General features: G+C 42.9%; 2 protein-coding genes across 4 annotated transcripts; both read right to left on the bottom strand.

Annotated features, from left to right (window-relative positions):
- Positions 1-17,830: 17,830 nt before the first annotated feature.
- On the bottom strand, positions 17,831-33,635 carry LTV1 (LTV1 ribosome biogenesis factor). Its single transcript, XM_056566726.1, has 11 exons — positions 33,479-33,635; positions 31,790-31,921; positions 29,987-30,175; positions 27,594-27,678; positions 26,100-26,226; positions 25,719-25,971; positions 25,223-25,350; positions 21,376-21,509; positions 20,974-21,026; positions 19,530-19,730; positions 17,831-18,278 (listed from the first exon to the last, which is right to left on the bottom strand). The coding sequence occupies exons 1-11, from the start codon at positions 33,479-33,481 to the stop codon at positions 18,165-18,167; spliced, it is 1,419 nt and encodes a 472-aa protein (XP_056422701.1). The 5' UTR covers positions 33,482-33,635; the 3' UTR covers positions 17,831-18,164.
- A 34,063-nt stretch (positions 33,636-67,698) lies between these two features.
- PHACTR2 (phosphatase and actin regulator 2) lies at positions 67,699-235,899 on the bottom strand. Of its 3 annotated transcripts, none has more exons than XM_056566729.1 (14): positions 235,788-235,899; positions 116,375-116,542; positions 113,636-113,716; positions 112,550-112,699; positions 104,052-104,261; positions 103,691-103,888; positions 102,567-103,074; positions 99,843-100,042; positions 97,525-97,681; positions 95,414-95,469; positions 89,414-89,475; positions 84,710-84,847; positions 74,371-74,447; positions 67,699-74,181 (listed from the first exon to the last, which is right to left on the bottom strand). In XM_056566729.1, the coding sequence occupies exons 3-14, from the start codon at positions 113,694-113,696 to the stop codon at positions 74,166-74,168; spliced, it is 1,833 nt and encodes a 610-aa protein (XP_056422704.1). In that variant the 5' UTR covers positions 113,697-113,716; positions 116,375-116,542; positions 235,788-235,899; the 3' UTR covers positions 67,699-74,165. The 3 variants fall into 3 exon arrangements, with proteins under 3 accessions (XP_056422704.1, XP_056422702.1, XP_056422703.1); XM_056566727.1 differs by lacking the exon at positions 235,788-235,899 and adding an exon at positions 164,005-164,292; XM_056566728.1 differs by lacking the exons at positions 104,052-104,261; positions 235,788-235,899 and adding an exon at positions 164,005-164,292.
- Between the last annotated feature and the right edge of the window lie 7,894 nt (positions 235,900-243,793).

Below are 243,793 nucleotides of genomic sequence, written 5' to 3' on the forward strand. Positions count from 1 at the left end.
CCCACATAAAATGTGGTGGATTTGAGTAGCTCAGAGCATGAGTGTGTTAAAAAATTAAATAAAATAAATAGCATAGAGAAAATTCCCAAATACAAGATACAAGAGTTCAGACTCTATCCACAAGCTAAGCAATAAGTAGAGAATATAGATGGGCTTGTAGAGCTGAAATGTGGTAAAAAAAAAAAAAAAAAAAAAAAAAAAAGTGCCATATACAAGTGGTCAGGAATAGTGCGGTTCCTCCTGAACACACAACAGTTTATTCTGCAAACTTACCTGAAATTAAAGATATGCTTTAAATATGTAACCTTACTGAATATTGGACATAGTTCTGTCTTTCCCAAGATTTGAGATTTGTGTCATAGTGCCATCTACTGGCTGAGAAAAATAACCCACAGTAACTGACCTTTTATATGATCAGCAAATTAATAAAACTACTTTCAACATAAAAGATTAACTTTACACCTATAAAACCCTTAAAGAAATGTATTCACATTTCATTCAAAATCTTAATAAATCCAAAATGAATTATTAATGATCATAAAATCATAAATGACCATAAAAATACCCAGTTGCCCTAAAAAGATATACATAAGACACTTTTAAAATAAATAGCTGGAGGAGCTCACGATATACAATTAATTATTAAAGAGAACATGTGGTCAAATATAAAATATCAATTTTTAGGCCCTGATCACATACCTTTTTACAGTATCTTAACTGGGTTCCTGAGATGTTTTTTTTTTTTTCTCATCTAACGGTCTGCAGAACCGTCAAATGGGTGGGCACTTACCTACAATAATGTTATTTCGGGGGGCATTTTTTTTGTGCAGGCCACTTTATAGAGCCATATACTGTGTATACATTGGGGGAGATTTGTCAAAACCTGTGTAGCAGAAGAGTGGTGCAGTTGCCCATAGCAACCAGATTGGTACATTTTTTCACAGGCCTCTTTAAAAATGAAAGACGCAACCTGATTGTTTGCTATGGACAACTGCACCACTCTTCCTCCGCACACATTTTGTGCTACTAAGCTACTAAGAGGAGAAGGATCAGCACAACGAGATGGGGTGTTACTATGAGGATGCCGACTGGACGCCCCCCCCCCCCCCACTGCAGATCTCCTTTAAACTGTATATATTGCATATTTAGTTATACAATAGAAATTTATATACAATACTTCAAAACAAAACAAAAAAGGATATATAATACTTCAAAACAAAACATAAAAGAGAAATTTTCATTAAGCAAAATAAGAATCTACGCAAACTTTCCCAAAAATGTTACCAACACCAGGCAAGAAAGAACCAAGGATCACTACAAGCTATGGAATACCTGAAACAACCGATGATCTCACCACTACTCCTGACAAGAATATGACCACTACTCCTGACAATATGACCACCACTCCTGACAAGAATATGACCACTACTCCTGACAACAATATGACCCCTACTCCTGACAACAATATGACCACTACTCCTGACAACAATATGACCCCTACTCCTGACAACAATATGACCACCACTCCTGACAACAATACAGACAACTCAGGAATTATAAATATTTAAGATTATGAACTATCTGAGATCTGTTCTCTCTTAAGGACTATCATTCTGCCCAAGCACTAAACTGGATGGCATCAAACTATACTCAGACTTGGAAGTATTCTTTAGGAGACTACAACAAAGAGTACTATCATAAGAAAGAGGACAGTACTACAGCAACCCTGGATTACAATATCAAGAAAAAGAATTCAGATTTTACCTCATCACCAGGACGCAACAGCAAGTTTCAGACTAAGAACAGCATCCCTGGTCAAAAAAACACCATTATAAAACCAACTATAATCTCTGAAAACTAGAAAGAGACGCCATCAAAAACTTAAGGAATAATTAAACTATAACAATCAAACCAGCAGACAAGGGAGGAGCAGTAGTGATAATGAACACTGAGGATTACATCAAAGAGGGAAACAGACAATTTTCAGACCCTACATACTACAAGAAACTGACAGAAGACCCCACCAAAGAATACACTATGGAATTGAAGAAACTGATCAAATCCTTCCCAAAAGAGTCAAAGAAAGGATTAGAGACACTCATACCCACAAATCCCATAACAGGGACATTCTACATGCTTCCAAAAATCCATAAAACTGGGAACCCGGGCAGACCGATAATAACTGGTATAGACACATTAACGGAACAAATCTCTGGCTTAGTAGAAAACCTATTAAAGGGGTACTCCGGCCCGAAAACATCTTATCCCCTATCCAAAGGATAGGGGATAAGATGTCTGACCGCGGGGGTCCTGCCGCTGAGGACCCCGGCAATCTTGCGTTCGGCACCCACCTCTTTGAGCTGCACGCTGTGCTGCCAGCTCACAAACTGCCGGATGCCGACCACAGGGCTGGAGTATCGTGACCACACGACTCCGCCCCCATGTGAGGTCACCCCCAGTATGCAAGTCAAGGGGAGGGGGCGTGAAGGCCGCCACCTCATGAGGAGAATGTCCAGGCATTGTAGGGAGGTCATACGGGCACGTCGAGGCCATACACACTACTGATCCTCATTTTGACTTGTTTTAAGGACATTATATCACAGTTGGATCAGCCTGTAGTGTGGTTTTCCACTTTCATTTTGAGTGTGACTCCATATCCAGACTTCCATGGGTTGATAAATTTGATTTCCATTGATCATTTTTGTGTGATTTTGTTTTCAGCACATTCAACTATGTAAAGACGAAAGTATTTCATGCGATTAGTTCATTCATTCAGATCTAGGATGTGTTATCTTAGTGTTCCCTTTATTTTTTTTTATGTAGTATACACACACACACACACACACACACTGATCAGACATAACATTTCTGATCTAGTTACATGTAAAGTATTTGGGATCTATTCACATGTACAGGAAACTCTGCAATGTGCATTCGATTATGGGGGACATTTATCAGTCAGTGTAGGCGTACTGCTGTTACACACAGGTATTGATGGTGTATTAGGAGCGTACATGCCCCAAATTTATAAAAAGGTGCATTGCATGTGATAAATATGGGGCTTTTCTTTTTATTTCACTTTAAAACACCATTTTGTATGCTTCCTACTGTGTGACTTTCTGACTTTTTCACTTGTACAACTTTTTTTTTTTAATACAGTCTACAGCCAGTTTTTTAACCAATCAGGACGGAACTACCGCCTGAGAGACTTAACGCCCAAAGGAAAGATCAGAAACAGGATTTAATTGCAACCTAAAGTGTTTTTTAAAAGTATGTTTTGAGGACCATGTAGCTGCGCTACAGATCTGGTCCAAAGTGGCTTCAGCCTTCTCTGCCCAGGAAGAAGCCACTGCTCTGGTAGAGTGAGCTGGAAAAAAGGAAGGTGGATCCTGATTCTTTGTAGTGTAGGCTAATGTAATTGATGCCTTGATCAGATGGATAATGACTAATAGACGGTTTAGAAGCAGTCTTGCCTTTATTAGGGCCAGAAAATTGGACTAAAAGATTTTCTGTAGAACAAAAGTCCTTAGTAGAGTCCAGATACTTTAGGAGGCATCTTCTGACATCAAGGTTATGGAACTTGACTTCACCTTTATGTCTCGGCTCATCGCAAAGAGGGAAGAATAATCTCCTGAGATTTATGAAACTCTAAGACCACTTTCGGCAGAAAAGATGGTAAAGTTATCATTACTACTCTGTCATCTAATATTTGGTATAAGGAGGAAAGGCATAGAGCGCTTGGAATTCTTCTACCCTCCGAGCCGTTGTTATTGCCAGGAGGAAGCACATCTTGAGGGTGAGCAACTTGATGGAGATAGAATCCAGATGTTTGAATGGTGGTCCTGATAAGGCATCTAACACCAGATTCAAGTCCCAATGGGGAATGGTAGGTCTTGATAGAGGATTTAATCTTGTAGCACCAGAAATAAAACGATTAACTAAGATATTATCTGCTAACTTGCAGTTAAGAAAGGAACTAAGTGCTAAAATTTGTACATAAAGGGTACTAGGACTTGGCTTCTTATCCAGGCCTAACTGCAGGAAATGAAGGCTTTGAGGGACATTAGACTCTCCCAATGGATCGACAGCAGGTCCTACTACTCTTAAGCCATGTTCTTAGGCATATGGCGATTGTTAGGCTAGGTTCACACTGCGATATCTCCGGGCAGATATGCCCGGAGATTCCGAGTGCGGCCTGTGCCGACTGAATCAGTCGGTGCTAGGACCATGAGGACACTGAAGTCTCCAATAGACTGCAATGTGCTCCGCGAGTATTTCCGCCTGAAGAATGAGCAACGCCATTCTTCAGGCGGAAATTTTAAAGCGGATTTTCCGTTCACAAATTCCGCTTCACAAATTCCGAAGTGTGAATTTGTGAACGGAAACCCATTCACTATACTATACATTTTAGTAAGCAGAATTTCTGCCTGCAATTTCAAAGCGGTATTGCTGACGGAAATTCCGTAGTGTGAACCTAGCCTTAAGTCTTTCCTACTTGCAAGTAAGGTGTTTATTACTTGGTCAGATAGACCTCTAGCTTTTAAAATTGACCTCTCAGCATCCAGGCTGTTAGATGAAGGTGAGCCGACTGAAGATGATGAACTGGTCCCTGGTAGAGTAGATCCTATCTGCCTGGAAGAACCCATGGTTGGGAGACTGACATGGTCCTAAGCAAGGTAAACCAGGGCCTTTGAGGCCAGAAGAGCACTATCAATAGCACTAAGGCTCTGTCCTGTCTTATGTTTTTTCTCCTGTCCTTTCTCTTCCCTAGTCCTAAAAGAAGGCATCTACTGCTGTCGGATAATCCAGTGGGTTGAGGGAATGGAACCTGTGAATCTTCCTGTTGTTTCTGGAAGCAAATAGATCTATAGAGAATTTTCCTAACCTTTCCTTTATCGTTGCAAATATATCCTTGTTTAGACACTATTCGGACTGAAGAAGATGAACTCTGCTCAGGAAGTCTGCCACCTTGTTGTCTTCCCGTCTCAGGTGAACCGCAGAGAGAGATCCTAGCCTGGCTTCTGCTAAGGAAAAAATCTGGAAGGAGAGACTTAACAGGGAGTCTGATCTTGTCCCCCCTGTTTGTTTAAGTAAGCTACAGCGGTGGTGTTGTCTGAATATATCAGCACATCCTTCCCTTGGATTTGAGGATTAACCCCTTAAGGACTCAGGGTTTTTCCGTTTTTGCACTTTCGTTTTTTCCTCCTTACCTTTTAAAAATCATAACCCTTTCAATTTTCCACCTAAAAATCCATATTGTGGCTTATTATTTGCGTCACCAATTCTACTTTGCAGTGACATCAGTCATTTTACCCAAAAATTCACGAAAAAACGAAAAAAAAATCATTGTGCGACAAAATCGAAGAAAAAACGCCATTTTGTAAATTTTGGGGGCTTCCGTTTCTACGCAGTGCATATTTCGGTTAAAATTACACCTTATCATTATTCTGTAGGTCCATACGGTTAAAATGATACCCTACTTATATAGGTTTGATTTTGTCGTACTTCTGGAAAAAATCATAACTACATGCAGGAAAATTTATACTTTTAAAAATGTCCTCTTCTGACCCCTATAACTTTTTTTATTTTTCCACGTGCAGGGCAGTATGAGGGTTCATTTTTTGTGCCGTGATCTGAAGTTTTTATCAGTACCATTTTTGTTTTGATCGGACTTTTTGATCACTTCTTATTCATTTTTTAATGGTATAAAAAGTGACCAAAATACGCTTTTTTGGACATTGGAATTTTTTTTGCGCGTACGCCATTGACTGTGCGGTTTAATTAATTATATATTTTTATAGTTCGGACATTTACGCACGCGGCGATACCACATATGTTTATTTTTATTTCTTTTTACACTGTTTTATTTTTTTTATGGGAAAAGGGGGTGATTCAAACTTTTATTAGGGAAGGGGTTAAATGACCTTTATTAACATTTTTTTTTTACTTTTTTTTTTGCAGTGTTATAGGTCCCATAGGGACCTATAACACTGCACACACTGATCTCTCATCCTGATCACAGGCGTGTATTAACACGCCTGTGATCAGTGTTATCGGCGCTTGATTGCTCCTGGTAAGGGCCCTCCCGGTGTCCTGCAAGCTGTTCGGTATGCCGCAATTTCACAGCGGCGGTCCCGAACAGCCCGACTGACTAGCCGGGATACTTTCACGTTCGCTTTAGAAGCGGCGGTTAGCTTTGACCGCCGCTTCTAAAGGGTTAATACCGCACATCGCCGCGATCGGTGTGGTATTAGCCGCGGGTCCCGGCCGTTGATGAGCGCCGGGACCGACACGATGTGATGCTTCATATCGCGGGAGCCGGCGCAGGAAGTAAATATACGTCCTGCGTCGTTAAAGGGTTAAGCAAAGATGTTGCCTGGAACACTGCATAAAGCTCTTTGTAATTTGATGTAGACTGATGCATCTGAGGAGATCATCTGCCTTGAAGGAGATGCTGGCTTCACGAGGCACCCCGACTCCAAGGACTGGCGTCTGTAATTTTCCTCACTACCGACGAGGGAGACAAAGGTACCCCTTGAGATAGGTTCCTGGGGTTCATCCACAATATGAAAGAAACCCTTGCTTTTGACGAAAGTGAAAATGTTTGGTTTAGTGATGAGGGATTGCCATCCCACTTTTGAAGGATATCGGTCTGTAACATCCTGGATCTGTACTGAGCCCATTTCATGGCTACAATACAAGAAGTCATCAGACCTAGTACTGACACTGCTTCCCTGAAGTGCATAAGTGAGACCGGAAAATAATTTCTACTCTGTCCTTGATGAGGATCTGTTTGACTAGAGGCAGGAGAGAAAGCTGAGACATTGAATCCAGGAGGACGCCTAAGAAAACGCACTGCCTGGAAGGGGTTAAGTTTGACTTTTTTAGATTCAGATTCCAACCAAGATCTTTCAGTATGGAGCAAACTACTTGAATGTGCAAATGAAGGGTTTATGAGGAGTCTGATATAATCAGTAAATCTTCCAGATATGGAACTAACAGGATGTTTTGGGTTCTTATGAAAGCTTCCACCTCCGCCATCACTTTGGTGAATACCCTTGCGGCTTGAGAGACCAAAGGGAAGGGCTTATTACTGTAAATGGACCCATGCTCCCTCCATAAACACCGCCACTCTTAGAAAATTTTGATGAGAGCTGTGGATGGGAATATGGAAGTAAGCATCTTCTAAATCTACAGAGGCTATCATGCAATTTGGAAATAGCAGAGGGATTGTGGATTTTAGGGACTCCATCCGGACTTTTTTTGTATGATAAAGTTGTTTAACTATTTCAGATTTATTGTAACTCTTAAAGAACTTTTTTTTTTTTTTTTTTTTTAACTACTAAGAAGAGAGGGGAATAGAATCCCCTCCTCTCCTCTCCTCCCCCGGCGGGACTGGAACCAGCACTTTTTTGAGCAAAAGAGATTTTATTTCTGTTATCATGGCCTCTTGTTTCTGGGAATCTTTCACTATCCCAGTGGGAAAGAATCTGTCTGGAGGAAAAGACTGGAACGCCAGAAGGAGACACGATCTCAGGGTGGATAGATCCCAGGGGCTGGAAGCAATTTTCTCCCAGGCCCCCACAAACCTGGACAGATGCTCCCCCCAACCCCCACTGGGAGAAAGCCATCATTCATTGGGATATTTGGAACTAGACTTTGTTGGGATTGAAGAGGAAACTACCTTTACTAGGGACTTTAACCTCTTAAGGACTCAGGGCGTACCTGTACGCCCTGAGCCCGGTGCTTAAAACGGGGTCACGCCGTGACCCTGCATCACACCGGGTCGGTCCCGGCTGCTTTTCATAGCCGGGACCCTGGGCTAACAGCGCGCGGCACAACCCTTCAGACGCGGCGATCAAAGTTGACTGCTACGTCTGAAAGTGAAATTAAACGCTTTCTGGCAGCTCAGTCGGGCTGATCGGGACATCGCGATAAAATCGCGATGTTCCGATCAGCTAGGACACGAGCGGAGGTCTCCTTACCTGTCTCCACGTCGTCCGATCGGGATTTGATTGCTCCAAGCCTGAGCTACAGGCTTGAGCAATCGAGCCCCTATCTCACTGATCTGTGCAAAGCTATGGCTTTGCAGGGATCAGCATGAGAGATCAGTGTGTGCAGTGTTATAGGTCCCTATGGGAGCTATAGCACTGCAAAAAAAAAAAGTGAAAAAAAATAAGTGAAAAAAAAAAAGTTAAGAGGTCATTTAACCCCTTCCCTAATAAAAGTTTGAATCACCCCCCTTTTCCCATAAAAAAAAAAAAATGTAATTAAAAATTAAAATGTGTGGTATTGCCGCGCCGTGCGGAAATGTCCAAACTATAAAACTATAAAAATATATTGTTAATTAAATTGCACAGTCAATGGCGTGCACGCAAAAAAATTCCAAAGTCCAAAATAGTGTATTTTTGGTCACTTTTTATATCACGAAAAAAAATGAATAAAAAGCGATCAAAAAGTCTGATCAATACAAAAATGGAACCGATAAAAACTTCAGAACACGGCGCAAAAAATTAGCCCTCATACCGGCCAGTATGGGGAAAAATAAAAAATGTTATAGGGGTTAGAAGATGAGAATTCTTAACATATAAATTTTCCTGCATGTAGTTATGATTTTTTTCCAGAAGTACGACAATATCCAACCTATATAAGTAGGGTATCATTTTAACCGTATGGACTTACAGAATAAAGATAAGGTATTATTTTTGCCAAAAAATGTACTACGTAGAAACGGAAGCCCCCAAAAGTAACAAAATGAAATTTTTTCCTTAATTTTGTCGCACAATGAATTTTCCGTTTCACCGTGGATTTATGGGTAAAATGACTAATGTCACTTCAAAGTAGAATTGGTGGCGTGAAAAATAAGCCATCATATGGAATTTTATGTGCAAAATTGTAAGCAAAATGATTTTTAGAAGGTGATGAGGAAAAAATGAAAATGCAAAAACGGAAAAACGCTGAGTCCTTAAGGGGTTAAATTTCCTATTGTCCTAAAACTTTTGATTAGGCTTTCTGGATTATTTTTTTTAGCTAGGAAAGGGGATCAGGGACACGACCCTGAATGGTAAATCCTTTCTTCCTATCAGAAGCCTTCTCAAGTACTTCATTTAAAACGGGACTAAAAAGGCGATCTCCAATGGAAGGGATGGAACATAGTTTGCACCCTTCCACTGCCTAAGCCATGTGGCTCTCCAAGAAGAATAAGATAAAGCAACTGCTCTTGCACCCAATCTTACAGAAGCTACCGAGAAGTCTGCCAAAAAAATCGTCCGCCTTGGAAATTACGGGTAAGGATTCTAAGATCTCTTCTCTAGGGGTCAGGTTAACAAGATGGGATTGTAATTGTGAAACCCAGACTTTAGGGAGCAAGCGACACATGTAGCAGTTACATTGGTTCTGATCCAAGCTGTGACCGCCTCCCAGGGTGTTTTATGTAAAAGAACTCTGTCTGATCCAATGGACAAAAAAGCTGAGTTCCTAGATCCTCAAAATGTAAGGCAGATTTTAGCCACCGGGGCATCAATTAACAGGTCTCTATCCCATGACTTAGTGATTAACTCCTCAAAGGGGTATTTACTTTAAGGAGTTTAGGAAAAAAAAGATTTCTTCTCAGGATTTTCCCATTCCTTATCAATTATTTGCTTGATACTTTTATGCAAATTAAATGTACGGAACTTCTTGGGGCCTAAGCCTTAATATAGGGGTCTTCGGCCGTGACTGTCTCTCTGCTCTCCCCAAGATTAGCCATTAGACGGATTGCTTTAAGGAGCTGATCAGCATCATCTGGAAAAAAGAGCAATTTGGATTTAAGCTCTTCATCAGAGGAGGAATATAGAGTAAGATTTTCCTCTTGAACACTAGGGGGACTGGAAATAGCAGGGGTGACCACCAGAGATGAGCGAATTTACAATAAATTCGATTCGTCACGAATTTCTCGGCTCGGCAGTTGATGACTTATCCTGCATAAATGAGTTCAGCTTTCAGGTGCTCCTGTGGGCTGGAAAAGGTGGATACAGTCCTAGGAAAGATTCTCCTAGGACTGTATACACCTTTTCCAGCCCACGGGAGCACCTGAAAGCTGAACTAATTTATGCAGGAAAAGCCATCAACTGCCGAGCCGAGAGGTTCGTGACGAATCGAATTTACTGTAAATTTGCTCATCTCTAGTGACCACAGAGAAGGCTCAAGCACCCACATTCCTGACAATTCCTAGTCCTTTAACCCCTTAAGGACTCAGTGTTTTTCCACTTTTGTTTTTTACTCCTTACATTTAAAAAATCATAACTCAATTTTGCACCTAAAAATCCATATGATGGCTTATTTTTTGCACCACCAATTCTACTTTGTAATGACAGTCGATTTTCCCAAAAATAGACGGCAAAATGAAAAATAAAATCATTGTACGTCAAAATTGAAGAAAAAATTTTGTAACTTTTGGGAGCTTCCGTTTCTACGCAGTTCATTTTTCGGTAAAAATTACACCTTATCTTTATTCTGTAGGTCCATACGATTAAAATGATACCCTACTTATATAGGTTTGATTTTTGTCATACTTCTGGATTTAGCACGAAAATATATACATTTAAAATTGTCATTTTCTGACCCTATAACTTTTTTATTTTTCCGCGTACAGGACTGTATGAGGGCTCATTTTTTGCGTAGTGATCTGAAGTTTTTAGCGGTACCATTTTTGTATTGATCGGACTTGTTGATCGATTTTTATTCATTTTTCATGATATAAAAAAGTGACCAAAAATACCCTTTTTTTGACTTTGGAATTTTTTTTACCCGTACGCCATTGACCGTGTGGTTTAACAATATATTTTTATAATTCGGACATTTCCGCACGCGGCGATACCACGTTTATTTTTACACTTTTTTTTTTATGGGGAAAGGGGGGCGATTCAGACTTTTTTTTGCTGTGTTGTAGCCCACATTGGGGCTATAACACTGCACACACTGATCTTTTAAATTGATCTTTGTTATCTTATAGGATAACATTGATCGATGATTCTGCCGCTTGATTGCGCATGCCTGGATCTCAGGCAGTGGCGTTGCTAGGGTTGGTGTCACCCGGTGCGGTAGAAAATGGTGTCACCCCATACTTCCCCCCAGTAAGTTTTTAGCCTGTTGTGACAGACACCACTGTTATAGCGCATTGTGAGAAATTCCAGTATAATAATCAGATATACCAGTTGCCACAGAATAGGAAAGTGTTAAAGAAGTTTTCACCATTTAAATATACAGCTCCCAGAATTACTTAAAGGGGTACTCCACTGGAAAACATTTACTTTTATATCAACTGGTGCCAGAAAGTTAAACAGATTTTTAAATTACTTCTATTTAAAATCTTAATACTTACAGTACTTATAAGCTGGTGTATGCTCCACAGGAAGTTGCGTAGTTCTTTCCAATCTGACCACAGTGCTATTTGCTGACACCTCTGTCCATGTCAGGAACTGTCCAGAGCAGGATAGGTTTGCTATGGGGATTTGCTCCTACTATGGACAGTTCTTGACATGGACAGAGGTGTCAGCACAGAGCACTGTGGTCAGACAGAAAAGAAATTAAAAAAGAAAATAACTTCCTGTGAATCGCTTATACAGCAGCTAATAAGTACTGGAAGGATTAAGATTTTTAAATAGAAGTAATTTACAAATCTGTTTAACTTTGTAGCACCAGTTGATAAAAAAAAATGTTTTCCAGTAGAGTACCCCTTTATGCAGTGGTGAGGTTATGCTGGGAGTTGTAGTTTCACTGACCATAACTGTAGAACTGGCAAGCGACTACAGCTCTGATAGGACATAGTGAGGAGAATACACAATGATATCAGTGACATCTTCTCTATAGTCTTTCCTTATCTAATTCAGATGGTACATACCGCCTGGTCCAGCTAAAACTTCTGTCTGTAGAATGTGACGCCCAGACGTCTCCTCACTATGTCAGCGCATTCTCATCCTCTACATGAAAACAATTATTATTATAAACCTGCCAGACACTGTATCCTCTAAATATAATACTACTATACACTATACTCTTTGATTATAAACCTTCCATACACCATACCCACTGAATATAATAATACCACACACTGTACATTCTGAATATAATACCAACACATACTGTACACTCTGAATATAAATCTGCCACAAACTGTACCCCTGAATATAATACTATCACATACTGTACCCTCTGAATATAATACTACCATATACTGTACCCTCTGAATATTAATCTGCCACATACTGTACCCCTGAATATAATACTATCACATACTGTACCCCTGAATATAATACTATCACATACTGTACCCTCTGAATATAATACCAACACATACTGTACACTCTGAATATATTACTACCACCCACTGCGCCCTCTGAATATAATACTTAGAGATGAGCAAACTACAGTAAATTCAACTCGTCACAAACTTCTCGGCTCGGCAGTTGATTAATTTTCCTGCATAAATTAGTTCAGCTTTCAGGTGCTCCCGTGGGCTGGAAAAGGTGGATATTGTCCTAGGAGACTCTTTCCTAGGACTGTATCCACCTTTTCCAGCCCACCGGAGCACCTGAAGGCTGAACTAATTTACGCAGGATAAGTCATCCACTGCAGAGCCGACAAGTTCGTGACGAATCGAATTTACTGTAAGTTCGCTCATCTCTAATAATACTACCACAAACTGCGCCCTCTGAATATAATACTACCACCCACTGTGCCCTCTGAATATAACACTACCACAAAACTGCGCCCTCTGAATAGAATACTACCACCCACTGCACCCTCTGAATATAATACTACCACAAACTGCGCCCTCTGAATATAACGTTGCCATACAGTGCACCCTCTGAATATAATACCACAACCGCAGTAACACCCCTCAACATCCGTTAGCTGATGCTATTACCACGGGAGGGGGGTATTGGTGGTGTTGCTAGTGGATGATCGTGGTGCTACTACTGGGGGGGGGTGTTGCTAAAGGATGATGAGGGTGCTACTGGCCATCCCCCCTGGCAGTATCACCCCCATCATCCATCGGCAGGATCATCCTCCTGGCAGGAGCACCGCCATCATCCACCATCAGGATCTGCTGATGGAGGTGCTGCCAGGGGGGGGAGCATTAGGTAGGCAGCAGTTCCCCCACATTAGGTAGGTAGCAGTTTCCCCACATTAGGTAGCATCTTTTCCCCACATTAGGCAGCATAGATTCCCCACATTTGATACCAGTTTCCCCACATTAGGTAGGTACCAGTTACCCCACATTAGGTAGCAATTTCCCCATATTAGGTAGCACAGATTCCCCACATTAGGTAGCAGTTTCCCAACATTCGGTAGCACAGATTCCCCACATTAGATAGCATAGACTCCCCACATTAGGTAGCATAGACTCTGCACATTAGGTATCATAGACTCCGCACATTAGGTAGCATAGACTCCCCACATTAGGTAGCATAGACTCCCCACATTAGGCCGCAGGTTCCCCACAATGCGTCAAAGTCTCCCCACACACACACACACACACACAAAAAAAAGAAAACACATACAACACAGAGAGAAACACACACAGAGAGACACACACTCACAGACAGACACACACTCACAGACAGACACACAGTCACACACACACAGAGTCACACAAACACAGTCACACACAGAGTCACACAAATACACAGAGTCACACACACACTCAGAGAGTCACACAAACACACACACAGTCACACACACACACAGAGTCACACACACAAACATAGATAGAGACAGACACACACACTCACCCATCCAGCGCAGCGATCCTTCTCACCGGGCGCAATGCGAGTGACGTAACTGACGTCCACCTGCGCGGCCATGCGGTGTGACGTCAGGCCGGCGCAGACGTGGGAGCGGAGGCCGGGCACAGTACTGGTGAAGGTGAGGGGGGGGGGGGGGGCGTGATGACGGACGGGCGCACTGAAAGGGGGGGGGGGGGGTTGCTAACGGACGGGCGCACCGCACACACAGCACAGGGGGGGGGGGGGTGCTGACGGATGGGAGGCCGGTCGGGCACAGTAGGGGGGTGTCAGTGTAGCTGGGGAGGGGGTGTGGGTGCTGCGGAGCGTCTTGGTGTCACCCCATTAGGTTGGTGTCACCCGGTGCGGGCCGCACCCCCCGCACCCGGGTCGCAACGCCACTGATCTCAGGCACTGAGCAGTTTTTCAGCGACGCAGGAGGCAGGTGAGGAGCCTCTTTGTGTCCGCCAGCTGTTAAGGACGCTGTGATTTCGCAGCGGCGGTCCCGAACAGCCCATTGAGCTAACCAGCAGTACTTTACTTTCACTTTAGACGCGACGATCAACTTTGAACGGCGCATCTAAAGGGTTAATAGCGCACGGCACAGCGATCACAGCGCCCCCTCCTTAACGCCACTGACCCAGGGAACCAGACAGAGATGCAGGGCTATCGGGACCCCACCGGATTCCCCACAAGACCCACAGGCAGACTCACAAATGCTCCCCAGAGGAGACTTCTGCCAAACAGGGAGCCCCACTACCAGAGGACCAGCAGTCCCTTGGAGAGGTATGGAGACGGCTCCCAGGCCTCCTATCGGAGGACAGAAAACCTGAACTGAGGTGTGGAGAGGAGTATCCCTTTTTATGTTCCAGGTTTCCTGTCCCGCGATGGGAGGTCCTCTCCAGGGGTGCTGTCGTGAGCGATCAGGTAAAAGCTTGATAAGTGTCCCCCCGTGTCACAAATCTATTACTTGCTGCACTTAGGACTGGGGGAGACAAGACCCCATCCTCCTATGTCTGCAAAGCATCATAGGAAATGTAGGCTGCATTAGTATGCGCACATCAGAGGGGAAGACAAAATAAAGACATAGCCCTTTAATGGCACAATAGCTGAAATAAGTAAACACAAGAGCCTTTACATTATTGTTTAATAACTTCGGTTGTACTAAATATCGCCAGAACACTTCTTTGAAAAAGCAGCACTAAATTTAGACTAATAAACTTTTGGACAAGGCTGAAATGCAGTTTGCAACCTGCCATTAGTTTTAGACTTTATTTCCATGTGCGCCTGACCTTCTTATATTATATGCTCTCAAGTATTAGCACAACTTTATCCCTTTACCAAATGTTTTCATTTACAGACCACTTCTCCCATGTGCTGACAGACAATGGAGTGGACAGTGTATGGCAACCCACTAGATGGGACAACATTTAATGTTTATAGATTATTGTCAGTCAATAGCAGCAGATGTCAGCTGCTGATAGCAGTCGGCATCTCCCAATTATGACGCCGGCCCACATCATGTCCGCCCATGGGTCGGGAAGAGGTTATTCAAGAACTCAAATAGAAAAAATGACTTCAAAAACAGTGCCACATCTGCCCTAAGGTTGTGTGTGTATGTTGTATTACAACTTGCCTCTACTCACTTCAATGGAACCATAATATCATACACACCCTAAGGACAGGAGTGTCGCTGTTTTTTTTATTCCTGGATAACTCCTTCAATACAGTATTTTTTTTGATAGAAACAATCATCCAAAATCCAGGGAAATCTGAAAAAACCTAGAAAACTCTATGAAAGTTTACCCACTGTGTATAAAACTAGAACTGAAGACATTCTAGATGTTTTAAGAAGTAAAGCAACCCCTAACTAACATAGAAGGAGGGTTGGTTATTCCTGTCAATACGTAGTGGTTTAGGGGTTGTCTGGTCTGGGTAGTTTTTTATTTTATTTTTTTACACATATTTGACAAGGGAGGGGGTAATTAAAAAACACTTTTTAGATAAGTTCTAGATGGTGGGGGGTCCGGACCGCTGGGACCCCCACGATCTCCTGCACAGGACTGGAGCGTACAAAGTGGTGGATGACACGCCTCCTCCTCCGTGTATCTCTATGGGAGAGCTGGAGGTCCCATTACCGGGGAGAGTCTGGGTCCCGTGCAGGAGATTGTGTATGGTCCCATCTAGAGATGAGCGAACTTACAGTAAATTCGATTCGTCACGAACTTCTCGGCTCGGCAGTTGATGACTTATCCTGCATAAATTAGTTCAGCTTTCAGGTGCTCCGGTGGGCTGGAAAAGGTGGATACAGTCCTAGGAAAGAGTTTCCTAGGAATGTATCCACCTTTTCCAGCCCACGGGAGCACCTGAAAGCTGAACTCATTTATGCAGGATAAGTCATCAACTGCCGAGCCGAGAAGTTCGTGACGAATCGAATTTACTGTAAGTTCGCTCATCTCTAATCCCATCGATCGGGCCCCCCACGATCTAAAACTTAACCCTATCCAAAGTTTTTCTGCATGATAGTTCTCCTTTAAAGGGTATGTTGCATTAGAATAACTGCTCTTCATATACACAATTATGACATATCTATGTCATACTGGACAGTTTCTCGCTATGTTAGCCACTTCTATCTCAATAAGGGAAAAACAAGTTTCGAGTCTAATGCTGTGAAAAGATACTTTCGCGGATATAAAATGTTTGCCAAACTTTCATCTATAATAGTATTATACAATAGGACAGTGTGATAAGAAAATACAAATAGTCTGAACGTCACAAATGCATATATTTCTTTTTTATTTACAATGAGGGCATATTACAAATGATATAGCAATGACAGCCATAATTCATTTCCAATAACTGAGTTGGTGGATTTTTTTTTTTTTTTTTAGGTAAAATTTGCCTACATCCCTGTACGGGCCTTCTCCTAATGAACCTGATTTTTTTTTGGCTTCCTCTGACCAGTGACAACTTTCCCACAATCCCCCTTGCTTGCATACACAGAGCAGTGGTCTCCAACCTACGGACCTCCAGATGTTGCAAAACTACAACCCCCAGCATGCCCGGACAGCCGTTGGCTGTCCGGGCATGCTGGGAGTTGTAGTTTTGCAACATCTGGAGGTCCGCAGGTTGAAGACCACTGCAGTAGAGGATAGCAATATGAAGCGGAACTAATCATGCTTGACTGTCAGATTGGATGAACTAAGACTGTAATAACCAACAGGGCAAAATATAGAAGGCACAAGCGTGATTAGTAAGCATATAGCCCTCTTATACAATACATTTTCAGAAAAGCTTGTACATTAGTATCATTTCACATAAACTTTAGTTTAGACCCACTTATGTTCATGGTAAACTTAAATACAACTTAAAGCATCTACCTCTACTTTCAGTTAACTGCAGGAAAAGCGGTCATTTGTGTACATGAGGAATAGCACTGTCTCTGGCCATGATAGTACATAAGCCCCTCTGCAGGCTCTCTCTCTCAGCCCATACACTGCATATAACACAATAGGAGATCCTGCTCCCCTAGAGCTCTATAGCACACCCTGAAAACCAGCAGCAACATGAAGGACATTACTGGTAAATAGCAGAACTGAGCAGTGTTTGCTATAAATCCAGCACTGGGGTGAGATATTACACTTTCCATTGTTTCTGTGCCTCTGTATTCTGTATAAAGTTGCTGGGACTGTGAAAAAAAAAAAAAAAAAAAAAAAAAAACGGTCCTCCTGCAGGTAACTTTTAGCCCCTTCTGGTCCCCCAATCTCCTGTAGTCTTCCTGACTGGCCGAGAATAGCTCGGAGAAGGACATGCCCACTCAGCCAATGACTGGCCTAGAAGGGAAACTTTCAGCCAGTGATTGGCTGAGCAGGCAGGTCCTGCTCTGAGCTCCTGTCTTGGAGGTAAGAAGACAGAGCATCGGTGGAGCAGTAGAAGCTGATCGGGAGATGCAGCGTGACGTCTGGGAGACTGGGGGGTAGAGAAGCATCGCTTTTTCATTTTTTTTTTTTTTTTATCTCTCCTCCCCAGCAACATATCCATTTTTTTTAAATGCCAGAATACCCCTTTAAGAGTAAATAGGTTGAGAAGGGAGGAAGGAGCAGGAAAGGAGTCTAATAAGAGGATAGGCATTTTTCTCTAATAAGATATAGGTTCTTTTATTCACCTGTATTATTCATTTATGTTGCAAAGTTTGTTGAAGAGTTTTTTGATCATTTAAAGTTTTTGCTTGACAAAATGTGCCATTTGCAATATCTGCTCCATGAAATCTTGCAATACTTTCAGTTTTGATGTTTCTAGTGTAAGTATCCTGGTGGATATTATTCTCTTGATCTTGTAGTGTCATACACTACTTATACTTGCTCACAGAGCTTCAGTCTGGCCAATCTTGACAAAAACTTATGACAACTTGAGTCCTTGAAGGTTCTGTCTCAAATTTAGCTGCTCCTTCTCCTGTCTGCTCTTTTCCATTTTAAATGCCTGTTTATTTGCCTTCTTTTCCATTCTTCGATCCTGGAACAAACAAAAGAAGCACATTAACTTTTTTTTCTTTTACAAATAAATTATTTGATCACCCGTGTGATGAATCAACAATACATTGTACTGGAATTATGGTGATATCAGACCACTAACATTAAACATTGACAATAGACATCCTTAAAGCGTAACGGTCAGATCACCCAAAAAAAACAAGAAAAAAAAATACTGTTATATGTTGCTCAGTAGCTCATCCTGATCATGTAAATGTAATCTTTATGGGTCTATGACCAATAATTCTCTTAGAATTCACTTTATTTACTTTTCATATACAGCAGAGGGGCGGGTCCTCACTGTGATGACCACTCCCCCTCAATCACTGCTCTGGGAGTGGTAACCCTTTCCTTTCTGGTTTTCTGCCACACACACACACACACACACACACACACACACACAGTGTGCTTACAGCTTTTGCAAGACTACAGCTCCCAGCATGCCCACACATACTTTGAGTTGGAGTTTTGCCACAGCTGGAGGCATATGATTGGTAAAACTGATTTTCAGCAGTGCTGCTGCAGGATGTGTTCCTCCACTTGTTGCAAAACCACAACTCCCAGCATGCCCACACATCATTTGTCTGTGCAGGCATGCTGGGAGTTGTAGTTTTGCAATAGCTGGAAGCATATGATTGTAGTCCACCTGCAACACACACACACACACACATTCACTTCATATATTCAGATATATATGCAGGGACACTTTTTAAACAAAAAACAAAAATCCTCCATTCAGTCTTGTCTCCTGCTCAGTCACAGCAGCAGTGTGCTGCCCATCCCCCCTTCTCTTCACACAGCAGACAGTGAGGGAGCCTGTGCTTCTGTCGTCCCCCCCTTCTCTCCACAGGAGCACACAAGCAGCAGCTTTAGACCTGCAGACCTGTCAATCGTGAAGTGTGTCCATGACGTAGGGGATGACAAGTGGACACAGCAGGTCTAGTATATATCCTAGGAGGCAGGGGGGGGGCAGTTCTTTGACTGGCTTTTTCAATATGAAATACTGAAAACATTTTAATGAAAGCAATTGCAAAGCCTATTGGTTTTGTATGCTTTACAACATATCAAAAGTTTTTATATCTGACAGTGCACATTTAAAGAATAGAAAACTGCCTTTTCTGATAAAAACTAAAAAGATCAATGGCAATTTCTTAGACTTATAAAGTGCCAACAGGTAGAATTTAAGTTGGTTTGTCCTGGTACATTGTGTGTACATAAGCGATTAGATGCCAACCTTGCGTTCTTCCTTTATCGCCTGTTTCCTTGCTTTTCGCTCTTCGGTGGACTCCTGTTTGGAGCGTGGCTGGGTTGACACCTTAGGCAAATCTCCACCGTTAATCATTTCCATACGCTCCACTTGCTTTGCTGTGAGCCCTCTTTCAGGAAGGACTCCTACTGGCATGCCAGTTTTAGCAGATACCTTAATTGGTTTGGCCTAAAAAACAAAATAAATGCAAACATTTATATGTAGATTTTGTTATATTAATTATTTTACTTATCCAAGACCTTCAGAGATTTTTGGGAAATATTGCAACTTATGTTGGAGGTAAATTTCGGTTGATACATTCAGCGGTTTTAGGGAGAAAAAATATCCCACAATTTGTAAAACTTGCATTTGCAACACAGCAGGTGTGGACTGAGAAATGCAAATCAATATTTATTCCCCTAATTTTTATGTTTGTCGAAATATCCTATAAGTGTCCCTGGTGAGCTACTTGATTTAAACACAGACCTTAGACACACAGGAGCACCTCGTGGATTTTGGGGCCTTTTATTTAGGATATTGTGCAGACATGATATCAAGCAAAGGAAGCCATGAGGGTGCCAAAACCAGGTGGTATAAATGGTATGTTAACTTTACTCTGCAGGTTGGCAAGATTAGTGTCATACCTATTTTTATAAATGTTTGTGGATGGTATAAATGACATGTAAATTTCATTCTGCATATCAGTATTATTATGGAGATACCCAATCGATATACTTAAATGGTTTATTACAGTTATACTATAATAACTTTTTGTTAAATATTTTTTTGTGTAGTGCCATATTCTGAGAGAAGTGATAATTTTGGGAGTACTTATTTAGATGCAGAAAGAGTTGTTTTTTCAGTGTTTTTTTTATTTTTTTTGAGTATAAGCGAGATTGATGGATTTTTATTTCATTTTAAGCTTCATAAGTTTATTTTTAATGCTGTTTGCTCTGCAGATTAAGTATTGCAGTTTTTTTTATAGCATGCATGTAAATGCACACTTTTTTTGTGTTTTCAGACTTTTGCTTATTTTTTATTGTTTTACTAAGGGACTTGACTGTACGATCTGTTGATAATAAACAAAATACACTGCAGTACAGATCTGTACTGCAGTGTATAATGCCCGTCAAAGTTACACATTCATAGCAGGAGAATCAGAGGCCATTGTCAGGCTACCATCAACACTGTGCATTCACTTTGGGAGCTCTCTTCCTCTGTCACCCTGCTGGATGCTGCAATCGCACTGACGGCAGCATCGGATTGAAGTTGTGGAAAATGTGGCAGCCAGCACCCACCCAACAGGAGCCGATGGCTCTAACAGAACGCTATACATGTATTGTAACATGCATTAAAAAGGACTGCATTCCACACCGTACATGTATGGCATTCTGGAATAGGAAAAAGGAAAGATTGGTAATGACACACTTACCTTTGGTGACTCCTTAATAATTTGCGGGTGATTGTACAAATTGGAATATGTGCCTGTAGAACAGGGGGGAAAAGAAAACATTTTTTTTTTTTTACATTTCAGTAAAACTAAGGAAAACTAGACCTTTGCAAGTCGACCACGTTTTTGCTTGCGGTCGGGAAACCGCATACGGCCGAAAAAGCAGCCGACCGGAGGCTGCGGTTCACTTCGGTCGGCTCATAGACACACATTAACTACGGTTCCCGAATACAGCTGACTGCGGGTGCCGCGATTAAGCCATGCCCACCCCTCCTCACAGCCGTATACGGGAACCGTAATGACAAACCGTAGTGTGAACCCAGCCTTATACATACTTAGAATAGATTCGCAGTCCCATTTCTACTAAATGAAAGTTATACATACTTAGAATAGATTCGCAGTCCCATTTCTCGCTTGGTTCTTCTATAACTATAGTCTGCATTTCTTCATTATCCTCTTCATCTTCCTCAATTAAATCCAGCTCAGGCCTGTGCTCCATGTCTTTCAGCTTAACACATCTTCAGCAATAGCAAAGCATATCAACAATTAGAATGACATCACTGTACTATATTTTATAAGGTACAGAAGGGAAATGGATCAGTTCACCACTCGGAGACTCCAGACAGACAGATGATATTATGGAAGCACGGATCCAGGGATCCGCCTATCCTGTAGCATTCAGGCAGAGAACAAGAGGAAAATCCAGCTCCCAAGGTGCAAGTACAATAAAACTTAACGTTTACTTCATCCAATTAAAAATAACATTTCATTCATTTTATTTTTAATTGGATGAAGTAAATGTTAAGTTTTATTGTACTTGCACCTTGGGAGCTGGATTTTCCTCTTGTTCTCTTTATTTTATAAGGCTGGAATTCCACTTTGGTTTTTCCCCCAGCATTTTTTTCACTGAAAAAAACGCCAGTGCAATTTCCTACGTTTTTTTCTGGCGTTTTTGCATTTGAGTTGAAATTGCATTTTTGGCCCCTTTGGCGTTTTTTTTAAAAATGTGTGGGGTACAATAAAAAAAAAAAAAAAAGGATGGGGAAAGGTTTTATTTAAGGACATTTTAAATTTTTTTATAATGAACTTTTAGTTAGTTTTTAATTAAGTGTGTTTCAAAATTTTTTTATTTTTTTTATTCTTTGTTAAATTTTTTAGATAGTACTACTAATCCCAGCATGGAACAGACTGTTCCATGATGGGAGTAGTAGTACCTGTAGTAATAGACATATCGACTGATGCGATTGTCCATAATAAAGCAGAGATGTGGCTCTGCATCTCTGCTCTGTACTCCGGTCAGTGATGTGAATAGAACATCACTCCTTCATATTTTCCTACCATAGTGGTGATTGGCTGGACGGTTGCAGCCAATCACAGCTCTCAGCGGGAAATATGAAGGAGTGATGTTCTATTCACATCACTGGCCGGAGTATAGTGCAGAGATGTGGAAAGCTGGAGAAAGCCGCTCCACATCTCTGCAATAGATAGGACGATCACAGCAGATGTCAGGGGTGATACCCGCTGTGATCTGTCCTTAACTGCAGGTACTGCTACTCCCAACATGGAGCACACTGATCTTCCTGTATATTGTACAGATGCGGCCGGCCGCTCTTCTATGGTCCCCTGCACTGACGTATATATACAGTGATCCCTCAACATACGATGGTATTTCGTTCCAAATGAACCATCCTTAGTTGAAACCATCGTATGTTGAGGGATCCGTGCAATGAAAAGAATAGGAAGTTATACTCACCTGTCCCCGCCGCTCCGGACCGTCACCGCTGCCCTGGATGTTGCCCTCCATCGCTGTCGCCACGTCCCCAGGGTGTCCCCACCGCTCTGGACAGTCTCTGCTGCCAGGGATCATTGCTCTTCATTGCTGTCATCACGTCGTTGCGCACACCGCTCCTATTGGATGACGGGACTGCATGCGCGGCAACGTGATGACGATGAAGGAGAGCAACGGCGATGCAGGGGATCCTGAAGAGAACGGTCTGGAGCGCCGGGGACAGGCGAGTGACCATCGCCAGACTACCTTAAACGGCTATCTGGCGGCAGCTGAAGCAGTCTGTGCTGCCGGATAGCCGTTTATGCGATGGCCCCGACATTCAAAAGCATCATATGTTGATGCTGCCTTCAACATGCGATAGCCTCTGAGAGGCCATCGTATGTTGAAATGATCTTAGGTCGGGGCTCACTGTACACCTATTTATATTTCCCACAGAGTAGCGACTGGCTGGAACCATCTGGCCAATCACAACTCTCTGCGGGAAATATGAATAGGTGTATATACACGGCAGTGCAGGGGACCATAGAACAGCGGCCAGCCGCATCTATAAATTATACAGAAGGAGCGCAATGGAACCTGTCAATTAGTAAAGGTACTTTTACTCCCATGCTGGGAGTAGTAGTACCACCTAAGAGAGAAAAAATAAATAAAAGTGAAACACACACACACTACATTTTTATTATTGTCGGCTATATTTTTAGTGCCCTGCCCACACACAAATTGATTCCTGTTTAAAAGTAAAAATTTTGTTATAAAAAAAGATACATTTCCTTAAATACAATTTTTTCCATCAATACTGTATCTTTAATTTTTTAATGGTAGCCTACTAAATTTTATAAAAAATTAAAAAAAAAAAAAAGTGTATCTCCATCATTTTTTTGGATCGCTAAAGTCCAAAAAATAATAAAAGCCACAGGAAAAAAAAAAGTTAAAACCCACATAGCGTTTCTTTTTACTCCCATAGACTTCTATGGGAGAAAAATGCCACGATTTCAGGGGGAAAAAAAACGCCATTGGCTCAACATGCTGCGATTTTGCAAAACCGCCAAGGAGCTGAAAAACGCCCCCAAAAAGTGTGAAAAAATGGCAAGTGGAAAAAGAATTTAGCAATTTCTCATTGATTTACAGCTAACATCTGGCCGCAGCATTTTTTGGCCGAAAAAACACCATGCAGCAGAACTGGTGTTTCTCCCCCAAAAAAAATAAAAAGTGGAATTCCAGCCTAACACTGGACTTTATAGTATAAGAAAATAATTTCAGCTTCACAAAATGAGACGTGTTCCTGTCATTAGAACTCCGTTCTGTAGCCAGTGTCAAGAACAGAGGAGCTGCTCCGAAAGCCAACCAGGAAATGGTTGCATGGCAATTCCCCAATTAATTTTTCTGAACAAAGACAACTTTTACTTTATTCATTATGTAGTGACTGTCTGGGAAACTGGAGTTCAGTTGCATTCACTTGAATGGGGCTGAGCTGCAGAAAGCTGTAGTAACACCCACTATAAAATGTATATAGTGCTGCCTCTGCTACAAAGTTGAAAAAGAAATGCAATTTTGAAAATTTAAAGGGAGGTTGAAGGGTTCTTTCTTGCACCCTTTTGCACTCTTGTTGGCCCGATTACAGCAATACCAAATTTGTATAGTTTGTCATGTTTACTAATTTTAAAGATTATGAACTTTTAATAAAAAAAAAAAAAATGCTATTTTCTGACCCCCATTTCTTTTTCATATACCGGGAGCTCGTTTTTTGCACCGTAATCTGTTATTATTGGTACCGTTGTGGTACCTACCGTAATTTCGTCTGGGATATGACACAAAAAAAAATTGATTTTTTTTTTTTTTTTACGTTGATGCAATTTACCATAATAACATTATGTTATATTTCAATCATTTGGACAATTACACATGCGGCAATACCAAATGTGTTTGTCATCTGTGTGTGTTTTTATTTATTTTTAAACCTTTATTATACGTTGATCTGTGTAATCTGCACTCCATTGGTAGAGCCTGTTTCAGGCTTTGCCAGTTACAGAACTGCAGCCAGCATAGGAGGAAAGGACAATGGATGCCAACCCCGCCAACCGCCCCCCCTCCCATTAGACCACCAGAGTTTGAAAGGTTCCTTTAGATGTCGCCGGCTATTAGCGATGGCCCACAGCTACACAAATCGGGTATGGAGTGTGCTCGAGTTAAGAGCCCACTCCATACACCCCGAGTGACACTATGACAGACTGCACCAGTCATGTGTCGAATCAGGGTTAATCAGAGGGCGTACCAGGCGTTGTGTCCTCACTGATCTGATATTGATAGCCTATTCCATTATTTAATTTACTGGTCCTGGTCAAAACAGAGTGTCAGTGGTTGCACAAATAATTTGAAACAAACCTCAGTAGTTTGGTACAATGAGCACAATCTTATGTGAAAATATATATAGCAGTAGCTTACTCTTTTGCCTTCTCCTTGAAGTAGTTATCTACGACATCTTTGAGGCGGTTGCTATCAGCATGGATGAATCCTTCCAGCTCTGCATTATCTAAGGCACCAATTTCATCATCGTCGAATTGTTCAAAAAACTATATAAAAATATATATATTTAGCATACATATAAACCATTTAATATTGTCTATCCAGAGAAAACTCAATGAAACAATGCTTTGTTTAGGCCCGGTTAATGAATTTAAGAGTGCAGACATTTACCACCCACAGAGGCCTCAGCCAAATTAAAAAGCTAACAACGAGGTCTTGTAGGTTATAGCCATGCCAGACCAAACTGTGGCAACTCTTAGCATGCAACAGTAGTATGAACTCCCACCTCTGCCTCAGTTCATCCCATATCTAGTACTTACACTGTGTCACTAGCTTCCTGGATGAGAAAATACATTCAACATATACAGACCCCCACGAGTCCTAATAATTTGTCTATTTTGTATATAACTTATACCTTTTCAAAGCGCTCATCCAGTAGCGTGAGCTGCTCATTCCGCCTCATGACAGAGGAAGACATTGAATACTCTGAGAAGCGGCTCTTTGTCTCTTCCTGCATAAACAAAAACTCTTTCATAGGACGATCTCCTCCTTCACCCTCTTCCCCCGAAAAAGGACCATCTGAGTCAAAGTCACCCTCTTGGCTTTCATCATCCGATTCGTCACTGTCAACATCTTCCCATTCATGATCATCTGCTCCGTACTTGTCCCTATAAATATTTTGACAATTTTTATAGTCTACACAAAATATTTAATATATTAAATATTACATTATAAAAGTTGTAGATGTTATTCTAAAGTAAAAAGGCAAAGATTAAAGTAATGCAATGTACTGTACCTAGCAATGGCAGCAGGATCATTGGCTTGTAATACAAAATCATCATCTAGCTGGTTTTCAGGGTCATCAAAATCAAAGTCTTCATCCAGAGCTGCCACAATATCAGGATCCAAGTCTAAGCACAGACCTAAAATGGGGAAAAAAATAAAAATAATAATGACTCTCCATTCGGCGATGATCACTGTCACTCCAGTAAGTTATGGCAGTGATTTGCCATAGATTAGAAGACACACACCTATTGATGCATTTGTAACTAGCAGTTCAAAAATCAGATCTATACCTGCTATGATTAGCCAAATATCAGGGCCAATATTTGCACCTTGTTTTCAGCTTGGGCTCTCTTTTTACTGTCCAGCAGAGGTATACATTGGGGAACTCACCAACCATCATACAAACGGAAAAAAAAGAATGCTATGCCATACGCTTTTTTATTTGTTTTACTGGATCCTGCCCTATGGAATAGCTCCGAAGTTTTAGTTATTCCATCTAGTAAATAAACAGAAACCCCCAAAATAATTCATGGATCATTAAGTCTTCATCAGGTGTTACAGCAAATGTATCCATAGACCTTTATGTCTCAGCAAATTAACACCAAAAACATGCTGTAAAAGAACCTTCAAATTTTTTGGGTAAACCTATATTATATAATAGGAGGGGGAAGTGAATAATACTTAGCTTTTAATCTCAAATATAAAAAAAAAAAAAAAAAAAGTAACACCAAATTTATGTGTAGGAGATATAATTCCTGGAGTGACAAAGATTAGCCACTAGGACATAACGTTAACTATGAAAAGTCTTCCACCAACAGTTAAACAAATTAATAGTAAAATTCACAAATTTGCACTGATACCGCCTATCCTTACGAGTTTCAGTCATCCAGACCTAATCAGGGATTATTAGGTGCAAGGTGTACTCAAAAATATGATGGGCAACAAATACAAAATGCAGTAGCAAAGGTACAAAATCATCACAGTCCATGTAAGTGGATAACAACCTGCACTATATGGAGGCTCAAATACCAACATATGTACAGAATAGGTATAGATGAGCCAGCCATACAGGCGCCATCCGAGCCCTTACCAGGTCGGTTAGCTGCGTCCTAGATAGGAGTCCTGTAGTGCTTATATTGCAGTCTACACGCATTTCTTAGCACTTTTCAAATATGTCTAATGACAAGACATTTTCCGCACATTTGGTGCACATCGGGGGAGATTTAGCAAAACCTGTGCAGAGGAAAAGTTGGACAGATGCCCATAGAAACCAATCAGATTGTTACTTTCATTTTACAGAGGCCTTGTTAAAAATGAAAGAAGCAATTTGATTGGTTGCTATGGGCAACTTTTCCTTTGCACAGGTTTTGATAAATCTCCCCAATCATGCTTTGTGACTTTTATAGTTTAGAGCAAAATTTGGCATAAACTGCAGGGTAAATGTGCGTTTGGATGTTTCCTTTATTCAGTGCAGGAGATTAAACAAGATTAAGAATTAACATACCTCGTGGGGCAGCTTTATTTAAAAGCCCAACTTCCTCCTCAAATTCTGATGCAAAGACTGAAGAAGGCAGGTTTATGGAAGGACCCTGTACAGAAAAAATATACATCTTAATATGCTGATAACCATTTAACAAGTGTTCTTTGAAAACCATAGTACACCATGTACAAGAATAATAGAGATCAGATGCCATTCTATCAAATCCTAAAAAGGGATTTGACACCTTAGAAATTCCGGATGGAAATGAAAAAGGGAAGGTTACCCGTAAAACATAACATGTCTGTTCCCTGTGATCCCCACTGACCATTCATTAGCTTTAGCGACATGCCTTCAATGCACTGGACCTGTATGCTTACTATAGGTTTCCTGTAACCAAGAAAGTCTTCTGACTTGTCAGAGTTAAACACTTTCTTTAACCCCTTAAAGGGGTACTCCGCCCCTAGACATCTTATCCCCTATCCAAAGGATAGGGGATAAGATGTCAGATCGCCTCGGTCACGTTGCTGGGGACCCCAGGGATCGCCGGTGCGGCACCGCGCTATCATTACTGCGCAGAGCGAGTTCGCTCTGTGCGTAATGACGGGCGATACAGGGGACGGAGCAGCGTGACGTCATGGCCCCGCCCCTCGTGACATCACGGCCCACCCCCTTAATGCAAGTCTATGGCAGGGGTGTGACGACCGCCACGCCCCCTCCCATAGACTTGTATTGAGGGGGCAGGCCGTGACGTCATGAGGGGCGGAGCCGTGACGTAACAATGCTCCGGCATTACGTGCAAAGCGAACTCGCTCTGTGCAGTAATGATAGTGCGGTGCCGCAGCGGCGATCCCTGGGGTCCCCAGCAGCAGGACTGCGGCGATCTGACATCTTATCCCCTATGGGGCGGAGTACCCCTTTAAGGACTCAGGGTTTTTCGTTTTTTGCACTTTGTTTTTTTCCCTTCTCACCTTTTAAAAATCATAACCCTTTCAATTTTGCACCTAAAGACTCATATGATGAGTCCACCAATTCTATGTTGTAATGACATCAGTCATTTTACCCAAAAATCAACGGCAAAAAAAAAAATATTATAATAATTGTGCAACAAAATTGAAAAAAATTAAACGCCATTTTGTAGTTTCTGGGGCTTCAGTTTCTACGCAGTGCATTTTTCGGTGATAATGACCTTCTCTTTATTCTGTAGGTCCATACGATTAAAATGATACCCTACTTATATAGGTTTGATTTTGTTGTACTTTGGGAAAAAAAATCATAACTACATGCTCAAAAATTAATACATTTGATAATGTCCTCTTCTGACCCCTATAACTTTTTATTTTTCCGCATGCAGGGATGTATGAGGACTCATTTTTTGGCGCCGTGATCTGAAGTTTTTATCGGTACCATTTTTGTTTTGACTGGACTTTTTGATCGCTTCTTATTAATTTTTTTATGGTATAAGAAGTGACCAAAAATTCGCTAATTTGGACTTTTTTTTTTTTACATGTACGCCATTGACCGTGCGGTTTAATTAACTATATATTTTTATGGTTTGGACATTTACACACGCAGCTATATCACATATGTTTAGTTACACAGTTTTTTTTTTCTTTTTAAATGGGAAAATGGGGGTGATTCATACCTTTATTAGGGAAGGGGTTAAATAATCTTTATTCACTTTTTTTTTCTTTTTTCCGTGCAATGTTATAGCTCCCATAGGGGACTATAACATGCATTACACTGATTGCCAACACTGATCAATGCTATGCTATAGCATAGATCAATATTTATGGCACACAACTTCTCCTGCCTGGATCTCAGGCACGGAGCAGTCATTCGGTGATCAGGTGATTCGAGGAGGCAGGTGGGGACCCTCCTCGTGTCCGTATAGCTGATTGGGACACCGCAGTATCAGCCACAGGTCCCAGCTACCGTTAGCTGCCATGACCGACCAGATATGACGAAGGGTCACCACCTGACCCCGCTTTATATCGCCCTACGTCCCCAAGAGAAACTGACAGCAGCATCCCCTGCACTAACCCGAATACACAGGTTAATAGTGCGGGTGATGCAGTTTAAAAACACACTTTAACAGGAATAAAAAAAAAAGGCAGTTTAGCTGTTCCAGAGCAATCTGTATTTATGCAAAAATGCCAATTTCCTTTTCTGAGCAATGGAAGTGGTCTTCAGCCTTTTCAGCAAATCTTCTGCTCAGGAACAGCAGCCTAGATATTTTAAGCAGCATCACAAACACTTTTACCCTGTATTTTCAGGTGATGCTGCTGTCAGATTCTCTTTTATCAGTTATGGACCACTAAATAGAGTGTGGTCATCATCTTGTAAGAACTAGGTTTATACAAAGTAGCGCACTTGTAAACAAAGTAAACATAAAGGCGTAAAGATTGAAGTCCTCATACCTGGACATGTTCAGCCTCCTCTTCCACTTTTCCATCCTCAGTCACTATGATTCGGCTGGGTGCTCGGTGCGTTTCAGAAGGGACAAGTTCAGCAGGCCCTGTTTCTTTAAGATGTTGCAAATAGTTATACTCATCATCAAAGAAGACCCCAAACTTCCTCTGCTCCTCTTTTCGTTTTTCTACCTCTACCTAAAATATTAAAAGAAACACATTACCTATGAATACATTCAGTAGTTTACTGTTCTGTGTGCTCATCACTATTATGTGAACACCAACGCCAATATAAAGCGTTACTGTCACGTAGTAAAACTTTTAACATGTAATTCAGAAATCTTAAAAGTTTCATTGCACTGGGTCTTATTTCCAAAACTACTGATTGCGAGTTATTTCTGGGTGAAGTGAGTGGCAGCGAGCTTCACTCCCTAGCTTGATCAAACTGATGGGCTCTATTATATAGTCTATGACAGTGGTCTCCAACCTGCGGACCTCCAGATGTTGCAAAACTAGAACTTCCACAGCTATCGGCTGTCCGGGCATGCTGGGAATTGTAGTTGTGCAACATCTGGAGGTCCGCAGGTTGGAGACCACAGGTTTATGAAGTACATCAGTTAGATCAGCCAGTTAGGGAGTGAGGCATGCTGCCACGCACTTTACCCGGTTATAACTCAGGGTTGCAGTGGATTTTATGACAGAGACCCCATGTGGTCTAAAATGCTGACATGTTTGGATAACACGTCAGAAGTTTTACTAAATGCTTTAAGCACACTAGACCAGAAGGTTTACTGAAAAACAGGGAATCAGTTGACTCAATAGATTGCATCCATTATGCTTATGGTACTTAAATTCAACAGCTTTTGCTGCAACTGCTGAAAGGTGCCAACATCCGTCTGATTTAGTGGCATTATGTGGATGCATCTATGGCACTACAACACAGAAAGTAGTGACAACCACATGGTTCCCCTCATCTTATCAGACCAAGCAGTGCTCTATGGCGTACAGCAAACGCTCTTAAATCAGTGTTGGCTGAAACCCCAAATTATCAACAGTCTCTATGATGGCTCAACTGTGCAGGAACTGGTCCCATTACAATGTATCAGTTCCCTAGAACACTTTGCTGTGTAAACTGTAAAAATTTACCAATAACATAGTTCATAAGGTTGAAAGACCAAAGTCCATCAAGTTCAACCTATAACCCTAATGAGTCCCTACTGAGTTGATCCAGAGGAAGGAAAAAACCTTCATACTAGAGGTAAAAATTCCTTCCCGATTCCAAATATGGCAGTCAGAATAAATCCCTGGATCAACGTTCTGTCCCTATAAATCTAGTATACATAATCAGACCCCTTTTGAGCTCTTTTACAGAGTTCCCCATGACCACCTCCTACGGGAGAGAATTCCACAGTCTCACTGCTCTTACAGTAAAGAACCCCCATCTGTGCTGGTGTAGAAACCTTATTTCCTCTAGACGTAGAGGATGCCCCCTTGTTATAGATACAGTCCTGGGTATGAATAGATCATGGGAGAGATCTCTGTACTGTCCCCTGATATATTTATACATAGTTATTAGGTCTCCCCTAAGCCTTCTTTTTTCTAAACAAAATAACCCTAATTCTGACAATCTCTCCGTGTACAGTAGTCCTCCCATTCCTCGTATTACCCTGGTTGACCGTCTTTGAACCCTCTCCAGCTCCACTTTATCTTTCTTGTACACTGGTGCCCAGTACTGTACACAGTATTCTATGTGTGGTCTGACTAGAATAGAGCAAAATACAAAAGTGAGGTATGAAGTGTTGAGAAAAAGACCTTGTCTGCAGGTAACAAGACTCTCTGGGGAGCGGATTCATCGGCAGCTAGAGGATCCCTCTGACTTCTGTGCACCAGGTGGAAGGTCACCGCTTTCTTCTTTTCTATAAAGGGTTTCTTCTTTCTGTGAGGCTAAGAAGAAATGTAAATCAGGTATTAAAAGCATGCTACATACATACAATACATATGCCGCAAACACAAAAAACATCATAAAATCCGACAGCTGTTCTTAAGCAAAGACTTGGTAAATTTAGTAACAGATTGTGTGTTTGATTTGGACCTTGAGGGTTCTTTTTATGTACCTTTGTGGTAAATGATGGTAATCTCCCAACATATACAGTGAATGTCTCCAAAGACCCGAATAACGTGACGGAGGCCATTGTTGTTTACATCGTGATGCATGTTTATTTGCTGTATAGAATGATACAGGCTGACGAGTTATTCCAAAGAGCAGTATAGGAAACAACCACCACGTAGTATATGCTATTCGTGGGACCCTATGTATGATGTATGCCATCATTCAGGAGTATACAGTGGTCCCTCAAGTTACAATATTAATTGGTTCCAGGGCGACCATCGTATGTTGAAACCATTGTATGTGGAGACCAGAACTCTATGGAAACCAGGAAATTGGTTCTAAAGGCACCAAAATGTCATCCAAAAATAGGAAAAAGTGAGAATTAAAGAAAAATAAGTAGATAACTAATATAGATAAAGCAAATCCTTACATATAAAAGTAAGAAAGATCTGCTGGGCGCTGTAAATCACTGTCCGTGTCAGTGTTTCCCAAGCAGGGAGCCTCCACCTGTTGCAAAACTACAACTCCCAGAATGCCCGGACAGCCTTTGGCTGTCCGGGCATGCTGGGAGTTGTAGTTTTGCAACAGCTGGGGGCACCCTGCTTGGAAAACACTGGTCTATGTAGAGGACAGGAGCTTCTTTGGGGTCCTATAGAGTACACACAGTGTCCTAAAAAAGTAACATGGAGTCACCCTCACCTGGTGTCCAAAGGAGCAGCTAACCCTGGCACAGGGGGCGCTACCAGACACCAGTCAGTGCATTCACTTCAGTAATACATGGGTTTTACCAGTGAATGCCCATTCTGATTGGTCGGTTCTTCCAGTCATTGACACGTTTCACAGATCTGGACTGTCCGTAGCATTGTATGTTGAGTCTGATTTCAACTTACGATGGTCCAGAAAAGACCATTGTATGTTGAAACTATTGTATGTTGAGGGATCACTGTACATTGGAGAAAGACATATACTTCTAGGGACATTGTGTAATACAACATGGAAATAGCCATGCACACAAGTAAAGGCGACCCGCTGTTCACCCCTGGGGAAACTGTAGGGGAACACTATGCGGCTCATCCACTTTACCATGTTCAGAAATGGTGGGAAGTAAAGGCACAATATTGGGCAGACTTGTGGCTGTGTAATACAACTATATATGATGATCCAGCCAGACTGGGTAATCACAACTAGGGGCGAGCACTGACGTAGGCACCGATCTCATTACCTTCCCCAAATAGCACATTGCCCTGCTTTACTATAGAAACTCTACCGGACAATGCAGGGTATGTAACCTGCACTACTGCTACCAAGGAGTCAACCAGTGGTGGTGATCGGGAGAAGGCCCTGGACTATAGGCGCACCATATACACAGTACAGCTGGTTATGGCTCTCACCATGATGCTCTATGTAACCGAAGCCAGAGAACAGTCAGTCAGCGATCTGTCCACAGAACGTCACCAGCTCACGAGCCTACTATCTCCATGCATGCTGGATCCTAGTCAGTTACAGGACCTTTCATGACGTCGTGACCATGTGACCGGACACATGGTGACGTTAGATACTGAACTACAGGACCTTTAATGACGCCATGACCATGTGACCGGACGCATGGAGATATTCAATCCTGAGCTAAAGGACCTTTGATGACGCTCTTACCGCGTGATCTGTCACGTGTGTCAGAAGCGACTTTTTTTTGGTTGTTTGGTTTTTTGATTATGTGAATTGTGTAACCTGTATGCAGCTGAGCTGTAAGTGCTGTATATATAGACAATACAGCTCAGGTGTATGAGTGTACAGCCAGTTTGTAGACAGTATACAGCAGGGCAGTCAGTCAGTCAGTCAAGTTAAAGTCACTAAAGTCCAGCGTGGGTTACCCTGCAGCAGGTCAGTCATATACAGCACAATCAACTATAAGTCCCAGCAAGCCGATAAGCTTCCAAGGTTCATCCTGCATCTATCATTATACCCATCTGAGTTGTGACAGATTGTACCATCTATCCTGCCTCAGTAAAGTCAGTTTCCCTGTAACCTTGCGTCGGAGTACTTATTGCCCCGTGCCTGGCCCAGGAGAAGCTGGCTGAACCTCGGGTGGTGTATAAGTCAACCACGCCCTGGCGTCACGAAGAGGTTAATTACACATTACCCTCACCCGACACCACACATGCAGAAAAGCTGTACATACTGAAGAGTTGTGTATGTAACATGCAAGCAGCAGAGTTGAATATATCCAAAATAGTGGTGTGCATATAATATGCATGCAACAGAGCATTTTATACAGACGAATTGTGTATGTAACATGCATGCAGCAAAGTGGTATATACAGAAGAGTCGTGTATGTAACATGCATGCAACAAAGTGGTATATACAGAAGAGTCGTGTATGTAACATGCATGCAGCAAAGTGGTATATACAGAAGAGTCGTGTATGTAACATGCATGCAACAAAGTGGTATATACAGAAGAGTCGTGTATGTAACATGCATGCAGCAAAGTGGTATATACAGAAGAGTCGTGTATGTAACATGCATGCAGCAAAGCGGTATATACAGAAGAGTCGTGTATGTAACATGCATGCAGCAAAGTGGTGTATACAGAAGAGTCGTGTATGTAACATGCATGCAGCAAAGTGGTATATACAGAAGAGTCGTGTATGTAACATGCATGCAGCAAAGTGGTGTATACAGAAGAGTCGTGTATGTAACATGCATGCAGCAAAGCTGTATATACAGAAGAGTCGTGTATGTAACATGCATGCAGCAAAGCTGTATATACAAAAGAGTCGTGTATGTAACATGCATGCAGCAAAGCGGTATATACAGAAGAGTCGTGTATGTAACATGCATGCAGCAAAGCGGTATATACAGAAGAGTCGTGTATGTAACATGCATGCAGCAAAGTGGTGTATACAGAAGAGTCGTGTATGTAACATGCATGCAGCAAAGCTGTATATACAGAAGAGTCGTGTATGTAACATGCATGCAGCAAAGCTGTATATACAGAAGAGTCGTGTATGTAACATGCATGCAACAAAGTGGTATATACAGAAGAGTCGTGTATGTAACATGCATGCAGCAAAGTGGTATATACAGAAGAGTCGTGTACGTAACATGCATGCAGCAAAGCTGTATATACAGAAGAGTCGTGTATGTAACATGCATGCAGCAAAGTGGTATATACAGAAGAGTCGTGTATGTAACATGCATGCAGCAAAGTGGTATATACAGAAGAGTCGTGTATGTAACATGCATGAAGCAAAGTGGTATATACAGAAGAGTCGTGTATGCAGCATGCATGAAGCAAAGTGGTATATACAGAAGAGTTGTGTATGTAACATGCATGCAGCAAAGTGGTGTATACAGAAGAGTCGTGTATGTAACATGCATGCAGCAAAGCTGTATATACAGAAGAGTCGTGTATGTAACATGCATGCAGCAAAGCTGTATATACAGAAGAGTCGTGTATGTAACATGCATGCAGCAAAGTGGTATATACAGAAGAGTCGTGTATGTAACATGCATGCAGCAAAGTGGTATATACAGAAGAGTCGTGTATGTAACATGCATGCAGCAACGCTGTATATACAGAAGAGTCGTGTATGTAACATGCATGCAGCAACGCTGTATATACAGAAGAGTCGTGTATGTAACATGCATGCAGCAAAGCTGTATATACAGAAGAGTCGTGTATGTAACATGCATGCAGCAAAGCTGTATATACAGAAGAGTCGTGTATGTAACATGCATGCAGCAAAGCTGTATATACAGAAGAGTCGTGTATGTAACATGCATGCAGCAAAGTGGTGTATACAGAAGAGTCGTGTATGTAACATGCATGCAGCAAAGTGGTATATACAGAAGAGTAGTGTATGTAACATGCATGCAGCAAAGCGGTATATACAGAAGAGTTGTGTATGTAACATGCATGCAGCAAAGCTGTATATACAGAAGAGTTGTGTATGTAACATGCATGAAGCAAAGTGGTATATACAGAAGAGTCGTGTATGTAGCATGCATGCAGCAAAGTGGTATATACAGAAGAGTTGTGTATGTAACATGCATGCAGCAAAGCTGTATATACAGAAGAGTCGTGTATGTAACATGCATGCAGCAAAGCTGTATATACAGAAGAGTCGTGTATGTAACATGCATGAAGCAAAGCGGTATATACAGAAGAGTCGTGTATGTAGCATGCATGCAGCAAAGTGGTATATACAGAAGAGTTGTGTATGTAACATGCATGCAGCAAAGCTGTATATACAGAAGAGTCGTGTATGTAACATGCATGAAGCAAAGCGGTATATACAGAAGAGTCGTGTATGTAGCATGCATGCAGCAAAGCTGTATATACAGAAGAGTCGTGTATGTAACATGCATGCAGCAAAGCTGTATATACAGAAGAGTCGTGTATGTAACATGCATGAAGCAAAGTGGTATATACAGAAGAGTCGTGTATGTAGCATGCATGCAGCAAAGCTGTATATACAGAAGAGTCGTGTATGTAACATGCATGCAGCAAAGCTGTATATACAGAAGAGTCGTGTATGTAACATGCATGAAGCAAAGTGGTATATACAGAAGAGTCGTGTATGTAACATGCATGCAGCAAAGTGGTGTATACAGAAGAGTCGTGTATGTAACATGCATGCAGCAAAGCTGTATATACAGAAGAGTCGTGTATGTAACATGCATGCAGCAAAGCTGTATTTACAGAAGAGTCGTGTATGTAACATGCATGCAGCAAAGTGGTATATACAGAAGAGTCGTGTATGTAACATGCATGCAGCAAAGCTGTATATACAGAAGAGTCGTGTATGTAACATGCATGCAGCAAAGCTGTATTTACAGAAGAGTCGTGTATGTAACATGCATGCAGCAAAGTGGTATATACAGAAGAGTCGTGTATGTAACATGCATGCAGCAAAGCTGTATATACAGAAGAGTCGTGTATGTAACATGCATGCAGCAAAGCTGTATTTACAGAAGAGTCGTGTATGTAACATGCATGCAGCAAAGTGGTATATACAGAAGAGTCGTGTATGTAACATGCATGCAGCAAAGCTGTATATACAGAAGAGTCGTGTATGTAACATGCATGCAGCAAAGTGGTATATACAGAAGAGTAGTGTATGTAACATGCATGCAGCAAAGCGGTATATACAGAAGAGTTGTGTATGTAACATGCATGCAGCAAAGCTGTATATACAGAAGAGTTGTGTATGTAACATGCATGAAGCAAAGTGGTATATACAGAAGAGTCGTGTATGTAGCATGCATGCAGCAAAGTGGTATATACAGAAGAGTTGTGTATGTAACATGCATGCAGCAAAGCTGTATATACAGAAGAGTCGTGTATGTAACATGCATGCAGCAAAGCTGTATATACAGAAGAGTCGTGTATGTAACATGCATGAAGCAAAGCGGTATATACAGAAGAGTCGTGTATGTAGCATGCATGCAGCAAAGTGGTATATACAGAAGAGTTGTGTATGTAACATGCATGCAGCAAAGCTGTATATACAGAAGAGTCGTGTATGTAACATGCATGAAGCAAAGCGGTATATACAGAAGAGTCGTGTATGTAGCATGCATGCAGCAAAGCTGTATATACAGAAGAGTCGTGTATGTAACATGCATGCAGCAAAGCTGTATATACAGAAGAGTCGTGTATGTAACATGCATGAAGCAAAGTGGTATATACAGAAGAGTCGTGTATGTAGCATGCATGCAGCAAAGCTGTATATACAGAAGAGTCGTGTATGTAACATGCATGCAGCAAAGCTGTATATACAGAAGAGTCGTGTATGTAACATGCATGAAGCAAAGTGGTATATACAGAAGAGTCGTGTATGTAACATGCATGCAGCAAAGTGGTGTATACAGAAGAGTCGTGTATGTAACATGCATGCAGCAAAGCTGTATATACAGAAGAGTCGTGTATGTAACATGCATGCAGCAAAGCTGTATTTACAGAAGAGTCGTGTATGTAACATGCATGCAGCAAAGTGGTATATACAGAAGAGTCGTGTATGTAACATGCATGCAGCAAAGCTGTATATACAGAAGAGTCGTGTATGTAACATGCATGCAGCAAACCCGTATATACAAAATAATTATGTATGTATGCAGTAAATCAGGGCCAGTTAATCCCTTGAGGACTCATTGATTTTTCATTTTTGTACTTTCATTTTTTCCTCATTGCCTAAGAGCCATAACCCATATGAGGGCTTGTTTTTGTGTCACCAATTTATTTTGTAATGACATCACTCATGTTACCACCAAATCTACGGTCATACAAAACAAGTATATAAAAAAAACTAAATAATAATAATATATTTGTGGGGCAAAATTGAAGAAAAAAAAAACAAAAAGCCATTTTTGAAATTTTGGAGGGGCTTCTATTTCTACGTAGTGCACTTTTCAGTAAAAATGATGCATTATCTTTATTTTTTAGGTCCATTTGATTACAATGATACCAAATTTATATAGGTTTTGTTTTATTTTACTACATTAAAATGACAATATTTGTATGCTTAAAATTGTTCTTTTCTGACCCCTATAAGGCTAAGTTTCCACTTGTTTTTTTTTTCTGGCAGTTTTTGGAATGCTGCCACTGCAGTTTTTGAGCTCAAGTCAGAAGTGGATCCATAAGGGAGGAGAAGTGTAAGTCCTTCCTTTATATGTCCTATTCCTTATGAATACATTTCTGGCTTTGGCTCAAAAACTGCAGTGGCAGATCTCCAAAAACTGCCAGAAAAAAAACAAGTGGAAACTTAGCCTAACTCTTCCATTTTTCTGTATACAAGGCTATATGAGTGCTCATTTTTTGCAACATGATCTGTAGTTTTTATCAGTACCATTTTTGTTTGGATGGAACTTTATAATCACATTTTATTCATTTTTTTTAGTATATGAAGTGACTGTATTTTTTTTTTACAGTTGATTGTGTGGTTACTTAACGTTATATTTTAATAGTTCGGACATTGACGCACACAGAGATACAACATGTTTAATTTGATTTCATATAGGAAAAGAGGGTGATTAAAACTTTTATTATAGAAGAGGTTAATTTACATTTATTAACTTTGTTTTTACACTTTTTCTTACAGGATTGTTACACTGTTTGAAGTTGTGCCATAGCATAGCATTGATCAGTGTTATCAGAGCTTTATTTCTTCAGTCTATCACAGCTTCCTGCAGCATTTGAGCGCATATCAAATAGCGAGGAGGCAAGTAAGGGCCCTCTCACATCCTCTGTATGGCATTAGTCGTGGGTCCAGGACCCACCTCGTATGGAGCACACTTAGCTGCTGAGCGCGCTTTATATGGTTGGAGTGGGCGCACGATATACATGTACGTCCTGTGTCCTTAAAATGTTAAAGGGGTTCTCTGGTGGAAATTTTTTTTTTCAAATCAACTGGTGCCAGAAAGTCAAACAGATTTGTAAATGTCTTTACTTTATACGCATGAGAGCGTATTCTTTACCTCCATGACAGGGATTATGGGATACTAAGTCCTCTCATGTCCTTCAGATTTGGCCCTTAGTTCAGTGGAGGGGTGGGACTGCGAGAGATGATCCTTAAAGACAACAACACTATGTGAGCATAGGTCACGATCTGTATGGTCTATTACTTTACAAAAGTCAAGCATTGGCTCAGGTAGGACCTCCATCTCCCACATACTATTGTATGGAGATGGTCATCGTATCTTTTAATACTGGTACCTTTTGGGCTGTGTGGTCTGCCTCCCTTCATTTTAATACTTGCCCTTTATGAGTGGTTGGTGTAGCTTTCCTCAGCTTCACATAAACAAATACATTGACAGAGAGACTGTTCCACTTTTGCACCACTTGTAAACTTTATAATCACATTATATTCTTTTTTTTTTACTAGATAATGTGACTGTATTTAAAAAAAAAACTTTTATGCAGTTGATTGTGTGGTTAATTAACGTTATATTTTATACTTCGGACATTGACGCACACAGATACGACATATGTTTAATTTTATTTTATATAGGAAAAGAGGGTGATTAAAACTTTTATTATAGAAGAGGTTAATTTACATTTATTAACTTGGTTTTTACACTTTTTCTTAGGGGATTGTTACACTGTTCGAAGCTGTGCCGTAGCCTATGCAGGCTCCAGCATTCGGTACAGTTTGTTCCAAACACTGAGCAGCGGAGTTCCCCTTTAACACGTACACAGTATCACACGTACAGTATCCTGCACATATTTGATGTGCAGGAATTGATGCTGCAGATTTGATACTGCATTCAATAATCTCTAAAAATGGAGAAACTTACTCATATGATCATAAGTATGAAGCAGAGATGTAGCAGAGGTAAATATCTCATTTGGGACTTTTGAGCTAAATGCATTTTCGAAAAACAACACCTTGATGGCCATTGATCAGTGGAATCAAGGTTTTCCAAAATTTTTGAAAGTTCAGTACTGAGTAATTCTGCTATAGAATAAAGTATTTAGGATATCCTGTGAAGTCACATATTCTCAGTGCTCAGTGGCCAGCTTAAAGGGGTACTCCGCTGCTCAGCGTGTGGAACAAACTGTTCTGAACTCTGGAGCCGGCGCTGGGAGCTCGTGACATCATAGCCCTGCCTCCTTATGACGTCAAACCCCACCCCCTCAATGCAAGTTTATGGGAGTGGGTGTGACGGCTGTTAGGCCTCCTCCCATAGACTTGCATTGAGGGGGCGGGGCTATGACATTACGAGCTCCCCTTTAACACATACACAGTATCACACGTACAGTATCCTGCACATATTTGATGTGCAGGAATTGATGCTACAGATTTGATACTGTGTTCAGTCATATAGTTTACGTTGAAGTCTGTGGCATAAAATTTTCAGCATCAAATATGCACAGGATACTGTATGTGTGAATACACCCTAAAGGGGAAAAGGTACATTCTGAGGTTCAGAAGACTTACTTATGAAAAGTTTTGCTGTTCCATTTATATCTGCCTCTGGCAGCAGCTCTTGACCCTCTTGTATTCAGTTGCTGCATTGCTCGTCACTATGACAAAGACTCAGCCAATCAGGTGGTGTGGAGGATGAACCAATGGTATCCCGCCTTGACCTCCACACCCTCCTGGGGCAGGTTATTTAAGTAATAGGTTTGCTTCATTAAATTGTGATTTGTCCATGTACTAACTTCTTATCCCTATGTCTATTTTCTCGTTCTTCTGACCTTTTGGCTTGTTTCCTTACTACCCCTTTGCTTACCGATTTGGTACTTTGTGACTTCCTGATTCTGACTTGGCATTCCTGACCCTGCTCTTCCTGCTTGTTTGCCTGGTTGCTGTTTACCTGTCTTTGCTCACTGCTCTGTTCATTGGTTAACTCGTTGTGTCTACCTGACCTATGTCCTTGTGTGTTTATGTGTTTGACCTCACTATGCCCCGCACTTACCCAGAGTAGGGACAGTCATCCAGTTTAAAATCCTTTGCATTGGGCAGGTCGTCAAGAAGGCAAGGAAAGGGGTTATAGGTGAGCCCAGGGCTTCACTTTACCACTGCCCTATTTGCTTTTTATTAGAAACAATGTTTTAAAATTGGCATAATGTGAAAAAGGTTTAAAGTGTAACTGTCATTAGCAAAAAGTTTTTATGTAATGTAAATAATACCATTCTATGTATATTTGTAATATACATTGGTTAAAAAAAAGTGTATATTTTTGGGTGAAAAAATTCTGTCCCCGCAGCTATAGCCTGTGTGTCTCTATGAGGAGTCCAAATACAAGAAGTGAGGGCAGGACAAGCAGGGCTCTGTGCAGCCTCCTGGCTTGTCAATCATATTGCTGTGTGAGAGGGGAGCGTGTCACAGAGCCTCACTGCACAAGTGCCCTGCTGTCCTCAGTGCAGAGCCTTGCTTATCCTCACTGTACAGAGCCCTGCTTGTCCTTAGTGCACAGAGCCCTGCTTGTCCTTAGTGCACAGAGCCCTGCTTGTCCTTAGTGCACAGAGCCCTGCTTGTCCACAGTGCACAGAGCCCTGCTTTTCCTCGCTGTACAGAGCCCAGCTTGTCCTCACTACACAGAGCCCAGAGTCCTGTATTTGGTCTCCTCACAGAGACACACACAGACAATAGCTGCAGGGGAAAAAAATACACATTTGTTAACCAATGTATATTACAATCATCAGAAAGTATTAGTAATGGAGTGTTAAACTGTAACAGTCTTATATATCCAGCCAAATTGTGTTGGATTGTCAATGCAACCCTCTTCTCCCACTCTTCACACACTGTTAGCAACACCCCAGGAGAAATGCTAGCACAGGCTTCCAGTATCCATAGTTTCAGGTGCTGCAGAATGGGCAAAACAAAAATTGGAACAGGACCCTCAGTTTACGCAGAAGATTTTGTTCAGTGATGAGGCAAACTTTTATGTGAATGGTGAAGTTAACAAACAAAACCACCGCTATTGGTCTGACACTAACCCACATTGGATAGATCCCTCCAAGACTGTTGGAACACAAAAATTGATGGTATGGTGTGGTATATGGGGTACAAAGATAATGGGGCCATTCTTCATCAATGGAAACCTCAAAGCCACTGGATATGCGAAATTGCTACATGATGATGTGTTTCCCTCTTTATGCACTGAAGCTGGCCCGTTCCCTGAGTTTTTCCAGCAAGATGGTGCACCACCACATTATGGGTGTCAGGTCCGAGCATTCCTAGATGAACAGTTTCCTGGAAAGTGGATTGGTCATCGTGGGCCAGTTGAATGGCCCCCCCAAGGTCTCCCGATCTGACCCCCTTAGACTTTTATCTTTGGGGTCATCTGAAGGCAATTGTCTATGCTGTGAAAATACGAGATGTGCAGCACCTGAAACTACGGATACTGGAAGCCTGTGCTAGCATTTCTCCTGCGGTGTTGCTATCAGTGGGTGAAGAGTGGGAGAAGAGGGTTGCATTGACAATCCAACACAATGGGCAGCACATTGAACACATTTTATAAGTGGTCAGAAACTTGTAAATAACTCATGAAAGAATAAAGTTACGTTAAAACCAAGCACATCATTGTTTTTCTTGTGAAATTCCCAATAAGTTTGATGTGTCACATGACCCTCTTCCTATTGAAAAAACAAAAGTTGGATTCAAAATGGCCGACTTCAAAATGGCTGCCATGGTCACCACCCATCTTGAAAAGTTTCCCCCCTCACATATACTAATGTGCCACAAACAGGAAGTTAATATCACCAACCATTCCCATTTTATTAAGGTGTATCCATATAAATGGCCCACCCTGTAGTTTTAGTGGTGTTGGTAGAGAAGTCACTGGGAGATAATAAACTTTGTAAGGAGCGGGCTTTACGTGGCACGATTCTCACTCCTCTTTCCATAATTTTACACATAGTGTGATCATATTTTAGGATGGGGAGATGTTTGAGAATAATTTGTCTGATTTGAGAGGACTGGTATGAAAAAGATGTAGTAAACGTGGGAAATCTTTCATTCATAAAATACTGGTGTTTGTGAAATTCGTCATCAGTCTCCTCCCAGGACATGGGGGTCATGTGGCTATTTTGGGGATTTGGCTGGATATATAAGACTTACAGTTTAACACTCATTGCCATGACTAAGACTTTCTGAAAGTCGAAACGCGTTGGTGCATTTAGTTTGCGTGTTTTTACCCTTTGTTCTTTTTGCACTATTTTTTCTGCACTATTTTGGATTTTTACATGTTTCAATAAAGCCTGGATTTTTTAACCTGACTGGGAGCCGGATCACCTTTCTTCTGTTGATTGCTACACCTGAAGAAACGGCTTCAGTGTTCTGTCCGACTTACTTCCACAAGGAAGGCTATGCTGGTGTCTGCGGGGAGCTGCTGTATTGGTGAGCTGAACTACATTTTTCCCATTTACTGTTGCCATTGACTTTCCTTGGTAGATCGTGCTCACGAACAACAGTCTTTATGTGCAGTGAAATAATATATTCCAGCATATTGTATATATTGGAACTGAAGGTTCCTTATACATTTAGTGCACAAAAATTGATTTTACTATCATGTCCACACAAACGAATAACATGAACAGACAAAATCCAGCACCTGTATCATCAGACTATTTGTCTATTAGAAATACCAACAAGCAATCTTGTGTAGCTGATGTTTTTTCCGGTGATTCTAATACTATACATGGAGTGGATTTGAAAGGGTTAATGCGGGATCTGGAACACCTGAAGTCCCAACAAATTAAAACATGGTGGGATGCCACCACACTATCCCAATATAAATGCATGATACCCAGGGGACTGCGTATTAGAAAGAAATGTACAACTCAGTATGATGAAGATTTTTCCATCAGGTGGAACGTTACACTGACAAAATGTTCCATGGAGCTCATGGCCCTCATCATTGAAAAAGAGGAGCTTAAGCTAACTGATTTGGAAACAAATATAAATAAATTACTTGAAAACCTGAATCCTCATAAGGATACTGTGGATTTTGAACTTTTGAATAAAATAATGAATGAACATCTTTCTAAACTTGAGAATGCAGTAACCAGCATAAAGAAAGCAAAAAAGAGATTACGAATACGGTCTATGACTGGCAACGCAAAACCCAGCTGCACCTGGGAAAAAAGTCAGCTTCAGCTCCTCAGAGAATGACACCACAAACTATGGTACTGATCATACAGACAGCGACTATGAATCGAGAGCTAACCCAAATATAGATGTAAACGAAGGGGCACATCACAACTCAAGGTCTACTCCAAAAAACGGGGGAACGCAGAGTGGAAACAGGGACATATATCGAGAAACCGGAGGAAACGAAGACACCACCATGTGGGGATGAAACACAAGAACCGTCTACAAGTGGGCCAAAAAAAACTATCAGAAATACAAACAATAAACCAGTCTGTCATAAATTTATCAGCACAAATTATGAATAAATCCCAAATAGAAGTTCTGGCCAAAGGTCTCACCTTTGTTCCAACATGCGATTTTGACCTATATGGGACTATCCTAGATGTGAATAAGTTTATGCGGTTACTTACCATTAAAAAACATTTTTTCAGCACTGACAAGGATGTTTCCCCTGTGCATAGCACATCCAGCAGTTCTTTAAATGATCGTGGAACTAACGTCATGCCCCTCCACAGTAGGTTTCAAGAACAAGTGGCAACACAAATACTTATAGACTTACAACAAGACAAAAAATGATGAACAGGAATGTGTGAACAATACATATCATACTTTTTCCACCAAGAACCCGGATTTCTGTCTGATTAATTCTAGACCAGAGGGCATGTATATTTTCCAACAAAGGAAGGAAGATTTTAAACGACTTCATAATAATATCTCTAAACATAAATAGAATCTTACTTGTGCTCAGAGACAAGCTATATATGAATTGAAACATAACGCATCCCTGGTCATCTGTCAATCAGACAATGGTGGTGCTGTAGCGGTACTAGATGCAACACTATATGAAACCCTCATTCTAAAGATGCTCAATGATGATAAGACCTATCGCCCACTGAATAAGGACCCTACAGAATTTATCAAAAATAAATTAACAGGACTGCTGAAAGAAGGTGTAGCTCTGTCCATCATCACTGAAAAACAACTTGAATACATGCTACCTACCCATCCCAAGTGTCCAGTGTTTCATGTACTGTTGAAATCCACCACCATTTAGACCCATAGTCGCTGGCATAGACTCTCTATTAGAGAGACTCAGTGCGTGGCTGGATGATCTACTACAGCCTTTGGTAGCATGTACCACGGGTAACATTAAAGACACAAAATCATTGCTTCAAGCCGTAGGAGCTATGAAATGGTCTAGTATGGACAGTTGGATGACATGTGAAATAACGTCTCTGTATACTAGTGATGTCGCGAACATAAAATTTTCTGTTCGCGAATGGCGAACGCGAATTTCCGCAAATGTTCGCGAACATGCCAACCGCCATAGAATTCCGTTGAGTGGCACTATATTTGGTGCCTGATGCGTATCCTCCGCTTCGGACCTGTTTTTTGGAAATGCCCCCCCCCTTGCCACCGTTTGCAGGGCCATCACCCGGACCGTGTTTCGCTTCATCTGGGGCAAAATGGACAGAGTTAAACAGACTATTATGTACAAGGAGCCCAGCAAGGGTGGGAAGGGGGTCCCCGATATCCCCACTCTGCTGTGGGCTTCTTTTGCATGTGTCAGCGTGCAGAGGACTTTGGTCGGAAACGCACACGTGTGAAGGAAACTTATATTTTTTTAAATGCAAGCTATTGTGACATCAGATAGGAGTGGTGTGATAAGAATTTCTATTCTTATCAGTTTAATCCCTGTTATGTGTCTTTTTTTGGGTTTGGTTTTTGAAGCCACAGTGCAGCACCAGAGGCCAGAAAAATTAGGCATGTACACATGCATGAAAAACTTGGTATTGGTGCAGCCGCTGCAGAAAAATTTCTGTTTGTTTCCCAGGCAGAAAGTGCCCGAAAACATTGCGGCTTGAACCCTAGTTGGTGGCGAATAAGTCACGCGGTATTCAGAAGTAAAATACAGCAGTGTGTGGACCATTTTTAGAGAGGCAGCTCATCTGATCAGGCCTTGTTTAGGCCTGATCAGATGAGCTGCCTTGGGCTAAAAACGGTCCATCCCCTCATTCATCTTAATAAAGGTGAGGTAATCTAGACTTTTTTGACCTAGGCGACTTCTCTTCTCAGTGACAATACCTCCTGCTGCACTGAAGGTCCTTTCTGACAGGACACTCGAAGCGGGACAGGCCAGAAGTTCTAGCGCACATTGGGATAGCTCAGGCCACAGGTCAAGCCGGCACACCCAGTAGTCAAGGGGTTCATCGCTCCTCAGAGTGTCGATATGTGCGGTTAAGGCCAGGTAGTCTGCTACCTGTCGGTCAAGTCGTTCTCTGAGGGTGAACCCCGAAGGGCTGTGGCGATGCGTAGGACTTAAAAAGCTCCGCATGTCCTCCATCAACAACATGTCTGTAAAGCATCCTGTCCTTGCCGGCGTGTTCGTGGGAGGAGGAGGATTACTTTCACCTCTTCCCCTGTTAGATTCCTGTTGTGCTGTGACATGACCCTTATACGCTGTGTAAAGCATACTTTTTAATTTATTTTTGACCTGCTGCATCCTTTCCGCCTTGCAGTAATGCGGTAACATGTCAGGCACTTTATGTTTATACCGGGGGTCTAGTAGCGTGGACACCCAGTACAGGTCGTTCTCCCTCAGCCTTTTTATACGAGGGTCCCTCAACAGGCACGACAGAATGAAAGACCCCATTTGCACAAGGTTGGATGCCGAGCTACTCATGTCCCGTTCCTCGTCCTCAGTGATGTCACGGAAGGTATAATCTTCTTCCCCCCAGCCACGTACAACACCACGGGAACCAGACAGGTGACAACGAGCACCCTGGGATGCCTGTTGTGGTTGGTCTTCCTCCTCCTCCTCAAGTCCACATTCCTCCTCTGAATCCTCTTCCTCACAATCCTCTTCCAGCGTTGCCGCAGGTCCAGCAAGCGATGCTGATAAGGCTGTTTTTGGTGGTGATGGTGACCACAACTCTTCCTCTTCACGCTCTTCTACTGCCTGATCCAGCACTCTTTGCAGGGCACGCTCCAGGAAGAAAACAATGATGTCGCTGATGGTGCCTTCGGTGCGACTGACTAGGTTTGTCACCTCCTCAAAAGGACGCATGAGCCTACAGGCACTGCGCATGAGCATCCAGTAACGTGGTAAAAAAATTCCCAGCTCCGCAGAGGATGTCCTAGCACCCCGGTCATACAAATATTCATTAACGGCTTTTTCTTGTTGGAGCAGGCGGTCAAACATTAGGAGTGTTGAATTCCAATGTGTCGGGCTGTCGCAAATCAAGTGCCTCACTGGCATGTTGTTTCGCCGCTGGATATCTGAAAAGTGCGCCATGGCCGTGTAGGAACGCCTGAAATGGCCACACACCTTCCTGGCCTGCTTCATAACATCCTGTAAGTCTGGGTACTTATGCACAAAGCGTTGTACGATCAGATTACACACATGTGCCATGCACGGCACATGTGTCAACTTGCCCAAATTCAATGCCGCCAACAAATTTGTTCCATTGTCAGAAACCACTTTGCCGATCTCCAGTTGGTGCGGAGTCAGTCACTGATCCACCTGTGCGTTCAGGAGTGCTGGTGCGGTGTGACTCTCTGCTTTCTCTCTGCTTTCAGGCAAGTCAACCCAAAGATGGCATGACACTGCCGTATCCGAGATGTGGAATAGCACCTGGGGAGCTGGGGGGGGGGGTGCCGGTGATGTGGAGCAAGACGCAGCAGTAGAAGAGGACTCAGCCGAGGAGGTTATGGAAGAGGAAGGAGTAGGAGGAGTAGTGGAGGTGGCAGCAGGCCTGCCTGCAAGTCGTGGCAGTGTCACCAACTCCTCTGCAGAGCCACGCATTCCATGCTTTGCAGCCGTCACCAGGTTTACCCAATGTACAGTGTATGTGATATACCTGCCCTGACCATGCTTTGCAGACCAGGTATCAGTGGTCAGATGGCCCCAACACTGTGTGCCAGACATGCCATTACTTCCTTTTGCTCAATTGAGTACAGGTTGGGGATTGCCTTTTGTGCAAAGAAATTTCGGCCGGGTACCTTCCACTGCGGTGTCCCAATAGCTACAAATTTTTTGAACGCCTCAGACTCCACCAGCTTGTATGGTAAAAGCTGGCGGGCTAAGAGTTCAGACAAGCCAGCTGTCAGATGCCGGGCTAGGGGGTGACTTTGTGACATTGGCTTCTTACACTCAAACATGTCCTTGACAGACACCTGACTGTGGGCAGATGAGCAGGAACTGCTCAAGGCGAGAGACGGATGGTTGAGAGGGGGCAAGGAGGAGAGCAGTGGTTGACGTGGCTGAAGATGCTGGACCAGGAGGAGGATGGCGGCTTTGAGTTTGTGTGCTGCTTGTACTCATCTGTTGATCCCATAGGCATTTGTGATGTGAGATCATGTGCCTTCGCAAAGCAGTTGTACCTAGGTGGGTGTTGGACTTCCCACAACTCAGTTTCTTTTGGCACAGGTTGCAAATGGCATCACTGTTGTCAGAGGCAGACACACAAAAAAAAAATGCCACACTGCTGAGCTCTGCAATGACGGCATTCTGGTGGTGGCAACAGCATGCGTTGATTGGCGTGCTGTCTGACTGTGCCACTAGCTCCTTGCGACAACCTCCCCCTGCTTCCAACTCGTCTCCTCCTCCTCTCTGTCTCCCCATCTGAACTTTCCCCCTGTTCTTCTCTTCTAGCGGGCACCCACGTGGCATCCACAGACGCAGCGTCATTATCAACCGCTTCACTTACATAGTTACATAGTTAGTACGGTCGAAAAAAGACATATGTCCATCAAGTTCAACCAGGGAATTAAAGGGTAGGGGTGTGGCGCGATATTGGGGAAGGGATGGGATTTTATATTTCTTCATAAGCATTAATGTTATTTTGTTTCAGGAATGTATCTAATCCTGTTTTAAAGCTTTTAATTGTTCCTGCTGTGACCAGTTCCTGAGGTAGACCGTTCCATAAATTCACAGTCCTCACGGTAAAGAAGGCGTGTCGCCCCTTGAGACTAAACTTTTTCTTCTCCAGACGGAGGGAGTGCCCCCTCGTCCTTTGGGGGGGGTTTAACCTGGAACAGTTTTTCTCCATATTTTTTGTATGGGCCATTAATATCCTTATATACGTTTATCATATCCCCCCTTAAACGTCTCTTCTCAAGACTAAACAATTGTAACTCCTTTAATCGCTCCTCATAGCTAAGATGATCCATGCCCCATATTAGTTTAGTCGCGCGTCTCTGCACCCTTTCCAACTCCGCAGTGTCCCTTTTATGGACAGGTACCCAAAACTGAACAGCATATTCCAGGTGAGGCCGTACCAATGCTTTATAAAGGGGGAGTATTATGTCCATGTCCCTTGAGTCCATGCCTCTTTTGATACATGACAATATCCTGCCGGCTTTGGAAGCAGCAGCCTGACATTGCATGCTATTCTGTAGTCTGTGATCTACAAGTACACCCAGATCCTTCTCTACCAGTGACTCTGCCAGTTTAATCCCCCCTAAGACATACAATGCATGCATGTTATTAGTACCCAGATGCATAACTTTACATTTATCCACATTGAACCTCATTTGCCAAGTGGATGCCCAGACACTTAGTCTATCCAAGTCATCCTGTAACTTATGCACATCCTCTATTGACTGTACCGTGCTACAAAGCTTGGTGTCATCTTCAAAGATAGAAACAGAGCTGTTAATGCCATCCTCTATATCATTGATAAATAAATTAAACAGCAGCGGGCCCAGTACTGAACCTTGGGGTACACCACTAATTACCAGGGACCAATCAGAGTACGAATCATTGACCACCACTCTCTGGGTACGATCCATGAGCCAGTGTTCAATCAGTTACAAACTAAAATTTCCAAACCCAAAGACCTTAACTTACCTGTCAGACGTCTATGAGGGACAGTATCAAATGCTTTAGCAAAATCCAGAAACACTATATCCACAGCCATTCCTCTGTCAAGGCTTCTACTCACCTCTTCATAAAAGCAATTTAGATTGGTTTGACAACTTCTATCCTTAGTAAACCCATGCTGGCTATCACTTATAATACAATTATCCCCTATGTATTCCTGTATGTAATCCCTTATAAGTCCTTCAAACAATTTACCCACAATGCACGTTAAACTTACCTGTCTATAGTTTCCTGGGGAAGACCTAGAGCCCTTTTTGAAGATTGGCACCACATTCGCCTTGCGCCAGTCCCTTGGCACTATACCAAACACCAGAGAATCTCTAAATATCATGAACAGGGGTACAGATATTACTGAACTTACCTCTCTAAGAACTCTTGGGTGCAATCCATCCGGCCCTGGAGATTTGCTTACATTTACTTTACTTAACTTACCTTGTACCATCTCTACATTAAGCCAGTTCAGTACATTACATGATGTGTTACCAGCACTGACCTGGCCAATGTCAGCTCCTTTTTCCATAGTGTATACAGAACTAAAGAACCCATTCAGTAGCTCCGCTTTCTCTTGATCGCCTGTGTCAACCTCCCCATTATTATTATTAAGGGGTCCTACATGCTCTGTCCTTGGTTTTTTTGTATTTATATATCTAAAAAAATATTTAGGATTAGTTTTGCTTTCTTTTGCCACCTGTCTCTCGTTTTGAATTTTTGCTGTTTTTATTACATTTTTACAGATTTTATTAAGCTCTTTGTACTGTTTAAATGTTATCGCTGACCCATCAGATTTGTATTTTTTGAAGGCTATTTTTTTTGTTGTTTATTGCTCTTTTAACATCATTTGTCAGCCATGTAGGATTTAGTTTTAATCGTTTATATTTGTTCCCCTTTGGTATATATTTAGCTGTATAGTTATTTAGAGTTGATTTAAAGATGTCCCATTTACCTTCTGTATCAGTATTTGACAACACCTCCCCCCCAGTCTATGTCCTGTAGTGCAGCCCTCAGCCCAGGGAAGTTTGCCTTTTTAAAGTTTTATGTTTTTGCCTTCCCCGCCTGTCTTTGTTTTCTACATTTTAAGTCAAAAGTAACTATATTGTGGTCGCTATTACCAAGGTTTTCCCGCACAGTTACATTACCAACCAGCTCTGCGTTGTTGGAAATGATCAGATCCAACAAGGCATCACTTCTTGTTGGGTCCTCCACAAACTGGCCCATAAAATTATCCTGCAATAAATTTAGGAATTGACGCCCCTTTGTAGTTTTAGCCAACCCCGGACCCCAATCTATATCTGGATAGTTAAAATCTCCCATTATTACCACTGTACCTGCCCGGGCGGCCCTCTCTATTTGTTTATGAAGCCGAACTTCTATCTCTTCAGTGATATTAGGGGGTCTGTAGATTACCCCAAATATTTTTTCAGTATTTCCCTCCTTTTGTAATTCTACCCACAGTGATTCCACCTCCTCAGAATCATCACACACCATGGCATCGTTCACACTGACTTTCATACCACTTCTTACATACAGACAGACTCCACCACCTTTTCTGTTCATTCTATCTTTGCGAAACAATGTAAACCCCTGCAGATTGACAGCCCAGTCATGTGAGGAGTCCAGCCATGTCTCAGTGACCCCAACTATATCAATATGTTCCTCCAGTATCAAGGCCTCAAGCTCCCCCATTTTATTTGCTAGGCTTCTGGCCATGTGGCATCCACAGACGCAGCGTTATCATCAACCGCTTCACTTGTATCGGACAACTCAAGAAAGTAAGCAGCAGCGGGTACAACATCATCATCATCACAACGTACGTCCATGTGTGTAATGCTGCCTGACTGAGACATATCCCTGTTATCTATATCCTCTGGCAATATTTGCGCATCACTCATTTCTTCAAACTGATGTGTAAATAACTCCTCTGACGGATCAAGTAAAGCTGCTGTGGTGCTAGTGTTGGTGGTGGCGGCAGGCGGGCGAGTGGTAACTTGAGAGGTGCCCGTGGTAACTTGAGAGCTAAGCTAGAGGAGAAGGATGGTGCGTCAAGGTTCCGAGTGGAAGCTGTAGAAGATTGGGTGTCCTGTGTGTTAGCCAGTCAACTATGTCCTCAGAACTTTGCGAGTTCAGGGTACGTGGCCTCTGAACACTGGCCATCATTCTAGGGCCAAAGGGAATCACAGCACTATGACGGCCCCTGCGGGGTGGCCTGCCTCTGCCTATCATTTTTTTTTCAATTAGTGGTACTATGCGTGCAAGCTACTGTGACAACAGATATGAATGGCACTGTACACTGGCAGAAGTTGGCAGAGTAGACGCTGTAGGCCTGACACACGCTTGCAGACAACAAACTGCTATTCAGTCAAAAAATGTTGTTTTTTTTTCAAATTTACACTACTGTTACACCAAATATGATTTGCACTAGTGTGACAATGAGCCCTGCAGGCCCCAAAACTCCCAAGTGTGAAGTGAACTGACTGATTTTATTTCACAGCCAAAAAAGGTTTAATTTTTGTCAAATTTACACTACTGTTACACCAAATATGACTTGCACTAGTGTGACACAGAGCCCTGCAGGCCCAAAAACTCCCAAGTGTTTTGTAAACTGACTGATTTTATTTCACAGCCAAAAATGTTTTTTTTGTTTGTTTTTTTTTTTCTTCAAATTTACACTACTGCTACACCATATATGAGTAGCACTGGTGTAACACTGTGCCCTTGCAGGCCCTGAAACGCACTTGTATGATGGAAACTGACTGTTATTATTTCACAGTCAAAAAAGTGTTTTTTTGAAAAAAAAAATGCAGACTGCTGTTTGAGCCCAAAAAAGGGTGCTGTCCTTACAGCAGAGATCAGATGAGTCCTTCAGGACTTTTGTGAACACTGAATACTGTAGTTGCTTGAAAGAAAAAAAGTTTTCTACCAGTACCCCTTTTAACCAGTGGTTCCCAACCAGGGTGCCTCCAGCTGTTGCAAAACACATGTGTGAAAGAAACTGACTGCTATATTACTGCTATATTGCAAGCTATTGTGACAGAAGATATGAGTGGTGCCACTGGGCAAGTGGGCACAATATACTTTTTGAGCGAGCCTGCCACACACGCTGCCAGGCAGGCAAATGCAAGTACAAAGGGAAAAGAAAAAAATGCAGACTGATGTTTGAGCCCTAAAAAGGGCTTTTTTGGGTGCTGTCCTTAAAGCAGAGATCACATGAGTCCTTCAGGACTTTTGTGGACACTGAATACTGTAGTTGCTTGAAAGAAAAATAGTTTTCCACCGGAGTACCCCTTTTAACCAGTGGTTGCCAACCAGGGTGCCTCCAGCTGTTGTAAAACACACGTGTGAAAGAAACTGACTGCTATACTACTGCTATATTGCAAGCTATTGTGACAGAAGATATGAGTGGTGCCACTGGGCAAGTGGGCACAATATACCCTGTGAGCCTGCCAATCACGCTTCCAGGCAGGCAAATGATATTATAGTACACAGGGGGAAAACAAAAAAATGCAGACTGATGTTTGAGCCCTAAAAAGAGCTTTTTTGGGTGCTTTCCTTACAGCAGAGATTAGATTAGTGCTTCAGGAGTGTAGTGGACCCTGAATAAACCACCTAGCTATCGCTTTCCCTATTAAATCAGGAGCAGGTTCACTATCCCTCCTCTCTCTAACCATGCAGCTTCAGAATGAAGCTAAAATGGAGTCCGTGCAGGAGGTGGGAGGGTCTGGAAGGGAGGGTCTGCTGCTGATTGGCTGTAATGTGTCTGCTGACTGTGACACACAGGGTCAAAGTTTACTGCAATGGAGACGAATAGGGGGCAGATCGAACATCACATATGTTCGCACAGCGCGGCGAACAAGCTATGTTCGCAGGGAAGCGTTCGCCGGCAAACAATTTGCGACATCTCTACTGTATACGTGTATACCACATGACAGAGCGATCATAGAAGTATCACATCACTTTTCCAAATACAGCTTTTACAGTCCAGACTTAAAAGAATACATTCTACAAGTTCAAAATTTTTTATTACAGCATAACTTTTTTTGCTTTAATGGAAATTTCTTTTTGCAGATTACTGGTTGCCCCATGGGCTCTAAATTCAAGATCTGTGCTAAGGAAAAGTTGACCAGTTGTCGATGGCAAGATTGCTTCTTTTACTTTTCAGAGACTATTTCAAAAACGAAAGACGCAAGCTAATTGGTTGCTATGGGTAACTGGTTGACTTTTCCTGTGCACAAGTTTTGATGAATCTCCCCTATTGAGTAGAAGTGATCGCTCTGATCATATTAACACCTTAACCCAGTGTTTCTCAATTCCAGTCCTCAGGGCCCCCTAACAGGTCATGTTTTCAGGATTTCCTTAGTCTTTCACAGGTGATATAATTGTGGTGATACCTGATTCACTGACCATAATTATGTCACCTGTGAAAGACTTAGGAAATCCTGAAAACATGACCTGTTAGGGGGCCCTGAGGACTGGAATTGAGAAACACTGCCTTAACCCCTTAAGGATGCAGCCCATTTGGGCCTTAAGAACGCAGAAAACTTTATGGAGTTATGGATTTTAGAAGGCAATGAGGAAAAAACGAAAACGCTAAAATAAAATTGGCCTGGTCCTTAAGGTTAAAATGGGCTTGGTCCTTAAGGACCTGTCCAGAGTAGAAGAAAATCCCCATAGAAAACATATGCTGCTCTGGACAGTTCCTAAAATGGACAGAGATGTCAGCAGAGAGCACTGTGGTCATGATGTCAGCAGAGAGCTCTGTGTTCCAAAAAGAAAATAATTTCCTCTGTAGTATTCAGCAGCTAATAAGTACTGGAAAGATAAAACATTTTTTTTATAGAAGTAATTTACAAATCTGTTTAACTTTCTGGCACCAGTTCATTTAAAATATAAAGTTTTCCACCAGAGTACCCCTTTAAGTTTACAGTGCTCACCGTTCCTGGATACATTGTTGTCTGTCTTTCAACAAGTATGCGGGACTTGTCTGTTCTGGGAAACAGAAGTAACAACGCTTCCTCTGCTGAGAGAGGTGCCACCATGATCATCTATATCAAGCATCCGCCATCTGTACGTAGCTGGTGTGTGATGCTGTAAGGACCTGGCTTGTGATTCGTTTTCTATCTGGTACTTGCGCAATGGAATCATAGAGAACTGAGTACACAAGGCAGTCAAGGCAGGGATACTAAGAAATATTAGTAGTAAATACTTCATGCACTTGACATTGCGATTAAAGGCTAGACGTGTTTCAGTGCACCTGGCCCCTTTCTCAGTAGCAGAGACCTACTGAGACGAAGATACCCACTTTTACTGTGCGGGACAGAAAGTGTGGGGGCCTATAGATGTGGGAGTGTGAAGAGGTAGGGAGGGTGCTGAAAAATGTGAAGCCTAAGATGTTTACCTTGCAGATGCTAAAGAAATAAGTTTAGACTAGAATAGGTCAACATGGCCTTCTAATTTAGTAGCAGTAGAAAAACTGAGCTTTTTTCGGCACTGGTCCTATCTTATATAAAATTATTGGGACACTTAATGTATGTCCTAAAATACACTTTATTAGCACTACAGCAACGCATTTCTGGGGATGTGTATTTTAGAACATGAATTAAGTGTCCCAATACTTTTATATAAGATAGGACCAGCACCGAATAAAGCTCAGTTTTTCTACTGCTACTATAGTGCTTTCTCACCAGCCTAGTGGATCTATCACCGGATGAGCTACGGCTGCAAGTCCTGGTCTGAGTCTGATTTTAGACGTCTTCTGAGGTGTTGTGCTCTGAGCGTAACCCTACTTGGTAAGTGCAATTTCACTTTCCGCCTTTACACAATATTTAATGTACTACCCTAGGGGCACTTATCCCTTTTTTCTGTTTCTTTTGTGGCAACATGGCCTTTTAAGCCGGATGGAGAAGAAAAGGAAAGAGAACGAATCCGATTAGAGTCACCTGAGAGTCACTAGATGTAACTGTTCTTACTTGGTATCAAAATCCTGTGTAGAGCTGGTATCTACCTCTATATGTTCACTCTATTGAGGGGGAATACTAGTCTGTGTACAGTGGTCTTATTTACTAATAGCATGATGCATTACTCATCACTGTGTGATGTAATGTGTGTTCTTGGTGCTCCGGTATTATATGGACCTTGTATATTGTTATGGTAAATTGGTAACATTTTGGTGATATTGACAGGCATTTACTAAGGGGTTTAGTCATTTTTTTCTGACTATTTTTGGCGCAAAATTGTCGCAATTGCGCCTACCCTATAAATTGTGCGACTTTCCCTAGCAAGAGCTAGAAAGTCAAAAAAAAATTTCCCGCTTAATTTACGCAAGTTTTCAGTTTTTACTTGCAGTGGTCAGGAATTTATTAACTGAGACAGTCGCAGTTGCGCAATAAACTGTCGCAACGGCCATAAAAATTGACTAAATTTACTCCAGCTCCAACATGGAGCAGGAAAAGCTACTGCCGCCCGGGCTCCGACATACTTTCTCCCCGCTACCCTCACTGCGCTACCGGGACACTACAGTGATTTATATCCCCCCCTCTCACCTGCCAGCGCCACACAACTCCCATCTGTCTGCTGTTGCAAGACTACAAGTCCCAGCATGCCCTTACAGTGAGGACATGCTGGGAGTTGTAGTCTTGTAGCAGCGGGAGCTGAGCGGCGCGGGCGGGAGACAAGGGGAGGGGGGGTAGCGGGGAGGCCGTATGAGGAGCCCGGGCGGGAGACAAGGGGGGTAGCGGGGAGACCGTATGAGGAGCCCGGGCGGCTGCACTGTAATGTCAGCCCGGGCTCCTGCCCTGAGAGCCATAGGCTTTGGCTGTCAGGGCATGCTGGGTGTTGTAGTTTTGCAACAGCTGGAGGGCCACAGTTTGCAGACCACTGGTGTGTGGTCTGTAAACTGTAGTCCTCCAGCTGTTGCAAAACTAAACAGCTGAAGGGGACCGGCGAAGAAGTTCACTTACCCTTCCGAGGCTCCAGCGACGATCGGTGACGGAGATCGTCGCGCGGCAGTGTCGTGCAGCGCTGGATCCTACGGAAGCCGGTAAGTTGCGCAGGCTTCCCAACCAGGGTGCCTCCAGTTGTTGCAAGACTACAACTCCCAGCATGCCTGGACAGCCTTTGGCTGTCCAGGCATGCTGGGAGTTGTAGTTTAGCAACAGCTGGAGGCACCCTGGTTGGGAAACACTGGCCTAAAACAGTTGGGAAACACTGGCCTAAAACAGTCACCCTGGTTGGGAAACACTGTTTTAGGCCAGTGTTTCCCAACCAGGGTGCCTCCAGATGTTGCAAGACTACAACTCCCAGCATGCCTGGACAGCCTTTGACTGTCCAGGCATGCTGGGGCTTGTAGTTTTGCAACATCTGGAGGCACCCTGGTTGGGAAACACTGTTTTAGGCCAGTGTTTCCCAGCCAGGTTGCCTCCAGATGTTGCAAAACTACAACTCCCAGCATGCCTAGACAGCCTTTGACTGTCCAGGCATGCTGGGACTTGTAGTTTTGCAACATCTGGAGGCACCTTGGTTGGGAAACACTGTTTTAGGCCAGTGTTTCCCAGCCAGGTTGCCTCCAGATGTTGCAAAACTACAACTCCCAGCATGCCTAGACAGCCTTTGACTGTCCAGGCATGCTGGGGCTTGTAGTTTTGCAACATCTGGAGGCACCCTGGTTGGGAAACACTGGCCTAAAACAGTGTTTCCCAACCAGGGTGCCTCCAGATGTTGCAAAACTACAAGTCCCAGGTTGGGAAATACTGTGCCCGGCCTCCGCCCCACCTTACTGTAAGGGCATGCTGGGAGTTGTAGTCCTGCAGCTGGGGGCAGGGGACAAGCTTGTCACTTGCCCACACATCTCCTGCACCACACAACTACAACTCCCAGCATGTCCTTACTGTAAGGGCATGCTGGCAGTTGTAGTCGTGCGGGGCGGGAGATGTGTGAGCAGGTGATAATAAATGTACTAACCCATTTTTTTTGTTTTCTTCTCATTTCAGATCCGTGTATCCTGTGGACTCCTTCGGATTCGGTGGACTACTTCGATGACCAGCGTTTTTCTTTATTTGATTTTAATAAAATGGTTAACGAGGGCTTGTGGGGGAGTGTTTTTTGTAATAAAAATTTTTTAAAACCTGTTGTGTTTTTTTCTTACTTTACTAGACAGGCTTAGTAGTGGAAGCTGTCTTATAGACAGAGTCCATTACTAACCTGGGCTTAGCGCTAGCCACAAAAACAGCTAGCGCTAACCCCCTATTATTACCCCGGTACCCAACGCCACAGGGGTGCCGGGAAGAGCCGGTACCAACAGGCCTGGAGCGTCAAAAATGGCGCTCCTGGGCCTAAGCGGTAACAGGCTGGCGTTATTTAGGCTGGGGAGGGCCAGTAACAATGGTCCTCGCCCACCCTGGTAACGTCAGGCTGTTACTGTTTGGTTGGTATTTGGCTGAGAATGAAAATAGGGGGGACCCTATGCGTTTTTTTTTTTTAAATAAATAATTAAATATATTAAAAAAACGCATAGGGTCCCCCTATTTTTATTCTCAACCAAATACCAACCAAACAGTAACAGCCTGACGTTACCAGGGTGGGTGAGGACCATTGTTACTGGCCCTCCCCAACCTAAATAACGCCAGTCTGTTACCGCCTAGGCCCAGGAGCGCCATTTTTGACGCTCCGGGCCTGTTGGTACCGGCTCTTCCCGGCACCCCTGTGGTGTTGGGTACCGGGGTAATAATTGGGGGTTAGCGCTAGCTGTTTTTGTGGCTAACGCTAAGCCCGGCTTAGTAATGGACTCAGTCTATAAGACAGCTTCCACTGCTAAGCCTGTCTAGTAAAGTAAAATAAAAATAAAACACAACAGGTTTAAAAAAAAATTTATTACAAAAAACACTCCCCCACAAGCCCTCGTTAACCATTTTATTAACATCAAGCAAAGAAAAACGCTGGTCATCGAAGTAGTCCACCGAATCCGAAGGAGTCCACAGGATACACAGATCTGTAGAAGAAGTAACCAAAAAAAAAAAAAAAGTGTAAGTACATTTAGGGAGAAAAAAACTGTGTTAAAAAAATGTAATAAACACACACACACACACTAAACGCCGTTTACCACTTCTGAGCCATGACTACAATTTACAGTGATTCCTCAACTTACAATGGCCTCAACATACAATAGTTTCAACATACAATGGTCTTTTCTGGACCATCGTAAGTTGAAACCAGACTCAACATACAATGCTACAGACAGTCCAGATCTGTAAAACGTGTCAATGGCTGGAAGAACCAACCAATCAAAATGGGCATTCACTGGTAAAACCCCTGTATTACTGAAGTGTATGCACTGACTGGTGTCTGGTATTACATGTTCTGTACTCTTTACCTGTATCAGGGTTAGCTGCTCTTTTGGACACCAGGTGAGGGCGACTCCATTACTTGTTTGGGACATTGCCTGTACTGTACAGGACCCCTGAAGAAGCTCCTGTCCTCTACATAGACCAGTGTTTGCCAAGCAGGGTGGCCCCATCTTTTGCAAAACTACAACTCCCAGCATGCCCGGACAGCCTTTGGCTGTCCAGGCATGCTGGGAGTTATAGTTTTGCAACAGCTGGAGGCTCCCTGCTTGGGAAACACTGACATAGACAGTGATTTACAGCTCCCAGCAGATCTTTCTTACTTTTATATGTAAGGATTTGCTTTATCTATATTAGTTATCTACTTATTTTTCTTTGTCACTTTTTCCTATTTTGGATGACATTTTGGTGCCTTTAGAACCAATTACCACGTTTCCATAGAGTTATGGTCTCAACATACAATGGTTTCAACTTACAATGGTTTTCCTGGAACCAATTAATATTGTAACTTGAGGGACCACTGTAGTTATTGAATTATTTAGATGTGGTGAAAAAGCTAAAAAAAAACTCAAAAACAAAAGATCCGGAAGGAAACCAGCAGCCAAACCTATTCAGACAGCAGGAAAAAGGAACAGACTATTTTTTCTACTACATGAAGTAAATTTCCCACTTTTGCCTATGTGTGCCAAATTTATTAATGCCGTGCAACAATTTAGTAAATTTGTCGCACATAGTCAAAAATGAAGTAGAAAAAAACAGGGTAAAAACCAGACTACATAGTAAAAGATTAGTAAATGCCCCTCATTATCTCTACACAGGTTTTGATAAATCTACCTTATTACTAAAATAAACAGTCAAAATTAAACAAGATTATGTACAAAGCAGTTTTAGCTTAGAAGAGATGTAGTTGGAGCCAACACTCTTTTGCTTAGTATGTGACTTCTAGTAGCAGCAGCTATACCCCAAGGTCTCTAAGTCCACCAAAGAGTGCAAGAAGAAAATTATATATTTCAACAACAATCCTTTTATTATGTCTGTTATAGGAATATGCCAACTGTTACAGTGTTCAAATTTGAATCCCATTTATCACCATTTTTTTATGGAGTTGTTTTTTGACCCCTTAACGACGCAGGACGTAAATGTACGTCCCGGTGCGGTGGTAATTAACACACCAGGACGTACATTTACGTCCTGTACATGACCGCGAGCATCGGGGCGATGCTCGGGTCAGGCGCGGCAGTTCCCCTGTCGGTAATGGCCGACATCCGCAATAGCGTGGATGTCTGCCATTAACCCCGCAGATGCCGTGATCAATACAGATAATGGCATCTGCAGGAGTGCTGTCAGAAAAATGCATGATCGGATCGCCCGCAGCGCTACCAGTCATCTGTAATGGTGGACGGAGGTCCCCTCACCTGCCTCCATCCATCTACCAGCGTCTTCTGCCCTGGTCTGAGATAGAGCAGACCAGAGCAGAAGATAGCCGATAACACTGATCAGTGCTCTGCCCTATGCATGGCACTGAACAGTATTAGCAATCAAATGATTGCTATAAATATTCCCCTATGGGGACAATTAAAGTGAAAAAATAAAAATAGAAAATAAAAAGTACAATGTAAAAATTGTCCCTTTTTCCCCATTTTCCCCCCAAAAAGTGGAATATTTTTTTTTAATAAACATATTTGGTATCAACGTGTGCATAAATATCCGAACTATTAAAATATGCTAATTATCCCATACGGTGAATGGAGTGAACGTAACATTTTTTTAAATTTTATTCCCAACATTTTTTATAAAAAATGTATTAAAATTTTTATATATGCAAATGTGGTATATAAAAAAAGGACAGATCACAGCGCAAAAAATGAGCCCTCATACCGCCTCTTATACGGAAAAACTAAAAAGTTATAGGTCAGCAAAATAAGGGATTTTAAACGCACTAAGATGGTTAAAAAGTTTGCGATTTTTTTAAAGCGGTACAATAATAGAAAAGTAGGTAATCATGGGTATCATTTTAATCGTATTGACCCACAGAATAAACAAAACATGTCTATTTTACCGTAAAAGTGTACAGAGTGAAAAGGAAACCTTCCAAAATTTGGTAAATTACGGTTTTCTTATCAATTTCCCCACACAAAATAATATTTTTTGGGTTGCGCCAAACATTTTATGGTAAAATGAGTGATGTCATTACAAAGGACAACTGGTCGCGCAAAAAACAAGTCTGTGGATCAAAATATAAAAGAGTTATGAATTTTAGAAGGCAATGGGAAAAAAAGAAAATGTAAACATTAAATTGTCTAATTCCTTAAGGCCCAAATGGGCTGAGTCCTTAAGGGGTTAAGCTACCGCCTCTAGTTTTTAGATCGAAAGTGCTTTGTTTCATAAGAAAAAAAAGCTTACAGAAAAGATAATGTATGTCAGGCATATCTTATTATTACATATGCTGCTTATCGAGTCCAAAGCTCCATCTCTGGGGTGCCACCATATTAATGGACACCTGCAACTAGAACTGTTCAGCTTTCCAAGCTTTTTATTAGTTAGAAAAAGGCACAATGTTGTGGAATGCTAATTTTTGGCCTTGTGAACACAAAGGAAAATGACCATGAAAATTTAAAAGCTGAAATTTCGCTTAGAAATCAATTTTCTGCTCCATGCTAAAATGAAGCTAAATTGATGCTTGATAGCCATGGAATTTGGAACAGAATGTGGCAGATTTGGAGCAAAAGCACAAAAGGCCATTAAGTTCAATGGGATTTTACTTGGTGATTCGGCATTAAGAATTGATATGTCAAGTCTTCCAGTGGAATTCAGACCAGCCTTAGAAATTTCCTGAAATTACTATATATTATAATAACTATAATTAAAAAGGAAGAACTTATACTTCTCCTTCCTTCTAGATCCACTCCTGACTTTGGCTCAAAAACTGCCTTGGCAGTTTTCTCAAAAAAGAAAAAAAAAAAAAAAAAACCCGTGTGGAAATCTAGCCTAGTAATGGTGCTTTTTTCTTACATAATGTGTTTTAATAATGATAAATGTGCCAGCTAAGGAGGTGCAAACCGAAAGAATCCATGGTATTTACAAGATAAGGGATCTTCCATGATCAAGTTTTACAGGCCTTCTGATCTGTAATGTCAGGAATGTTTGGCACTGTGTGACAGCGCAGGGGTAATTTTCACTACTTGATAGTGAGAAAAGGTGCTAAAGCCCCTTTATAGGATAACTTTTGTTTGTTATACATAATCTTAAGGTTTAAACTAAGATTCTGTGCTGAATAACCTGAGCACCATTTGCCATAATATTTTGTATACACATATTTAACCTGTGTTTGGGATGATTATTAAAGCTATTGCTCAATATCTTTATGGTTGCATTACCTTAGGTATTTTAATAGTTGGTTACTGCCCATGTGGTTAACCTAAAAGTGAACTTCTCAAACTATTTTTATTACCTAAACCCATCCATGGAATGTAATAAATCCGTCCAAGTAACTAGAATGACTTCATCCAGCCCTGTTGCATTCCTTTGATCATTTTCTTAACAGCTGCTATATAGTCTGGATATAAAGTGGAAAGTCAGCATATACAAAATATAATAATCAGCAAGCCATTGCCTGGAATAGTATTGCAAAATATATATTCTAAATAAAATAATTACTAAGTTTGCTAATGATATAACATGCTTACTTAATTGATTTCTTCCTTCCCTGAATCAATAGAGTCTGTGAAGGTGATTAAACTACTGGACACCAGGTATTTACCCCTTCACTGCACCAGACCACCAGGAACCACCTATTAATGGTAATGGATGCGTCCAGGGGTAGGGTGTGAGCAATGGATTTGAGTTTTAACTTTTGCAACAAGATGACAACAGAATCGTGAGTTATTTTTCAAACTATATGTCTGAACTAGCCAGCATAATACCCTGTTAACCCTATACTTGTGTGGATCAAGTTTACATGAAAAGACCCGTCAATCAAATCCAGCTCTGAAGGGCTTGAATAATAGGTGTTGCCTGTTGTGTGTACAGTTAAAGGGGAACTCTGGTACATAAGTACTTATCCCCTATCCATACATAAGTGTTTAATTGCAGGGGGTCCAACCATTTGGATGCCCCGTGATCTCTTGCCCACCACCCCATAAAGAAGGGCATTAAAGGGGTTATCCAGGAATAGAAAAAAAGAGCTGATTACTTTCAAAAACAATACCACATATGTCCTCAGGTTGGAATTACAACATGGCTTCATTCACTTTAATGGAACTGAGCTGCAATACCACATACAGTAACCCCCCGACCTACGATGGCCCCGACATATGATAAAATTGACATACGATGGCCTCTCAGAGGCCATCGCATGTCGATGTCAGCATCGACATACGATGCTTTTATATGTCGGGGCCATCGCATTAACTGCTATCCGACAGCGCAAAATTCTTAAGCTGCTGTTGGATAGCAGTTTAAGCATCCCTGGCAGGTTCGCTTACCTATTCCCGCTGCTCCGGGTCCACTTCGCGATCCTCCGGTGTCTTGGGCATCTTCTCCAGGGTCCGGCCCTTGGTTTCCACTACGCACGCCGCCCCGGCGCAGCAGCGTAATAACGTCACCAGAAAGCGAGGCCCGGACCCTGCAGAAGATGCGCAAGACACCGGAGGATCGTGAAGAAGACACCGGAGCAGCGGGACAGCATCGGGAGCCCCTGGAACAGCAGCGGGAGCGGTGAGGACCTGGTGCGGAGCGGCGGGGACAGGTAAGTACAGCTTCCTATACTTTACATTGCACGGATCCCTCAACATACGATGGATTCGACAAACGATGGGTCGTTTGGAACGAATTACCATCGTATGTTGAGGGACCACTGTACAGCCTAAATGTTGTGCTGTTGTAGGAAGAAATCTGCTCTCTTTTTTGCAACTGGGATAACCCATTTAATTAGATTTTAACAAAAGCTGCCTTACTTTTATGGCCTATCAGGATAAGGGGATTGGAAGCAAATTGGTTTGAGATATATTACTCCATTAGCAGACCATCAACATATAAAACAATACTAGTTCTTTCAGACAGAACATTCTCTCACGTACAGTGTTCTAAAAAAAATCTACAACTGTAACATGCCTTCACATGTTACAAGGACTGACAATACCATTCAGTGTGATGTGTTCCTCAGGTCAAAGAGGTTCACAGACAAACACAGCATATATAGAGACATGAATACTGGTTCACATTTAAAAAATTGTTGCTAATATAGCTCCACCCAAAAGGTCATGGTGTCATCACTCCTGTCCCCATATGTCCCTGAAGACAATGATCAACAAGGAATTGGTGTTTGCTTCCATCCACAACAGATTTTTATTTATTTGGTCCTTCACTGGCTGAGAGGCATATTAAAGACGTAATGAAGGTAACAATAGCTCTCGGTAAACCCATCTAATCGGGTCACAGATCCCGCTACCAGGCGCACCCCAACAATCATTCTACCTTTGGAAATCTGCCACTCTGACAGATCACACCCCTAAAACAAACCGATATATGGGGTGATGGCACAACAAAGTTAAAACTATCTAAAACTATATAAGAAAAGTGACTGAATTAATGTCAGGTGCACCAAGAAGAGCTCAACTTGACCGTGTGAAACTAAGAGCATTCTAGTTTTTTTTGTTAAGAAATTATAACCACAATACAGTGGTCCCTCAACATATGATGGTAATTCGTTCCAAACGACCCATCGTTTGTCGAATCCATCGTATGTTGAGGGATCCGTGCAATGTAAAGTATAGGAAGCTGTACTCACCTGTCCCCGTCGCTCCGGACCAGGTCCTCACCCCTCCCGATGCTGTCCCAGGGGCTCCCGATGCTGTCCCGCTGCTCCGGTGTCTTCTTCGCGATCCTCCGGCTTCTTCCGCATCTTCTGCAGGGTCCAGGCCTCGCTTTCTGGTGACGTTATTACGCTGCTGCGCCGGCGCGGCGTGCGTAGTGACGTAATAACGACGCCGGAAAGCGAGGCCCGGACCCTGGAGAAGATGCGCAAGACACCGGAGGATCGCGAAGTGGACCCGGAGCAGCGGGAATAGGTAAGCAAACCTGCCAGGGATGCTTAAACTGCTATCCGACAGCAGCTTAACCATTTTCCGCTGTCGGATAGCAGTTAATGCGATGGCCCCGACATATAAAAGCATCGTATGTCGATGCTGACATCGACATGCGATGGCCTCTGAGAGGCCATCGTATGTCGATTTTATCATATGTCGGGGCCATCGTAGGTCGGGGGGTTACTGTAGTCTAAACACATTAATATTGGTTGATGAGTAACAAGCAGAACAAGTATTTTTCAAAGTTTTTTTTTTATTGAGGTAACAATTGTATTTCATTATATAATAAGATCTACACATTGTTCTAAGGCACTTGAAAATGTGCACATCATTAAACTCTACAATATAGTAAGACTGAATACGGGACTGAATTTCGATTGTTAGGAAGTATATAACACAAAATAAACTTAGAATAATAGTATATGATATAAAAAAGATAATACATTTGTTGTCTTTCAGATTACACCAGTGGAAAATATATATTATAATACATATATGCAAGTGTTACAGTACAGATAAAGAACAAAGAATACCATATTCTTTTGCTATTTAACCAGTGTACATTTCCAGTTATTTACACTGACAGAAAATACTCTGTGCATTCTACATACAGCAATGGGTCACTATTCACTACAAATCAAAATATATCTTCATCTACGGATTACAGCTGCCACTCTAAAGGAAATCTTCATGACATACACAAATAAACCACAAGTTATACCCCTGTATATATGCATTAAGGCAAATATTGCAATGTAATTCATGAAACGTCAGATGGACAGATCTGATTTTTTTTCTTTTTTTTAAAGCTTTTACATTATATATATATATTTACACACACACACTGTATATATATATATATATATATATATATATATATATATATATATATATAGGCCATGCTTTACAACTTATTTATGACATCTATGTAAAAGATAGAAAGTTTGAGAAAGTAACGGATAAGCATGACCAGATAGCTAAGCAGGATTTAGTACAATGCATAAGATCACTACAGCATAAACGTATCAGTACTGTAGCTTCCTGCCTTCACCTGTGTGAGGCATCACAATGCTTGTGAAGAAGCTAAAGAAAGCCAAGTAACATAGGTGAATTACTGTAAAACCTGTAGGGCATAGAACCAGGCACAGAAAATATGAAAGGGGTTGTCCAGCCTTATGCAAGTTTAATTGTATGCAGCCATTTATTGCACCCAAGGGAAGCATTAGTGTTCAGGTCTATCCAGGTACCACACAGAAAGTGGGCAGCCCAAATCTCCATTCCATTTAGCTCACAGATGATTGTCTTTATTAGATAACATAGATTTTAGTCCCTTTAGGGGATATTTACATTCAGAAGATTTGTTGTAGAAATTTATGCAAGTGAAAATCAGCAAAGACTAGACAACCTCTTTACCGAAGGCTAGCCAAATACAAAAAACATACCGTAATACTAAAAGTGGCAACTATTTAACATCAACCTGCAGGCTCTTCATTGGACTCACTGGTACTTTCAATAATTTTTTGTGAAGAGTATTTTAAAGGGGTACTCCACTGGCCAGCTTTTGGGACATAGTTCCGAACACTGTGTGTGCGTGCGCTGCGGGGGTCGGCCATGCCCCCTCGTGATGTCAGGCCACAACCCTCAATGCAAGTCTATGGGAGGGGGCGTGGCAACTGCCATGCCCCCTCCCATAGACTTGCATTGAGGGGCGTGGCCTGATGGCACAAGGAGGCTTGGCCAACCCCTGCAGCATGCACACAGCATTCAGAACTAAATGTTCCAAACGCTGACCAGTGGCTTTAGGGCCCCTGGAGCCGGTTGTCTTGTAAAAATGTCCTACATAGATGAACAATCTAATTTTAAAGTGGCATGATGATGATAAGCTTATATACGGCACACATTCTGTATTCACAAGGGGAAAAAAAACAATGTGTCTGCCATCCATTACTTCTTATCTTATCATATCCAAATAAATAAAAATGTTGGCCACACCACAAGGTTGGAGTATTTGTTTCCTTTAGAAGATAGCAGCATTAAGTGCATTCCCACACATAAAAACTAGTGCAGGAATTCTAGAACTACAATTTGTTGAAGACAGGCTTGGACTGGTTGATTTTGGCATTTGCTTGCAGACGGCATGGGTAACGGTCTTTTATTCAAGTAGTCTGGGTTATAGGTCATGTTTGACAAAATAAAGATGTTGAAATTAGAAAATAGGGTTTCAAAAACCCTATTGGAACACCTTAAGTTAGGGGAGGGGGATCTCCATTAACGAGAGGAGAGCGGAGTATATACAAAGAGTATTTCTATCAGTAAGAGGCACATGTCCATTCATTAAACAGCCAACAAAGTTTAATGGACAACATATCATGCTTTACATATCCGGCAAGAACACTGCCTATTTTTAAGGAGGGTCAGCAATATACATGCATGCCACTTTGAAAAGAGTTTGCATCTCAGGATAGGTGCACTTGAACAAGAACTAAATAGAATTGTACAACAAGGCATATGACATACAATAACAGGCACAGAAACAAATATTTTTTTTCTAGAGGGTCATAATAAATATAAAGGTAATTTTCATCTTAAATAGTACCTGTCACCAAACTAAACTTTTAATATATTGTTCCTTATGTAATTATAAGATGCTTTGCTATTTACTTGCTGTTAAAAATCTCAACCTTTATATGTTTTTAATGTTATTAAAAAAACGGCCACTAGATGGCTCTGTTCTGTTCTCTGCACAGGTCAAACAGTTAGTTTGGTCTCCTCCTGACCTGGCAGGAGACCAAACTCAGGATGTGTGTGCGGGGCATGGCGAGGCACAGCTCTCGCAGGCTTCAATGACATCTCGCCTGCTGGAGAACGCCCACTTTCTCCTGCCAGGAGCTCACACAATGTGAGCAAAGGGAAAGGTATGATTCAGAGCTTTTTAAAGCTCGGAATATTTTTTAAGGGAACAAGCTGTGTTAGAAGTAGTTAGGTAATATAATCTGAGTTAGTTTAGAAAATATGTTTTGATGACAGGTACTCTTTAAATAAATCTCTGTAAGAGGTGTGCTCCCCCTCTCTGGCCTGCACCTTTTTCAAGAATGGGGAACCCCTAACCACTGCCCCACATGTATAAAAGGTGTGTTCAAGCCTCTATGATTAATTTACCAGTTTTATCCTTGCCAAGTCCAGTGAAGCCCCTCCAATCCTAACCTCTGACTTGGTTTACTTCCCTGCAACAGTGGCATGCCTGTTGCCAGCGATTGGCTGCAAGGGGCCCCGTACATCATCAGGGTAGTAAGAAAAGCATGCCATGCAGGGAAGTAAGCAAAGGCAGCAGGATGACTGTGGAGGCAACACTGAACTGTACAAATAAACTAAATGCAGATAACCCCTTGTGTAGCTCTTTCCACTCACCTCGAGATGTGTAGAGGCTACTAAAGGAACATGATCAAAGTCTAAGATGAGAATACCCCTTACATACATAAACTTAATCCAAAATGTGTTATAAACACAATAGATGGCATAATATTCATGGACCGCAAGTATCAGTGTCCTGTTTGATTCATAGCTGTGTTTGAACTTTGTAATAATACCCCATGGTATGTGGCCTTCATTTGCAATTTTTTTTATTTAACTATTGACTAATAACTTCACACAGTTTTATTTACATACAAAAAGTGTCCTCCAAATCATTCACAAGCAAGCTGTCCACTTTGGACAAAGCATGATAAATAGTGTGCCTCTTATAACCACAAGGTGTCCTGTCACACCCTTGATCAGCTCCTATCACATCTGGGTAATTCCTTCATTTTTCTGCAGCATTGAAAGAGCACCCAAAGAAATAAACAGGTACTCATGGTCTTCAATGCGCTACAGTAATCCTCAAGAGCCAAACGCTACACTCAATGAGGCCTTTGCTCTGTTACTTCAGCATTTTTTTAAGGTGATTATATGAGCATAGTATAAGGCGAGCAACAGGCTTTTCTTTTAGATCCTACACAACTACATAAAAACATTTCATGTCATTCATTGGTCTGTATCAGTAAAAGTTAAATATAAATACATCCATTGGAGCAGCCACCAAAAACCTGCACAGATTTGACTGCCATTTACAAAAAAAAATAAAAACTTTACATGATTTTTTACAACATTCCAAGTCTTTGAGCAACGCACAATTTACTGTACAGGCAGTCTTTATCATGTAAATAATGACCTTTTTAAATATATAAGCATTTTAGCCCGCTATGTAAATAGGACGTTCAGCTAACATACAAGAAAACACTGATACATACAATGTGGATACATACACATAGGTGGGCATACTGTCCATTAACACTGAATTATGAAGACAAATACACTGAGGACAAACACTATATATGTATTCTGGTCAAACTAAAGCTGTGATTTTAAGTACAAAGCTCATTTGGCTTATATTTACAATTAAAATAGTACAACATGTCCTGGCACTCTAAAAAGTTAGAATGAGAATGTACTCCTCGCCAACAAGTCAGCAAAACATTCAGAACTGTCTCTCCTTGGCCTTAAGATTGTGCCCTTCTTATTAAATCATTCCCAAAAACCAAAGCAAATATCTAGTCCATCCAGTTGCATCATTTTCTGAGTTTTTCTATACGGTTAGAATAGCTCAATGGTCTAAGGTTGCCATACACATAGATAGAAATAGGTTGATGGTTGAACAAAAGTTGACTGAACAATTGTTTGAGACAGTTATATACATCTGGGTTTATCTTGGCCATTACAGTTTTTCTATATGACCATACATGATCAATGACACTGGGCACAGAACAAACAATCTTTCTGGGAATATTCTCGGAATGTTCTTTCCTGAAAGATCATTTGTGGACTAAAGATCTTTCCTGGACAGAAGATTTTTCATCTGAAAATTTTAAATCTACAGTAGTAGACTTTTTTTCAGACTATGACAGTCTGCCTTCGGTTAAATAAAACAAATGTTGTTTTGGTTGAAGATGTCCACTTTCATCAACTTTACTCTAATGGGTATGGGACCTTTAGTAAGTTATATCGGAACAGAGTACAAATCATACAACAAACAGGAAGGAAATTGAACAGATTGGCTGACTGTACACAGGAGGTAAAGGATCAATGATGTGAATACTATTTAGGTACTTGCAATTGATGGTTTTAGGACTGGGGCAGATCATAGAGAGGAAGAAAAAAGGGTAGAAACTTCATTAAATCTTATGTTTTTGGGCCCGGGGGTATAAAAAAAAAAAAAAGAAAAGAAAAGAAAAAAGGTGATACTTCTCTACCCTGGTCACCCACAACTTCTGTTGCGGTTACTTCTGGTTCCCAACTGCTTAGCTCTTCTCTCTGCTTCCAAAATTAGATATTGGAGCAGAACCTTCACGCTCATTTAATCACTGGCAAAGGCAGGACACCACTATAACCAGTGGTGGCTGAATGGGACAGTTGATGCAGGAACAACATATCACAGGAACGAGGAAGAAACAGGGACCGGGGAGCTGTCTGAAAAGCAGCTGCAGGGGGATCAGAGAGGTAAATATAAAAACTTTTTTTTTTTTAATAGCAACCCCAGCCATATATTAAATTTTTTGAATCCCCAGACAACCCCTTGAATGGTATCTAAAATGTATGTCCACCCTAAAGTTCAACACACACTAGATAGCTGCTGGATAAACAAGTTTAGCCAACAGCTTTCTCACTTGTCTCCCCGTGAACAAGCATGCTCATCAGAGCATCACTATTTATTTTAAATGGGAAAACTTTTAAATTACCATTAGATCCCTATGGCATGGGCCTATTTCCTAAGAGAACAAATAATCTGGCATGTTTGAAATCCCACATATTCGGTCATTCAACATATTCGTCCCCAACAAATATAGGGACATTGACCTGTACCATCAAAATTGTTGAGTGTTCCAACTTTGATCTAACGTGTATGGCTAGATTTAGGTGTAGAAAAGTACTACAGATCAGATCCCCTTCACCTTAACAGAGCTAAATAAGCTCCAATACTACACACAACGTATTGCAGGTGTGGTACTGTATTTGTAAGAATGGAGCTTTGTTTTTTCTAATTCCTGAAAACCCCTTTAACAAAACAGTAGATTTACTTCCGTATAATAGGAGCATAGACTGCCCACTGCTAGAATCGAAGGGGACCATTTCATCTGCAGAGGGGAGAGATAAAACTACTTCATGTAAAAAACATAAAAAACAACATGATGCAGCATAGATAGTGATAATACCGATTGTGAAAGGTTAATGTGATGACACAGAGCATACTTTCCAGCACTTAACATGCCAAAATTTGGACATTTCAGCCCCATCCAAAAATGGCCAATTTGGATTTTGGCTAGTTTGGAGGATTGTCTTACCAAAATCAAGACTGTTGGCAATTATGATGACCCTACGTGCATCCTGGGTGCTATGTGGTGACAGTGGAGTATTCTCCTCTGCAGCACATGGGCACCATAATGAAAGGGCCGCTGCTGTACATAAGTTCTTTCCTACATAGTCTGTGGGTAGTTAATCACACAACTTGGTACAAACACTGATGTAGTTATAAACTGTTCTGAGCAGGGAGAAAATACCTGGATTATGAAAGGTAAGTGTTTACATTTACAGTGGATTATATTAAGGGTTTCTTTAAACACATGCCCATTCAATCTAAATTTTTAGAAGATCACAGGGAAAACAATTCCTCATGCAGTGTCAAACCAATTCAAGTGGAACCAGAGATGAACTTTGGGAGTGATTAAATAGAAAAAGTTTTTACTTTTAGTTAATATAAAATTCCAGCAAATGTCAGGTTTATTCAATAAAGAAACCTTTCCTCTCATGGACATAAAGTGCACTTGGCTAACAATCCACTAAGAGACTGACAATTTTGACATCTCTGGCTCAATACAACATACAACTGTAACATTGCTTAGATGTGCTGCTTTGCTGTTCATTGTTCTCATACTTAGCATTTCTCTGGGGTGTTAATCCCTGAAAGAGACAACAATAACTGAGGCAGAGGTGAGAACAGTAAGATCTCAAGTTATGCAGTTTCAGGGAAGAAGGGAGAATGTGTTGAGGAAAGTGTGCATGGAGAAGGACTACTAAAATGAGAAATGGGCTACCTAAATGACCTGGGTCCATTTCATGTTTATGATATCCAGTGCAAGGATACATGCATATATTTTGTTCTGCAATATTATTAAGTGCTAGCTATCTATGATTGTAAACATAGTAGGTGCCTGACTGCAGGGTACTATCAAATACACACATACAGTACATACATGAATAGTAGTAACAATATATACTGGTCTTTACAGCCTTGTATCCTTCAAGGGTACAGGAGTGAGTGTTGTAGAAAACAATGTGCACAAAACACACAAAAGCCTTATTCCCTAGATGGTGTGCAAAAAGTAAATATATTTGTCTTCAGAATAACTTGAAGTTAGTGTTGAGCATTTGTGGCTGGACTGTCAATTTCTCTCTCATTTTACATTTAAATCATAGCATTTCCATCAACTGCTATACAAGATGTTTTGTTGGGTCCGAAAAATCCTATTTCTTCAGTGCAGTCACCAAGGAATGTAAGTAAAATCCTGTAACCTTCATGTTTTATTTGTGGCAATGATAAAGACTTAACTCTTTTCAGTTTGGTCAGACTTCTTTCTTTACAAAAACAAAAAAAAAAAACAACAACAACCTGTTCTTTAAGAAACTGACACAGCTAGCTAAGGTGGATTCATAGGTAATTGCTAACTCCGAACGGAGAATCCGAATGTTTAAATAGTTTCTGGAGCGGCTCTAGTCTCAGTACTGAGTTTTCAGGAAATGCACAATGCTCATCGTACATGACTAGCAGAGTGTAAGCCAACATGGCGATAAGAACCACAGCGGTCAGATAGCCCATCATTGCTGCTTGAGCTTAAGGCATTGTTCTCTTGTCTGAAAATAATTTATAATACTTGATTGTCTGGCTACATATTGAAAGCCTAAATAAAATCAAAGAAGGAATATCAACAAGACAAAGGAGAGCATAAAAGTAAAGACTGACATGTTTTCAGAGTAGCCACTTCATGCTTTCGGCTAATAAGTAAGACTCCAAGAAATGAGCGTTTACTGAGGAGCACTCTTCTCGAAAATCCAGTGTGAGCTGGATTCTAACAAATTTTTCATTCTTCTATGGACGGTGAAATCTAAGAGAAAAAAAATCAAAACTTTTTACTACTCATGAGTAAATAACAGCAATAATACTGTATACAGCATATGCCAATGGTATTCTATGATTATTTACAAAAAAAAAATAAAAAAAAATTGTGCAGCAGAAGTTTATAACAGAAATATTATTCAGGAAAAAAATAAATAAAATAAAAACAACCCCTCACCTTGTAAACTGTCGACTTTCTTCATGCACTTCCATTTCTGTACTCTTAAACTCATTTAGTTCTTTTCGAATGGCAGCCTAAAACAAAGAGCAGAAAGTGGGTATGTCAGAAAAATAGCTACCTATAATAATGCTCTTTTTTAAAATAGCACACATAGATTCCGCAGAACTGTACTCTTAAATTGGTCCCTGTCCCCATTGGGGCTCACAATCTAAATTTATCAGTATGTTTTGAAGCGCCTATGGATTAGAAAAAAGGTCATGCCAAAAACAGTACATTATAAATATTATACATTTTTATTAGCAATCAAAATAAGTGATGTTTCGGACTAACTTGACCTTCCTCACAACGGCTTGCTGAGGAGGATACAGGATTGGTAAAAGAAAATCTATATATAAAACTCAATGGCCCTGATTTACTAAGAGTGTTTATTCTGGAGTGATTTCAATATCACTCGTCTTTTTTTTCAGGCTTATTTACTATTCTGTCACACATGTCTGTTATTTTTGTGTCGCATTAGTTAATTCTGTCACACAAACTCCGAGCTAAAGAAATTAGTTGTGCGAGTCAAAATGGTTTAGACTTGTTTGTTTAAAAATGTTTTCATGAATCAAAAGTTTTCATGTGTTATCATTTTTCAAACATTACAACAATTATCCTTGTTTATCAGCTTGGGTGTTAAATTGATTTAAAACGAATATTGCAAATGTGTTAAAAAGAAAAAAAATATATAAATATTAACTATCACAAACAAAAGCATTCAATATTTTATTCATAAAAGTGTTGAACTGTACAAAAGGTTTTCAGGTTATAAAACAAGGAAAAGGGTATGTGTACCTCCCTGGGGTATACTATTCCGAGGTTAACTGGAATGGTCTAAATCCCCAAAAGACCTAGTATAGTGAATAGGTATATATAATAAATGATATAAAACCAGTCTTCAAGGATAGTGAAATAAAGAGATAAAAAGGAGATAAAGTTATGTGGAACCAAATAAATGTAAAATCAATAAGTAAAATGTCATAAAATAGATACTGAATTAATAATGATAGTAAATGGAAGTAAATTAATAATATAATGACAATAAAAGACCTGAATCAAGGATAATGCAGTAAAATAATACAATATAACATTTATTCCCAAATAATAACTTACATCTGGGCAGGGCCCTTGCACCAGATGTTAATAAGATTTTAATATTACATCTATTATAATATCAATAAGTCATTTATAAAGCAACCACCTAAAAATAGGGCAAAAAAATTTGGAAATGTCCAAAAATAAAGTGGTCCGGTAATGCAGTTCATGAAATGATATAATGGAGCAGTTCAGGGAGCGATATGCAGATAATGTAGGTTTGATAATATTAGGTAGTACCTGTTTGCCGATTTGAGTGGTATCACTTACTGGTGAAGTGCAGCCGGAATCCTCAGGAATAGCAGTCTCGTGGTGATGATTTCTGTCGGTGCTGGCATGGGGTGGTGGCCGGCCTTTGTGATCGATGGTGATCCCAGTAAAGTGGATTGGATGGGTCTGGCAGAGACAGGTTTGCACAGAATAGCGTCCGGCCACAAGTGGAGTATCCTGGATGAAGAGGTGATCGCTGACCCTGTCGTCCTCGTGTCCTAAGGAGAGAGGATCGTGCGTGCGGTCCACAGAGGTTCCAAAATAAGGGGTCTGCAGCGCTGCCAAAGTAGAGGTGGGCTTTAAAAGTAGTATAAGGCAGTTGCCATAGGTAATGGGTATAAGACCAAGGCTATACGCGTTTCAAGACTACTGTCTTATTCTTCAGTAGCCATAGATAATGGAATATCTATTATCTATGGCTACTGAAGAATAAGACAGTCGTCTTGAAACGCGTATAGCCTTGGTCTTATACCCATTACCTATGGCAACTGCCTTATACTACTTTTAAACCCCACCTCTGCTTTGGCAGCGCTGCAGACCCCTTATTCTGGGACCTCTGTGGATCACACGCATGATCCTCTCTCCTTAGGACCCGAGGACGACAGGGTCAGCGATCACCTCTTCATCCACGATACTCCACTTGTGGCCGGACGCTATCCCGTGCAAACCTGTCTCTGACGGACCCATCCAATCCACTTTACTGGGATCACCATCGATCACAAAGGCCGGCTACCACACCATGCCAGCACCGACAGAAACCCTCACCGCGAGACTGCTACTCCTGAGGATGCCGGCTGCACTTCGCCAGTAAGTGATACCACTCAAATCGGCAAACAGGTACTACCTAATATTATCAAACCTACATTATCTGCATATATATATATATATATAGATTCGCACATGGGAATCTATAAATGTATACATATAGATGTATGTGTGGATGTGTGCTTGGTTGTTGGTTCCCTCTTGGGGCCTCCGTGTACCTCGTGATACCCTCTGATTTACCCGGTTTTATTAGTATTGGTTGCTGGGGTGTGCTGGGTCCTTCGGGAGGTACTGTTCTTTTTGTATGTGTTATTTCGCTGATGGCGATGTTTGTTAACCTCATATGCAAAAATTTAATAAATACTTAAAAAAACAAAAAACTGTCACGATTACATTGGTTACAGTAATACCTGTCACGACTACAGGCATCTTGGTTACGCTTAAAAACCTGTCACGACTACAGGCACATTGCTTATGGTGTTACCTGTCACGACTACAGGCATGATGGTCACATTAGGTTTGTCACATCCACTGCATTCTGGCTCACAGCATATTCCACATGGGTTCAAGAGCTTAGATACGGAAGCTTCAGTTGGTTCACGGATGACAAATGGCATTTAGGGGTTTTTCTTCACCAAGTCCTTCACAATCATGATTGGCCCCCTTTTCTTTCTGATTTCTCTACAGTTAGCATGTCTCACATATCAGACATAGAGGAAACTGCGTCTTTGCCAGATAACGTGGATCAGCAATCCCACGACACGACAGCATACAGTCACTTAGAGTGTGGACCCTCCCCAAGTTGAAGGCAGAGTTGCACAGAAGACATTCCATACCCCGCTGCCGCCAGGAAAGCTGAACGCTTCCATCTCCTGTGTGCGGACATTGCAGGTCCCAGCCAGGAGACAGCACCTCTGAACACTATTCAACGCTCCTTGTCACAATTGCATGTTATGTTAAATAGTATGACATATTCCATCTCAAGAACAGAGTCCAGGCTGGACGTTGTTAAGAATAGAGATAAACCTACTCCAGTTTCACAGGCCAACCCCATTCCTAGTACCTCTCAGATTAGCATGCTAGGTGGGTTGGGCGATTTTCTGAATGTTGCTCCATCACACTTTGTTCCAAGTAACATAAAAAAAAAAAAAGAGATACTTGAAGGCAGACTGGTTAACCTGGCATCCTTGCTGGTCGCATTACACGAAGCCCCAGACAACAAGACCATACCGTGTGGCGAAGTCTCCATCATCCTGAAGTCCAAGGATGCCTAGGTTAAACCACAAATTCACCTTACCGGAGTTCATGCTGGCCTTTAGTCTATTCCGGGACATTGTCTGTTCTGCCAGTCCCAACAGGAGGGAGGAGTTAGACCTGTACATGTACAAGGTAGTGGATCTGGGTTACAAGTACAGAGGCTCTGCCTTCTATGAATATCATCAAGGTCATATGCAGCCTTGGTCCAGTATGACAATGTCACCAACTGGGCCAACATAGATACAGAACTCTTCTGTCGTCATTTTGCCGGTCTCAGAGCCCCTGCTTGTAACCAATGCTACTCCATGACCCACACTACTGACTGGTGTAATGAATTAAGCCTAGCTTCACAGGTGGAGCAGCCCAGACATACCAATGCTCCATCTGTTTCTGTTGTCCCTAAACCAGCAGCAGCCCTGGATAAGCTAGGCCGCTTCATCAGGTAGGTCACAGATCTGTAACAATTTTAATTTCACCTCCTGCCATTATAATCAGTGCAGGCTATTTCACTTATGTTCAGTCTGCTTTCGTGCTCACCCCAAAGTATCATGTCCCCAAAAAGGTGCTGCCGCATGACTAAGCGTGGTAAATACATGACTACTAAGTGATTATTTACAGGGTCATCCTGATACAGCATGGGTTCAGTTTCTAATCAGTGGGTTGACGGAGGGATTTCACACCAGTCTAGTGTCACTTCCCAAATCCTGTTTTTAATGTAGAAACTGGTTGTCAGCCGCTAGGGACCCAGTCACAGTCTTCCCCGTATTGGGAGTAGAGCTAATGAAGGGCTTTCTTATTGGTCGGTTGTCTTTCCTGACGTTTGATATCTGGAGAGTAAATACAGTGGGAGTGGTGTGTGGAAAGGTTTTCCAATAAAAGAAGATTAATTTACAACCTCTCTGAGCCTCATTCTTGTCACATCCCCAGTATAAATTTATTGATACCATCGGAGGGGTTCTCCATGAAGTACTCCTCCATAGAAGTCATCATTCATTTGGGGAAAGGGTCCTTTTTATCTAAGGCAGACATTACAGAAGCCTTCAAGTTACTCACCATCCAACCCAGTCTATGGCAGTGGCACGGCATCAAGTGGAACGGCCAGTACTATTTCACTAGCAAACTGACATTTGGCTCCAAAAGCAGCCCATGGATATTTGATCAGTTTGCTCAGGCCCTCCACTGGGTGTTACTCAACAGAGGTCATTGTAACTGCGTATACACTATCCTGATGACTTTCTGTTGAACATCCCGCCAGAGTCCCCCAGGACCTCATACATTACGAACCATTTTTGACAACCTAAATGTTCCGGTAGCACCAAACAAAGTCAAGGGCCCTAGTACGGAGATCACCTTTCTGGGGTTACGCTTAGACACAGTGAAGATGCAAGCTAGTCTCCCGCAAGATAAGCTGCACAGGATGAGAGCTGCCATCCACAAGGTAGTGGTGTCGCAATTGTCTACCAAGGTGGAGCTGCAATCGCTCCTCAGCATGCTCAATTTTGCGGTAAGAATAATTCCATAAGGGAGATCCTATGTGTCTAGACTGTTGCAATTGCTACCCACAGCCCCTGATCAGGACAGCACTGTGCGACCGGGCAGAGAAGCGCTAGCTGACTTAGCCATGTGAGATGGATTCTTTTCCCAGTGGAATGGCATATCACTGTTTACACCCAAGGCCTCACAACAGTCTCCATGTGTCCACACCGATGCAGATTCCACTACGGGCTTTGCGGCTATCTACTGGTCTCATTGGATGGACAGTGACTGGCCTGAGGAGGTGGTTAGCCTGCCTGGGTTCAGGCAGGTGTCTTCTTTGTTTGAAGTCTACCCAGTAGTGGCAGCCGCACAGGTCTGAGGCAGGGAATTGACTAATACTACGGTCATTTTCTTCACTGACAATGCTGCCGTAGCAGACATCTTGAATAGTGGTCGATCTACTTCCAAAGAGATCTTGTCCTTTGTCAGATGCTTTATTTGGCTGTCTTTGATTCATAAAGTTTCATTTCTTCGGTGAACATATTCGCAGTGGGCGCAGGAATGTTGCAGCAGATGTGCCCCCCCCGAAGAAGCAGCTAAAGATCATTGATTTAAAGCGGGCGCATTGAATCAATGAACTGCAGCGGCTTTTGCGGGGCCAGAGACCGCCTCCACCCGCTTCCCTCCCCCTGCCTGTCCTGGGGTCCTCCCTAGTCCAACCACCACTGCCGCCCCATTGCCTCCCCCATCCCCAGTTTTATAATTACCTGTTCCCGGGGTCCGTGCTACTTCTGGCTCCAGCGGCGTCCTGAGCTGTCACTGTGAGCACTGACGGTGACGTCGCGTTGAGGACGTCACTCGTCATTGTGCAGCGCACAGCGTAACTTAGGACGCCGCAGGAGCCAGAAGTAGCGTGGACCCCAGGAACAGGTAATTATAAAACCGGGGATGTGGGGAGGCAATGGGGCGGTGCGGTGGGGTTGGCGGTGTGGTAGGGTGGGCGGTGCGGTGCGCGGTGGTGTGGGGGGGATTTCGGTGCGGGGCATTATCAGATTATCGGCAAGTTAATTGCCGATAACGTCCAAAATCATGAATGACCTAGTGAATGACCTGCAGAGAGCTAGGACCAAAGTAACAAAGGCTACTATCAGTAACACACTACGCCGCCAGGGACTCAAATCATGCAGCCCCAAACGTGCCCCCCTGCTTAAAGGAGAACTCTGCAATAGGAAAATTATTGTCCATACTGTCGGCAGTAAAAAATAAACAGGTACATACCTACCTTCGCTCCCCCGGGGCCTCCGGTAACCGGCTCCAGTCTCTGCCGCGATCCTCTTTCTGGTTGCCGGCGAGTCATACTGCACATACTGCCAATCACTGGCCACAGCAAAGTCCCGACTGGGCTGGCGATAGGCTGAGCGGCAGTGTGATGTTTTCGGCCCCGGCAGCAGGTACCAGGGCCGAAAACGTCACCGGGGGAGCGAAGGAAAGTATGTACCTGTTTATTTTTTTACTGCCGGCAGTATGGACGATAATTTTCCTATTCCGGAGTTCTCCTTTAAGCCAGTATGTCTGGGCCTGCCTGAGGTTTGCTAGAGAGCATTTGAATGATCCAGTAGAGTATTGCGAGAATGTCATATGGTCAGATGAAACCAAAGTAGAACTTTTTGGTAAAAACTCAACTTGTCGTGTTTGGAGGAGAAAGAATGCTGAGTTGCATCCAAAGAACACCATACCTACTGTAAAGCATGGGGGTGGAAACATCATGCTTTGGGGCTGCTTTTCTGCTAAGGGGGACGACCGATCCGTGTAAAGGAAAGAATGAATGGGGCCATGTATGGTGATGTTTTGAGTTAAAATCTCCTTCCATCAGCAAGGGCATTGAAGATGAAACGTGTCTTTCAGTATGACAATGATCCCAAACACACCGTCCGGGCAACAAAAGGAGTGGCTTAGTAAGAAGCATTTCAAGGTCCTGGAGTGGCCAAGCCGGTCTCCAGATCTCAACCCCATAGAAAACCTTTGGAGGGAGTTGAAAGTCTATGTTGCCCAGCAACAGCCCCAAAACATCACTGCTCTAGAGGAGATCTGCATGGAGGAATGTGCCAAAATACCAGCAAAAGTGTGAAAACCTTGTGAAGACTTACAGAAAACGTTTGACCTCTGTCACTGCCAACAAAGGGTATATAACAAAGTATTGAGATTAACTTTTGTTATTGACCAAATACTTTTTTCCCACCATAATTTGCAAATAAATTCTTTAAAAGTCAGACAATGTGATTTTTTAGATTTTTTTCTTCTCATTAGGTCTCTCATAGTTGAGGCATACCTATGATGAAAAATTACAGGCCTCTCATCTTTTTAAGTGGGAGAACTTGCACAATTGGTGGCTGACTACATACATATGAGGTGTTTGTAACAGTTACATGTTTTAGTAACTATTCCACAACAGAAGATGAAGGGTGGTCTAATAGCGTGTTTTCTGCAGACAGACTGGAGATTTTAGAGAATGGCTTGACACATGAGACATGTGGTAATGATTTAAGAGCGCAGATTAAAAGAAAACGCCATATTCTTATTAGCCTCGGATTGACACAATGTGACAGGCGGAAGAGTTGACTAGGCTTTGATAAAACTAAATTTATGATGTCTGATTTTAGGACTGAGAACAAAACCAAGCTCCTGAACCTTTAACCCCTTAACGACGCAGGACGTATATTTACGTCCTGTGCCGGCTCCCGCGATATGAAGCGGGATCGCGCCGCGATCCCGCATCCTATCGCGTGGGTCCCGGCGCTAATCAACGGCCGGGACCCGCGGCTAATACCACACATTGCCGATCGCGGCGATGTGCGGTATTAACCCTTTAGAAGCGGCGGTCAAAGCTGACCGCCGCTTCTAAAGTGAAAGTGAAAGTGACCCGGCTGCTCAGTCGGGCTGTTCGGGACCGCCGCGGTGAAATCGCGGCGTCCCGAACAGCTGATCGGACACCGGGAGGGCTCTTACCTGCCTCCCCGGTGTCCGATCGACGAATGACTGCTCCGTGCCTGAGATCCAGGCAGGAGCAGTCAAGCGCCAATAATGCTGATCACAGGCGTGTTAATACACGCCAGTGATCAGCATTAGAGATCAGTGTGTGCAGTGTTATAGGTCCCTATGGGACCTATAACACTGCAAAAAAAATGTAAAAAAAAAGTGTTAATAAAGGTCATTTAACCCCTTCCCTAATAAAAGTTTGAATCACCCCCCTTTTCCCATAAAAAAAATAAAACAGTGTAAAAAAAATAAAAAATAAACATATGTGGTATCGCCGCGTGCGTAAATGTCCGAACTATAAAAATATATCATTAATTAAGCCGTACGGTCAATGGCGTACGCGCAAAAAAATTCCAAAGTCCAAAAAAGCGTATTTTGGTCACTTTTTATATCATTAAAAAATGAATAAAAAGTGATCAAAAAGTCAGATCAAAACAAAAATCATACCGATAAAAACTTCAGATCACGGCGCAAAAAATGAGTCCTCATACCACCCCATACGTCGAAAAATAAAAAAGTTATAGGGGTCAGAAGATGACATTTTTAAACGTATAAATTTTCCTGCATGTAGTTATGATTTTTTCCAGAAGTGCGACAAAATCAAACCTATATAAGTAGGGTATCATTTTAACCGTATGGACCTACAGAATAATGATAAGGTGTAATTTTTACCGAAATATGCACTGCGTAGAAACGAAAGCCCCCAAAAGTTACAAAATGGCGTTTTTTTTTCGATTTTGTCGCACAATGATTTTTTTTTCCGTTTCGCCGTGCATTTTTGGGTAAAATGACTAATGTCACTGCAAAGTAGAATTGGTGACGCAAAAAATAAGCCATAATATGGATTTTTAGGTGGAAAATTGAAAGGGTTATGATTTTTAAAAGGTAAGGAGGAAAAAACGAAAGTGCAAAAACGGAAAAACCCTGAGTCCTTAAGGGGTTAATCTGCTCATATCCAGCGCAGTTTTATTTTGTGCATAAAAGGCTTGCCATCTGCTGACCTAGTTTTTTTCTGATTCCTCAAAGGTCATTTGTATTACTAAATATCTTTAGTTTTGTTCTTGTAAATACAATATTCTGGATAGCCATGGATTCACATAAGGTGTTTCTCCAACTATTTGCCTATAACTGTCAAAAAAAAAAAATGGAAAAAAGGGAAAAAAAATCTGTAGTTATTTAAAAGGAATGTGTCAGCTCCCTCCACCTGCAGGAAAAAAAGGTTTGGTCTTTGAGTAACAAGCCTTGTTCACCACAAGAACTGTGAATTTGTGGACTAGTCTACCTCAGGAACTGGTTACTGCAAAAACAGATGAGGGTTTCAAAAACTGGCTTGATATATTCTTAGAACAAAATAACAGTAATATGTATGCAGAAATATAGAAACACATCTCCTCCCCTTCATCCATCCATACTCCTACTCATACTCCTCCTCCATTCACCTCCTTGGTTGATGGACATGTGTCTACTATCTACATAACATTCGTCAATCCAGCCACAAACACAATGCACTGACCTTAGTTGATTGTGATCAGTGGAGAGAACTCAGTATGAAATACATGTTCAATTAGAGTCTATTCACATGTACAGTTGAGGTGCATTTCTTAACTTGCCAAGAACCATGTGGCAAAAACTAAATGCTAGCTACCTCAACTGCTAGGTGTAAACAGACCTGTACTTTGCAAGCTCCTTCTCTCACTGGGTCTGCTTATGAGAATAGGTGTATGGAGTGTAAGGATGTAACTGGAATCTGTATGTAAAAGGACTAAATGAGATACCAGGGGTGCTCCCTAGGGTAAAATTGTAGGTATTGCTTGTAGAGGAGCATAATTATGTCATGATGTCAGCATGGGTTATTTAAGTAGCTCCAAACTGTGTGTGTTACAGCAGCAGCTGGAACTTTCATACAAAGATCGGGTCACACTTAGGCAGATGAGCTCACATTGACAGCGAGACCCAATCTGGTTGAAGAGATTAAACTATTGCTGTAACTCACAATGAACCAGAGCAGCTGCTGCCCCTACGGTATAGTATATAGACCTGGAGGTGGACAGCGGTCTGTCCATAATACACAGCAGAATCATCCTCGTAGTAACATCCAAAAGCTGACAAAAGTCCTGCCAAATCGTGTTCTACTAAAACCGGTACCCACAATTAGGTCCCAAGGAAGTATATTATAAAATAGTGGCCTCCCACTATGTGATCAAACAAATCAAATTAATTCTATTAAATCGCCTAGCCCTAGCATGAATATGGTGCAGTGAGGAACTGAAAAAAATACATTTCAATTAACCTCTCGTTTCTCTAAACTTTATGTTAGCTGTAGAATAAAATCACAAATATCTGAACATAAATTTCCATCATAGAGTATGGCTGTACACAAATCATTGCTTGTCCTTGCCTTGTCAGAAGGAGTTAACCTTGCCCAAGGTTTATCGGCGCGGCGGTCATAGTCCAGAGAGTCAGTCACCTCTACATATTCGTTAAAGCGCAAGATCCGTCTGGCCTGCAGTTCAGCCACCGAAGGCCTCAGACTGAGCTGTAAACGTGAAACAGAGAAAGCAGAATTGGAAGTGGTTACAACACATGCAATCAAATGATTCCATATAAAATAATGATCAAATGAGGACATAATTCCTATAATAAGGGGTAGGGTCTAAAAATAAAACGATTCTTTTCTACTGAACCTATTAAAGGGGTACTCCTCTGGAAAACATTTATTTTTAAATTAACAGGTGCCAGAAAGTTAACCCCTTAAGGACTCAGGGTTTTTCCGTTTTTGCATTTTCATTTTTTCCTCATCACCTTCTAAAAATCATAGCGCTTTCAATTTTACACCTAAAATGTCATATTATGGCTTATTTTTTCTGCCACCAATTCTTCTTTGCAGTTACATTGAAAAAAAAAAAAAATTCATTGTGCGACAAAATTGAAGAAAAAATGCCATTTTGTAACTTTTGGGGGCTTCTGTTTCCGTCTCGGTAAAAATGACACTATCTTTATTCTGTAGGTCCATACGGTTAAAATCATACCCTACTTACAGTCATGGCCGTAAATGTTGGCACCCCTGAAATTTTTCAAGAAAATGAAATATTTCTCACAGAAAAGGATTGCATTAACACATTTTTGCTATATACATGTTTATTCCCTTTGTGTGTATTGGAACTAAACCAAAAAGGGAGGAAAAAAGCTAATTGGACATAAACCAGACTCCAAAAATGGGCTGGACAAAATTATTGGCACCCTTAAATTAATATTTGGTTGCACACCCTTTGGAAAAAATAACTGAAATCAGTCGCTTCCTAGAACCATCTATAAGCTTCTTACACCTCTCAACTTGAATGTTGGACAAATCTTCCTTTGCAAACTGCTCCAGGTCTCTCTTATTAGAAGGGCGCCTTTTCCCAACAGCAATTTTAAGATCTCTCCACAGATGTTTAATGGGATTTAGATCTGGACTCATTGCTGGTCACTTCAGAACTCTCAAGCGCTTTGTTGCCATCCATTTCTGGGTGCTTTTTGACATATGTTTGGGGTCATTGTCCTGCTGGAAGACCCAAGATCTCAGATGCAAACCCAGCTTTCTGACACTGGGCTGTACAGTGCGACCCAAAATCCGTTGGTAATCCTCAGATTTCATGATGCCTTGCACACATTCAAGTCACCCAGTGCCAGAGGCAGCAAAACAACCCAAAAACATCATTGAACCTCCACCATATTTCACTGTAGGTACTATGTTCTTTTCTTTGTAGGCCTCATTCTGTTTTCAATAAACAATAGAATGATGTGCTTTACCAAAAAGCTCTATCTTGGTCTCCTCTGTCCACAAGACGTTTTCCCAGAAGGATTTTGGCTTACTCAAGTTCATTTTGGCAAAATGTAGTCCTTTTTTATGGCTCTGTATCAGCAGTGGGGTCCTCCTGGGTCTCCTGCCATAGTGTTTCATTTCATTTAAATGTCGACAGATAGTTCGCACTGACACTGATGCTCCCTGAGCCTGCAGGACAGCTTGAATATCGTTGGAACTTGTTTGGAGCTGCTTATCCACCATCCGGACTATCCTGTGTTGACACCTTTCATCAGTTTTTCTCTTCCGCCCATGCCCAGGGCGATTAGCTACAGTGCCATGGGTTGCAAATTTCTTGATAATGTTGCGCACTGTGGACAAAGACAAATCTAGATCTCTGGAGAGCGACTTGTAGCCTTGAGATTGTTGATATTTTTCCACAATTTTGATTCTCAAGTTCTCAGACAGTTCTCTTCTCCTCTTTCAGTTTTCCATGCTTAGTGTGGCACACACAGACACACAATGCAAAGACTAAGTGAACTTCTCTCCTTTTTATCTGCTTTCAGGTGTGATTTTTATATTGCCCACGCCTGTTACTTGCCCCAAGTGAGTTTAAAGTAGCATCACATGCTTGAAACAATCTTATTTATCTACAATTTTGAAAGGGTGCCAATAATTTTGTCCAGACCATTTTTGGAGTTTGGTGTGACATTCTGTCCAATTTGCTTTTTTTCCTCCCTTTTTTGGTTTAGTTCCAATACACACAAAGGGAATAAACATGTGTATAGCAAAACATGTGTTACTGGAATCCTTTTCTGTGAGAAATACTTCATTTTCTTGAAAACTTTCAGGGGTGCCAACATTTATGGCCATGACTGTACATAGGGTTTGATTTTGTATTACTTCTAAAAAAAAAAAAAAAAAAAAAAAAAATCATAACTACATGCAGGAACATTTATACATTTAAAATTCTCATCTTCTGACCCCTATAACTTTTATTTTTCGCGTACGGGCCGGTATGAGGGCTCATTTTTTGCGTCATGATCTGAAGTTTTTATCGGTACCATTTTTGTTTTGATCTGACTTTTTGATCGCTTTTTATAAATTTTTTCATGATATAAAAAGTGACCAAAAATATGCTATTTTGGACTTTGGAATATATTTGCACCGCCATTGACCGTGCGGTTTAATTAACTATATATTTTTATAGTTCAGACATTTCTGCGCGCGGCGATACCACATGTTTATTTTTTTTTATGCAAAAAGGGGGGTGATTCTTACTTTTATTAGGGAAGGGGTTAAATGATCTTTATTAACTTTTTTTTCGCAGTGTTATAGCCCCCTCTAGTGGCTATAGCACTGCACATACTGATCTTATACACAGATCATGCATTAACATGGAGATGATCAGTGTTATCGGTAGTCGATTGCTCAAGCCTTCTCAAGCGTTATATACTGGGACCGGACACAGGGCGTACAGGTATGCCCTGTTTCCTTAAGAGGTTAAACAGATTTGTCAATTACTTCTATTTAAATATCTTAATTCTTCCAGTACTTATCAGCTGCTGTATGTTCCACAGGAAGTTCTTTTCTTTTTGAGTTTCCTTTCTGTCTGACCACCGTGCTCTCTGCTGACACCTCTGTCCATTTTAGGAACTGTCCGGAGCAGGAGAGGTTTGCTATGGGGATTGGCTCCTACTCTAGACAGTTCCTGACATGGAAAGAGGTGTCAGCAGAAAGCACTGTGGTCAGACAGAAAGGAAATTCAAAAAGAAAAGAACTTCCTCTGGAACATACAGCAGCTGATAAGTACTGGAAGTATTAAGATTTTTATATCAAAAGTAATTTAAAAACCTGTTTAACTTCCTGGCACCAGTCGATTAAAAAAAAAAAAATGTTTTCCAGGGGAGTACTCCTGCACGGGATTTTCTGCTGCAGATTTCAATGTAAACTAAATGACTGAGATCACCCGTTATCTTCCTCCTTCGAGCAAAAGGCTTGATGTCGGGTGGTGACCAGGAGCACAATGACGTTACTGCTGCAGTTTCCTCACTTGGCCTGCCTGTTGCCTGAATAAGGACAAGCACGGCCATGGATCGGAGATAGGTAAGTATCATTATCATTATCATCCCCCACACTACCAGCCTGTATCAACAGGTTAGTGGGGGTGAAACTGATGACAGATCCCCTTTAAAGGAGAAGTATCCCGCAGAAAAATGTATCCCTAAGTTTTAAATCATGGGGGGCCCAACCGCTGGGACCTCTGCAATCTTCTGCATGACACCCATGCCCTCCCCATATGCAAATTATGGATTTGAGCCCACTAGGCGTTCCCCTCTGGTGCTAGAATACAGGGGAGAGGCAAGTACACCCTAGTGGCTGTCAATCATGAAGGTAAAGGTGACCAGCACACAGTGGGGTGACAAACTGGTGAAGGTGCGTAACTGATCTTGGCACAGTGAGGAAAATGTCCCGTGGGCTCAAAAGCCTAATTTGCATATCTTTTTAATCTCTGATAGCTCGGCCCTGGAGGGGTCTATTAATTCATGAGAGGTATGTACGAATTCAGGGTTAAAAGACCTATACAGCTATGTCCTTACTTTATACCCTACAAACATGCTGACAGGTCCACTTTATTATACAGCACATAAAAAGAGAGTCTGTATCAAAAGAGATGGAGCTGTTTATATGCTAACCTCTCTTCTGCCAGTTCAGTAAAACGGTATGAGCTATTCATTATAATGCCTTCCACAAGTAAGATTACCTGTTTATAATGCAGGTATATTAATTCTATCAGAACCAAAAGAATAAACCCCATATATACTCTATTATGGACTATAACCGGGCTTTATCTGCATTTTGTGTCTTGAGAATTTTTGCATCAACCACCAAATTTTGTTAACAATCTGACTGTAAAGCAAATGTTAAAAACAGACAATAAAAAGGAAAGGCTTTTTTAAAACCGCTTTTTTTTTTGCAGGGTCCGGGGGCAGTATACACTAGGTTACTCCCTGATGACAACATAGACTGCCATATTAAAAAGTATTACTGTGCAGAATCTCTTTTAATTGCATCCTGCTATTTCCATCTAACAGAAAATTAGGATCTACACAGACAACAACCAAGATGACACTTTTTCCTTTTCATTTGGTGACTGGGGTCTATGAATACATTTTCCGTATGAGTTGTGAGAACCATACCATACTGTATTTGCAACTAGGATGCTGTGTTTTGTTTTACTGTTTCCTATCTGATATAGTACTACTTACAGTTTCTGAGTCTAAAACCATCTATTCTAGATCAGCTAAGAATGTATACCTTCCGTGTCAGCTTACGCTTCAGCTCTCTTCTTGCTTCCTGTTCTTCGTCTTCATTTTTTTCTAAGGTACAAATATATAACAATAAATAAATAATAAAAATATATTTGTAAAAATATAAGTAAATGAAAAGTTAACTATACCATACAGATTATATCAACCAACCTAACAATATAGTGTGCACCTATATTAAATCCAGGTCCATCAGAAAGTAATAACTATATGGCATTGTAACAAAAAAGGCACAGTAAATAGTATAATAACATGTATGAGAATGCTGTACGCAAGTATATAGAAGTGCAAAGAATTTTTGCAGCGGTATCAACGATTTTATAAAAATAAAAAAAATAAACTTCATTAAAAATATATTTAGTAAAATGAATCTTCGTACCTAACAGAGTTATACAGGGTACACAATAATCTTCTACATAAGATATGGATAAATAGGCAGACATATTAGTATGCAATCATATGGTAAAACTTTTTAAATCATACCCTAAACTGAACAGAAAGAGCACAAGATTACACAAGGAGATCTAAACGTATGACCCAAAATAAGCATCTGTACTGGAGGCCCGTGTTGGTGTTCACCCTTATAAAAGTGTAGACACAAGAGTAGAAGATGTAACCACCTAAAAGGTGCGTAAGGGTGAGCACCACCATGTGCATTCAGTACTAGGGATCGACCGATTATCGGTTTGGCCGATATTATCGGCTGATATTCACGATTTTGGACGTTATTGGTATCGACAATTACCTTGCCGATAATGCCCAAACCCCCCGCCCAGAGACCGCCGCCGCCCCATTGCCTCCCCCATCCCCGGTTTTATAATTACCTGTTCCCGGGGTCCACGCAACTTATGGCTCCTGCGGCATCCTGCGCTATTGCTGTGCGCTGCGCAATGACGAGTGACGTTCTCAACGCAACGTCCCCGTCAGTGCGCACAGTGACAGCTCAGGACGCTGCCGGAGCCAGAAGTAGCGCGGACCCCGGGAACAGGTAATTATAAAACCGGGGATGGGGGAGGCAATGGAGCAGCGGCAGAGTTGGACTCAGGACCGGCAGGGGGAGAGAAGCGGGCAGCGTCGGTGATTGGACTCAGGACCTGCAGGGGGAGAGAAGCGGGCGGTGGCGGTCTCTGGCCAGAGGATAGGGGGCGGGATTGGACTCAGGAGGACCCCAGGACAGGCAGGGGGAGAGAAGCGGGTGGCGGTCTGCTTATTTTGAGTAATGCATTTTAATCTTCTCAAGTAACCTTGTATGCACCATGCACTTTGTTCAGTTTAGGGGAATGATTTAAATAGCTTTACCATATGTTTGCATATTAGTACATGTCTGCTTAGGCTATATTCACATTGCCGTTGTGCTCCGTTTGGCTCTTTTTTTGTGCTGAATGGCTCCTAAATGGGTCTGAGCACAACTGACTCCACCAAGTTACCACCGGGTCCTGATGGCTCCCATTGACTTGAATTTTTTTAATGATATTTATAAAGCTTAAATTTTCTAATAAAATTCTTTATACAGTGGTCCTTCAAGTTACAAAACAAGTGACCATTAAAGAAAAATAAGTAGATAACAAATACAGACAAAGCAAGCCCTTACATATAATAGTAAGAAAGAGCTGCTGGGAGCTGTAATCACTGTCTATGTAGAGGACAGGAACTTCTTCAGGGTCCTGTACAGTACACACAATACACCCGGTGTCCGAAGAAGCAGCTAACCCTAACACAGATAAAGAGTAGTATAGAACATGAAGTACCTCTCTGTACTGTAGTGGGGTGCTACCAGACAGCCAGTTAATGAATGCACTTCAGGAATACAAGTGTTTTACCAGCAAAATGTCCATTGTGACTGGTCAGTTCTTTCAGCCATTGACACATTTTGTGGATATGTAGCATTGCATGTTAAGTATCGTCTTAAGCTACAATGAAAAGACCATTGTTTACTGAAAATATTGTAACCTGAGGCCATTGTAAGTTGAAAGACCACTGTACTGCTGCAACAATTCATTGTTGGTATATCATGCATATTATATACAGTCAAACTGTTGAAACAGAGGATATAATTTATTACTAGTAGTCAGTTAAGAAAAAAATAAAAATAATAATAATGTTTAATTTTGGCCTCAACAAACATCATTTTTTAGCTGGTCTCAGAATCTCTTATATGTCTTTTGGCAAGCAGCAGTTGCGGTAACCCTTCCGTGTAATTGTTCCATTTTAACTAATTGACGTAAAGGGGCTATGTGGGAATAGAAAACAAAGATAATTTCTTCAAAAACAGCACCACACCTGTCCTCTGGTTTTGCGTGGTATTTCAACTTGGCACCATTTAATTCAATGGAACTAAGCTGCAATATCACACACAACCGGAGGACAGGTGCTGGTTTGTTTTTTAAATAATTCAGCTCTGATTTTCTAATCCTGGATAACCCCTTTAACTGCATACCCAGGACAGCTTAGAAACCTTTTAGAGAGTTTTCTTTTTTTTTTTAAATAATTTTGTTTTCATTGCATTGTTTTAGCAACAAAACAAATTAAAGGCATTCTGTAATGAAATATAACTTAACCCCTATTCAAAGGATAAGGGATAAGTTATAGAGCGTGGGGGTTCCGACCGCTGAGAACCCCGCGATCTCATGAACGGGGGCCCTGGCAGTCTGCTGGAAGGGGGCTTGCCGACCCCCGCATGGAGCAGCGGCCGACACGCCCCCTCCATGTATCCTATAGAGATACATGGAGGGGGCATGTAGCCCGCGGCTTCGGAAGTCGGATTGGCAGCTTCCGGCAGTCTTCCGGGCCCCCGTTCAGGAGATCCCAGCGGTCGTCTCCCCTTATCTCCCCCCTATCCTTTCATCCCCTCTTTTATACCATGTGCCATCTTATTCCCCCGTGCATTATGCCAAATTATCCCCCTTTACCCTGTGTCACATTTCCCCTTGATCCCATGTGCCATTTCATTCCCCCTTCATTACCCTCTGTGTAAATTCATCACCTCCCCTCTTTATTAAGTGGAACAGGGGGATAAAATGGCACAGGGGGTGGTAAAGAGGGGTTGATGAATTTGCAAAGAGGGCTATAAAAAGGGGTAATAGCACAGGGGGGATCAAAAGGAAATGATGTGGCACAGGGGGTAATAAAGGGGGGGGGTCAAGGAATGAGGAGTATGAATAATGTGCCTGGCAGACATACAGAAGCAGGAGACCATTGTTTAAACATTGGTTTTCTGCTTCTGTGCTGGGGCTTCTGCAGGGGGGTGCAGTGGAAGCCTGGGCCCCTTACTGGGGTATTGGCTGTACCCTCTGACGGTGACCCTGTGTACAAGGTAGGGCTGGCAAATAAGCTTGGTTGTCTCCTATTGGGGTTGTTTTGTCCCCTAATGGAAGTGTTTTGTCCCCTAATGGAAGTGTTTTGTCTCCTACTGTCCCCAATTGGGTGTGTCCGTGTCCGCTATTGGGAATGTCCCCTATTTGGAGGGGGCAAATACATTAAGTTTTATGGGACTCTGCCGGGGAATTAATAACTGTCCACTATTGGGAGGTGTCCCCTATTGGGAGGTTGGACTCAGGAGGACCCAGGACAGGCAGGGGGAGAAAAGCGGGTGGCGGTGGCGGTCTGCTTATTTTGAGTAATGCATTTTAATCTTCTCAAGTAACCTTGTATGCACCATGCATGCACTTTGTTCAGTTCAGATTTTACTGTAATACTACAATAACTTTAAACAATATGACTAGACCTTGATTTATTTCCAATTTGGCATTAAGGGGGTATTTTCAAATCAATAAGTTATTCTCTACCCACAGGTATTCTCTACCCACAGGGGATAACAAGCAGGTCACTAAGGGTCTGACCACTGGGTCCCAAGAATGGGGAGGAAATTCTCCCTGGAATGAATGTGTGTGCGCTCAGTGCTCCATTTATTCCCTATGGGGCCTCTGAGAATTGCCAAGCTCAAGCTTTTGATCACTGTAAAAAGTCTATTTATCTAAACGACATTAATTGTCATTAATAGTCCAAGGGGGTGAAATGGGTGTGATTATTGCCTAGTGAGAGGGGTAAGAAGGTGGCCCTGTTGTGTCACTAAGAAGATTGAGACATACTGTGGCTACTTGGAAGAATGGTGGAACTGCTGTAACTATTCATGAAGTACGGAAGCTGTTGTGACTTCTGAAGAAGAGTGTGTGGGGAGGGGGGTTTGGAACTGGAGAGCTTAGGAAACTGGAGACATAGACACCAGCCACGGGGCCTGACAGCATTTCAATGCTGTTCTCCTCAGCGCTCTGCCAATAAACCACCTATAAATGCCACCCACTGTTACAGTTACGGTAAGTGGATACAGTCAGCTGGCCACAACCACTCCGGCATACATAGTTGTAATTGACAGTCTGAGTGCAGGGAGAAGCCTTACACTTAGGCTGTCAATCAAGCCTGAATTTGGGGCGGGAGGCCTAGCAACCTGACTGTATCCTCCCACTGTATACCCAATCATGGTGTGAGGCAATTGAAGACAGTTTTCAGGTCTGCACTCTTCTAAGGAATGTTGCAGCACTCTGTAGAAGCATGAAGAATTCAGCCTGTCCTACGTGCAAAAGATCTACCGACCAACAAAGTGACAATTTTGAATGTATAAAGATAAAAAATAATTTTGGTTTGTCAACAGTTGGCAAGCGAATGAAGCCAGCTCTCTATGGAGTAACAGGTCTGAGAGTGAACCATTGTGACGTTGTTCCCTTGCCTGTTTGTACAGCTGTTTGGAAAATCCTATCCTGGAAGATATTTCCTGACATTGAAATCTAGATTAAAAGACATGTAGAGTCAAATGTTATAATAAAATATTTACTAACATTTACTTAAAAATAGGTTTATCCTGGGTTTACCTGGGAACCATGTTTTAGTATTTATTTTTAGTACCAGAAGTAAACATTCTGGCCCTCATTTACTAAGAAAATCGGGTTGTAAGTCTATCTTGCTTTCTTACCGACTGCTTTTTTCCCCTGGTATTTATTATTATGTCGCATCTTGTTTGTCGCACGTGGGTTTTGTTGGTTTCCAACTCCTCTGAGCTGTCGGGAAAAAATCCACAACAATTCAACAAATTCGAGTTGGAAACCTTAATAAATACGTGGGAAAGCTCAGAAATGTCGGGTTACGCCCCTTTTTCGGGTTTGGGAGAATCCACATCGGGTCCGTCGGGAAAAAATGTCGCATGGTGTCGCAGACTGGCGCACGATGTCTGCGACATGGCGCAGACAAAGATGCGACAAAAAAAAACGACAAAAGAGGTCGGGTTTAGAATAGTAAATGAGGGCCTCTGTATGTGTTTAACAATGTCATTTGCTTGCTCTTCAAAAAAGATTGAACAGATTGTGTACCTAATTTAACCGATGCACTGTAATAAGGTAAGATTAGGGGGCTATTGGTTAGCGGAAGACATGGGGCTTTACCCTTTTGTGTATAGCCCTACAAGAGTTCATTGTTTCCCCACATTGTGTCACAAATTGGTTTATGGGCCATGGCTAATAGGAGGCATTTACTTGATCGAATTGACTTTCCAGATAATAAAGGGTAATATAAGCAAATCAGGTTACCCACTATATTCCAGGCCTTGACAATTTGCTCATCATCACCTGAATTTATATGCTTCAACATACAAGATTAACAATGCTAAATATGTAGCCAGATCGAAAGGAAATTCAAGATATTCTATGTTTGGAAATCTAAAGGACACTTTCCAAGAGTCAATAAGCAATTCTCAACAACAGACAGATTAAATACATCCATAACATGAAGCAAACCAAGACTGCTATCCCATTGCTCAGGAATCTGGAAATAAGTAGGGATACACAAAAACATTAAGGTTCATATAATAATAATAATAATGATGTAAGAACTGCAAGAAATGACCTAGCCTTTGTATATTGTTAATATTGTAAACAGCAATCAGTATGGATGCCTTTTTTTTGACACAATCTATAGAGTGCTTCTATAAAAATGTACTAACGTTTTAAGATGTTTCTTTGTTCCAGTTCTTCACTAGTTGGTCTCTGACTTAATCTCCTAAAAAAGAAATAAAATACATGAATTATGGATGGATTACTTCAGATTTACAAAAACAGAGAAAAAAAAGTGTTAGCCAGATAACACCTGCTAACAGCTGCTAAAAAAGAAAGAATCCTGTATAAGTGAAACACATGTAGCTTACAAACCAAAGGCCCATCATTACATGATCTTATACAGTAATTCTAAATTTGCCATACATAGAGCATAATGGACTTTTTTAGGTTTTTGACTTTTATTTGCAACACATAAAGCCATGATGGCCATCAGAAAAGATACAAAACATCAAAGCTTGTTTACTACTTACAGCCAAATTTTGAAGCATGTTCTTTGTTTTTCTTCTTTCAAATCTGTTTCTATTTTCAGACTGCAATCTTTTTTATTTCCTTTTTGTACGTTATTATGAGGGCAGCCACATTGCTGAGCTCCTCATCTGCTCTTTTAAAGCAGCTACAGGGACCGTGGACTGAAGGGGACCCTATTGACTTCTATAGAAAAGTTTTCTATGCATCGCGTTGGGAGGGGGAGAGGTAAAGCTGTGACCATCAGCTATTCTGAACGGCCTGAACGGCTATTCTGAACTTTTTTATATCTTACTATTGGTCTCACCTTTCACTGTACTCCTGTCTGTGATCATAGGTAGGAGGCTGCTGAAAAGGGATTTCTAGATCACTTCACAGTAGTAACAGGAAGCATCATCTTATTATTAGGCTTATATATTTAACATGTAAACTTGATTTACACACTAGGTCATTATCAAATGACACATTCCCTTTAAAGGGCTATTCTGAGATGTATTTATGTCAAATAGAATGCATGTAAGACAGAATTATACCCAAAAGACCAGGTTAGCTAAAACAAGATTTAGATGATGAGGACAGAGACTCTTCCACCTTTCTCTTGTCTGGTGCCCCGCACTGTCAGAATTAAAGGAGTAGTCCAGTGGTGAAAAATGTATCCTCTATCCTACGGATAGGGGATAAGTTTCAGATGGCGGGGGGATCCGACTGCTGGGGCCCCCGCGATCTCCAGTACGGGGCCCCCGACAGCCCGCGGGAAGGGGGCGTGTTGACCACTGCACGAAGCGGCGTCTGACACGCCCACTCAATATAACTCTATGGCAGAGCCGGAGCGCTGCCTTTGGCAATCTCCAGTTCTGCCATAGAGATGTATTGAGGGGGCGTGTCAGCCGCCGCTTCGTGCGGTGGTCAACACGCGCTATCTGGCCAGCGAGCTGGGGCCCCGTACAGAGAGATCGCGGGGGGGCCCAGCGGTCGGACCCCCTGCGATCTGAAACTTATCCCCTATCCTTAGGATAGGGGATACGTTTTTCACTACTGGACTACCCCTTTAAGCACTCCCAAGGTTTATAATAAAGCTTTCTCTTTCTGCCAGAGAAGGAAGACTGCATGCATGAAGCTTTCTCCTGTGGAAACAGCTAATAATTTTGCAAGTCCTATACACTACAAAAGAAGAGAGCTGCAGCCATGCATCGCAATGTATCTCTTTTATCTACTTCCTTCACGTGCAAAACAGTAGTAAGAGGACATTCATTCCTCTCACATATCGAGGTCACAGAAATGGCCACACAGAGCACCATTAGTATTTACTCATCTATGCTCCTGCACTGTGCACTGCTCCCCCAGATGGCCTCATGTAGACCTCCTTCTTGACCCATTAATACATCATGTCCCAAGATTTCCTAATTTGACAGTAAGTATCTGAAATGGCCTGCTTAGACACAATGGCCTAAATATACTAAAACTATTTTCATTTTTTCACAACACAAAACGAACACTATCAAAAACCTGGTGCATCTGAATACTGGATTAGATAGCGTATATCTGTAGACTGTAGTGTCATTATGGTACATCTGGGCCATTGTGTTTTACACACTGCAAAGGGTGAAATCCACCTTAAAACTGCAGATATTTGAAAATCTTTATGCCTTTAACTTCACTGCAGAAAAATGTGTTACACGTGAATTGGGGTTTGTTCTATAGCTACTAATGGCATTATATTGTGCAGCGGAGGGAGGGGAGAGTTAATAAATACCTTACTAATTTTGTCCCAATCTGCTGCCAGAGCTCCTGACGCTCTTCTTCAGAATTACGTGGTAGAATGTTCTTGTCTTCTAAATCCTTTTTAGATGGTCTATTGCCCAGTTTTATAGCAAGCGTATCTCTTCTATGGATTTTTCTAGCTAAGGCGCCTGACAGGAAAGATACATAAGATAATAGGTTTTATTATTTCTGCCCTTACTGTATCACATACATATTAATACAAACATATTGTTCTAGAACGGTCATAAAAACTAGGCAGATAAAAATCAGGTACAATTATACAAGTCGATCACAATTTTTTTAATCATTTTTCTGTTGATAAATAGTTTTTAATTCATGACAGTCCAACAGTTGTGCTAGTTTCTAAAGTTAATCTGGATTCCCATTGCCGCTCAGGGCTCTGTTCTAAGCTTTCACTGGCAGTTCAGTCACATTTGACAGCAAGAATAGCACAGCAGGAGGCGATATTCTTGCCGCCAAAACGATGGAAACCCGTGAGAGAACCCCAACGGACCACATTATAGTTTGTACAATGGATCCAGCAGCGCACCCAAGATGTGAACAAAGCCTAGCAATACCAAGATTATACAGACTGACTTACAGAGGGGTGGGAAGAGCAGAAAGTGAGAGGTGCCTCTCCAGCCAACAGCTGCAGAACACCGTGAGATCACCGAGTGATGTCAGAGAATTCGGTCTTGTATTAATCTTTCCCATAGTGTTTAGTTCAGCATGCATTCCTTATGGAATTCTTAAAAAGTGCCTGTCACAATGTGCTCCTCCCCACTATACAGTGTCCAGCACAAGAAAAGTGTGCATCATTCCATGACCAAACAGCAATATAAAATGAATAAGTAATAAGAAATTTCTAAAAAAGTGTCTGTACATGATCAATGGGCATATTGCTCACATTGTGCCGGTGATTTGGAGGATTTTGATGAGTCGTAGCTATAAAAGACTGAGATATTAGCCTTAGGTAAACACGGAAAGCTACACTGTTCCTATCAGTGGGATTTTCTAACATATCTATAAATGCTAACATGAAAATTCCTTTTTATATGTCACTTTCTTTAATAAGCTTTTTACATAAAATCATCCCTGACACTATGAAAGCACATGTTTACAGAGAAGCAGATGTATTGCGAGTATCCACATTATAGACATAATGGCCCAGATTCTTATTCGCCCATAGGAAGCAATCACAGCACAGCTTATTATAGGCAATAAACACAGTTTTTGTCCTCAGGCAGACTGATAAATATGGGCTAATATTCCTGCATTTAGAAGCAGAGATTGTGGGTGCATGCACTGTAGAAACTAGCCATGAATGGGCTTCTCTAGCATGGTGCTGTTGCATGGTTATATGACCATGCATGGGCTTCTCTAGCATGGTTCAGTTGCATGGTTATGTGACCATGCATGGGCTTCTCCAGCATGGTGCAGCTGCATGGCTATATGAAAATGCATGGGCTTCTCTAGCATGGTGCAGTTGCATGGTTATATGGCCATGCATGGGCTTCTCTAGCATGGTGCAGTTGCATGGTAATATGACCATGCATGGGCTTTTCTAGCATGGTTCAGTTGCATGATTATATGACACGGACAGAGGGGCAGCAATAGAGTAAAAGGAACTGCAGAGAGGGAAGCATGTCAAAAAGGTGTGTTCTGTAATTCTGGCAAGAAGCAAGCCAAATCCCTTTATCTTCCCGCTCCCCTGACTTCTTGGCATGAATAGGAAGGGAAAGCAGTGAAAGCATTTCAACACTCTGGGGATCTACAAGTAAAGGTTCTGAAAAGCTTACATTTTGTTAGTTAAAGGTATATTACAAAATGGTATAACTTTAAAGGGGTATTCCAGGCAAACCTTTTTTTTATATATATATCAACTGGCTCCGGAAAGTTAAACAGATTTGTAAATTACTTCTATTAAAAAAAATCTTAATCCTTCCAATAGTTATTAGCTTCTGAAGTTTTCTGTCTAACAGCTCAATGATGATGTCACGTCCCGGGAGCTGTGCATGATGGGAGAATATCCCCATAGGAAATGCACAGCTCCCGGGACGTGAGTCATCAGAGAGCAGTTAAACAGAAAACAACAACTCAACTTCAGAAGGTAATAACTATTGGAAGGATTAAGATTTTTTAATAGAAGTAATTTACAAATCTGTTTAACTTTCCGGAGCCAGTTGATACATAAAAAAAGTGTTGGCCTGGAATACCCCTTTAAGATATAGTTTTAGAATATTTTTTTCTGAAATACCACTTTAAATATATAAAACAACAAATTACAAAAATTATTTGTCAATTCCTTACTTTCTGTGGTATCATCATCGTCGTCATCATCTGTGTAAAGGATGGGCCCATCTGAGTCAGAGTCACTGGTCTGGCTTTCTTTGCCTTCACTTTCTCCATAAGGATTCACCGAAGTGTCAGAAGGTTCGTCTGTTGCCTCATTACTTTCGAGACTTGCCAGGTCTTCTTGGCTTTCCACAGGTATTTCACTGAAATTAACACTATAAGGATGCTTATATTACCATTCTTGATAATGGCACATATACATTTTGATATACTATAGCAGTATTTACAGTTGTAGACCACATTTATACGTTTCCACAAAGTTTGCTGCTTCAGTTTTATATTGTCAATTTGCGTTAAAGGGTTACTGTCATAAGAAAAAAGAAACTTTTGACATGTTGTCCACGGATATCAAATGTTTAAAGCGCACTGGGTCTGACTCCTGCAACCTGCTGAGAACGCGAGTGGTAGCTTATGTTTACTCTTCTAATATACTTCTTAATAAAGTTTTGTAACTTTATATGTTAAATTAACCCCTAAAAGTTTGGACACCAGGGGTCCTGTTTCTGGTCCTGCATGCAGTCCTGCTTGCGGATTATCTCCTGCAGAAGTCTGGCAAAGACAAAAGTTAGGAAATGCAGGTGGGACTTCAGCTCAAACAGTGTATAGAATGTATTGAGCTGAATATTTCAGCTCCCTTTCCCTTTGAGCTTAGCTAGACTGTAGAGCAGGGGTTCCAAACCAGGGTGCCTCCAGCTGTTGCAAAACTAAAACTCCCAGCAATCCTGGCCAGCCAAAGGCTGGTAGTTTTGTAACAGCTGGAGGCACACTGGTTGGGAAACACTGCTGTAAAGTCATGATGCCTTCAGTGCCAAGTGATAAATATTGTACTAAACATTGTGCTGTATATTTCTGCTCACTTTTGCAGCTGCTGGACAGATCTGAGCAAACTGTAGAGTTCAGTTAGAATTCAAAGCTGGAGGGTGTGTGTATATGGTCTCAGCCAATTACAGCTCATTACATACTGAACTGCTCTAGGCTGTATATTCAGAGCACCATAGCAGAGACAGGGCGGAAGTTCTTCCCAGCAGGGCTTCAGATGATGTCGTGCCTGCTGGGGAACGCCCCTTCCTAGTGAGCAAGAGATACAGCACAATATCAAGGTACAAAACTAATAAAAATAATAAAAAGTAAAGCAGGTGTTGGTTTGTTATGATTGGTGGAGTGAACTGGGAGGATTTCAATGTATCAAGATCATGACAGGTACTCTTTCAGCATATTCTCTAAGTAAACATCTAACTAAAAGATGTAAAAAAAAACTTTAGAAGCAGCAAATTTTCAATCAAAACTTTTGGCCACAACTGTAGATAAAGACCAGTCAGTGCAATATATGGACTACCAGTACTATGTGTTTCAATAATTTAATTTATTCTTCCTGTGGAATACAGAATGCAGCAGACTTGCAGCATTTACAGTAATAGTAAGTGGATACGATTTAAAAATCTCATTCATATGGTGAAGATAAAATAAAATAAAAATTGCAGCCTGTCAATTTTTGTGTAAAAATGCTGTGGCTGTAAAATGCTGTGGCTGTAAAATGCTGTGGCTTTTTTGTGGGTTTCTCACAATCCACAATTAATCCACAGTGTTGCAGATTAAGGAAACACTGCAGAGCCTCAGTGAAATCCGCTAGTACAGATTTGTAAACCCCTTGGGTTTTTCTTTACTGAAATCCGTAGTGGAATATCTACTGTCTGCCAGTAATCTTCTAATAGTGTGTTCACATGTACTGTAAATGCTGCAGATTGTTATTGGAGCTAAATAATGACATGTAAACAATCAATGCACTGTCCATGTAATGCACAGACATGCTGCATCCTCCACAATAACAGATGAGGGTTCTGAAGAAGCATTTTCCCTCTCTCAGAACTCCTTAGTGTACCATTAAAATATATTCAGGGTCAGGCTACCACTTTAAAGTGTCCCTATCATTGAAGATATCAGAAACATGATAAAAGTTTTAATCAGTCAGAGTCTCAGTACAGAGACCCCCACCAATCAGTAGAATGGCCAGTGAGAACGATTCACTCACCGACTTGCAGGTATCTCTGTCTATTAATCAGTTAAGCATGCTTGTTCTACTGAGTGGTGGTGTCAGCACTGAGACCCTGACAAATCAAAACTTTTGAAATGTCTCTGTGATATTGTGCCTTAACTGAAATTTACTTTAAAAAAAACACGAAGAACTTACATTACAGTCAATAGGGAAATATTTATCATGGTGTTTACCGTAGAAGTTTTTTTGCAGTGGTCAACAATTTATCCTTTGCTACTTTTGTAAAAAATGTGAATTGGGCCACATTTAGGCGCAGTTACACCAAGTCTGACCAGTAAAAAGGGTCTATATGCGCAATATTTGCAGTCATTATCACTGATTCTTCCATACACAACTCATCTTTTTGATAAATTAGTCCCAATCACTTCAAACACACTGCAAGGAAAACAATGTAACAAAACATACATCACACACACCATGATAAATTCCCGCCAATGTCTTTCTGACCTGTAGGTGAGAAAGTAAGGGAAAGTTTGAGACCTAAAGTGTCAGTGTCAGCAGGTATTTTCTAAAACGCTTACCTACATAAAATGCATTGGTTTACTTAGCATCATTAAGTTTTCTACTATATCTAAAATATCAGCAAGGTAACATTGCACATATAACATATGCCTTGAGTGTTTTACCTGTGTACATTCTCTTTCTTATCATATGTTGCCTCCTCGTCTTCTGATACTATTACACTGTTGTCATTTTCTAAGGGTGGTGCATCCTCACAATTGGCAGCAGTGTGATCGGACTTATTCCCCTCCTGGGTTGGATCAGTTGTGTTACATGTCGTATTCATCTGATGGTCTACAGCAGGTGATGTGGACTGTGAGCTGGGCTGCAGGTCAGTGAGGGAATGTTCTTTGAGACTTGTCTCCTGGTTCTCGGAGTCCACATGGCATTTTGTCTGCTCTGTCCTATCTACTTTCTTTTGGCTTGTACTGCTAGTTAAATGAGATACCAATGGTTGTTTTGTGCCATCCACAGACCCAGATAACGTTTTGCTGGGCAATTTTTTGGCACGTGGAGTGCTCGATGTGCCTGCTTTACTGGTTATTTGCTCTTTTACCGTTCTGGACCGGGATGAAGTTGCCAGCGTGGAAGAAGCTGTCTTTGTTGCAGCAGTTTTCTTGTTGGAAGAAGCAGCTGAAAAAAAAAATAGGCACTCAGGATATTGTATGCAATTTAGGAAACCAGTTATAGTAAATACGGTACTAACAATTATGTTTTATCAGAAGCAAGTTTAGTAAGATGAGAAATATATGAGTTATTGTAGAGCAGTTGCCCATAGCAACCCAAGTCCTCACTTCTTTTCTTTATAAATAGAAAACGACCGCTGGAATCTGATTGGCTGCTATGGACAACATAGCCATTTATAATCCTTGATGTATGATTTTTTTCTTACAATAAAACATCTATTAGAAAAAAAAAAATTTTATAAACTGAATTTATATTCATGAAAAAAATGCTTCCTACTAACTTGCTGTAGTTACTACCTCATATGAGCTGCAGCAGCATGTATGTAAGAGAAAGGCAAATAGGAATTGTTTACATTTCAATAGAAAAAAAAATTACTTAAAAATTATTTTTACATTTTGTCCATGCAAATATGGTGCAGGACAAAAGAAGCCACATGTTCAGGATTACTGGGGCGACATGTCATCATAGCTTTGTATAAAGGAACTTCTCAGGATCATCACGGTGTCCATCTGAAGCCCCTTCATCACCCCCAGTAATCCATATCTCTGGTCTTTACACTCACCACTTTCCTGTGTGGCACCTTTACTTGTCGTCCTAAGTGCAGGAGCAGACAGCTGTTTAGAAATGCTTTTGGCTGTTTTTTTGTTGGCAGGGTCATCTTTCTTATGGCTGGGCCCGGAAGAAGCAGCAGAGCTTTTTGAAGGAGTGACTGTTCTTTTTGGTTTGGTCTCAGGTGCTCCTGTGGTCTTCTCTGTGCTCTCTGGAAGAGTAGGATTTGCTTAGTGAAGCTAACATCATGAAATTCAAAGCATTTACACGTAGCATTGCAAAACAAAAAAGGCAAAAAGGGTAATGGGAACACATGCCAAGGAAACCAGGAATGCACGGTACGATCATGCAATGTCCCCAGTACCCACACTTACCAGTGCTGCGGGAGGCTGCTTGATTTGTCAGCTTTGGAAGAGTGGCCGGTGGCTGCTTACTAGTGCCACCTGAAGTCTGTTTTGTAGCCGCCTCACCTCTCTTATGATTGCCAGCAGTGGCTACATTTTTGTGAGGGACAATATTTTTTTTGGGTTTGGGAGGAGGTGGAGCAGGAGGTGGTGGCAATTCTGGGCACACACGACCCCTTTCTAGAAAGAAGAAGAGTTGACAGAAAGTCCTACTATGAAGAATTTCATACACCGAAAAGGTGTGCAAATGAGGAGGAAACATGGAAATATACCTAAATGAAAAGTTTTCGATTTTTGGTAAGAGGAAAAAAAAAAAGAAAAGGATATAGTCTGGATTCACACATTGTGGCTGTGAAAAAGTAGTTTACCGCAAATCTCTCATGCTTTGGTGACATGTGCAGGTAAAACATAAGAAATATGTGGTGAACTGTGTTCTTGTTTTAATTGTGTGTGAACCCAGCCATAGTCTTCCAATGTTTTAAGAGTACGGTATATATAACTAGGCACCAGAGCACACTGTCGCAGGCGTAGACAATTCACAATTCTGACTGGAGAATATGGAAAACACAAACACATGGTTCACTAGTTATAGGAATTTCAGGCTACTACCTCACATAACTGCAGCAATGGAAGATCATACGGTCAATAACTGCATCCAAAACTACTTTAGAAAATGAAGACTATTTATGCTATGCATTGGCTGAATGGTGAAACCATGTGAAAAATACGTGTATTCCTCTGAAGAATCCAAGGCCAAAAAACATACTGCAAATAGTGGAGTACAAGTTTTTATTTAGTTATAAAATGCAACGCTACATGTGAAAACCCAAATAGTAGGCTTCACATATTAGTACCCTGATAGCCGGCTCTACAGAGGGCTCATGTAGCCAGGCTTTATATTCAGCTTCAGTCATCATTATTATAAAAAAAAATAATAATTCTGAATCCTCAACCCACTCTTAGTGAACCTTAAAAAAAAAAAAGTTAACAATAAAAGTACCATGAAACAAGGCAAACTTTAGGAGCAAGTAAGCCAATACACCAAAACATTTCTTGGTGGGAATTTTCTTATTTCTAGCTGGTTTCTGAAGTGCACAGTGAATTGTCCGCCACCCTGCATTATTTGATGTCCTAGAACAGTGGTCTCCAAACTGTGGATCTCCAGCTGTATTAAAACTACAACTCCCGGCATGCCCAGACATTCAAGCATGCTGGGAGCTGTATTTCTGAAACATCTACAGTTTGGAGACCACCAAACTTATTATACAGAAATCAAAATGATACTTCAAATAAAGCTTTTTATATAAAAAAAAAAAAAAAAAAAAAAACATCCTTCTCTTTATAAATAATCTGTATTGCATATTATCATAAAGCTTCGGCCAATAGCATATGAATAACGCTTCTAATATTTGACAGTATGGGTCAAAATGGAAAGCTTAGAGCAGTGGTTCTTAACATGGGTTCGATCGAACCCCAGGGGTTTGGAGTTTCAGTCCCGGGGGTTCGGAGGAGGAGGTCGTAACAGGACAGGCAAACCAAACAATTGCTTGGGGCCCCGAGCAGAGGCGGTGTTTGCCCGTCCTGTAGCGACGGGGCAATTCCCCCCCCATCACTATTAACTCCCTGCGGCCCCGCGTTAAGTTTAAAAACGCAGGGCTGCCGGGACAGTGCGCCCATGGAAACAAAGGCACCGAGGACCGGAGGATAGAGAAGGAGGAAGAGGCGCGCTGGCCAGCTTGGTAAGTGACCAGCAGCACGTCATCTTCGGTGCTCCGACCACCGGTCCCGAGACCTACTGCTATAGCCGGAGCACCGAAGTGGCCAGTACACAGGCATACAGCCTCCAGCCATACACTGTATATGGCTGGAGGCTGTATATCTGTGGGGGAACACTGCCTACATCAGTGGTCTTCAACCTGGGGACCTCCAGATGTTGCAAAACTACAACTCCTCCAGCATGCCCGGACAGCCGTTGGCCTAATATGGGGGGGGGGGGGGGGGGGACACTGCCTGCCTAATGTAGAAGTCAAAGGTAAAACAGGACAACGCGTTTTGGTGCACACTTGCGCCTTCCTCAGGTCCACAATCACAAATCTGTGCAATCCTGGCCAGGGTTCCTGCAGGCAGGCTTGTCAAGCCCGCCCGCAGGAACCCTGGCCAGGACTACACAGATTTGTGATTGTAGACCTGAGGAAGGCACGAGTGTGCGCCGAAACGCATTGTCCTGTTTTAAATTTGACTTACATAGTTACATAGTTAGTTACATAGTTAGTATGGTTGAAAACTTCTTCTTTTTCTAATAAAAGTTAGTCCTGCGTAAGTGCTGGCTCTACCTCTGTTTCATTTCACCCCCGACACAACACAGTAGCGCTTTCAAAAAACCCAATTTTTTACTCTTTACACTGCCATTGCTGCCCGTCTCCCTCGGGAATACGGAAAAATAAGGGGTGAGAGCAGTAGACTGTTGCTATCTCAATTTTGTCACCACCCACCATACCACAGGGGCCCCACCCACCTCCGTGCATATCGACTCAAGGTCAGTACGTCACCTTGGGTGTTGGTGGCGGGTATTTTAATCATCCGTTTTCTAAGAAATACTACACAGGGAGCGCCTCGTTGTTTTTTCTCCTCCTTTTTTTTCCTTCATACCTCTGATACAAGTCAGTTCATGACATTTTAAACTGCTACAGCTGTCAAAGGCAACTAAGTGTTATTATTGTGAGGTAAGAGCATGTAGATGATAGAGAATCGAGCATATGGAGATATATAGATCAGCAAAAAGTAGGTGGCACTACATACTGCCCCCTTTCTCCTGATCTGCGCTGTCCTTGCCTACTGTAGCTAGGGCCAAGGGACATGACAAGGCAGGAAACTATTGAACCTTGTGTTCCCACTGTAGCATATAACTACTACTTCCTTCTTAAAGCTCTCAGCTCTGACATACACTGCAGCAGTGGTGGGGTAGATATCCTCACGCATTTCCTCATGTTTTTCTCTCCATGATGTCTAGATGAACCAGACCATGTGGATCTGCAGCAGTAGTGTATAGCTAGAGTTCTAGATCAGACCGAATGCACAGCACTGGAAGGCACCAGCACCTCACCAACCAAATAGCAGCACTTCCCACTAAGAGAAGAGCTGCTCTGCAGTAATGAATCCTGCTTAACTATTTGTTAGTCTGTTGGAGGAAACTGGGATTTGCAGACGATATTCCAGCATTGTGTGCCTGTCTACACAGCGAGGTCCATGTAGACATGGTTTGGCAAGTTTGCTTTAGAGGAAATGGCCCCGACCTCAACCCCATTTAAAGGGGTTCTCCGGTGGAAAATATTTTTTTTCAAATTAACTGGTGTTATAGAAACTTAAACAGATTTGTAAATTTCTTCTATTTAAAAAATCTTAATCCTTCCAGTACTCATCAGCTGCTGTATGCTCCAGAGGAAGTTGTATAGTTCTTTTCAGTCTCTCTGCTGACACCTCTGTGTTCATGACAGAAACTGTCCGGAGCAGGAGAGGTTTGCTATGGGGATTTGCTCCTACTCTAGACAGTTCCTGACATGGACAGAGATGTCAGCAGAGAGCAGTGTGTTCAGACAATAAAGAACAACTAGAGTTCCTCTGGAGCATACAACAGCTGATAAGTAGTGGAAGGATTAAGATTTTTATACAGAAGTAATTCTGGAGCCACAAAATAATCGTTTTCCACCGGGGTACCCCTTTAATACCACTACACTAGGAAGACTTTGAATGCTAAATATGAGACGAACCAACATCAGTGCCTGACTTTTGGTTCAATGAAGACAAATTCCCACAGACTCCAAAATCTTAAAGAAAGTCTTCTCTTAGAGTAGAGGTTGTTATAGCCACAAAGGAGTTCTCATCCCATATTAAAGGGGTATTCTGAGCAAAAAAATTTTATCCCCTATCCAAAGGATAGGGTATAAGATGTCTTATCGTGGGGGGCCCGCTGCTGAGACCCCCCACGATCTTCCTGCAACACCCGCATTCTATGCGGGGACTGTGTCTCTAGTTTCCGAAGCCTCCAGGTTTCCGGGACTGGAGACGTGACGTCACACCACGCCCCCTCCATTCATGTCTATCTGGAGTTTTCCGAGACAGGAGATTCAGCACCCGCATAGAATGTAGGTGCTGCAGGGAGATCGCGGGGGGTCTCAGCAGCAGTAGGCGCCCCTGCCATCAGACACCTTATCCCCTATCCTCCTTTGGATAGGGGATAAAATATTTTTGCCAGGAATACCCCTTTAATGCCCATGTTTTGGAATGGGATTTCCAACAAGCTCATAACGGTGAGATGGTCAAATGTCCACATACTTTGCCCATAAAGTGTTCGGCCATAACATGCTTCATTTGCTACGGCTGTATTTATTCTCTAGAATTGCTAGAACATTAGAAGTTTCTGTTCTATAAATCATGCAAAGTTCAAGTTTATAATCACAATGCATTTCCTTCCAAAGCACAGCAGCTGCTAAAGAAGAGGAAACAGATACTCATGTATGTCCGCTGCACTTGCAATAATGGAAAAACATGACTCTCACTAATGTAGGGAAAAGGGCTCTAAATGGTGGCTAGCATACCAGAAGATGGGAGGTAAAAGTGCCATGGTATTGAGAGCTTGTTTTATGATTAATTCAAGAGAAACCCATAGGAGCTTGGATCAGCCACTAGACAATATTCCTCAAATTGTTCTTCTAAATATAGCTTCTCTATGTGTAACATTGTGTCATATAAAGCTGGGTCACATTTTACTGCGGATTATTAAAGGAACACCGGCAGTAAAAAGAGAAACTTCCCTACAGCTCATCACCATTCTGCCTCTCCAAACTCTCCTCAGCGATTGCTAGATTTTTGGAGGTGTAATAGAGCAGTGTTTCTCAAGCGCGGTCCTCAAGCACCCCCAACAGGTCATGTTTTCAGCATTTCCTTAGTCTTTCATAGGTGATAAAATTATGGTCAGTGAATCCGGCATCACCTCAGTTAGATCACCTGTGAAAGACCAAGGAGATCCTGAAAACATGACCTGTTGGGGGTGCTTGAGGACCACACTTGAGAAACACTGTAGTAGAACATAAGAGTACAGCTTAGACATCTAGGGGGAGATTTATCAAAACCTGTGTAGAGGAAGAGTGGTGCAGTTGCCCATGCCAACCAATCAGATCGCTTCTTCTATTATTTACAGGTACTTTACTTTAAAAATGAAAGAAGCTATATAATTGGTTGCCATGGGCAACTGCACCACTCTTCCTCTACACAGGTTTTGATAAATCTCCCCCCTAGTCCAGGAATTGCTCTTTTATGTGGAGAAGTGAACATGGTCTTAAAAAAAAGGGGTACTCCCATGGAAAACTTTTTTTTTTTTTTTAATCAACTGGTGCCAGAAAGTTAAACAGATTTGTAAATCACTTCTATTAAAAAAATCTTAGTCCTTCCAGTACTTTTTAGGGGCTGTATACTAAAGAGAAATCCAAAAAAGAAATGCATTTCCTCGGATGTCATGACCACAGTTCTCTCTGACCTCTGCTGTCCATTTTAGGAACTGTCCAGAGCAGGAGAGAATCCCAATAGCAAACATATGCTGCTCTGGAATGTTCCTAAAATGGACAGCAGAGGTCAGCAGAGAGCACTGTGGTCATGACATCAGAGGAAATGCATTTCTTTTTTTGATTTCTCTTTAGTATACTCCATCCCTGATAAGTTTTTCACTGGACTACCCCTTTAATTTTTGTTCACATTTTATTATGATGCCACCTTGTGCTAAAATAAAAACTCAGGTTTACCTGCTTCATTCTGCTCTCAATATTCCTTAATGACATAGATTTGATGACCCCCCCCCCCCCTAGTAAAAACAGAATGTTAGAAACTTTGGAAAATGTATTAAAAGGGAAAAACTAGAATTTCACATGGACATGTATTCAGACGTGCTGCTGTGACACTTAATTTAGCTCTAGGGCCTCCCATTTCTCTAGATCATCTCTGAGATGTTTCTATACCTTGATTGGAGTCAGGATTGTAAAGACACAGCCCTGGCTATATAAAGTCTTATAGCTGATAATACATATCAGAGCAAAAATCGAGCAGGAAAGAACTGTCTGCAAAGCTCAGAGACAGGATTGTGTGGAGGCACAGATCGGGAGAAGGGTGCAAGAAAATTTCAGTTTCACTAAAAGTTCCCAAGAGCACAGTGGCCTCCATAATTTTTGAATGGAAGACATTTGGAACAACTAGAACTCTTGTAGAGCTGGCCACCCCAACAAGATAAGTAATTGGGGAAGAAGGACCTTAGTACGAGAGGTGAGTAAGAACCCGATGGTCATTCTGGCTGAACATCAAAGATCCTGTGTGCAGATGGGAGAAACTTCACTGTAGCACTCAATCATTCTGGGCTTTATGACACAGTGGCCAAAAAACTATTCTTTCCTCAGTAAAAAAAAAAAAAAAAAAAAAAAAAAAAAAAACAACACATGAATGCCTGTCAAGAGTTTGCAAAAAAAATCCCCAAAATGACTCTCAGACTGTGAGAAACAAGATTCTCTAGTCTGATTAAACAAAATTGAACTTCCTAGCCTCAGTTCTAAAACTTCTATTTGAAGGAAGTCAAGCATTGCTCATTACCTGCCCAATACCATTCATACAGTAAATCATGGTGGTGGCCGCATCGTACTGTGAGGTAGTCTTTTAGTAACTGGGACAGAGAAACTGGTTGGGGTTAAGGGAAAGCTGAATGGAGCAATATACAGATACTCTTAATGAAAACCTGATCCACTGCGCTCTGAACCTCTGCCTGGGTTGGAGGTTCACCTTTCAACAATACAATGGCCCTAAGCACACAGCCAAGACAACACAGTAGAGGATTATTGACAACTCTGTCAATGTCCTCCAGTGGCCCAGTCAGAGCCCTGACTTGAACCCAATTGAACATCTCTGGAGAGATACGAAAATGGCTGTCCACCGACAGTCCCCATTGATATGATCTGCAGAGAAGAATGCCAGAAAATCCTTAAAGGAGTACTATGGCCCCTTTTTTTTTTTTATTAACCCTCCATGCCCGGGCTGCAAAATGAAACAAAACAAACTAACTCACCTGCCCACGTTCCCCCGTTGCTCCGATGTCAGTGTCCTGTTCTCCGGTCCTGTCTTCTTCCCCTTCCTGCTGGTCGGTGAGTCACGCTGCTCTCAGCGTATTGCCTGCTGCAGTGGGACATTGCTGCCAACGGTGATACGCTGAGAACATCATGACTCACTGACCCGCAGGAAAGGGAAGAAGACAGGGACTGGAGAACGGGACACAGACATCGGAGCAACGGAAGAACGTAGGCAGGTGAGTTAAAGATTGTTTTGTTTCATTTTGCAGCCCGGGCATGGAGGGTTAATAAAAAAAAAAAGAGCCATAGTACTCCTTTAAATATTGGTGTGCAAACCTTGTGGAATCACACTCAAGGAGATTGGGTATGATGTAATTTAATAAATCAGCAAAGATTTGTAACGTTCTAATCTTACCTTCACCTTATAGTGCATTAAGTGCAGAATGGGGGAAACTTGATTTTTTTTTTATTTTATTTTAGCACATAAAGTGTAGAAAAAGTGAAAAGGGTATAAAAACTTTCCAAATGCATTGTAGAACGGAGCTAGTCTTATGCAATGAGACAGTGAGAGCAGCAAGCTAAAAAGTAAAAGGGCCTTCCTGTCTGGCTAGCAGGGAAGGGGACACTTCCTGTGTACAGTGAAGTGTCCCCTGATGTCACTGTACACAGGATGCTACAGCCAACCACTGGCCTCAGCAGTCAAGTGTAAGAAGAAGTGCAGGGTTATGATTGACTGCAGGCACTTTTGCCTGGAAGTCCAGTACAGCAGTAATCCAGAACTCGGAGTAAGCAAGTATTTTTTTTTTAACGTTCTCCTGCCCATCCCTGCTAGCTGGCCCTTTTTTGTAAGGGGCCAAAAAATCCCTTTAAAATCCATGTGAGATACAGAAACAGCTGAGTGTTAACTCATGACCATGTGATTATGAAATCAGCAGGCATATTATCTGTAAGTCATCTCTTAATACAGCAGAAATGTCTAGTTAAAGCCTGACCTTCTGCCTGTTCTTATGGCCTTCTCTTCACCAGCTGTCAGTGGCTTAGCTGTGCCATTAATCATACACGTAAAAGAGAAAATTGCTGTTCTCACCAGGACTTATTCCACGCAGCAATGTGGACTATTATGTACCCCTCTTTACATTAGCTGGGAAAATAGTTTTTGAAGAAAGGGAGAAGGGTCAAAATATTGCTGGTATGTTCCATTGTTAAAAATCCTATTTTCGTGGAGCACAGGAGGGTGGATGAAGTTGGGTGTCCAACAAGCCCTTGTGCATTGTCAACATAAGCATTTATTCTATTCATTTATTTTATACATTGACACAGAAAGTCATGTTCCTGAAATTCACAGATCTCATACATACAAGACATTACCTTTCTTATCATCCTTCTTCTCTTCTACCACAGCTGCTTTTGATGCTATTGCTCCATTTCCAGTTAAAGGTTTCTGTTTGTTCGGCGTCTCCTCACTTATTGGCACGGTATGACCATTTGAAGTTCCCATATTTAATGGAATATCACAATCTATAAACATGACATTCAGAGTTAAACACCACATGTAAAGTAATGGAGAGAGAAAAACCAGCTCACCTATGACAAAGTTGAAGATACCTCAGAGCATGGATCCAGTTTCCACAAGGATTTCAGACCATATCACAAACGGGGATGATCCAGTGAGGTAAGTTCAGTAATTTTGTAACCCTAATTCCAAAATATTAAAAACCAAACAGCAAAAAAACTGTACAAAAACAGACTTTGATGCCTACATGTTGCATGTTGCCTACATGGGTCAGTCGCACCTGACGCATATAGGCCTTTAAGTCTGTTGTTGCACAGTTTTTTGCTGTTTGGTTTTTAATACTTTGGAATAAAGGTTACAATTTTAATGAACTTAACTCACTGGATCATCCCCGTTTGTATTAAACAACACATGCTATGTTATATTTGAACATGTGTATGTGGCGCCATTGGAGTATGAGAAGTGAGCACAGTATAACTTTATCCCGATGTTGCCTACTGCATATTTTATTCTGAGAGTAGTCTATGGCTCAGCTGTAAAACGAGGATTCAGTAAGGATGTGATCAATAGAAAAAAATCTTGTCTCCCTAAAATACCCATTCAGAATCTGAAGGATTCTACATTGGCGCTATTCGATGTAACGGAAGAGGGGTGCTGAAATGCATTCACAGGTATCTCTATAGCCATTCTCATACCTCTATTCACAGTAATGTGGGGAAACGGGGTGACACCGACACCATGTTAAGTCCTATTCAGTTAGCCCATGGATGCACTGGGTAGGACTGATCAATTGGCTGTACAATTCTACTGTGCATAATTGATTTATATTCAGGGACTGCTCAAAACACAATCCAATAATGCAACAAAGTGGCCTCAGAAGTGGAGATTTCCCAAGTATGTGTCATATGTAAAGTGTGATATATACTGGGCACAAATCTCACCGTGGTCTGGTATTTCTTTAAGAACTCCTCTTCTTATAAGTTCTTCTCGACTCTGTCTCATGGATATTTTGCGTTCTAATACTGAAAAAAAAGCAAAGTAAAAGTAATTTAGGAAAATGAATGTAACATGACAGCCCATTATTATTATTATCAAATTCATTAAAAGGGAACCCAAGATCACCTATATGCTGCCTGAACCATGAGGAGTCATCGAGGCAGTCCCCAGCTGCTTCTCCCCACTTCACCAGCCTTTTCTTTTTAGATATAGGGAAAGGTTGATTTATCAGTCAAGACCAGAACCACCGGGGACTGTTCTGATCACTTTCATGCTGACAAAACCATAAAAAGTCATGTCAGGTTCCCTTTGAATGGGTATTTTGGTATGGAGAACTTGACTCCATTTAAAAGCATATGACACAAAGTAAAAAACCTAAATATATAGTAATTACACGTTTTCAATTGTTATGGTGTTTATAGCTCATTGCCTAGGCTTGCTTATTGTAGTGGTACTTCAGCTTGCTGGTTGCACGTGCTTAGTTGAAGCACTAGGGATTATCGGAGGGTGAAGTGTTTGTACATGAAACAGCAGATGATGGGAACTAGGAACTAAGCAGTGAGGGAGCACTATCTGAGCTGCACAATAGTGTTGAGACCTGCTCTTTAGCAATCAGGAGAATATAGGTGGAGGAAGAAAGCCTGGAGTAGATGTCATCAATGCATGATGGGTATTGTAGTCTGCTACCCATGTGGGTTGATTTTTTTTTTTTTTTTTTTTAAATCAACCGGTGTCAGAAAGTTAAAAAGATTTGTAAATTACTTCTATTTAAAAATCTTTATCCTTCCAGTACTTATTAGCTGGTGTATGCTCAACAGGAAGTTCTTTTCTTTTTGAATTTCTTTTCTGACTGACCACAGTGCTCTCTGTTGACACCTCTGTCCATGTCAGGAACTGTCCAGAGCAGGAGCGGTTTTCTATGGGGATTTGCTGCTGCTCTGGATAGTTCCTGACATAGACAGAGTGTCAGCAGAGAGCACTGTGGTCAGACAGAAATCTAAAAAAGAAAAGAACTTCCTGTGGAGCAAACAGCAGCTGATGAGTACTGGAAGGATTAAGATTTTTTAAATATAAGTCATTTACAAATCTGTTTAACTTTCTGACACCAGTTGCCTTAAAAAAATGTTTGCCAGCAGAGTACCCCTTTAAGCCATGTCTACTTTTGCTGAACTGAGATGGAGCACATAGTGAGCAATGTTGCATGTTTAACACTAATCCTATATCCTATACTGCTGCTTTGTGTAGAATGCCCTGCAGCCTTCTTTCAAGTTTTTCATCCAAAATCTAGAATAACCCTTTTAGTGGGTTGCCATCAATAGATAAAACAATAAGATAAGACAGCATTGAAGCACTTGTTATTGCCATGAAAGTTACCCAGAAGGGATGCCTGTAAAGCCAATATACCTTACAAGTAAGTGGTGTCACACTGTATGACTTTCAATAATGGGCTCATGCTGAGTTCTATTTCTCATGTATCTTAAAAAATTTACCTATTCTACTTATGTCTATGGAAATTTAATGGGAAGTTGTCTAATACCTTGCAGCACATAAAGACTGGCACTCTTGGAGAATACAATGGAGAATAGCAGGGGGAGGGTCTTTTACCCAGGAAGGCCCCTTGCATCCTTAACTTCACACTTTTCTACTAGTGCTTCAACTGCATTATTTTCTCTTACCTTTAGGTTGGGTTTACGAGTTGCTGCAAAATTTGCAATAGACAGAATGCAGTACTGCTGCAGTTCTAGTCAGAGCAACACATTATCACACTGTAGCTCTAACATTTGAACCCAGCCTTGAGTGTCGCCGGAGATGGTCGAAAAGGCTTAAAACAGTCAAGGCGGTTATCTTAAGCAATTTGCATAACTCTCATTCGCATTTAGGGGAGCTGCAAAAATGAGGTATTTCCAAGAGTTATGTAAACAGCTAGCTTCAAGTGTTACGAAATTTGCGCAGCTCCCATTTATGTCAATGGGATTTATGCAAATTGTATAAGACCGTCAAGTTCAGCAGCTGCAAGCCGGCTTGATAGGCAAGTACATGGAGAATTTCTCACAGCAATTTAGCATACATTTGCCATTTATTGAAGGCTGTTGCAGGAAAGGAGTGATCCCATGAGACAGGTAGAAACATAAACATTTGCTGCTGTACCTGTTTGGGTTACCACTTATTTCTTTGTCTCCTTTTTATTGTCTCCTTTTTTCACTGTGCCCCAATTGTTGTGTCTATGTTCACTAGGACGGTCAGGGTGTGGTTGCCCTCTTGGGTGTTCCTCCTGCCAGTCTAGCAGAGGTGTGTGGCCTTCTGGTTTCTCACCTCCCTGCAACCCCGGGTATCTCGGCTTCGGCTGAGATGCCATCAGTATATGGCTCCATGGCTGACACCTTGGTTAACGCTTAGGTTGATGCCAGGAGCACTTGCAGGCCCTTAGTAGCTTCGGTAAAAATTGACATTGAACCCGGACCCTTGCAGGTGCCTTCTGGCCCGGAGGGAAAAAAGGGTAGGTTTGTTGGGGGGCCTCTCTCCTTTAAGAGAAGGGCTTGCGATGAACCGCATCCTCATGCACGTTTTTTTTTAGTGTGACACATTTGCACTTTGGTGATAGAGAGCACATTCCTCGGCTCTTAAAAATAACCTGTTTGGATTACAGATATTAAAGGGCATTGCATATTCTCAAGTGTCCCCACCTGCTGAGGTCTCCCGGAATTTTTCACTAGCTTTCTTCTTTCTCCATTTCCAAGGCTTGAAAATTTTTCCTATGGATGAAAGCCTTCCTTTCCTCTTCAGAGGAGGCGATTGGTTGCCTGTGTTTGGTGCATCACAGTTTGCAATGGAAGCTTTGTCCAAACCGTCAACTGTAAGGGGAAAAAACTGAATTATTTTAGCTAATACTATCATTTAAACTGAATATATTCTCACAATACTAACATCTTAAATAATATGCATTTCAATCTGTTCAGCTCCTCTTGCTCAATAACATACTGCACACAGATAACACAACATGGTTACAGAGATAGGTTTCCTTTAAGATAATAAGAAGAGATACTTTATGCAATTCGAAAGAAAGATCTACATCAGTAGTAAAATCAGCCTCGAGACTATGGAAAATAACAGCACACTGAAAAAAACATCACATCTTTAGTTCTTCTCTGCCTAGATGTTATTAGTCATATATTGTCTATTAGAACTCATAACTATAGCTACTTTGGGGGGGGGGGGGGGACCCTTTAGGGCACCTCCAGCACCCTCAGCATGCTGCCCATTGAAAAAAACACCATAAACAAAAACACTTTGAAAAGTAGTACATTATGTATCTGACTGTAAAGCAACATCTGGTCGCAACAAAACTTGTGGGAAAAGAAACTGCAGAAAATGATGCAAAACTCCAACCAAATTGACAGTACATTCGCATTTGATGCAATTTTTTACTGCAGATTTGAGTATAAAAAATTAACAGTGAAATCCAGTACAAAGGCAAGTGGAGGAGAATATTCAAAGATGACAGTGCCTGGTAGTATAGGGAAACACCCTCACCTGCTAACACTCACTTAGCTATTGGCAATAATGGGATTGGTATTTAAATTATTTTTTAGTAAGATAATGGCACAGCACAGAGCTATAAGAGGATACGTTACAGAATTGGAATTTCATGGGAAATAAATAGATTTACTGAAACAGACAGGTCAGGAGAGGCCAGAGGTCCTTTTTAAAAGGGAACTCCGCCCCTAGACATCTTATTCCTTTTCCAAAAGGATAGGGGATAAGATGTCTGATCGCTGCCACGCTGGGGGCGTGTCATGACATCACGAGGGGGGTGGGGGATGTAATGACCACGGCTGCCCGCACCAAGCATTCTGAGCATAATGTTCAGAATGCTGGCTGCCTGCACGGAGATCGTGGGGGTTCCAGAGGCCGGACACCTGTGATCAGACATTTTATTCCCTATCCTTTGGATAGGGGATAAGATGCCTAGGGGCGGAGTACCCTTTTAAGGCCAGTTTCACACCACTGTTGCGGTGGCAGATCCCCTGCATGCCAGACACCAAGAGCACCCAAAGGACCACATTGGTTTTAATGGGGTCCATTGGATTTCTGTCATAGTGTCTGACATTTTGCTGGTCAGAAGAGTGTTTCACTCTTTGCTATTCTGTCAAGGATTTTTGACAAAATCTGCAAAAGGGACTCCTAATAGATCCTCCAATGCAGATGTGGACAAAGTCTAATGTTTCTTTGACACTGCCGTTATGTCCCAGCAGTACATCGGCCGTTTAAAAATGGAGGAGAATAGTGGGAGAAAAATTAATGCATGTGCAGTCTTTTTTCTCCCACTATAAACAACGGCACACGACTGACCCCATTATGGTCAATGGGATCCATCTGGACCCATTGTCGCCCGTTGTGCTCTGTCCCGATAACGGCCAATGAAGGCAAGAGAGAGCCTAAATAGTCATTTTTGGACAAAGCACAATGACAGTGTGAAAGAAGCCTAATATATTTAGTCAGTAAGCCAATGCAACAACAGGCCCTCCTTGTACACGGATAGAACTAACTATTGATACAAGATTAACAACAATAGTGGTTGTGTATTAAAAATTATTATTTTTGTACTGAACCAAATAAAAATTCAAAAATAAATCTGGATATCAAAAAAGCTAAAGAGCTAAAAGATATATTACAAGACGATACAGTTCACATGAGCTCTTAACCACATAAACAAATGGGGGAGTTTTAAGTCACCAATTCAAACGTATACAATAAAAATGGAATTTTCTTTTTCATGTAACCTGAACTGTCAGAACATCGGGAAACATGGAGAACATTTCAATATCACAAACTGAGCTTGTATGGACAAATAACTGAGGAGTGACAAAAACATTTACATGTTTGGTTATCTTTGCATATATGGATAGCAGTTATAAATGAAAAAGTCTGTAGGTGAGGGAATCCCTGAGAAATAGTATAAGATGTTAGCTAAAGCATCACTGAAACGAACTAAAACAGAATTAATTTAATAACAAATTAAAAATATGATACAAACCCCCACAGGTAAAGGTAATCAGGTGTAGTATAAAAAGGGGACAGATATAGCTAAACAAGACTGGATCTGCAATCCCAGATGTATAGAGATAGCATGCGCCTATTTAAATACCATGGTATAACATAACCACAATGGAATCAGTTAACAAACCTGTTTATACACCTCTATACTACATTCGCTGTCCTTTCTCAACTTTGTCCTGCAACTAGTCCATTAAGGACAATTATGTCCTACATGGACTTGTCTTTTGAGTTACCAGAGGTAAAACCTTAAGAGATTAAAAAAAAAAAGGATCAGATATGACAAGGTGGGGGAAAGAAAAGAAGAGGTCTCTTATCCTATTCTAAATCCTCCTACATAGGTGCCCACTAAAATGAATACATAAAACGTTAACTCTCTAAGTGAACCAGAGGATGATATTGCACAAATTGTAGTAAAATCTATTTGTACAATATCTCCAGCAGAGAGGAAAAGGTCCAAACAAAATAAAGGCCCTTAAAAACCAAGATCCAAAAAACACATCGTATGTCCAAAATTGGTAGCCAAACATATCACCCAACATGCACTGTTACTAGCATTAGGTATAAATTTAAGAAAATATCCCGGCAGCACTTTAGGATATCCTAACAATACAATACATAAAGTATGTGAAAGAAAACAGAAAAACCTCTGACTTATCAGATACAAGTATCAATGGCTATAGATGTCCTCTAAGGTCTTCTATAGCCATAAATTCGATAATCTACAGACCATAGCAAATAAGCAAAGATTTGTTCAAACAGAATATACTATTCTTCCTTCCCCAAATAGATGAAGAAAGTCCCTCTGCGAGAAACAGGAGAATAGCTGAAATGAGCATGTGTTCACGTCCGTCACGTGGGACAATATGCAGCTGCATAAACAGCTCTTCACCAAATAGACCAAATAGAAATCAAAATGAAAGATCCTATGGTAACGCTTCCCCTGGGGAGGCCAGGATGATAAAGAGAAACAAAGAGTGAAAACAAAAGCAGAAGTGGTTACACAATACAGAATGACAGTCCAAACACACTGTAAAGTAAGAACACAGAGTTTCCCACTTGATCATCTCCTGATGAAATGTATGCCTACATCTGGCGTTTGTTTATAAACAAATTAAAAAGAAAAAAAAAAGTCTCTACCCAAAATTATCTATTTCCACCCCAGAAAGTCATTCAATTTTCTGCCAACCCTACACTGGGGGTCTATTTATGTATTGTGTCAGAATGTAACTGGATTAAAGGACTTTCACTAAAAAGATATGACAATTGTAATTCTAGTTACCGTAAAACAGCATCTGCAAACTGAATTTAAAGGGGTACTCTGCCCCTAAACATCTTATCCCCTATCCAAAGGCTAGGGGAAAAGATGTCTAATCGCAGAGGTCCTGCCGCTGGGGACCCCCGCGGTCTCAGCTGGCACCCCAGACATCAGGTGCACGGAGCAAACTTTCGCTCCATGCCGGATGACTGGCATGATGTCACGGCCACGCCCCTCAAGTCTAGTCTATGGGGGCGTGGCAGTGATGTCACAAGCCTGCGGTGCTGCACCCAATGCTCTGAACGAACACAGAGTGAAGCAGAGAGATCCTGGCAGTCCCCAGCGGCGGGACCCCGCGATCAGACATCTTATCGCCTATCCATAGGGGATAAGACGTCTAGGGGTGGAGTACCCCTTTAAGAAACCAGCAGATTAAACTATTCCTTTTGTGCAAGCCTTCCATTTTGCAAGTTTTTCACCTTCATCCCTTGCTCGCCAGATTGGTGGAGTTTGGTGTTAAGTGGTTATGAAAGGAGGCTATACCAGATTTATTACAATTGACGCTACAGTGGTAACGTAAATTGGAGCTACCCAAAGTTTGGAGCAAGAATATTTCAGAAGCATGGCACGCAAGGCCCCTCGCTGTGATTTATTAAGAGGCGCGCACCTCGTAAAAATCAGGGGAAGTGAAACAACCATACTTTTCACCATAAGACTGGCATGTGGAATGCTGGTCTTGATAAATTCGTCCAAAGATCTTGTTTCCACTTGGGAGGTAGGACTGAAGAAACCTTGAAGAAAAGCAGTCCCAAGATTGTATTTAAAGGGGTACTCCAGTGAAAAACTTTTTTTTTTTTTTTTTTTTTTTTTTTATAAAAAAATGATTTGTAAATTACCTCTATTTAAAAAAATGTTTACCCTTCCAGTACTTATCAGCTGCTGTATACTACCGAGGAAGTTATGTTCTTCTTTACTGTCTGACCAAAGTGCTCTCTGTAGACACTTCTGTCCATTTCAGGAACTGTTCAGAGCAGGAACAAATCCCCATAGCAATCCTATCCTGCTCTGGACAGTTCCTGACGTGGACAGAGGTGTCAGACTGTGGTCAGACAGTAAAGAACAACATAACTTCCTCTGTAGTATACAGCAGCTGATAAGTACTGGAAGGATTAAGATTTTTCTAAAGTCATTTACAGATTTGTTTAACTTTCTGGCACCAGTTGATTAGAAAAAGAAAAAAATAGTTTTCCTTTAAAGGAGTTGTGGTTTAGTTCATCCATGAAAATAGGGGAGTGTTATGCAACCACTGCAATGCCAATAGGCTCCAAAGGACATCAGTTAAAGGAGTACTCCGGAGCGCTGGTACTTTAAAAAAAAAAAGTTTACCTCATCTGATAGCTCTTTCAAAGACCTTTCCAACGATACCTCATTTGTCAAATTTGGCCCAGCCATTCTCTTGTAATTGCCACCTGTAGAAGTAAGCAGCCATGTCATAAAGACTACATTTCCCATGACTCCCTGCGCCAGCTTCCTGTTAGCTGCTGCTCTCTCCCCCTCCTCTCCCCCCCAGGAAATTATAATAAATTATAATAAAGTTCCTTCCCTCCTTTCATGTGCCCACTAGCGCAGTGTTTCCCAACTAGGGTGCCTCCAGCTGTTGCAAAACTACAACTCCCGGCATGCTGGGAGTTGTAGTTTTGCAACAGCTGGAGGCACCCTGGTTGGGAAACACTGCACTAGCGGTGTCACAAGAATGCCTCCCATCCCTACCATCACCGCTAGCGGGGTTGCGCGCGGCTAACGTAGTACTGCGCAGGCGCAGTAATATGCAAATAGCGTAGGGCTAACGTAGGCAGCGATAGGAGCCTAGCGTTAGCCCTACGCTATTTGCGTAGTACTGCGCATGCGCAGAATAAATTAACTTTGGGGGAGTAGCCGACTCTGGGCTGGGAGGCCGGCACAGCCCGCAGTGACTCATGGGAGCGATGAGTCACCAGGCTAAGATGGCGGCGGTGCTGAAGAAACAGCGGTCGAGCGTCATAGATTGAAGAAAAAGGAGCCAGCTTCCGTTAGAAGGAGAAATGCGGGAGAAGACCAGGAAAAGAGCGATATGGATAAGGTAAGTCATTTACAATGTTATATAACTTTGCTTTAGGGTTAGTTTACCATTAAAAAAAAAACTAGCATCGGAGTACTCCTTTAATTCAATCCCATACATAAGAATATATACAAGACCAAATTAAAGGTGGTGGGATCTTTTATAGGGGTTAATGACATCTGTACAGGACTTATTGTGACCTGCCCTTTGCAGCCAATCAGATGCCAGCTTTCATTTGTTCCCAGGAGATCGGAAAATGATAAAAGCAATGTGAATGCCTACATAAAGCAACACTGACACTTTTTCTTACACCAGTTTTTATGCGTCATGCCAAGGGAGACCGTTGGATAAGACCCACATTAGTGGAAAAAAATCAGCCAACCTTGGCTGGTGGGACCGTCTGACCTTTAAATGTGTATAGAGGCCTCCCCGCTCTCCCATAACAGATGTCAGAAGAGTGAAGGATCAAGCATGCTGGATTTCAATTGCCCAAGCCTTTTATTTTTGGAGAGAAAAGCCACTGCCCGAGCTTTTAGGCAGTCATTTCGGGGGTTCTTGCCTTCTGTCAGTACAGAACAAGGTGCTGATTGGCTAGAAGTCTTTGTTGTGGGAGTAAGGAGTCTCCTTGAACTGCTGTGTGCAGTGCGGCAATGTATATCCCATGCAATGCTTCACTGGAAACACTTTGTTCTATATACATAATCTGCACCACAATCCACAGTAGCAAATCTAATGTGGCAGATTTACCAAAAAAAAAAAATGCTGCAGATTTTCTACTGGGACATAATGTTTATGCACCCTTAGGCTCCTTTCACATTGCCAGTATGCCCCGTCCACCTTTTTTTTTGCAGTTTGACGGCCGTAATTTTGACGGGTTATAACGGCCAATAACAGGTCCCATTATAGCAATGGGGTCCATCGGGCGCCGTTATTTATTATTGATGTGACTTTTTGATCGCTTTTTTCATTAAATTCGGGAGTTGCAGTTAGTTACTAACTACAGCCTGTGGCTCAGCAGCTGCCCCAAACAAAAACTCCAACTCCCAGTATGTTGGACTATATAGTAGTATATAGTATAGGTCAATATTTCCCAAGCAGGGGTGCCTCCAGCGGTTGCCAAACTACAACACCCAGCATGCCCGGACAGCCAACGGCTGTCCGGACATGCTGGGAGTTGTAGTTTTGCAACAGCTGGAGGCTCACTGGTTGGGAAACACTGGAATAGTATATGGTGCAACATTCCAGGAGTTGAAGGATTGGATGGATAAATAGTGGCCATTGCATTGCCGGTATTTATAATATAAAAATACCAGCAGGGTGGCCAAAATACCGGCTGTGCCGGTAAAATACAGGCCAGGAGACAACCCTAGGTGGGTGGAGCATTTTGGCACGGTATGTTTTTTCTAAATGTTCCTGTATCTAATTACATATTTGAAATTCCATTACCATACAGCAGCATGACATGACATGTTACAACTGAATGGTATCAAGAAAAATGTATTTGACATAGCAGGAGAAGTCTATGGAAGGGGAGCATCCTTGTCCTGTTACAGGACATTACAAATTGCACCTTATGTTTCGCCAGATGCATTAAAGGAGAACTCCAGAATATAAAATTTGTCCCCATACTGCCGGCAGTAAAAAAAATAAAGATGTACATACCTTCCTCCGCTCCCTCGGGGCCACCGGTAACCGGCTCCGGTCTCCGCCGTGATCCTCTTCCTGGTTGCCGGTGGTCGGAGAGTCATACTGCGCTCAGCCAATCACCAGCCGCATTGAAGTCCTGACTCGGTTGGTGATAGGCTGAGTGGCAGTGTGAGAACGCTTCAGGATACAAAATCCTTTACTACACCGGCACCTGCTGCCGGGGCCGGAAACGTCCCACTACCGCTCAGCCTATCGCCGGCCGAGTCGGGACTTCCCTGCGGTCGGTGATTGGCTGAGAGCAGTATGACTCGCAGACCACCAGCAGCCAGGAAGAGGATCGCGGCGGAGACCGGAGACGGTTACCGGAGGCCCCAGGGGAGCGAAGGAAGGTATGTACATCTTTATTTTTTTTACTGCCGGCACTATAAGGGACAATACTTATATTCTGGAGTTCTCCTTTAAAGGGCAGCTCCCACCATCCTATTTTTTTTTTCTGTCCCTGCCTATTGCCAATCTATCCCTAAACCCCTCCCTGCTTTTAATTTTTATTTTTACTATATTAAAAATGCCTTTTGTTTGCCTGGCAGTGTGCTCACTACCAGGCAGACTTCCCCAGCAGGCACCACGTCACTGATGCCTGCTGGGGGGGGGACTTCTGCCCTTAGTTCATCTACACAGGGTGCCTCCAGCTCTTTCACCACTACAACTCCCAGCTTGCCCTGACATTCTTTGGCTGTCAGGGCATACTGGGAGTTGTAGTATTGAAACAGCTAGAGGCACCCTGTGTAGATAAACTATTAGTTAGTTACATGCGGCGCTAGCCCGTCCCCTCCGTCTCCCCCCCCCCCCCCGCATACCCCGTTCCCTCCATCACAACCGCCCCCCCCCCCCCCGCATACCCCGTTCCCTCCATCACAAACCCCCCTCCCGCATACCCCGTTCCCTCATTACACTTACTGCAGAGTCCGGCAGCGGGCGTGCAGGGACAGCGGCGGCGACAACGAGGCGGCGACGATGTGCGGGAGGAGTGGCCTCCCAGCCAGTGGCCGGGGAGCCAATGCGCTGGCTCCCTGCCTGTCTGATTGACAGGCAGGGAGCGAGCGCAGGCTGAATGAAAAAGGAGCGATGCCCAGCCGCATCAGTCCTTTTTCAGGCGTGACGTCACGCCAGGCTGCAGCCGGCCACTAGGAGGGAGACCCCTAGTGGCCGGTTTTCAAATGTAAATTAAAGCATTTTAATAAAAAAAAATAATAATAATAAAAGTATATTAGAGATATGTTGTAGTACATAAGTACTACAACATATCAAAAAATAAAGTTGGTGACAGTGCCCATTTAACCTTGTGGCCTTCATGTTTAAACTTTGGTTGGTTTTGGCAGCTGATATGGGCTAAACAGTCTTTGGGGGAGATTTATCAAAACCTGTCCAGAGGAAAAGTTGCCCATAGCAACCAATCAGCTCGCTTCTTTCATTTTAAACAAGGCCTCTGCAAAAATGAAAGTAGTGATCTGATTGGTTGCTATGGGCAACTTTTCCTTTGCACGGGTTTTGATAAATCTCCCCCTTTAAGTGCTAATTTGATCCCCATGACCTAGCAATGAAATAAAGCCTATGATATAATAGATATAATGCAGCCATATTGGCCATAATAAAAGCTAATGGCTGTGGGTACATAAAGAATACTTCTAACACCCCAGATAGCAGGGACTCCCCGGTCATAAACTCTTTTCTAGATCACCAGGGCTTCAATGCAATTTGTATTGTAACCACATGCACAAGTGCAATAGAAAACCAATATTTTTCCATTGCGTCTGCCAATATCTTGTCTGAACTCTAAAAATGAATATCCTGTAGAGTCTATTACTCGCTTTTTCCATGAATAAAGTGACGTAAATGTTTCTTTAACTGCAGCTGGCTTCCTGCATGTTTTCTTCTTTTTCACTCGACTGCTTTTGTTTATTCCCATGTTCTCTGCGCTCCATTGGGCCTCAGCATAGGATCTGCAGTGATGACAATTGTACTGACACATTGTACAGTTCAGGGCGCAGTTGTATACCAATAGATTTCTAAAGCTTCCTCCTCCCCTATGTATGTAATAGCACAACTCGCCAAGAATACATGATCACATACAGAGATAACAACCAATTCTCTGCAATATAAACAGCTGCCATGAAGCAATAGGGAAACAAGCAACAATTCCCTAACATTACTGTTACCAACATTTCTCCCTATCTAGGCAACTGTATTGTGAAGAGGAAAACCATCCAATACCAGTAAAGGGTCCATAAGCAAAGAATAAGTGTATGTCAGTTATCAGGCCTGGAGAACATTATGGGGACTAAGCAACAAGCCCCACATTACGGATTTACACATACACGTATGTGTTTATCTACTTACCTATATACCTTTGTTGCATGAATTCTCTACATATATTATATATTTTTTTTCTTTGTGTTAGCACTTTATTGCTGAATTTGCATTGGACCTATGCTGCTGCCTTTTACTCCCCCTTCTCCCCAGTCCCCCACCTTTGTGTTTTTAAACCTTTTTCATTCTTTCTGTATTTGTCTTAAATTTGCTATAATAAATAAAATATATTGATTTTACATTTTGGTCCCTTTGTGTAGTGGTTCCTTCTTTGGATAGGATATATGGAATCGCTATTGTTAAAGTTAAAAAACTCTCGGAAATACGTGTCCCTACTTTTTCCCCCCCAATACCCTCTTCCATTTGGATTTTACCCAGAAACCAAATTTGACATTCTTTGACAGACCAGAGCATAATGGCAGTTTTGCGTTACACAGTAGTATCTGGGGACATATCATTTTGTTCTTTGGCCACCTGCAAGCATGTTAATTCTCGTACACGTATAGCACCACTCTACAACATTGCTGCATTTTACGTACTCACTGGACCCACCAATTATAGTCTATTTCTATCTTCGCTGGGGTAAAGTTCTGGACACACATAAGCAGAAGCTATTTAAAGGCCGGCCCTATACTAACAGCAGCCGGCCGTCTTTAGAGTTCTTGGAAAGCTCATGTCCTTCACCTACTCCTGACAAGTTTGTTTTATTTTCTCTCTAGTCTGTTTGCAGAAGATGCAGTAGTTGTAGAAATCTAGCAGAGAACATAGATGTTCATTTCTTTCTGCCTTCATTCATTCATATTTGCCTGGCAATGGGCTGAGGAGAAGCCAGCGGCCATCAAAGAAAAAAATCCTGGAAACAAAACAGTTTCAGGCGATGTTCACACAGTGTAAAACACAGCAAACTTTTTGCAAAAATATGGCCATAAAAATGAGTTTGTTGACTTATTGTTTATGGATGTATTTTTGCTAAATGTGTTGTATGAAAGTCTGTAGAAAAGTGGCTGCCAGTGCACACATTGCATACCAAATGCCCATAATTCCACAGGTCTGTTATAAGCATGTTTATTATTTGCAGCCATAAGAAATAACGTCTGGAATTACTAAATATTTCTATGAAACAGAAAAAACTGCAGTAAAAATGTGAAATAACATGCAGCAATATTAACAACTTTGCTTGTTAAAAACAAAAACATTTTTTATGACTACAAATACGACGACTGAAAATACTTTGTCAACATAGCCTAAAAGGGCTCCTAAATAATCATATTCTTCCCACTGCCTTTTCCTTCTAGATCAGTGGTTCTTAACCTGGGTTCCATCGAACCCCAGGGGTTCGGTGAATCAGTCCCGGGGGTTCGGCGGAGGAGGTCGCAACAGGACAGGCAAACCAAACGATTGCTTGGGGCCCCGAGCAGGGCCGGTGTTTGCCCGTCCTGTAGCAACGGGGCAATTCCCCCATCACTATTAACTCCCTGCGGCCCCATGTTAAGTTTAAAATCGCAGGGGCCGCCTGGACATAGCGCACGCCAGGACGTCACCGACGTCCTGTGCGTGCGCCCATGGAAACTAAGGCACCGAGGACCGGAGGATAGAGAAGGAGGAAGACGCACGCTGGCCAGCTTGGTAAGTGACCAGCGGCACGTCATCTTCGGTGCTCCGACCACCGGTCCCGAGACCTACTGCTATAGCCGGAGCGGTGGTCGGAGCACTGAAGCGAGCAGTACACATGCATACAGCCTCCAGCCATACACTGTATATGGCTGGAGGCTGTATGTCTGTGGGGGAACACTGCCTACATCAGTGGTCTTCAACCTGTGGACCTGTGGCTGTCCGAGCATGCTGGGAGTTGTAGTTTTGCAACATCTGGAGGTCCGCAAGTTGAAGACCACTGGCCTACATAATGTAGGGGAACACTGCCTGCCTAATGTGGGGGAACACTGCCATTGTTGCGAAAATGACATTAGAGTGGCACTTGCCAAGGTAAAGCTGCGCATTTCTGAACTGGTCTCTGAAAGACAACAGCAGAAGTCACACTGATTTGCCGTAAATATTCATTATGTTTTTGTGTGGAAATCATGTTTTCATGGTTTTGTTCTTTGTTCTTAACTGCAGCGCTAAATTAGGACCCAAATGTAATAATATCACAAGTTATATAAGTTTCTAAATGGGATCCATTACCTGGCTGGTCCCGTTTCTCCGCTATGTTGCCACCGGAAGTCAACTCCTGGTCCCCTAACGCCCGTAGCGTCGACCTATTATTCTCTATGGAGCCGCCATCTTGGTCGACGCTACGTCACAAATGCCCATAATGCACCGGGGGATTACTTCACTCCCCCTGCCGCTCGTCGTGCCCTCTCCTCCCATCTTATAAATATTCATAATGTTATTATGCGCTCAGCCCTGATTGGCTGAGCGCACAGTAGAGGCCGCTAGTGCTGGGCGGTGTCAAATGTGCCCCCCGCGAGCGGGGTCCCTGTGCACACTAGCGGTGTCACAAGAATGCCTCCCGCGAGGGCAAGCGCTACCATCACCGCTAGCGGGGTCCCTGTGCCCACTAGCTGTGTCACAAGAATGCCGAGCGCGGCTCTGTTCCCCGTCCCTGTCAGCTCTCAGGGTACTACGCAAATTGCGTAGGGCTAACGCTAGGCTCCTAGCGTTACCTACTTTAGCCCTACGCTATTTGCGTAGTGCTGCGCCTGCGCAGTAATAGGTTAGCCGTGCGAGGCTTTTAAATCTGTTCCCGTACCCTGAGAGCTGACAGGGACGGGGAACAGAGCCGCGCTCGGCATTCTTGTGACACCGCTAGTGGGCACATGGATCCCGCTAGCGGTGGGGATTGATCGTGCTCACGGGGACACTGGCTGACAGGCGCAGCGGGGGGACACAGTAAATGGATTAGCTTCTATCGGGCCACAGAAGCACACCGGGAAAAGTGAGGGTGAGGGTGGAGAGGGCGGAGAGGGCTGATGAGCTGGGAGGGGGAGGATGGGAGGAGATAACCACAAGGGAAGGAGCTGTGGGCGTGACTTTATTATAATTTATTATAAATTCCTCGGGGGGGGGGGGGGGTGGAGAGGAGGGGGAGAGAGCAGCAGCTAACAGGAAGCTGGCGCAGGGAGTCATGGGAAATGTAGTCTTTATGACATGGCTGCTTACTGCTACAGGTGGCAATTAAAAGAGAATGGCTGGGCCAAATTTGACAAATGAGGTATCGTTGGAAAGGTCTTTGAAAGAGCTATCAGATGAGGTAAACTTTTTTTTATGTATGAGAGCTGCAGATGTCCTTTAATGGTTTTGTTCATTTTGTGCACCTATGTATAAATATATACCTCCTATGTTTTGAATTTGAAAAAAATCATATATTTTATTTTTCCAATTGAGAGGGGTTCGGTGAATGCGCATATGAAACTGGTGGGGTTCAGTACCTCCAACAAGGTTAAGAACCACTGATCTAGACTGTATTGTCTTGGAAAAAACCTAGCGCAGAGGTAGAGATGTTAGGCCATGTTCAATCATTTAGAATGGATTTTGTAAATAGTGGTTTCAGATTCTGCATCTTTAGCAACCTGCAATGCAGCTGAATATGGTGATCTATACAGAATAGATGTATTACTTCGATGCAGTTTAGCATTTTAGGCTCATTCTAGCATTTCAGCCCTACATATTATAAATAATGTATACAAAGCTGCAATGTGAACAAAGTTTGTATTGTTTTCTTCTTTTGTCACATTCGGATTACTAAAATTAATTTCACAATCTATATTCTTTACTTTACATGTCTGATGTGTATATACTGTATTGCCTGGAATTCTATACCATAGAAACTAAACTGCAAATCTCTGACCTTACCAAATCCCCTGAGGCAGCTCCAAGAATGCTGGAATCTCTGAGCAAACTCCTTCAACAGGTTGGTCTGCTGATAGATAGTAGTCCTAAAAATTCCATCCATCATGAGGAAACGTATAGCTGAATTCCTCAAATTCTTAAGTGCATAGGCCCAGCTCAAGCCTGTTTTTTATTATTTTTTTGCCTGTATTGCAAAATACACAGCTTATTGTTCTTACTTTTATGGCAACAGCACATATTACATTCTTTAAATGGGCACTGTCACCAACTTTATTTTTTGATATGTTGTAGTACTTATGTACTACAACATATCTCTAATATACTTTTATTATTATTATTATTATTATTTTTTTTTAAAGGTTTAATTTACATTTAAAAACCGGCTACTGAAAAAGGACTGATTTTGGAGTGGCAATCAGTCCTTTTTCAGTTAGGCTGCACTCGCTCCCTGCCTGTCAATCAGACAGGCGGGAGCAAGCGCATTGGCTCCCCGGTCACTGGCTGGGAGGCCACTCCTCCCGCACATCGCCGCCGCCTCGTTGCCGCCGCTGTCCCTGCACGCCCGCTGTCGGACTCTGCAGTAACTGCAAGTGTAATGAGGGAACGGGGTATGCAGGGCGGGGGGGGGGGGGGGGGTTTCTATAGGATGGTGGGAGCTACCCTTTAATGTAATGTAACAAAAAACTACCATGAAAAGATTGCCAGGACACACACACACTAATGTATATGTAAATATATTTATGTGTGTGTATATATATATATATATATATATATATATATATATAAATAAAACACCTTCCTGATCTTTAATGCCGGATAGCCGCCACGCCCCCTCCCGTAGACTTGCATTGAGGGGGCGGGGTGTGACATCACGATACTCCAGCCCCGTGGTTGTGAGGCTTCAGACTCTGGGCCTCCAGCACTGCGTGGAGCACACACTGGTGGGTGCTGCATGAGAGATTGCGGGGGTCCCTAGCGGCGGGACCCCCCGTGATCAGACATCTTATCCCCTATACTTTGGATAGGGGATAAGTTGTCTTAGGGCCAGAGTACCCCTCCACACTGCTGAATTTCAGTTGCAGCAGAGTCCTATTGTTTTCAATGGGATTCTGTTAAACTGTTCACAATGCAGTATTTCTGCAGCGAAAATAGTCACGGCAAACAATTCAAGATTCAGGAACATGTTCATGCTTTTGGCGGACTTCCACTGGTCTGTATTGCAGTCTATGGAGAGGGTGCATGTCCTCACTGGTCCGGTACCAATGATTTTGGCGGTTCCCCCAGCAGAATGTCTCTGAGCAGAGATTGAGCAGTATGTACGAGCCCTTATGGAAAATTGCATTACAGTATCATGTTTTTAAGATCAATTAAATAAAAGCATCAGAACTGCAATATCACATTTATCTTACACGTGACCACAGGAAACATGCAGTCTGAATTTAGAGGGGTTATCCAGGATTGGAAAACATAGTTGCTTTCTTCCAGGAACAGCATACCTGTCAAGGAGTTGTATTACAGCTCAGCTTCACAGAAGTGAACGGGGCTGGGCTGCTATGGAATGCTGTGCTGTCAACAGATGATGATTCAAAAAGAAAACCACCACGCTTATCTAATTCCATACAACCCCCTCATCCCAATGTGCTCCTATGGAGGGAACATGTTGGGCTACCAAAAATACCTGTGAAAGGAAGTTTCTTGGTAGAAAGAGGCAGCAAATTTTGACAAACGCATGTTGTGTGTAAAAATTAGATTATTTTTTTTTTTTACTTTTGTGCAACTCAAAGTACAATCGACTGCAGATTTAAGCTATTTATTTATATTGATTAAATCTGCAGCATCAGATCCACAGCGAATTAAGTTCATGTAAATAAACCAAAAAAAGTTGCTGGAGCTTAGAGAGTGGAGAGTGTGACCTCCAACAGACAACAGATCCAATACACTTTACCTATATAATTTACTATATTTATTTCTAGCATAATCTACATCACCTTAATTAAATGGCTTAGGCTGCACTGATCACACCCCTTTTTACAGTTTCCTGATACCCCCTTCCGTTCGCAAGATATGAAGGTTTATAGTTTGTCTGACAATTCAGGGAATTTGTCAGATGGGTGTAAACTATATATTAACCCCTTGAGGACACAGGTTTTATATATTAAATTCATTTTTTCTTTCATTTTTGCACTTTAATTTATTCTTCACCCTCTAAAAATCATAACTCTTTCATTTTTCTATTTACAAACCTATATGAGGGCTTGTTTTTTGCACCACCAATTGTACTTTGTAATGACAATCATTTTACCACAAAATCTACAGTGAAACAAAATAAAAAAATATTTTTGTGGGCCAAAATTTAAAAAAAAAAGAAAAAAAATAGCATGTTGAAAATTGTCCTTTTCCGACCCCTTTTTTTTCAGCTTTTTATAGTGCTGGGTGGTATACTGGTTCATACCGAATACCGGTAGTTTTTTTTCTGTACAATATAAATTTTTCCTATACCGCAATACCAGTAGGGCCCCTTCGACTCACCTTCCTACATTCCCCCGTTGCTCCAGTAACGGCCTCACAGTCCTCCGCTGCGATCCTCATGCTACTTCCTGGGGACGGGAACGTCACAGAGCAGTCAGCATATCACCGGCCACAGCGATGTCCCGTCTCGGCCGGTGATAGGCTGAGCGCACTGTCATGTAAGGAGCTCTGGCTAGCTCCTTACATGACCGGCCGAGGCAGGACATCGCTGCGGCCGGTGATACGCTGACTGCTCTGTGACGTTCCCGTCCCCAGGAGGATCGCAGCAGAGAACCATGAGGCAGTTACCGCAGCAACGGGGGAACGTAGGAAGGTGAGTCAAAGTTTATTTTTGCAGCCCGGGCACAGGAATATGTAAAATTCATGCAGTACAGATGTCCTTTAATCATTTCCAGCGCCGCGGCCCGCAACTCAATTCATTTAAAGCGATGGCGGCTCACAGGACGGGGAGAGCAGCGCCTGCGGGTAACATATGATTAGTTCCCCGATGTGGGGTGGGAATACTGTTAAATACCGTGGAGCTGCCATAACTTACAAAAATACCATGATATGCATTTTTGGTCATACCGCCCAGCACTATCTTATTATATACATGAATGTATGAGGGCTCATTTTTTTTTTGTGCCATTATCTTGATCAGTACCATTTTGTTTTGTGACTATAATTTCTTTTAGGGTATAAAAAGTGACCAAAAATACACAGTTCTGAATTTTTTTTAATGTATACACCATTGTCTGTGCAGTTTAATTATATTTTCATAGTTGGGAGATTTATGTTTATTTTTGTTTACATATAATATATATATTTATTTATTTATTTATTTATTTTTTTGTTTACATAAACTTTTATTAGGGTAAGGATTAATTCACATTTATTAACTTTTTCCCCACTATTTATTAGCATAGTATAGCATTGATCAGTGTTATCGGTGCTCCATTGCACCAGCCTGCCATGGCTGACTGGAGCACCGATCGGATGGTGAGGAGGCAGTTATGGGCCCTCCTGCCATTTCGGGCATCACTGTGATCAGTGATGTCCAGCATTAGCCACAGGTCCTGAGCGCGTGTCATACAAAGGTACATGTATGCCCCGTGTCCTTAATGGGTTGATAATGGAAATATGAGGTGAAAGATGGGCTTATACAGTGAGGGGGCATGTATACCTAATACACGTCCCTCGATTTACAACATTAAAAGAGGTACTACGTCGCTTGACATGTTATCCCCTATAAAAGAGATAGGAGATATCATGTCTGATCGCGGGGGGTCCGGCCACTGGGGACCCCCACGATATCTGCAGCAGCACCCCAGTCATCTGCTGCACAGAGCAAACTCTGCTCCGTGCCAGATGACTGGCGAACACAGCCGTCACACCCCCTCCCATAGACATAAATGGAGGTGGCGTGGCGTGATTACGATTACGGAAGTCCCTAGGCCAGCTCACATAGGCTGGAGAAAGAGCAGATACAAGACAGTTCACGGGTTGTGTACATATAAGATAAAATAAGGCTCACACAGCAACATGCCAATGCTATATAAGCAAAGGTTTTAAGACTGGTGGAGAAAATGCTCTTCATATAATAGCTATAAAGGAAGAATAAAAATTATTTTCAATGGTGTCTATAGCCAATAAAAGTCATTTTACATCAATGAGTAAGGTTTCTTGTTTTTACAAGCTTGAGTAAAACATCTTCTATCTCTTTAGGCTTGTATAGAGAAATTCTTGCAGAAGCATTCATATCAAAGTGTGCCAGACAGAAGAAACCATAGGCGAACCCAATCCCAGTATTCAGACACCGATCCTGGAGCCAGATCATCTCTGTACCTCAACCAAGCTCAACCTACTGAACCCTTGTGTTTGTTAGAGAGCTTCTTAAGAAATGCAAGACCAAAGGTTTCAAATAATTTTGCAACATTCAACCACAATTCGGCACTGCAGATGTTTTGAACTACATCTCCCATGATGCTTTGGAAGAATTTTGGCTGTAAAAGCATCATGAGGGATGAAGCCCAAAACATCTGCAGTGCCGAAGGTTGCACATGCCTGGAAAATATAATTGTGCCTGAATATTGCTACATTTTTTGAACCCTTTGGTCTTACATTTCTTTGGAAGCTCTCTACCAAACAGGCACAATTATTCAGTTATTCACATTTATGTAGATCTAAAATCGACTTCTTTAGTAAAGGGAGCTTCTTGTTTGGTGTACAGAGCTCTCTGTATTGAAAGCTTTCATAGCCTAGTCCCCTAGCTATGACTGACAGCTCCAGAGCCAAATAAGAAGACCACTAGAGCGGCAAGCCATAGTTGAGGGCAGGGCCATTAAAGCTCTTTATATTTAAAAGTATTCAAAAGTATTCACGCAGGCACTGGCAGGCTCTCACGTCCTAGCCAGATTGCGGAATATCGGGGAGGGGGTGGAGTGCGGTGGGCTGGCTCCCCGCCTCTATTGCGCAGAGCTGGGTAATACAACTAGGAGACTAAGGACCTAGAACACTGGCATTACTTCATTAATTCCACATTGTAAAGCTCTTCACATGCACTATAACCCAGTATATTGGGTTTAATGCAGGTGAACAGTGGCCTGCTGCCCTTTTTTAATCCAGGTAAAAATCCAGATTTGGTTGAAATAAACGGGTATGCCATAAATTCAGAATCAATACGGCTGCAGTTAGTTTTGAAATTCTCCCTCTGCATCTGGTTTGCGTGCATGCACAAAAATTTATATTGTATAATTTAGTAAATGCAGAACAACTAGTAACTTTGTTAATAGCAATTATATGTAAGCCATTTATAAAGGAGTCAAAGTCCATTCTAGAGTAGAAAAACAGTCTGGCTCCTAAATCCTGCCGTGCACCATGCACTACCATGTAAACTCATTTTCCCTCCGCTCACTTCCACCACTAATAGCAGCTCATGTCTCGACAGAATGAACCCTATCATCAGAGGCCTGCCAAATCGAAAGGGTTGCCTAAAGACGACGGCTATTTTATTCTAAATCTAAAGCGTTACTATCAATCTGACCGGCAGCAGGATACAGTAAAACTAAAAGTACAATCCCGCTGACCGAGACGAGCACCAAAACTCACGTGATCAGTGACTCACTGACTGAATTCCCATCCCGGAAGTCTTGAATGGGACTTCCGGGATAGAACATCGGGCAGTCCGTCTAATCACATGAGTGTTGGTGCTAGTTTTGGGCAGTAGGAATGCACTTTTAGTTTCACTGGATCATGCTGCCAGCCAGAACGATAGTAACCCTTTAATGTTAACTGGTGGCCTTATTTTTACCTGTCTGTTTAAATGGGCACTGTCATGAAATAAAAAAATTGATATGTTGTAGTACTTAAGTACTACAACATATCTCTAATATACTTTAATTAAAAAAAGTGATTTTAAGTTTAAAATCACTTTTATATTCGGCCACTAGGGGTCGCCGTCCTAGTGGCCGAATGCATTCTGCAGTGACGTCACTACTGGATTTCGACTCATTTCAGCCTGGCAATGAGTCGAAATCCAGCACGCTGATAGCTGGGGCTGCACGCATTGGCCAGCTCCACTGGCCTCGCGCGCTGTCCCGCCCGCCCCCGTTACCCTGTCCGGAGGCAGCTCATTCATCCTCCGGTAAGTCTGCACCACTAGAGGAATGGGGTGGGGGAAGCGGGGTTCGGGGAGCGCCGCCGCTCAGCACTAGAGGCATATGGGGAGGGGGGGGGAGCGGGGTATGGGAGAGCGCCGCTGCTGCTGCTCCCAAAGTAGCACTGCTGCGCTGGTTAAACAAAGTTATTGTTTTCACCACATGGTGCCTCCAGCTGTTTCACCACTACAACTCCCAGAATGCCCTGACAGCCAGTAGATGTCAGGGCAAGCTGGGAGTTGTAGTGGTGAAACAGCTGGAGGCACCCTGTATAGTGAGCTAAGGGCGGAAGTGCCGGCCCCAGCAGGCATCAGTGATGTGGTGACTTCTGGGGAAGTCTGCCTGGTAGTGAGCACACTACCAGGCAGACAAAAAGGCATTTTAATATAGTAAAAAAAAATTGTAAAGGCAGGGAGGGGGTTAGGGATAGATGGGCAATAGGCAGGGACAGAAAGAAAAAAAAATAGCTTTGTGTTGTGTTGTTCCTCTGCTATTACTACTAGAAAAGTATGACTAATAGGGCAGAACGATTAAGGGAAAATGTACGATTGCGATTATAGAGGTAAATATTGTGATTTTGATGTGATTGCTGTCACGATGCCGGCTGGCAGGTAGTGGATCCTCTGTGCCGGAGAGGGATTGGCGTGGACCGTGCTAGTGGATCGGTTCTAAGTCACTACTGGTTTTCACCAGAGCCCGCCGCAAAGCGGGATGGTCTTGCTGCGGCGGTAGTGACCAGGTCGTATCCACTAGCAACGGCTCACCTCTCTGGCTGCTGAAGATAGGCGCGGTACAAGGGAGTAGACAGAAGCAAGGTCGGACGTAGCAGAAGGTCGGGGCAGGCAGCAAGGATCGTAGTCAGGGGCAACGGCAGGAGGTCTGGAACACAGGCTAGGAACACACAAGGAAACGCTTTCACTGGCACGATGGCAACAAGATCCGGCAAGGAAGTGCAGGGGAAGTGAGGTGATATAGGGAAGTGCACAGGTGATCAGACTAATTGGAACCACTGCGCCAATCAGCGGCGCAGTGGCCCTTTAAATCGCAAAGACCCGGCGCGCACGCGCCCTAAGGAGCGGGGCCGCGCGCGCCGGGACAGGACCGACGGAGAGTGAGTCAGGTACGGGAGCCGGGGTGCGCATCGCGAGCAGGCGCTACCCGCATCGCGAATCGCATCCCGGCTGGAGGCGGTATCGCAGCGCCCCGGGTCAGTGGATCTGACCGGAGCGCTGCAGTGAGGAGAGTGTAGCGAGCGCTCCGGGGAGGAGCGGGGACCCGGAGCGCTCGGCGTAACAGTACCCCCCCCCTTGGGTCTCCCCCTTTTCTTAGAGCCTGAGAACCTGAGGAGCAGACTTTTGTCTAGGATATTGTCCTCAGGTTCCCAGGATCTCTCTTCTGGACCACAACCCTCCCAATCCACTAAAAAAAAAGTTTTCCCTCTGACCTTTTTGGATGCCAGAATCTCTTTGACGGAGAAGATGTCCGAGGAGCCGGAAACAGGAGTGGGAGGAACAGATTTGGGAGAGAAACGGTTGATGATAAGTGGTTTAAGAAGAGAAACGTGAAAGGCATTAGGAATACGAAGAGAAGGAGGAAGAAGAAGTTTGTAAGAGACAGGATTAATCTGGCACAAAATTTTGAAAGGACCAAGATAGCGTGGTCCCAACTTGTAGCTAGGGACACGGAAGCGGACATATTTAGCGGAGAGCCATACCTTGTCTCCAGGGGAAAAAATGGGAGGAGCTCTTCTTTTCTTATCCGCGAACTTCTTCATGCGTGATGAAGCCTGTAAGAGAGAATTTTGGGTCTCTCTCCATATGATGGAAAGGTCACGAGAAATTTCATCCACAGCGGGCAGACCAGAGGGCAAGGGAGTAGGGAGGGGGGGGGAAGAGGGTGACGGCCGTACACCACGAAAAATGGGGATTTGGAGGAAGATTCAGAGACTCTGAAGTTATACGAGAATTCGGCCCATGGAAGGAGATCTGCCCAGTCATCCTGGCGGGAGGAAACAAAATGTCGTAAATAATCACCCAAGACCTGGTTAATTCTTTCTACTTGTCCATTGGATTGAGGATGATATGCAGAAGAAAAATTTAATTTAATCTTGAGTTGTTTACAGAGAGCCCTCCAGAATTTAGACACGAATTGGACGCCTCTATCCGAGACGATCTGCGTAGGCAACCCGTGAAGACGAAAAATGTGTACAAAAAATTGTTTAGCCAACTGAGGCGCTGAGGGAAGACCAGGAAGAGGGATGAAATGTGCCATTTTGGAGAATCGATCAACGACCACCCAAATAACAGTGTTGCCACGGGAAGGGGGTAAATCAGTAATAAAATCCATACCAATCAGAGACCAAGGCTGTTCGGGGACAGGCAGGGGATGAAGAAAACCAGCGGGCTTCTGGCGAGGAGTCTTATCCCGGGCACAGAGGGCTCGCACAAAGTCCACAACATCCGTCTCCAGAGTCGGCCACCAATAGAAGTGAGAGATGAGTTGCACAGATTTCTTGATGCCCGCATGACCTGCGAGATGGGAGGAGTGACCCCATTTGAGGATTCCGAGGCGTTGGCGTGGAGAAACAAAGGTCTTTCCTGGAGGAGTTTGCCTGATGGAGGCTGGAGAAGTGGAAATCAGGCAGTCAGGAGGAATGATGTGTTGCGGAGAGAGTTCAACTTCAGAAGCATCCGAGGAACGAGAGAGAGCATCGGCCCTAATGTTCTTATCGGCAGGCCGAAAGTGAATTTCAAAATTAAATCGGGCAAAGAACAGCGACCACCTGGCCTGGCGAGGATTCAGCCGTTGGGCAGACTGGAGGTAGGAGAGGTTCTTGTGATCGGTGTAAATAATAACTGGAAATCTTGATCCCTCCAGCAGATGCCTCCATTCCTCAAGTGCTAATTTAATGGCTAGAAGCTCTCGATCCCCGATGGAGTAGTTCCTCTCCGCCGGAGAGAAGGTCCTAGAAAAAAAACCACAAGTAACAGCATGCCCGGAAGAATTTTTTTGTAGAAGGACAGCTCCAGCTCCCACTGAGGAGGCATCAACCTCCAATAGGAAGGGTTTGGAAGGGTCAGGTCTGGAGAGCACGGGAGCCGAGGAAAAGGCAGACTTGAGCCGTTTAAAGGCGTCTTCCGCTTGAGGAGGCCAAGACTTGGGATCGGCATTTTTTTTGGTTAAAGCCACGATAGGAGCCACAACGGTAGAAAAATGTGGAATAAATTGCCTGTAATAATTGGCGAACCCCAAAAAGCGTTGGATAGCACGGAGTCCGGAGGGGCGTGGCCAATCTAAGACGGCAGAGAGTTTGTCTGGATCCATTTGTAGTCCCTGGCCAGAGACCAAGTATCCTAGGAAAGGAAGAGATTGGCATTCAAACAGACATTTCTCAATTTTGGCATAGAGTTGATTGTCACGAAGTCTCTGAAGAACCATACGGACATGCTGGCGGTGTTCTTCTAGATTGGCAGAAAAAATCAGGATATCGTCCAGATATACAACAACACAGGAGTATAAAAGATCACGAAAAATTTCATTAACAAAGTCTTGGAAGACGGCAGGGGCGTTGCACAGGCCAAAGGGCATGACCAGATACTCAAAGTGTCCATCTCTGGTGTTAAATGCCGTTTTCCATTCATCCCCCTCTCTGATGCGGATGAGATTATAAGCACCTCTTAAGTCCAGTTTGGTAAAGATGTGGGCACCTTGGAGGCGATCAAAGAGTTCAGAGATGAGGGGTAGGGGGTAGCGGTTCTTAACCGTGATTTTATTAAGACCGCGGTAGTCAATGCAAGGACGTAGGGAGCCATCTTTTTTGGACACAAAGAAAAATCCGGCTCCGGCAGGAGAGGAGGATTTACGGATAAAGCCCTTTTTTAAATTTTCCTGGACGTATTCAGACATGGCAAGAGTCTCTGGGGCGGACAGAGGATAAATTCTGCCCCGGGGTGGAGTAGTACCCGGGAGGAGGTCGATAGGACAATCATAAGGCCTGTGAGGAGGTAGAGTCTCAGCTTGTTTTTTGCAAAAAACATCCGCAAAGTCCATATAGGCCTTAGGGAGACCGGTTACTGGAGGAACCACAGAGTCACGGCAAGGGTTACTGGGAACCGGTTTTAGGCAGTCCTTGGAACAAGAGGGCCCCCAACTCTTGATCTCCCCAGTGGACCAATCCAGGGTTGGGGAATGAAGTTGGAGCCAGGGAAGTCCAAGGAGAATTTCAGAAGTGCAATTGGGGAGGACCAAAAGTTCAATCCTCTCGTGATGAGATCCGATGCACATTAGAAGGGGCTCCGTGCGGAAACGTATGGTACAGTCCAATCTTTCATTGTTTACACAACTGATGTAGAGGGGTCTGGCGAGACTGGTCACTGGGATGTTGAACCTGTTGACGAGAGAGGCCAAAATAAAATTTCCTGCAGATCCGGAGTCCAAGAAGGCCATAGTAGAGAAGGAGAAGGCAGAGGCAGACATCCGCACAGGCACAGTAAGACGTGGAGAAGCAGAGTAGACATCAAGGACTGTCTCACCTTTGTGCGGAGTCGGCGTACGTCTTTCCAGGCGAGGAGGACGGATAGGACAATCCCTCAGGAAGTGTTCGGTACTAGCACAGTACAGGCAGAGATTCTCCATGCGGCGTCGTGTCCTCTCTTGAGGTGTCAGGCGAGACCGGTCGACCTGCATAGCCTCCACGGCGGGAGGCACAGGAACGGATTGCAGGGGACCAGAGGAGAGAGGAGCCGGGGAGAGAAAACGCCTCGTGCGAACAAAGTCCATATCCTGGCGGAGCTCCTGACGCCTTTCAGAAAAACGCATGTCAATGCGAGTGGCTAGATGAATGAGTTCATGCAGGTTAGCAGGAATTTCTCGTGCGGCCAGAACATCTTTAATGTTGCTGGATAGGCCTTTTTTAAAGGTCGCGCAGAGGGCCTCATTATTCCAGGATAATTCTGAAGCAAGAGTACGGAATTGTACGGCATACTCGCCAACGGAAGAATTACCCTGGACCAGGTTCAACAGGGCAGTCTCAGCAGAAGAGGCTCGGGCAGGTTCCTCAAAGACACTTCGGATTTCCGAGAAGAAGGAGTGTACAGAGGCAGTGACGGGGTCATTGCGGTCCCAGAGCGGTGTGGCATAAGACAGGGCTTTTCCAGACAGAAGGCTGACTACGAAAGCCACCTTAGACCTTTCAGTGGGAAACTGGTCCGACATCATCTCCAAGTGCAGGAAACATTGGGAAAGAAAGCCACGGCAAAACTTAGAGTCCCCATCAAATTTATCCGGCAAGGATAGGCGTAGACCAGAAGCGGCCACTCGCTGCGGAGGAGGTGCAGGAGCTGGCGGAGGAGATGATTGCTGAAGCTGTGGTAGTAACTGCTGTAGCATAACGGTCAGTTGAGACAGCTGTTGGCCTTGTTGCGCTATCTGTTGTGACTGCTGGGCGACCACCGTGGTGAGGTCAGCGACAACTGGCAGAGGAACTTCAGCGGGATCCATGGCCGGATCTACTGTCACGATGCCGGCTGGCAGGTAGTGGATCCTCTGTGCCGGAGAGGGATTGGCGTGGACCGTGCTAGTGGATCGGTTCTAAGTCACTACTGGTTTTCACCAGAGCCCGCCGCAAAGCGGGATGGTCTTGCTGCGGCGGTAGTGACCAGGTCGTATCCACTAGCAACGGCTCACCTCTCTGGCTGCTGAAGATAGGCGCGGTACAAGGGAGTAGACAGAAGCAAGGTCGGACGTAGCAGAAGGTCGGGGCAGGCAGCAAGGATCGTAGTCAGGGGCAACGGCAGGAGGTCTGGAACACAGGCTAGGAACACACAAGGAAACGCTTTCACTGGCACGATGGCAACAAGATCCGGCAAGGAAGTGCAGGGGAAGTGAGGTGATATAGGGAAGTGCACAGGTGATCAGACTAATTGGAACCACTGCGCCAATCAGCGGCGCAGTGGCCCTTTAAATCGCAAAGACCCGGCGCGCGCGCGCCCTAAGGAGCGGGGCCGCGCGCGCCGGGACAGGACCGACGGAGAGCGAGTCAGGTACGGGAGCCGGGGTGCGCATCGCGAGCGGGCGCTACCCGCATCGCGAATCGCATCCCGGCTGGAGGCGGTATCGCAGCGCCCCGGGTCAGTGGATCTGACCGGAGCGCTGCAGTGAGGAGAGTGTAGCGAGCGCTCCGGGGAGGAGCGGGGACCCGGAGCGCTCGGCGTAACAATTGCGATTTAATAAACAAATGTTAAAATCCCCCTAATTTCATGTCCAATCTCCCTCATTTCATGTTTATACTTCCATTTCATGTCCATCCCCCACATCATTTCTATACCCCAAACGTCACATCTCGTCCCATGCTACATCTCCACCCTGTCACATATTCCCCATGTCACATCTCCCGTCATGTCCACCCCGCCCATGCCAAAGGCCGTCCAAGCATGTAGGGAGCATTTGAATTTTAGAGGCAGCAGAGCCTGTGTGTGTGTGTGTGTGTGTGTGTGTGCGTGATAGGGTGCCGGGCCACCGCTGAAGGTAATCGCAAATTTTCCCAGGGGGCCATAGCAGCATATTGCAATTTGGAAAAATTGCGTTGCGATATATCATGCAGCCCTTATGACTAAATAGCAAACTGGGTCTTAGCAGGTAATGGTGTGTCCCTACACTGTCTGAGACAACTCAAAACTGACAGAGCCAAACAGTAGGACCCACTTGGCTATTTAGTCATACATTTCTAGTATGAATGAAAGAGGAATGGCCCAAAATTGTTATTTTATTGGAAATACAATGATTCACTAAACAGACAGGTAAGGAATGGCCATGGATCTACTTTAATATTAGGAGAGAAGAAAAAGCAGAAACACAATGCTGAATGTGGCATAACTTCAATCTATCAACCAGAAGTACAATATCCTTCAGTGGTCTCCAAACTGTGGCCCTACAGATGTTGCAAAGCTACAACTCCCAGCATGCCTGGACAGACAACAGCTGTTGAGTTGTAGTTTTGCATGCTGGGAGTTGTAGTTTTGCAACATCTGGAGGGCCACAGTTTGGAGACCACTGATCTACTGTATAGTGATCCTTCAGGGGATCAAAGCTCCAGATTAACACAGCTTGATGCTTTTCCCTCTGATGTTTGCTCTTCATACACCTCTGCCTTCAGCATTTCCTGCTGGTAAAAGCCCTGGTGATCGACAGATACTTTAATAGACAACCAGAACTATAGCCAGGAGGAACATGATCAAAGGACATCAGCGTGTTTTTACAAGGAGCCGCTCTGAACTGGTCAACGATTCCGACGCAATGAGAGCGGAATACAGATGTATCTATAGTGGATTTACTCAGCTTTCTAAAGTAAAGCTCATTCTAATATACATTTGGAGGCATTAAAGGGGTACTCCAGTAAAATCTTTTTTTTTTTTAAATGAACTGGTGCCAGAAAGTTAAACAGATCTGTAAATGACTTCTATTAAAACTCTTAATCCTTCCAGTACTTAGCAGCTGTATGTTACAGAGGAAATTATTTTCTTTTTAAATTTCTTTTTTGTCTTGTCCACAGTGCTCTCTGCTGACACCTCTGTCTGTGTTTTCCACTAGAGTACCCCTTTAATTTTACTACACAGTAGAGGAGGAAATTACCAAACCTGTTTAGGAATAGCCCATTAGTTAGGTGCTGACAGGTAAGAATGCAGAACAACAATGATGGCAGAGGAATCTGGGTGCTGGTTTCTCCCCAAACAATGTAAAAACAACACATACTACATATCCTACTATACAATAAAATAAAAGGCTTTATTGCTCCCATGTACAATTATCTTATAGTTACTCCAGATAACATTGTCTTGTGAATGTTCATTTACCTTCTATATCTCCATTTTATTAGGAAACCTCTGGTAATGCATATAAACTCTGTAATATAGGCAATAGTACTGATAAAACTAAGACAATGACAAAACAGATGTTAGCGTGGATGTCTCTGGTCCTTTCATTCACCTACAACTGCAATTTCCTTTTTAGCTCCAAGGGTTTTTCCTAGCATTGGCGAAGAAAACAGAACTATGGGGGGAGATTTATCACTTAGTTGTTTTGTATGTTATTTTTAAAGTCACTTTAGTTCCTTTTTTTTTTTTTTTTTTTTTTTTTTGGTGGACATAATTTGTGCGATAAATAATGCAGGAGTCCATCAAAAACTAACAAAATGACATCACAACACCATTTTCTACTTTGTAAGGCAGGTTTCTAGAGCAGCACTGAAGGTGGTCTACGTGTGCATTTGTTTTCAACCTTTACGTTGTAATTTTCCACATAAAGAAAGAAAAAAAAAAAAAAAAAAAAAGCAAATGATAAATTAACCTGTTGGGGATGGAGGGTGTACCCATACGCCCTTGTCCCGCTCCCCTTCTATAATGCGTGCTCAGGAGCTGAGCGTGGTTCATAGCAGTATCCCGGGCTGTTCGAGACCACCACAGTGAAATCGTGTCGTCCCGAACAGCTGAGAGGACGGGGGAGGGTCCCTACCTGCCTTCCTATCCATCTGATCGGGGATCTGCTGCTCTATGCTTGCTCAGCAGCCTGTAGCAGCAGAGCGCTGATAACACTGATCAATGCTATGCTATGGCATAGCATTGATCAGTATATGCAATCATAAGATCAAAAAAGTTAATAAATGTGATTTAACCTATTCCCTAATAAAAGTTTGAATCACCCACCTTTTCCCATTTAAAAAAAAAATATGTAAACAAAAACAAACTTATGTGACATCGCCGCATGTGTAAGTCTACGAACTATAAAAATCTAATGTTAATGAAACCGCATGGTCAATGGCGTACACGCCACAAAAAAAAAATCCAGTTCAAAATTATGTATTTTTGGTCACTTTGCATACCATAAAAAAAAAAAAAAAAAAAAATGTATAAAAAAAAAAAAAAGGCTCAAAAAGTCCCATAAAGAAAAACGAAAAAAAAAAAATGGTACTGATAAAAATGTCAGACCACGGCGCAAAAAATTATCCAGAGGACAATTTTAAACATTCTAATTTTTGTACAAAAAAAAGTTATAATTTTTTTAAAACAAAGTAAAACAAAATAAAACCTATATAAGTTGTGTATCATTTTAATCGAATGGACCTACAGAATAAATATAAGCTGTCATTTGTACCGAAAAGTGCACTGTGTAGAATCGGAAGCCCCCAAAAGTTACTTTTTTTTGTGCCTCACAAAATATTTTTTTCTGGTTTCGCTGTAGATTTGGTGGTGAAATGATTGACAGTTTTACTAAATAAAATTGGTGGAGCAAAAAACAAGCCCTCATATGGGTCTGTAGGTGGAAAATTTTAAGCGTTATGATTTTTAGAAGGAGAGAAGGAAAAAAACTAAAGTGCAAATATTTTATATTGCTCCGTCCTCCAAGGGTTAAAGACTACTGTGTATAAAGTGGCCTACATAGACAAGTCTTCAGAAATCAGTTATATTGTAGTAAAAAAATGCACAAAAAAAATGTAAGAAAAATAGCAAACAACAAAACAAATACACGCAAATTAAAGGGGTATTCCGCCCATAGACATTTTATCCCCCATTCTAAGTACCAAAGGGGTAGGAATGTGCGCAGAGCACTTAATTCTGGAAATCCCCGATAGTCTGAGGTCCCAGACTTCATCAATGTGATCCTCTCACATGTATGACATATCAGATCGCTCTGACTGGATTTCCCTTACAAGACTTGTCCTAGTGGTTAAAAGGGGTACTCCGGTGAAAACCTTTTTTCCTTTAAATCAACTGGTGGCAGAAAGTTAAACATATTTGTAAATTACTTCTATTAAAAAAATCTTAATCCTTCCTGTACTTATTAGCTGCTGAATACTACAGAGGAAATTCTTTTCTTTTTGGAATGCTCTCTTATGACATCACGAGCACAGTGCTCTCTGCTGATGTTATTATAATAATAATAACACTTTATTTATTGTCGTCCTTAGTGAGATTTGAACCCAAGTCCCCAGCACTGCAAGGCAGCAGTGCGAACCACTGAGCCACCATGCTGCCCTTAGCATACATCTGCTATGCATGGTTGCTAAAATGGACAGAGATGGCAGCAGAGAGCACTGTGCTCGTGATGTCATCTGTGTTCTATAAGAAAGGAATTTCCTCTGTAGCATTCAGCAGCTAATAAGTACTGGAAGGAATACAATTTTTTTAATAGAAGTAATTTACAAATATCTTTAACTTTCTGCCACCAGTTGATTTAAAAGAAAAAAGGTTTTCACCGGAGTCCCCCTTTAAGTGATTATCTGGTATTCCACAGATATCACAATAAATTGCAGAAAGGTAATGAAACAAGTGATTTTCACCAAGCACATTCACGTGGTATCTCACATGCGCTGCCCTCAATATCTGCTGCTATAGCACCTTCAGCAAATTCCTGGAGACATTACTAATTCCCTAGGGCTTACTTCCCCAGTAACAGCAATTCACTCTCAGTTATTAGTTTGGCCTTTACAATGTACATTTCTTTGGAGGTTGTTAGAAAGTTAAAATGATGACTTTTATAGAATTAGTATGCCTCATTGTTATCTCAGTCAGATTGGTGCCTCACACACTGTACATGTTCATGCAATACATTATTGGAGCCTCCTATGAACGTGGATGTGACAGTTCTTCCCTATGGAGGTGGGCTCCTTGTGAGTGCCAGTATGTGGCACATGGCTGTGCAGGCGGCCATATAATCTCGGCTGTGCTTTGCCTCTTCCTAACCAAGTAAAACAATAACAAAAAGCCAAGCCTTAATGGGGTAGAATATTCAAAGCCTGTGTAGAGGAAACGTTGACCCGTTGCCCATGCAAACCAGTTTGTTGGCAAGGAATCTGTGCTGATATCCGAGGCAAAACCATGCGTGTAAAACCCCACTCCCATTGACTTCAATCGCAAGCAGGGAAAAGCTCAGAAAGGAAGTGAGATGTTACTTTTTCCTGCACAGCTACGCACTGAAACTCAACTGAAGACCATATAAGCTTCAGTGATGACACACACTGCACTGCCTGCTGCACAGGGAGAGTCGTGGTGCAGCGCAGTATACAGGTGCACATTATACCTTTGTGCACAGGCCTTAAAAGGGGTACTCTGCCCCTAGACGTCTTATCCCTTATCCAAAGGATAGGGGATAAGATGTCAGATCGCGGGGGTCCCGCCGCTAGAACCCCCGCCATCTCTCCTGCAGCACCCCCTGTCATCTGGTGCACGGAGCGAGCTCCGTGCACCAGATGACAGGTGGGTGCTGCAGGAGAGATCGCGGGGGTTCCCAGCGGAGGGACCCCCGCGATCGGGGATAAGATGTCTAGGGTCGGAGTACCCCTTTAAGAATCCAGTGTATCACCAAGCTTTGAAGTCCTCTTTATACATCAGCATGTGGTATACAGTTCACAGACTTACAGCAAGGGAATGCAAGTGAGTAGAAAGGTAACACAAAATTAGACTCTGAGTAAGTATATTTTAGCCTACGTACAGATTTGTATGGTTTTAGTGGTTTCTTTGGAGGTGACCAGCTCTTATCCTAAAACTTTAGGAAAATGTACTCAAAGAAAACAAACAGTCTGATACTCCTGTGCTACATCTAAGACCTCTCTCAAAGCAGCCCTTATAGGGGTACTCCGGTGGAAGTTTTTTTTTTATTTTAAATCAACTGGTAAAAAATCTTTATCCTTCCAGTACTTCAGCTGCTGTATGCTAGAGGAAATTCTTTTCATTTGAATTTCTTTCTTGTCTTGTCCACAGTGCTCTCTGCTGACACCTGATGCCCATATCAGGAACTGTCCAGAGCAGGAGAAAATCCTCATAGCAAACCTATGCTGCTCTGGACAGTTCCAGACACGGACAGAGGTGTCAGCAGAAAGCACTGCGGTCAAGACAAAAAAGACATTCAAAAAGCAAAGAATTTCCTCTGTAGCATACAGCTTCTAATAAGTACTGGAAGGATTACGATTTTTTTTTTTTTTTTTTTTTAAATAGAAGTAATTTACAAATCTGTTTACCTTTCTGGCTCCAGTTCATTATAAAAAAAAAATTCCACCAGAGTACCCCTTTAAGTTCTTCTGTCTTCTGGTGATGGGCAAGAACCTCAAACCAGTTGTCTACACATGGGCGTCTCTTCCTTTTGGAGGAGGCTCTAGTTTGGCTAGTATCAGATACGTTTTTTTCCTTTTGGAGGAGAGTTAATTTGCATGATTTTTCCCCATGGAATATTATCTGAAAATAAGTCTTCTATTCCCTGGGTCTCCTCAATGGGAATCAGCACTACTCAAGGTTTATGTATATATTCAAAATAAATGTATATGTATATTCAAATTGAACTGAAAATAAAAAAGTTCACACTTCAAGCAGAACAAAAAGTCCACGAAACAAAGGTCCTGTGCTTATCGATGTCATTCCAAGAGGACTTCCTTCACTCCTCCCAGCAGGACCACAGGGAAAAGCAAAGTGAGACAGGAAGCACTAAGTCACTGCCCGGCCCTAGGTACACTCAGCCAACATCATGTTCCAAGAGGAAAAACAATACAAGAGAAAAAGTGCTGGAAATATGCACCTAGCGCTCCATATACAAAATTCTACCACTGAATATACACATATTTTCTATATCGAGCACAGTTACTCCAAAACTACAAAGCAGTTGAGCATAATATTATAGCAGTGTTTCCCAACCAAGGTGCCTCCAGCTGTTACAAAACTACAACTTCCAGCATGCCCGGACAGCCTTCGGCTGTCCGGGCATGCTGGGAGTTGGAGTTTAGCAGCAGCTGGAGGCACCCTGGTTGGAAAACACTGTATTATAGGCTCCACAAGCACACACTTGCTAAAGTGCAGCTTTGTGCAATGTATGTAAACCTTGTTTCCCACACCCAAATAATGCAACATCCCCTTCACATTAGAAGAATCATTAGTGAATGGTGAGGAAATAGTCACCGCACCGGCCAAGCTTTCATTTGTTCAGCAGAGAAATTGCATGTGCTCTGGGGAATTTAGTATATGCTGCTGCTGGACCATGACAAGGGCACTGCCAGAGTTGTTAACTCTTTTTAACCCCTAAGAAACAACATTGGTCCCTTAAGTTACAATATTAATTGGTTCCAGGACGACCATCGTATGTTGAGACCAGAACTCTATGGAAACCTGGTAATTGGTTCTGAAGCCCTAATTGTCATCCAAAAAGAAGAAAGTGAGGATTAAACAAAAAAAAGGTAGATAACTAATATAGATAAAGCAAATCCTTACATATAAAAGTAAGAATGATCTTCTGGGAGCTGTAATCACTGTCTATGTAGAGGACAGGAGCTTCTTCAGGGTCCTGTACAGTACACGCAATGTCCCAAAAAAGTAACATGGAGCCGCCCTTACTTGTGTCCAAAGGAGCATCTAACTGTGGCACAGGTTAAGAGTAGTAAAGAACATGTAATACCTCCCTGTACTGGAGGGGGCGCTACCAGACAGCCAGTCAGTGCATACACTTCAGTAATACAGGTGTTTTACCAGTAAAATGCCCATTCTGATTGGTCAGCTCTTCCAGCCTTTCATACGTTTCACAGATCTGGACTGTCTGTAACATTGTATGTTGAGTCTGGTTTCAAGTTACAATGGTCCAGAAAAGACCATCGTATGTTGAAACTAATGTAGGTTTAGGAATCACTGTTTTCCCTGCTTAGATCCCTGAGTCTAGAATCAGGGAAACCTCTGATCCAGTTGCTGGACCCAATATACACTGTGATCAATAAGGACCTTGGCATCTAGGTGATCTCAGAGAGACAGGGCTCCTTCTGTCACTCCATTGGCACCTTCTGATGTTAATTCAAGATATTGATTTGTTTCATAGCAGCCAGGACTACAATGAGTGAATAGCAAATAATGCTGGGGTATTCCAATGATAGTAAATGATGGCATATTAGGCCCCTTTCACACCACAGGTATCATTCTGTAAAAAAAACCTCCATTATTACTCCCGGCAAAAAGTCCTGAAAACGGCCATCAAAAAATCCCATTCATGTCAATGGGATTTTTTTGAACATCCTTTTGCATCAGGAACGTCAGTTATTTTTGCCGGCACAAAAGACGGTGCATGCGTAAAAATGGTGAAAAATCTGACGTTAAAATTTAACATTGAAGTCTATGGGAATCGGATATCCAAAAGAAACATCCGTTATCAGTTATGGTCAGGTTTTTTAACATCCATTTTTGTACTGAGCATGCTCAGTACAGCTTTACAAAAAAAGGGTTAAAAACCTGATTAAAAGAAAAACAGATGTAATTGGTAATAACTGATGAACAACATCAGTTTTTTTAAGAAAAAAAACCATTAAAAATAACGGATGATGGTCATGAGTTATCATCCGTTATTACATCCGTTTTTGTTTTGTTTTTCATCCGTTATTGTAAAATAACGGCAGTAAAAAAGCAGGATGATACCTGTAGTGTGAAAGGGGCCTTACTCATACGTGATCACTTACTGATTGGCAGGGGTCCAAGTGGAGCAAGAATCATGATTGGCATAAATACGGACCTTCTATACATTCATTCTCTACACAGGGATGCTCCCAGCTACATAACATGGGTATAGCCCTTTCATTTCTGCTCACTTAATAGCCTTTTGTTTAAAGTTTTTTCTTTATTTGTTTTTAACCATAGATAGATAGCTTTTTTTTTTTTTTTTCTTTTTTTTTTTTTTTTCTTTTTTTTTTTTTTTTCTTTTTTTTTTTACTGGATGTATAAACACATTAGCCCTCATTTACCAAGAATGGAGTGATTTCAGGTTTACTCTGATTTACTAATCTGTTGCACGTCAATTTCATTGTGTGTCGCACGGGTTGAAATTTGTGTCGCACGCTAAATTGTGTGAAAGGGAATGGCCATGATTGATCTTTTTTTTTAAAATGGTTTGGACTGCCTTGATAAACTTATATTTGGTTGTAATATACCCTGTAACCTATTGAATTGTGATTGAAAACACACAAAAAAAATATTAGATTACCATAAATATAATCCTGATTATGATTTATTATGTACAAATTTTAATTATAAGCTAAAATGGTTAATATATAAAAATAAGTAATTAACAGATGTAATTAAATACATTTCCAAAAAAATGGGTTTAAATAATATACAAAAGGTCTATAAAAAGGTTTTCAACATAAACACTCCATTTTAACTACTTTACCGACTGCTCAAAAGGTGTAGGGTTTTGGTTTCAACAAACTCACATGTTTTTATGTGTATTTTCTCACACACTCGGAGTGATTTTAGGGTGCGTTCACACGTGCGTATTTTCTACTGCAGATTTGAGACAGCAGATTTTTCTGCCCATTGAAGTCAATGGGCAGTCAAATCTGCAGTAGAAAATACGCACGTGTGAACGCACCCTTAGTTTTGTCGGGAACACACCTCTTTTTTTCAAAAACCACACCCCTTTTGTCGGGTTTTAAAACCACTCGGAGAGATGCTGGTTCATGTCGGTAAAATGTGTCGCACGAGCTGTGTGACACAATTTTAGTCGCACAACCCGACAAAAAGTGACGGGATTACCTTAGTAAATGAGGGCTACGGTTTTACTGTGATTCAGTCAGTGTCCATTATCATGGACATTAATATCCTGTCTGTTCGTCAAACGTGCATTAATAATCTGTAAATCAAGCTTTGAAAATGACATGAAAGCAGTCCCATGCAAATGTCCTTCACTGCAACAAAACGGTCTTTAAATGAGAAGAAGAAAGGTCCATCTGCGGTACGATAAGTGTTCACATGTGTATTAGGATCATCATGTCATGGTCATTTATGAAACAGAGAGAAGCTTCCTTATTACCACAGTATCATTTACTCTGAACGCTGCAGCATTTTACCTAAACACACCTTTTTCAGAGCGGCCAGGAACATACTGTATTTTAAGACTCTTTTTGAGCTTGAAAGAAAAAAAAAAGTCAGTTTTTTTTATTTTTTTGCAAAATGATCATATTCTATTACCAATTTACCAACAAACCATTTTTTAGGATGTAAACAGGCCATAAAACATGCAAAAGGAAGTTCCAAAAAAAAAAAAAAATAAATACAAACTGGGTGAGATCTATCAGTCAAGCCCAGTGGAGTTAAAGGGGTATTCCAGGAAGAAAAGAAATTTTTTTCTTATATATATATATATATATCAACTGGCTCCAGAAAGTTAAACAGATTTGTAAATTACTTCTATTAAAAAAAATCTTAATCCTTTCAGTACTTATGAGCTTCTGAAGTTAAGGTTGTTCTTTTCTGTCTCAGTGCTCTCTGGTAACACGTGTCTCGGGAACCGCCCAGTTTAGAAGAGGTTTGCTATGGGGATTTGCTTCTAAACTGGGCGGTTCCCGAGACACGTCTCATCAGAGAGGACTAAGGCTAGGTTTCCACTTGGGTTTTTTTCTGGCAGTTTTTGGAATGCTGCCACTGCAGTTTCTGAGCCAAAGTCAGAAGTGGATCCATAAGGGAGGAGAAGTGTAAGTCCTTCCTTTATATGTCCTATTCCTTTTGAATACATTTCTGGCTTTGGCTCAAAACTGCAGTGACAGATATCCAAAAACTGTCAGAAAAAAAAAACAAGTGGAAACCTAGCCTTAGACAGAAAAGAACAACCTTTATAGGGGTACTCTGCCCCTGGCATCTTATCCCCTATCCAAAGGATAGGGGATAAGATGTTAGATCGCCGCGGTCCCGCTGCTGGGGACCCCGGCGATCCCCGCTGCGGCACCCCGCCATCATTACTGCACAGAGAGAGTTCGCTCTGTGAGTAATGACGGGCGATACAGGGGCCGGAGCAGCGTGACATCATGGCTCCGCCCCTCATGACATCACAGCCCGTCCCCTTAATGCAAGTCTATGGCAGGGGGCGTGATTACCACCATGCCCCCTCCCATAGACTTGTATTGACGGGGGCGGGCCATGACGTCATGAGGGGCGGAGCCGTGATGCAACGATGCTCCGGCCCATGTATTGCCCGTCGTTACGTGCAGAGCGATCCCGCTCTGCGCAGTAATGATAGTGGGGTGCTGCAGCAGCGATCCCCGGGGTTCCCAGAAGTGGGACCGCGGCGATCTGACATCTTATCCCCTATCCTTTGGATAGGGGATAAGATGTCTAGGGGCGGAGTACCCCTTTAACTTCAGAAGGTCATAAGTACTGAAAGGATAAAAAAATTTTAATAGAAGTAATTTACAAATCTGTTTAACTTTCTGGAGCCAGTTGATATATAAAAAAAAATCCTGGAATACCCCTTTAAGAGAAATACCCAGTGACTGAAATCTCCGTTCCTGGCCAGTAATAAAGCTGTTGTAATAAGATTTCCTTTAACACAAAGCTTTACTGTAGATGCAATGAACTGCATGAGATCTGTAAGAAAGTACAGGCCCTACTCCAAATAAGGTCTTAGAGCCCTGTCATTCAGGATCCAAGATAAGTTATTACTTCTGTCCAAAGTTTTCCAGTTTGGTTTTCTCATCCATCGCACAACTCTTCACTCACTTCACATGCTGTTATTTATAGCTAACAAGAAATGTAATGTAAGAGCCTGGATCAGCAGATTTACTACGTGGAAGTCCAAATCAGTCTAAATATTACCAATGACATACAAATCTGTCTTTACCCTGCCTCCTCAGTACATCTCTGATGATCTCCGGAAAACCTCTCCTCATGTAATCTTCACTGCTCCCGTTCTTGTGGGGTCTCCTGTCGCCAACCCCTCACTCAATGGACTACAAGATTTCTCCTATATATCCCCCATACTCTAGAACCCGATAGCATAACACATCAAACTCTCATCTACTATCCAAAGCTCTTAAAGCAACCTGAAAAGCCATCTCCTCAGAAATCCTGCCATTATGGTGCGATGCTATGAAGGGCTTCTCCCCTCACCTTGTAGACTGTATCCCACAGAACTGTTAAGGCATCTATCTTATCAATTATGTTCTATTCTAGCCTAAAAAGAGGGTTAATTGTTACATATTATATTAGTGTCTGTCATGAAGTGTTCAGACCCCAACCAATCACTAAAACAAGCGGGGAATGAAGCACACAACTAAGCCCTTCACTCCCTGCTGTGAGCTGGTCCCATATCTGTGTCCTAATATGCGACAGTCTCAGTAACATGTTACGGAGCCGGGAGAGAACATGCTTATCATGTACTTCTCCCAACTATATCTAGTGAGCAGTCGGGGTCTGAAAACTCACACTCTGACTGATCGAAATGTTTGATATGTCTCTATTCCCATTTAAGAGACTCCTTTTTATACATATACAATTCTCTAGGCAGCTTTTTATATCTCACTATATTGTCCTAATTTCTCTATTTATTACTGATGTACAGAAAGAGGTATGCTTTACCCAACCCGACATGAGCAGTACAATGGGAAGCACAATCTGGAATACAGAATTCCAATATGTCCGATAACCTGCTTCTAGGAGGTGTCTGGCAGCTATTCCCTCGTCCCCACACACAATAAACATGAACACTCAGCCAAAGATTACTATCTGCAAGAAAACTGGAAGATTCTGCCAAAGAAGAGACAGAAGGTTTGGTCCCATTATTTGCACATAAACACTGGCCATCATAAGCATGACCTGAAAAGCTATACAGTATACACTACAAGGCAGGAATTCTTAACCCCTTAAGGACTCAGGATTTTTCCGCTTTATGCACTTTTGTTTTTTCCACCTCACAAAAATAATAATCCTTTCACGCCATTCACCGTACTGGATAATTAACATTCTAAATAGTTCAGATATTTATGCACGTGGTGATACCAAATATGTTTATTAAAATTTTTTTTTTATTTTTGCCGGTAAAATGGGGAAAAATGGCCAATTTACATTTTTATTGGGGGAGGCGACTTTTCATTTTTAGTCCCCAATAGGGAACTATTTATAGCAATCATTCGATTGCTAATACTCTTCAGTGCTATGCATAGGGCATAGCACTGATCAGTGTTATCGGTCATCTTCTGCTCTGGTCTGCTCTATCTCAGACCAGAGCAGAAGACCTGTGGAAGGCAACGGAGGCAGGTGAGGGGACCTCAGTCTGCCATTCTGGATGATTGGATGGCCAAATCAAGGCATCTGCGGGGTTAATGGCGGACATGTGAGCGATCGCAGATGTCGGCCATTACTGGCGGATCACTGGCTACTATCAACAGCCGGGACCTGCCGCGCATGACCCGAGCATCGCTCCGATGCTCGCGGTTATGTATAGGACGTATATGTACATCCTGGTGCGTTAAGTACCGCCTGACCAGGACGTACATTTACCTCCTGCATCGTTAATTAACCCCTTAACATTATATTTTTATATTTCAGACATTTACAGGTACACCCTGCATCCTTAAGAGGTTAATAATTCTATATTGGCTTTGCTTACATACCTAGAGGAAAAATATAGTTGACATATATCACTGAAAACAATGCAATTGTTACATAACTGCTGTGAAATGACAACACTGTAAGGAATGCAAGATATGAAAGGTAGGTGCTGTATCTGCAAATTTGCTTAATATTATACACATTGTGAACCAACGCTATAATCCACCTTTCCAGGTATTATTTCCTACATCTGCCATGGTCACATACATAAGAATCAGGTGCTCAGTTCTCATGACCTAAAGCATTATGTATAAATAGTCACATATGTGTTGTATACATATACATCTACAGACAGCTATGTCTTGGCCTAAAATCACAAAATACATTAATACAGCAGAATTCCTCTAGGCTGTGTTCACACTGAGATATTGTTAAGTGTTTAACCACTTGCCGACCATCCATAGACTATAAACATCCAAGCTGTCAGCAATGAACTCTGTACAGCTGTTCTGGACCAGCTATACAGAGGTACGAAAGTCATGCCACTGCTAGAACAGAAACTATTTCCCACAATAAGACAAAAAATACAAATTTGCAATGATATCAGTTACATAAAAATAAAGCCCGATTATTGCAGAAAAAAAGACTAAAAAATTATTTGATGGCATTGATAGCTATTAAATCTGCACGCACTAAAGATTTGAAAATGTGCCTGGTCGGGAAGGGGGGTAAGGGTATGTTCACTCTATGGATTATGAACGGAATCTCCGCTCGCAGAATTCCGCAAGTGGAGATTCCATTCTGGTGGCCGCCGCCGCAATACTTCGGCAGTAAGACCACGCGGCACTGCTCTGGTCACCGCAGTGTTCGCGGACTTCCGCGCAAAGAATGAACATGTTCTTTCTTTGCACGGAACAATTTCAGCGGCGGAATTGTCCGTCACTGAAATCCTGCAGTGTGAACAGGTCTCACGGAAACCCATTCACACTGATGTTTATGTTCACAGCACGTAATTCCATTCATGGAATTCCGCTCACGGGCAGTGGTTAACATGCGTTTTTGGTTGTGATTGATAAAATCTCCATCTCTCAGGCTGTGTTCACACGTTGCAGTTCCACAACTATTTACTTGTGTTTTTTTTTGCTGCAAATGAGCAAAAAGGCAAGAAATTGGGAATTTTATCGCAATTTATGTCATTAGTATAATCTTTCTTCGCGAGGGGAAAAAAATGTACGCAGTAGTGAGTAGGAGTACCACTACATACATACAGCCTAAATGTGAGTCAAAGCAATCAAAACAACAAATGCATTTTAAAAGGGGTACTCCACTGGTCAGCGTTTGGAAGTAAATGTTCCGATCGCTGTTTTCACCATGCTCCCTTAATGAAAGTCTATGGGAGGCTGTCACGCCCCCTCCCATAGACTTGCATTGAGGGGGCCTGGTCGTGATGTTATGAGGGACGTGGCCGACCCCCGCAGCGCGAAAACAGCATTCGAAACATTTACTTCCAAACACTGGCCAGTGGAGTACCCCTTTAAAACCCCTTCACAGTATTTTTTGGGAGCCAAAGCCAGAAGTGGATCCATGAGAAAGAAGTAGTATAAAGCCTGTTCCTTAATATCGCCCATTTCCTTTGAATACACTTCTGGCATTGGCTCAAAAAACAGACAAGTGGAAGCATAGCCCTAGTGGGAACCCAGCCTGAGAAGACAATAGTGGGATCATATAGGGGGAGATTTATCAAAACCTGTGCAGAGGAAGAGTGGTGCAGTTGCCCATAGCAACCAATCAGATCGCTTCTTTCATTTTCCACAGGCCTCTAAAGAGGCCTGTGGAAAATGAAAGAAGCAATCTGATTGGTTGCTATGGGCAACTGCACCACTCTTCCTCTGCACAGGTTTTGATAAATCTCCCTCATAGTGACTAGGTGACTTTGCAAATTATTAGTATATAATGCTTACCTATAAACACTAAACACATATAATATTTACTAAAAAAAAAAAAAAAAATACTTTCTTATGCCAGAAACAGCTGTTGACTTTCATAACCCTGGAATAAAAGAATTACAGATTTTCATTCCCAAATCCATAATGGAAAATAAAATGTGCTCTGAGAATCTAATCTATCTGGATTGTGTCTGATCATACACTAAGGGTATGTTCACATTGAGGAATTGGGGCGGAAATCACGCTGAAGATTTCCACCCCAAAATACATTTTTTTTCCGCTCAGAATTAGCAGCGATTTTGCGAGGAAAATCAAGGTTTCATGCGGAGGAGGAGTATCAAGTATTTTTTTTTTTCATGCGGAAACTCCGCGCGGATTCCGCGTGGAAATGCTTCTGACTGAAAGAAAAAATTAACATTAATCTCTATGGGAGAACGACGCTGATTCCGCTTGAAAGAAAGATCTTTTTTCAAGCGGAACATACTTCCTCGTCAGAATTCTGCTTGAGGAAATTCCTCAGTGTGAACTGAGGGGCAGAAATTCTGCACAGCTCTATGGGGGTTTTCACTGCTGAATGAATTGGAGAGGAATAAGCGAGCAGAATTACTCGTGGAAATTCCTCTCCAATTCCTCAGTGTGAACATACCCTAAGGTGGAACATGAAATAACTCAGTAGTCTTCTTACTGTATTCAAGGACAGCAAAAACATTTATAAAAATGAAAAGAAGCCGGTCAACCCCGGAGGCCTGTCTTTCACCTCTTTACCCCATCTGGTATGTGACACTTGATGTGTTACTGATAAATGAGAAGTGTCACTTCTGCAAACCAGATCATTGATGGTGAACAACGATCACTGACAAGGATAAGAACTGCCAGCGGGGCAAACAATCCCTCACTGATGGTAGTGACCCTGCATGTGACCCCTGGGACATATAGTCAGAGCTGAATTATAGCAATGGTGGAATAGAGGAACCGGTCAGCTCACCGGGAGATAAGAACATATACTGTATGCTTTCAGATTAGGTTTTTGTAAGGCCAATATGACCTTTTTACGTTGTGGTGACATAACTACTATACAGAAAGAACTGTAACTAAATCACACATTGCTGTTTCTATAAATGAATCTAGTATATAAAATGTTCATATTAGAGCAACAACCTGCACACAAAAGTTATTTTGTACCCCTCCAACCCCATTAGATTTAAAGTGGAAATAATACACAGTCACCAGTGTGAAGGTATGTTGTGGTATGAACAGGACTGATTCCTACTTCTTCTCTGATACTTCATAAATGGGGCATGTATAAGAACCAGTAATAACACATTTCATCGCCATCATGTATGTCCATTTAACCTCTAGGTTCTTACTATGATTATACTTAATAAAATATATCATCTTATTCCATTGGCAATAAAACATATTTTAAATCTAAAGCTGGAAATATTCTGATCGTGAACTATTTGTGTATCTCAGTGATACATTTTAACTTCTGCATTGGGAGCGTCGATAGCCAATTCCTATTAGTATAAGACGCTATAGTCTCTCCTCGTGGCAGCACTCTCTCACCTTAGCTGACCTCTACATGGAGACATGAAACACAACGCAGTGTACTAAAATGACACGTCTAACATACACAGTTAACAGAAGTCCTATATGATCAGCACCCAGAGAGGCAGGAAGGTAGAAACACCTCATTCTGCAAGGCTGGGAGTGAAAATGAAATGGGAATTCAGCCCAGCATCCTCTACTGCCGCCTGTAGCAAGTACAGACACATAATACAGTACAAAGGCCCAGTTTACCTATTGATCTCTACTATTAGGAAAGGTTTTGCTTCAGTGGTTGTGTATTTACTATTGTGCATCATGGGCTATGGTAATGTTGGCACGGTGTCTGTTTTTACTAATATGCTGCTTGTCTTGATCTTGTTTATACCCTTTTCTAAGTAGTATGTTGTAGGACAGATTTATGTGCCGCAATCTGGTGCTTCTGTTTGAAAAAAAATAATAATAATATTATATATATATATATATATATATATATATATATATATATATATATATATATTAAACTGAAAAGTCATCCCCCTCCCATAGTCACTCCCCCTCCCATAGACTCGCATTGAGGGGGCGGGGCTATGACGTCACAAGCTCCTGGCACCGGCTCCAGCATTTGGAACAGTTTGTTGCTGAGCAGCGGAGTACCCCTTTAAGGCTCATTTACAATTGTATATAATGGATCTGATTCAGCATTTTCAGTGCTATAGAACTTATAAGTGTTGAAAAAGGTATCACATTTGTTAGGTGAATGCTAGAAATGACTTTGGCGGAGTCCTCACTCACTATTTCCTCACTCGCACTCTCATGGTCTCTACCATACATATCATCCTTCCATCCACGCCGTAGCCCCGCATTAAAGAAAGGGAAAGAACCCAAGACGTACAGGTACGCCCTTGGTCCTTAACAGGTTAACAAGGCCTCTGAAAAATTAAAGAAGTGATCTGATTGGTTGCTATGGGCAACCCAGCAACTTTTCCTCTGGAGAGGTTTTGATAAATCTCCCCCTTTGTTCTTTCTTCAGGCAAGGCTTTCCTGCATTCACTTTAAGAATCCCATCTAGTTTCCAGTATTCAATATAGAGTATTACAACTATGGCCCAGATTTATCAAACTGTTTGAGGGTAAAAATGTTGTGATTTTTCCACAGCAACCAATCACAGCTCAGCTTTCACTTTACCAGAGCTTGTTAGCTGTGCTGTGATTGGTTGCTGTGAGAAAATCCCTCCCCTTTTTCTCTCACACAGTTTGATAAATCTGGGCCTACATGTTTCCGCTGTCCAGTCATGTTATGCCTGCGTGTATACACAAGTCGGGATATGGTTCGATGATCGATCTTCAGGTAGGAAGGTATTTGGTCTTTTCTCTCGGTGTTGGACACATGCTTTGTGCACAAGATCTGTGTGGTGTCTTTATAAAAGAGCCCTCGGAAGAGTCTTGCAGCACATCAAAGGCTTCACAGCACATTTCTACTGTTGCCAGAAGGCCACTTCCTTCCTTATACATAACAAAAAACAAAAGAAAACTAAATACATTGTCCTGCAAGTAGAAGAACGCGAGAGACTGGTCCCAGAGATCTATCTGTTCCATATCGAAGTCATGATCTACATCGGACAGGAAATCTAGCCCTGGAAATCAGCAACTGATTGGCGGAAAGTTCCTCAAGCGCCAGCGCCCCCTCACATGACGGGAAACCCTGGACCTGACAATGTAACATTACAGCAGAAAGCAATGCATTGTAATGTGTGTAATAAACTCTGGAGCACATCTACGTAATGGCGGAATTTATTATTAACCCCTTTATCTAATATACCAGGCATTTACAGGACAGGGCAGTTCTATACTCCAGACTATTGTTTCCACGCAGGACATCATACAACTACAAGGTACACAAGCAATAACCAGACATGTCCGCCTAGATGAAACAATGTATTTCTTCCTGTGGGATGTTATCTTATCTCCATATTTATTCTTCAACAATTGATGACCACTATAAAACCACACCGTAGAACAGATAAGCTCTCTGTGGAGGAGACTCAATGTCAAACACAATACATTTTATAACCTTCAAGTCAAGGAATCCTTGCAGGTTCTCCACTCATTTAGCCCTTAGAGTAGTAAAGTGTCAATGAACTTATACCCTACCCTCAGGATAGGGGATAAGTGTCTGAACGCAGGCGGGTCTAACCACTGGGATCCCTCGTATGGCACCCGCTCTCCTAATGAATGGAGGCGTGATGACCACCACACGAAGCTGTATACCTCTATGTATCTGTATGGGATAACTGGAGATACAGCATTGGGGTATCTACGAAGCATGAAGGGGGTATGCCGGCCACAGCTTCATGCCAAGGTCGACACACTGGCTTTCATGCAGAGAGCTAGGACGAAGATTGGGAGATTGCAAAGGGCCAAGCGGTCGGATCCCCCGCGATCTGACAATTATCAGATTCTGAGACTGGCATCCTGAGGCTTCCAGAGCATGTATATAACACCAATGAAACCATGTGAAATGCACCTGACTTTGTCACACATACATATGCACTTAACGCCACGAGATGCGAGTCTGGGACTCCATTCCTGATGTATTAAATTATGATTGTGGGACCAAGCTGGCTTCATAGAGGAAATTTTTTGGGGCAATAAACTCCAGCTGCATGAAGTCATGTTGGTGGTTAATTGTCCCAAAATGTAGTGCCCGGCTTTCTTTAAAGCGGTACTACACTGCCCCAGCGTCCGGAACATTTAGTTCTGAATGCTGGGTGCGGGGGTCGTTACGTCACGGCCACACCGCTCATGACATCATGCCACGCTCCCTCAAAGCACACTCTGGGAGGGGGCGTGACTGCCGTCACGCCCCCTCCCATAGACTTGCATTGAGGGAGCATGGTGTGACATCACGAGGGGCGTGGTCGTGATGTCACGACCCCAGTAACCCGCACTCAATGTTCCGGACGCTGGGGCAGTGGAGTACCACTTTAAGGATACATTCACATGTTGATAACTCATAGCGGATTTCCCACTGCAGGAAATCTGCTGTGAGTTTCGCTACAATTTACTTCAATGGGTCAATTGGCAATCTGTTACTGCTGCAGATTTTCTGCGGACACACTGAAGTGAATGAAAGTGGAACTCGCAGAGGGTTTCCTGCATGTATGCGTCATAATAGCATATGGGTATTACCTGGAAGTGCAGCTTTTAAGGGTTACTCCAGTAAAAACTGGAGTATTTATCAGAAGGTAATTCAGAATATGTCTTAGACCTGATGATTGCTAAGCAATAGCTTTGATGCATTTAGGGATAATTAGTAACAGCAGATGAGATCTGTGAGCGACAACCCTGGATCTGCACTCTACTGTATTCATAAGCAGCATTTTAAAGAGACAGAGATAATGGCTGGACTATACCTCTGGATCATAAATAGTTAATGTATTTTGGTGCTGAAGAGAATAGGAAAATTGCTAAGACTGTCCAATAGCTAAAAATCTCAAATGTTTTAATATAACAAAAACCCCAAAACACTATTCATCTCTCAACACTTACCAGCGGTCCCCTGCTGGTGTGGTTATGGGGCTGTCATTGAGGACGCTCCATACAGGTCACACTGCAGCCGACAACTGGCCTCAGCTGTCACGTGCTGTACTATTGGCATCACTACCCACCGGATAGGAGAGGCAAGAAGGGTTTTTTTTCTTTTTTTTGGCATATGCCAAAACTGTTCCCCATACAGTAGAATGGGTGTATACTCAAGCACACAGTGATGCCCAGGCTGGTCCCCATATAGTACAGTGGGTGTATGCTTATCATGCAGGAATGCCCAGGCTGGTCCCCATACAGTACAGCATGTGTATGCCTAGGCTGGTCCCCACACAGTACCGGTCTATGCCCAGGCTGGTCCCCATACAGTACGGGTGTATGCCCAGGCTGGTCCCCATACAGTACAGCATGTGTATGCCCAGGCTGGTCCCCATACAGTACAGCATGTGTATGCCCAGGCTGGTCCCCATACAGTACAGCATGTGTATGCCCAGGCTGGTCCCCATACAGTACAGCATGTGTATGCCCAGGCTGGTCCCCATACAGTACAGCATGTGTATGCCCAGGCTGGTCCCCATACAGTACAGCATGTGTATGCCCAGGCTGGTCCCCATACAGTACGGGTGTATGCCCACGCTGGTCCCCATACAGTACGGGTGTATGCCCAGGCTGGTCCCCATACAGTACGGGTGTATGCCCAGGCTGGTGCCCATACAGTACGGATGTATGCCCAGGCTGGTGCCCATACAGTACGGGTGTATGCCCAGGCTGGTCCCCATACAGTACGGGTGTATGCCCAGGCTGGTCCCCATACAGTACGGGTGTATGCCCAGGCTGGTCCCCATACAGTACGGGTGTATGCCCAGGCTGGTCCCCATACAGTACGGGTGTATGCCCAGGCTGGTCCCCATACAGTACGGGTGTATGCCCAGGCTGGTCCCCATACAGTACGGGTGTATGCCCAGGCTGGTCCCCATACAGTACGGGTGTATGCCCAGGCTGGTCCCCATACAGTACGGGTGTATGCCCAGGCTGGTGCCCATACAGTACGGGTGTATGCCCAGGCTGGTCCCCATACAGTACGGGTGTATGCCCAGGCTGGTCCCCATACAGTACGGGTGTATGCCCAGGCTGGTCCCCATACAGTACGGGTGTATGCCCAGGCTGGTCCCCATACAGTACGGGTGTATGCCCAGGCTGGTCCCCATACAGTACGGGTGTATGCCCAGGCTGGTCCCCATACAGTACGGGTGTATGCCCAGGCTGGTCCCCATACAGTACGGGTGTATGCCCAGGCTGGTCCCCATACAGTACGGGTGTATGCCCAGGCTGGTCCCCATACAGTACGGGTGTATGCCCAGGCTGGTCCCCATACAGTACGGGTATATGCCAATCACGCAGGGATGCCCATGCTGACTCCGCTCATTGACTCACTCGCACAGAAGTTGTAGCTGTGCCCACCCACACCTATCTGCCAGCTCAGGGCACAGTGCCCACAGTACTCACCGCTGCCCGTCTTCTGGGACAGAGAGGATACGGAGGTCTGGCCCATGGCTTCCCCGCCAGGAGGGCCCCTTTGTCCGGTCTCAGGCGGCTCTCAGTCTCCGCTGACCGTGCATTCCCAGTAGAAGTAATCCCGGCAGGGTGTCATGTCCCGGTGCTCGGCCGTGGTTATCGGTGCCCCGCTCCGTGTCCAGCAGCGCCTGCAGCAGCTCCAGTGTGGATGCCTGTCATTCCTGGGGCAGATTAGTGCGGGTCACAGGTCACTGGCAGACACACTCCCTCCTCCTCCTCCGCCTCCTGCCCCGGCCCCTCTCTCCGCCGTGTGTCCTATCAGCACCTCGGGCTCTCCCCTCTCTCTTTCCGCTCCTTTTTGTCTTCCCTCAGAGTCCTTCTTCCCTCCCTCACCCTCCTCTCTCCACACACGTTATGGGGCTCGGGGGTCGCGGTGCTGTTGGCCGGACCATATGTCCTGTGTATGACTTCAACATTATTGCTGCCTGAGAAAAAAGAGAAATAGCGCCCCGCTTACCCCAAGGTGGACATAGAAAAGTGCAGAGATGTACAGTGATCTATCAGCTGAACTACTGAGATCTCGAGACCTGATCACAGTGGATCCATTTGCTGGGACCCCCCACAATCTAGAGAACTGATTACAGTGGATCCATTTGCTGGGACCCCCCACAATCTAGAGAACTGATTACAGTGGATCCATTTGCTGGGATCCCCCACAATCTAGAGAACTGATCACAGTGGATCCATTTGCTGGGACCCCCCACAATCTAGAGAACTGATTACAGTGGATCCATTTACTGGGACCCCTATGATCTCAAGAACTGACCACAGTGGATCCATTTGCTGGGACCCCCCACAATAGAGAACTGATCACAGAGGATCCATTTGCTGGGACCCCCCACAATCTAGAGAACTGATTACAGTGGATCCATTTGCTGGGACCCCCCACAATCTAGAGAACTGATTACAGTGGATCCATTTGCTGGGATCCCCCACAATCTAGAGAACTGATCACAGTGGATCCATTTGCTGGGATCCCCCACAATCTAAAGGACTGATTACAGTGGATCCATTTGCTGGGACCCCTATGACCTCAAAAACTGATCACAGTGGATTCATTTGCTGGGACCCCCAAGATCTAGAGAACTGAACTGAAGTCTCCCATTGAATTGCAGCAGTGTCAAGTGTGCACTCCATTCACTGTCTATGGCATTGATTCCCAACCAGGGTGCCTCCAGCTGTTGAACGTCTACAACTCCCAGCATGCCCAAGTTGTAGTTTTGCAACAGCTGGAGGCACCCTGGTTGGGAAACTTTGGTCTATGGGACGTGTCAGTGAGAGCTGTACTTAGCTGCTATATGGGAGCACAGAAGGGGCTGGCGGATCCAATCATTTTCCTGTACAAATCTCTATGCAGACTTCTCCAGTAGAAAACTAGTGGTCCCAGGGGGTCTCAGGAGCAACATGTCAAAAACATTTGTAATAACACGAACCCTTTTTTCTTCAGCTCAAACTAATTTTTATATTACGCAAAGATAACTCAAGTAAACACAAAATGCAGTTATTCAAGTTATTTCATTTACAATAGAGAAAAAAATCTATCCGACCCTTCATGGCCCTACCAGGCCACTCCAAAAGCTTCATTTTAGTTTGTTAAGCCATTCAGGGGTAGACTTGTTGGTGTGTTTTAGATCATTGCTGGAGAACCCAAGTGCACTTCAGATTGAGGTCATCCCTTAACTTTCCTGACGAGACAGGCACCTCCTGGTAGGTACACATGACAGGTACCTTTGGGGGAGAAGCAATCACTGACTACCATTCCTGTCACTGTCTAACACTAAATATACCGTATTTTTCGCCCTATAGGATGCACCGGCGTATAAGACGCACCCAATTTATGGGGCAAAATCTAAAAAAATTAAGATTTTGAACCCAATAGTGGTCTTCAACCGTTGGCTGTCCGGGCAGGCTGGGAGTTGTAGTCTTGCAACATCTGGAGGTCCGCAGATTGAAGACCACTGCATAGGAGGTAATACTCACGTGTCCCCGCCGCTCCAGACCCATCACCGCTGCCCTGGATGTCGCTCCATCGCTGTCGCCGTGTCCCCGTCGCTCCGGAACGTCTCTGCTGCCGGCCGGGTATCCTCGCTCTCTGTCGCCGCCATCACGTCGTTACGCACGTACGCGACGACGTGATGACGAAGGAGAGCGCCGGCCATACAGGGGATCCCTGAACGGAGAAGACACCGAGGAGGCAGGTAAGGTCCCTCCCGGTGTCCTGTAAGCACTAACCCGGCTATTTAGTCGGGCTGTTTAGGACCGCTGCGGTGAAATCGCGACGGGCCCGACTGAACAGCCGGGTTAGTGTCACTTTTCCCCTTCAGACGTGGCGGTCAGCTTTGATCGCCGCATCTGAAGGGTTAATACAGGGCATCACCGCGATCGGTGATGTCCTGTATTAGCCGTGGGTCCCGGGCGTTGATGGCCGCAGGGACCGCCGCGATAGGGGTGTATTCGCCGTATAAGACGCACCGACTTTTTCCCCCCAGTTTTGGAGAAGAAAAAGTGCATCTTATACGGCGAAAAATACGGTATGTATATATATATATATATATTGCTACAAGGCCCAGAACTTCATCTGTAGTATTTTCTTTCCTCTGTTTCTCACTCTACTGTGCTAATACCAATGTCTGGAAACAAAGAGGCCTCTGTGAACGGACTAAGTGTTAGATGCAAGAAAAGAAGGGCTTGCCTGCCAAGATGAGCTTGTTGATATGCTAATATTTTTGACACTTGAAAACCTTGGTGTTGTTCTTGCATGAACAGATGAAACGATTGTTTTGGTTGCGTTCATTTTTTTTTCTTAGCAACAAGTGAATAATTAAAAATCTTTGGTGTTATGTTAATCTCCACTAAGCATTCACACAGATTTTAACAAAGTAGACTTGAAAATGTACACAATTCTATTGCTGCTTGCCTTACAGGGTATTCCAAGGAGTGAAGTACCTATCTTATGTATCTTCCTCCACTATTACAGAGATGTGGTCCACCTATGCAGCGCTGCCAGGGCCATAGTCAGAACATAAAATGACCCGCTCAACCAATTAGTGGCTAAGGTGACACTGCTGTATGAACCCCTAGTAAGAGAACACACAAAATATTGGCCCTCATTTACTAACAGCATTCTGACTCTTTTTGTCGGGTTGTGCGCCTAAATTCTGTGTAAAAAACCCAACAGAATCAGAAACACTCAGGCCCTCATTTACTATTGCAAACCCGACATGTTTTGTCGAGTTGTGCGCCAGAATTGAATAAAGCCCCGACTAACTCTCCATTTTTATAAGAAAACCCAAAAATAGGTGTGGCCATTGTTGAAAAGGGGCATGTTCGCGACATTTTCACAAAAACCCAACATATTTACTATGGTTTCCACATAAAATGTGGTGGATTTCAGCTGAGGAAAACCCTACAGATCAGAGCATGTGTAAAAAAAAAAGCAAAGTGTAGGGAAACATTAGTAAATACCATGGAAAAGAATTGTAGGGAATTAAAACCCACAAAGAAACCTCCACTCTTAGTAAATAAGGGCCTCAGAGTAAAAAAAAAAAAACTATAAAATGGCCCTACAATTTATTTTCCACGGTATTTTCTAAGGTTTCCCTACATTTTCCACTTTCCCTACACTTTGCTTTTTTTTTACACATGCTCTGATCTGTAGGGTTTTTTCTCTGCTGAAATTCACCCCATTTTCTGTGGAAACCTTAGTAAATATGTTGGGTTTTTGAGAAAAATGTAGGGAACACGCCCCTTTTCGGTGACCGCGCGCCCTTTCCCCAATGGTCACGCCCCTTCTTTGGGTTTTCTTAGCAAAATGGAGAGTTAGTCAAGGTTTTTTCAATTCTGGTGCAAATTCTGGCGCAGACAGAATTTCTGGCGCAATGTAGCAGAATCTGGTGCATAACCCGACAAAACACGTCAGGTTTGCAATAGTAAATGAGGGCCAATGGGTGTGGTTTTTGAGAAAAGAAGTATGTTCCCTACATTTCATCCAAAATCACTTGTCTTTTCTGAAAACCACTCTGAAAATCATGTGAATTTTCTGTATAAAGTTTCCAAAAGCGGAGTAAATTAGTAAATACCGTGGAAAAGAAAGGTTGGAACAGCAAAAAACACAACAAAACCTACACTACACTCTTAGTAAATCAGGGCCATTGTGTATAGTTTTGTCCACCATTGCACAAAGCAGACATAGAAGAGCTTAAAGGGGAATTCCAGCAAAAACGAACTTATCCCCTATCCACAGGATCGCTAGAAACAAGGTCCCCTACGCTATCTACCTGTATATTCAGGTTAGTGTGATTGATCCTTTTGTCAAATTACCTTTAAAAGGGTACTCCGTTGCTAGACATCTTATCCCCTATCCATAGGATAGGGCATAAGATGTCTGATCGCGGGGGTCCCACCGCTGGGACCCCCCACCGTGATCTCCGTGCAGCACACAGCAGTCTGAAAGTTATTTTTTAGTTAGTTAGGATGGCTGTGGTCGTGATGTCACACCATGCCATGTGGCTTGTTATTTGATGGAATAAAAGTCCTGTGGTTCCTTATCCTTAGTTACATCCACTGAAATCCATCGTAAAACTCAAGAGTGCCCTAAGAAGCCTGATTTTACTACAACCTGGCCCTGGTTGAAGTTTTTCTGGCTTGTATGGGAACATAGAGGGAGATTTATCAAAACCTGTGCAGAGGGAAAGTTGCCCAGTTGCCCATAGCAACCAATCAGATTGCTTCTTTCATTATGCAAAGGTCTTTTTAAAAATGAAAGAAGAAATCTGGTTGGTTGCTATGGGCAACTGGGCAACTTTTCCATGCACAGGTCTTGATAAATCTCCCCCATAGTCTCCAAGCTTTGGGTTAAAAAGTCAAATTTTTTGCAAAATGCTTTTAGACTCATTCAACAAAACAACTTGAATGTAGTTTGGCATGGTTAGGGCTCGTTCACACGGCCGTCTGTTCCCGTAAATTTCCTCCAGTCTGCTGTCCCGTTCAAGGCTTTTTCTAACGGCTTTCAAACTGTCATAAAAGGAGCCCACTGAAGCTCCTGTGGAATTTTTTACAATCCTTTGTCAGCTGTTTGCACCCATTTGCTTTCCTTTCCATAATTTTTTGCAGGAGAAAAGACGGTGCATGCCGTGTTTTTTCTCCCGTCAAAAATAACGGAATAGAAAAAGGATATTATAAATTTAACATTGAAGTCTATCGGTAACGGATTGAAAACAGACGAGCCTTTAATATCTCTGTTTTTGATCTGTTATTTCTTCTGAGCATGTGAGGTGTGAGGAACCAGAAAGTAGCCATACAATAATAAAAATGGAAAATAAACGGACTAAAATCTGGCATTAATGGCATTCTTTGCATCTGTTTGTTATAGGAATGTCCCAATACCACTTTTTTAAGACCAAGTAAGAGTTACTTTTTTTAAAGTACTCGCTGATTACCGATTCTTTTTTCAATGTCACGTGACAGGGTTTTTTTTTTCTTTAAAGGAAAAAAGAGGTATGTTTTTTTTAGTTTTTATAATAAAAAGGGCTTTTTTTACATAAAAAAAAAAAAAAATATATATATATATATATATATATATATATATTTGTTTTATTTAAACTTTTTAAAAAGGGGGGTGATTCAAATTTTTATCAGGGAAGGGGTTAATTTACATGTATATTATTTATTACACATTATTTCACTATTTATTAGTCTTCTGTAGATTGCATACACTGATCAATGCTATACCATAGCATAGCATTGATCAGTGTTATCAGTGCTCCTTTACTGCTGCCTGCCATGGCTGGCTGCAGTAAACAAGCGACAATTGGAGGGCATGGAGCACGGTAAGGACCTCCGTCCGTCCTCTCAGCTGATCCAGACACCGCGATTTCACCTCAGTGATCCTGATCAGCGTCCCTAAGCTGTTAACTTCAGGACTTTTAGACGCCATGATCAACTTTGATCGTGGCGTCTAAAAGGTTAATGTGGGCCCTGGATATGACGCGCGCTCAGCTGCTGAGCGTGCTGCATAGCTCGGGAGTGGGCGCAGGGGGGAAACGTGGGAGTTGATCCGTGTGGAGAGTGCAGGTGGCTTACCGCACCTCCGTGATACCTGCCGGTGGGAGTCCCGCTGGCAGGTATCTGATTAGGTATCGGGAACATTTGCACGAGTACAAGTACTCGTGCAAATGTCCAGTATCAATATCAGTATTGGTATCGGGACATCCCTAGTTTGTTAGTATGGTCCGTATAGCAGTAGTGACGGAAGAATAGCGGGACGGGAGACAACGGCCATGTGAACCTATCCTTAGCTTTTTGTAGTGGTCAGGGATGTATCAACTGTGACATATATGGCTGGGTTCCCATCACATTTTCTCCCATACGGGAGCGCATACGGCAGCTGAAACCTTGCGCTCCCGTATGCCTTTCTATGCGCTCCTGTATGTAATTCATTTCAATGAGCTAGCCGGAGTGAAACGTTCGGTCCAGTCGGCTCATTTTTGCGCTGTATGCGCTTTTTCCCCAGACCTAAAACTGTGGTCTGTGGTTGCGCTTTTACAACTGAACCTAAAACCGTGGTTGACCACAGTTTTAGGTCTGGGGAAAAAGCGCATACAGCGCAAAAATGAGCCGACTGGACCGAACGTTTCACTCCGGCTAGCTCATTGAAATGAATTACATATGGGAGCGCATAGAAAGGCATACGGGAGCGCAAGGTTTCAACTCCTCCCCTGCTGAATGCGCTCCCGTATGGGAGAAAACGTGATGTGAACCCAGCCTAACGAAGAGTCACAAATTTTTATGCAAGCACTAAGATTTTTAACACAGTACCTCACAGCAGTCCATACCACACTTAGAAACTTGTCTACATCTAAGCTACTTTGCTAATGTGCACCTCATTCATAGATGTGGGGAAAGTACACATGATGTACACCAAGGCAAATGGGTAAAAAGAACTTGATTTACACAGAGAATGATACATTACTGCTTATATATGTAAATACAGAGATCTTGTCGATCCCTAGAGGGGAACTTATCAGTGTTGGTGAAAGTGACCTCTTTTTTTTCAACTTTTTTTCTTTGTGTACGTACGGCAAATTTAGTTTTGTAAGCCAGGTCTGGGCTGGTGTTTGTTTGTGGTTTAAAGACCCAGCCCATTTTCACCTTAAGGACCCGGGCATTTTTTGCACATCTGACCACTATCACTTTAAGCATTAATAACTCTGGGATGCTTTTACTCTTTAACTCATTCTGATTCCGAGACTGTTTTTTCGTGACATATTCTACTTTATGTTAGAGGTAAATTTTTGCCGATACTTGAATAATTTTTGAATTTTTCTAACTTTGAAGCTCTCTGCTTGTAAGGAAAAAGACATTCCAAATAAAATATATTTTGATTCACATATACAGTATGTCTACTTTATATTTTCATCATAAAGTTGACATGTTTTTACTTTTGGAAGACATCAGAGGACTTCAAAGTTCAGGAGCAATTTTCCAATTTTTCACAAAATTTTCAAAATCAAAATTTTTCAGGGACCAGTTCAGTTTTTAAGTGGATTTGATGGGCTTTCTTATTATAAAATACCCCATAAATGACCCTGTTATAAAAACTGCACCCCTAAAAGTATTCAAAATGACATTCAGAAAGTTTGTTAACCCTTTAGGTGTTTCACAGGAATAGCAGCAAAGTGAAGGGAGAAAATTAAAAATCTTGATTTTTTACACTCGCATGTTCTTGTAGACCCAGTTTTTGAATTTTTACAAGGGGTAATAGGAGAAAAAGTCCCCCAAAATTTGTAACCCAATTTCTCATGAGTAAGGAAATACCTCATATGTATATGTCAAGTGTTCGGCGGGTGCAGTAGGGGGCTCAAAAGGGAAGAAGCGACTTTGGAGAGTGAATTTTGCTGAAATGGTTTTTGGGGGGCATTTCACATTTAGGAAGCCCCTATGGTGCCAGAACAGAAGAAAATCCCCATATGGCATACCATTTTGAAAACTACACTCCTCAAGGCACGTAACAAGGGGTACAGTGAGCCTTAACACCCCACAGGTGTTTGACAACTTTTCGTTAAAGTCGGATGTGTAAATGAAAACATTTTTTTTTCACTAAAGTGAAGTTTTTTCCCCAAATTTAACATTTTTACAAAGGGTAATGGGAGAAAATGTCCCCCAAAATTTGTAACCCCATCTCTTCTGAGTATGGAAATACCCCATGTTAGGAGATAAAATGCTCTGCAGGTGAACTACAATGCTCAGAAGAGAAGGAGTCACATTTAGCTTTTGGAAAGCAAATTTTGCTGAAATGGTTTTTGGGGGGCATGTAGCATTTAGGAAGCCCCTATGGTGCCAGAATAGAGGAGAGAAAAAACACATGGCATAATATTTTGGAAACTACACCCCTCAAGGAATGTAACAAGGGGTACAGTGAGCCTTAACACCCCACAGGTGTTTGACGACTTTGTGAAAGTTGAATGTGTAAATAAAAAAAAAATGCAGTTTTTCCCCAATTTTACATTTTTACAAGGGGTAATAGGAGAAAATGACCCCAAAATTTGTAACCCCATTTCTTCTGAGTATGGAAATACCCCATATGTGGACGTCAAGTGCTCTGCTGGCGAACTACAATGCTCAGAAGAGATGGAGCGCCATTGAGCTTTTTGAAACAGAATTTGTTTGGAATGAAAGTTGGGGGCCATGTACTTTACAAATGTCCCCGTGGTGCCAGAACAGTGGACCCCCCCCCACATGTGACCCCATTTTGGAAACTACACCCCTCACAGAATTTAATAAGGGGTGCAGTGAGTATTTACACCCCACTGGCATTTGACAGATTTTTGGAACAGTGGGCTGTGCAAATGAAAAATTAAATTTTCATTTTCACGGATCACTATTCCAAAAATCTGTCAAACACCTGTAGGGTATAAGTGCTCACTGCACCCCTTATTACATTCCATGAGGGGTGTAGTTTCCAAAATGGGGTCACATGTGAGAGGGGTCCATTGTTTTGAGGGGCTTTTTCCTATTTTCCCTTGTGAAAATGAAAAATTTAGGGTAACACCAGCATTTTAGTGAAAAAACTTTTTTTTTTTTTTCATTTTCCCATCCAACTTTAATGAAAATTCGTCAAACACCTGTGGGGTGTTAAGGCTCACTGTACACCTTGTTACGTTCTGCGAGGGGTGTGGGTATTTTTTTTTTTTGCGTTTATGTCAGAACCGCTGTAAAATCAGCCACCCCTGTGCAAATCACCAATTGAGGTCTCAAATGTACATAGTGCAAACTCACTCCTGAGCCTTGCTGTGCATCCGTAGAACATTTTACGTCCACATATGGGGTACTTCCGTCTTTTTTTGCTTTTACCGCTTGTAAAAATATGCACTATGCGCATTTGAGGACTAAATAGGGATTTCATAGGGGTGGACATAGGGGTATTCTATGCCAGTGATTCCCAAACAGGGTGCCTCCAGCTGTTGCTAAACTCCCAGCATGCCTGGACTGTCAGTGGCTGTCTGGAAATGCTGGGAGTTGTTGTTTTGCAACAGCTGGAGGCTCTGTTTTGGAAACACTGCCGTACGATACGTTTTTCATTTTTATTGGGGGGGCACAGTGTAAGAGGGTGTATATGTTGCGTTTTAACCTTTATTTTGTTTTAGTGTAGTGTAGTGTTTTTAGGGTAAATTCACACTGGTGGGCGTTTACGGTGAGTTTCCCACTAGGAGTTTGCAATGCGGCGAAAAATTTGCCGCACCCCAAACTTGAAGCAGAAAACTAACTGTAAACCCGCCCGTGTGAATGTACCCTCTACATTCATGGGGGGGGGGGGGGGGGGGGTAAATCTCCAGCTGTTTCAAAACTACAACTCCCAGCATGTACTGACAGACCGTGCATGCTGGGAGTTGTACTTTTGCAACAGCTGAAGGCACACTGGTTGGAAAACCTTCAGTATTTTCCAACCAGTGTCTCCAGTTGTTGCAAAACTTCAACTCCCAGCATGTACTGATCGATGAAGGGCATGCTGGGAGATGTAGTTATGCAACAGCTGGAGGTACGCAAGTACAACTCCCAGCATGCCGAGACAGCTGTTTGCGCATGCTGGGATTTGCAGTTTGCAACATCTGGAGGGCTAAAGTTTAGAGACCACTGCACAGTGATCTCCAAACTGTGGCCCACCAGATGTTGCAAAACTACAAATCCCAGCATGCCCAGACAGCAAACTGATGTGTGGCCATGCTAGGAGTTGTAGTTTTGCCAGATCTAGAGGGCCACGGTTTAGAAATCACTGCAAAGTGTTCTCCAAACTGCAGCCCTCCAGCTGTTGCAAAACTACAAATCCCAGCATGCCCAAACAGCTGTCTGGGCATGCAGGGAGTTGTAGTTTTGCAACATCTGGAGGGCTACAGTTTAGAGACCACTGTATAATGGTCTCAGACTGTAGCCCTCCAGATGTTGCTAGGCTACTCACCGGCTTCCGTAGGATCCAGGGAGTGGCATAGCCATCCTCTTCTTACGCCGATCGTCGCCCGCTGCCGCCATCGATCGTCGCCCGCTGCCGTCGCCGATGGGTGAGTGGACTTCGGCCCCGATCCTCCTCGGTTTCCCCGTTCTGCCCGCCTATTGTGGGTGGGCAGAACGGGGAAACCGAAAGTTAACCCCCCGCCCCTGATCTGCTATTGGTCGTCGCATCTTGACGACCAATAGCAGGGATAGGAGGGGTGGCACCCCTGCCACCTCACTCCTATCCCTTCAGGGGGATCGTGGTTGTCATGGACAACCGCGATCCTCCTTATATTCCGGGTCACCATAGACCCGAATGACCCGGAATTGGCGCAAATCGCAGGTGTGAATTTGCATTGTGCAAAAATTTGCATTTTGCAAAAATTGTGCAAAAATGTGCATTTTTTTTAAAAAGGTCACTTCATAAATCAGCAACCAATGCAAAGTAAAAAGACAAAAGGTGTTCACGCTAAATTCACTTCAGCTTTAGAGCTGGTGAAAACTCGCAAATGTTTTCACAAAAAATTGTATTGTGCTAAAATTGTGCTAAATATAGGCAATAATACCCCACCAATGTTAAATTCCCCACCTGGACTTTAGAAAGGCATTACCATTAACACGCTCCGTTCTTCGGTCAGTCACCAGCGTGTGGAATAAATTCATACACTTTCACCGTTTATTTGATTTTTGTAGATTTTGGCTTGAGATTTATGCATGTGGGATGATGTGGTTTATCTTCTAGTAATACTCTTTAGTCTAAGTCCCTCGCTGGCTGAATAGTCTGTTCAGTTACTTTCATGAATGGGACTCTCTCCAGTAGTATACAGGATGATAGAGAGCAGGATTCATGAGGCAGTACACTGACCTCTGCTATAATCTCTATGACGGTGATAAAAGTATAATTCTATGCTTCTCATTATAAATCCTAGGACCCTTTTCTGGGCTGCAGATATATACATTGACAGCTTGGCGGGAATTATATTGCAGGATATATTCCTGATCTGCACACTATATCATAAAGGGATGTACAGATGTTGTTGTGATTTGTCTTTTCAAGGCCTAGCTGTATAGATGGATGTATACGACTTGTAAAGAGGATGTGGATTCATCTAGTTTGAACCAGTCAACATAGGAAACTTTGTAAATCATATGCACGGTCATGCTGTGACTTTGGTATTTTTTTTCCAGATTTTCTGGCACTTTTCTTCCCATTGACCTCTATAGGTTAAAAAAAACGCATGTGTACATTTATTTACCCAAATTTCTCAGTTAGAAATGCTTGAATGAAAAAATCAAACGACTAGGTCACTAAATTGAATGGGCCCACTGCCGACACTCCGTAATATACTCTGTCATTCCCTTCATGACAGGTTGTATGCAACTGATGGAGTAAACGAAGTGTGAACCCATTCATTGAAAATGGAGAACTAAGCTTTAGGCTACGTTTCTCGCTTGGTTTTTTGCTAACACCTAAAAAAACACCAGCAAAAATGCCAGAAAAACAGCCACAGCTTTTTCCTGCGTTTTGGCAGTTTTTCTGTCATTTTCCCTGGTGTGTGGAAACAGCCAAATATGTACCTTGTGGCAGTTTTCTCACTGCCTTCAGGTACCACTCTGTGGGTCGGATGCGGAGCGCCTAGTCCTCAGAGTGTAAGGAGGTGAGGAATGATGTATAGCATCACTGCTCACCTACCCCGGCCGTATAGTATACAGGGGTGCATAGTGTACCCGTGTATACTATACAGGAGCCGGGAATCCTGTCACCAGACTGACAGGATTCCCTGCTTCTAGAGCCCCTTTGGGCGGAATACAGTATATACAGCTATCTATAGATAGCTGTATATAGTGTATACAGAAGCCGGCGTCCACTTACCTCCCTTGCTCCTGTCCCGGCCGGGTCTATGTAGCTCTGCCCCTAATGATGACGTTATTAGGGGCGGAGCTACAGACGGGAGCCAGGCTGGTAAGTGTGAGGCTCTGTTCACACTGTCCGTTTTGTATAATGTGAACAGACCCTTCTGGCAGTGTCCTCCCAGACAGGGACACAACAACGAATTAACCCTAGGGGGTTACGTAAATAACCTCTAAATCACATGTGCTACAAATAACTAAAACTTAACTTTTAATGTTCTCATATAAATGCAACAAAAAGGTGAGATACACGTTTAAAATTACAGTACCACTAATGTGAAATGAGTATCTGAGAATCCGTACTTTTGGGTCATAGCCGATGTGGCCACCGTGAGTACTCAACAGTGATTGAGATTAACTATCTGAGTGATCCAGTGTCACACTCGACAGGCCTATATATCTTGCCGTCTTGCTAAATCAGGGGATATATCTCCCTCTTAAATGGGCTAAATAGTGTGGACACAGTATTGTGCATCAAGAGTAGGTATAAACACCCCCAAGATGGTAATGCCACTGTGGATGTGGTTTTCACATGAGGTGCTAACGTCACTTATATATGTGACATTCACTGTTTAGTTACTCTCGGTGGCTATGCAGCACACACTACCCGTGACCTGCTGTGCACCGCAGGCATGGTTATGAAGGCTCTCTGGCCAATTCTGACCCTACCTATTGTTAGATTATTCTAATTCAGTTGTTAATTTGAGACATAGTGGACTGCAGTTAAAACCATGTGCTGTCACCCCCCCCCCCCCCCCGACATGTTTCGCACACAACTGTGGCTTTATCAAGGAGATGGACTGACAGCATTGAATGTCAATGATAAATGAACCCTTTTATATGGTGTCAGATGTATTCATTAGGTTGTCGGCCACTCAAAAGCTCGGTCTCAATCGACCAATGAGTGGAATTAAGTCATATGTGGCTAGCCAATCATTTACCCTTCTCCTAAAGTGGTCCAGACAGGGAGACTTCAGCTGTTGCTAAACTACAACTCCCAGCATGCCCAGACAGCCAAAGGCTGTCTGGCATGCTGGGACTTGTAGTTTTGCAACAATTGTAGGCTGTTACGCCGAGCGCTCCGGGTCCCCGCTCCTCCCCGGAGCGCTCGCTACACTTCCCTCACTGCAGCGCCCCGGTCGGTTCCACGGACCCGGGGCGCTGCGTTACCACCTCCGGCCGGGATGCGATTCGCGATGCGGGTAGCGCCCGCTCGCGATGCGCACCCCGGCTCCCGTACCTTACTCGCTCCCCGTCAGTTCTGTCCCGGCGCGCGCGGCCCCGCTCCCTAGGGCGCGCGCGCGCCGGGTCTTTGCGATTTAAAGGGCCACTGCACCGCTGATTGGTGCAGTGGTTCCAATTAGTGTTTACACCTGTGCACTTCCCTATATCACCTCACTTCCCCTTCACTCCCTCGCCGGATCTTGTTGCCCTAGTGCCAGTGAAAGCGTTCCTTGTGTGTTCCTTGCCTGTGATTCCAGACCTTCTGCCGTTGCCCCTGACTACGATCCTTGCTGCCTGCCCCGACCTTCTGCTACGTCCGACCTTGCTTCTGTCTACTCCCTTGTACCGCGCCTATCTTCAGCAGCCAGAGAGGTTGAGCCGTTGCTAGGGGATACGACCTGGTCACTACCGCCGCAGCAAGACCATCCCGCTTTGCGGCGGGCTCTGGTGAAAACCAGTAGTGACTTAGAACCGATCCTCTAGCACGGTCCACGCCAATCCCTCTCTGGCACAGAGGATCCACTACCTGCCAGCCGGCATCGTGACAGTAGATCCGGCCATGGATCCCGCTGAAGTTCCTCTGCCAGTTGTCGCTGACCTCACCACGGTGGTCGCCCAGCAGTCACAACAGATTGCGCAACAAGGCCAACAGCTGTCTCAACTGACTGTTATGCTACAACAGTTACTACCACAGCTCCAGCAATCATCTCCTCCGCCAGCTCCTGTACCTCCTCCGCAGCGAGTGGCCGCTTCTGGAATACGACTATCCTTGCCGGATAAATTTGATGGGGACTCTAAGTTTTGCCGTGGCTTTCTTTCCCAATGTTCATTACACTTGGAGATGATGTCGGACCAGTTCCCCACTGAAAGGTCTAAGGTGGCTTTCGTAGTCAGCCTGCTGTCTGGAAAAGCCCTGGCTTGGGCCACACCGCTCTGGGACCGCAATGACCCCGTCACTGCCTCTGTACACTCCTTCTTCTCGGAAATTCGAAGTGTCTTTGAGGAACCTGCCCGAGCCTCTTCTGCTGAGACTGCCCTGTTGAACCTGGTCCAGGGTAATTCTTCCGTTGGCGAGTATGCCGTACAGTTCCGTACCCTTGCTTCAGAATTATCCTGGAATAATGAGGCACTCTGCGCGACCTTTAAAAAAGGCCTATCCAGCAACATTAAAGATGTTCTGGCCGCACGAGAAATCCCTGCTAACCTACATGAACTCATCCATCTTGCCACTCGCATTGACATGCGTTTTTCCGAACGGCGTCAGGAGCTCCGCCAGGATATGGACTCTGTTCGCACGAGGCGTTTCTTCTCCCCGGCTCCTCTCTCCTCTGGTCCCCTGCAATCTGTTCCTGTGCCTCCCGCCGTGGAGGCTATGCAGGTCGACCGGTCTCGCCTGACACCCCAAGAGAGGACACGACGCCGCATGGAGAATCTCTGCCTGTACTGTGCTAGTACCGAACACTTCCTGAAGGATTGTCCTATCCGTCCTCCCCGCCTGGAAAGACGTCCGCTGACTCCGCACAAAAGTGAGACAGTCCTTGATGTCTACTCTGCTTCTCCACGTCTTACTGTACCTGTGCGGATGTCTGCCTCTGCCTTCTCCTTCTCTGCTGTGGCCTTCTTGGACTCTGGATCTGCAGGAAATTTTATCTTAGCCTCTCTCGTCAACAGGTTCAACATCCCGGTGACCAGTCTCGCCAGACCCCTCTACATCAATTGTGTAAACAATGAAAGATTGGACTGTACTATACGTTTCCGCACGGAGCCCCTTCTAATGTGCATCGGATCTCATCACGAGAGGATTGAACTGTTGGTCCTCCCCAATTGCACTTCTGAAATCCTTCTTGGACTTCCCTGGCTTCAACTCCATTCCCCAATCCTGGATTGGTCCACTGGGGAGATCAAGAGTTGGGGGCCCTCTTGTTCCAAGGACTGCTTAAAACCGGTTCCCAGTAAACCTTGCCGTGTCCCTGTGCTTCCTCATGTAACCGGTCTCCCTAAGGCCTATATGGACTTTGCGGACGTTTTTTGCAAAAAACAAGCTGAGACTCTACCTCCTCACAGGCCTTATGATTGTCCCATTGACCTCCTCCCGGGCACTACTCCACCCCGGGGCAGAATCTATCCTCTGTCCGTCCCAGAGACTCTTGCCATGTCTGAATACGTCCAAGAAAATTTAAAAAAGGGCTTTATCCGTAAATCCTCCTCTCCTGCCGGAGCCGGATTTTTCTTTGTGTCCAAAAAAGATGGCTCTCTACGTCCTTGCATTGACTACCGCGGTCTTAATAAAATCACGGTTAAGAACCGCTACCCCCTACCCCTCATCTCTGAACTCTTTGATCGTCTCCAAGGTGCCCATATTTTTACCAAACTGGACTTAAGAGGTGCTTATAATCTCATCCGCATCAGAGAGGGGGATGAATGGAAAACGGCATTTAACACCAGAGATGGACACTTTGAGTATCTGGTCATGCCCTTTGGTCTATGCAACGCCCCTGCCGTCTTCCAAGACTTTGTTAATGAAATTTTTCGTGATCTCCTATACTCCTGTGTTGTTGTATATCTGGACGATATCCTGATTTTTTCTGCCAATCTTGAAGAACACCGCCAGCATGTCCGTATGGTTCTTCAGAGACTTCGTGATAATCAACTCTATGCCAAAATAGAGAAATGTCTGTTTGAATGCCAATCTCTTCCTTTTCTAGGATACTTGGTCTCTGGCCAGGGACTACAAATGGACCCAGATAAACTCTCTGCCGTCTTAGATTGGCCACGCCCCTCCGGACTCCGTGCCATCCAACGTTTTTTGGGGTTCGCCAATTATTACAGGCAATTTATTCCACATTTTTCTACCATTGTGGCTCCTATTGTGGCTTTAACAAAAAAAAATGCCGATCCCAAGTCTTGGCCTCCTCAAGCGGAAGACGCCTTTAAACGACTCAAGTCTGCCTTTTCTTCGGCTCCCGTGCTCTCCAGACCTGACCCATCTAAACCCTTCCTATTGGAGGTTGATGCCTCCTCAGTGGGAGCTGGAGCTGTCCTTCTACAAAAAAACTCTTCCGGGCATGCTGTTACTTGTGGTTTTTTTTCCAGGACCTTCTCTCCGGCGGAGAGGAACTACTCCATCGGGGATCGAGAGCTTCTAGCCATTAAATTAGCACTTGAGGAATGGAGGCATCTGCTGGAGGGATCAAGATTTCCAGTTATTATTTACACCGATCACAAGAACCTCTCCTACCTCCAGTCTGCCCAACGGCTGAATCCTCGTCAGGCCAGGTGGTCTCTGTTCTTTGCCCGATTTAATTTTGAAATTCACTTTCGGCCTGCTGATAAGAACATTAGGGCCGATGCTCTCTCTCGTTCCTCAGATGCCTCTGAAATTGAACTCTCTCCTCAACACATCATTCCTCCTGACTGCCTGATTTCCACTTCTCCAGCCTCCATCAGGCAAACTCCTCCAGGAAAGACCTTTGTTTCTCCACGCCAACGCCTTGGGATCCTCAAATGGGGTCACTCCTCCCATCTCGCAGGTCATGCGGGCATCAAGAAATCTGTGCAACTCATCTCTCGCTTCTATTGGTGGCCGACTCTAGAGACTGATGTGGTGGACTTTGTGCGAGCCTGCACTATCTGTGCCCGGGATAAGACTCCTCGCCAGAAGCCCGCTGGTTTTCTTCATCCTCTACCTGTCCCCGAACAACCTTGGTCTCTGATTGGTATGGATTTTATTACTGACTTACCCCCATCCCATGGCAACACTGTTATTTGGGTGGTCGTTGATCGATTCTCCAAAATGGCACATTTCATCCCTCTTCCTGGTCTTCCTTCAGCGCCTCAGTTGGCTAAACAATTTTTTGTACACATTTTTCGTCTTCACGGGTTGCCTACACAGATCGTCTCGGATAGAGGCGTCCAATTTGTGTCTAAATTCTGGAGGGCTCTCTGTAAACAACTCAAGATTAAATTAAATTTTTCTTCTGCATACCATCCTCAATCCAATGGACAAGTAGAGAGAATTAACCAGATCTTGGGTGACTATTTACGACATTTTGTTTCCGCCCGCCAGGATGACTGGGCAGATCTTCTACCTTGGGCCGAATTCTCGTATAATTTCAGAATCTCTGAATCTTCCTCCAAATCTCCGTTTTTCGTGGTGTACGGCCGTCACCCTCTTCCCCCCCTCCCTACCCCCTTGCCCTCTGGTCTGCCCGCTGTGGATGAAATTTCTCGTGATCTTTCCACCATATGGAAAGAGACCCAAAATTCTCTCTTACAGGCTTCTTCTCGCATGAAGAGATTCGCAGATAAGAAAAGAAGAGCTCCTCCCATTTTTTCCCCTGGAGACAAGGTATGGCTCTCCGCTAAATATGTCCGTTTCCGTGTCCCGAGCTATAAGTTGGGACCACGCTATCTTGGTCCTTTTAAAGTTTTGTGTCAAATTAATCCTGTCTCTTACAAACTTCTTCTTCCTCCTTCTCTTCGTATCCCTAATGCCTTTCACGTCTCTCTTCTTAAACCTCTCATCCTCAACCGTTTTTCTCCTAAATCTGTTCCTCCCACTCCTGTTTCCGGCTCCTCGGACATCTTCTCTGTCAAAGAGATTTTGGCCTCTAAAAAGGTCAGGGGAAGAACTTTTTTTTTAGTGGATTGGGAGGGTTGTGGTCCAGAAGAGAGGTCCTGGGAACCTGAGGACAATATCCTGGACAAAAGTCTGATCCTCAGGTTCTCAGGCCCCAAGAAGAGGGGGAGACCCAAGGGGGGGGGTACTGTTACGCCGAGCGCTCCGGGTCCCCGCTCCTCCCCGGAGCGCTCGCTACACTTCCCTCACTGCAGCGCCCCGGTCGGTTCCACGGACCCGGGGCGCTGCGTTACCACCTCCGGCCGGGATGCGATTCGCGATGCGGGTAGCGCCCGCTCGCGATGCGCACCCCGGCTCCCGTACCTTACTCGCTCCCCGTCAGTTCTGTCCCGGCGCGCGCGGCCCCGCTCCCTAGGGCGCGCGCGCGCCGGGTCTTTGCGATTTAAAGGGCCACTGCACCGCTGATTGGTGCAGTGGTTCCAATTAGTGTTTACACCTGTGCACTTCCCTATATCACCTCACTTCCCCTTCACTCCCTCGCCGGATCTTGTTGCCCTAGTGCCAGTGAAAGCGTTCCTTGTGTGTTCCTTGCCTGTGATTCCAGACCTTCTGCCGTTGCCCCTGACTACGATCCTTGCTGCCTGCCCCGACCTTCTGCTACGTCCGACCTTGCTTCTGTCTACTCCCTTGTACCGCGCCTATCTTCAGCAGCCAGAGAGGTTGAGCCGTTGCTAGGGGATACGACCTGGTCACTACCGCCGCAGCAAGACCATCCCGCTTTGCGGCGGGCTCTGGTGAAAACCAGTAGTGACTTAGAACCGATCCTCTAGCACGGTCCACGCCAATCCCTCTCTGGCACAGAGGATCCACTACCTGCCAGCCGGCATCGTGACATAGGCTCTCTGTTTCGGAAGACATTGCATTATGGGCGCTCTCCCCAGCAGAGAGCACCAAAAATGTTCTAACTAATTTTTTGTGTTTCTTTTTTCTTCTCGTTTCAGATCCGTGTATGCAGAGGATTACAGCGGATTCGGAGGACTACTGCGGATGAACTGGATTTTTTTTCCTTTTCATAAAATGGTTAATGAGGGCTGTGGGGGAGTGTTTTTTAAAATAAAATAATTTTTTCAATGTATCGTTTTCAATTTTTTTAAATTGAATTTTCAGGCTTAGTAGTGGAAGCTGTCTAATAGACGGAATCCATTGCTAAGCCGGGGCTTAGCGTTAGCCCCAAAAACAGCTAGTGCTAACCCCCAATTATTTCCCCTGTACCCACCGCCACTGGGTTGCCGGGAAGAGCCGGTACCAACAGGCCCAGAGCATCAAAAATGGCACTCCTGGGTCTGGGCGGTAACAGGCTGGTGTTATTTAGGCTGGGCAGGGCCAGTAACAATGGTCGTACCCTACCCTGGTAACATCAGGCTGTTGCTACTTGGTAGGTATCTGGCTGAGAATAAAAATACGGGGAATCCTATGCATTTTTTTTATTATTTATTTGTTCAAGCGGACTTCGTCTTCTGTATACACTATATACAGCTATAGATAGCTGTATATAGTGTATACCACCCAAAGGGTTAACCTACACTGTCCAGCAGTGTAAGTTAACTCTTTCCTTGCTGGCCTGGTGCATAGCGCTCAGCAAGGGGTTAATTGAGTCAGCAATGTATATACTGTATGCACATTGCAGGCTCACTGTAAGTTCTTGCTGGGCAGTAGATATAGGACATATATCTACTGCTCAGCATCAGCTGTTCTCCCGGCTCTGTAGCCTCTGTAGCCGTGGGCACAGTTGAGTCCCGAAATTCACATCAGGAGGATCGTCTCTGGGTACGGAGTCTGCCTCTCCATGTCTCACTGTGCCCGTGCGGATTTCTCCTTCTGCCAACTCCTCCTTCTCTGCCGTGGCCGTCTTGGACTCTGGTTCTTCTGGAAATTTTATTCTGGCCTCTTTGCTTGATAGGTACTGCATCCCGGTGACCCGTCTCATCAAGCCGCTCTACATTTCTTTGGTCAACGGAGTCAAGTTGCACTGCGCGTTACCGCACAGAGCCCCTGCTTATGAACATTGGACTGCATCTCGAGAAAATTGAATTTTTGGTTTTGCCCAACTGCACCTCTGAAGTCCTCCTCGGTCTGCCAAGGCTCCAGCATCATTCTCCCACCCTTGACTGGACCACCGGGGAGATCAAGAATTGGGGTCCTGCTTGCTGCTAGAAATTCCTCACTTCTGCTCCCAGCCCCGTCTGTCGAGCCTCAGTGTCTCCTCCTGTGCCTGGTCTCCCCAAGGTCTATCAGGACTGTGCCGTGCCTCCTCAAAGCCCCCGTCCTGGTGACACTCTGCCCCGTGCCAAGCCTCACCCTCTGCCCCCCCTCCCCATTCCCACTCCTTCTGACCTGTCTGCCGTTCATGAGCATACCCAGGACTTCACTGTCCCCCAGAAGGAGTCTCTACAATCGCTCCCAATGTCCTCGTCCCATGTGGAGCGACATCCCGACAAAAAGAGGGGGAGACCTAAGGGGGGGGGGGGGGTACTGTTACGCCGAGCGCTCCGGGTCCCTGCTCCTCCCCGAAGCGCTCGCGGCGTTTCTCTCCCTGCAGCGCCCCGGTCAGACCCACTGACCGGGAGCGCTGCACTGACATTGCCGGCGGGGATGCGATTCGCATAGCGGGACGCGCCCGCTCGCGAATCGCATCCCAAGTCACTCACCTGTCCCGGTCCCCGGCTGTCATGCTCTGGCGCACGCGGCTCCGCTCTCTAGGGCGCGCGCGCCAGCTCTCTGAGATTTAAAGGGCCAGTGCACCAATGATTGGTGCCTGGCCCAATCACCCTAATTAGTTTCCACCTGCTCCCTGGCTATATTACCTCACTTCCCCTGCACTTCCTTGCCGGATCTTGTTGCCTTAGTGCCTAGAGAAAGCTTCCTTCTGTGTTTGCCATTACTGTGTTCCTGACCTCCTGCTATTACCATTGACTACGAACCTTGCCGCCTGTCCCGACCTTCTGCTACTCCTGACCTTGCTCTTGTCTACTCCCTTGTACCGCGCCTTTCTCAGCAGTCAGAGAGGTTGAGCCGTTGCCAGTGGATACGACCTGGTTGCTACCGCCGCTGCAAGACCATCCCGCTTTGCGGGGGGCTCTGGTGAATACCAGTAGCAACTTAGAACCGGTCCACCGACACGGTCCACGCCAATCCCTCTCTGGCACAGAGGATCCACCTCCAGCCTGCCAAATTGTGACAGAAATTCAAAAAGAAAAGAACTTCCTCTGTAGCATACAGCTGCTAAAAAGTACTGGAAGGGTAAAGATTTTTTAATAGAAGTCATTTTTTTTTCCCACCGGAGTACCACTTCAACTCCCTTCATATATTTAAAAGTTTATATCATATCTCTCATTGTTCCTTGTATCATTTGCAATAGCAAATCATGGCCATTCTCTATATCATGCTATGTAATAAAACAAATTCCAATCTTTCTCTGTTAAAAATATTTAGATTCTGACAGAATATCTATGTATGCCTGTCACTCAAAATATTTTGGTCAGTATTTTAGTTAGTAATTTTAGCCAGAACCAGGAGTAGGTCCAAAACACCGAAAATAGTGGAAATCTTACCAAATTCCTACTAAGTAAATTTTAAAGGGGTAGTCTGTCCCTAGACATCTTATCCCCTATCCAATGACATCACGATCCTTCGGCCCCTGTATCGCCAGTCATCAGGCACGGAGCGAAGTTCGCTCTGTGCACCAGATGACGCGGGGTGCTGCAGGAGAGATCGCGGAGGTTCCCAGCGGCGGGACCCCCACAATCAGACATCTTATCCTCTATCCATTGGAGACCTTAGTACCCCTTTAACCTATAAGTGGGGTATATATGCAATATCTATTTATACCTCATGCATATATTTTGATATTTAAGGCACATTTTTTACAGCTGATAGTTGATATTACTACGAAATCAACTAGAAATTAGCATGTCTTTCTTTAGGTTGTATTGTAGGATGTATTCAAAAATCTTGAAGTTTATTTTGCACACTAGACAGTAGAAATCTTGTCTCATGCAGACATAGAAAGGGTCTGTGCTCCTATAGTCCCTACTTTGGAGTATGATAACAATAGTAATAAGCATAAAAATAAGTAATAAGTGTTACGTTATGTGCTCTGGCCGCACATGCTGGCCGTGTGCGCATGGTCCCGTTACCTGCTGCTGCCGGCGGGGCTGGCACTCGCATCGCGGGACGTGCCCGCATGCGAGCCCCAGTCCGTCACTCACCTGGTGCTTCTCCTGCCCCCGCCTCTGCCTCTCTGCTCCGGCGCGTGTATCCCCTTCCTCTAGGGCGCATTAAGATTTTAAGGGCCAGTACGCTCATTAGTGTAATTCACCTGTGGCTCATTGATAAATTCCTCCACCCTCCTCACTTCCCTGCCGGATCTTTGCTGCCTTGTGCCTGAGAGAAAGCATTCCTGAGAGTTGCCTTACCTTGTATCTGATCCTTTGCTCTGTGACTTAACCTTGCTCCTCTACCGCCTGCCTACCGACCTCCCGCTACGTCCTGACTACGCTACTTTGCCGCCTGCCCTGACCTTCTGCTATCCTGACTACGAGCTGCCTTATCCCTCCTGTGCCTCACATCTCCTCAGCAGCCTGTGTGGTCGAGCCCTGCCAGGGGTAGCGACCTGGGTGCAGCCTGCCGCAGCAAGTCCATCCCACTTTGTGGCGGGCTCTGGTGAAAACTAACGGCACCTTAGACTCCGCTCCCTGGTACGGTCCGAGTCATCTGCCACATAGGTCCAGCGGATCCACATCCACAGGGGTTCCTGTCTTCTGAAACGTGAGTGTTACAATAAGTAACTATATAGCTGTTTTCATAGGTCAGATAAACACATTTTAAATGTGAAGAAAACACATAAAGACTCATTTTAGAACAGATTGTATTACATTCTTTTAAAAACAGATTGTCCTTTGGCTCAGGTGCCAATTCGCAGCACATTTAAGCCCACATTCTGTTCCTTCCTCAATTATTTCTTCCTCTTAGAACATGACTACAGAGTCTACCTAATGGCTTATTTGTGCCTCAGATGAAAGGGATTACCTAATGTATTTGTAAGCAATTATTTTAACCCTTTAAGGACACAGGTAATTTTGCCCTTAGGACAAAGCAAGTTTCCTTTTTTGCTTTTTTGTTTTTTCATCCTCGCTTTTTAAGAGACATAATTTTTTGTATTTTTCCATCCACAGACCCATATGAGGGTATGTTTTTTTGTGCCACCAACTGTACTTTGTAATGAAATTTTTTATTTTACCATGAAATGTACAGCACAAACAAAAAAAATATGATGGGGGGGGGGGGATTAAAAGAAAAGTAAACTGCTATTTTGCAAATTTTGAGGTTTTACATTTTTACAGAGTGCACTTTATGGTAAAAATGACATCAGCTCTCAATACGATTAAAATTATACCCATGCTTACATTCTTTGTACTCTAATATTGAACTGCTTATGAAAAAAAGTCAAAAAATTTTAACAAAACTATTTCCAAAATTTTCAGACTGCTTACATTGAGTAGCATTACTCAATGTTATGGGCGATCTGCTGCTACACACTGACTCAGCAGGCTCTAGCAGCAGATTGGAGCTGGGACCCGAGCGGAGCAGATTAGAAGAACTCCGCAGGCAATAAAACCTCTCAGACCCCCACATACATGTTGCTCTGGTGCCGAATGGTTAGGGGGACATTATGGCACGAATGGTCACGGCACTTAAGAAGTTAAGGACAGGGAATAACAGGATCACTGTTCTCAGTCATTGACTGTAAGTGCACTGCTGCTGGTAGCAGCCTTCATTTACAGTCTATAAAGTGATGTACAGTCTAAAAATGTGCTCGCTTTATAGTCGGTATGCCGCTCAGGATGTAAATGTATGCCCTGGTGTGTTAAGTACCAGGGCATCAGGATGTACGTTTACATCCATTGTCCTTAAGGGGTTAAAGAGCGACTGTCATAATAATACTGGAGCACCATTTATTGCCCTTTGTCCTATTAAAAGTGCATCAGGATAGTCCAGTCAGGCTTGACTAGTAGATGGTATTATGCATGACATTGGTAATGTAAGGACTAATTTATTAAAATGCATGGAAAAATGAGTAATAATATATAATTCTTTGTCCCTGATAAAAATGTTCTCCCTGACAAAATGTCCTCCACAAGACTACGCTAGGTTTCCACACGGGTTTTTTTTGGGGCGTTTTTTTAAACAACTGCCACTACAGTGGATCTAGTAGGAAGGAGAAGTATAAGTCCTCCCTTTTATATTTTCCATTCCTTTTGAATACCCTTCTGGCTTTGGCTCAAAAACATTGATTACGTATGTGCTTTGCCAAACAAATGATTGGTGAGGGTGCTGAGTGTTGTGGATGTTAAATGCCTAGAAAATACACTTTAAAATTATGTTCAGACAGGTGGATCCATAGCGTATTTTACAATGCGGATCTGTCACCGATGGACCCCTACAGGGTGACTCAGATGTGCCTGCTCGGAGCAGCAATACGCCGCTATGAGCAGACACACTGCTGCGCATGCTCGGTGCACTCGCACACATCGCAGCTACTCCCCCTGCTCCCTGAGCTAGGTCGAGAGCAGCCACAATGTGCGAGTATACTGCTCATGCGCGCAGCGACTTGCACATCACAGTGTGTCTGCTCGTAGCGGCGTATTGCTGCTCCGAGCAGGCACATCTGAGGCACCCTGTAGGGGTCCATCGGCGGCAGATCAACAGCGTAAAATACGCTGTGGATCCACCCATCTGAACGTACCCAAATACAGCAGCCTATCAGGGCCCCTTCACTCAGCCCACTTTTCAGATCTCTTTCATGTCTCATTGCAATCATAACGTGCCATTACACCTCTGTATTTCTATTTACAGTACAGCTGTCTACTGATCACTGTGACTGGTCTACCGACTTAGCCTGCATTCACACTACGTTTTGTCCATATGGGCCCCGATCAAATTTTTGCCCCGTATTGGGTTTTCTGGCAAGAATGAAAACCGTGGTATGCTGCGGATTTCAGTCCGACCAGAAAACTGGATACGGGGCAAAAATGAGCTGACCGGAGATCGGGGCGGGGCTGGGACACGGGAGCACTGGTTTTCCAATCCCCCAGCCGGATCCAGTCCCCGAATGGACAAAACGGAGTGTGAATGCAGCCTTACAGTGGTCCCTCAAGTTACAATATTATTTGGTTCCAGGATGAACATTGTAAGTTGAAACCATTGCATCTTGAGACCAGAACTCTACGGAAAACTACTTATTGGTTCTAAAGTCTCCAAAATGTTGTCCCAAAATAAGAAAAAAAGAAAAGAAAATGATAAGATAACTTATTCAGATAAAGACCTTCCAGATAAAGTCCTTCTATGTTACTATATGAAAATTTAAAATAGCTGCTCGAATCTACAAATGACTTTTCATATAGATGGCAGGAGCTTCTTCAGGGTCCTGTACAGTACACAGTGCACAGGAGATACAATATGGAGCTGCCCCCACTTGGTGTACAGAGGAGCAGCTAGTCCTGGCACAGGTAAAGAGCAGTACAGTACCGCACTATACTGTAGGGAATCAGTGCATGCACTTTGATAATAGAGGGATTTTACCAGTGAAATGCCCACTCTGATTGGTCAGATCTTTTACTTTTACTGACCAAACCCCAAAGATCCAAAACCAGCATTACCAATAATACCAGTATACCATGTCCATTATAATCACAGTGGCTGGATAGTTATGGTGGTTATGCCCCTGTGTGGTTAGCTTGAATTTAGCCTGGTGTGGGACAGGTCAGGAGAACAGACAGCAGAGAATGAACTTTATTTGTTGGGGCTGTGAATGGCTATATGGCTATAGCGAGCTTCTCGCTGCACCCAGTCTGACTGGACAGGAGAGGGCGCAGTGAGCTGAGTGCAACAGTTCGCTTTTAATATATAACTGCTGCAAAGCAAGTTCAATTTCAGCTCTTTACTGAGAGCTCAGAAGAACAGTATTGGAACGCTGTTCTGAACTGTCAGCTCCGGGGGCTAATGTGTGCGGTCCCAGGGACTTGACAGGTTATCTGTAAGCCAATAAAGCAACTAAATATAATGTCAGAAGTTTTTATAAGCATTACTGTTATAGTAATTGTAGAAACATTTTCCTAGAATTATTTTTTCGGTTGTATTTTGTCACAGATTTTGTGGTACATTAAGATTGTAAGCGCTTCTGGACAGTGGACAATGTTTCATTGTTCATTCATTTTGATTATGTGTCATTTTCCTTGTGTGTTATGTTTGCAGTTTTATGATGCAGTTTTATAAATGCAGAATATTGGCATCATATAACTACAATTACAGTTCTGATGCACCAGTATCATGTAGGAGGCAAAGCAGTAAACAAAGAAAACTCTGGCACCCTCTAGTGGGCAATGCTTGTCATTTCCACCCACTCTAATAATATGAGAAATGCAAACAGTGGTGAATAATCCTCCTTCATAAGGCTATATGAATATTTACAGTTAGTACATTGGGAGGGGGCTCTTTATTTAGCGCCTAAAAGAGTGTTACCTGCACCTCATTTTCACAAGTGTGTTTGGTCTTTTGAAAATTTGGGGCAAATTGCCAAATAGTGCATAATTCAATACCAGGTATACTTAGTATTAACTGTGACACTTTGTGCACCAGAAAGTGGTGCAAAACCTTTGAAAAAAAGGGTGTTAATAGCACAAATGTCACGATGCCGGCTGGCAGGAGGTGGATCCTCTGTGCCAGAGAGGGATTGGCGAGGACCGCGCTAGTGGACCGGTTCTAAGCCACTACAGGTTTTCACCAGAGCCCGCCGCAAAGCGGGATGGTCTTGCTGCGGCGGTAGTGACCAGGTCGTATCCACTAGCAACGGCTCACCTCTCTGACTGCTGAAGATGCTGAAGATAGGCGAGGTACAAGGGAGTAGGCAGAAGCAAGGTCGGACGTAGCAGAAGGTCGAGGCAGGCAGCAAGGATCGTAGTCAGGGGCAACGGCAGGAGGTCAGGAACACGGGCTAGGAACAGACAAGGGAACGCTTTCACTAGGCACTAAGGCAACAAGATCCGGCCAGGGAGTGCAGGGGAAGTGAGGTAATATAGGGAAGTACACAGGTGATCACACTAATTGGTAATTGGGAAGATTGGGCCAGGCACCAACATTGGTGCACTGGCCCTTTAAATTGCAGAGACCCGGCGCGCGCGCGCCCTAGGGAGCGGGGCCGCGCGCGCCGGGACAGGACCGACGGAGAGCGAGTCAGGTACGGGGACCGGGGTGCGCATCGCGAGCGGGCGCCACCCGCATCGCGAATCGCATCCCGGCAGGAGGCGGGACCGCAGCGCACCCGGTCAGTGGATCTGACCGGGGCGCTGCAGCAACGAGGATGAGGCGAGCGCTCCGGGGAGGAACGGGGACCCGGAGCGCTCGGCGTAACAGTACCCCCCCCCTTGGGTCTCCCCCTCTTCTTGGGGCCAAAGAACCTGAGGAAAAAAAAGTCAATTTTTCCGTGATGAGGTCCGATGCACATTAGGAGGGGTTCTGTGCGGAAACGCATGAGACAGTCCAATCTTTTATTGTTAATACAATAGATGTAGAGGGGTCTGGCGAGACTGGTCACAGGGACGTAGAACCTGTTGATAAGAGAGGCCAAAAAAAATTTTCCTGCAGATCCGGAATCCAAGGAGACCATAGTAGAGAAGGAGAAGGTAGAGGCAGATATCCGCACAGGCACAGTAAGGCGTGGAGAAGCAGAGTTGACATCAAGAACTGTGTCACCTTTGTGCGGAGTCAGCGTACGTCTTTCCAGGCGGGGAGGACGGATAGGACAATCCTTCAGGAAGTGTTCGGTACCGGCATAGTACAGGCAAAGATTCTCCATGCGGCGTCGTGTCCTCTCTTGAGGTGTCAAGCGAGACCGGTCAACTTGCATAGCCTCCGCGGCGGGAAGCACAGGAACGGATTGCAGAGGACCAGAGGAGAGAGGAGCCGGGGAGAAAAAACGCTTCGTGCGAACAAAGTCCATATCCAGGCGGAGCTCCAGACGCCATCCGGAAGAACGCATGTCAATGCGAGTGGCAAGATGAATGAGTTCATGTAGGTCAGCAGGAGTCTCTCGTGCGGCCAGAACATCTTTAATGTTGCTGGATAGGCCTTTTTTAAAGGTCGCGCAGAGAACCTCACTATTCCAGGACAACTCGTAAGCAAGAGCACGGAACTGAATGGCGTACTCGCCAATGGAAGAAACACCCTGTTCCAGGTTCAGCAGGGCAATCTCGGCAGAAGAAGCTCGGGCAGGCTCCTCGAAGACACCACGGACCTCAGCGAAGAAGGACTGGACTGTGGCTGTGGCAGAATCATTGCGGTCCCCATCAAACTTGTCCGGCAGGGACAAGCAGGGGTTAGGAACGGCCGGTTGCTGCGGAGGAGTTGCAGGAGCCGGCGGAGGAGATGGTTGTTGCAGCTGTAGCTGTGACTGAAGTTGCTGTATCTGCGGCAGCAGCTGCTGTGACTGAAGTTGCTGTATCTGCGGCAGCAGCTGCTGTAACTGTGACTGAAGACGCTGTGTCTCGGAGATCAAGTATGCCAGCTGTTGATCTCGTTGGGCGATCTTTACGCCAAATTTGTCCGGCAGGGACAAGCAGGGGTTAGGAACGGCCGGTTGCTGCGGAGGAGTTGCAGGAGCCGGCGGCGGAGAAGGTAGTTGCAGCTGTAGCTGTTGCTGTATCTGCGGCTGCAGCTGCTGTATCTGTGACTGAATACGCAGTGCCTCGGAGGTCAAGTATGCCAGCTGTTGATCTCGTTGCGCTATCTGTTGCGACTGCTGGGCGATCTGACGAGCTTGCTGGGCAACCAGCGTAGGGAGGTCAGCGACAACTGGCAGAGGAACTTCAGCGGGATCCATGGCCGGATCTACTGTCACGATGCCGGCTGGCAGGAGGTGGATCCTCTGTGCCAGAGAGGGATTGGCGAGGACCGCGCTAGTGGACCGGTTCTAAGCCACTACAGGTTTTCACCAGAGCCCGCCGCAAAGCGGGATGGTCTTGCTGCGGCGGTAGTGACCAGGTCGTATCCACTAGCAACGGCTCACCTCTCTGACTGCTGAAGATGCTGAAGATAGGCGAGGTACAAGGGAGTAGGCAGAAGCAAGGTCGGACGTAGCAGAAGGTCGAGGCAGGCAGCAAGGATCGTAGTCAGGGGCAACGGCAGGAGGTCAGGAACACGGGCTAGGAACAGACAAGGGAACGCTTTCACTAGGCACTAAGGCAACAAGATCCGGCCAGGGAGTGCAGGGGAAGTGAGGTAATATAGGGAAGTACACAGGTGATCACACTAATTGGTAATTGGGAAGATTGGGCCAGGCACCAACATTGGTGCACTGGCCCTTTAAATTGCAGAGACCCGGCGCGCGCGCGCCCTAGGGAGCGGGGCCGCGCGCGCCGGGACAGGACCGACGGAGAGCGAGTCAGGTACGGGGACCGGGGTGCGCATCGCGAGCGGGCGCCACCCGCATCGCGAATCGCATCCCGGCAGGAGGCGGGACCGCAGCGCACCCGGTCAGTGGATCTGACCGGGGCGCTGCAGCAACGAGGATGAGGCGAGCGCTCCGGGGAGGAACGGGGACCCGGAGCGCTCGGCGTAACAACAAAAACCTAACCATGCACCTAAAAGAAAAAAAAAAACTATCACATTTTAAGCAAAATTTACTTTAGTAGCCTAAAATAATCAAGTTTTTTTGGGAAAATATACGTATTTTTACTTGGATGCTAAAGTGCAGCAAGGATTTAGAAAAAGGACACGTTTTGACCCAAAACATAATGACCCAAACATAATGATGTCACTTACATCTCTTTAATAATTGTCAGGTTTTCATTTTTAACCCCTTCACGACCTCTCAGATTGTGATTTGTGGCCTCATTTTCTTAGACCCATACCTTTTTGGGGGAAAATTCAGTTTTATGGTTAAAAAAAATTAAAGAAGACCTAAAAAAAAAATCTGTTAATTGCCATGTTATGATCCCTTTATCTTTTTTTATTTTTCACCTACAGAGCTGTGTTAGGGTTTATTTTTTGAGCCAAGAGCTTATTTTTTTAATGGTACCACTATTTGTAAACTTTTTTTGTGGGATGTGATATGACCAAAAATCAGCAATTTTGGCGTGTGTCATTTTTTTGCATTTACACAGTTGACCACACAGGGATGTGATCAAAACAGGGGGTAATTTAATTATTATTATTATTTTTTTTTATGAGTAACAGTCGGATCTGTTGTAAGAAGGAGTCTGTTTTTTCCCTAGAAACAGTGCCAGTTTTATCTATGGGCTGTGTTTGCTATTACAACTTAGCAACATTTGTTGAATGCAGTTAAGCTGAAATACACATAATATTTTGGGGATTTTCATATATCATACAAATCCTGTAGGACAAAGGAATGATTTAAAATGACTCACCAAGCTGCTAATGAAATAAAAAATTCTTGTCACCATCCAACTACACATTTAGGGCCTGTTCACATCACCCTTTTTTATATACCTTTAGCATGTATGCCTTGAAAGTTAGCAATGTACATGCTAAACATGTGCACAGGCTATGTAATAGCATAGTAGAATATACTATTCCATCCCAGACAGTTCAGTAACAAACAAATATCCTATGGAGAGTTAAGTGCACTACCCCGCACTCCAGTCAGCGATTACTCACGTCCGCAGAAGGTCACAGGACTGAGACCCTGTGCAATCTGAGCATTAGACATGTTTGGATGACATAAACAAAAAATAAAAAAATTTTTATAAAAAATTACAAAATATAGTTATATCAAGCGGTATCTGTATAACAGGAGCAACCACCAGGACCCAAGGTTTGGCACTCTAGGCTTCTTCACGTAGGATGTGTAGACACACAAGAATAAACCCCTTATTTATATGGACCTTACCCAATAGAAAGAAAATTTCAAGTGTGCAAATAATTACCTTCCTACCTTACGCTTTATAGTTAGTACTTTTTCAAGCATTTTCTATTAATACTTGGTTCTTACTAGTAAGGATCATGGCAACAGCATGATTAAGAGCCACAAGGCTTAAAACACGTTAAAGACATGTCTTTATTTCTTTTTTATTAAATTTTAGATGAGCTAATAAACTTTGGTATTTTAACCATTGGAGCTATCTACTACATTTGTGAAAACTGTGCATTTGAACCACCCCAAAATCTCTATAAGGCACTCAAACCTTTATGGTACTACTCAGTTATTGGGCATTAAGATTCTAATGAGCATCATAACAATATGACAATGGACAAAGTGGCATTTAAGATACAGAGCAAGGGAAAGTGCTCAGTAAGTAAAGTAAAATGTTTAAAGGGGTACTCTGAGAGTTGCCTTGCCATGTACCTGATCATTTACTCTGTGACCTGACCTTGCTCCTCTGCCACCTGCCTAATGACCTACTGCTACGTGCTGACTATGCTACTGTGCCGCCTGCCCTGACCTTCTGCTATCCTGCCTTATCCCTACTGTGCCTCGCATCTCCTCAGCCTGTGTGGTCGAGCCATGTCAAGAGTAGCGACCTGGGTGCCGCCTGCCGCAGCAAGTCCATCCAGCGGCACCTTAGACTCCGCTCCCTGGTACGGTACGAGTCATCTGCCACACAGGTCCAGCAGATCCACATCCACCGAAGTTCCTGTCTTCTGAAACCTGAGTGTTACAGTAAGATCCGGCCATGGATTGAATTTTTTTTTTCTTCATATCAACTAGCTCCAGAAAGTTAAAGGAGTACTCTGCTCTAAACATTTTATCCCCTATCCAAAGGACCCACTTGCAATCTCCGATGCAGCAACCCTGTCATTCGGTGCATGGAGCAAACTCCGCTCCCTGCCCGATGACTGGCGATGCCAGCCACCACGCCCCTTCCATACATGTATGACTTGCAATGCTAGCCATCACGCCCCCTCCCATAGACATGAATGGAGGGGGCGTGGCGTGATGTCACCAATGCGGAAGCTGCAAGCTTCTGTATTCCGGATGCCGTAGCTGTCGGCCCGGAGCTATAAGCCTTTGGATAGGGGATAAGATGTTTAGAGTGGAGTACCCCTTTAAATAGATTTGTAAATTACTTATATATATAAATCTTAATTCAGAACTTATCAGCTGCTATATGCTTCAGAGGAAGTTGTTTAGTTCTTTCCAGTCTGACCACAGTGCTCTCTGCTGACACCTCTGTCCATGTCAGGAACTGTCCAGTGAAGGAGTAAATCCCCATAGCAAACCTATCCTGCTCTGGACAGTTCCTGACATGGACAGAGGTGTCAGCAGAAAGCACTGTGGTCAGGCTGAAAAGAACCATACAACTTCCTCTGGAGCATACAGCAGCTGATAAGTACTGAAAGGATTAATATTTTTATATAGAAGAAATTTATAAATCTGTTTTAACTTTCTGCCGATTTGAAAATAAAAATTTCCCCACTGGAGTACCCCTTTAAATTAAAAACAACGTCAAGCATAAAGAATTAAAATGCAACAATAGCCTACTATAATACACACTGATGGAAATTTTCAATTGACACATCAGTAAATATTTGCTTAAGCATCTCCTTCTAATATCAGAACTTGATTAAAAAGCCTACTATTTATAAACTTAACTTGCAGTCTTGTATGGTGCCCTCCAACTAATATGTGTCCTTACACTATTGTCTGATGTGGCAGAGTGGCTGTTACCTCTGCACCCACTGTAGCTTAGCCCATGGCATTAAGGACATACCGGTAAATACTATAGAGGCAGACCTAAGCGACTGTAGCTTAGCCCATGGCATTAAGGACATACCGGTAAATACTATAGAGGCAGACCAATGCGACTGTAGCTTAGCCCATGGCATTAAGGACATACCGGTAAATACTATAGAGGCAGACCTAAGCGACTGAAGCTTAGCCCATGGCATTAAGGACGTGCCGGTAAATACTATGGAGGCAGACCTAAGCGACTTTAGCTTAGCCCATGGCATTAAGGACATGCCGATAAATACTATAGAGGCAGACCTAAGCGACTTTAGCTTAGCCTATGGCATTAAGGACATGCCGGTAAATACTATAGAGGCAGACCTAAGCGACTGTAGCTTAGCCCATGGCATTAAGGACATGCCGGTAAATACTATAGAGGCAGACCTAAGCAACTGTAGCTTAGCCCATGGCATTAAGGACATACCGGTAAATACTATAGAGGCAGACCTAAGCGACTGTAGCTTAGCCCATGGCATTAAGGACATACCGGTAAATACTATAGAGGCAGACCTAAGCGACTGTAGCTTAGCCCATGGCATTAAGGACATACCGGTAAATACTATAGAGGCAGACCTAAGTGACTGTAGCTTAGCCCATGGCATTAAGGACATACCGGTAAATACTATAGAGGCAGACCTAAGCGACTGTAGCTTAGCCCATGGCATTAAGGACATACCGGTAAATACTATAGAGGCAGACCTAAGCAACTGTAGCTTAGCGCATGGCATTAAGGACATACCGGTAAATACTATAGAGGCAGACCTAAGTGACTGTTGTGGGACCCTTAGATAGAGAAACAGAGAGCCAACTGCAAACAGTCCCCTACATTGCAAGAGGTAAAAAAATAAGGGAATAATATACCACCTACTGTAAACGCTATGGAGTCATATAAATATTTTTTAATATTTTTTAATATTCTTTTAATTTACAGCAAGTGGTACAGTGTGTATATATATATATATATATATTCCATGTGTTTCCCTAAGGCAAACACTAGGTGGTTGTATTATGTAACATTATTACGTAAGAGGTGCATTTTGTAGAATTCAATGCATTATGTGTCATTCAGGCCTGCATTATGGTTGCTGTTTGTTCTGGAAATTACTTGCCCACCATTCAATCTAAGGCCATGACAAACTGCTCTTTTTAAAAGGTCTGCACTGACTCATCCGTCATACTTCTGCTAAGTGGACAGCAGGAACGCAAGAACATTACATATGAGCGACATTGATGAATGTAGCACAGGCATGGAAATACATTCGAGCATCCCTATTCTATTTATAACACCTATTATGTATAGGAAATAGGGCTATTCATTCTAATTACTGCCGTAAAGATTCAGTGAATGTATGCCAGCTGAGTGCTCATACTATCACAGCTTTTACTGGGCCTGCAATTTGCAAGGGATAATTCTTCATCTTTTCATGTATCAAACCAACATACATGTTGAATACATACTAAACAGTTGCTTTTTACCCATCTATGTCATATTTTAACTGCCTATATACATTACATACATTGTTCTCTTCATGTACCACCAATTTTACTGGGCTCATCTAACAATCTAATGCCTATAGGGGTGGCAGATGCTCGCTGGTGGTTTAGGTTGGAAAATCGATCAGACAGGCTAGATTTTTCCTGTCTGATTCTATTGTTTCCCCGATGCAGCTGTTCATCTCCTCCCTCCTCCACATACTTAACAGTATTGTTCATCTGAAAACATTGTAGAAAGAACCAAACCTATTAAATGCTGCCTAAACATATAAAATGTATTCCTTTAATGGGGTATTCCGGGTTTATACACCTTTTCCCCTATCCAAAGGATAGGGGATAAGATGTATGACCGCAGGGGCCCCGCCACTGGGGACCCCCGTGATCTAGGTGCAGCCCTTGGCATTCTGTGCCAAGCACTGCTTCCGAGACCGAGACGTGACGGTCCCCTAGTGACTTCATGCCACGCCCCCTCCATTCATGACTATGGGAGGGGGCGTAACGGCCACCACTACGTGCTGTGGTCGACACTTTCATGGGGAGATGGTGGGGGTCCCAGCAGTCAGACCACCAAGATCAGACACTTTGGATAGGGGATACATGTTCCTAAGCTTTAATGTATACTTTGATGTGCTCCTTAAATGTATACTATGCAAAAAAATTACCATTATGTTTGGCTCTATTTTCTGACTTCTATGTTGAATTTTCTAAAATGTACCATATAATATATATTGTTTTGCTTTGTTGTTTTGCTTTACATACTGATTTATACATCTTATGAAAGATGAATATTGCACTATAAACTGTTACGTTATGCGCTTCGGCTGCACATGCGCATGGTCCCGTTACATGCTGCACCCACATGCAAATCCCTGTCTGTCACTCACCAGGTGCTTCTCCTGCCCCTGCCTCTCTGCTCTGGCGCTCATGTCCCTGTTCCCTAGGGTGCACGTGCCAGAGCTTTAAGATTTAAAGGGCCAGTGTGCCCATTAATGTAGTACACCTGTGGCTCATTGATAAATTCCTCCTCCTCCCACACTTCCCTGCTGAATCTTTGTTGCCTTGTGCTGGAGAGAAAGCATACCTGAGAGTTGCCTTGCCATGTACCTGATCATTTACTCTGTGACCTGACCTTGCTCCTCTGCCACCTGCCTAATGACCTACTGCTACGTGCTGACTATGCTACTGTGCCGCCTGCCCTGACCTTCTGCTATCCTGACTACGAGCTGCCTTATCCCTCCTGTGCCTCGCATCTCCTCAGCCTGTGTGGTCAAGCCATGTCAAGAGTAGCGACCTGGGTGCCGCCTGCCGCAGCAAGTCCATCCAGCGGCACCTTAGACTCCGCTCCCTGGTACGGTACGAGTCATCTGCCACACAGGTCCTGCAGATCCACATCCACCGAAGTTCCTGTCTTCTGAAACCTGAGTGTTACAGTAAGATCCGGCCATGGATCCCGCTGAGGTACCCCTGCCTGAAGTCGCGGATCTTCCCTCCATTGTGGTACGTCAGCAATTGGCGCGACAGGCGCAGCAACTTACCAAACTATCTGCTATGATTCAACAGCTTTTGGCCTTGCAACAGCAACAGCACCCGCAACCTGTCCCACTCCCTCCTCCAGTACTGCAGTCTCTTCTGGCTCCCAGCTACGTCTACCATTACCCTCTAAATATGACGGTGATTCCAAGTTATGCAGAGGCTTCGTTACACAGTGCTCCATGCATTTGGAGCTCATGTCTGAACTGTTTCCGATGGAACGTGCTAAGGTGGCTTTTGTTATTAGCCTACTGTCCAGAAAAGCCCTGGCCTGGGCTACACCCCTTTGGGACCTTGGCGATCAGGTAACTTCCAACTTGATGGCTTTTCTGGCAGAATTTCACTATGTCTTTGAGGAACCCGCACGTGCCTCTTCTGCTGAGACGGCTTTGCTGAACCTATGTCAAGGTAATTCTTCCGTTGGTGACTACGTGGTTCAATTCCGCACTCTAGCCTCAAAACTAGCATGGAATGATGAGGCTTTGTGTGCCACATGCAAAAAAGGACTGTCTAGCAGGATTAAAGATGCCCTGGCTGCACATGATCCTCCTTCTTCTCTGACTTATCCACCTGGCCACACGTATTGATGTGCGTTTTACTGAGAGACAGGAAGTACTGCGCTTAGAGAGGGAACCTGCTCGAACATGGAGATATCCTCGCCTGGATACCGTGTTTCAACGTCCACTTCTACAATTTCCTGCGCCTCTTGCCGAAGAGGCTATGCAAGTGGATCGTTCCTGTCTTACGCAACAGGAGAGATCACGACGATGCAGTGAGAATTTGTGCTTGTATTGTGCTAACCTGGAACACTTCCTCAAAGACTGTTCTGTTCATCCACAGTATCCGGGAAAACGCTCGCACCTAGGGAACGTAGGAGAGGCATCCCTAGTAGTGCTGGGCACTATGACCAAAAATGCATATGACGGTATTTTTGTAAGTTATGACGGTTCCACGGTATTTAACGGTATTTACCCCCCTCCCTCCTGGGGAGCTAATCATGTGTGACTCTGGCGCTGCTCTGAGATGCCAGCCGCATGTGCTATAAATGGTTAAGATGCCGGCCGCATGCGCTATAAATGGTTAAGATGCCGGCCGCATGCGCTATAAATGGTTAAGATGCCGGCCGCATGCGCTATAAATGGTTAAGATGCCGGCCGCATGCACTTTAAATGGTTAGATGGCGGCCGCATGCGCTTTAAATGAATAAGATGCGACAGCGGCGTTGGAAACGATTAAAGGAAAACTGTCAGATATTTTCTCCTGGACTATCCACAGGTACTGGTGGATAGTGCGGGAGACGCTGATTAAAACAAGCCCTACCTTTCCCGGATCCGCCCAGCCGTTCGCCCGCAATTGTAGTTTTATTCTATGTGTATATCTTGCTGTAACTGGCACGGGCGGGGCTTCTGCAGGTTAACTAGCACTGAAGTCACCGTCGCTTATGAATATTCATCCCCCCTCCCACCAGTTTGGAGCGGCGAAGAGAGGGAGAACTGGAGGGAGGGGGGATGAATATTCATAAGCGGCGCTGACATCAGTGCCAGTTAACCGGCAGAAGCCCCGCCCGTGCCAGTTACAGCAATATATACACATAGAATAAAACTACAATTGCGGGCGAACGGCTGGGCAGATCCGGGTAAGGTAGGGCTCATTTTAATCAGCGTCTCCCGCATTATCCACCAGGCAGCAGAAGAAACAAAAAAGGAACTTATTCCAAGCACCAGATCCCTCGAGATAGTCAGTCTAACAAAGTAGACCAATTTCCATAGAAGATAACATTTATTCCAAGCATAGATCAACGCGTTTCAGCCCCGAAACGGGCCCTTCATCAGGACAGAATGCTTATACTAAAACAGTGAAACACAGGCAATAAATAGCTGTGGAGGGGTTTAGCACACAGCAGTTGTCAATTTAAAATTAGCATATTCACCAAGCACTGTTAGGTAAATAACGTAACTATCACAGAGTTTAAAATACATAGAAAACAACATATTCTTTGAAGAAACAGATAATTCTTACTTGCACTGATGTTATTTGAACAGGTAAAATACAATTCTTTGTAAATCTGATGAAAATTTGTTAAAATATTAAGAGTGTTTGTTAAAACAAGCGTATCTCCTCATGCACTTAGTAAAACACCGTAGGTGATGCCCAAGTTCCGGTGGAAGCTAATAAAATATCGGTATGTACCTCTTCATTCATTCATTGAAAAAATGTGGACTGAACATTCCATAGTATTACAAGTAGTATAGGATGGTTATAATCTAAAAAGTTATATGTATTATATATGAAATCAGACTGTAGTATGGAGCGCTATACAGCGGTGGCGGAGGGCAAAAGGGGCGGGACTAAGGCACTGCTCCGTGCTATGCTATGTGAACGGGAAAGAAAAAGCACATAGCATAGCACGGAGCAGTGCCTTAGTCCCGCCCCTTTTGCCCTCCGCCACCGCTGCATAGCGCTCCATACTACAGTCTGATTTCATATATAATACATATAACTTTTTAGATTATAACCATTCTATACTACTTGTAATACTATGGAATGTTCAGTCCACATTTTTTCAATGAATGAATGAAGAGGTACATACCGATATTTTGTTAGCTTCCACCGGAACTTGGGCATCACCTACGGTGTTTTACTAAGTGCATGAGGAGATACGCTTGTTTTAACAAACACTCTTAATATTTTAACAAATTTTCATCAGATTTACAAAGAATTGTATTTTACCTGTTCAAATAACATCAGTGCAAGTAAGAATTATCTGTTTCTTCAAAGAATATGTTGTTTTCTATGTATTTTAAACTCTGTGATAGTTACGTTATTTACCTAACAGTGCTTGGTGAATATGCTAATTTTAAATTGACAACTGCTGTGTGCTAAACCCCTCCACAGCTATTTATTGCCTGTGTTTCACTGCTTTAGTATAAGCATTCTGTCCTGATGAAGGGCCCGTTTCGGGTCTGAAACGCGTTGATCTATGCTTGGAATAAATGTTATCTTCTATGGAAATTGGTCTACTTTGTTAGACTGACTATCTCGAGGGATCTGGCGCTTGGAATAAGTTCCTTTTTTGTTTCTTCTGCTGCCTACACTAATACCGGACCAGACGCTGCCTGGGATCGGGGGAATCAAGCTGCAGGATCCCATTTTATGATATATGTGATATTAGATGTTGTGCTCTGAGCGCAACACCACAGGGTGAGTGTTTATACCAGCATCTTTCTACCTGTGCCTAACGTACTTCACCAGGGGCGCTATTGTGTTCCTTTTTTTCTCTTTTTTTCTCGCATTATCCACCAGGATAGTGCGGGAGAAAATGTCTGACAGTTTTCCTTTAAGTTGCTAGCGGAAATCTGTCAGCTCCCCATGCAAGCGCTAAAAGCCAGGCAGGCCAGGGGGAGGTGACTGACAGTTGCCGCGGCCGCATCTTATTCATTTAAAGCACCACGGCCAGCATCTTAACCATTTATAACACATGCGGCCGGCAACTTAACCATTTATAGCGCATGTGGCCGTCAACTTAACCATTTATAGTGCCGTGGCCGGCACAGGATTATGATGATGATTATTTCCCTGATGTTGGAACAGCCACTGCGGCTGATAATTCATTCATTTGAGGGGGAGGTGCCCGACCGGTATTGCGGTATGGGAAAAATTCATATCATGCAGAGAAAAAAATTCGGTGTTCGGTATGGAACGGTATACCGCCCAGCCCTAGTCCCTAGGTGTGAATACCACCTCTCCTCACTTGTCTATTTCTGTACAAGTCTTCGCTTCTGCCAAGTCTTCCTTCAACGCTACAGCACTTTTGGATTCTGGATCTGCAGGTGACTTTATTGATGCTTCTTTCGTCCACATCATCTTCCTTGCCAAGCCTTTGTTCATCTCCTCTGTTAATGGAAAACATTTAGATTTTAAGGTGCTATTCTGTACTGAGCCTCTCGTCATGCAAGTGGGTGTCTTGCATAAAGAAAAGATTGAATTCTATGTACTGCCTCACTGTACTTCTGAGCTTTTTCTTGGCCTTCCTTGGCTCCGACGTCACTCTCCACAACCAGATTAGAGAACTGGAGAAATTATTCGCTGGAGACAGCTCTGTCAAAATCTTTGTCTCAGTCCAGTCCAGCCTAAAGTTGTTTCTCGTCCTCCTCCTTTGCCTGGTCGGCCTCCACCTTACCAAGATTTCTCTGACGTATTCTGCAAGAAATTATTATCGTCAATTTATCCCACATTTTTCGTCCTTGGTTGCTACAACTGTGGCTCTCCCTAAAGAAGGCTTCTAATCCTAAGTCTAGGCCTAAAGAGGCTGAAGAGGCCTTCTCCCCTTTAAAGTCTGCGTTTGATTCTGCTCTCGTGCTTACAAGACCTGATCTGGAGAGGCCCTTTGCTTAGGAGGTTGATGCCTCATTTATTGGAGCGGGTGCCGTTCTTACTCAGAAAAACGAGAAGGGCAAGACTGTAACTTGTGGACTCTTCTCCAAGACATTTTCTCCTCGTGAACTCGTGAACTCCACGCTATCAAGCTAGCTTTGGAGGAATGGTTTCATTTATTGGAAGGTTCTTCTCATCCGGTCAGCATCTACTCCGACCATGAGAATCTTCTATACCTTCAGTCTGCTCAGCGTTTGAACCCCCGCCAGGCAAGGTGGTCACTGTTCTTTTCTAGGTTCAACTTTTTCAACCACTTCCATCCAGCAGACAAGAACATCAGAACAGATGCTCTCTCCAGGTCCTCTCACGTCATTGGTTTGGACTCCAAGCCTAGGCATATTATTCCTCCTGACCATTTAATTCCTGCTTCTCCTGCCGAAATTCAGAAGGTTCCTCCTGGAAAATCCTTTGTGCCCGCCTGATTGAGACGCAAGGTACTGAAATGGGGTCATTCTTCTTTAATAGCAGGACATCCTGGAATACACAAGACTCTACTTCTAATCTCCCGGCACTACTGGTGGCCCCATCTTGAACGTGATGTTTCTGATTTTGTTCGTTCCTGTGAAACTTGTCCCCATGACAAAACCCCTCGACAGAAACCTGCAGGACTATTACAGCCTTTACCCATTCTGGAGACTCCCTGGTCTCATATTGCCATGGATGTCATCACCGATTTGCCACCATCTCATAATAACACTGTAATTTGGGTCGTTGTAGATCGGTTTTCCAAGTTGGCTCATTTCATTCCTCTACCAGGTCTTCCTTCTGCTCCGCAGCTGGCAAAGTACTTCTTGCTGCGTATCTTTCATTTACATGGTCTTCCTCAGCATATCCTTTCGGATCGTGGTGTGCAGTTTTCCTCTAAGTTCTGGCGAGCCCTTTGTAACCATGTGGACATCAAGCTGGACTTCTCCTCGGCCTACCACCTTCAGTCCAATGGTCAGGTGGAGAGGGTTAATTAAATCCTTGAGACTTATCTTCGGCATTTTGTTTCAGCTTGCAAAGACGATTGGGTCTCCTAAATGTGACATGCACCCCCAAAAATCATTTCAGAAAAACTCACTCTCCATAATCCCATTGTTGCTCCTTCCCTTCTGAGCCCTCTAGTGCACCCACAGAGCACTTGATATACACATATGAGGTATTTTCTTACTCAAGAGAAATTGGGTTACACACTTTAATGTGATTTCTCTCCTTTTACCCCTTGTAAAAATTCTAAAACTGGGTCTGCAAGAACATGCGAGTGTAAAAAATGAAGATTTTGAATTTTCTCCTTCAGTTTGCTGCTGTTCCTGTGAAACACCTAAAGTGTTAACACACTTACTGAATGTCATTTTGAATACTTTTAGGGGTGCAGTTTTTATAATAAGGTAATTTATGGGGTATTTCTAATATGAAGGCCCCTTAAATCAACTTCAAAACTGAACTGGTCCCTGAAAAATTCTGATTTTGAAAATGTTGTGAAAAATTGGAAAATTGCTGCTGAACTTTGAAGCCCTCTAATGTCTTTCAAAAGTAAAAACATGTCAACTTTATGATGCAAACATAAGGTAGACATATTGTATATGTGAATCAATATATAATTTATTAGGGATGTCCATTTTCCTTATAAGCAGAGAGTTTCAAAGTAAAAAAAAAAATGCAACATTTTCAAATTTTTTATCAAATTTTTTAATTTTTCACCAAGAAATTAGTATCGACAAAATTTTACCACTAACATTAAGTAGAATATGTCATGAAAAAACAGTCTTGAAATCAGAATGCAAAGTAAAAGCATCTATGAGTTATTAATGCTTAACCTCTTAAGGACGCGTCATACCGGGCTGGTCCCGGCGGCTAATGACAGCCGGGACCCCGGGATAATAGCGTATGGCACCAATCATTGTGCCCCGCACTATTAACCCTTTAGTTGATCGCCGCATCTAAAATGAAAGCAAAAGCTTCCCGACAGCTCAGTCGGGCTGATCGGGACCATCGTGGTGAAATCGCAATGTCCCGATCAGCTAGAACTAGAGCGGAGGTCTCCTCAACTGCCTCCGTTGCGTCCGATCAGCGATTGATTGCTCAAAGCCTGATAAAAATAAGCCTGATAAAAATAAAAATAAACACGTGGTGTCACCGCGTGTGGAAATGTCCAAACTATAAAAAATTTTAATTAATTATACCACACAATGGCGTACGCGCAAAAAAAATCCAAAGTCCAAAACAAAAATATTTTTGGTCACTTTTTATATCATGAAAAAATAGCGATCAAAAAGTCCGCTCAATATAAAAATGGTACCGATAAAAACTTCAGATCACGGCGCAAAAAAGAGCCCTCATACCGGCACATACACGGAAAAATGAAAAAGTTAGGGGTCAGATGACAATTTTAAACATATACATTTTCCTGCATGTTGTTATGATTTTTTTTTTAGAAGTAATACAAAATAAAACCTATATAAGTAGGGTATCATTTTAACCGTATGGACCTATAGAATAAACATAAGATGTCATTTTTACCGAAAAATGCACTGCATAAAAACAGAAGCCAATAAAATTAAAATTTTCTTACATTTTGTCGAAATTTTTCCGCTTCACCGTGGATATTTTGGTAAACTGGCTAATGTCACTGCAAAGTAGAATTGGTGGCGCAAAAAATAAGCCATAATAATGGAATTTTAGGTGCAAAATTGAAAGAGTTATGATTTTTAGAAGGTGATGAGGAAAAAATGAAAATGCAAAAACGGAAAAACCCTGTATCCTTTAAGGGGTTAAAGTGACAGTGGTCAGATGTGCAAAAAATTGCTGGGTCCTTAAGGTGAAAATAGGTTGGGTCCTTAAGGGGTTAAACAATCTCAAGAGGACTAATGCAGGCGCCATGTCCTCGAACTCAGTTCTTTACATCTCATTCCCAACCTAAGTCTACTTGTGTTACTTGTTTTTATATCATTCCCCAGTAAAGAACATTGTTACCAAGAGTTGGAGTAGTGTGGTGTATATATTAAATTATTATTTTCTTCTGCTCTACACTCAAAAGTAAAATACCTCTCAGATTTTAAACCTGCTTAACAAAAATATTAGCTATAAAGATAGTGGGGAAAATAAAAAAAAAGTTGTTGCCATGGACCCTATCATTGATAGCTTATCAGATAAGCTATCAATGATAAGGTCCCAGACAACCCCTTTTTTTTATTTCCCCCACTATCTCTATAGCTAATATAGCCTTATCCTGTAGTTGATTGACAGTGTGCTAAATAAATGGGAACTCTGCTGCATTTGCCCAGTGCCATGACTATACAGTGAACGGCACACAGCTTCCAACCTCATTCAGTAACTGATGGCCTATCCTATGGACATGACATCAAGAATAAAGACTCAGAAAACCCCCCTAAATACTCATGCCCACTTTTACTGATTATTTTGGTTTAGACTAAAGCAATACCAGGTGTTGTGTTCTGCCACATTTCTAAGTAGAAAAGTTATTCAAACGCTTTGTAATTAGTGGGGTATTAACAAGCCCTGTATTTCTGGCATATGAACAGGATATGCCATAAATGTTTAACATATTCAGGTCCCGGGTTATAAAATCACTAGAGCTGTTTATGGTACTCCCCTTAAAGGGGTTATCCTGGAATAGAAAACAGAGCTAATTTCTTGCAAAAGCAGCACCACACCTGTCCTCAAGTTGTGTGTGGTATTACAACTTTGATTTATTCACTTTAATGGAACTAAGCAGCAATGCCACATACAACCTGAGGAAAGATGTGGTGCTGTTTTTTTTAAGAAGTAAGCTCTGTTTTTCTTATTCTGGATAACCCATTTAACCTCTATGGGAGTTGCATATACTGCACAAAACAGCCTATTCGACTCTTTTGAAGTTCCTGACCACCATTGGCTGCCTCAAGTATGTTAGACAGTGTTGGGGGACCCCTGTTCTCAAGATAGGTGCAGGTTCTACAGGTTGGACCTCCATGCCGTATTGTTTTTCACACGTGACATAGCAGACACATAAATGATTGTTAGCGCACATCGCATTGTGCTGTGTATATTACTCCTACGTGCATGTCAGAGAAGGGAAAATGATAACCAGTCTATTTAAGGAAATACCGAAAGCTGCTCGCATTTGTTTAAAGGCGTGCAGATTATAACCTTATTGAGTGCCATTTTCTTCTTGAAACTATTTAGAAAACACAGGTGAACCACAAAAGAAATCACCTGACAATTCTCACAATGGAACTGTACCGCTATGAAAACACTGGCATTGTTCTTATTTTTGGCATGTAACTATATGCAGTTCGGGGAAACAAATAGCAAATGAGCTGTAGGCAGTAGAACAACACTGTGATGCCCAATTATGTGTCATTCATCTAGAGCTTCAAGGAGGAAAAACATTGTGGTGCTCTCAAGATAATTACCCAACAATTGTTTAAAGACCACAAAAAGGTGCCAACCGCATAACAAATGAAGATCAGAGCACACTGGCTTAAGAACAGACGCCTTTTGCTATATTCAGAAGAAGTAGTCTCTCGGATCCAGCATTTTGTGTTACATGTATCTAAATTTAGAAGAACCTAACAATCTTTATAAAGCAGATTGTCACTAGCACCCTCTATTATTTGTTATAGGCAGCAGAAGAAACAAAAACGGAACTTATTCCAAGCGCCAGATCCCTTGAGATAGTCAGTCTAACAAAGTAGACCAATTTCCATAAAAGATAACATTTATTCCAAGCATAGATCAACGCGTTTCAGACCCGAAACGGGCCCTTCATCAGGACAGAATGCTGATCAGCATTTTATCCTGATGAAGGGCCCGTTTCGGGTCTGAAACGCGTTGATCTATGCTTGGAATAAATGTTATCTTTTATGGAAATTGGTCTACTTTGTTAGTCTGACTATCTCAAGGGATCTGGCGCTTGGAATAAGTTCCATTTTTGTTTCTTCTGCTGCCTAAACCATTACCAGACCAGACGCTGCCTGGGATCGGGGGAATCAAGCTGCAGGATCCCATTTTATGATATATGTGATACCAGATGTTGTGCTCTGAGCGCAACACCACAGGGTGAGTGTTAATACCAGCATCTCCCTACCTGTGCCTAACATACTTCACCAGGGGCGCTATTGTGTTCCTTTTTTTTCTCTTTTTCTCTTTCTATTATTTGTTAGTACAGTTTACTTTTAGGGAATGTTCAAACTCAAAAGTGAAATAAAGAATATATTGATCATTTTCATAGATTTTTGTTTTATTTCCTACTTGCCAAAACACTGCAAAGCTGGTAGTCAAATTGATGCATTTTTGCTAATACATTCACATGCTAAGGTGATCTGTCCACTGTTCCAAGAAGATAATTTTAAATATACAAAAAATAAATAAACATACCGAAACAACTCCACATATCTCGTCTGTCCAGGATTCCACTTATTAGGTGTTTTATTTAAAAACTACCACTGCAGATTTTGAGCCAAAACCAGAAGAGTTTCTATGAGGAAAAATAATAAGCCCTTCCTTTATATTTCCCTTTTCTTTTGAATACACTTCTGGCATTGGCACAAAAACTGCAGTGGTAGCTTTCCAAAAATCTGCCAAGTTTGACACATATAGAAAAACCTGAGAATAACAACGGTCACAGCAAAATTTTTAGATGTGGAAAAGAATTGGTTAAGTGTTTTAGGGGTATTCCATTCATTTAGAAAATTGTACTCAAAGAGTACCTGTCACCAAATAAACCTTTTAACCCCTTAAGGACACATGACGTACTGGAACGTCATGTGTCCGCTCCCGATCTATAACGCGGGGCCACGGCCGTGGCTAATAGCGCGTGGCATTGATCACGGTGCTGCACGCTATTAACCCTTTAGACGCGGCGTTCAAAGTTGAACGCAGCGTCTAAAGGGAAAGTTAAACCATGCCGGTTAGCTCAGTGGGCTGTTCGGGATAGCCGTTGCAAAATCGCGGCATCCAGAACAGCTTACAGGACAGCAGGAGGGTCCCTACCTGCCTCCTCGCTGTCCGATCTCCGAATGACTGCTCAGTGCCTGAGATCCAGGCATGAGCAGTCAAGCGGCAGAATCATTGATCACTGGTTTCCTATGAGAAACCACTGATCAATGTAAAAGATCAGTGTGTGCAGTGTTATAGGTCCCTATGGGAGCTATAACACTGCAAAAAAGAAAGTGAATAAAGATCATTTGACCCCTCCCCTATTAAAAGTTTGAATCATCCCCCTTTTCCCATAAAAAAAAACACAGTGTAAATAAAAATAAAAATAAACCTATATGGTATCGCCGCGTGCGTAAATGTCCAAATTATAAAAATATATCATTAATTAAACCGCACGGTCAATGGCGTACGTGCAAAAAAATTCAAAAGTACAAAATAGTGCATTTTTAGTCACTTTTTATATCATGAAAAAATGAATAAAAATCAATAAGTCCTATCAATGCAAAAAATGGTACTGTTAAAACCTTCACATCACGGCGCAAAAAATGAGCCCTCATACCGCCCCATACACGGAAAAATAAAAAAGTTATAGGGGTCAGAAGATGACAATTTTAAACGTATTAATTTTCCTGCATGAAGTTATGATTTTTTCCAGAAGTACGACAAAATCAAACCTATATAAGTAGGGTATCAATTTAATCGTATGAACCTACAGAATAAAGATAAGGTGTCATTTTTACCGAAAAATGTACTACGTAGAAACGGAAGCCCCCAAAAGTTACAAAACGGCATTTTTTTTTCAATTTTGTCTCACAATGATTTTTTTTTTCAGTTTCACCGTAGATTTTTGGGCAAAATGACTGATGTCATTACAAAGTAGAATTGGTGGCGCAAAAAATAAGCCATCATATGGATTTTTAGGTGCAAAATTGAAAGAGTTATGATTTTTTAAAGGCAAGGAGTAAAAAACGAAAATGCAAAAACGGAAAGAAAACCCAGTCCTTAAAGGGGTACTCCGCCCCTAGACATCCCCTTTGGATAGGGGATAAGATGTCAGATCACCGGGGTCCCGCTGCTGTGGACCCCGGGGATCGCTGCTGCAGCACCCCGCTATCATTACTGCGCAGAGCGAGATCGCAATACAGGGGCCGGAGCATCGTTACGTCACGGCTCCGCCCCTTGTGACATCACAGCCTAATAGGCCTAATTTTAGAAGTTAGAAAATGTATATTAGCAGTATTTTTATTATACTGCAAAACTAAAATGTAATAGTATTTTTTTTATGCTGCAGAACTAAAATGTTTCCATTATGGGTTTCAGTGCTATAAAAGCTATTTGATTCTACAGAAGAATAAAAAATAATATTCAGCATAGGTTAACATTTTGGCAGCACATCAAAACTTAAGGTTGTCATAGTAAATTGGGTAATTTATGCCAAGTAGTTAAGCCTTAGTTCAGCTTTTCATGCCAGGAAGTCTTCACAACAAAGCTTTACGGACAGACAAGACCTCATTTAGCCATGTTGTTTAATAATAAAATGTCAATAAAACAAGCAGTTAACATAACCTTCACAGGTGAGCATAAGCTACACTATGCAGGTGCCAGAAACAGTTGCATCTGGTTCTCAGTGGGATCTTGATAGCAACTGAGTAATGCAATAGTTGTATGATCACTATGTTTTAAAGGGGTACTCCGCCCCTAGACATCTTTTCCCCTATCGAAAGGATAGGGGATAAGATGTCAGATCGCGGGGGTCCCGCCGCTGGGGACCCCCGGGATCTCGGCTGCAGGACCCACCTGTTGCAGCTTCCGGCAGCGCTGCCGGAAGCCGCAACAGGTGGGTCCTGCAGCCGAGATCCCGGGGGTCCCCAGCGGCGGGACCCCTGTGATCTGACATCTTATCCCCTATCCTTTCGATAGGGGATAAGATGTCTAGGGGCGGAGTACCCCTTTAAGGACATGCAAAGGCCCAATATGTACCATAGTGAAATTTGATATGCACTTTTTATTGTGATTGTTGTTTTTTGTATGAATGAAGTGTTACACCCTGTGCTCCGGCCACTTCCCCTGGCCATGAGCGCACTGTCCCCCTTTCCCCTGCTTCTGGCGGGGCTGGGATTCGCATCGGGGGATGCGACCGCATGCGAATCACAGCCCATCACTTACCACGCTCCCCTGCTGCTTCTTCCTCTGCCTCTCAGCTCCGGCGCGCGCGTCCCCGTCTCCCAGTGCGCGCACACCGAAGCTCTGAAATTTTAAGGGCCAGTACGCCCATAATTATGTGAAACACCTGACACTATGCCTATAAGTCCCTGCACCTCCCACTCTTCCCTGCCGAATCTTCAGTGCCATTTGCCTGAGATTAAAGGGGTATTCCAGGCAAAAACTTTTTTATATATATCAACTGGCTACAGAAAGTTAAACATATTTGTAAATTACTTCTATTAAAAAATCTTAATCCTTCCAATAGTTATTAGCTTCTGAAGTTTTCTGTCTGACTGCTCTATGATAATGTCATGTCCCGGGAGCTGTGTATGATGGGAAAATTTCCCCATAGGAACTGCACAGCTTCCGGGACGTGAGTCATCATTGAGCAGTTAGACAGAAAACAACGACTCAACTTCAGAAGCTAATAACTATTGGAAGGATTAAGATTTTTTAATAGAAGTAATTTACAAATCTGTTTAACTTTCCGGAGCCAGTTGATATAAAAAAAAAGTTTTTGCCTGGAATACCCCTTTAAGCGTTCCATACTGTCTGTTTGCCTTGCTTGTGTTCTGACCCTTCCGCTATGTTATTTGACTACGCACCTTTGCCGCCTGCCTTGATCTTCTGCTAAGTCCGACTACGCCTCTGCCTCATCTTACTGTACTTTGCCTCGCCCAGCTATCTGTGTGCTCGAGTCGTATCAGGGGAAGCGACCTGGGTGTCGCTGTTGCAGCAAATCCATCCTGCCTTGCGGCGGGCTCTGGTGAAGACCAGCGGCACCTTAGACTCTGATCCCCGATACGACCAGGTCTTCAGCCACTCAGGTCAGTGGATCCACATCCAGTATCATTACATGAAGACTCTAGTGAAAAAACAATACAGGTTGTTATGTTTTGTGAAAGGCTATATAAGGTGGTGTATTATGTGGGATAATTTCTGTGTCTCCTGGACTATGGTTCTCCAAGATCCAGGCTAATTTTGAAAACCCCTTCAGGGTATGCTCCTATGGGTTGGACTTGCTGTGGACATTATCTCAGCACCCATACTCCACAGCGAAGGTGGATTTTTGGAGCAGATTCATTCAGAAAACAGCTACTATGTTACAAAATTTTACTGACCTCTCCTAGTGCTCCCGTAGCAACTCTCCTCTGATTATTTCTAGTCTCTCTATACCTGGCCTCTAGCTATGATGTTTCAAAACATAATTACCCAGTTTTCAAGGTTGAAAAAATAGACAGGAGAGCATCAAGTTCTACCTAAATCCCTATTGTGTTGATCCAGAGAAAGGCAAAAAAACATGAGGCTGTGCCAATTGTCCCATGACAGAGGAAAATTTCCTTCACAACTCCATTATGGCATTAGAATAAATTCCTGGATCAAGGTTATTTCCTTATAATTTTGTATCCATAACGTAATATTATATTTTCCTTAAAGGGGTATTCCAGGAATCAAAAACAGTCCTTTTTTCTTTCAAAGACGTCTCCGAGTCTGTCTCCAGTTTTTGGTGTGGTTCTACAGCTCAGCTCCATTGAAGTGACTAGAGCCAAGTTGTAATACCACACCCAAAGTGGAGACAGAAAGGGTGCTATCTTTGTTTTTTTATTCCTGGAATACCCCTTTAAACTTGTTTCTTGAACCAGACATCACAACATCATGTTGCAGAGAGCTCCATAGTATCACTGTGTCTGTGATGATTGTATTTTATTATTTAGCACATAATTGTATATTTAGTTTTTACGACCCAAGTGCACAACCTTATATTTATCCCCATTAATTTGCTATTTCTCTGCCCAAGCCTCTAGCTTCCCCAACACTCCTCTAGTTATTTCTAGTCTCTGTATACCTGCCTCCAGCGATAACATTTCATTACCTGCGATCATTTCTGCCTATAATTGACTCCAGTGTTCACAGTGTTTACCAGAGGCTAAATGTACAGAGTCCAGTGGTAAAGCAGAGAAGAACAGCCACAGGAGCATCAGGGAAGTCAGTATAGTGTTTTTTTTTTTTTCTAAAGTTGTTTAATTTTTTTTTTGTTATTTGGTTTTATTTACTAAACTTGCAGATTCTGCTGCAGATTCATGGGTAATTCACAGCAGAGCTCAACACATGGTTTAGCTGCGCGCAACAAACCCAAGACCGTAGGTCAATTTACAGATAAAATATTTCTACAGCATGTAGATGACATCTGTTCACATCTAATATACTTTGCTACTGCTACTGTACTCTGCTGTGGTATTTCAATCCACTATGTGGGAACTTAAATTTTCTGTGCAGGATGTTTTGAAGGGGAAGCAATTGAACACAGAGCAGGTATAAAAACTAGAGTCAAGAATTTTACTTACATCTTGCAAAGTCAATGGGTATTCCAATATTCCTTAAATTTTTCTGATAGAGAATGCAAGTTGGCAAAAAAATACCACATACAGTTAATGCTGTAGTGGAAAAATATGTGGGTAATTCCATGACATACATATTTTAAGCATAGTCATTATGGCTTGTACATAAATAAAGGCTTAAATTACGAATGACATGTCTAGTCTACTAAGAGAACATTACTACTTACAGCAGTATAGCTAGTAAACATCTCTATCTCTGAAGATGTCTAGAATGGCCTTGACATGCCATGTGACCATTAATTAATATTTCAGTGGTCTTCCCAGAAAAGCTTTTGAAAGAACACATAATACTGCCATTATGAGGGGGCTATCAAGTTGGAAGGCCAGGTTATTGACATTTGACAGAAAGCACATTGTGAGCATCACAAAGACATGAGGGGTCTGTGTTGCATGGAACAAGATACTCTGCCATTGATTTCAGGTTATCAAGGACCTGCCTTATAAACACATTACAACAGTCTTTTTGGAAAAAGCCAATTACTTTGATCCTTTGTAAAGATGCATCTTCGTTCATTAGCAGTATTCACTGTACTTCACTGGACAATTACCAACACCATAAAAGCTTATTTGGCAGAAGGATGCTCCTCGTGACAAACCTGATTCAGGGATCATGACAGATGATTTATTTGCACATTTTATAGAAAATGTTTTGATTTTCAAGAGTTTTGAGAATTTATTGGATTTTTACATGTCTTGAATTTGAATGGCCCCTGAGGTTTCAGCAACCTTAGCACAGATCAAGTAAGAATAAGAAATGTTGTAATGTATCTTATCAAAGAAAAATGCCTCTTTCTTCCGTTATGAGGCTCATTTTCTGCCACTGCCCTTTCTAACATTCATAATGATGCTGCCTAGAAGGTTATGTAGAGGCAGGTGGGAAGGAAGATGGGGTAAGGTGGTTAAATGGAGGGACATAAAGGCAAACAGAGAGACTGCTGAGTTTACAGTAGGATATCTCACCTCAGGGCATGATTCACAGCTTGGACTACTCAGTACTGCTGTTTCATGTCCTCCATACTGCGGCTGCACCTTAGGTTGTGTAAAGAGACAGAGAAGAGCAGGTTCCAACCCCTTAGGGACAGCTGAAAATGAAATGAGTTTTCAGGGATAATATGATTGATGGCTTATTCTCAGGATAGGCCATCAATCCCTGATCAGCAAGATGCTAACACAGCCACAACGCCCATATTACACGGTGAATGGGGCCAGGTTAAAGCAGCTCAGCTTCTATTTCATCACTACATAGTAAATAGAGCGTTGTTCACTGTGCAATGCAGGCATGGAACAGCTGATCGGCAGGGGTGTTGGGTGTTGATACCTCAGCAATCATTGATTAATGTGCTATCCTTGGGATAGGCTATCAATCTTATTACCCCAGAAAATAATTTTAAAGTTAAAGCCTGCAGAGAAGAAATCTGGTAAAAATGTATTGAATGGCCACAATCAATTCTACTTCTCATGTTCACACACTACAACTTAACTTGAAACAAAACAGGTATTCTTTATAGTTATTCATGTAACATGAGCATCTGGTACCTAGTGATCCACATCTTATTCTATGTGGTCAATGTTAGGCTGGATTAGCGTGTGATATGATTTGGATACAGATGCCAGGGATCCATTACAGATTTCACATTTTGCACTAAACTCCACAAAGAGAGAAATCCAAAACAAAGGATTGAGGCAAAGCCACAACAAAATCTACATGTGACTCTACCCATACAGTTAGCATTTGGATGTCACCATGTTGTCTTATTATTACTGGTGACCCAGTGGTCTTTCCAGCACCTGATGCTTTCACCACACAAATAATTCCTGCAAACTGAGTAAACCATAAGGTCTAATGTCTCCCAGCTCGGTATACTGCTGCTGCTTATGAGTCTAATGATTTCACCTGACTCAACTTAATCACCAGCAGCTTAATTTGCATCAAATATGGAGCTTAACCTATGTCTGTCAAATTTTTTCCTAATAATACCATATGCTGCACCATATTAGGGGTACTCCAGCCATAAGACATTTTATCCCCTATCCAAAGGATAGGGGATAAGATGTCGGGTCACGGGGGTCCCACCAATGGGGACCCCCACAATCTAGCATTGGTCAACCACGGTTTTGACTCCGGCTTAACCCCTTAAGGACCAGGCCATTTTATACCTTAAGGACCGGAGCGTTTTTTGCAATTCTGACCACTGTCACTTTAAACATTAATAACTCTGGAATGCTTTTAGTTATCATTCTGATTCCGAGATTGTTTTTTCGTGACATATTCTACTTTAACTTAGTGGTAAAATTTTATGGTAACTTGCATCCTTTCTTGGTGAAAAATCCCAAAATTTGATGAAAAAAATGAAAATTTGCATTTTTCTAACTTTGAAGCTCTCTGCTTGTAAGGAAAATGGATATTCAAAATATATATTTTTTGGGTTCACATATACAATATGTCTACTTTATGTTTGCATCATAAAATTTATGAGTTTTTACTTTTGGAAGACACCATAGGGCTTCAAAGTTCAGTAGCAATTTTGAAATTTTTCACAAAATTTTCAAACTCACTATTTTTCAGGGACCAGTTCAGTTTTGAAGTGGATTTGAAGGGTCTTCATATTAGAAATATCCCATAAAAGACCCCATTATAAAAACTACACCCCCTAAAGTATTCAAAAAAACATTCAGTAAGTGTATTAACCCTTTAGGTGTTTCACAGGAATAGCAGCAAAGTGAAGGAGAAAATTCAAAATCTTCATTTTTTACACTCGCATGTTCTTGTAGACCCAATTTTTGAATTTTTGCAAGGGATAAAAAGGAGAAAATTTTTACTTGTATTTGAAACCCAATTTCTCTCGAGTAAGCACATACCTCATATGTCTATGTAAAGTGTTCGGCGGGCGCAGTAGAGGGCTCAGAAGGGAAGGAGTGACAAATGGTTTTTGGGGGGCATGCCGCATTTAGGAAGCCCCTATGGTGCCAGGACAGCAAAACAAAACACATGGCATACCATTTTGGAAACTAGACCCCTCAGGGAACGTAACAAGGGGTAAAGTGAACCTTAATACCCTACAGGTGATTCACGACTTTTGCATATGTAAAAAAATATATATATTTTTTTTACCTAAAATGCTTGGTTTCCCAAAAATTTTACATTTTTAAAAAGGGTAATAGCAGAAAATACCCCCCAAAATTTGAAGCCCAATTTCTCCCGATACAGAAAACACCTCGCATGGGGGTGAAAAGTGCTCTGCTGGTGCACTACAGGTCTCAGAAGAGAAGGAGTCACATTTGGCTTTTTGAAAGCAAATTTTGCTCTGGGGGCATGCCGCATTTAGGAAGCCCCTATGGTGCCAGAACAGCAAAAAAAAACACATGGCATACCATTTTGGAAACTAGACCCCTCGGGGAACGTAACAAGGGGTAACGTGAACCTTAATGCCCTACAGGTGTTTCACGACTTTTGCATATGTAAAAAAAAAATTTTTTTTTTTACCTAAAATGCTTGTTTTCCCAAAATGTTTACATTTTTAAAAAGGGTAATAGCGGAAAATACCCCCCAAAATTTGAAGCCCAATTTCTCCCGATTCAGAAAACACCCCATATGGGGGTGAAAAGTGCTCTGCTGGCGCACTACAGGTCTCAGAAGAGAAGGAGTCACATTTGGCTTTTTGAAAGCAAATTTTGCTCTGGGGGCATGCCGCATTTAGGAAGCCCCTATGGTGCCAGAACAGCAAAAAAAAAAAAACACATGGCATACCATTTTGGAAACTAGACCCCTCGGGGAATGTAACAAGGGGTAATGTGAACCTTAATACCCTACAGGTGTTTCACGACTTTTGCATATGTAAAAAAATATATTTTTTTTTTACCTAAAATGCTTGTTTTCCCAAAAATTTTACATTTTTTAAAAGGGTAATAGCAGAAAATACCCCCCAAAATTTGAAGCCCAATTTCTCCCGAGTACGGCGATACCCCATATGTGGCCCTAAACTGTTGCCTTGAAATACGACAGGGCTCCAAAGTGAGAGCGCCATGCGCATTTGAGGCCTAAATTAGGGACTTGCATAGGGGTGGACATAGGGGTATTCTACGCCAGTGATTCGCAAACAGGGTGCCTCAAGCTGTTGTAAAACTCCCAGCATGCCTGGACAGTCAACGGCTATCTGGCAATACTGGGAGTAGTTGTTTTGCAACAGCTGGAGGCTCCGTTTTGGAAACAGTGGCGTACCAGACGTTTTTCATTTTTATTGGGGAGGGGGGTTGTATAGGGGTATGTGTATATCTAGTGTTTTTTACTTTTTATTTTATTTTGTGTTAGTGTAGTGTAGTGTTTTTAGGGTACAGTCGCACGGGCGGGGGTTCACAGTAGTTTCTCGCTGGCAGTTTGAGCTACGGCAGAAAATTTGACGCAGCTCAAACTTGCAGCCGGATACTTACTGTAATCCTCCGCCCATGTGAGTGTACCCTGTACGTTCACATTGGGGGGGGGGGGAACATCCAGCTGTTGCAAAACTACAACTCCCAGCATGTACGGTCTATCAGTGCATGCTGGGAGTTGTAGTTTTGCAACAGCTGGAGGCACACTGGTTGTGAAACACCGAGTTTGGTAACAAACTCAGTGTTTTGCAACCAGTGTGCCTTCAGCTGTTGCAAAAGCTACAACCCCCAGCATGTACGGACAGCGGAAGGGCATGCTGGGTGTTGTAGTTATGCAACAGCTGGAGGCATACTACTTTGGCTGGGGATGCTGGGGATTGTAGTTATGCAACAGCTGGAGACACATATGGAGTTATGCAACCACAAGATGCACCACTACAACTCCCAGCATGCACTTTAGCTGATTGTGCAAGCTGGGAGTTGTAGTTACACAACAGCTGAAGGTACACTTTTCCATAGAAAGAATGTGCCTCCAGCTGTTGCAAAACTACAAGTCCCAGCATGCCCATAAGGGCATGCTGGGAGTTGTGGTGGTCTGCCTCCTGCTGTTGCATAACTACAGCTCCCAGCATGCCCTTTTTGCATGCTGGGAGCTGTTGCTAAGCAACAGCAGGAGGCTGTCACTCACCTCCAACGATCCTCGCTGCACCAGGTCAGTCCCTCGTCGTCTCCGCCGCCGCCGCCGCTGCTCCTGGGGCCCCGATCCCAACAGGGGTGCCGGGGATCGGGGTCCCCAGCACCCGGGGTGCACGTCCCGCACCCGCTCACGTCCTCCGGAAGAGGGGCGGAGCGGGTTGCGGGAGTGACACCCGCAGCAGGCGCCCTGATTGGTCGGCCGGTAATCTGGCCGACGAATCAGGGCGATCGTGAGGTGGCACCAGTGCCACCTCACCCCTGCTGGCTCTGGCTGTTCGGGGCCGTCTCTGACGGCCCCGATCAGCCAATAATTCCGGGTCACCGGGTCACTGGAGACCCGATTGACCCGGAATCCGCCGCAGATAGCTGGACTGAATTGTCCAGCGATCTGCGGCCATCGCCGACATGGGGGGTCATAATGACCCCCCTGGGCGATATGCCCCGATGCCTGCTGAACGATTTCAGCAGGCATCGGGGACCGGCTCCGCTCCAGATGGTTGCGGGGGGCCGGTAAAACACATGACGTTCTCATATGTCATGTGTCCTTAAGGACTCGGAAATGGAGACGTATGAGAACGTCATGTGTCCTTAAGGGGTTAAAAACCGTACTGCAACCGCATACGTTTTTTTTTTTTACATGGACGTCAATGGGAAACGCACATGTATACGGTTCCATATGGGAAAAACGTATACGTTTTTACTTTGCACATGCGCATTTGAATCCTAAAGTCCCCACCCAAGACCCTTCCCATTAAAAATGGACAAAATTTTCAAAAACGTATGTTTTTTTTTTTCTATAAAAACGGACGGAACTGTATGCACTTTCATACGGTTTACTTTTTCTCATACTGTTCCATCCGTTTTTTCCCCATACAGTTTTTGATAGAAAACGCATGCGGGAACCGTAGTTGAAAAACGTAGTGTGAACCCAGTCAGAGACCCTGCATCGATCTCCTGTTCACCAGCACTATATCCCAGCATATTTGGTTTATGTGGGTGAACAGGACGACACTTTTCCTTTATGCAAACCTTCAGACTCTCAGCCAGCTGACAACTATCCTAGGATGGTGGCTAGCACAAAACTGGGACACTACCTTCTTATTAGGCTAGGGCAACACTACCACTTTTGTAGCGCTACAAACTATTAAACTACTGCTGCAACCAAAGCAACACATTCAGTTGTCTGCAATCTTGTGGACTGCAGCTGTTACTTACTAGTTAAAATCAATTTGTAACACTAAAAAAAGATGCAGTGTAGCCTCTATACATTTACCTCCCGGTAAGTTCTATTGTCCTTAAGACATTAGGGAGGTGACTTGATTGGTGTACAAATAAAATGCAGAAACAATACTGACAGTACTGATCTGCTGTGACTGGTGAAAGGAGGTGTACGCAGCTATGTGGGAACTGCTCTCTGCAGCAGGTGATCATTGTGACTCATAGTCAGGGACGTGAACACACAATCTTATTCCTTCCAGTACTTATCAGCTGCTGTATACTACAAAGGAAGTTCATTTCTTTTTGAATTTCTTTTCTGTCTGACCACAGTGCTCTCTACTGACACATCTGTCTATGTCTGGAACTGTCCAGAGCAGGAGAAAATCCCCATAACAAACCTCTCCTGCTCTGGACAGTTCCTGACATGGACAGAGGTGTCAGCAGAGAGCACTGTGGTCAGACAGGAAATAAATTTAAAAAAGAAAAGAACTTCCTCTATAGTATACAGCAGCTGATAAGTACTGGAAGGATTAAGATTTTTAAATAGAAGTTATTTACAAATCTGTTTAACTTCCTGGCACCAGTTGGTTTAAAAAAAGTTGTTTTCCACTGGAATACTCCTTTAAGTAAAAAAAAGGCCACTTCACTGTGTGTAGTATGCCTGTAATGTGACATCACTGTGTTTGTTATCCCTGTACTGTGGCATCACTGTGTATTATCCCTGTACTGTGGCATCACTGTGTATTATCCCTGTACTGTGACATCACTGTGTATTATCCCTGTACTGTGACATCACTGTGTATTATCCCTGTACTGTAACATCACTAGCTGTATTATCCCGATACTGTAACATAACTGTGTATTATCCCTGTACTGTGACATCACTGTGTGTATTATCCCTGTATGTGACATCGCTGTGTGTATTATCCCTGTACTGTAACATCACTAGCTGTATTATCCCTGTACTGAAACATCACTGTGTATTATCCCTGTACTGTTACATCACTGTCTTTATTATCCCTGTACTGTGACATCACTGTGTGTATTATCCCTGTATGTGACATCACTGTGTGTATTATCCCTGTACTGTGACATCACTGTGTGTATTATCCCTGTATGTGACATCACTGCGTGTATTATCCCTGTACTGTGACATCACTGTGTGTATTATCCCTGTACTGTAATATCACTGTGTATATTATCCCTGTACTCTAATATCACTGTGTATATTATCCCTGTACTGTTACATCACTGTGTATTATCCCTGTACTGTAATATCACTGTGTATATTATCCCTGTACTGTAACATCACTGTGTATTATCCTTGTACTGTGACATCACTGTGTGTATTATCCCTGTATGGTGACATCACTGTGTGTATTATCCCTGTTCTGAGACATCACTGTGTATTATCCCTGTACTGTGACATCACTGTGTGTATTATCCATGTACTGTGACATCACTGTGTCTATTATCTCTGTACTGTGACATAACTGTGTGTATTATCCCTGTTCTGAGACATCACTGTGTATTATCCCTGTACTGTGACATTACTGTGTATTATCCCTGTACTCCGACATCACTGTGTGTATTATCCCTGTACTGTGACATCACTGTGTATTATCCCTGTACTCCGACATCACTGTGTGTATTATCCCTGCTCAATGACATCACTGTGTATTATCCCTGTACTGTGACATCATTGTGTATTATCTCTGTACTGTGACATCACTGTGTGTATTATCCATGTTTTGTGACATCATTGTGCACATTATCCCTGTACTGTGACATGTATGTGTGTATTATCCCTGTACTGTAACATCACTGTGTGCATTATCCCTGTACTGTGAAATCACTGTGTATTATCCCTATACTGTGACATCACTGTGTGTATTATCCCTGTACTGTGACATCACTGTGTGTATTATCCCTGTACTGTAACATCACTGTGTGTATTATCCCTGTACTGTAACATCACTGTGTGTATTATCCCTGTACTGTAACATCACTGTGTGTATTATCCCTGTAATGTGACATCACTGTTTATTATCCCTGTATTACCCTCCTTAGTGCCGCAGGATGATCGATCCTCTTGTGCAGGCTGTGTATGCAGGCTGTACAAGTAGATTGCCAATAGTACTGATTTATTACATTTTTGGTCACATCATATGTCAAAAGAAATAATGAAAAGCATACAAAAAATAAATAAAATGGTACCGGCCACAGAGCAAAAAATTAGCCCTCATACATCCCTGTATATGGAAAAAAAGAAAGTTATAGGTTTCAGAATAGGGCAATTTTAAACATTCTTATTTTGTCTGAAAAATGTAGGTATCATTTTTATCTTATTGACCCACCAAACAAAGATAACTTATCCCCCAAAAGTTACTAAATAGTGGTATTATTTCAATTTGCCATCACTAATAATATTTTTATTGCTACACCACACATTTTATGGTAAAATGAAAGGTATCCCTACAAAGTACAATTCATCTCACAAAAAAACAAACCCTCATATGGGTCTTAAGAGGGAAAAATTAAAATTGGTGCGTCCTCAAGGCCAAAATCTGCTGTGTCCTTGAGGGGTTTATCCTCCTATATACTGCTCCCTATACCCCTATCTCACATTGATACTGCACTCTATCTCACACACATATACTGCTCCCTATGACCTCCCTTCCCCAACAGACATTGGTTTCTACACCTTACCACCCCCCACGCTACTTTCCCTATTACCTCCTCCACTTTTTAGGTCCTGATGATGTCATTGTAGTTCCTGAATAGTGCTTAAAGGCGTACTCCGGTGGAAAACTTTATTTTTTATTTTTTTTAAACTGGTCAACTGGTGCCAGAAAGTTGTAAATTATTTCTATTAAAAATCTTAATCCTTCCAGTACTTATTAGCTGCTGAATACTACAGAGAAAATTATTTTCTTTTTGGAACACAGTGCTCTCTGCTGATATCTCTGTCCATTTTAAGAACTGTCCAGAGTAGGAGAAAATCCCCATAGCAAACATATGCTGCTCTGGACAGTTCCTAAAATGGACAGAGATGAGTGTTTGTGCTGCTCTATGAGCTCTGTGCAGACCAAACAGCTATAGGACAACATTAGCATTAAAGAGTAGCTATCATTAACTAAACTTTCCCTAATTCCCATCCCCATCTGTCCCTGACACTAACTACCTCTATCCCTGTATTTATTTCTATGTTAACGCCCATTAAAATAAATTTTTAATAGCCTCCTCGGTAGCTCAGTGTTGAGCTCTCTGTGGAGGGCAAGAAGTGGGCGTGGCCCGGAAGGCGCAACGTCATGTGAAGCCTGGCCGGCCCGGCTTCCGCCTGTCTCTCTCTCCTGTATCTGAGAGACTGTATGCACTATTTCTCCCGTTACTATCTTCCGTAACAAAATAACGGCCGTTATTAATAACGGGCTATAATGGGTTATAAAGAATAATGTAAAAATCCCATAGACTATAATGGAATTTTCTAATGGCCGTATGGGATTTTGTAGGTGCCGTTTTACATCCGATTTTCAGATGAAACTTCGAAGGGATCTTTTCAGTGGGGATCAAAAGTTTGGGCACCCCAGGTAAAAATTTGTATTAATGTGCATAAAGAAGGCAAGGAAAGATGGAAAAATCTCCAAAAGGCATCACATTACAGATTAGACATTCTTATAATATGTCAACAAAAGTTAGATTTTATTTCCATCATTTACACTTTCAAAATAACAGAAAACAAAAAAGTTTGCAAAGTTTGGGCACCCTGCAGAATTTATAGCATGCACTGCCCCCTTTGCAAAGCTGAGACCTGCCAGTGTCATGGATTGCTCTCAATCATCATCTGGGAAGACCAGGTGATGTCAATTTCAAAGGTTTTAAATGCCCAGACTCATCTGACCTTGCCCCAACAATCAGCACCATGGGTTCTACTAAGCAGTTGTCTAGAAATCTGAAACTGAAAATAGTTGACGCTCACAAAGCTGGAGAAGGCTATAATAAGATAGCAAAATGTTTTCAGATGTCAATATCCTCTGTTCGGAATGTAATTAAGTAATGGCAGTCATCAGGAACTGTGGAAATTAAAGCAAGATCTAGAAGACCAAGACAAATATCAGACGGAACGCTCGCAGGATTGTGAGAAAAACAATTCAAAACCCACGTTTGACTGCACAATCCCTCCAGAAAGATCTGGCAGACACTGGAGTTGTGGTACACTATTCCACTATAAAGAGATATTTGTATAAATATGGTCTTCATGGAAGAGTCATCAGAAGAAAACCTCTTCTACGTCCTCACAACAAAAATCAGCATTTGAACTTTGCAAATTAACATATAGACAAGCCTGATGCATTTTGGAAACAAGTTCTGTGGACTGATGAGGTTAAAATGGAACTTTTTGGCAGGAATGAGCAAAGGTACGTTTGGAGAAGAAGGGGAATAGAATTTAATTAAAAGAACCTCTGTCCAACTGTTAAGCATGGGGGTGGATCAATCATGCTTTGGGGCTGAAGTTAAAGAGAGGATAGCTTCTACAAATGAATAATGATCCTAAACACACCTCGAAATCCACAGGGGATTACATCAAGAGGCATAAACTGAAGGTTTTGCCATGACCTTCACAATCTCTTGACCTCCACATAATTGAAAATCTATGGATAGACCTGAAAAAAGCAGTGCGTGACAGACAGCCCAGAAATCTCAAAGAACTGAAAGACTTTTGTAAGGAAGAATGGGCAAAGATACCTCAAACAAGAATTGAAAGACTCTTGGCTGACTACAAAAAGCGTTTACAAGCTGTGATACTTGCCAAAGGGGGCAGTACAAGATATTAACTCTGCAGGGTGCCCAAACTTTTGCAGACGCCATTTTTTTGTTTTCTGTTATTTTGAAAGTGTAAATGATGGAAATAAAATCTAACTTTTGTTGACATATTATAAGAATGTCTAATCTGTAATTTGATGCCTTTTGGAGATTTTTCCATCTTTCCTTGGCTTCTTTATGCACATTAATACAAATTTTTACCTGGGGTGCCCACACTTTCATCCCCACTGTAAAACAGAGTAATTTTGTAGTGTGAAAGAAGCCTTATGTGGCAGTCTCTCTCTGTAATGTTCATAAGCCCTAAGTGAGTAAGATACTCTTAAACAGCAAGTATACACATGCATCCCATGTACATAACAAAATGAACAGTCCAGTGCAGCCAGTGGGTAGTCAGCCTTTGCTTACACTACCTTACTGCTGCTAGGACCAATGTTGCAGAAGAGGGGATTTCAGCTCATCAGATAAATATGATATCCAGTAACACCCACTTGTCATATACAGACGTCGATGACGCTTAAAAAGCTGTAATGTTGGACAGAACTTGTTCTAAGTGGCTGAGCCATCTTGTGTTGTGGGTGGGTGTTTGGACTATGGTGCAATATACAGTCATTAAATTATAAGTGTGTGCCAGTAAATTCCAGGTTCTCTCAACTCTCATCATTATATACTATTAGCTTTCCAACATACCGATGTTTATTACGCTTTACAGAAAGAAAAAAAACAGCTTTTGCAACCATTCCTTCCATCTGGTGCCTTTAAAGCAAGTGTCTGAATCATCGCTGAACAGAAAAGGACATTAAAGGGATATTCCAGGCAAAAACTTTTTTTTTATATATCAACTGGCTCCGGAAAGTTAAACAGATTTGTAAATTACTTCTATTAAAAAATCTTAATCCTTCCAATAGTTATTAGCTTCTGAAGTTTTCTGTCTAACTGCTCAATGATGATGTCACGTCCCGGGATCTGTGCATGATGGGAAAATATCCCCATAGGAGCTGCACAGTTCCCGGAACGTGAGTCATCAGAGAGCAGTTAGACAGAAAACAGAAGCTAATAACTATTGGAAGGATTAAGATTTTTTAATAGAAGTAATTTACAAATCTGTTTAACTTTCCGGAGCCAGTTGATATATAAAAAAAAGTTTTTGCCTGGAATACCCCTTTAACAATTTTCTATAGTAAAGAAACAGCAGATGACTTCCGGCCTTCATGAGGTTCAGGCCTCGCAAGACTGCAAATATGTGTATGGTCAATTTTATTTATTTATTTATTTATATAGCGCCTACAGATTCCGCAGCGCTTAATGACAACTGCTGTACAAACAACATGTGTAATGATGAACAACCTAAAAGCCAGAACTTTAAAGGGGTACTCTGCCTCTAGACATCTAATCCCCTATCCTAAGGATAGGGGATAAGAGGACTGGGGGTGGAATACCCCTTTAATGGTTTATTTTCCATCTGATGCTGAGTTTGTCACTAAGCTATTCCTACATTTTTTCCAATGTGCCCACTTTCAAAAATATATATGTTATAGAACTTTGATATAGCAATGAATAATTATTGCTCTTTCTTATCAGAGAATAAGGTCAGACTGTACTGAGTACATGACATGCTGAGACTCTGGTATGTGAACAAGCGCCCACATTTGTTCCATGAAAGAATTAGACAAAGGTAAAACTCTCTGAACCCAATGTGTGTATTTAATGCTACAGCAAACAATAATGCAGCCCTGCAACACAAGTTATGGTCCTAAGGGGCCCTACTTTACCTTTGTATGCCTCCATATGAAATATTTCTTTCCTGTTGGATTCTGTACGATTTTTGAAAGAAAATAAATTGTGGTGTGCTTTATCAGATGCTGTATTACGTTGTTTTTTCTCCTTGAAGTCATGTTTTTATAGGAAAATAACTACATAATAAGGCATAGCATGAAGCCCCATATTGCACATTACTCCTGGTGCTCCTATACAACTCTGCGCTTAATGTCTTAAAGGGAACTATTCTGGTCACAAAAGTATAGTACTGAACTGCTGATAATGCATGTGTACAGTTATGTTGGGAAATTGCATCAGCAATTCCCTAACATAATGTTATGATCACAATCCTTCCCTTTGGAAGCGAGATTGATCTGATAACACTGCAGCTGGGGAATTTCATTTCAGGAACAATTCTCATAGTAACATCTTATTATGGATAATGTAATTCCTTCATATAATATTTAAACTGACTCCAAACTGGTTTGTGCACATTTCCAAACACTTCAAAACTGACTCATAAGTTGTCTGACACCTATTATGATTGTTCAAAAACGCAGAAACAGTGTCCACAATGATACCACAATGTTACCACAATGTTACCGCAATGATATGTAAATTCTTAAAAGGGAGAGCACTCAGGATCATACCCTGATGACAGTAATGGCGACCACCGCGTTGACAATCCATAGGGGATGTCACCACTGCTTAATTGTCAATAGGGCATAAACCTGAGCGTTCTCCGGATTGAGAAATGATCAGTGGTGACTGACCATTTCACACCAGGGTAACGATAGCTAGGGCAGGAGTGTTAGAAAAAGGAATTAAAGTGCACAGATCCACATATATCATATGAGTTGATATTTTTTGTAGACAAAAATCTTTTCTGACCAGCTATTTCTAGGTGAAAATTTTCAGCCATTTTCAGCCAATTATTCACAGGATTCAAAAATAAAAAGGTTGGGTTGTGAAACCATGCCTCTTTTATGGTCAACCACTCCCCTTTGTGACAGACCAAGCCCCATTTTTGGCTTTTCCCAATGCAATGTCAGGTTTGTCGGATTATCTTTACGCACACTAGAGCAGACATGTCGCATGTCACGATTCGGCTTCCTGGTAGTGGATCCTCTGTGTCAGCGAGGGATTGGCGTGGACCGTGCTAGTGGACCGGTTCTAAGAGGCTACTGGTTTTCACCAGAGCCCGCCGCAAAGCGGGATGGTCTTGCTGCGGCAGTAGCAACCAGGTCGTATCCACTAGCAACGGCTCTACCTCGCTGACTGCTGAGAAGGCGTGGGACAGAAGGACTAGGCAGAGGCAAGGTCAGACGTAGCAGAAGGTCGGGGGCAGGCGGCAAGGTTCGTAGTCAGGATGGGTAGCAGAAGTTCAGGTACACAGGCTTTGGACACACTAAACGCTTTCACTGGCACAAGGCAACAAGATCCGGCAAGGGAGTGCAAGGGAGGAGACTAGATAAAGGCAGGGAGCAGGTGGGAGCCAATTAAGCTAATTGGGCCAGGCACCAATCATTGGTGCACTGGCCCTTTAAGTCTCAGAGAGCTGGCGCGCGCGCGCCCTAGAGAGCGGAGCCGCGCGCGCCAGCACATGACAGCAGGGGACCGGGACGGGTAAGTGACCTGGGATGCGACTCGCGAGCGGGCGCGTCCCGCTGTGCGAATCGCATCCCCAACGGCCAAAACAGTGCAGCGCTCCCGGTCAGCGGGACTGACCGGGGCGCTGCAGGGAGAAAGACGCCGTGAGCGCTCCGGGGAGGAGCGGGGACCCGGAGCGCTAGGCGTAACAGTACCCCCCCCCTTAGGTCTCCCCTTCTCTTTGTCCGGAGACTGCCTCCCCTGGGATGAGGAAACCGGGAAAGAATGGAGGGTTTCCTCAACGGCAGGCAGTACAGCAGGAGTGGGAATGGGGAGGGAGGGCAGAGGGCGAGGCCTGGCACGGGGCAGTGTGACACCAGGACGGGGGCCATGGGGAGGCACAGAGGCTTGCCTGATGGGACTGGGAGGGGGGGAGAGGCACTTCCTGTGGCAGGCAGAGTCCCAGTTCCTGATCTCCCCGGTGGTCCAATCAATGGTGGGGGAATGAAGCCGGAGCCAAGGCAGACCGAGGAGGACCTCAGAGGTACAGTTGGGGAGAATGAAGAACTCAATCCTTTCGTGGTGGGGTCCGATAGACATCAGGAGGGGTTCTGTGCGGTAACGCACGGTGCAGTCCAATCTGGCTCCGTTGACCGCGGAAATGTAGAGCGGTTTGACGAGACGGGTCACCGGGATGCTGAATCTATTAACAAAGGACTCCAACATGAAATTCCCGGAGGCACCAGAGTCCAAGCAGGCCACGGCTGAGATGGAGGAGTTGGCTGTAGGGGAAATCCGCACGGGCACCGTGAGACGTGGAGAAGAAGACTTAGAAGCAAAAGATGCCACACCCACGTGAGCTGGGTGCGTGCGTGCGTTTCCCAGGCGTGGAGGACGGATAGGGCAATCCACCAAGAAATGCTCAGTACTGGCACAGTACAGACAGAGATTTTCTTCTCTACGGCGATTCCTCTCTTCCTGGGTCAGGCGAGACCGATCCACTTGCATGGCCTCCTCGGCGGGAGGCCCAGGCGAAGACTGCAAAGGATGCTGTGGGAGAGGTGCCCAGAGATCTAAGTCTTTTTCCTGGCGGAGCTCTTGGTGTCGCTCAGAAAAACGCATGTCAATGCGGGTAGCCAAATGGATGAGTTCTTGGAGGTTGGCAGGAATCTCTCGTGCGGCCAGCACATCCTTGATGCGACTGGATAGGCCTTTTTTAAAGGTCGCGCAGAGAGCCTCATTATTCCAGGATAGTTCAGAAGCAAAAGTACGGAATTGTATGGCGTACTCGCCAACGGAAGAATTACCCTGGACCAGGTTCAGCAAGGCAGTCTCAGCAGAAGAGGCTCGGGCAGGTTCCTCAAAGACACTTCGGACTTCAGCAAAGAAGGACTGGACTGTGGCTGTGGCAGGATCATTGCGGTCCCAGAGCGGTGTGGCCCAAGACAAGGCCTTTCCTGAAAGAAGACTTACTACGAACGCCACCTTAGACCGTTCTGTAGGAAACATGTCTGACAACATCTCCATATGCAGGGAACACTGAGACAAAAATCCACGGCAGAGTCTGGAGTCCCCATCAAATTTGTCCGGCAGGGACAAGCGGAGGTTAGGAGCGGCCACTCGCTGCGGAGGAGGTGCAGGAGCTGGCGGAGGAGATGGTTGCTGCTGTAGCAGAGGCAGAATTTGCTGTAACATGGCGGTCAACTGCGACAGCTGCTGTCCTTGTTGGGCAATCTGCTGCGATTGCTGAGCGACCACCGTGGGAAGATCAGCGAGACTTGGCAGCGGCACCTCAGCGGGATCCATGGCCGGATCTACTGTCACGATTCGGCTTCCTGGTAGTGGATCCTCTGTGTCAGCGAGGGATTGGCGTGGACCGTGCTAGTGGACCGGTTCTAAGAGGCTACTGGTTTTCACCAGAGCCCGCCGCAAAGCGGGATGGTCTTGCTGCGGCAGTAGCAACCAGGTCGTATCCACTAGCAACGGCTCTACCTCGCTGACTGCTGAGAAGGCGTGGGACAGAAGGACTAGGCAGAGGCAAGGTCAGACGTAGCAGAAGGTCGGGGGCAGGCGGCAAGGTTCGTAGTCAGGATGGGTAGCAGAAGTTCAGGTACACAGGCTTTGGACACACTAAACGCTTTCACTGGCACAAGGCAACAAGATCCGGCAAGGGAGTGCAAGGGAGGAGACTAGATAAAGGCAGGGAGCAGGTGGGAGCCAATTAAGCTAATTGGGCCAGGCACCAATCATTGGTGCACTGGCCCTTTAAGTCTCAGAGAGCTGGCGCGCGCGCGCCCTAGAGAGCGGAGCCGCGCGCGCCAGCACATGACAGCAGGGGACCGGGACGGGTAAGTGACCTGGGATGCGACTCGCGAGCGGGCGCGTCCCGCTGTGCGAATCGCATCCCCAACGGCCAAAACAGTGCAGCGCTCCCGGTCAGCGGGACTGACCGGGGCGCTGCAGGGAGAAAGACGCCGTGAGCGCTCCGGGGAGGAGCGGGGACCCGGAGCGCTAGGCGTAACATCGCAAATACTACGCGCCAAAATAACTTGGAATAACCCGACAAAAAATAGTCGGTTTGAGCTTACAGTAAAAGCTGACCAGTATATAGATAAAAGAGATACACACATTAGCTGTTGCTTTAAGATCAGCCTCCCCCTCCCTCTAGACACTCGCTCTAGACACCTTTCCCATTCATCTGAATGGGGCAGCTTCAGTCAATCATTGCTGATGTCAATGGGGTCTACTGTAAAGCACATCTCTAAATGGCAAGATGGTAGCCCCATAATTATGTATGAACATTGTAATTAAAAAAATTACAATCAGAAAATAGAAACAGATAAGAAAAAAGAGCATGTTTCAGTACCTGGCTCTAATCAGTAGCTGATACATCCTTTTTAACATATCAACCAGGTTTTAACAAATTAACCATGGATATGAGGTGCCATCTCATATTGTGGAGAGGCTGAACCAGTGAGAATGTCTCAATTTAGGGAGATCTTCTCCCAAGGACATAAAAATGTATTTTTAAAAACTGGCATTTATTAATAAATAGCAATAAACATAAATAAGCAAAAAATTATTTAAATACCTTTTCACTTTGTGATATTAAACTGACCTCTGGATGTTGTGGTCATAGGTGTTTTTATACTGTTAACGGACTTAACTTTTTTCTAGATTTTTTTATACCAGCCATGCACAAGTCCTGCATAAAAAAAATTGTGGGATGTTCCATTAGACTCCAAGTGTAAGGAGGTAATCTCTCCTATTATTTCTAAAGAAGAATACAGTATCTCCATATACACTGTGCATCAGAGCCTATATGGCAGGGGGCTGTATTAGGCTAGGTTTCCACAAAGATTTTTATTTTATTTTTTTCCTGAAAAAATGCCACTGCAGTCACTGGGAAGAAAAAGTGTAAGTCCTGAATACTTCATACTACTATGGCGATTATTTGTATTAATCTCTGGAGTCTTAAACTAGTTATATATCTTAGATAAAGAAGATGGACAACAGTCTCTAAATGCCCCATTAACATATATTCTGATTGGCCCACAAATGTCTAATGCTGGGCTTTCCAAACTGAGTGCCGTGACATACTATTTATTCTTTTTTTTAATCTAAGAGCCGAGGAACGTGCTCTCGAATCACTCAAAGTTCCAGAAAAAGTGTGACACAAAAAACATGCACAAGGGATGCGGTCTATTGCAAGCGCTTCTCCGAAAGAAGAGAGGCCTCCCAACAAACCTTACCCTTCCCCTCCGGGCCAAAAGGCACCTGCGAGGTTCCAGGTTTTATGCCCCTTTTCACCTAAGCTACTTAAGGACTACAAATGTTCCCGGAATCCCCCTAGGCATTAGCCAAGGTATCTGCCCACAGAGCCGTTAATGGTCGGTACCCTGCCCATGCAGGAGTACCCAGGTTTTTTCAGGGAGGTGCGGGTCACACAAGCCTCCCCTAGACCGCTAGGAGGGACACCCAGAAGGGCTACGGCATCCTGACAATCATGTACAAAACAACACGTAAAAAGTCACACAGTGAACAAAAAAGAAATAAATAAGTGAATGTGAGCGGGTTTACTGCCTGGACATCCAGCCGGATCTATAAAAATTTCTCCGATCCGAGAAGGCCGGAAATCAAGAGGTGAGTGCCACAAGGTGTAGAGATATGGTGCCAGTACTTCCACTCAATTAGCCCATCCTCTCAGTGAGTTTTGGCACCTCAGGGTCACCACTCCCGAGGCACAAAAGTACCTCAGCTCTAGACCCTCCCAGCCTCATGGCGAGACCAGAAGAAAGCAGATCACATCAGGGAAGCCGTTGAGCTGATTCCATCGAAACCAGACTGGAATGCCCTCCATGCAGCGCCCATCCTCATCAGTCATACATCTGTGATGCCTGATCCACCAATAAAACTTATAAAAACAGATACTACACTTGATCATAGCCAAAAGGGTGTGTCAATCCCAGCTGCCTATTGCGGCTCCGGATGCCTATTGCAGCACGGGCACAGTCACTTTAAATCAGTGAGCAGTGGTGGTTGCTGGGAGGCTGATGTGTCACCCCCCTGACATCGTGACAAGAAGCGGAGCAGGAAGTTGTCCTCCGTCAGACCGAACAAGATGAACTCCTGAACCTAAGCCTGCTATAGTCGACCGGGGGAAACAGGCAGGGTGAGAAATGCAATGGCACAGGGGGGGATCAGAGGGAGGGGGGAAATTATGTGACACAGGGGGGGGGTATCTGATAAAGGGAGAGGGGTAATGATGTGACACGGGGTGGTCAAGGGGAGATTAAAATAGCAAAGGGGAGGATCAAGGGTGGGAATGATGTGGCACAGGGGGTGAAAAAGGGTGGAGAATTAAATAATGCAATGCCACAAGGGGTGATGAAGGGGGATGATGTAGCACAGGGGATGATAAAAGGGGGGAATGAAATGGCACAGAAAAGATGAAATGGCACAGGGGGGATCAGGGGGAGGTGAATGATGTGGCATGGGGGTGATAAAGAGTGGGAATTAAATGTCAGAGGGGGGAATAAAATGATACAAGGGGTGATAAAGGGGGGGATAAAACAGCAAGGGGGTAATGAAAGGGGGGTTAGAATGGCACAGGGGCTGATGGAGGGGGGAAAGAAATGGCCCAGGGGATGATAAAATGGCACAAGGAGTGACAGGGGGGGGGAGCAGCCCCACTTATAGTGCTGATACTGGTATCACGTTGTGATACCTGCGATTGGCAGGATGACGGGGGGGGGGGGGTGTCCCCAAACTATGCACATTTAAAAAGGAAAAAAAAAATTAAATTAGGAAAGCTCTGGTCTAATCTGTATGACTTTAGTGCTGCACTACGAATGTATCTATTAATATATTTTGACAATTTTGATTCTTCTCATCATAGTGTATACAAATTCTGTTTGGTTTGGACATAGTTTGGCTGTAAGTGACCACTGAACCACAAATGCATATCCACAATTCACAATTTTGCAGCTTATCAAATTGTTTGTTAACCAACCATACTCAATGACAAGAAAACTCCTATTTTCATAAAAGAACGAATATGCGAGAACTATCCCCAATATAAAATTTTGTCCAGGCCTAGAATATTAGACATCAAAACAAAAGTCATCCAAAAGATGTGATGTTCTGATTCTATCATAATCCGAATAAATGATTGAATAAAAATAGAACACTGGGTTGACAGAATGAAGCCGGAAGATACAGGTCATGCTGAAATAATTCCATTAACACAGAAAAAAGCTAGAAGATGACGCTGCAGAAAACAATGAGAACAGCCCTACTGGGAGCAAGATATATATAAAGCACTGCAAGTGGCTGCATCTTTCTATCTACTAATCTATATATGAGACAGAAGGAAGCATAAAAATACATGTTCTCTTACTGACAAGAAGAAAGTACATGGCTGTAAATGTCATGACTTCCCACATAACGCCTTCTATAAGAACAAACAGCATGCACTCATTATAGTAGGGAACATAGAACAGAATTACTGGGGAGAAAGCAAGCTGCCAAATACACATGACTTCATACACACATCCCATTATCTGCAGATATAAGGGGCTGCGGCAAAGCATCTCTGTCCTGTACCACATCAATTCTATCTAGGTTTATACGCCTCTCATCCAAAACTACAGAGGTCATATTGGTGCTACATCCCATCCTTTACCCCATGACCGGCAAACGTAACACTTATTTGTCATATATAATGTCCATTATTTCTTATATACCAAACATAATGATATTAAAATGAATACTTCACCCCTTCTCCTGTCTGTGCAGCCAGTAACACATCTGTGACAAGCAGGAAAAGCTTTACAGTCCCAACAGTCAGTTCATTAACATCTTCCTGGCTGACACAATGCAGCTGGCGTGTGGTTACTGCCTCCACTCATGCTTACTATCTCCTATTATTGTCCCCATGACAGTAAAACGCTACATCTTCCCATCATTCAATTCTTTTCGCCTAATTCACTTGTTACAGAAGAACACAATAGAAAAACTGTCAGACTTACTTGTACTTGACAATCGGCATTGCATAATATATAAGGACAAAATGTATATATTCATATCTTTTCATTTCTATATGTAACAATTGAGCAATAAAACAATAACATTCAATTCTGTTTTCAAAATAGATTAAAATAAAATTGTAGTAATTCATTGGAGCCAAATGCAGCAGTGAAATGTCTAGTGGTGTATCCTACAGAGGTTTCACATAAAGGAACATGATGTAGATCGGCTCATTGCATCTCTAACACTATATATATTTATATATATATATATATATATATATATATATATAAACAGATTTGGGTAAGATAAATGTGTGAGGTTAGGACGCAGCTGTTCACACATAGATGGTGCGTTGTATTATTTCTCAGCATGCACAGACAGCTTTCTGTACTTACCGGTATCATCCATTTATATATCTTCAAGTATCTTAGTGGTGCTGACTGTGTGCCTGGGTTTGCTTGTCTCTCCGCAATAGTTCTCTATGCCCTTTTCTGCCCTTCCTTTCTGACAGTCAATCTTTGCAGCGCATACAATTCTTGCTTTAACAGCAGCAGACACAACACCAGGAAATTCATTTCTCCAAGGATGACAAAACATCCATTAGCTCCATTATAGGCTGACTAAGACAGTCTGAGCCTATTGAGGAGGCACTTGAAGCCCCACGGATTCAATTCTATTCTAAGCAAGGCAAGCATAGTAGGGGAGGGGGAGCTGAAGGAGTCAACCTCCCAGTCCTAATATTATCACATAGAAATCAATTCTAAACATAGGTATGAAGGATGAAAGCTGAGCACTTAATGACTACAGGATGAAAAGGAATGGCCATCAATCACAGGATGCTTGTCCATATACATCAAGATGCCAATCTTAATTTACTGGCCACTAGTAGAAATACAAAAACTGAAAAATAAAAATGTGATAAAAAGGATTTCACTCCTGTTACATTTCACAGTGGCTTCAGAAACAAATATTTTGTAAGGATATTAAAAACCTTAATAAGATTCCTCATAATAATCAGATTCCTTCCTGTAGTCATTCGATGGAAACCTTCAAGGGAAGTATTTCATGGTATGGGAAAACCACACAGTGCCTTGCTGAGGACAAGAAGAATGCATTTGCATGAAGAATTCATATTTTATACTAGTAAACTGTGCACCTGTGTGATCCTCACATGACCAGGAAAGATTTGTAGCCTCTGGAAATAAGCAATTTAAAAAAAAAATTAATTGTGAATTTACATTCTAATTTACATATTTAAATTCCTTCATTTTTGAGTTGTATAAACACAATAGATAACAGTTTACAGATCTTCCAAAGTTATCTCTTACCTACAGGATTGGGGACAGCAAGCTGATTGGTGGGCTACCGACCACTAAGACCCCAACCAATTCCAAAAATAGGAAATGGATGGGGCACACCATACTTGCATGGCCAGCATTCTATTAATTGTCCATGGTGCCATCAAACATTGCCAAGTACTGAACTTGGAAATCTACGCAGCACCATAGAGAATGAACAGAGTGCTAGCCGCCCATGCAAGGTGCAATTCATCCATTCGCGTGACAATTTTGTTCCCATTCTTGGGATCAGCTGTTAGTTGCCTATCCTGTGGATAGGAGATAACTTTGGGAAATGGAAATACCACTTAAATCTTCTTTCACACAAGCGTATTATGCTTTATAGATCCCTATGAAGTTCCACATTCCCGTCCAAGAATTAGAGGTAGTTACTAGGCTTATAAAGTCACATCAATCCAAGCTCAAACACAGAAAGTAACTCAAGAAGTGTTGGAAAGGCTGATAACTTTGTACTGACAAATTTGGTTTAAATAATGACCTTAGGTAATCTGCAACAAAACATTAAGTATATTAGAGTAACAAGAGAAGATTAACATACCGCTGTTATTATGGAAGCTAGGACAATGTTATTTACAAATATACATTATTCATATTATCATAAATTCAGTTAGTGTAATTCTGTCATGTAACAGCAGACCCAAGTTAAAGTGAACTTGTAATCAGTTTTATGCTGCCCAAACAACAGGTAGCATGAAACAGGGACAAACTCCCTTATTACAAGTGACTATAATTTGCTCTGAGACACTGCAGCATTTCAGAGAAATCCTAGTTCATAAATCCAGCTGGGAACAGGGATACGAGTTCTTGTGATGGACCCAGACAGCTTCTCTAGAAGTGGGAAAGATAAGATACACATACCTGAACAGCTAAGGATACAATTTGTAATATTAGCATTTAGGGTCTAGAACCATGTGCACTTGGTCTTTTTTTGGAATGGCACATTAGTAATCTTACTTGTAACATTAAGATTAAGATTGGGACATTTACTCTTCTCGGGTTAATTAGTGACCATGATGTTATGCTAGAAATACAAAGCAGTATCAGCACTTTGTATCAATTCTGAAAGGGAGAGGAACAATAAATAAAATAGGGAAAGCAAATAATAGGTACAAGGATTATTAGTAGGGTGTTACTACTGCTGTCAGATTAATACAATGCAGTAATCCCATAAGTAAACTATAAAGGCACAAAAATGTCAGGTTCTGTTTCTAAATCAGAATGTTGTTATAATATAATGAGGACATTCTGATTTGAAACATTCTGGAATATCTGATCCCAACCCTAATCCTCCTTTTATAATTTTTATGGGTGCATTATGCTTTTTATAAGGTGTTGGCATAAAGAGTTTGGCTACCATGAGTGGCATGTACAAAGAGCGACATGTGCATTTGAAATATAGGATTTGCTCTCTCTGTGCATATCTGGTCCGATAAAAAAAAGAAAAAAAAAGACTTTTTGAATCAAATTTTTTTCTTCAATAAACTTTAGTTATTTTTTTTTACAAAATTGAAGAAAACCAAAAAAAAAAAACATAGAAGAAATCCCCAAACCCAGAAAGCTCCCCCCCCCCTTCCTTCATTAAGGATCATACCGATATGCATATCTGTACTGTTCCACAATACAGTAAAATAAAAATAAAATACTCAATAACAGAACTAAAATTGCTCCTGCATATAACACACTTGGCTGGAACGAGGTAGACATCAACAACAAACGAAGTCTAGGTAGTCAGTATACGCATCGGGGGAGCAGCTTAGAGACACAAAACACAACTAAAGAATGGGAAAACTATAGGGATAGGAAACACACAAAAGACAGACCCATATGTCTGGGAGGCTCAACCTGCATTCCTCTGAGAATATCATGTCAGTAACATCACTAGCTTACCCAGGAACCCCTATGCCCCTTAGATATACCTCCATAGGATACCTCTGTAAGTAGGCAGAGGGTAGACCAGGAGTATCTATCCAGGAGCCCAACATGGATTCAAATTTCCTCAGAGCTTTGTGCTTAGTATACACCCTTTTCTCCAAAACGTATAATATGATTTAATTTAGAGATGAGCTCAGGCAAAGTTGGTGGGGAGGCTCTCAACCAGTGCTGTGCTATTAGTTTACTTGTCATTCCATTACCATCGTCGTCCTCCTTTAGGAACCCAAGTATATATGTAAGCGCGGACGTAGGAACTGTGAGACCGTATACCCACCTGACTAGTTGGATCACCTCCCTTCAAAACTGTGTAAGATGAGTGCAGTCCCACATCGCATGTAACAGATGGGCATCAAGCTGCGAACATCTGAGACAGCAGGAGTTCGGTCCAATCTTGTGGAAAAAGGCTGGAATCTGGTATACTCTGTGTAGCAAAAATATTTGAGAGGTACAATGGGCCTCCAAAACTGCAAGCCTCGTAGTCATGGCCACAACCTGAGCCCACTGCTCAGCCGATATGTGACCTACCTTACCTTGCAGAAGTCCAAAGGCAGGAAATGCTGGGGGGGGGGGTGCAGCCTTTTCCAATCATAACTCATCTCACACTGAACTGCTCTGGGCTGTGTGTAGCAGAATGAGGGAGGAAGTTCTACCCTGTATGGATACAGATTATGTCACACCTGCTGGTGAACACCCCTTTCCAGTCTGTGAATCTGACTGAGACTGAGCAGAAAATACAGAGCAATATCAAGGCAGAAAACTAACAAATAATAAAAATAAAGGCAGGGGGTGGTTTATCATGATGGGGGCAGTGAACTGGGAGGATTATAACATTTTACAAGATCATGAGAGGTACTCTTTAAGAACCTATGAATAGGGTAGAACACCTTAACCCCTTGCCACAGAAGGGAATCATTAAATGGCGCAGCTGCACGGCAGGGGTATGAAGCGAGCTTAGGAGATAGAGGACAATTTTAAACATACTACTTTTCATACAAAAAATTATAATTTTTTAAAAGTAGTAAAATAAAACAAAACCTATATAAATTGGGTATCGTTCTAATCGTATGGACCTACAGAATAAAGATAATGTGACATTTGTACTGAAAAGTACACTGATTAGAAACGGAAGTCTCCAAAATTTGCTAAATTGCTTTTTCATTTCAAATTTTTTTTTGTTAATTTCAGGCCCTAACATGGATCTGTAATTGAAAATTTTAAATTGTTATGGCTTTCAGAAAACGAAGAGGAAAGAATGAAAGTGCAAAAAAAAAAAATGTCTCAGACACACAGAGCCATTAAATGAATGGTTAAGTTGCAAATAAAACCTAAAGTCATAGTCAATAATAGATAAAGTTGCAGTTTTAGATTCTCCTTGTTAAAAGAATTGTATACTTTAAAGCTAACATTGCACAGATAGTGGGTGGCATGGGATTTGCAATTTTGTGTGACTTTTCAAAAGAAGCAGATAATTATGATAGATAATAGATAACGATTTGCCATGCAAACCACGTCCACTTTGCCAACAAACATACCCTTTAGTGCAAATGCCCAAAATAGCATGTGCACCTTCCAAAAGTTGCATGATAAATGCATCAAATGAAAATTCTAGGTCTGTATTGGCAATTTGCGCTTTGTTTATAGGTAAATGTTTTTATGTTCTTATACAATTAAAGAGGGGTTTGCAAAAAGGTAATCTTCATCTACAAAAAAAATTTGGATCAATAGCAAAAATGAACACAATGCAACTACTAATAGTCTTTGCAGTTGGGTTCTGAAAGGGTTTTGAGGGAGTTATTATTTAAAGGGGAACTCCAGTGGAAACAAGTGGAAAACAAATGTTTTCAAATCAACTGGTCCCAGGAAGTTTAACAGATTTGTAAATTACTTCTATTTCAAAATCTGAAGTCTTTCGAGTATTTATTTTATTGTATTTTAATAAATTTCTACATTTGTTTCAAATCGGCTGTTTCCAATCAATTCCATTGTGTTCCCAATAGGGTGATGTTCTTGAGGTGTGGTTTAACCCCTTAAGGACCGGGGTTTTTTCCGTTTTTGCATTTTCGTTTTTTGCTCCTTGCCTTTAAAAAATCATAACTCTTTCAATTTTGCACCTAAAAATCCATATGATGGCTTATTTTTTGCACCACCAATTCTACTTTGTAATGACGTCAGTCATTGTGCCCAAAAATCTACGGTGAAACGGGAAAAAAAATCATTGTGAGACAAAATTGAAAAAAAAAAACGCCATTTTGTAACTTTTGGGGGCTTCCGTTTCTACGTAGTACATTTTTCGGTAAAAATGACACCTTACCTTTATTCTGTAGGTCCATATGATTAAAATGATACCCTACTTATACAGGTTTGAATTTGTCGCACTTCTGGAAAAAATCATAACTTCATGCAGAAAAATTTATATGTTTAAAATTGTCATCTTCTGACCCCTATAACTTTTTTATTTTTCCGTGTATGGGGCGGTATGAGGGCTCATTTTTTGCGCCGTGATCTGAAGTTTTTAACTGTACCATTTTTGCATTGATAGGACTTATTGATCGCTTTTTATTCATTTTTTCATGATATAAAAAGTGACCAAAAATGCACTATTTTGGACTTTGGAATTTTTTTGCGCGCACGCCATTGACCGTGCGGTTTAATTAACGATATATTTTTATAATTCGGACATTTCCGCACGCGGCGATACCATTTATGTTTATTTTTATTTTTATTTACACTGTGTTTTTTCTTTTATGGGAAAAGGGGGGTGATTCAAACTTTTAATAGGGAAGGGGTTAAATGATGTTTATTCACTTTTTTTTTGCACTTTTTTTTTGCAGTGTTATAGGTCCCATAGGGACCTATAACACTGCACACACTGATCTTTTACATTGATCACTGGTTTCTCATAAGAAACCAGTGATCGATGATTCTGCCGCATGACTGCTCATGCCTGGATCTCAGGCACTGAGCTGTCATTCGGCGATCGGACAGCGAGGAGGCAGGTAGGGGCCCTCCCGCTGTCCTGTCAGCTGTTCGGGATGCCGCGATTTCACCGCGGCTATCCCGAACAGCCCACTGAGCTAGCCGGCATGCTTTCGGTTTCACTTTAGACGCGGCGTTCAACTTTGAACGCCGCGTCTAAAGGGTTAATAGCGCGCGGCACAGCGATCAATGCCGCGCGCTATTAGCCACGGGTCCCGGCCGTTGTTAGAGGCCGGGCCCGAACCGCTATGACGCGGGGCCACGCCGTGGCCCCGCGTTATAGATCGGGAGTGGACACATGACGTTCCAGTACGTCATGTGTCCTTAAGGGGTTAAATATTTTTCTATATTATTATAAATTTTGATCGGTGGGGATCGATCTTTTCACCACATTAACCTCGAACACCTGGTTGTGAGCTGCACACACGTTTTTTGTTCAGTTGGTTTAATTTACAAATCTGTTTAACTTTCTGGCACCAGCTGATTTAAAAACATTTTTTTTCCACTGGAGTTCCCCTTTAAAGGGACTTTCAGGCAATCTTCAGGAGATTGGGAAATCTGGGTGGCATGGATACTACTACACATTAGCATGCAATGTCAATCATTTTTTAGGCAATCAATTCGGTTTTGTGTTGCTCTAGTGGTGGCTAAACTCATGCGACCCCATAATCTAAATTTGCCCTTCTTTGCCCTTCTTATAAAGACCACACCATTCCTCTTTAAAAAGTACCCCTATCTCTATTAACTCAACCTCTTTATTGTTGGGCTCAACCTTCCTTTTTTATGCTCTACCCTTTCCACTTTCACTTTAAACATAAACACAGAAGGGGAGATTTATCAATGTTTGTTTAGCTACACGTTTTTAAATCTAACTTAGCAGGCTCCAGTTAGGTGTACATGTGGTTAATTTATCAAAAGTCACACGCAGTATGATAAATTTGGCACACGTACTGCAAAGCCAAAGAGTAGAATCGTTCAAGGAAGCAAGAGTGTGAAAATCACTTCTGGAAAAAGTCGCAAAAAAAAAGGTGCAAAAACCATGAAAAACTTGTTTAAAATGCTTGATAAATCTCCCCCAGTGTGCCTATTTGTATATTTTGTTGTTTTTGTGTACCATTTGAAATGTTTTAGCTCTTATTTTAAGAGATAATGATCTTTAATAAAATAATAAAAAGTGTAAATTACCAAGATCAGTCATCAATTTACGGGTTACTGACGATTTAGAGTTGGGAGTCCTCCATCAGGGGTTGCCACCAGGGACAGAATCATCATATTTTTGTTTTAAAAAATTAGCTGCTGCAACCATCTTCAGACTAACCCCCCCCCCCCCCCCCCCCCCCCCCCAAATCAGGGAGGGTTAGTTTGGAAATGGTGGCAAGTATCAAATGTAAATAAAAAAAGAAGAAATTAAATGATGTGAATGGTGAGAGCTGCCTTACTTTCACACATAGGATTTGTAATAAGCTGAGCATCACCGCCAGCTCAG

Source organism: Hyla sarda, chromosome 3 (assembly GCF_029499605.1).
Source record: "Hyla sarda isolate aHylSar1 chromosome 3, aHylSar1.hap1, whole genome shotgun sequence".
NCBI classification, from domain to species: Eukaryota; Metazoa; Chordata; class Amphibia; order Anura; family Hylidae; genus Hyla; species Hyla sarda.

Coding starts and splice junctions, on each gene's coding strand:
- PHACTR2 (XM_056566727.1), bottom strand. CDS start 164,050: ATGGGCCAGACCTCCGTATCCTCTCTGTCCCAGAAGACGGGCAGCG. Junction 103,889..104,051: donor AGCAGCCTCCCGCAGCACTG/GTAAGTGTGGGT, acceptor CTACTCTTCCAG/AGAGCACAGAGAAGACCACA. Junction 95,470..97,524: donor ATTGGGACAAAATTAGTAAG/GTATTTATTAAC, acceptor TTTCTTTTTTAG/GAGATTAAGTCAGAGACCAA.
- LTV1 (XM_056566726.1), bottom strand. Junction 25,972..26,099: donor GATCCTGCTGCCATTGCTAG/GTACAGTACATT, acceptor AAATATTTATAG/GGACAAGTACGGAGCAGATG. Junction 19,731..20,973: donor TTATTAAGGAGTCACCAAAG/GTAAGTGTGTCA, acceptor TTTGTTTTTTAG/GCCAAACCAATTAAGGTATC.